Below are 288,358 nucleotides of genomic sequence, written 5' to 3'. Positions count from 1 at the left end.
AAAAGCTACAACACAGGATATTCCTCCACCTGCTGTGAGGAGTGTGTGACTGTGGCCTCATCCAGCTGCGACCACTGCACAGAGGCGCAACCGTGGCACCGATTACAGGGTGAGTGACAAATAATCTGCATAAAATAATGTTTACTTATGTTCAATGGGCAAAATTTACTAAGCGGCGGGTTCTAAACCCTGGCAGTATGGTGGCGGTTTGACAGCGGGTTCTATTCTGTTCTAAAATGTGTTTTGACTGTGGTTTGGTGGCGGGTTTGCTATTTGCAGATTTACTAAGGCCAAAACCGCTGCAAAGCTGCCAACAAAACACATTTTAGAATAGAATAGAACCCGCTGTCATTTAGAAACTGCTGCAAAACCGCCACCAAACCGCCAGGGTTTAGAACAGAATAGAACCCACCACCAAACCACCACCAAACCGCCGGTGTTTAGAACAGAATAGAACCCGCCACCAAACCACCGGGGTTTAGAACAGAATAGAACCAGCCACCAAACTGCCGAGGTTTAGAACAGAATAGAACCAGCCACCAAACCACCGGGGTTTAGAACAGAATAGAACCCGCCACCAAACCGCCAGGGTTTAGAACAGAATAGAACCAGCCACCAAACCGCCGGGGTTTAGAACAGAATCGAACCCGCCACCAAACCGCCAGGGTTGAGAACAGAATAGAACCAGCCACCAAACTGCCGAGGTTTAGAACAGAATAGAACCAGCCACCAAACCACCAGGGTTTAGAACAGAATAGAACCAGCCACCAGACTGCCACCAAACCACCGGGGTTTAGAACAGAATAGAACCCGCCACCAAACTGCCACCAAACTGCCAGGGTTTAGAACAGAATAGAACCCGCCACCAAACCACTGGGGTTTAGAACAGAATAGAACCCGCCACCAAACCGCCGGGGTATAGAACAGAATAGAACCAGCCACCAAACCACCGGGGTTTAGAACAGAATAGAACCAGCCACCAAACCACCGGGGTTTAGAACAGAATAGAACCCGCCACCAAACCGCCGGGGTTTAGAACAGAATAGAACCCGCCACCGAACCACCGGGGTTTAGAACAGAATAGAACCCACCACCAAACCACCGGGGTTTAGAACAGAATAGAACCAGCCACCAAACCGCCGGGGTTTAGAACAGAATAGAACCCGCCACCAAACCATTGGGGTTTAGAACAGAATAGAACCCGCCACCAAACCGCCGGGGTTTAGAACAGAATAGAACCCGCCACCAAACCACCGGGGTTTAGAACAGAATAGAACCCGCCACCAAACCACCGGGGTTTAGAACAGAATAGAACCAGCCACCAAACCGCCGGGGTTTAGAACAGAATAGAACCCGCCACCAAACCGCCGAGGTTTAGAACAGAATAGAAACCGCCACCAAACTGCCACCAAACTGCCGGGGTTTAGAACAGAATATAACCCGCCACCAAACCACTGGGGTTTAGAACAGAATAAAACCAGCCACCAAACCGCCGGGGTTTAGAACAGAATATAACCCGCCACCAAACCACCGGGGTTTAGAACAGAATAGAACCCGCCACCAAACTGCCACCAAACCGCCGGGGTTTAGAACAGAATAGAACCAGCCACCAGACTGCCACCAAACCACCGGGGTTTAGAACAGAGAAGAACCCGCCACCAAACTGCCACCAAACTGCCGGGGTTTAGAACAGAATAGAACCCGCCACCAAACCACCGGGGTTTAGAACAGAATAGAACCCGCCACCAAACCACCGGGGTTTAGAACAGAATAGAACCCGCCACCAAACCCCGGGGTTTAGAACAGAATAGAACCAGCCACCAAACCACCGTGGTTTAGAACAGAATAGAACCAGCCACCAAATCGCCGGGGTTTAGAACAGAATAGAACCCGCCACCAAACCGCTGGGGTTTAGAACAGAATAGAACCCGCCACCAAACCACCGGGGTTTAGAACAGAATAGAACCCACCACCAAACCACCGTGGTTTAGAACAGAATGGAACCCGCCACCAAACCGCCGGGGTTTAGAACAGAATAGAAACCGCCACCAAACTGCCACCAAACCACCGGGGTTTAGAACAGAATAGAACCAGCCACCAAACCGCCGGGGTTTAGAACCTGCTGCTTAGTAAATTTTGCCCAATGTTTCTCCCGGAAAGACACCCGGCACGACTCCCGGCAAGACTCCCGGCACGACTCCCGGCACGACTCCCGGGATGACTTCTCCTAAATATATATGTTACTGTAGTAATAGCAGCCGCACACTGTGGAGACACAAAATATAAGAGATTTATTGTTCACCGCGCACTGGGCCTGATTCAGCGTGGCTCGCTATTACGTTAGCGTACGCAGACTGCCGATTGTTGTGTACTGCGCATGCATCACAGTGAACGTGCACAAGTTAGCATTGCGATTGCTCTGCGTTCTCCTTCGCAGATACAAAGCCATCGCAGAGTGAGTGACGTCAGGTCAGCGTTTGGTGGTGGTGGCGGGGGAGTGGTCAGAGTAACGCAGGCATGCAGAAATTAGCCACTGCGTCAGCATACGCAGCCTGAGTACTGACTGTGTGTGAGGGGTCAATGTCACTCGCTGTTCCCGATGTATACGTAGGACTGTGAGGTATTACGGAGGTGAGATAGCAGCAGTGGGCGTCTCTATGTTGACTTAGGGGGTCTCTGCGGTAGCAGTCATTAGCATATTTTCCCAGCAGACCTCCGTGTGTAATCGCAGCTATGATCACAATAGCGATCAGTAGTGAATCAGGCCCTCTGTCAATTAAACGTCATTCCTACAGAACAGTGATATAGAGATGGATTAAGCGCTGAGTGAAGGTCATTGTATAGGGCTGCTGTGTATATATACTGTGATATGGAGGTTACCAGTTCTGTATATAGCGCACACATATTCCGCAGCGCTTTACAGAGAATAGTAACTGTATTATTATACTGACATTCCTTCTATGCCAGATATTCAGTGATTTTTCCATAGTTTTATTTATTTTTTTGATACAAACAAGAACCTGATAAGATTAAACTTTATTTATGGGGCACAACAAGGGCAGAGGGCAAAACAATGAGACACTACAGGGGAATCAGTACAGTACACGATAGTAGACAAGTAACATAAAGCGTACTAATCTCAGCACGGATGCAAGGGGTGCAGTGAAAATATTCAGCGTAAGCTGAAACCTGCAGCTATTAGTATGGGCCCAGATAACAGGTCTAGGTCATCTGAAGGAACAAAAACAACAGGAGTGGATCCAGGGGCAGAGACCCCCACCAGAAGGGTAGAGTGTAACTGGTGTGTAAGAACTAGGGGTGTGCACCGGCCACTTTTCGTGTTTTGGTTTTGGATCTGGATCTTTCTTCGTGTTTTGGATCTGGATTGGTTTTGCCAAAACCACCCTTCTGTGTTTTGGGTTCTGGGTTTTGTGTTTTGAATCTGTATTTTTTGGAAAAAAGCATAAAAACAGCTAAAATCACAGAATGTGTTGGTTTTTCTGCTCCTATGCTATTATTAACCTCAATAACCTTAATTTCCACTCATTTCCAGTCTATTCTGAACACCTCACACCTCACAATAGTGTTTTTATGTCCAAAAGGTTGCACTGAGGTAGCTGGATGACTATGCTAAGCGACACGAGTGGGCGGCACAAACACGTGGCCCATCTAGGAGTGACACTGCAGTGGCAGACAGGATGGCAGTTTGAAAAACTAGGCCCCAAACAGTACATAATGCAAAGAAAAAAAAAGAGGTGCAAGATGGAATTGTCCTTGGGCCCTCCCACCCACCCTTATGTTGTATAAACAGGACATGCACACTTTAACAAACCAATCATTTCAGCGCCAGGGTCTGCCACACGACTGTGGCTGAAATGATTGGTTCATTTGGGCCCCCACAAAACAAGCTGGCAATTAATGTGTCCCTGCACAAACTGGCTCTACGGAGGCAAGATGTCATCCTCATCCTCCTCATCCACCGATTCCTCACCCTCTTCAGTGTTGTGTACATCCTCATCCTCACAGAGTATTAATTCGTCCCCACTTGAATCCACCACCACAGGTCCCTCTGTACCTTCTGGAGGCTGGTCTCCCTGGAAGAGTTGATAATTCATTTTTATGAACATCATCTTCTCCACATTTTGTGGAAGCAACCTCCTACGCCTTTCGCTGACAAGGTTCCCGGTTGCACTAAACACTCTTTCGGAGTACACACTGGAGGGGGGGCAACTCAGGTAAAATAGAGCCAGTTTGTACAGGGGCCTCCAAATTGCCTCTTTTTCCTGCCAGTACAGGTACGGACTGTCTGACATGCATACTTGGATGCTGTCACCGATGTAATCCTCTACCATTCTGTCAATGGTGACAGTGTCATATGCAGTGACAGTAGACATGTCAGAAATTGTTACCAGGTCCTTCAGTCCGGACCATATGTCCAAACTTGGTCCTGCCTGCCTTGCATCACCGCCAGCAGGTTGGTTAGGATATCTAAGTTGTTTCCTAGCAGCCCCAGTTGTGGGAGAAAATGAAGAAGGAGCTGTTGACATGTAACGTTCTGCTTCAGCTGACAGTGTTTTCACCAGCAGGTCTTTGCACCTCTGCAGGCTTGTGTCCGCTGGAAAGAGAGACACCACATAGGCTTTAAACCTAGGTTCAAGCACAGTGGACAAAATGTAGTGGTCTGATTTCAACAGAACTTTTATGCCTTGCTAGCAATAGTCATTGTTTGTGTTTTGATGGGGATCACTGAAGCATAGTTTATAGTGTCATACTGCCTGTTTACTTAAACCCACATTGCAATGTATGTCCATTGATCAACCTGCATCTCAATCAGCTGACCAATTGGCTCAGATGAGGCCAGTGTCTTAATCAACCATACTGTTTCTTAACAGTCAGTCTTTAGGGCAGCTTGCTGAGGGTTGCAGCTTGATGTAGTTATAAACAAAGTGTAGTTTTAACTGAGTGTGATTACTGAACAGTTAAAAAACAGTTGAACAAACATTGAACAACATCTAACATCAGGTAATTACAGCTTAATTTCTTTACAGTAGTTTTATTTTGTTTAAAAACATTCAAAAATATTTAATACACAATGTATCAAAAACTTATTTTTATTATCTCACTCCATGGATTCATCTCTAAGTCTACTTCATCCTTTACTCTCCCTGCATCTCATGCTTCTATACATTGCTGCCTCATTAATCTACTCTCCTCTTACAAACATACATGAGCTTTTAACTTATCTATACACACTGACATCAACATCCACATCCTGTTGTCATAAAAATCTGTCATACAAATCCCACAATTATACTTATATCTCTCTGCGATTCGGCACGCAGTCGCTTAATGGTGAAAGTGGACAGAAATTTTTCGGATCACCCAAAGCGTCTCCTGCACGCCCCTGTCATTTTTCAGAAAATTCTGCACAACCAAATTTATTGTGTGAGCAAAACATGGGACGTGCTGGAATTTGCCCAGATGTAATGCCCGCACAATATTGGTGGCGTTGTCAGATATCACAAATCCCCAGGAGAGTCTAAGTGGGGTAAGCCAGTGGGCAATGATTTCCCTCAGTTTCTCTAAGAGGTTGTCGGCGGTGTGCCTCTTACTGAAACCGGTGATACACAGCGTAGCCTGCCTTGGAACGAGCTGGCGTTTCTGAGATGCTGCTACTGGTGACGCTGCTGCTGTTGCTGCGTAAGGTGATACATCTACCCAGTGGCCTGTCACAGTCATATAGTCCTTAGTCTGCCCTGTTCCACTTGTCAACATGTCCGTGGTTAAGTGGACATTGGGTACAATGGCATATTTCAGGACACTGAGGACACTTTTTCTGATGACTCTGTACAGTCTCGGTATCGCCTGCCTAGTGAAGTGGAATCTAGATGGGATTTGGAACCAGGGACACACTACCTCCATCAATTGTCTAAATCCCACTGCACTAATGGCGGATACCGGACGCACGTCTAACACCAACATAGCAGTCAAGGCCTCAGTTATCTGCTTTGCTTCAGGATGACTGCTGTCGTACTTCATCCTCCTCGCTAAGGGCTGTTGGAGGGTCAATTGCTTAGTAAAAGTAGTGATGTTCCTACTTCCTCTCTGGGATGATGAACGACCCCCAGTAGCAGCAACAGCAGCAGTAGGCATAGCAATGCAGGATCCTCCGGAGGAATCCCGGATAGGAGAGTCAGTCATGCCAGTGAAATGGCCTGCAGGACTACAGCGCACACAATTCACAAACACCGAAAAATATTTTTTTTTTGCACTTGGGGGAGCACCCCTGATGGACAGAGCACCCCCTGGACAACACTACAGCACCCCTTTAGGACTACAGCCTTTATGGGACACTGCACAACACTGACTGCCCCTATGGATGATAGCAGCACAATACAGCCCAACCAGCCCCTATGTACAACTGACTGCACAACACAGCCCAGCCAGCCCTATGTACAACTGACTGCACAACACAGCCCAGCCAGCCCTATGTACAACTGACTGCACAACACAGCCCAGCCAGCCCCTATGGACTTTGGAGTGGACACAGCCCCTATGGACAACAACAGCAGCACAACTCCCACCCTCCCGTTTCACTGTCCACAGCCGGAGTGAAAAATGGCGCCGACGCGGGGACCTTTTATTGTATCCAAAACCTTCGAAAATCTGACAACGGGATGATGACGTTTTGCCTCGATTTCAGATCCGAGGCAGGCAGGAAAACATGAACCTGACTCATATTTCAGAAATCCGAACCCGCTCATCCCTAGTAAGAACCCACCCTGGGTGCCTTAACCAAAAAAAACTAATCTCACAAAATATTAATAAATAAATATATCTTACATTTCACAGGAGCTAACCAAATTTCTTACTTCCTTTTATATAACTACCACCGAAATCAAGTTTGCTTTCCCAAAACACAAACTGATTTAGCATATAGTCTCTTAAATACAGTACATATATAACATTTCACAAGAACTGGTACAGTAATTTGCATTCATCCTTTTAACTATCTGTGTAGTTTAAGCCGCAATAAAATTTGCATTAATCTGGTACAAATGTACAGTAAATCATTGAAACCAACAAACTAGTCTTCCCCAAAAGCACACAGACACACGAGACCCCAGAGCACACAGAGACACGAGACCCCAAAGCACACAGACATATGAGACTCCATCAAGCGACCTCAGGGCCTGATTCAGACCCGGTCGCAAGCGCTGAGCACTCGCAACCGGGTTGATGGTGGCCCAGAGTGCATGCGCACGACGGAGCAGGCTCCGTCGCGCGCATGCGCGAGACCCGGATAGCGATGGGCAATCTGTCACTCCGGGTCTCACACCAAAGCGAGCGTGCTGTCGATGTTGAGTGACAGCATGCCCCCTTTGGTAGGTGGGCCAGAGGGGCGGCTGCCCAGATGGAGGTGTTCCCATGAGAACGCCTACCTTTTGGGGGTGGCCCCACTGACATCACAAGTGATGTCAGTGGGAGAGCTTTCGGCTCTGTTTGAGCAGAAAGCTCTCTGGGGCTTGGGGCCATGAGACCCTACCACAAGGGTCTTGTCGCAAGCCCGATGGTCGCGATGGTCTTGACCATTGCGACCATCATCCTGGCCGCTCGCATTAGCTGTGGGTGGCAACCCACAGCAATGCGAGCAGCCAGGAGGCCGCTCCATACAAAAAAAAAAAGACGCCCTGATTCAGAGCGAGCGCTCGTTCAGAGCGTCCGGCTCTGAATCAGGGCCTCAGTGCAGTTCTAAAGACCTCGGCCCTCAAGGCCAAACCTTGCTGACAAAGTCGCATCTCTGTCCTCAAGGCCACACTCCGACCTTCAATGCGCTATACCTTGCTACCAAAGTCACACCTTGGCCTTCAAAGCCGCTGTTAGGATCCACGACAGGGGATCATCTTGGTGGCAGGTCCAAGGTATAGTTATCACTGGGATACTGCATCTTGTCCTGATCCATGTTCCGGCTGTTGCAGGCAGCCGAATTCCTGTCTTGTCTGTATACAGCTCTAGCTGTTTGTCTGCACTGCACACTAATTAATCATGTCTTGTCTGTGTGCACTGTTCAAGCATGCAGTGATTACTCCCATTCTGAAAAAACAAAATTCTGACCCCAACACTCTCTCAAATTACCATTCTATCTCCCAGCTCCCATGCCCCTCCAAGCTACTTGAGAGATTTGTCTACACCTTCCTCACACACTTTCTTAACTCACACAACTTATTGGACCCACTTCAGTCTGGATTTTGTTCCCAACACTCCACGGAGACAGCACTGACTAAGGTAGTAAACAATCTGGTCACTGCCAAGGCTAAAGGCCATTACTCACTACTAATTCTTCTAGATCTCTCTGCTACTTTTGACACTGTTGATCACTCTCTTCTCATACAAACACTACAATCCCTAGGTCTTAAGCACACAGCTCTTTCTTGGTTCTCTTCCTACCTATCTGATCACTCTTTTACTGTTCGTTCCTCTAATTCTGCCTCCTCTTCGCTACCTCTATCAGTTGGAGTACCACAAGGCTCTGCCTTAGATCCTCTGCTATTCTCAATCTATACCACCTCTCTTGGCAAACTAATCAGCTCTTTTGGATTTCAGTACCATCTGTATGTGGATGATACTCAAATCTACCTATCTTCCCGAGATTTATCACCATCTGTATTGGTCCATGTCATTCAATGTCTTTCTGCCATTTCATCTTGGATGTCATCTCACCACCTGAAACTTAATATTTCTAAAACAGAATTAATTATATTTCCACCAGCCAATAACAGTTACCAACCTGATCTCTCGATCTCTGTTGATAACTCGACAATCCACCCTGTCCCAAAAGCTCGCTGCCCAGTTGTCATACTTGACTCTGAACTGTCCTTTGTTTCCCACATTCAATCTGTCTCAAAATCATGTTACATACATCTAAAAAACATATCCAAAATTCGACCATATCTCACACAAGATGTGAGGAGACAAGGGAAAAAGACTTCTAGGACTTGCCTGCATGTTGAAAAGAGTTAACCCCATGTCCCATTTCTGGGTTCTTAAATTGAAGCCCTCAGTCTGCATGTCTCATACAGGAAGTTTGCCAGCAGCACACAGCAAGGGAGTGTTCCTGTTACAAAGTCCTCCTCCTTCCTCTCTGGAAAGACTGACACCAGGGCCCACCAATGAGAGCGAGAGAGGGAAGTAGGGTGGTGCAGCAAGGGGAATTGTAGGTTAGTGTGTGAGTACAGTGTGAATGAAGGTTGGGATGTTGTCCCCTCTCAGTGTCTTTAGATATAGAGCAGCTCTGTGTGCCCTGCTACAGCTGCCATTGCTGGCCAGGTAGGGAGGAGATATACCACAGCTCTGTGTGCCCAGCTACAGCTGCCATTGCTGGCCAAGTAGGGAGGAGATATAGAGCAGCTGGAAAAGACTTTGCTGAACTCTGAGTGGACTGTATTGATATAACTGTACTTACTGTTTTCTGGATTTCTGTGTCTCCATGAATAAAGTTCATCTTGCCTTCATTATAACCTGCTCCACTGTGTGATTCCTGAACCGCAGGATACCCAGGTCCCCCGGTATCCTCACACAAGACACTGCAAAAACTCTAATCCATACACTCATTATTTCCCGCATTGACTATTGCAATAGTCTCCTTACTGGTCTTCCCAAAAACAGGCTATCGACATTACAATCCATTATGAATGCAGCTGTGAGGCTTATCTTCCTTGCCAAACGTTCATCGTCTGCTGCCCCACTCTGTCAGTCCCTCCATTTGCTGCTGGTTTTCTACCATATTCAATATAAAATACTTTTACTTACACATAAGGCTATTAACCAAACCACAACATACATCTCTTCACTCATTTCAAAATATCTCCCAACCCGACCTCTCCGCTCAGCACAAGATCTGCGTCTCTCGTCCTACGCATTACTCGCTCCCATTCACGGTTACAGGACTTTCTTCGGTCTGCACCCACTCTATAGAATGCATTAACATGCACAATAAGACTTTAATCTAGTCTCCAATCCTTCAAGTGATCCCTGAAAACTCACCTCTTCAGGCAAGCTTATCAGATTCCAGAACCCCCACATAACCTTCATAGTCTCCATATGTAATTACATCCCCTTTCACAGTCCACACACATCGTCTTTCTCTTATATACATATGATATTTGGCCGACATTCCTGTGTGACTGGATCATGCAGCCAACTAAGAAACTCTGCATTCTGGCTGGACCAAAATGCAATATATATAGCACCTATCCTTGTGTATCAATGCCTATTTCCCTATAGATTGTAAGCTTACGAGCAGGGCCTTCCTACCTATATATCTGTCTGTTATTACCCAGTTTTGTTCTATTTATGTTTCCAATTGTAAAGCGCAACGGAATATACTGCGCTATATAAGAAACTGTTAATAAATAAAATAAATAAATAAAATAACACTAGCAGTCATTAGGAAGGGCTCTCTGCAGGAAATGCCTTTTATTGGATCCTCTATCGCATAAGTTACAGCCAGCCCTTTACTCCATGCCGGCTATAGCATTTGTTATGGCATCTAGTTCCAGTGAGAGGTTATCCTTCTGTGTGTTCCAGCTCCTCGTGTTCAGTGTCTGTGATCTCCCTGCAAGTTACATCTAAGCTGTGGCTTCCGCTTCCCAGCATGTGTGTGATTTACCTGCAAGTGACAACAGAGCAGTACCTGCCACCAGAGCTGTAACTAGACTTTTTGGTGCCCTGTGCCAGAGAGAGCATTGGCACCCCCCCCCCCTCCATTTTTTAAATAGGGACATAAGATAGTGCACCTGAAAAAGGGCCATGGCTTCATGGGGAAGGGCCAGGGAAGAGATAGAGGTACTCATGGGGCAGGCAGGAGATGCTGGGGATAAAAGAACAGGAAAATTGACAGGACCAAACAGTGCCCCCTGCCTTGGGTTGCCCTGTGCCATGGCACAGGTCACATAACCCTAGTTACAGCCCTGCTTGCCACACCTAAGTGTCTGTGTGGATTCCCAGCAAGTACATTAAAGAAGTGTCAGCTGCTTTTCAGTATTGTGAATTTTTGTTTATTTATTCCAGCACTCTCAAAAGCCTCTCTGTGTCTGTGTCTGTATATTCAAGCAAGCAATAACTTTTACAGCAATTCCTGATATCACCAGTTTTCAAAACTGCAACTAGCTAAGTGCATACCAGCTATTCAGGCTGCAACTAGCCAAGTGCATACCAGCTATTCAGGTTGCAACTAGCCAAGTGCATACCAGCTATTCAGGCTGCAACTAGCCAAGTGCAGGCTTGCCTACCCTCCCGATTTGGCCGGGAGCTTCCTGATTTTCGGGTGCCGCTCCCGGCCCCCCGGGAAGGCAGGCAAGCCTCCGGCAAGCAGCCAACCCTCCCTACCCCCCCAGGCAGAGTTACTAGGGAAAGCCCCGCAGCGGGGAGGCCCGGTGACGCGCTTCGCGCTGAATCGCATCATCGTGGCCCCGCCCCCCGCTTTACAATGCCGTTTACTCGTGGCCACACCCCCGGCCCGCACTGGCCATGTCCCCGCAACGGCGTTATCGTGCAGCCACGCCCCCCGCTGTAAGCTGACATTCAGCCCCCTCCCGGAAGACGGGAGCTGAATGTCAGCAAGTATGGCCAAGTGCATACCAGTCCTCCAAGACTGCAACTTGCCAAGTACATTTCAACTAGGAGCCATCTTGTCCTCACAATTCCTTTATCAATCGACTTATCAATTGACTCTTGATCAACCAATTCACTATACTCTCCTGAGCTTCATGTTCCTAGTATGATTCAATTGTGAATCTTCTCTGAGATTCATAACATTATAGCCGGCCACATTACAGGAACTGAAGCCATCTGCTTTTGCCATTGGTCCTGCTCTGCAAAATCCGGGCCAGTCTTCACTCTCAAGCCAGGCCACCTCAAGTCAGAATCCGGATCCAGTTCCGGTCCTGTTCAGCAGATTGAAAATCTTGTGAAGACATGCAAACTCTCACATCACAGGCCTTCCTAGGGCTATACATCCGAAAATCTATTTTCCGGGCTGGCCTCCTGGCAGCTTGCTAAGGGCCTCTACATCGACCCACTTGCGAGGGCATCGGCACTTGCGAGTGGGTCTGAATGAGACCCAAAGAGTTTTTGGCACCTTTCAAAATGACTGTTCTCTGCCCCCTCAGTTTACCAGTAATGGGAGTCCTGAACAAATGAGGATTTTTCAGGCTCCTGTGGAGAAGTTGATGAAATCATTTCCTGAAAAAGGCAGCAAGTTTCAAAATTAATTGGAAGTTCTTCTGATGCCACAAAAGTCGCTTCCCTATATGTTTAGGCAGAAAAGACCACAGATTCTGGTTCCCCTAGTCTAATGGTGACTCCTTCCCTGCTGTCTGAAAGGAGATTCCGGAGTTTTGGGTGTCCCAAACTTTCCGAGGCTGTATGCCAGCGACAAAAGGATGAATTGCTATGCATGTATTGTGGAAGCGCAAGACTGCTCCTTCCGCAGCATAAGAAAAAATAACGCTCAACATCTTAAAGTACAGACTGACATGTCATCTCAAGTATTCGTTCCAGACTCCCAAACTTCCAATAATGGTGCCAAAAGTTCCCAAGAAAGGGATCCGGTCTATAACTGGGATCCTATGACCAGGAGCCCCAAGTTAAGAGTTGGGAACCAAATGAGGAAATGCAAATCTCTCATTCCCATGGTAATCCCTGGTCCTATAACCCTATAAAATACATCTAACACTACCATTCGTGGAAGGCCATTTAGCTCTGCTGCCCTGAGAGGGACATTTCATTTATCAACAACTTCTGGAGAGGTATTTGATACCATTGCCAATGTCCTAGCCGATGACTAATTTCCAGGAGGAGTACCTTATGTACAGAATCCTGAAGGGGTACTTGAGACCCAGACTCCAGGAGTGTCTAATGCACCTACTCCAGAATGTGCCCGATATCTTGGGACCAGGAGAGCAGTCTGAAGTACCAGCCCCTGGAGGGGAGCCTGAAGTACCGACCCCAGATGATGGGGATAATGTCCGGTTCCTTGAAGGGGTATCCAAGTCTCCAGTTCCAGGAACAATATCGGATCTGTCAATACCAGGAGGGACATCTGATTGTGGCCTTAGAAAAGACATCTGATTCTGCAGTCCCAGAAAGGACATCTGCTTTCATGTCTTGTACCATAACCCCTGGAGGGGGGATCTAATTCCATGTCAAGTCCTGAAGCCTCAGAAGGGGCATCTGTCTTTGTGTCTTGTACTGTAACCCCTGGAGGGGTATCTGATTATGAGTCTAGTCCTGTAGCCCCTGGAGGGGTATCGATTCCAGCTGAGACCCCAGGAAGGGGAAAGATCCTGCTGAGTTCCCTGAAGAGGAGATTCCAGCTGAGACTCCAGGGAGGGGGGTAGATCCTGCAGAGATCCCTGAAGGGAAGATTTCAGTTGAGACCTCAGGAGGGGTAGATCCTGCCAAGTTCCCTGAAGGGGAGATTCAAGCTGAGACCCCAGGAAGAGTATATACTGCTGAGTCTCCTGAAGGAGTAATGCCAGTCAAAACCCCAGGAGGGGTGGTTCTTCCATTGTATCCAAAAGAGACTTCTGAAGCTTCTGAAAAGACTTCTAAATATTTAATTTCTTAAAAAACTTCTGACCTGTCAGTCCTGGAGGGGCACTGCACCCTGTAAAGTCTGTAAAGAAATACCAACCAGTTATTTCAGCAGGGAATTCACAGCATCCTCCTAAAAATCCTCAATCCATTGTTCCAGACAAAGACCCTGACCTAGTAATTTTTTATAGAAAATTAAAACAAAATCAGGATCTGATGCTTCAGTGTCTAGAAGTAGCTCCACTTCTTACTCCAGCTGAGAATATACGATGCTTGACTACAGTATGTCCTTCAGAGGGAAGGCTTTGGAATGGGTTAAGCCACGTATTTGGTCCAATGATCCTATTCTTCAAGATTTACAAGCCTTCAATAATGCCATTATTTGAAGATTTGGTGGTCCTAACATAATCCTTTCTTCTGGAAATTCTGCCTTGTTGGCCAAAGAATTTCCTATCACTGAGCTCAGAAAATAAATCCACACACCAACAAAAAGAGTCAAGCTCGTAAGAACCAGGCTTTGGAGAACTTTCGGTCTCGGGTTGATCATAGCACAGTATTATTTTCATCAGGGTCTCCAGCCAGGAAGTTAACTGTTGGCTTTGCCTCATTGTCCTCATCTTGCAGGGGAGTTTTGAACAAGTCTGACCTGTTGTGTCCGGTGCCCATCCGGGCCGTTGGACATACTGCATGTGCCCAATCTAATCGTGTTTCTTTTCTGGTATCATCTGTCTCTGAGAAGAACACCATAATCCTTCCTTTGGATTTGGATTCTAACTCTGATTACAACGCTGAAGCCGAAGAAACTCCTTTTATTGAGGGTACCATCACTTCTGACAATATTTTTTAACTTACCTTGGTTAGACCTCAGCAATCTCACAGAAAGAAGCAGTCTCAATGTAAATCTTGAGTCTGCTTTTTCCATCTGTTTTCCTGTTTTCAGTTCCCCTTAGTACTGTTGGGGTGTCCAGCTATAACATTTGTTGTGGTTCTGTTTCCAGTGAGAGGTTATCCTTCTGTGTGTTCCAGCTCCTCATGTTCAGTGTCTGTGATCACCCTGCAAGTTACATCTAAGCAGTGGCTTTAGCTTCCAGTGTGTGTGTGATTTACCTGCAAATGACAACAGAGCAGTACCTGCAACACCTTAGTGTCTGTGTGGATTTAAAGCAGTGTCAGCTGCATTTCAGTATTGTGAACTTTTGTTTATTCATTCCAGCACGCTCAACAGCCTCTCTGTGTCTGTGTCTGTATATTCAAGCAAGCAATAACTTTTACAGCAATTCCTGATATCACTCAGTGCATACCAGCTATACAGGCTGCAACTAGCCAAGTGCATACCAGCGACCAAGTGCATACCAGTCCTCAAGACTGCAACTAGCCAAGTGCATACCAGCTTTATCAATTGACTCTTTAAGTATCTATTATCAATTGACTCTTGATCAACCAATTCACTATACTCTCATGAGCTTCATGTTCCTGGGGGATGCAATCGGAAAACTGACTGTCTTAATCCCAACAGCCGGCTTCCCGATTGCTTTATCCTGGCGTGGGATAAATGACCGGCATCTATATCTAGACGCCTGTAATTTTCCTGACGCCGGGAGACCGGTGCCCGGCATCCCAATCGAAGGGATGCCGGGCACCGCCAGCGGACAGCCGCGGGGGGGGGAGGGATAGGTTTAGGGCACCCGGGGAGGACTTAGGGTTAGGCACCCCCCCGGGAGGGTTAGGGTTAGGCACCCCCGGGGGGATTTAGGGTTAGGCACCCCCCTGGGGGACTTAGGTTTAGGCAGCGGGGAAGGGGGGGGGGGTTAGGGTTAGGCACTTAGAGGGGGGATTAGGGTTAGGCACTTGGGAGGGAGGTTAGGATTAGGCACCCCTAAGGAGTGTTAGGGTTAGGGGGTTAGGTTAGTAGATACTTACCTATCCATGATCGGGATTTCCAGTGCTGTCGGGCTTCCGCTTCCGGGATCTCTGCTTTTGTCGGCCAGGCGCTGACGGGATTCAAACTGTCGGCCACAGGGCCGGCGGTATTTCATACTGATTCCGTTCCTGGTATGATTCAATTGTGAATCTTCTCTGAGATCCATAACAGCTGCATCTTGTCCTTCAAAGCCACGCCTTGGCCTTCAAAGCCACGCCTTTGCCTTCAAAGCCACACCTTGGCCTTCAAAGCTACACCTCAGCTCTCCTAGCTGCACTTAGTCCAGTTGATTAACATCAAGGCCATCTAGGCCGAATCCACAGTCAGAACCATCACCAGCCGCATAACATCTAGTGGCCCTCAGGATAGCCGTGAAAGCCCCTACTACCCCGAGTGTAAGACCAGACAGCCACCTAAGCACCGGTGAGAACATCAAGTTCTAAAGGAACAGCGGGTGGCTGTTATTGGCAGAAGACCTCGTCAGTGTGGTTCTAGGGGTCGTACACAATGATTTCTAGGTGACTGTAACACTCAGTCACCCTGGCATCCGATGGGGCTGCAATGGTACTCAATTGTACTGATGGTATCGCAGTCTCGCTAAATATTACGGATGTGTGTAAGGTAAAGTGGGTGTCCTTATGTAGTGTAGCAGCGCTATTGTAATCGCAATGATATAGCATACTATCACACTTGAACTGCGTGCGTAATCGCTATTACATTTGCAGTTGCATTCCGTATTGAATCAGGCCCACAGTTCACAACCAGACAGTCAGATTGTGCCTATTCTACCTATGTATTGCACATCTGGAAACTTATCATACACCCTCCTTATCTGCACCCCTCTAAAATGGTAATTTCTGCTATGAAATGTAATTGTGGGCAAAATGTTGCTTATCATCCTCCTGAACCAAACAACAAACAAATGTCTTGTCTCATGTACATAAGAGAAAGTCAGGACAATGCTCTATGACCTGGAGGAGGAAGCTCTGGAAGATTGCACTCTCTGTATCAGAGGACTATGTTCTCTGTACCATATGATGATAGTCTCTGTGTCGAAGGACAAGTCTCTCTATATCAGTGGAAGATGCACTCTATACCAAAGGAGGAAGCTCTCTGTATCGGAGGACAACGCTATCTGTACCATGTGAGGTTGATTTTTGTACCGAAGGAGAAAGCTCCCTGTATTGGAGGACAACACTCTCTGTACCGGAGGAGGAAACTCCCTGTACCATGTGAGATAGTGCTCTATTCTGTGTGAAGAAGCTGACTGTACCGTGTGAGGAAGCTCTCTGTACTTTGTAAGGAAGCTCTCTGTACTGTGTGAGGAAGCTGTCTGTACCGTGTGAGGAAGCTGTACCTTGTAAGGAAGCTCTCTGTACTGTGTAAGGAAGCTCTCTGTACTGTGTAAGGAAGATCTCTGTACCGTGTGAGGAAGCTGTCAGTACCTTGTAAGGAAGCTCTCTGTACTGCGTAAGGAAGATCTCTGTACTGTGTGAGGAAGCTGTCTGTACTGTGTGAGGAAGCTCTCTGTACTGTGTAAGGAAGCTCTCTGTACCGTGTAAGGAATCTCTCTGTACCAGAGGAGGTAGCTCCCTGTACTGAAGGACAACACTGTCTGTAACAAAGGACAATGCAGATTGTAGAATTATATATTTCCCCTCACATTTACTAACTATTAAAATAAATCTGGTGTATGCTGGGTAACTTCAGCTGCCCTGACCTTTCCCCCTGTAGTACTAACTGGTCTGTCCCCTCCCTCCATCGCACCAGGGAGGGAAAGGAGGTGCTGTATGGGACATGTGCATCCATCTCAGGACATGCTATTATATCGTACATATTCCTTTGGTCAGATTTATTGTATATGTGTATTACATTTGAATTGTTGCAGTAAGTTAAATAATCTAACGTGTGATGATTATAAATTCCTGACCATAGCTGTATCTTTATATCTCTTTTCCAGATGTTCAACAATTTGTTTCCGGTTATGTCCATAATGTCAGTTCTAAAGGGTAAGAGATCATGTTATAATGTTATACAGTCATTTACGTAGTTTCTGGTGTAATTGTATTTATGACCGATTTGTACATCTCAGCAGATGTTTATATAACTACAGATGTGCCCAAATTCATTGCGGCTGATCACGCCACAAACGTGCGCGAGCATCATGCTATGCGCCACGATATGCTATGGCGCATCCCCAAACGCGGGAATGTGTCTCCCATTCAATCCTGTGGTGCAAATGCACGTCTCTGATCACGGGAATCCATCTCGTGCCACGCATGGCGCAATGCGCTGCAGGCAAGGTTGTAGCTGGGCACCTCTGTATAACTCCTTTTTATGAAATCGGTATAATCCATAAATTCTAACTTGTGTACTATAAAGAATAATGATCCCACATTGGGGAGCCTCCCTGCCGCTCCGGAAGCATTGAATACTCTTCCCGGCAGCCAGGGCACCCCCACACAGTCACATTGGGGAGCCTCCCTGCCGCTCCGGGAGCATTGAATACTCTTCCCGGCAGCCAGGGCACCCCCCACACAGTCACATTGGTGAGCCTCCCTGCCGCTCCGGGAGCATTGAATACTCTTCCCGGCAGCCAGGGCACCCCCCCACACAGTCACATTGGGGAGCCTCCCTGCCGCTCCGGGAGCATTGAATACTCTTCCCGGCAGCCAGGGCACCCCCCACACAGTCACATTGGTGAGCCTCCCTGCCGCTCCGGGAGCATTGAATACTCTTCCCGGCAGCCAGGGCACCCCCCACACAGTCACATTGGGGAGCCTCCCTGCCGCTCCGGGAGAGTAGGAAAGTCTGATTCTGTGACCTGTATTATACAGCTGACAGCCGTGTGATGTATGTGGTGACAGAACAGCTCTGTGGATGGTAATACAGCGTCTTTATGCCAATGCTACATCTGATGGGACCATATAGAGACACTCACCAGTTGCGAATCAATTCTGCCGCTTTGCATAATAAGTTGCAACATTGACAACATTGAAAGCAATAGCTTTCTATATACCCAGTGTGCGGTCATTACTATATATATATATATATATATATATATATATTTAATTTATATTTTATTTAATCGGGCCGCCCGATTATATCGGCAAAAAATTCTTTATTTCAACCTGTGGCTCTCTTTTTGGATTCTATCTTACAGCCTTGTATTCAGTCACACCCCAGATTTCTACTTGATACCACGAGTTTATTGATCAAACTTAATAATTTGCCTACATTTAGTGATGATATTCTGATGTGTTGTATTGATGTTCAAAGTCTTTACACGGTGATCCCTCATGATATGGGCGTGGCGGCTGCCGGCAAATATCTTGCGGGTCATCCAGATTACCATGGTCCAGATTTGAAACTTCTTCTAGAATTACTGCGGATGGTATTAACAAAAAACTTTTTCTATTATGATGGTCGTTTTTTCCTCCAGGGCAGGGGATGTGCCATGGGTTCTAGTGTGGCCCCTGCCTACTCTAATATATTCATGTTCGAAGTAGAACAGGATATTTTCTTTACAGATGCCCATATTGCAGCTAATATCGCCCTTTACTATCGTTATATCGACAATATTTTATTGTTCTGGAGAGGTTCTAAAGATAACCTTATTGGGATCATCGATCAACATAATATTAAATCTCATCCTATCAAATTAACGTATACCATGAGTAATATTTCAATTAACTTTCTGGATGTTGAAATTTCACTAACTGAGGGTAGAATTAACACAGCATTGTACTCTAAACCCACTGACAGGAACAATTTATTGCAATATAGTAGCTTTCATCCTAAACCATTAAAACGTGGCCTTCCCTATTCCCAACTACTAAGGATTAAGAGAATTACATCTGATCCTATTGTAGCAGAAAGACAAATGGATACCATGATAGAAAAATTTAAGCAAAGAGGATATCATTCTAATTTTTTGGAACAAACTAAACAAAAAGTATTACAATTAGATCGCAATACTTTATTGCAATATAATCGTAAGACAGGCAATGCATCCAGGATCCCTTGGGTATGTCAATTTAATCCTGCTAGTTCAGGAATTAATAGTATATCCAAGAACCTATGGCCGATTATAAAAACCGATCCTGATTTGGGATTAAGTGATTCAACTTTGATGCCCTGCTATACTAGAGGTAGGAACCTTCGTGATATATTAGTTAAATCTGATATTACACGCATACCTAGTAACAAAACAACTTTTCTAACGTCAAAGAAAGGATGCATTAAATGCACTTGTACCACCTGTCAATACATGATTCCGGGTGACACTTTTCAACATCCCCATTCGGGACGTACATTATTTATACGCCAGCGATTGACTTGTTGTTCTAAATTTGTTATCTATCAACTGCTTTGTCCCTGTGGGCTGTCATATATTGGGAAAACAGAACGTATGTTCAAAGAACGTATGGCAGCTCACAGGTCATCCATCAGAGCATCTCTCCTCAGTGGCAATAGCGACCAGCCTGTTGCACGTCATTTCTGCCAGGCTCATCACCCCCTTACCACTTTGAAATATAGGATGATTGACCAGGTTCCATTATCTGTCCGCGGCGGTAATAGGTCACTTAAGCTGCTTCAACTAGAAACTCGCTGGATCTTTCGCCTGGGTACTCTTGTTCCCAAGGGACTTAATGAGCAATTAGGACTCAGTAATTTTCTATAATTTTTTGCACCTATTATCTTTGTGTTAGTTATTATTAATCTAATTGATCTTTATATTGCAATCGCTTTTTATATTGTTGTTTACTTTATAATTATTGGCCATATATAATATTGTTCCATGGCTTTATGTCCCTGACATGATCATCTATTCTATCTATATACATGCGCTTTGTTCCTATTACCCATATTTTTTGTTGTGTTGGTTTATTTTTGTTTTTTTGTATCTATGGTGATGGTAGCACTTTGATGACGCATCTGTTGATGACATCATCCTTTGTGCGCCGATTGAACGGGCGTGTGGTCCCGTTTCCCGCGTTCACTTCACGGGGTTATTTAAGGTAAGATGTAATTGTTTGTCTTTAGCCTGACGAAAATGCCACAATAAACGGCATTGAAACGTTGCCTTTTTCACATATGCTGCATAAGAGTTCTTCATTTCTAAGACGCCTGGAGTGCTGCACCACTTTCTTTATACGCTATACATATATATACACCACGCTCAACCCCTATATTTAGTGTGTGGTGGTATACTGTATGTATAGTGTGTGGTGGTGTACTGTATGTATAGTGTGTGGTAGTATACTGTATGTATAATGTGTGGTGGTATACTGTATGTATAGTGTGTGGTGGTATACTGTATGCATAGTGTGTGGTGGTATAATGTATGTATGTATAGTGTGTGGTGGTATACTGTATGTATAGTGTGTGGTGGTATACTGTATGTATAGTGTGTGGTGGTATACTGTATGTATAATGTGTGGTGGTATAATGTATGTATGTATAATGTGTGGTGGTATACTGTATGTATAGTGTTTGGTGGTATACTGTATGTATAATGTGTGGTGGTATACTGTATGTATAGTGTGTGGTGGTATACTGTATGCATAGTGTGTGGTGGTATAATGTATGTATGTATAGTGTGTGGTGGTATACTGTATGTATAGTGTGTGGTGGTATACTGTATGTATAATGTGTGGTGGTATACTGTATGTATAGTGTGTGGTGGTATACTGTATGTATAATGTGTGGTGGTATACTGTATGTATAGTGTGTGGTGGTATACTGTATGCATAGTGTGTGGTGGTATAATGTATGTATGTATGTATAGTGTGTGGTGGTATACTGTATGTATAGTGTGTGGTGGTATACTGTATGTATAGTGTGTGGTGGTGTATGTATAATGTGTGGTGGTATAATGTATGTATGTATAATGTGTGGTGGTATACTGTATGTATAGTGTGTGGTGGTATACTGTATGTATAATGTGTGGTGGTATAATGTATGTATGTATGTATAGTGTGTGGTGGTATAATGTATGTATAGTGTGTGGTGGTATACTGTATGTATAGTGTGTGGTGGTATACTGTATGTATAGTGTGTGGTGGTATAATGTATGTATGTATAATGTGTGGTGGTATACTGTATGTATAGTGTGTGGTGGTATACTGTATGTATAGTGTGTGGTGGTATACTGTATGTATAGAGTGTGGTTGTATACTGTATGTATAGTGTGTGGTTGTATACTGTATGTATAGTGTGTGGTGGTATACTGTATGTATAGTGTGTGGTGGTATACTGTATGTATAGTGTGTGGTGGTATACTGTATGTATAGTGTGTGGTGGTATACTGTATGTATAGAGTGGGGTTGTATACTGTATGTATAGTGTGTGGTGGTATACTGTATGTATAGTGTGTGGTGGTATACTGTATGTATAATGTGTGGTGGTATACTGTATGTATAGAGTGTGGTTGTATACTGTATGTATAGTGTGTGGTTGTATACTGTATGTATAATGTGTGGTGGTATACTGTATGTATAATGTGTGGTGGTATACTGTATGTATAATGTGTGGTGGTATACTGTATGTATAATGTGTGGTGGTATACTGTATGTATAGTGTGTGGTGGTATACTGTATGTATAATGTGTGGTGGTATACTGTATGTATAGTGTGTGGTGGTATACTGTATGTATAGAGTGTGCTGGTATACTGTATGTATAGTGTGTGGTTGTATACTGTATGTATAGTGTGTGGTGGTATACTGTATGTATAGTGTGTGGTGGTATACTGTATGTATAGAGTGTGGTTGTATACTGTATGTATAGTGTGTGGTTGTATACTGTATGTATAGTGTGTGGTGGTATACTGTATGTATAATGTGTGGTGGTATACTGTATGTATAGTGTGTGGTTGTATACTGTATGTATAGTGTGTGGTGGTATAATGTATGTGTGGTGGTATACTGTATGTATAGTGTGTGGTGGTATACTGTATGTATAGTGTGTGGTGGTATACTGTATGTATAATGTGTGGTGGTATACTGTATGTATAGTGTGTGGTGGTATACTGTATGTATAATGTGTGGTGGTATAATGTATGTATGTATGTATGTATAGTGTGTGGTGGTATACTGTATGTATGTATAATGTGTGGTGGTATACTGTATGTATAGTGTGTGGTGGTATACTGTATGTATGTATAATGTGTGGTGGTATACTGTATGTATAGTGTGTGGTGGTATACTGTATGTATAATGTGTGGTGGTATAATGTATGTATGTATGTATAGTGTGTGGTGGTATACTGTATGTATGTATAATGTGTGGTGGTATACTGTATGTATAGTGTGTGGTGGTATACTGTATGTATAGTGTGTGGTGGTATAATGTATGTATGTATAATGTGTGGTGGTATACTGTATGTATAGTGTTTGGTGGTATACTGTATGTATAATGTGTGGTTGTATACTGTATGTATAGTGTGTGGTGGTATACTGTATGTATAATGTGTGGTGGTATACTGTATGTATAGTGTGTGGTGGTATACTGTATGTATAGTGTGTGGTGGTATACTGTATGTATAGTGTGTGGTGGTATATTGTATGTATAGTGTGTGGTGGTATACTGTATGTATAATGTGTGGTGGTATACTGTATGTATAGTGTGTGGTGGTATACTGTATGTATAGTGTGTGGTGGTATACTGTATAATGTGTGGTGGTATAATGTATGTATGTATAATGTGTGGTGGTATACTGTATGTATAGTGTGTGGTGGTGTATGTATAATGTGTGGTGGTATAATGTATGTATGTATAATGTGTGGTGGTATACTGTATGTATAGTGTGTGGTGGTATAATGTATGTATGTATGTATAGTGTGTGGTGGTATACTGTATGTATAATGTGTGGTGGTATACTGTATGCATAGTGTGTGGTGGTATACTGTATGTATAGTGTGTGGTGGTATAATGTATGTATGTATGTATAGTGTGTGGTGGTATACTGTATGTATAGTGTGTGGTGGTATACTGTATGTATAGTGTGTGGTGGTATACTGTATGTATAGTGTGTGGTGGTATACTGTATGTATAGTGTGTGGTTGTATACTGTATGTATAATGTGTGGTGGTATACTGTATGTATAATGTGTGGTGGTATACTGTATGTATAGTGTGTGGTGGTATACTGTATGTATAATGTGTGGTGGTATACTGTATGTATAGTGTGTGGTGGTATACTGTATGTATAGTGTGTGGTGGTATAATGTATGTATGTATGTATAGTGTGTGGTGGTATACTGTATGTATAGTGTGTGGTTGTATACTGTATGTATAGTGTGTGGTGGTATAATGTATGTATAGTGTGTGGTTGTATACTGTATGTATAGTGTGTGGTGGTATACTGTATGTATAGTGTGTGGTGGTATACTGTATGTATAGTGTTTGGTGGTATACTGTATGTATAGTGTGTGGTGGTATACTGTATGTATGTATGTATAATGTGTGGTGGTATACTGTATGTATAAAGTGTGGTGGTATACTGTATGTATAATGTGTGGTGGTATACTGTATGTATAATGTGTGGCGGTATAATGTATGTATGTATAATGTGTGGTGGTATACTGTATGTATAGTGTGTGGTGGTATACTGTATGTATGTATGTATAATGTGTGGTGGTATACTGTATGTATAGTGTGTGGTGGTATACTGTATGTATGTATGTATAATGTGTGGTGGTATACTGTATGTATAGTGTGTGGTGGTATAATGTATGTATGTATGTATAGTGTGTGGTGGTATACTGTATGTATAATGTGTGGCGGTATAATGTATGTATGTATAGTGTGTGGTGGTATACTGTATGTATAATGTGTGGTGGTATACTTATGTATAATTTGTGGTGATATACTGTATGTATAATGAGAGGTGGTATACTGTATGTATAATGTGTGGTGGTATACTGTATGTATAGTGTGTGGTGGTATAATGTATGTATAATTTGTGGTGGTATACTGTATGTATAGTGTGTGGTGGTATACTGTATGTATAATTTGTGGTGGTATAATGTATGTATAATGTGTGGTGGTATACTGTATGTATAGTGTGTGGTGGTATACTGTATGTATAATTTGTGGTGGTATAATGTATGTATAATGTGTGGTTGTATACTGTATGTATAGTGTGTGGTTGTATACTGTATGTATAGTGTGTGGTGGTATACTGTATGTATAATGTGTGGTGGTATAATGTATGTATAATGTGTGGTTGTATACTGTATGTATAGTGTGTGGTGGTATACTGTATGTATAGTGTGTGGTGGTATACTGTATGTATGTATGTATAATGTGTGGTGGTATACTGTATGTATAGTGTGTGGTGGTATACTGTATGTATGTATGTATAATGTGTGGTGGTATACTGTATGTATAGTGTGTGGTGGTATAATGTATGTATGTATAGTGTGTGGTGGTATACTGTATGTATAATGTGTGGCGGTATAATGTATGTATGTATAGTGTGTGGTGGTATACTGTATGTATAATGTGTGGTGGTATACTTATGTATAATTTGTGGTGATATACTGTATGTATAATGAGAGGTGGTATACTGTATGTATAGTGTGTGGTGGTATAATGTATGTATGTATAGTGTGTGGTGGTATAATGTATGTATAATTTGTGGTGGTATACTGTATGTATAGTGTGTGGTGGTATACTGTATGTATAATTTGTGGTGGTATAATGTATGTATAATGTGTGGTGGTATACTGTATGTATAGTGTGTGGTGGTATACTGTATGTATAATTTGTGGTGGTATAATGTATGTATAATGTGTGGTTGTATACTGTATGTATAGTGTGTGGTTGTATACTGTATGTATAGTGTGTGGTGGTATACTGTATGTATAATGTGTGGTGGTATAATGTATGTATAATTTGTGGTGGTATACTGTATGTATAGTGTGTGGTGGTATACTGTATGTATAATGTGTGGTGGTATAATGTATGTATAATGTGTGGTGGTATACTGTATGTATAGTGTGTGGTGGTATACTGTATGTATAGAGTGTGGTGGTATACTGTATGTATAATGTGTGGTGGTATACTGTATGTATAGTGTGTGGTTGTATACTGTATGTATAGTGTGTGGTGGTATAATGTATGTATGTATGTATAGTGTGTGGTGGTATACTGTATGTATAGTGTGTGGTGGTATACTGTATGTATAGTGTTTGGTGGTATACTGTATGTATAGTGTGTGGTGGTATAATGTATGTATGTATGTATAATGTGTGGTGGTATACTGTATGTATAGTGTGTGGTGGTATACTGAATGTATAGTGTGTGGTGGTATACTGTATGTATAGTGTGTGGTGGTATAATGTATGTATGTATGTATAATGTGTGGTGGTATACTGTATGTATAATGTGTGGTTGTATACTGTATGTATAGTGTGTGGTGGTATAATGTATGTATGTATGTATAGTGTGTGGTGGTATACTGAATGTATAGTGTGTGGTGGTATACTGTATGTATAGTGTGTGGTGGTATAATGTATGTATGTATGTATAATGTGTGGTGGTATACTGTATGTATAATGTGTGGTTGTATACTGTATGTATAGTGTGTGGTGGTATAATGTATGTATGTATGTATAATGTGTGGTGGTATACTGTATGTATAGTGTGTGGTTGTATACTGTATGTATAGTGTGTGGTGGTATAATGTATGTATGTATGTATAATGTGTGGTAGTATACTGTATGTATAGTGTGTGGTGGTATACTGTATGTATAATGTGTGGTGGTATACTGTATGTATAGTGTGTGGTGGTATACTGTATGTATAATGTGTGGTGGTATACTGTATGTATAGTGTGTGGTAGTATACTGTATGTATAGTGTGTGGTGGTATACTGTATGTATAATGTGTGGTGGTATACTGTATGTATAGTGTGTGGTGGTATACTGTATGTATAGTGTGTGGTGGTATACTGTATGTATAGTGTGTGGTGGTATACTGTATGTATAGTGTGTGGTGGTATAATGTATGTATAGTGTGTGGTGGTATAATGTATGTATAGTGTGTGGTAGTATACTGTATGTATAGTGTGTGGTGGTATACTGTATGTATAATGTGTGGTGGTATACTGTATGTATAGTGTGTGGTAGTATACTGTATGTATAGTGTGTGGTGGTATACTGTATGTATAATGTGTGGTGGTATAATGTATGTATAATTTGTGGTGGTATACTGTATGTATAGTGTGTGGTGGTATACTGTATGTATAATGTGTGGTGGTATACTGTATGTATAGTGTGTGGTGGTATACTGTATGTATAGTGTGTGGTGGTATACTGTATGTATAATGTGTGGTAGTATACTGTATGTATAGTGTTTGGTGGTATACTGTATGTATAGTGTGTGGTGGTATACTGTATGTATAGTGTGTGGTGGTATACTGTATGTATAGTGTGTGGTGGTATACTGTATGTATAATGTGTGGTGGTATACTGTATGTATAGTGTGTGGTGGTATACTGTATGTATAGTGTGTGGTGGTATACTGTATGTATAGTGTGTGGTGGTATACTGTATGTATAGTGTGTGGTGGTATACTGTATGTATAGTGTGTGGTGGTATACTGTATGTATAGTGTGTGGTGGTATAATGTATGTATGTATAGTGTGTGGTGGTATAATGTATGTATAGTGTGTGGTGGTATACTGTATGTATAGTGTTTGGTGGTATATGTATAAACAGGCTACTCTAGTAATTGTGTAAAGATCTATTTAATGGTTAAGCACAATGTTAACCTTAAAATACGTATTTATATACAGTCAGCTACCTGCTACAGGTATATGGTACAGGGTCAAATTACAGTATATAACATATAATTACACTGTCGAAATTTGGGAACATAAGGCACAGGTTATACATACAGGATAAAAACTACTGCACAGTACTAAGGTCTATGTGCTGATATAGTTGGAGACAACTAGTAAATTACCCAAAGTCCAGTATTATAGGGGTGAATGGATGGTGAGTCCATCTGTGTGTTTGTAGGGTGCTACGTTGTGCATATAAGGGCGTCCCCTGTCCTGCTTAAGGGCCTGATTCAGAGCCGGACGCTCTGACCAGAGCGCTCGCTCTGAATCAGGGCCCTCCTCCATTAAAATGGAGCGTCCTCCTGGACGCTCGTATAGCTGTGGGTGACCACCCACAGCATATACGAGCGTCCAAAAAGATGGTCGCGATGGTCTTGACCATCGCGACCATCGGACTTGTGACGGAAACCCTGCGGTAGGGTTTCCCAGCCACAAGCCCTGGAGTGATTTTGCCTCTATCAGAGCCAAAATCACTCCCACTGACATCACTACTGATGTCAGTGGGGCCGGACTCAGATGGTAGGCGTTCCCATGGGAACGCCTCCATCTGGCAGCCACACCCCCGGCATGCCCACCAAAGGGGGCGTGCCATCAGTCACCATCGACAGCACGCCCCCTTTGGTGCGAGACCCCGAGCGACAGCTTGGCTTTTGCTATGCGGGTCTTGCGCATGCGCACGACGGAGCACCCTCCATCGTGCGCATGTGCATTAGGGCACCATCGACCTGCTTGCGAGCGTCCTACGCTCGCGTGCGGGTCTGAATTAGGCCCAGAATCACAAGTGATATAATTAGCTCCACCTGTGGATCTTTTCAAATGTGTTAGTTAGTAATGAATACACCTGTGCACCTGGTAGGTGGTCTGGAAAACGAGAACTGTTGGTAGCTCACGAGGACAGAGGTTGGCTACCCCTGGTCTACAGTATGTCATGATAGCGCCTGTTCAGTGGTTCAGTGTGTCACCTGGAGGTCTTACTGGCTTCCCTTACAGGAGATGCTGCAGATGGCGTACCTTATGGGGGCGGACTGCTGGCCATCGATCTCTGACAGGGGGCCTGCTGGTCAGATCAGTGTTGCTGTGGGTTTTCTTGTGGGTGGCTTTGCCGTGGAGGTTCCTTTCCCTCCTCTCCCGATGCTGGGCTAGCTGCTGTATGTGCGACCACTGCTGAGTGCGCTGCAGTGGTCTTTCGCTGACTTCTGGGTTGGCGGCACTGGTCTCGTAACATGGGGGTCTCGTAACATGTTAGCTAGAGGTATGGTGTTGCCGCATAGAAGTCTGCTGTGTACTGGGGGCCTGAATCAGGGCCGGCCCTATGGTTTTTCAGAACGGCCTCCTGGTCCCTCGGTATTGCTGTGGGTGACCACCCACAGCTATAGTGAGCGGGCACAATGATGGTCACGATGGTCAAGACCATCGCGACCATTGGGCTTGCGACGAAACCCTTGTGGTAGGGTCTCATTGCCGCAAGCCCAAGAGTGCTTTCGGCTCTAACAGAGCCCAAATCACTCCCACTGCCATCACTTGTGATGTCAGTGGGGTCGGCCCCAGACGGTAGGCGTTCCCATGGGAACGCCTCCGTCTGGGCAGCAACTCCCCCGGCCCGCCCACCAAAGGGGACGTGCTGTCACTCAACATCGACAGCACGCCTCCTTTGGTACGAGACCCGGAGCGACGCTTTGCCCTTCGCTATCCGGATCTCACGCATGCATACGATGGAGCCGGCTCGATCATGCGCATGCGCAATGGGCCACCATCGACCCGCTTGGTAGCGCTCAGCGCTCGCGAGCGGGTCTGAATCAGGCCCTGGGTCCCAACACATTTCAGCCAATTGGCCTTCCTCTGGGGTGTGGTGCCAACCCATAATTTGACCCTGTACCATATACCTGTACCAGGTAGTACTTATTTGAAGGTTAACACTGTGCTTAACCATTAAATAGATCTTTGCATGATTACAAAGTTAGCCTGTTTATACATATATCACCACACATTATATATACAGTAGGTGTTGAGCGTGGTAACGCCTTCATTTTTTCTGATTATACTGAAGGAATTAGGCACCTCTCACGTACCTGCGCCCCACCCCGCACCAGAACATTGTCATCCAGTGCTAAAGGAAACAAACTACAGTGGATACTATAGCCGGCTGGCTTTGGATACAATCTATTAGCACTACCGTGAATTGGCTACATTGTTGCTGGAACATGTTACTTTCTTTCAGTTCCAGGCTATGTTGATTGGCTAAATCTATGTTACTCCTATGTGCTTAAGGTAATCATTGAATATTGATTGTTTCTATAAACCCCTATGTCTGCCACTATACTGTTGTCCTGAAATGTTGATGATTCTGCTGCTGTTTCCCTAACACTGTTGATTGTTATAATTATATACAGCTTGATGCTATTTTATGCTCTTTTAAAACCATTATTGTTTTCAATAAAGTGTTTTCAAAATGTTTTCATCTGTATGGACTTGTCAGCATGAGGGGGGTCTAGGAGACCTGAGTGAGAAAAGAGGGAGAGTGGTTGTGGCCGTGTGTGAAGTGAACCTCTCACTTACTGAAGCACTATCAGAGAGGTTGTGTAGTATGAAGGGCTTTGTATGCCAAGAGTACAATTTGGAGGTGTCTTCTGTACATGGAAGATAAGTTTATAAAAGGAGCCTATCACGGGCCATCTGCTCATTCATGAGAAAGGACAAGCAGAAACAGGACCTGAGGGCACTGGACAAGCAGAAACAGGGACCTGAGGGCACTGGACAAGCAGAAACAGGACCTGAGGGCACTGGACAAGCAGAAACAGGACCTGAGGGCACTGGACAAGCAGAAACAGGACCTGAGGGCACTGGACAAGCAGAAACAGGACCTGAGGGCACTGGACAAGCAGAAACAGGACCTGAGGGCACTGGACAAGCAGAAACAGGACCTGCGGGCACTGGACAAGCAGAAACAGGACCTGCGGGCACTGGACAAGCAGAAACAGGACCTGAGGGCACTGGACAAGCAGAAACAGGACCTGAGGGCACTGGACAAGAAGAAACAGGACCTGAGGGCACTGGACAAGCAGAAACAGGACCTGAGGGCACTGGACAAGCAGAAACAGGACCTGAGGGCATTGGACACACCAATATGGCCACCACCAATCACTAACAATATGATGGATAACCCAGATGGGGAGCGCTCAGCACTGTCTCCCTTCTTTACATTCCGGGCACTGCCATCACCTCTGACCCAGATCCCTAATGCGCTACTGTACAAGCATGGCATCTCTGTGCATCTTCTGTCTATCCTCCATGGTGAGAGGTCATGCCCCATAGTGTCTGTGCCACATGCCGGGACTGTGCCATATACCAGAGGTGCCCACTAGGTCTTCGGCGATTACCACTGACACCTCTGTACCTTATGCATATACCCAGGTGTGTGTTATTCCCTATATGTACACCACCTGCATTAACCCTGTAGCTCCTGCTGGATCTGTCTTGCTGTTATATGTGCATGCCTGCATTAACCCTGTGTTACCCTTCATCCTGTTATCTGCCTGTTAATAAACCAATAAGCCTGTTTATATTTCTTGCCATGACCTCCATCGCACACCGCTGGCACCATAGGTTCTGCCAATAGGGGGAACATCCAGGACAATGTTACAGTCAGCCTGCCATACAGTAACCTCCTCCTATCTGGCCTCCACAACTCCCATCTCTCTCCTCCCCAGTCTGTCCTCAATATTACAGTCAGCCTGTCATACAGTAACCTCCTCCTATCTGGCCTCCGCAACTCCCATCTCTCTCCTCCCCAGTCTGTCCTCAATATTACAGTCAGCCTGTCATACAGTAACCTCCTCCTATCTGGCCTCCACAACTCCCATCTTTCTCCTCTCCAATCTGTCCTCAATGTTACAGTCAGCCTGTCATACTGTAACCTAATTATATCTGGCCTCCCCAACTCCCATCTCTCTCTATCCCCAGTCTGTCCTTGTTGTTACAGTCAGCCTGCCATACTGTGAACTCCTCCTATCTGGCATCCAAAACTCCCATCTCTCTCCTCTCCAGTCTGTCCTCAATGTTACAGTCAGCCTGCCATACTGCAACCCTCATCCTATCTGGCTTCCCCAACTACCCATCTCCTTCCCAGGCTCTCCTCAATGTTACAGTCAGACTGCCATACCGTGACCTTCTCCTATCTGGCCTCCCAAACTCCCATCTCACTCCTCTCCAGTCTGTCCTCAGTGTTACAGTCAGCCTGCCATACTGTGACCTCCTCCTATTTGGCCTCCCCAAATCCCATCTCTCTCCTTAGCCTGCCATACTGTAACCTCCTCCTATCTGGCCTCCCCAACTCCCATCTCTCTTCTTCCCAGTCAGTCCTCAATGTTACAGTCAGCCTGCCATACTGTAATCTCCTCCTATCTGGCCTCTCCAACTCCCATCTCTCTCCTCTCCAGTCTGTCCTCAATGTTACAGTCAGATTGCTGTACTGTGACCTTCTCCTATGTGGCCTCCCATGTGGCCTCCCAATCTCCCATGTCTTTTCTCAGCCTGCCATATTGTAACCTCCTCCTATCTGGCCTCCCCAACTCCCATCTCTCTCCATCCCCAGTCTGTCCTTAATGTTCCAGTCAGCCTGCCATACTGTGGACCTCCTCCTATTTGGCATCCCCAACTCCCATCTCTCTCCTCTCCAGTCTGTCCTCAATGTTACAGTCAGCCTGCCGTACTGTGAGCTCCTCCTATTTGGCCTGCCCAACTCCCATCTCCCATCTCTCCATTCTGACCTCAATGTTGCAGTCAGACTGCCATACTGTGACCTTCTCCAATCTGGCCTCCTCAACTCCCATCTCACTCCTCTCCAGTCTGTCCTCAGTGTTACAGTCAGCCTGCCATACTGTGACCTCCTCCTCTCTGGTCCCCAAACTCACAACTCTCTCCTCTCCAGTCTGTCCTCAATGTTACAGTCAGCCTGCCATACTGTAAACTCCTCCTATCTGGCCTCTCTAACTCCCATCTGTCTCCTCTCCAGTCTGTCCTCAATGTTAGTCAGCCTGCCATACTTTGACCTCCTCCTATCTTGCCTCTCCAATTCATATCTCTCTCCTCTCCAGTCTGTCCTCAATGTTACAGTCAGTCTGCCATACTGTAAACTCCTCCTATCTGGCCTCCAAAACTGCCATCTCTCTCCTCCCCAGTCTGTCCTCAATGTTACAGGCAGATTGCCGTACTGTGACCTTCTCCTATGTGGCCTCCCAATCTCCCATGTCTTTCCTCTGCCTGCCATACTGTAACCTCCTCCTATTTGGCCTGCCTAACTCCCATCTCTCTCCATCCCCAGTCTGTCTTCAGTGTTACAGTCAGCCTGTCATACTGTGACCTCCTCCTATCTGGCCTCCCCAACTCCCATCTCTCTTCTCTCCAGTCTGTCCTCAATGTTACAGTCATCCTGCCATACTGTGACCTCCTACTATCTGGCCTCCCCAACTCCCATATCTCTTCTCTCCAGTCAGTCCTCAATGTTACAGTCAGCCTGCCATACTGTGACCTCCTCCTATTTGGCCTCCCCAACTCCCATTTCTCTCCTCTCCAGTCTGTCCTCAATGTTACAGTCAGTCTGCTGTACTGTAACCTCCTCCTATCTGGCCTCCCCAATGCCCACATCTCTCCTCTACAGTCTGTCCTCAATGTAACAGTCAGCCTGCCATACTGTGATTTCCTCCTATCTGGCCTTCCCAACTCCCATCTCTCTCCTCCCAAGTCTGTCCTCAATGTAACAGTCAGCCTGCCATACTGTAACCTCCTCCTATCTGGACTCTCCAACTCCCATCTCTCTCCTTAGCCTGGCATACTGTAACCTCCTCCTATCTGGCCATCCCAACTCCCATCTCTTTTCTCCCCAGTCAGTCCTCAATGTAACAGTCAGCCTGCCATACTGTAATCTCATCCTATTTGGCATCTCCAACTCCCATCTCTCTCCTCTCCAGTCTGTCCTCAATGTTACAGTTAGACTGCCATCCTGTGAACTTCTCCTATCTGGCCTCCCCAACTCCCAACTCTCTCCTCTCCAGGCTGTTCTCAATGTTAGTCAGCCTGCCAAACTGTGACCTCCTCCTATCTGGCCTCCCCAACTCCCATCTCTCTCCTCTCCAGTCTGTTCTCAATGATACAGTTAGCCTGCCATAGCGTGACCTCCTCCTATCTGCCCCCCCCAACTCCCATCTCTCTCCTCTCCAGTCTGTCCTCAAAGTTACAGTCAGCCTGCCATACTGTAACCTCCGGCTCCTGTATTTGGCCTCACCAACTCCCATCTCTCTCCTCCCCAATCTCATCAATGATACAGTCAGCCTGCCATACTGTGACCTCTTCCTATCTGCCCCCCCACCCCAATTCCCATGTCTCTTCTCTCCAGTCTGTCCTCAATGTTACATTCAGCTTGCCATACTGTGTCCTCCTCCTATCTGGCCTCCCCAACTCCCATATCTCTTCTCTGCATTCTGTCCTCAATGTTGCAGTCAGACTGCCATACTGTAACCTTCTCCTATCTGGCCTCCCCAACTCCCATCTCTCTTCTCTCCAGCCTGTCCTCAGTGTTACAGTCAGCCTGCCGTACTGTGACCTCCTCCTACCTGGCCTCCCCAACTCCCATATCTCTCCTCTCCAGTCTGTCCTCAATGTTACAGTCAGTCTGCCATACTGTAACCTCCAGCTCCTGTGTTTGGCCTCACCAACTCCCATCTCTCTCCTCCCCAATCTCATCAATGATACAGTCAGCCTGCCATACTGTGACCTCTTCCTATCTGCCCCCCCAACTCCCATCTCTCTCCTCTCCAGTCTGTTCTCAGTGTTACAGTCAGCCTGCAATACTTTAACCTCCTCCTATCTGGCCTCTCTAACTCCCATCTCTCTCCTCTCCAGTCTGTCCTCAATGTTAGTCAGCCTGCCATACTCTGACCGCCTCCTCTCTGGCCTCTCCAACTCTTTCTCTCTCCTCTCCAGTCTGTCCTCAATGTTAGTCAGCCTGCCATACTGTGATCTCCTCCTATCTGGCCTCTCCAACTCCCATCAATCTCCTCCCAAGTCTGTCCTCAATGGTACAGTCAGCCTGCCATACTGTGACCTCCTCCTATCTGGCCTCCCCAACTCCCATCTCTCCTCTCCATTCTGTCCTCAGTGTTACAGTCAGCCTGACATACTGTAACCTCCTCCTATCTGGCCTCTCCAACTCCCATCTCTCTCCTCTCCAGTCTCTCCTCAATGTCACAGTCAGACTGCAATACTGTGACCTTCTCCTATCTGGCCTCCCCAACTCCCAGCTCTCTAATCTCCAGTCTGTCCTCAATGTTACAGTCAGCCTGCCATACTGTAACCTCCTCCTACTGTATTTGGCCTCCCCAACTCCCATCTCTCTACTCCCCAGTCTCATCAATGATACAGTCAGCCTGCCATACTGTGACCTCCTCCTATCTGGCCTCTCCAGCTCCCATCTCTCTCCTATCCGGTCTGTCCTCAATGTTAGTCAGCTTGCCATACTGTGACCTCCTCCTATCTGGCCTCCCCAACTCCCATCTCTCTCCACCCCAGTCTGTCCTCAATGTTAGTCAGCCTGCCATACTGTAACCTCCTCCTATATGGCCTCTCCAATTCATATCTCTCTCTCCTCCCCAGTCTGTCCTCAATGTTACAGTCAGATTGCTGTACTGTGACCTTCTCCTATCTGGCCTCCCAATCTCCCATCTCTCTCCTCAGACTGCCATACTGTAAACTCCTCCTATTTGGCCTCCCCAACTCCCATCTCTTTCTATCCCCAGTCTATCCTCAATGTTACAGTCAGCCTGGCATACTGTTACCTTTTCATATCTGGCCTCTCCAAATCCCACCTCTCTCCTCCCCAGTTTGTCCTCAATGTTACAGTCTGCCTGCCATACTGTAACCTTCTCCTACCTGGCCTCCCCAACTCCCATGTCTCTCCTTAGCCTGCCATACTGTAAACTCCTCCTATCTGGCCTCCCCAACTCCCATCTATCTTCTCCCCTGTCAGTCCTCAATGTTACAGTCAGCCTGGCATACCTATGACCTTCTCCTATCTGGCCTCTCCAACTCCCATCTCTCTTCTCTCAAGTCAGTCCTCAATGTTACAGTCAGCCTGGCATACTGTGACCTTCTCCTATCTGGCCTCTCCAACTCCCATCTCTCTCCTCCCCAGTCAGTCCTCAATGTTACAGTCAGCCTGCCATACTGTGACCTCCTCCTATCTGGCCTCTCTAACTCCCATCTCTCTCCTCCCCAGTCAGTCCTCAATGTTACAGTCAGCCTGGTATACTGTGACCTTCTCCTATCTGGCCTCTCCAACTCCCATCTCTGTTGTCCCCAGTCTGTCCTCAATGTTACAGTCAGGCTTCCATTCGCACCTCTAACCACATACGTGTCTGATTCTATGTTTCAGGATAGATTATAGTAATGATGAAAGCCCTCCTGACACATTGTTAGATGTGGTGCTTGTTCTGTGCACACCATATACCACTGTTTAGTATTATACAATTCTTCATGAAATGCTTAATAATAGATATGGTTTACTAAACCTCTTATTATCTGTCCTTATTAGGAGAGGTCTGCTATGACCGGCTGGGGTGTTTCACAGACAAAGCCCCGTGGTCTGGGACCCTACAGAGGCCAATAAGTCACTTACCGTGGTCTCCAGAGAAGATTAATACTCGGTTCCTGCTGTACACAAGAGAGAATCCCAACAACTACCAAGTAATTTCCATAGATCACATATTATTATTATTATTATTATTAACATTTATTTATAGGGGGCCACAAAGTTCTTCAGCACTATACAGGGCAAAGTTACAAAATCGGGTAAACAAAGTAATAGACATCCGGATTCAGAACTGCCCACAGGGCCTAATTCAGAGCCACTCGCAAGCGCACAGTGCTCACAAGCTGCTCAGTGTTTGGTGACCGCGCATGCGCCGCATCCGGCGTGCGCATGCACGAGCCCCGACAAGTGACTGAGCTTCAGTTGCTGCGGGGCTCGCTACAAGATGGGGTGGCTGTCAATGGTGAGTGACAGCTCGTCCAGTATTGTAGGCGGGGAGTGGGGGTGGCTGCACAAACGCAGGCTTTCCCTTTGGAACGCCTGGCATTTGTGGGAGGACCTACTGACATCACTAGCAATGCTCTTAGAGCAGGGAGTCCACTCGGGCTTGTGGCACCCGAGACCCTGGGGTCTCGTCGCAAGCCTGATGGTCGTGATAATCATGACAGTCTCCAGCCCACTCGCACAAGCTGTGGGTGGACACCCACAGCTTTGCGATCGGCATGGAGAAAGAAAAAAAAAAAGCCCACAGACCCTGCGAGCTGCCTGCGGCAGTGAGTGGGTCTGAATAAGGGCCGCAATCCATACGTAATCCACGCGCACTGAGCATGTGCACAAACTTCTGAAAACCCCCATGAGTTACCCGTTACACACACAGGGCCTGATTCAGAGATTTATGCTAATGCCATCGCAGCTGCAATCTCTCACGGATCGCAGTTGCCAAAGCTTACCCTGAGCATAGGATTGCCCACTGCTGCCACCATATATCTGCTAATGATGTGCAACAGCGTAAATTTCGGTAACATGGACGCAGATCGATCAGTCACGCAGCTTCCGAGTGAGGTCTGACCTGTCTCATACACAGTGTCTCTCCTGACACACTAAGAGCTCTCATGCTACAAAGGAGATCACAGTGGTAAGAGTAAGCGCAGAAAAAAGGGATTTTCCCCCCAGCACACTGCAGCAAAAACAATACTTAAATCCTACATGATAATAGAGATTCAGAGGTATTAGTTACATACATTTGCAAATATATGAATAAGCGCCAGGCCAATCGTCAAGGCACCTCTATACCAACGTCCCTTACATTAAGGGGTTTATGTCTGAGAAGCAAGGCACCCCAAAAAAATTCCAGCCAAGGACCATCCCCAGGGCATCGCACGAAAAAAAAAAGGTGATAGTGAAGTGTAAAGAAAAGATGTGTAAGGATAAATCAATAAGTGTTAATGAAATGAGAAAGAATTAAAATGACATAAATAATATACAAACAAATAGAGAAGTGATAAAAATATTCTAAGTGAATTAAGTGGTGATGCCATAAGAAAGGTCCAGCCAGGACCCCAAAATAATTATTGCTCACCCCAAAATAATTATTGCTACATAATGGTAGCACCCACTCTGGGTCATATAATTACAAATTAGTGTACTGCATGATAACAGCACATGTATGAGCTGAGAGCTAACTTACCCTGGAGGTACCCCAACAACCTCCACATGGCACTATAAGCATCAGCACATCCTCCTAATGCTGACTCCCTTCATGCCTCCCCAGACTGCAAAAAAAATATGGTAGTTGCTCAAATCAGCTTAATTGCATAAGACAGGTGCTTGTAAAGGGCGGGGTTTACACTGAACACAGAAAAAAGGGATTTGCCCCCCAGCACACTGCAGCAAAAACAATACTTAAATGTGCAACAGCGTAAATTTCGGTAACATGGACGCAGATCGGTCAGTCACGCAGCTTCTGAGTGAAGTCTGACCTGTCTCATACACAGCGTCTCTCCTGACACACTAAGAGCTCTCATGCTACAAAGGAGATCACAGTGGTAAGAGTAAGCAGTCAGACATGCCTGCAACTTTCTAACCACCCCCAATACCTCCCCCAAACAATGACTGTGAGTGGACACGTGTCTGTATTATCATGGAGCTGCGAGTGGATATTATCACTGAGCTGCGAGTGGATACATGGCTGTATTATCACTGAGCTGCGAGTGGACACATGGCTGTATTATCACTGAGCTGTAAGTGGACACGTGGCTGTATTATCACTGAGCTGCGAGTGGACACGTGGCTGTATTATCACTGAGCTGCAAGTGGACACGTGGCTGTATTATCACTGAGCTGTGAGTGGACACGTGGCTGTATTATCACTGAGCTGTGAGTGGACACGTGGCTGTATTATCACTGAGCTGCAAGTGGACACGTGGCTGTATTATCACTGAGCTGGGAGTGGTCACATTGCTGTATTATCACTGAGCTGTGAGTGGACATGTGGCTGTATTATCATGGAGCTGTGAGAGGATATTATCACTGAGCTGCAAGTATATACATGGCTGTATTATCACTGAGCTGTGAGTGGACACGTGGCTGTAATATCACTGAGCTGCGAGTGGACACGTGGCTGTAATATCACTGAGCTGTGAGTGGACACATGGCTGTATTATCACTGAGCTGGGAGTGGACACATGGCTGTAATATCACTGAGCTGCGAGTGGACACATGGCTGTAATATCACTGAGCTGCGAGTGGACACGTGGCTGTAATATCACTGAGCTGCGAGTGGACACGTGGCTGTATTAGCACTGAGCTGGGAGTGGACACGTGGCTGTATTATCACTGAGCTGGGAGTGGACACGTGGCTGTAATATCACTGAGCTGTGAGTGGACACGTGGCTGTAATATCACTGAGCTGCGGGTGGACACGTGGCTGTATTAGCACTGAGCTGTGAGTGGACACGTGGCTGTATTAGCACTGAGCTGTGAGTGGACACGTGGCTGTATTATCACTGAGCTGGGAGTGGACACGTGGCTGTATTATCACTGAGCTGGGAGTGGACACGTGGCTGTAATATCACTGAGCTGCGAGTGGACACGTGGCTGTATTAGCACTGAGCTGTGAGTGGACACGTGGCTGTATTAGCACTGAGCTGTGAGTGGACACGTGGCTGTATTATCACTGAGCTGCGAGTGGACATGTGGCTGTATTATCACTGAGCTGCGAGTGGACATGTGGCTGTATTATCGCTGAGCTGCGAGTGGACACATGGCTGTATTATCACTGAGCTGCAAGTGGACACGTGGCTGTATTATCACTGAGCTGGGAGTGGTCACATTGCTGTATTATCACTGAGCTGTGAGTGGACATGTGGCTGTATTATCATGGAGCTGCGAGTGGATATTATCACTGAGCTGCAAGTATATACATGGCTGTATTATCACTGAGCTGTGAGTGGACACGTGGCTGTAATATCACTGAGCTGCGAGTGGACACGTGGCTGTAATATCACTGAGCTGTGAGTGGACATGTGGCTGTAATATCACTGAGCTGCGAGTGGACACGTGGCTGTATTAGCACTGAGCTGTGAGTGGACACGTGGCTGTATTAGCACTGAGCTGGGAGTGGAACGTGGCTGTATTATCACTGAGCTGGGAGTGGACACGTGGCTGTAATATCACTGAGCTGTGAGTGGACACGTGGCTGTAATATCACTGAGCTGTGAGTGGACACGTGGCTGTAATATCACTGAGCTGTGAGTGGACACGTGGCTGTATTATCACTGAGCTGCGAGTGGAAACGTGACTGTATTATCACTGAGCTGTGAGTGGACACGTGGCTGTATTATCACTGAGCTGCGAGTGGACATGTGACTGTATTATCACTGAGCTGTGAGTGGACATGTGGCTGTATTATCACTGAGCTGTGAGTGGACACGTGGCTTTATTATCACTGAGCTGCGAGTGGACACGTGGCTGTATTATCGCTGAGCTGTGAGTGGTAGTGATGATATCATTATCATTCAAATCGATAATCTAAATTGTCCCTACCCACTTACCATCAACAAGCAATGCGCGGCCACGTAAGGATGATAGCAATATCGTCGATCGGCCGTGCATGCCAGTCAACTTGCTCGATATCGAGTAGGTTTCTATAGGGACCCGCGATCTCTACAGTATAGTCGTCGTTATGTTTGTGGTGTGCTGGGGGATCAATATAGATCATCCAGCACACCAGGGAGGGTGCATGACGATCAGTCAGCGATATCGAATCACTGGCTGATCGCTGCGTGTGTATGCACCATCAGAAACTGCTTGGTTGGTACTTTTTATCTGTCTCCAAGCTTTGATAAATCTCCCCCTGTGTCTGACATTACACAATTAGGCAGAGGTCAGAGGTCAGGCTCTTAGCTTATCTTGGCTTCAAGAATTCATCCTGATGTAGATGCTGCACATTGTAGAGTGAAATATACAGTATATGGTCATTACTATGTTTTATTTAGGAAGTCAGCGCTATTAAACCAAAGACAATCGCAGCGTCAACATTTCATGTCAACAGGAAATCTCGATTCATTATCCATGGATTTACTGACAAGGGAGAAAAGAGCTGGCTGTCTTATATGTGCAAGGTATGTGCAAGATATGTGCAAGGTATGTGCGAGGTATGTGCAAGGTATGTGCGAGGTATATGCAAGTAAGAAATCCTATCATACATGTAACAGGACATGGAAACATAAATAGCCTGTATCAGCCGCTCTGGTTATTAACCTGGTTGATATCGAACAGGTTGGACTGCATGCACGGGCGATGGTCGTTATTGTTATTGACCATCCGTGCCCGCGCATCGTCCGTCGTTTGGGGGTTGGAAGGGGCTAAAACATTTACCAAAAAACAGAGGCTCACAGGCCCTGTATATATAGTCAGACCATATAATACAGCATGGTGACATCCACCCACAGTTTGTCTTGTAACCCAATCACATCATCTATCCCAAATGTAATTACAACTCACATCCCACAGGAACTGGTCATTTACTCTCATCCTTTGATACATGTATCACACAGTGACAAAATATCTATGTAGAATAACCAGCAATAATATTCGCTTTGGTCTTCCTGCAATAATCATGAAAAAACAAACACTTTTTCCCCAAAAGTGCACACACACAGGGGAGATAGTCTCAGGCCATTTCACCCTCTTCACACCACACAGAGACCATCCAGCCAGTTCTAATCTGGAATACACTTCAAAGAAAGCTTTGTTACACAATAGGTCTGACCACTATCATAGGTCAGGACAATTAACATATCACTTCCCATGTCAGGAGGTGAGAATGTCTCATAACCATTTGACTTAAATGTTACAGCCTTCTAAAACAAAACAACTTATAGATTCCTTATAAATGCATAGCCTATTAAATATACTCTGCATCATGCACTAATGCATTGCAGATCAGCTGCAGTGCATTACAGCAATACATATATATTTTAATATAGTTTATTATAAACCATGTGCAGTGTGCTTTTAAACTGTTTCCTCACTGGGACAGTAACTGTTTCAGCGCTGGTCGCAGTGTCTCCCAGCATGCAGCCACACTCTACCTACACTCCCCCAGTGCAATGGGTGCAGGCGGCGACATGTAAAACATTAAAAAACACACTTATTAACACTCAGCGCGTAGTGCAGAGTATACATTTACAATGGGCACCTGGCGCCTTTTTGTCCTTTTAAAAATGGCGGCACAGCATGGGGGTTAACCCCTTCAGTGCTGTGGCAGCCATTAACCCCGTGTGGCCTGCCTCCGGCCACATGTACTAAGTATTATCTGATGTCTGGGATCTGATATCATGTATTATCTGATGTCTGGGATCTGATATCATGTACTATGTATTATCTGATGTCTGGGATCTGATATCATGTATTATGTATTATCTGATGTCTGGGATCTGATATCATGTACTATGTATTATCTGATGTCTGGGATCTGATATCATGTACTATGTATTATCTGAAGTCTGGGATCTGATATCATGTAGTATGTATTATCTGATGTCTGGGATCTGATATCATGTAGTATGTATTATCTGATGTCTGGGATCTGATATCATGTATTATGTATTATCTGATGTCTGGGATCTGATATCATGTACTATGTATTATCTGATGTCTGGGATCTGATATCATGTACTATGTATTATCTGAAGTCTGGGATCTGATATCATGTACTATGTATTATCAGAAACATGGCTAACACAATCAGACACTGTCTCCCCTGCTGCACTTTCACATGGTAACCTACACTTCTCACACACCTCCAGGCCCAGCAATTGTAAAGGAGGTGGGGTAGGAATATTACTCTCCCAATCTTTCACATTCACAGTTCTCCCACAGGTACCTTCACTCACATTTATATCATTTGAAGTACATTCTATCAGGACTTTCACCCCTTTCTCTCTGCGAGTTGCTGCTATCTATCGCCCGCCTGGGCCACAGCAACAATTTCTGGAACATTTTTCAGCCTGGCTCCCTCACTTCCTATCCTCAGACATCTTCACCATCATTATGGGTGATTTCAATATCCCCATTGACAGTCCACAATCTCCTCATGCCTCCAAACTACTCTCTCTAACCTCCTCTCTTGGCCTCTCCCAATGGACTGACTCCTCTACTCATAAGGAGGGCCACTGCCTTGTTCTTGTATTTACCAGACTATGCTCAGTTTCTGATTTCACTAATGCTCCTTTCCCTCTCTCAGATCACAACCTTATCACCTGCACACTCTCCTCCATTACATCAACCTCAATGTCAGTGAAATCAACCAAACCTCCTAAAACCCGCAGAAATATTAATGTGCTTAACTTTCAACAACTATCTACCTCTCTACAACAACGACTCTCACCAATTTCTGCACTCACTTCTCCTGAGACTGCTGCATCACACCTAAACCAGATTCTAGTAAAAGCCCTCGATGAAGTAGCTCCAGCTACCCATCACACACCACGTAGAGTTAGACGTCAACCGTGGCATTCTAGCTTAACAAGGCATCTACAAAAACTCTCACGTAAAGTAGAACGTCAGTGGCGAAAGTCTCGTACTCCAAGTGACTTCCTCACATATAAGTCTATCTACAACTCTTATCGTACTGCTCTGGACACTGCCAAGCAAATATATTTCCAATCACTTATCTCTGCTCAAGCCTCTAACCCCAAGCGACTTTTTAATACATTTAAACTGCTTCTTACCCCTCCCTCACCCAAACCACCTGCTACTATCTGTGCACAAGATCTTGCTTCCTATTTCAAGGACAAGATTGATAATATCCAAAATGAAATGTTATTCTCTTCCTCAGCTAGTGACCTACTCAATTCCCTACCTGAACTCTCTGGCACATTCTCTTCATTTGACCCCACAAATGAAGATGAAGTATCTACACTCTTCTCATCCTCCTACTCTATTATCTCTCCTCCAGATCCTATACCCTCACAAATTAGTAAAGCTCTGTCTCCTGTGCTCATCCCAACCTTAACTAAAATCTGTAATCTCTCTCTTTCTACTGGCATCTTTCCATCCCTGTTCAAGCACGCAGTGATTACTCCCATTCTGAAAAAACAAAATTCTGACCCTAACACTCTCTCTAATTACCGTCCCATCTCCCAGCTCCCATGCCCCTCCAAGCTACTGGAGAGACTTGTCTACACCCGCCTCACACACTTTCTTAACACCCACAACTTATTGGACCCACTTCAGTCTGGCTTCCGTTCCCAGCACTCCACAGAGACAGCACTGACTAAGGTAGTAAATGATCTGGTCACTGCTAAGGCTAAAGGCCATTACTCACTCCTAATTCTTCTAGATCTCTCTGCTGCTTTTGACACTGTTGACCACTCTCTTCTCATACAAACATTACAATCCCTAGGTCTTAAGGACACAGCTCTTTCTTGGTTTTCTTCCTACCTATCTGATCGCTCTTTTTCTGTTCGTTTTTCTGATTCTGCCTCCTCTTCGCTACCTCTATCAGTTGGAGTACCTCAAGGCTCTGTCTTAGGTCCTTTACTATTCTCAATCTATACCACCTCTCTTGGCAAACTAATCCACTCTTTTGGATTTCAGTACCATCTGTATGCAGATGATACTCAAATCTACCTATCCTCTCCAGATTTATCACCATCTGTATTGGTCCGTGTCACTGAATGTATTTCTGCCATTTCATCTTGGATGTCATCTCGCCACCTGAAACTTAATATTTCTAAAACAGAATTAATTATATTTCCACCAGCCAATAACAGTTACCAACCTGATCTCTCTATCACTGTTGATAACTCAACAATCCACCCCACCCCACAAGCTCGCTGCCTTGGTGTCATCCTTGATTCTGAACTGTCCTTTGTTCCCCACATTCAATCTGTCTCAAAATCATGTTACATACATCTAAAAAACATATACAAAATTCGACCATATCTCACACAAGACACTGCAAAAACTCTAATCCATGCACTCATTATTTCCCGCATTGACTATTGCAATAGTCTCCTTACTGGTCTTCCCAAAAACAGACTATCACCATTACAATCCATTATGAATGCAGCTGCAAGGCTTATCTTCCTTGCCAAACGTTCATCGTCTGCTGCCCCACTCTGTCAGTCCCTCCATTGGTTGCCGGTTTTCTACCGTATTCAATACAAAATACTTTTACTTACACATAAGGCTATTAACCGAATTACACCAGCATACATCTCTTCACTCATCTCAAAATATCTCCCAACCCGACCTCTCCGCTCAGCACAAGATCTGCGTCTCTCATCCCCGCGCATTACTTGCTCCCATTTACGGTTACAGGACTTTCTTCGGGCTGCACCCACTCTATGGAATGCCTTACCACACACAATAAGACTTACCTCTACTCTTCAATCCTTCAAGCGTTCCCTGAAAACTCACCTCTTCAGACAAGCTTATCAGATTCCAGAACCGACCACATAACCTTCATAGCTTCCATGTCTTATTACATACCCTCTCACAGTCCACACATAACCTCACATATTGTCTTTCTTTCACATTCTCCTGACATTTGGGCGACATTCCTGTGTGACTGGATCATGCAGCCCACCAAGAAACTGTGCATTCTGGCCGGACCAAATTGCAATATATAGCACCTATCCTTGTGTATCAATGCCTATTTCCCTATAGATTGTAAGCTTGCAAGCAGGGCCCTCTTACCTATATATCTGTCTATCATTAACCTGTTTTGTTCTATCAATGTTTCCAATTGTAAAGCGCAACGGAATATGCTGCGCTATATAGGAAACTGTTAATAAATAAAAATAAATAAATCTGATGTCTGGGATCTGATATCATGTATTATGTATTATCTGATGTCTGGGATCTGATATCATGTATTATGTATTATCTGATGTCTGGGATCTGATATCATGTATTATGTATTATCTGATGTCTGGGATCTGATATCATGTACTATGTATTATCTGATGTCTGGGATCTGATATCATGTACTATGTATTATCTGATGTCTGGGATCTGATATCATGTACTATGTATTATCTGATGTCTGGGATCTGATATCATGTACTATGTATTATCTGATATCTCTGAACATATGAGATGTAGAGGGAATAATTTATGACAGTGGGGGATTTCCCACTACCCATATGCCTTAGGGTGCCACTTGCTGGGGGACAGTACAGCGGGCTCCCCTGCATGAGAATCTTTGTCATTAGGATTTTTTTATTTTGCATCTGGCTGGACAGTGGGGTGAGGGCGGTGGGGTGAGGCCGGTGGGGGGAGGGCGGTGGGGGGGAGGGCTAGTTAGCAGCAACTTGTGGTGTGGGAGGTGGTGTCAGTGGGAGTGGTATGGTAATGTCTGCATTGGTGGTCCAGCGGTATCAGGACTGGCCCTAACATGAAGGGGGCGATCAATAATGTTAAATCTAAGAGCAGTCTGACCCCTTAATTGACCCATGATTTATGACAAAAGGACGCATTTTGCAGCCAGGATATATATCTGTATTAGCACCTGAGTACATAAGACAATAACAATATTATTTTCATTATATTTTTGCTACATTTACAATTGTGTAAGTAGCTTTTGAATTCTTCATCATCTTTTTAGAGGGTTAAATATCGGGGGATGCGCAGACTTCTGTGTATATATAGGATGGCATTAATAGTTGTTAATTTGGAATATAGGATTGTTTCGGACGATCGGTTTGTTACATATGCATTATTTTATATGGTCATTTGGAATGTACATGTATTATATCTAAAAAAGCAACAAACCTGTGCTAGACCATGTAGAGAGGTTATATTTATAAAACAGGACATAGGAGCATATAATAGCAGCCGTTCTTTATGAGAAATCACTGGGGTGTTATATGAGTTTCCTGGTGCTCCGGGTTCCTCCCACAATCCAAACACATACCGTACCGTACTGCTTGGGTAATTGGATTCTGACCAGAAATGAACCCTAGTGTGTATGTGTGTATAGTAGGGAATAATGTCAGCTCCACTGGTGCAGGGACTGACGTGAGTGGCCAAATATTCCCTATAAATCACTGTGGAATATGTATGTGCTATATGAATAATGGTTGATAAATACATGTTCAGTCTAATGAAGGGGTCAATTTCAATTAGGAAGTTGGTAGAGCTTTGATGCTGATGGAGAGCTCAGCGCACAAGGCATCAAAATGGGTTCCCAAAATTATCTGAACAATTTCATTGCACATTGGAAAATGAACCTAAGCGCTCCTGGGCTAAAGAAGACGTATAAGTTCACACTGCGCCTCTCAGTCACAAGGAGAGATGAGCGCCGACCTCCGTGTTTTGGTTTTGGTTCAAATTCAGCATCATGTTTTGGATCTGTATTATTTTTAAAATATAAAAACAGCTAAAATGACATCATTTGGACCTGTTTTTGTTCCCGGAGTGTTATTAACATTAACATTAATTTCCAGTCAATTATGACCAGCTCACAATATTGTTTTCACTTTTCACCCAAAGGCTGCAGCGAGCTGGCTGGCTAAACTAAGTGACAGAGCAAATAAGAGGTGCAAAATGGAATTGTAAAAAAAAAATTAATAAAAAAAAATAGCACTTCTAGGAAACATAGTGGCACTGCAGTGACAGACAGGATGGCAGTTTAATATAAACGATACAATGCTATAGGATTTCATTAATCAAGTACTACTATAAATCAGAGGCTAGAGGCCAGCACAAGTAAATAGAGGAGGAGTACTATTTAGTGGAAGCTAGGTAAAGCATTGATTGATTGATGTTGATAATTTAACAATAAAAAAAATAAATCAGAGAAATGGAAAACATTGTTAAAAAACTAGCATCCAAAATCCCAATGAGATTGATTCCTCAGGAGTTAAGGCCTAGTCAAATTGAATAATGAATTATATGAATTGATGATACTAGTCTGTATCTGCTGAGAAGCTGCAGGAATTGGGACCCATATGCCTGGATGAGAAGCAGGTGATGGATGTCATTGCAAGAAACAAAAGAACATGAGTGACCCAGTAAAGTACAGTAATATACAGTACACTGCCTGTCAAACACACACAATCTTGGCAATGCCCATAATGAAAAGAGGTGCATGATGGAATTGTCCTTAGACCCCCCACCCACCCTTATGTTGTATATTAAAATGGACATTCATAGTTTAACATTAACACTGCTGTTAATGATCTCTTCTCTACAGTGGCAAGATGTTGTCATCCTCCAGTGTTAACATAATCTTCTTCACACAATGATTCTTCATCACCGCTGGAATCCACCATTTCAGGTGCCTCTGTACTTTGAAGTAATTGGCGGTAAAGTTCTTCCTCGTGATATTTATAGTTCATTTTGATAAACATCATCTTTTCGACAATTTGAAGAAGTAGCCTCCTACGTCGATCACTGACAAGGTTCCCGGCTGTGCTGAAAACTGTTTCTGAGTGCACACTGGAGGGTGGGCAGATTAAGTAAAGCAAAACAAGTTTGTATAAGAGCCTCTAAATTGACTATTTTTCCTTCCAGTAGTAAAAGAGACTGTCTCTTGTACACTGTTATGAATAATAATCTTTCAACATTCTATGGATGGGGACTTTATCAGATTGTGTTATGGTAGAGGTGTCACTAATTTTGGGCAATTTTTTTAGACCTGACCAGATGTCAAAATGTTGTGTCGACTCTTCTGAATCACCAGTGGGTCTTTTTGGAAAGCTCAGTTTTTTCCTGGTAGCCACAGTTGCCGGAGAAACTAAAACAGGAGACATTATAATTTTATGTGCCACTTGAGCTGACCACTTGCTCACCACGAGCTCTATGCATCTCTTATGATCTGTGGCAGTTGGAAAGAAAGACATGACATAGGACTTAAACCTGGAATCAAGCATAGTCAACAAAATGTAAAGATCCAATTTCAAGATTTTGACAACCATTGGATCCTGGCGAAGTAAATAAAGTACTTGATCTGCAAGTTTAGCATAGTTAGCGGAATCACTTTAATTCATCTACTCCTTCAGTTTCTAGAGTGCTTTTCCAAAATTCTAACTAGGGGAATCACCTGATTAAAGCTGGCAGTGTCTGAACTCACTTCACTGGTGGCTACTTTGAATGGTTTCAGTACCTTGCACAACATGGAAAGTTTTCTCCACTGTGCTTGACCTTAGGTACATTCCCCCTCCTCTCCCTTTGTCATGGCTTGTTGTGTAGGTGTGAATGGCTTGTTGCTGTTTCTCCATTTGCTGAAGCATATAAAGAGTGGAATACCTCTTCCTTCAGTTGGTGGCAGGGCAAATTGAACGTTACTTGCAGCCACTGCAATCTTCTACATGCAGTTGCTGAATGACGAAAATTTCCCAAAATTTATTAGGTCACAAACAGCATCTCCTGCATGGCCCTGTCAGTTTTTAAAAAAAAAATCTGCACCACCAAGTTGATTGTGTGAGCAAAATATGGGATGTGTTCAAAGTCATCCAGCTGTAATGCTCTTACAATGTTTGTGGCATTATCATAAATGACATATCCTAAGGAGTGTCCAAGTGGGGTAAGCCATTTTGCTATAACATCCCTTAATTTTTCAGGTTGACACCGGTATAGCTCTTAGTGAAGCCAGTTAAATAGAGAGTAGCCTTTCCGGAGAATGAGCTGTCATTTTGTGTTAACTACTGCTGCTGCCGAAGGCGATACACCCATCCAGTCATGTAATCTTTTGTTTGGCCAGTACCACTTGTCCACATATCTCTGGTTACGTTGACAGCGGGTACAAAGGCATTTTGTAGGCTAAGAATTTGTTTTTTTAATGCCCTGGTACAGGCGAGGAATTGCCTTTCTGGTAAAATGGAACCGAGATGGAATTGGGTACCAGGGACACAGGATCTCAATTAACTGTGTAAAACCAGATTCATTAATGGCAGATATTGGACACAGAACTGATACTAGCATAGTCATCATGGCTTCAGTGATCTGCTGGGGAACTCGGTGACAGCTGTCATACTGGCTTTCTCTTCCAAAGAATTGTTCAACAGTCAATTGTTTTTTAAAATACTACTATTATTCTTGGTCCCCTTCTGGGATGAAGATCTATCCCAAGCAGCAGCAGACCTAGCACTCAAGGATTCTTCTGAGGAATCGTGGATAGGGGAGAGCTTAGTTAGCCTTAGCAAATTGGATGCAGGACTACCTCCAATCATCAATGAGATTGATGATGAAGTTGTTGGTTGCAGATTCTGGGATCTAGTTGAGAGATGGAAGCTAACTGATGCTGTGTTGCTTGTTGTTATTACTTTAATAGAATTTTCAGATTTTGCCAAAACCTTTTCCTGAATGTGCTGCAAATGACATAACAGAGAGGAAGTTCCTAGATGGATAATATCCCGACCTCTACTTACCTTGGCTTTACAAAGGCTACAGATGACTTAACAACTGACAACAGGATTTGCATAGAATAATTGCACACATAATGAGTGGATTTTTGGGTCTTATACCCAGGCATGATAATGGCCTTCTTCTTATCATAGGCATGAACTCCACTGGTGCCTAACTTATACAAACAACATCCTCATCATCAACATCCTCATAAATAGCATCAGCTACACAAATATCTCCCTCTTCCTGTTGCACTTCCTCAGTAGCATCCTTCATTTCTATGTCAGCATCTTTACTTGCTGCTCATCCCCACATTGACAGAGGGTGCAGAAACGGTGGAAGGAGGCTTCTCTAATTGTCCTGTATCAGAAAAGTAAGGTTCACTGGTGGCAGCAGCTGCAGAACTAGTCATTGGTTGGTGCTTCTACTCTTCCATTGACTGATCATGATCCATATCGACTCATAGTACTTATATTATTATCGTAATGGCACAACACCTATTGAGCATTACTGAACCACCTGAAGTTTTACAAAGAAAAAACACAACTTGTTTTCTATTGTTTCACAAATGATGACAACTAAAACTGTGGACTCGCAGTGCTTATATTATGAACACAGTGGTACGCCACCTACACTGCATTATTGGACAAACTCAAGTTTTACAAAAAACATTTTTCTGTTTTTTTTTACAAATGTCATTTCTACACTGTGACTCACACAGTGTTTATATAATATCAGGAACACAGTGTCACGGCACATACTGAGCACTATTGAACAGACACAAGTTGTACAAAATAAATAAAAAACAGTTTTTTTTTCCTATTTTTTCCACAAATGACAATAATTTCAGCAAAAACTTTTGCGAGCACCAGTGTGCACTGTACACCAATGAAAGGTTATTGCTGCCCTGTATAAAGAGCTCTGGGCTGCACTGCGGGCAGTGACAAAAGAATACCAGTGTGCAGTTGTACCAAAGATTAATGCTCAGCACCAGTGGGACACACTTAGACAATCACAATACTATAGATGTAACTTCCAGCACTATAAAAAATAAACATAAAAAAAATATTATTTGCTAATTGCCTATAATTTATCTCGCTCGGCCAATACAAACACTAAGAGCCTGATGACTGGAGTGGACGGTCACATAGGTCAGCCCAGCAGTCATCAATTCAGCAACACACAGCACTCTGGTGGTTTTGTGAGAAATGGCGCCTGAATCACAGTGGGAGGGACTTATAGCGAGATCAGACACCAGGAAGATGAGGTTTTGCCTTGTTTTGGAATCTGAGTCTGGCGGGAAAACCCGAGACACGGCTCAGATTCACTCGGAAACAGGCCCAGATTATGAAAATGCCACTAGTATTTATCAATACTTACCCCTCCGGTGAGGCCCAGCCAATTAGGTGCATCAATTTTGTAGTATAAATCTTGTGGCCAATTGGATATGCCCCTAAGTCTTATCTTAGGACCCTGCACTCTTGGGTGATGACAAACTACTATCTACCAAAAAACTGGCCTCTAACACTAATCCCAGGTGTTGTCAGACACAGACACCTGCACTGTGTGATAGCTGCCTTTCATCCTATTAGAGATGCACCTAGAACACAGGAAATTCCCTTATTAAAGGGTGATTTTCATGTTTCTCTGTAATTATCATGTCTCCAGGTCATGTTACAAGCAGAAGATGTGAACTGTTTCTGTGTGGATTGGGGTGGTGGATCTCTGGCTCTCTATGGACAGGCAGCCAATAACATCCGAGTCGTGGGGGCAGAGGTGGCTTATTTCATCAGCACTCTACAGGCAAGTAACATAACATAGACCCATTTACATGTATCTAGAAGACCTTGTCCTTCATACTGACTCCATGTAAAGTCTCAGCATAGTCCATCAGGATCAGCATGTAGGGGGTCTATCCCGAGGTCAGGGAGTGGGAAGACTTCTAGAGGATAACTACCTCTGTATAAGGAGCATTTCATGTTAAGTACAGATTTCCAAATCCACCTAATCTTAAATATGGATCTTGTAGGGGAGATTGCATGTAATATGCTATTACAGGATTCACCACAGATGGGCGCTATTCCACATGTACGATGTATATATGTGTGTCTTATAGACACGAGTATGACATACCTTCATCCTGCAGAAATAATTCCTGAGTATTGGGGTTGGGATCAGGCGGAATGTCAAAGTGACTGTTATGCCAAACAGAGAGCCCTTATCCACGATGCAGAGTTTACTGATATCAACAGGGTAACAGTGGTCTCAGGGCCTGGTTCAACTGCGATGATATGCTAATCCATTGCGATCGCTATGCCGTCACAGCACTACATAAGGATGCCCACTTTACCTTACACACATGCAGTGGCGTCAGAAGGGGGGTGCGGGGGGTGCGGGCCGCACCCGGGTGTCACCCGCCGAGGGGTGACACCAAGGTGCAGGCTCCCCCTCGGTGACAGGAGGCGGGTGCTGCACTGTAACATCATGTGCAGCACTCGGCTCCTGTCACAGAGAGGGAGCCTGCACTGCCCGCACCTCCGGCACCCCCCATTGATAACTAAGTGCTGGCGGTCTCGGGACGCGAAGCCACGCCCCCGTTCCCGAGGCCACGCCCCTTTTCGGCGGAGTGCGCGGCTCCGCCACGCTCAAGGCATCTCTCCCCGCACCGGGTGTCACCGCGGGGAGGGACGCCACTGCACACATCAGTAATACTTAGCAAGTCTGCGAATCCATCGGTAACATGGAGTACCATCGCAGCCTCACGCACACCTCCACAAGCTCTGACCTTACTCAGGAAGTACTAACTTCCACGAACGCTATGTGTCCTCAGGCTGCGTATGGCATCACAGTAGATAATTTATGCACGCCCATGCTACGGCTTTCAAACGCACTGGCACGCCTGTGTTTCGCAAACCACCCCCTTCACCTCCCCCAAACGGCACTTCCTGTCAATCACTCTGCGATGGGTCTGCATAGCCACTGCGATCGCAGTCCAGATAGCAATGGCTAGATCGCGCACTCACACTGCAATGCATAAGCAGTACACAACAATCAGCCGATTGCATGCGGAATGTCAGTAGCGTACGGTAGTGAATCAGGCCCTAAGCGTTAAGCAGAATAGCGGGATTGCAAGAGTTACAGCATTATTAGATGTGTGTAACCCTAGGAGCTAAGTACTGTGCATCCGCACTGTACTGTGACATTCCACATAGTACAGATTGTGCCAGCTGCACATGAGCAGTAGCCCAGCGATGACATCATCAGTAGTCATGGCTGAGATATGTAGTGGTCATGGCTGAGATATGGAGTGGTCATGGCTGAGATACTGTATGCAGTGGTCATGGCTGAGATATGCAGTGGTCATGGCTGAGATATGTAGTGGTCATGGCTGAGATATGCAGGGGTCATGGCTGAGATATGTAGTGGTCATGGCTGAGATATGTAGTGGTCATGGCTGAGATATGTAGTGGTCATGGCTGAGATATGCAGGGGTCATGGCTGAGATATGTATTGGTCATGGCTGAGATACTGTATGTAGTGGTCATGGCTGAGATATGCAGTGGTCATGGCTGAGATATGCAGGGGTCATGGCTGAGATATGCAGGGGTCATGGCTGAGATACTGTATGTAGTGGTCATGGCTGAGATATGCAGTGGTCATGGCTGAGATATGCAGTGGTCATGGCTGAGATATGCAGGGGTCATGGCTGAGATATGTATTGGTCATGGCTGAGATACTGTATGTAGTGGTCATGGCTGAGATATGCAGTGGTCATGGCTGAGATATGTAGTGGTCATGGCTGAGATATGTAGTGGTCATGGCTGAGATATGCAGGGGTCAGGGCTGAGATATGTATTGGTCATGGCTGAGATACTGTATGTAGTGGTCATAGCTGAGATATGCAGTGGTCATGGCTGAAATATGCAGTGGTCATGGCTGAAATATGCAGTGGTCATGGCTGAGATATGCAGTGGTCATGGCTGAGATATGCAGTGGTCATGGCTGAGATATGCAGGGGTCATGGCTGAGATATGTATTGGTCATGGCTGAGATACTGTATGTAGTGGTCATGGCTGAGATATGCAGTGGTCATGGCTGAGATATGCAGGGGTCATGGCTGATATATGTAGTGGTCATGGCTGAGATATGAAGGGGTCATGGCTGAGATACTGTATGTAGTGGTCATGGCTGAGATATGCAGTGGTCATGGCTGAGATATGCAGTGGTCATGGCTGAGATATGCAGTGGTCATGGCTGAGATATGCAGGGGTCATGGCTGAGATATGTATTGGTCATGGCTGAGATACTGTATGTAGTGGTCATGGCTGAGATATGCAGGGGTCATGGCTGAGATATGTAGTGGTCATGGCTGAGATATGAAGGGGTCATGGCTGAGATACTGTATGTAGTGGTCATGGCTGAGATATGCAGTGGTCATGGCTGAGATACTGTATGTAGTGGTCATGGCTGAGATATGCAGTGGTCATGGCTGAGATATGCAGTGGTCATGGCTGAGATATGCAGGGGTCATGGCTGAGATACTGTATGTAGTGGTCATGGCTGAGATATGCAGTGGTCATGGCTGAGATATGCAGTGGTCATGGCTGAGATATGCAGGGGTCATGGCTGAGATATGTATTGGTCATGGCTGAGATACTGTATGTAGTGGTCATGGCTGAGATATGCAGTGGTCATGGCTGAGATATGTAGTGGTCATGGCTGAGATATGTAGTGGTCATGGCTGAGATATGCAGGGGTCAGGGCTGAGATATGTATTGGTCATGGCTGAGATACTGTATGTAGTGGTCATAGCTGAGATATGCAGTGGTCATGGCTGAAATATGCAGTGGTCATGGCTGAGATATGCAGTGGTCATGGCTGAGATATGCAGTGGTCATGGCTGAGATATGCAGGGGTCATGGCTGAGATATGTATTGGTCATGGCTGAGATACTGTATGTAGTGGTCATGGCTGAGATATGCAGTGGTCATGGCTGAGATATGCAGGGGTCATGGCTGAGATATGTAGTGGTCATGGCTGAGATATGAAGGGGTCATGGCTGAGATACTGTATGTAGTGGTCATGGCTGAGATATGCAGTGGTCATGGCTGAGATATGCAGTGGTCATGGCTGAGATATGCAGTGGTCATGGCTGAGATATGCAGGGGTCATGGCTGAGATATGTATTGGTCATGGCTGAGATACTGTATGTAGTGGTCATGGCTGAGATATGCAGGGGTCATGGCTGAGATATGTAGTGGTCATGGCTGAGATATGAAGGGGTCATGGCTGAGATACTGTATGTAGTGGTCATGGCTGAGATATGCAGTGGTCATGGCTGAGATATGCAGTGGTCATGGCTGAGATATGCAGTGGTCATGGCTGAGATACTGTATGCAGTGGTCATGGCTGAGATATGCAGTGGTCATGGCTGAGATATGCAGGGGTCATGGCTGAGATATGTAGTGGTCATGGCTGAGATATGAAGGGGTCATGGCTGAGATATGTAGTGGTCATGGCTGAGATATGCTGGGGTCGTGGCTAAGATATGCAGGGGGTGGGGTAGTCGGGGCTGAGATAAGCAGGGGTTGGGGCTGAAATAAGCAGGGGTCGGGCTGAGATAAGCAGGGGTCAGGGCTGAGATATGTAGGGGTTAGTGCCGAGATATGTAGGGGTTAGTGCTGAGATATGTAGGGGTCAGGGCTAATCTATACAGGGGCCCAGGATGACATTTGGGTCAGGACTGACATATGTAGGGTTCGGGGCTGATATATATAGTCCACAAAATAGCTAAAGAAGTGAAAGAAAATGTCCTCCTTCAATTTTCAGAGTTGGATAATTACGACAAATGAGATCCTCGTGGTAGACATGCAAAAAAAGGAGAAAATCGCAATATAGCGTAATATATTGATTTTAATCACATAAAAATTGACACAAGACGTATATCCAACATTTAAAATCCTCCACCAATATCAAAGTAGCGTACCAGAGATGGCGGTGTATAATGCACACCCATTCACGTATAAGCCAAAGAATCCAAAGTCTCCCGGGTACAACCTGGAATGGCAGCTCCTGGATGTGCACTCTTCCCTTAGATGTTAAAAAGCCACTGGTGCTGTGTTCCTTTCACCAACGCGTTTCAACTCCTATCTGGAGTCTTTTTCAAGGTGTTGCACATTGCAGCCAACCTCATTTTACATAATATTGGTGGGAATAATAGTGAGCAATAGTGTAAAATACAATGGTAACTATATGAAGTGCTGTCTGCCAAGATTAAACCTATCAGAGGGTAGCAGGGGATATTTAAGGTACTGACTAAGCCACCAACCACATACACCTTGAAAAAGACTCCAGATAGGAGTTGAAACGCGTTGGTGAAAAGAACACAGCACCAGTGGATATTTAACATCTAAGGGAAGAGTGCACATCCAGGAGCTGCCATTCCAGGTTGTACCCGGGAGACTTTGGATTGTTTGGCTTATAGGTGAATGGGTGTGCATTATACACCGCCATCTCTGGTATGCTGCTTTGATATTGGTGGAGGATTTTAAATGTTGGATATACGTCTTGTCAATTTTTATGTGATTAAAATCAATATATTACGCTATATTGCGATTTTCTCCTTTTTTTGCATGTCTACCACGAGGATCTCATTTGTCGGAATTATCCAACTCTGAAAATTGAAGGAGGACATTTTCTTCCACTTCTTTAGCGATTTTGTGGACTTGTATTGGGATTATTCATATTCATTGTTTATTATATTCTAGAAGGTTGCGCCTTTTTTCCCATTTTTTATTGTTTATGCTATGTTGTGAGGTGTTGTATGACCACCTCAGTGGATTGAAGTGCAGCATCCGTAATATTGAAGCGCAGGTTCCTACCTATTGTTTTCCTGATATATATAGTGGTCATGGCTGATATATCTATAGTGGTTATGGCTGAGATATGCAGGGGTCGGGGCATAGAAAGGGAGGAAAGATGACCACCTATATCTATACACAGCAGTGAGCCTCAGTATCTTATCAGTTTTGCTTTCCATGTCTCTATATTCTTCTCCGCAGGCTGGTAGCATCTCAGCACCAATATGCATTTGAACCTCCACTGACATCAGTAATTTGTGAAGAATTCTATAAACTCTAATTGTGATGTTGTTGTTTTATAGCACAGGTTTGGCTACTCCCCATCTAACGTTCACATCATCGGACACAGCCTGGGGGGGCATGCGGCTGGTGAAGCTGGAAAGAGGCAGCTGGGAATTGGGAGAATTACTGGTAAGAATTCCTACAGTATAGTGTACACAAAAATGTATATACATGTAAATTCAATGTAAAGGACAGATAATATTTTATGTTCAGAAGACTAAGATAATTTTGTTTATTTGATCCACTGTTCATTTTGCTGCCAGGTTCCCTCACCAACCACAATCCCTATCTGCTATCTCACTCCCAAACCCTGCACCAATGGTCTATCATCTGCTATCTCACTGCCAATCCCTGCACCAATGGTCTATTATCTGCTATCTCACTGCCAATCCCTGCACCAATGGTCTATCATATGCTATCTCACTGCCAAGCCCTGCACCAATGGTCTATCATCTGCTATCTCACGGCCAATCCCTGCAGCAACGGTCTATCATCTGCTATCTCACTGCCAATCCCTGCACTAACTGTCTATCATCTGCTATCTCACTGCCAATCCCTGCCCCAATGGTCTATCATCTGCTATCTCACTGCCAATCCCTGCACCAACGGTCTATCATCTGCTATCTCACTGCCAATCCCTGCACCAATGGTCTATCATCTGCTATCTCACTGCCAAGCCCTGCACCAACAGTCTATCATCTGCTATCTCACTGCTAATCCCTGCACCAATGGTCTATCATCTGCTATCTCACTGCCAATCCCTGCACCAACGATCTATCATCTGCTATCTCACTGCCAATCCCTGCACCAACGGTCTATCATCTGCTATCTCACTGCCAATCCCTGCACCAACGGTCTATCATCTGCTATCTCACTGCCAATCCCTGCACTAACTGTCTATCATCTGCTATCTCACTGCCAATCCCTGCACCAATGGTCTATCATCTGCTATCTCACTGCCAATCCCTGCACCAATGGTCTATCATCTGCTATCTCACTGCCAATCCCTGCACCAATGGTCTATCATCTGCTATCTCACTGCCACTCCCTGCACTAACTGTCTATCATCTGCTATCTCACTGCCACTCCCTGCACCAACGGTCTATCATCTGCTATCTTACTGCCAAGCCCTGCACTAACTGTCTATCATCTGCTATCTCACTGCCAATCCCTGCACCAATGGTCTATCATCTGCTATCTCACTGCCACTCCCTGCACCAACGGTCTATCATCTGCTATCTCACTGCCAATCCCTGCACCAACGGTCTATCATCTGCTATCTCACTGCCAATCCCTGCACCAATGGACTATCATCTGCTATCTCACTGCCAATCCCTGCACCAACGGTCTATCATCTGCTATCTCACTGCCAATCCCTGCACCAACGGTCTATCATCTGCTATCTCACTGCCAATCCCTGCACCAACGGTCTATCATTTGCTATCTCACTGCCAATCCCTGCACCAACGGTCTATCATCTGCTATCTCACTGCCAATCCCTGCACCAATGGACTATCATCTGCTATCTCACTGCCAATCCCTGCACCAACAGTCTATCATCTGCTATCTCACTGCCAATCCCTGCACCAATGGTCTATCATCTGCTATCTCACTGTCAATCCCTGCACCAATGGTCTATCATCTGCTATCTCACTGCCAATCCCTGCACCAACGGTCTATCATCTGCTATCTCACTGCCAATCCCTGCACCAACGGTCTATCATCTGCTATCTCACTGCCAAGCCCTGCACCAACGGTCTATCATCTGCTATCTCACTGCCAATCCCTGCACCAAAGGTCTATCATCTGCTATCTCATTGCCAAGCCCTGCACCAATGGTCTATCATCTGCTATCTCACTGCCAATCCCTGCACCAATGGTCTATCATCTGCTATCTCACTGCCAATCCCTGCACCAATGGTCTATCATCTGCTATCTCACTGCCAATCCCTGCACCAACGGTCTATCATCTGCAATCTCACTGCCAGTCCCTGCACCAACGGTCTATCATCTGCTATCTCACTGCCAATTCCTGCACCAATGGTCTATCATCTGCTATCTCACTGCCAATCCCTGTACCAATGGTCTATCATCTGCTATCTCATTGCCAAACCCTTCACCAATTGTCTATCATCTGCTATCTCAATGCCAATCCCTGCACCAATGGTCTATCATCTGCTATCTCACTGCCAATCCCTGCAACAACTGTCTATCATCTGCTATCTCACTGCCAATCCCTGCACCAATGGTCTATCATCTGCTATCTCACTGCCAATCCCTGCACCAACGGTCTATCATCTGCTATCTCACTGACAATCCCTGCACCAATGGTCTATCATCTGCTATCTCACTGCCAATCCCTGCACCAACTGTCTATCATCTGCTATCTCACTGCCAATCCCTGCACCAACTGTCTATCATCTGCTATCTCACTGCCAATCCCAGCACCAATGGTCTATCATCTGCTATCTCACTGCCAATCCCAGCACCAATGGTCTATCATCTGCTATCTCACTGCCAATCCCTGCACCAATGGTCTATCATCTGCTATCTCACTGCCAATCCCGGCACCAATGGTCTATCATCTGCTATCTCACTGCCAATCCCTGCACCAATGGTCTATCATCTGCTATCTCACTGCAAATCCCTGCACCAATGGTCTATCATCTGCTATCTCACTGCCAATCCCTGCACCAATGGTCTATCATCTGCTATCTCACTGCCAATCCCTGCACCAACTGTCTATCATCTGCTATCTCATTGCTAATCCCTGCACCAACGGTCTATCATCTGCTATCTCACTGCCAAGCCCTGCACCAATGGTCTATCATCTGCTATCTCACTGCCAATCCCTGCACCAATGGTCTATCATCTGCTATCTCTCTGCCAATCCCTGCACCAACTGTCTATCATCTGCAAGCTCACTGCCAATCCCTGCTCCAACGGTCTATCATCTGCTATCTCACTGCCAATCCCTGTACCAAAGGTCTATCATCTGCTATCTCACTGCCAATCCCTGCACCAATGGTCTATCATCTGCTATCTCACTGCCAATCCCTGCACCAACTGTCTATCATCTGCTATCTCACTGCCAATCCCTGCACCAACTGTCTCTCATCTGCTATCTCACTGCCAATCACTGCACCAATGGTCTATCATCTGCTATCTCACTGCCAATCCCTGCACCAATGGTCTATCATCTGCTATCTTACTGCCAATCCCTGCACCAATGGTCTATCATCTGCTATCTCACTGCCAATCCCTGCACCAACTGTCTATCATCTGCTATCTCACTGCCAATTCCTGCACCAATGGTCTATCATCTGCTATCTCACTGCCAATCCCTGCACCAATGGTCTATCATCTGCTATCTTACTGCCAATCCCTTCACCAACTGTCTATCATCTGCTATCTCACTGCCAATCCCTGCACCAATGGTCTATCATCTGCTATCTCACTGCCAATCCCTGCACCAACTGTCTATCATCTGCTATCTCACTGCCAATCCCTGCACCAACTGTCTATCATCTGCTATCTCACTGCCAATCCCTGCACCAACTGTCTCTCAACTGCTATCTCACTGCCAATCCCTGCACCAATGGTCTATCATCTGCTATCTCACTGCCAATCCCTGCACCAATGGTCTATCATCTGCTATCTCACTGCCAATCCCTGCACCAATGGTCTATCATCTGCTATCTCACTGCCAATCCCAGCACCAATGGTCTATCATCTGCAATCTCACTGCCAATCCCTGCACCAACGGTCTATCATCTGCTATCTCACTGCCAATCCCTGCACCAATGGTCTATTATCTGCTATCTCACTGCCAATTCCTGCACCAATGGTCTATCATCTGCTATCTCACTGCCAGTCCCTGCACCAATGGTCTATCATCTGCTATCTCACTGCCAATCCCTGCACCAATGGTCTATCATCTGCTATCTCACTGCCAATCCCAGCACCAATGGTCTATCATCTGCAATCTCACTGCCAATCCCTGCACCAACGGTCTATCATCTGCTATCTCACTGCCAATCCCTGCACCAATGGTCTATTATCTGCTATCTCACTGCCAATTCCTGCACCAATGGTCTATCATCTGCTATCTCACTGCCAATCCCTGCACCAATGGTCTATCATCTGCTATCTTACTGCCAATCCCTGCACTAATGGTCTATCATCTGCTATCTCATTGCCAATCCCTGCACCAACGGTCTATCATCTGCTATCTCACTGCCAATCCCTGCACCAACGGTCTATCATCTGCTATCTCACTGCCAATCCCTGCACCAATGGTCTATCATCTGCTATCTCACTGCCAATCCCTGCACCAATGGTCTATCATCTGCTATCTCACTGCCAATCCCTGCACCAATGGTTTATCATCTGCTATCTCGCTACCAATGGTCTATCATCTGCTATCTCACTGCCAATCCCTGCACCAACGGTCTATCATCTGCTATCTCACTGCCAATCCCTGCACCAATGGTCTATCATCTGCTATCTCACTGCCAATCCCAGCACCAATGGTCTATCATCTGCAATCTTACTGCCAATCCCTGTACCAACTGTCTATCCTCTGCTATCTCACTGCCAATCCCTGCACCAATGGTCTATCATCTGCTATCTCACTGCCAATCCCTGCACCAATGGTCTATCATCTGTTATCTCATTGCTAATCCCTGCACCAACGGTCTATCATCTGCTATCTCACTGCCAATCCCTGCACCAACTGTCTATCATCTGCTATCTCACTGCCAATCCCTGCACCAACTGTCTATCATCTGCTATCTCACTGCCAATCCCTGCACCAACGGTCTATCATCTGCATATAAAACTATCTACTATTCCCCATCCTACCTGTCTAGTCTTACTGTCAGATATTACTCCTATCTCAGGCTTTCTAAGTGGCCATTTCTGTTCTTACCTTGTCATACATGAATCCCCTCAAGAGCTGCACTTTTCTCTGGATCTCTTCACCTCGCAGCATCAGACTCTGCTACATTCCATGTAACCGTCTACGTTTTGTCATACGATGAGGAGATCTAGTAGCTGTCCGCATCTCACAAGCTATTACATTTGGGACATCAGATTCACAACACTACGATTTATACTAGAGATGAGCGGTTCATAGAAATCGGACAGAAACAAATTATGGAGTACTGTGAGGAATTGAGCCATGGCTCAGGACCTCCAGCCAAATTCTGTTCTCAAAATGAGGCAAAACAGTTTTCCTGGAAATCCCGTCTTTCGCGTGTATTGGATTACATATAAGTCCCTCCCTCAGTTTCAGGTGATATTTGATTGTAGATAGGAGAGTATATGGAGAAGGTTTCTGGCTGCAGCTGTGTCGGAATAATCGCCATTGGAGAGCGTTGCAGGTAGTTGCAGAGAGGGAGAGAGTGGTAAAGCGACATCTTTATTCTGTGTGTGAGGATCAGACACTAGTGAGCAATCTGCAATGCAGGCGAGGGGCATATTCAGAGAGTAGGGGGCCCTTGTGCAGTCTCCAATCGGGGCCGCCCTCCTCTCTGCCCGGCGTCCGGCAGCGAACTGAGGGCCTAATTCAGCAAGGGACGCACAGGAGAGAGCGCATGCACTCGGCCGATGTTTTCACACTGCGCATGCGTACGCATCACGGGGCACATGCGCGGACTAACATTTGCGATGAGAACTGCATCAGCAGAAGCCACGCAGACCCAAAGCAGAGTGATTGACAGGAAGTGCCGTTTGTGGGTGGTGACGAGTGGTGGTCATGTGAACGCAGGCGTGCCAGTGCGACGCCATTATAGGGGTGCACATAAATTAGGCAATGAGAGACCCTACGCAGCCTGAGCTCCCACTGCATAAAGGAGATATAGCAAAGTCTGCGGGAGGGACACAGTTGTGGGCATGGGGCCGATGGTTCGCCATGTTACTGATCTTTCCGCTATCTTGCGAAATACTGAGAATGTACGTAGAGGGAGGTGGGCGGCATGGGCTTATGATAGGTGTTTGCATCTTGTGCGCATACACTGATAGCATATTCTCGCAGCGGCCGAGTGCGCTCGTTCTCTCCTGTGCGTTCCTTTGTGAATTAGCCCCTGAGTGCAGCGGTGGACTCTGCAGGTTAATAACAAATTAGGAGATTGAAAATGTACTTTGTGTCTATTGGGCCACAATACTGTATATGTTGTCATTTATAATGGCGAGAAATTTGCTGTAGTTATATGTACAGTATATACATAAAATACATTTCAACAAGATCCTATGGATTATTGAACACAGGATTGTACAGTGAGTTTGCTATATTACTTCCTGTCCTCATGGTCTCCTCCAGGACTGGACCCAGCTCAGCCGTATTTCCAGGACTCCCCGCCGGAGGTCAGACTGGATCCATCAGACGCTCTCCTCGTTGACGCCATTCACACTGATAGTTCTTCTACAGCTTCTAACATTGGTATGTGGTAACTGCATTATTATTATTTATCTGCGTTACAGTATAAACATATAACCACAGAGAGACTCGCACACAGAAATCAGCGTTATCCACGTTCTATGTCCTTCACCCCCGGCAACCACAGCGTCAGCCTACAACAAATTACAGTTACACATCTAATTACCTATATGTGGAAACCACCAATTACAGTGCTCATCACTCTGTGTGTTATCAGTAACTGCAACCAAGTGTCTGTAACATACAGTATGTATATATAATATATATATCATTGCAGGTATGGGGGGCTATGGAATAAGCCAGACTGTTGGCCATCTTGATTTCTTTCCAAATGGAGGAAAACAGATGCCAGGGTGTGAGAAAGACACGGTTATCAGAGGAGGAAATAATGATGTTACTGGAGGTAATTATATGTTATCATGATCTTCCACAATTAGCCAATGTTATAGAAGCACTGGAGAAGTGTGGAATGGCTTCTATGTGTGTCCCAGGTTCCTGTCCTATGTGTTTTAGTCCCCAGGAGAAGTCTGTTTTACAAACAGGTTTGAGTGTTGGCTTTTGGTAAAAGCCGGAGAATGGGTCCTGGGGGTGTGGATGTGAGACAGAAGAGAGGGCTCCATCCACAGGGCCGTTTCAGGTGTTAGTCCTTTCAGCCTGAGCGCAGGCTAATGAGTGATTACACCTGGAAGAGCTGTGTAATGTCTTGGTGCAGTGTCTCACACCTGGGAGAGCACGCCCGCAGGTTAGCTTGCTCTGAGACACTGTTTGCTACAAATCTGAAGGTACTGTGGACGTGAACTTATTTTACTGTTCTGTTAGCGAGGGAACCTGCTGTCTAGTTAGAGCCCAGACAGGCGAGGATTTATTTTATGTTTTCTTTATTTGACTTTTGGTGACGCACAATAAAAACTGGTGTCGACCAGCTTGCACGGAAACCCACGACTGGAGTGCTGTTTCCTGGCTGCTGTGTGTAGGGAGGTGTCCATCTACCCCAAGATAGGGACCCCCTACCCCGATCATATCACACCAAGAATAACACAACATTTGATGATATTATCTTCTAACTGTTTCCGTTTTTCTTCAGAGCTATATTTACTTTTACCACATTGGATGACGATGATTATTATTAGTATTATTATTATTTATCAATCACATTATTATATTTTATATCCATATGATAATTGTACAACACTGTCACTTAGGCTAGTGGCAAACAGTAAAACCTATTTAATTCTCATATACATAGATTCAGTGCAAATCACAACCGTATGCAATACATGAGGCACCTCAGTGGTTACAGCAGCCGAGTACTCTCATTGTCTCTTTTTATTTTGTTTGTGGATGTGGTATAAATGTTCTACATTCAGCATCTTCACACTGATAGTTTACACTGACATATGGGAGTTTTCTTCTAAATCTGTCCCTAACACTAAATCTGACACTAACCCTAACCCTGACACTAACCCTAGCGCTAGCCCTAACCCTGATGGCAAACCTGACACTAACCCTAGAGCTAGCCCTAACCCTGACACTAACCCTGGCGCTAGCCCTAACCCTGACACTAACCCTAGCGCTAGCCCTAACTCTAATCCTCATGGCAAACCAGACAATAACCCTGACACTAACCCTAGCACTAGCCCTAACCCTGATGGCAAACCTGACACTAACCATGACACTAGCCCTAACCCTGACACTAGACCTAGCGCTAGCCCTAACCCTGACACTAACCCCAGAGCTAGCCCTAACCCTGACACTAACCCCAGAGCTAGCCCTAACCCTGATGGCAAACCTGACACTAACCCTGACACTAACCATAACCCTGACACTAGCCTAGCGCTAGCCCTAACCCTGACACTAACCCCAGAGCTAGCCCTAACCCTGATGGCAAACCTGACACTAACCCTGACACTAACCATAACCCTGACACTAGCCTAGCGCTAGCCCTAACCCTGACACTAACCCTAGCGCTAGTCCTAACCCTGATGGCAAACCTGACACTAACCCTGACACTAACCCTAGCGCTAGCCCTAACCCTAACGGCAAACCTGACACTAACCCTGACACTAGCCTAGCGCTAGCCCTAACCCTGACACTAACCCTAACCCTGACACTAGACCTAGCGCTAGCCCTAACCCTGACACTAACCCTAGCCCTAACCCTGATGGCAAACCTGACACTAACCCTGACACTAACCCTAACCCTAGTGCTAGCCCAAACCCTGACACTAACCCTAGTCCTAGCCCTAACCCTAACACTAACCCTAGTGCTAGCCCGAACCCTGACACTAACCCTAGTGCTAGCCCAAACCCTGACACTAACCCTAGCGCTAGCCCTAACGGCAAACCTGACACTAACCCTGACACTAGCCGTAACCCTGACACTAACCCTAGCACTAGCCCTAACCCTGATGGCAAACCTGACACTAACCTTGACAATAACTCTAGCGCTAGCCCTATCCCTGATGGCAACCCTGACACTAACCTTGACACTAACCCTAACCCTGACACTAACCCTGATGGCAACCCTGACGGCAACCCTGACACTAACCCTAGCACTAACCCTGCTGGCAACCCTGACACTAACCCTAACCCTGACACTAACCCTGATTGCAACCCTGACACTAACCCAGACACTAAACCTAGTGCTAGCCCTAACCCTGACACTAACCCTGATGGCAAACCTGACACTAACCCTGACACTAACCCTAATCCTGATGGCAAACCTGACACTAACCCTAACCCTGACACTAGCCTAGCGCTAGCCCTAACCATGACACTAACCATAGTGCCAGCCCTAACCCTGATGGCAAACCTGACACTAACCCTGACACTAGCCCTAACCCTGACACTAGCCTAGCGCTAGCACTAAACCTGACACTAACACTAGTGCTAGCCCTAACCCTAACCCTGATGGCAAACCTGACACTAACCCTGACACTAGCCCTAACCCTGACCCTAACCCTAACGGCAAACCTGACACTAACCCTGACACTAACCCTAACACTAGCCTAGCACTAGCCCTAACCCTGACACAGAGCTAGCCCTAATCCTGATGGCAAACCTGACACTAACCTTGACACTAACCCTAACGCTAGCCCTAACCCTGATGGCAAACCTGACACTAACCCTAACACTAGCCTAGCGCTAGCCCTAACCCTAACCCTGAAACTAACCCTAGCACTAGCCCTAACTCTAATCCTGATGGCAAACCTGACACCAACCCTGACACTAACCCTAACCCTGACACTAGCCCTAGAACTGACCCTAACCCTAACCCTAGCCCTAACTCTAATCCTGATGGGAAACCTGACACTAACCCTAACCCTGACACTAGACCTAGTGCTAGCCTTAACCCTGACACTAACCCTAGCCCTAAACCTAACCCTTATGGGAAACCTGACACTAACCCTAACCCTGACACTAACCCTAGCGCTAGCCCAAACCCTGACACTAACCCTAGTCCGAACCCTGACACTAACCCTAGTGCTAGCCCGAACCCTGACACTAACCCTAGCGCTAGCCTTAACCCTGATGGCAAACCTGACACTAACCCTGACACTAGCCCTAACCCTGACACTAACCCAGACACTAAACCTAACCCTGCTGGCAACCGTGACACTAACCCTAGCGCTAGCCCTAACCCTGCTGGAAACCCTGACATTAACCCCAGCGCTAGCGCTAACCCTGACACTAACCCTAGCGCTAGCCCTGATGGAAAACCTGACACTAACCCTGACACTCACCCTAGTGCTAGCCCTAACCCTAACCCTGATGGCAAACCTGACATTAACCCTGACACTAACCCTAACACTAGCCTAGCGCTAGCCCTAACCCTGACACTAACCCTAGCACTAGCCCTAACCCTGACACTAGCCTAGTGCTAGCCCTAACCCTGACACTAACCCTAGTGCTAGCCCTAGCCCTGATGGAAAACCTGACACTAACCCTGACACTAACCCTAGTGCTAGCCCTAACCCTAACCCTGATGGCAAACCTGACATTAACCCTGACACTAACACTAGCCTAACGCTAGCCCTAACCCTGACACTAACCCTAGCACTAGCCCTAACCCTGACACTAGCCTAGTGCTAGCCCTAACCCTGACACTAACCCTAGTGCTAGCCCTAACCCTGATGGCAAACCTGACACTAACCCTAACTCTGACACTAGCCCTAGAGCTAACCCTAACCCTAACACTAACCCTAGCGCTAGCCCTAACTCTAATCCTGATGGCAAACCTGACACTACCCTAACCCTGACACTAGACCTAGCGCTATCCTTAACCCTGACACTAACCCTAGCCCTAAACCTTACCCTGATGGCAAATCTGACACTAACCCTGACACTAACCCTAGCGCTAGCCCAAACCCTGACACTAACCCTAGTCCTAGCCCGAACCCTGACACTAACCCTAGTGCTAGCCCGAACCCTGACACTAACCCTAGCGCTAGCCTTAACCCTGATGGCAAACCTGACACTAACCCTGACACTAACCCTAACACTAGCCTAGCGCTAGCCCTAAACCTGACACTAACCCTAGTGCTAGCCCTAACCCTGATGGCAAACCTGACACTAACCCTGACACTAACCCTAGCACTAGTCCTAACCCTAACGGCAAACCTGACACTAACCCTGACACTAACCCTAGCACTAGCCCTAACCCTGACACTAACCCTAGCGCTAGCCCTAACTCTAATCCTGATGGCAAACCTGACACTAACCCTGACACTAACCCTAACCCTGACACTAGCCCTAGAGCTAGCCCTAACAAGGACACTAACCCTAGCGCTAGCCCTAACTCCACTAACCCTAACACTAGACCTAGCACTAGCCCTAACCCTGACACTAAAACTATCCCTAACCCTAACCCTGATGGCAAACCTGACGCTAACCCTGACACTAACCCTAGCACTAGCCCAAACCCTAACCCTGACACTAATCCTAGTGCTAGCCCGAACCCTGACACTAACCCTAGCGCTAGCCCTAACCCTGATGGCAAACCTGACACTAACCCTAGCCCTAACCCTAATGGCAACCCTGACACTAACCTTGACACTATCCCTAACCCTGATGGCAACCATGACACTAACCCTAGCGCTAGCACTAACCCTGCTGGCAACCCTGACACTAACCCTAGCGCTAGCCCTAACACTGCTGAAAACCCTGACACTAACCCCAGCGCAAGCCCTAACCCTGACACTAACCCTAGCGCTAACCCTAACCCTGATGGCAAACCTGACACTAACCCTGACACTAACCCTAGCGCTAGCCCAAACCCTGATGGAAAACCTGACACTAACCCTGACACTAACCCTGCTGGCAACCCTGACACTAATCCTAGCGCTAGCCCTAACCCTGCTGGAAACCCTGACACTAGCCTTAACCCTGACACTAACCCTAGCGCTAGCCATAACCCTGATGGCAAACCTGACACTAACCCTAACCCTGACACTAACCCTGCTGGCAACCCCGACACTAATCCTAGCGCTAGCCCTAACCCTGCTGGAAACCCTGACACTAACCCTAGCGCTAGCCCAAACCCTGATGGAAAACCTGACACTAACCCTGACACTAAACCTAACCCTGATGGCAACCCTGATACTAATATACAAAATTCTTTTGATGCAAAGAGCAAAAAAAGAAAAAGACAAATATGTCTGTGGGGGCACTCATTAAAAAATGAATTAAGAATCATGATGTATACAGTAATAGAGTGAAAATAAAACGTAACATTTAATGATCTGCTTATAAAAAAGGAGAATTCCCATCTGGGGGTGAAAATGTATATCAATAAATTGATATCAATAATTAGAAGGTCAACACATATTCATAAATCAATATATATCTCACAAATTATTGTAAATATACAAAGTATTCTGCTGGGTATTAGGGTGACCTTATAGTAGCTCTAAAAATTATTTCAGATGTACATAAATGGCAAAATATATCAATAACAAGCCCTGAAGGAAGCAAAAACACAATTCATATTGAAAACATTATAAATCCTTCAGGGATTAATACTCACTCCAGAAAAATTGTTTGTATGAAATCATATAGCCTCCAATCCTCCGCACATGTATATAATAACAGTATTAGCTGTTGGGAAAGAAAACTTTTGGTATAGGAGGTTCAAAGGTAAGTAAGTGTAATCAAAGGACTTATAAGAGATGGTATGTAAAGTACTCCCCAATATATGTGGGTTATTGGATCCACACAACCTGCAATGGGGAAAGAAATCTCCAGATGTCTAAGGAGGAATAGTTGAAAATTGTATGTGGAATACAAGAACTGAAATGTACATATAAATCTCAAAACACATGGAAACGACATATATACATAATTACATATACATAAACCTTATCAACCTCTATTGCTGAGGATAATGTAATGAGCAAACATGAGTGAGTTGTATTGGATCAAAAATAGCGACATGTATGTCATGAATAAGGGAAAGAAGTAAGATCCAGGGAGATGAGAAAAGCAGCACACCAATTCTGCTTTCCCCTGTCTATGGTTCCAACAGGGGATGAGAGAGAGGAGGCGCTATCCCCGGAGGAAACAACAGAAGTGCTTCTACTGTCTGGGGAATCCGCCGTGTCTAGCTCCTGTTACCGCAAGGCATTGCAGGAGAAGTCACCGGCTTCCTCCCAAATGAGAGAGTACTATGAGGGAAAGAAAGGGGAGTATCTTGTAAGTCCGTGTGCGTGAGGCTGCTGGAGTGGTGTATGAGGATATTGCTGCTTGCGCAGCGAGGACGCGCGTTTCGCCTAGAGGCTTGATCACCTGATCATCAATGCAGACTCTGGCTTCCTGCCTTTTACATTACTTTCGTCCAATCGAGGGACTGAATTCAAGAGTGACTGCGTTGTCATCCAATGACCTGGATGATTAAAACAGCCACTGGCATTAGTACTAGAAAGAAACAAGGGAGTGTCCGGAATCCCTCATTACCATATGTAAACAGAACGGAGTTTCTGTGACTGCAGGAGCACCTTTCAATCACATTGAGGAGGAAGACATGGGAAAAATTTCTCTTAGGTCATATAAGTGACAGATAAGGTCTCCATAGAGCCTAATAATAATAATAATAAGATAAGTGAAGATAAAATCTTATGACACAAATATACACATATATGTACATATGTATATACACATATACATACACGCATATAACCACATCCATACATGTCAAACACATATATTCTCAATAAAGTGAGTTTAAAAATAAGATTGAAAAATCCCAATAAGGATATGATAGCTTCCAAGAAACCAAGAAGTAGTGTATACAAATTGTGTATATATAAAAAATTATGTACTAAATTATTAACTTATTTGATAATAGAATAATTATATATAAACAAGGATAGTGGTAATAAATAAAATAAAAAATTAAATAAAAGGAAAGACATAAATAAAACCTAAGTCCTAATATCAGAAAATAAGTATTGTATTAACGCATCCTACCTGAAAAGTGCCATAATACAAATGATGAAAAATTGTGTAGATAATGTGAAGTGTTGGAAGTTAAGAAGAGTTGAGAATAGATAAAAACAAACAAAGAAGTAATATAAGGAAAAATTATTGATTAATAAGTGTGATCTAAGTGTTTGTAATGTGATGTGTTAAGAGTTTAAGATTACAGATATAGATTAGGTGTGAGAGGAGACTGGAAAACCAGGTCTATGTGAAGAGTGTCCAGGACTGGTGAAAATGGGATTAACTCGTAACAATTTACAGGGAAAAAGATAATTAATATGTGGGAACAAAATAAGGGGAATAGAAAGTGAAAAGATTGTGTGATCAGTTATAGGTGAAAAATATAAAATGATGCCAAGGGAATGAATGGAAAAGATGATGCACAAAAATACAAGAAAAAATGAAAAAACCTGTGATAAATAATTAAATAAAAATAATATGAAGATTGCACATCATTAAATTCATATGTATTTAAACATGATATTTAAATATTGGGGTAAGAACATTTGACCGTGAGAAGTGAGACTTGGATGCATAAATAAGAGAAAAGAAAAGAGGTTTGGAGGAAGACAGGAAAGAGGGCACAGAATTTTTATTCAGCCAAAAAGACACTGTAATTAATATTTTCATTGAGGCCTCCAGGTATCAATGTCCCTAAGTGAAAAATCCATTCACTTTCCTTTCTCTGGAGGGCTCTAGTCATATCCCCTCCTCTGAGGCCAAGTTTGATTTTCTCTAGACAGAATACTTTGAGATCTTGTGTCCTTCCAGAATGTACAGAATGAAAGTGCTTCGCCACTGTTGTTAGTTGTTTCATTTTAATAATATCCGTGGCGGCATTTCGGACATTGCCTATATGTTCAAGGATTCTAGTCTTTAACATTCTTGACGTCATGCCAACGTATTTTTTCTCACATGTACAGGTTATACAATAAATTACATTTGTGGTTTTACAGTTATGGAAATCATTGATCTTGATCACCTGTCCATATTTGTCTTTAATCATTGTAGTATTCAGTATGTGCGGACATACTTTACAATTGCCACATGGATAACTGCCTACATTGGAAGAGATTTTTCTGGGTTGTAGGGTAAAATGACTCCTTACTAATTGATCTTTAAGGTTCGGTGCCCTTCGCCAACTCATATTAACTCTATCCTCTAGATTTTTGGCTAGGTCACTGTCCGATAGTAAGATATGCCAATGTTTTTGTAACGTATTTTTAACTTCTTGCCAGCTGTTACAGAAATCCCCTATAAACCTGATATTCTTGGTTTTTTCTCTTTGACATTTCTCATTGAAAATTAGCGAATCTCTTGATGTTCTTGAGACTTCATTTCTTGCTTTTTTTTATCAATCTCTTGCTGTATCCTCTGTCATGCAGTCTCATGATAAGGTCTTTACTTTGGATTTCAAATGTTTTATCATCAGAACAATTCCTTCGTAGTCTCAGAAATTCCCCCTTAGGGATATTCTTTATGGTTGGTGGGAAGTGGGAGCTGTCATTATGTAATAAACTATTTGTAGATGTTTCTTTCCTGTAAATTTCAGTATAGATTTTGTTATTTTCTCCTCTGAGTATTCTGAGATCTAAGAATGAAATGCTGGTTCTACTACTTTCATGTGTTAATTTCAGATTGATATCGTTCTTGTTAAGATACCCAATGAAATTCTCAAGTTGTTTCTGTGATCCATCCCATGTCATCAAGATGTCATCGATGTAACGCATCCAGATTATTATATGCTGGGTATGAGATTCATTGGGTTCTTGAAACACATGTTCTCTTTCCCACCATCCCAAAAAGAGGTTGGCATATGTGGGAGCACATGCCGCTCCCATCGCAGTGCCTCTCTTTTGGACGTGGAAGTGATTATTAAAGATAAAGTCGTTGTGATGTAGAACGAAATCCAAAAGTTCCAAGAGAAATTCTTGGAAGTCCCCTAGTCCTTCCATGGAAAGAAAGTATAAAAAAAGAAAGGATAAAAAAAGCAAGAAATGAAGTCTCAAGAACATCAAGAGATTCGCTAATTTTCAATGAGAAATGTCAAAGAGAAAAAAACAAGAATATCAGGTTTATAGGGGATTTCTGTAACAGCTGGCAAGAAGTTAAAAATACGTTACAAAAACATTGGCATATCTTACTATCGGACAGTGACCTAGCCAAAAATCTAGAGGATAGAGTTAATATGAGTTGGCGAAGGGCACCGAACCTTAAAGATCAATTAGTAAGGAGTCATTTTACCCTACAACCCAAAAAAATCTCTTCCAATGTAGGCAGTTATCCATGTGGCAATTGTAAAGTATGTCCGCACATACTGAATACTACAATGATTAAAGACAAATATGGACAGGTGATGAAGATCAATGATTTCCATAACTGTAAAACCACAAATGTCATTTATTGTATAACCTGTACATGTGAGAAAAAATACGTTGGCATGACGTCAAGAATGTTAAAGACTAGAATCCTTGAACATATAGGCAATGTCTGAAATGCCGCCACGGATGTTATTAAAATGAAACAACTAACAACAGCGGCGAAGCACTTTCATTCTGTACATTCTGGAAGGACACAAGATCTCAAAGTATTCTGTCTAGAGAAAATCAAACTTGGCCTCAGAGCAGGGGATGTGACTAGAGCCCTCCAGAGAAAGGAAAGTGAATGGATTTTTCACTTATCGACATTGATACCTGGAGGCCTCAATGAAAATATTAATTACAGTGTCTTTTTGGCTGAATAAAAATTCTGTGCCCTCTTTCCTGTCTTCCTCCAAACCTCTTTTCTTTTCTCTTATTTATGCATCCAAGTCTCACTTCTCACGGTCAAATGTTCTTACCCCAATATTTAAATATCATGTTTAAATACATATGAATTTAATGATGTGCAATCTTCATATTATTTTTATTTAATTATTTATCACAGGTTTTTTAATTTTTTCTTGTATTTTTGTGCATCATCTTTTCCATTCATTCCCTTGGCATCATTTTATATTTTTCACCTATAACTGATCACACAATCTTTTCACTTTCTATTCCCCTTATTTTGTTCCCACATATTAATTATCTTTTTCCCTGTAAATTGTTACGAGTTAATCCCATTTTCACCAGTCCTGGACACTCTTCACATAGACCTGGTTTTCCAGTCTCCTCTCACACCTAATCTATATCTGTAATCTTAAACTCTTAACACATCACATTACAAACACTTAGATCACACTTATTAATCAATAATTTTTCCTTATATTACTTCTTTGTTTGTTTTTATCTATTCTCAACTCTTCTTAACTTCCAACACTTCACATTATCTACACAATTTTTCATCATTTGTATTATGGCACTTTTCAGGTAGGATGCGTTAATACAATACTTATTTTCTGATATCAGGACTTACGTTTTATTTATGTCTTTCCTTTTATTTAATTATTTATTTTATTTATTACCACTATCCTTGTTTATATATAATTATTCTATTATCAAATAAGTTAATAATTTAGTACATAATTTTTTATATATACACAATTTGTATACACTACTTCTTGGTTTCTTGGAAGTTATCATATCCTTATTGGGATTTTTCAATCTTATTTTTAAACTCACTTTATTGAGAATATATGTGTTTGGCATGTATGGATGTGGTTATATGCGTGTATGTATATGTGTATATACATATGTACATATATGTGAATATTTGTGTCATAAGATTTTATCTTCACTTATCTTATTATTATTATTAGGCTCTATGGAGACCTTATCTGTCACTTATATGACCTAAGAGAAATTTTTCCCATGTCTTCCTCCTCAATGTGATTGAAAGGTGCTCCTGCAGTCACAGAAACTCCGTTCTGTTTACATATGGTAATGAGAGATTCCGGACACTCCCTTGTTTCTTTCTAGTACTAATGCCAGTGGCTGTTTTAATCATCCAGGTCATTGGATGACAACGCAGTCACTCTTGAATTCAGTCCCTCGATTGGACGAAAGTAATGTAAAAGGCAGGAAGCCAGAGTCTGCATTGATGATCAGGTGATCAAGCCTCTAGGCGAAATGCGCGTCCTCGCTGCGCAAGCAGCAATATCCTCATACACCACTCCAGCAGCCTCACGCACACGGACTTACAAGATACTCCCCTTTCTTTCCCTCATAGTACTCTCTCATTTGGGAGGAAGCCGGTGACTTCTCCTGCAATGCCTTGCGGTAACAGGAGCTAGACACGGCGGATTCCCCAGACAGTAGAAGCACTTCTGTTGTTTCCTCCGGGGATAGCGCCTCCTCTCTCTCATCCCCTGTTGGAACCATAGACAGGGGAAAGCAGAATTGGTGTGCTGCTTTTCTCATCTCCCTGGATCTTACTTCTTTCCCTTATTCATGACATACATGTCGCTATTTTTGATCCAATACAACTCACTCATGTTTGCTCATTCTATTATCCTCAGCAATAGAGGTTGATAAGGTTTATGTATATGTAATTATGTATATATGTCGTTTCCATGTGTTTTGAGATTTATATGTACATTTCAGTTCTTGTATTCCACATACAATTTTCAACTATTCCTCCTTAGACATCTGGAGATTTCTTTCTCCATTGCAGGTTGTGTGGATCCAATAACCCACATATATTGGGGAGTACTTTATGTACCATCTCTTATAAGTCCTTTGATTACACTTACTTACCTTTGAACCTCCTATACCAAAAGTTTTCTTTCCCAACAGCTAATACTGTTATTATATACATGTGCGGAGGATTGGAGGCTATATGATTTCATACAAACAATTTCTCTGGAGTGAGTATTAATCCCTGAAGGATTTATAATGTGTTCAATATGAATTGTGTTTTTGCTTCCTTCAGGGCTTGTTATTTATATATTTTGCCATTTATGTACATCTGAAATCATTTTTAGATCTACTATAAGGTCACCCTAATACCCAGCAGAATACTTTGTATATTTACAATAATTTGTGAGATATATATTGATTTATGAATATGTGTTGACCTTCTAATTATTGATATCAATTTATTGATATACATTTTCACCCCCAGATGGGAATTCTCCTTTTTTATAAGCAGATCATTAAATGTTACGTTTTATTTTCACTCTATTACTGTATACATCACGATTCTTAATTAATTTTTGAATAAGAGTGCCCCCACAAAGACATATTTGTCTTTTTCTTTTTTTGCTCTTTGCATCAAAAGAATTTTGTATATGTGTTCAGCACAAATCTTTGGGAGGCACCACCAACCTAGAGCTAATTGAAATACATTTTTGTTCTCATTATTCAAAATGTTGGTATTCTAATTGTGTTATAGCGACTCTTCAAAGAGTCGCCTATATTTTATTACTGGTGCGGACTCATCCTCTTGTTTCTATATAACCCTGACACTAACCCAGACACTAAACCTAACCCTAGCGCTAGCCCTAACCCTGATGGCAACCCTGACACTAACCCTAGTGCTATCCCTAACCCTGACACTAACCCTAGTGCTGTCCCTAACCCTGACACTAACCCTGACACTAACCCTAGTGCTATCCCTATCCCTGACACTAACCCAGACACTAAACCTAACCCTATCGCTAGCCCTAACCCTGATGGCAACCCTGACACTAACCCTAGTGCTATCCCTAACCCTAGTGCTAGCCCTAACCCTGACACTAACCCTAGTGCTAGCCCTAACCCTGACACTAACCCTAGTGCTATCCCTAACCGTAACCCTGACACTATCCCTAGTGCTAGCCCTAACCCTGACACTAACCCTAGTGCTATCCCTATCCCTGACACTAACCCCAGCGCTAGCCATAACCCTAAGCCCCCTGGAAACATCAATATTATGATAATGTCTACATAACCACATTGACAGAATCAATGTCGACCCTCTGCTGGCTACATTCTGAATGTCGACATGCTGAGTGCTGACATAATGACTTCATGCCCTTTTTTTTTTAAATACTTCATTCCTGGATGCTGAGGGGATAGGCAGCCAGTGAAGGAAGTTGTAGAGGGCAATGGAAGGTGCTGGGCAGAGAGAGGAACACGAGACAGACAGCAGTAAGGAGTGGGGAGAGGTGACATACAGTAATGAGAGACCAGAAGAAGAGAAGGTTACAGTAGCCAAGGTGAGAGATGATCAGTGCATGGACAAGGGTTTTACTGCCATCTGGAGTGAGGCTGAATTCTAGAGGTTACTGAGGTGGAAACAGCAGGACTGTGAGAGGACCTGACACCATGGTAACAGTGACGGGGACAGAAGGTAGGGTGATGTTATCACCAGGGCGGGTATTTATCATTAAATATTTGCATTATATTCCCAGAAAAGACCAGTTTGGGGGGATACCTGCAGAAATAAAGTATCCGCTAAGTACACTCTCTGGAGTGTTAGAAGTTTGCATTATACTAGTGCACATCCTCATTTTTGTACTATAATCATTATTACTTCCATTTTTCTCAGTAATAGAAGATCTAGCTTCCTGCCATCATGTCCGGAGCATCAAGTATTACACAGAAAGTATCAGGAGGCCGGACGGATTCATGGGATATCCAAGTGCTACATATCAGGCCTTCCTGGGAGTAAGTAGGAGCAATAAGAGCATCGCCACACAGACATTAGGGAGTAACCTGCACAATATGGGGCATTGGCTGTGTCGCACACTGGACGCTCTCAGGAGGATGATCCTGGTGTAAGGACCTTTCCTGGAAGACGCAGCTGCTGGTGCAGATATCAGAGAAGAAGTAGAACATAGACGATAAATGTCACCATCAGCCGCTCCCCAGGTGCCTCAATCTGAGACCGCAGTCACTGATTAATGGTCACGTCAGCACTTACGGAGAATAGATGATTCCGCTGCCACCATTAAGGGTTAATTGGGAGTAGCCCATAGACTCTACTGTCACACGATGATTAAGCCTCACACAGTAATGTCACACGTGTGTATGTGGCGGGTTGGGTAAGGAATCCCAGCACTCGGGATACCGGCTGTCAAAACACTGACAGCAGCATCCAGATACTGAGGATCCTGACAGGGGATAAGTATGTATACTATGCCTCCCCCCTTCATCCCCTAACCCTCCTTTCCTCCAACCCTAACCCCAGAGCCGTAACTAGACTTTTTGGTGCCCCCCTCATTTTTCAAAGGGACATAATGCACCCAAAAAAGGGGAATGGCCTCATGGGGAAGGGCCAGGGAAGAGATAGGGGAGGCCAGGAGATGCTGGGGATAAATAGGGACATAATATAGTGCACCTGAGAGAGGGCCATGGCCTCATGGGGAAGGGCCAGGGAAGAGATAGGGGAGACCAGGAGATGCTGAGGATAAATAGGGACATAATATAGTGCACCTGAGAGAGGGCCATGGCCTCATGGGGAAGGGCCAGGGAAGAGATAGGGGAGGCCAGAAGATGCTGGGGATAAATAGGGACATAATATAGTGCACCTGAGAGAGGGCCATGGCCTCATGGGGAAGGGCCAGGGAAGAGATAGGGGAGGCCAGGAGATGCTGGGGATAAATATTGACATAATATAGTGCACCTGAGAGAAAACCATGGCCTCATAGGGAAGGGCCAGAGAAGAGATAGGGGAGGCCAGGAGATGCTGGGGATAAATAGGGACATAATATAGTGCACCTGAGAGAGGGCCATGGCCTCATGGGGAAGGGCCAGGGAAGAGATAGGGGAGGCCAGGAGATGCTGGGGATAAATAGGGACATAATATAGTGCACCTGAGAGAGGGCCATGGCCTCATGGGGAAGGGCCAGGGAAGAGATAGGGGACGCCAGGAGATGCTGGGGATAAATAGGGACATAATGTAGTGCACCTGAGAGAGGGCCATGGCCTCATGGGGAAGGGCCAGGGAAGAGATAGGGGAGGCCAGGAGATGCTGGGGATAAATAGGGACATAATATAGTGCACCTGAGAGAGGGCCATGGCCTCATGGGGAAGGGACAGGAAAGAGATAGGGGAGGCCAGGAGATGCTGGGGATGAAATAAGAGGAAGCTGCAAGTGAGAATGATAATAAACAGAAATTTGACAGGCCCAAACAGCGCCCCCTGCCCTGTGGTGCCCTGTGCGATGGCACCGGCCACACTACCCTAGCTACGGCCCTGCCTAACCCTAACCATCTCATTTAGTTCCTAAACCTAACCCTCCCCCTAGTGCCTACCCCCCCTCCCCCCTCCCCCCTCCCAGTGATACCTAACCTCTCCCCTCCTTTAGCCTGACTCTAACCCCCCCCAGGGTGCCTAACCCTCCCACCCCCTCACGGCTACCAGCTAAGGGCACTCGCTGACCTTACAATGGTGATGCCGGCTTTCGGGATCCTGGCATCGGCATCTCCACTCATTTAGGGATTCCGGCACTGGTCTTCTGTCCGCAGTTCAGAATTCCAGCGCCAGGATTTCATCAGCCGGCATCCCGATCGTAGGTTTTTTACCTACATCCCCTATGTGGCATAGACCTTAGTAATCCTACAGGTATATAGGTACCTGGAAAGAACGTCAGAAAGCACGCTAAGAAATAGGGGTCTATTTACTAAGCAGTGTTAGGAGACAGAGTGAAAAGTGATAAGAAAGTGATAAGGTGCCAGCCAATCAATTGTCATCTCACAGGCTGTGTTTGAAAAATGACAGTTGGGAGCTGATTGGCTGGTACCTTATCACTTTTCACTCTGTCTCCTAACACTGCTTAGTAACTAGACCCCTGCGTCTTTGAATCTGACTACAAAATTACTCCAATGCCTTAAATACGAAAATATATTACATTAAAGACACAAAGAATAACTTGCAAAACAATGAAAAAAAACTAAAAGGTATAAAACAGAATAAGTCACTGATAAGACATAAAAGGCTGCGAGGAGACCACTATAGAAGGAATGGATCCATCTAGTCTGCACAGACGTCTCCAGGAGATTGAACAACCATTGCTGGTTTATGCTATGGAGGGATTTTCATAGCCCCACCTTCTGGTTAACTCTCTCAGTGCCAAATGTTACTGAGCGCAGTGACTCAGACCCCTTCTTTGGTCAGAATGGCAGAGAGCAGCTTATTACATAGTTACAGAGCTATTTATGAAGTGTCCTATTGCTGCCTGCACAGGAGATAGGATGCCGTTATATCAGCATACCATGGGCGTGATTCAGCAAGGATCGCTTTTTAACGCTGTTGCAGGGGCGTGCATAAATTAGCCACTGCGATACCAGACGCTGCCTGAGGCCTCATAGCGTGCGCTGGAGTAAGCAATTCCTGAGTGAGATCTGACCTGCCTTACCTGTGCGTATGGATTATTTCACTATGTTACCCTAGTATACGGACGTGAGTAAGGGGAAGTGAGCGTCCTTATGTCAGGCTGAGATCGCAATGTCAATGCAAACATTTACATATCATCGCTGATATTAGTAACTGCGCTGTGTGCGTATTAGCAGAATAGCGATCCGTGCGGAATCAGGCCCATAGATAGTGATCTGCCCCCTTCCTTGTCTGGGCTCAGCCAGAGCCGGCCCTAGGCATAGGCATTCTAAGCTAATGCCTAGGGCATTCCACGGCTCTGCAGCTGCCGCCCCACCGCCACCGCGATCGGAGATCAGCTCCAATCCAGCACCGCAGCGGTCAGGTGGGAGCCAGGTCAGAATGAGCTTCTGCATAGAAGCTCATTCTGACTACAAAGGACAAGGAAGATGGCCGCTGCTGCTAGAGGCCGTGAATGCTGTGCAAACCCGCCCACGGCCACTCCTCCCATCACCCTTTGCGGAGCAGAGCCGTGACAACTCACGGCTCCACCTCCATTTTCTCAGCCCGCCGCCCAGCGCCATCGGACAAGGCAGGCACCACTTCACCTGGCACTGCAGGCAGTAACTGCACAGCCCAGGACTACAGGACGGCCCCGACGACTCCCGCCCCAGCCTGGCGGACCAGAGACAAACAACAAGAAGAGTCTCGGTACGTTAGCTCAGGCTGGGAGAGGGGCAGCGCTGGGGCACTCACATATGTATACTGTATATTTATGTATATGTGTGTAATGTGTATATATATATATATTCATTCATATAGTATATGTATATATATGTGATCTATATATTAATGTGTGTGTATTTATAAAATATATATATATATATATATATATATATAAATGTGTTTGTGTGTGTGTATATATATATATATATATATGTACAGAATAGTTCGGCACTCGCCAATGGGAAACGCAATGTGCCTGGGTGCCAGTCCAACAAAAGAGCACATGATTATGGGAAAAACGGAGGGTACTCCACAGGTCTCAGCAGCAACAGTAAAACAAACCAGACAGAGCAGGTAGTATATGCCAACGTGCGCTGAAACGTTGGCACAAACCTGTGGAGTGCCCTCCGTTTTTCATATATATATATACACATACACACACACACACTTCCTTGTGTCTGGTCTTCTGCTGGGTACACATTTAACAATATATATATTATAATATATATATTAATATATTATACAATATATATAATAGCATATAACATCGTAACATCGGCCGTTCACTTGAATTCAGTTCACAGAAATATCGCTGCACAGCTGATGACAGATATATCTGCTCATCGTGCGGTGTCTACGGGTGGTCTTCCAGCTGCCTGTACACTTGCTGTAGAAGCCGGCAGGTAGGGGGTCGCGATGCGACCCCTGGCCAGGGGGACCGGAGAAGATGGTTGTTCACTGTGTATGAAGAACCATAATCTGCAGATACAGTCAGGTCCATAAATATTGGGACATTGACAGAATTTTCATATTTTGGCCTCTATTCACCACCACAATGGCTTTGAAATGAAACAAACAAGATGTGATTTACCTGCAGACTGTCAGATTTAGTTTGAGGGTAATTACATCCACATCAGGTGAACGGTGTAGGAATTACAATGGTTTCTATATGTGCCTCCCACTTTTTAAGGGGCCAAAAGTAATGGGACTATCAACTCAAAAGCTATTTCATGGACAGGTGTGGGCTATTCCCTCGTTATTTCATTATCAATTAAGCAGGTAAAAGGTCTGGAGTTGATTCTAGGTGTGACATTTGCATTTGGAATCAGTTGCTGTCAACTCTCAATATGAGATCCAAAGAGCTGTCACTATCAGTGAAGCAAGCCATCATTAGGCTGAAAAATCAAAACAAACCCATCAGAGAGATAGCAAAAACATTAGGTGTGGCCAAATCAACTGTTTGGAACATTCTTAAAAAGAAAGAATGCACCAGAAAGCTCAGCAACACCAAAAGACTCGGAAGACCACGGAAAACAACTGTGGTGGATGACAGAAGAATTATTTCCCTGGTGAAGAAAAACCCCTTCACAACAGTTGGCCAAATCAAGAACACTCTCCAGGAGGTAGGTGTATATGTGTCAAAGTCAACAATCAAGAGAAGACTTCACAAGAGTGAATATAGAGGGTTCACCACAAGATGTAAACCATTGGTGAGCCACAAAAACAGGAAGACCAGATTAGAGTTTGCCAAACAACATCTAAAAAAGCCATTACAGTTCTGGAACAACATCCTATGGACAGATGAGACAAAGATCAACTTGTACCAGAGTGATGGGAAGAGAAGAGTATTGAGAAGGAAAGGAACTGCTCATGATCCAAAACATACCACCTAATCAGTGAAGCATGGTGACGGTAGTGTCATGGCGTGGGCATGTATGGCTGCCAATGAAACTGGTTCCCTTGTATTTGTTGATGATGTGACTGCTGACAAAAGCAGCAGAATGAATTCTGTATGAATTCAATATTATATGCTCATATTCAGTCAAATGCTTCAGAACTCATTGGACGGTGCTTCACAGTGCAGATGGACAATGACCCGAAGCATACTGCAAAAGCAACCAAAGAGTTTTTTAAGGCTAAAAAATTTAATGTTATGCAATGGCCAAGTCAATCCCCTGACCTGAATCTGACTGAGCATGCATTTCACTTGATGAAGACAAAACTGAAGGGAAAATGCCCCAATAACAAGCAGGAACTGAAGACATTTGCAGTAGAGGCCTGGCAGAGCATCACCAGGGATGAAACCCAGCGTCTGGTGATGTCTATGTGTTCCAGACTTCAGGCTGTAATTGCCTGCAAAGGTTTTGCAACAAAGTATTAAAAAGTGAAAGTTAGATTTTAGGATTGTTTAGTTTGCCTCATTACTTTTGGCCCCTTAAAAAGTGGGAGGCACATATAGAAACCGTTGTAATTCCTACACCGTTCACCTGATTTGGATGTAATTACCCTCAAATTAAATCTGAAAGTCTGCAGTTAAAGCACATCTTGTTTGTTTCATTTCAAAGCCATTATGGTGGTGAATAGAGGCCAAAATATGAGAATTCTGTCAATGTCCCAATATTTATGGACCTGACTGTATATCTTTCAGCTTGGTACCCACTTAAAATTGGTAGTGCGATTATCTGCTAAGGGGCACCTGCCAAATTTTGCCTAGGGCACCAAATTGGCTAGGGCCGGCTCTGGGCTCAGCAGTCATAATCCTCATTCTACCCATCAGTCCCTCTGCAGAGCAGGCCCAGGGCAGTAATAGGGTAGAGAACCTGGCATCCAAGTTCATAAATATAATTTCTTCTGAGGACTAATCGCTGCAATAAGTTATAATGTTAATGCAAGTCCCCTTTTCCTCCCAGGGCACCGGCTTCCCCTGTCCTGGTAATGGGTGCGCATTGATGGGACACTACGCTGATACATTTCCAGGAGTCACAAATGTCAGTCAGACATTTTACCTAAACACCGGAGACGTAGAAAACTTTTCACGTAAGTTCTATTAGGAGAAGTGACTTTTTATATTAGATCCCCTCCAGGTGAAATCTCAATGTCCTTGTGCCTATTGCTGGAACACAGCTGGCAGCATTCGGCTTCTGGTCAGGGGGGTGAATAATTGAGGTTTTCTCTGAGCCAGATTGATAAATTGCTCAGAAATCTGCATTCTGAATGGCTGCAGTATGATCCAATACATAACAAACCCATGGTCCCACCAATGATAGATACACCTGCTGAGGTCTTGGTTATGTTAGATTGTGTCCTTTTTATTAAGTTCTCTGATAGTAATGTGGCTGGTGATGAGCCCAGTGGTGTAACCCCCGGAGAGAGGGGCAGCTTTGGCCTTTGGGCACCAGCTGTCAGAGGGGCACCGAGGAGAGAAGGAAAGCTTTGGCCTTCAGGTGCCAGCTGTCAGAGGGGCACCAAGGAGGGAAAGCTTTGGCCTTCGGGTGCCAGCTGTCAGAGTGGCACCGAGGGGAAGCTTTGGAATTTGGGCGCCAGCTGTCAGACTGGCACCGAGGAGAGAGGGGAAGCTTTGGCCTTCGGGTGCCAGCTGTCATAGGAGCACCGAGGAGAGAGGGGAAGCTTTGGCCTTCGGGCGCCAGCTGTCAGAGGGGCACAGAGGAGAGAGGAAGCTTTGGCCTTTGGGCACCAGCTGTCAGAGGGGCACCAAGGAGAGAGTGGAAGCTTTGGCCTTCGGGCGCCAGCTGTCAGAGGAGCACAGAGGAGAGGGGAAGCTTTGGCTTTCGGGCGCCAGCTGTCAGAGGAGCACCGAGGAGAGAGGAGAAGCTTTGGCCTTCGGGCGCCAGCTGTCAGAGGAGCACAGAGGAGAGAGGAAGCTTTGGCCTTCGGGCGCCAGCTGTCAGAGGAGCACCGAGGAGAGAGGGGAAGCTTTGGGCTTTGGGCACCAGCTGTCAGAGGGGCACAGAGGAGAGAGGAAGCTTTGGCCTTCGGGCGCCAGCTGTCAGAGGGGCACCAAGGAGAGAGTGGAAGCTTTGAACTTCGGGCGCCAGCTGTCAGTGGGGCACCGAGAGAGGGGAAGCTTTAGCCTTTGGGCGCCAGCTGTCAGAGGAGCACCGAGGAGAGAGGGGAAGCTTTGGCTGCCAGAGGAGCACAGAGGAGAGAGGGGAAGCTTTGGCCTTCGGGCATCAGCTGTCAGAGTGGCACTGAGGAGAGCGGAAGCTTTGGTGGTGGACCAGCCAGTGGGCTGCTGAGCAATAACAGATCTTCTCTTCGCACATCTAATAAGTAATTTGCTACAGTCACTGGGCCAGATTCAGACAGAGCCAATGATGATATTTACGCAGAATACCACACTGTGCAAACGCAGCGATTGTTTTGCGATTACGTACGCACAGAGGATCCAATTGCAAAGCGAGTGTCCTGTTATTAGCGTTTGGGGGAGGTAACGGGGGGGGTGTTAAAAAGAATGCAGGTGTGTCATTGCCATCGCCATCGCAACATGAGACCAGTCTGTGTGTCAGGAGAACTGCAGTGTTTGTGGCTGGAAAGACCCGCCTTACATGCTGTGTGACTGCCCTATGCTGGGCTGTGATTACACTGTACGGATATGAGAAGGCAGCAGTGAGCGTCCCTATGCTGGGCTGTGCTTACACTGTACAGATATGAGAAGGCAGCAGTGGACATCCCTATGCTGGGCTGTGCTTACACTGTACGGATATGAGGAGGCAGCAGTGGGCGTCCCTATGCTGGGCTGTACTTACACTGTACGGATATGGGAAGGCAGCAGTGGGCGTCCCTATGCTGGGCTGTGCCTACACTGTACGCATATGAGAAGGCAGCAGTGGGTGTCCCTATGCTGGGCTGTGCTTACACTGTACAGATATGAGGAGGCAGCAGTGGACGTCCCTATGCTGGGCTGTGCTTACGCTGTACGGATATGAGGAGGCAGCAGTGGGCGTCCCTATGCTGGGCTGTGCTTACACTGTACGGATATGAGGAGGCAGCAGTGTGCATCCCTATGCTGGGCTGTGCTTACACTGTACAGATATAAGAAGGCAGCAGTGGGCGTCCCTATGCTGGGCTGTGCTTACACTGTACGGATACAAGAAGGCAGCAGTGGGCGTCCCTATGCTGGGCTGTGTTTATGCTGTATGGATATGAGGAGGCAGCAGTGGGCGCCCTTATGTGCAGTGGCCCCAGTAGTAGTCCCCTTTGTGCAGTGCCCCCAGTAGTAGTCCAGCTCTATGTGCAGTGCCCCCAGTAGTAGTCCCCCCTATGCGCAGTACCGCCAGTAGTAGTCCCCCCCCTATGTGCAGTGCCCCGAGTAGTAGTCCCCCCCATGTGCAGTGCCCCCAGTAGTAGTCCCCCCCATGTGCAGTGCCCCCAGTAGTAGTCCCCCCATGTGCAGTGCCCCCAGTAATAGTCCCCCCCATGTGCAGTGCCCCCAGTAGTAGTCCCCCCCCATGTGCAGTGCCCAGTAGTAGTCCCCCTCTATGTGCAGTGCCCCAGTAGTAATTCCCCCAGTAGTAGTCCCCCCCTATGTGCAGTACCGCCAGTAGTAATTCCCCCAGTAGTAGTCCCCCCTATGTGCAGTACCCCCAGTAGTAGTCCCCCTATGTGCAGTACCGCCAGTAGTAGTCCCCCCTATGTGCAGTACCGCCAGTAGTAGTCCCCCCTATGTGCAGTACCGCCAGTAGTAGTCCCCCCCTATGTGCAGTACCGCCAGTAGTAGTCCCCCCCTATGTGCAGTACCGCCAGTAGTAGTCCCCCCCTATGTGCAGTACCACCAGTAGTAGTCCCCCCCTATGTGCAGTACCCCCAGTAGTAGTCCCCCTTATGTGCAGTACCGCCAGTAGTCCCCCCTATGTGCAGTACCGCCAGTAGTAGTCCCCCTCTATGTGCAGTGCCCCCAGTAGTAATTCCCCCAGTAGTAGTCCCCCCTATGTGCAGTGCCCCCAGTAGTAGTCCCCCTCTGTGTAGTGCCCCCAGTAGTAGTCCTCCCTATGTGCAGTACCGCCAGTAGTAGTCCCCCTCTATGTGCAGTGCCCCCAGTAGTAATTCCCCCAGTAGTAGTCCCCCCTATGTGCAGTACCGCCAGTAGTAGTCCCCCTCTGTGTAGTGCCCCCAGTAGTAGTCCTCCCTATGTGCAGTACCGCCAGTAGTAGTCCCCCTCTATGTGCAGTGCCCCCAGTAGTAATTCCCCCAGTAGTAGTCCCCCCTATGTGCAGTACCGCCAGTAGTAGTCCCCCCCTATGTGCAGTACCGCCAGTAGTAGTCCCCCCATGTGCAGTACCGCCAGTAGTAGTCCCCCCATGTGCAGTACCGCCAGTAATAGTCCCCCCCTATGTGCAGTACCGCCAGTAGTAGTCCCCCCTATGTGCAGTACCCCCAGTAGTAGTCCCCCTTATGTGTAGTACCGCCAGTAGTCCCCCTCTGTGTAGTGCCCCCAGTAGTAGTCCCCCCTATGTGCAGTACCGCCAGTAGTAGTCCCCCCCTATGTGCAGTACCGCCAGTAGTAGTCCCCCCATGTGCAGTACCGCCAGTAGTAGTCCCCCCCTATGTGCAGTACCGCCAGTAGTAGTCCCCCCCTATGTGCAGTACCGCCAGTAGTAGTCCCCCCTATGCGCAGTACCCCCAGTAGTAGTCCCCCCCTATGTGCAGTGTCCCCAGTAGTAGTCCCCCCCTATGTGCAGTGTCCCCAGTAGTAGTCCCCCCCTATGTGCAGTGTCCCCAGTAGTAGTCCCCCCACTATGTGCAGTGCCCCCAGTAGTAGTCCCCCTCTATGTGTAGTGCCCCCAGTAGTAGTCCCCCTCTATGTGCAGTGCCCCCAGTAGTAATTCCCCCAGTAGTAGTCCCCCCTATGTGCAGTACCCCCAGTAGTAGTCCCCCCCTATGTGCAGTGTCCCCAGTAGTAGTCCCCCCCTATGTGCAGTGCCCCCAGTAGTAGTCCCCCTCTATGTGTAGTGCCCCCAGTAGTAGTCCCCCTCTATGTGCAGTGCCCCCAGTAGTAATTCCCCCAGTAGTAGTCCCCCCTATGTGCAGTACCCCCAGTAGTAGTCCCCCCCTATGTGCAGTACCCCCAGTAGTAATTCCCCCAGTAGTAGTCCCCCCTATGTGCAGTACCCCCAGTAGTAGTCCCCCCCTATGTGCAGTGTCCCCAGTAGTAGTCCCCCCCTATGTGCAGTGCCCCCAGTAGTAGTCGTCCCCCTCTATGTGTAGTGCCCCCAGTAGTAGTCCCCCTCTATGTGCAGTGCCCCCAGTAGTAATTCCCCCAGTAGTAGTCCCCCCTATGTGCAGTACCCAGAGTAGTAGTCCCCCCCTATGTGCAGTACCCCCAGTAGTAGTCCCCCCCCCTATGTGCAGTGCCCCCAGTAGTAGTCCCCCTCTATGTGTAGTGCCCCCAGTAGTAGTCCCCCTCTATGTGCAGTGCCCCCAGTAGTAATTCCCCCAGTAGTAGTCCCCCCTATGTGCAGTACCGCCAGTAGTAGTCCCCCCTATGTGCAGTACCGCCAGTAGTAGTCCCCCCCTATGTGCAGTACCGCCAGTAGTAGTCCCCCCCTATGTGCAGTACCGCCAGTAGTAGTCCCCCCCTATGTGCAGTACCGCCAGTAGTCCCCCCCTATGTGCAGTGCCCCCAGTAGTAGTCCCCCCCTATGTGCAGTGCCCCCAGTAGTAGTCCCCCTCTATGTGTAGTGCCCCCAGTAGTAGTCCCCCTCTATGTGTAGTGCCCCCAGTAGTAGTCCCCCTCTATGTGCAGTGCCCCCAGTAGTAATTCCCCCAGTAGTAGTCCCCCCTATGTGCAGTACCCCCAGTAGTAGTCCCCCCCTATGTGCAGTACCCCCAGTAGTAGTCCCCCCCTATGTGCAGTACCCCCAGTAGTAGTCCCCCCAGTAGTAGTCCGCCTATAGAGCAAACACACACCCACAAAAAAAGCACTTACCTGAATCCCTGCTCCTGTTCCTGCCGCTTTCTGCTGCTCCGTCCTCCCGACCTGCTCTCGCTCTGCACTATGGGAGAGATGTTATGACGTCTCTCCCATCACCCACTGCAGGAGCCGGAAGGCGGAGCTCATGAGTGAGCTCCAACCCGGCTCCCTCCATGGACACAGCAGCCAATGAGAGTCTGTCTGACTCTCATTGGCTGCCAAAACAAACACACCGCCGCCGGGTAGTACGAGTGTATTATCCGGGGCTGATGTTTGTTGTGTAGTGCAGACCGCACTCACTGCGGTCCGCACTACACTCTGGGGCACGGGGGACACTGGCGGCTGGTAGAGCGGCGCTGTTGGCTGCAGGAGCTATGGGACCCTGTACTACAGCGGGCCCTGGTTCGAGCCACCGGCTGCACCGCCACTGGCAGTCAGCACCTAAATATAAAAATTTGTTTCAATAGGGAATAGTTATTCGCTCAGCTCTACCATTGGTGAGCGATATGAGCCCATTGCAGGAATCACTGACCAGTAATGTGATTGCCATGCGATCATATTACTTCCTCCCTTTCCCCCTCACATTGCACAAATCGCATTAATCTGAGATACAATTAGTGCTGCCAATTTGTGGTACAGTACTAGCAGCGAGGTTACACAACTTCACTACAAAAAACGACCTGGGAAAAGTGCATGAAAAAGTGGGGAAACCACAATGAGACCCCAAAATATGGCAACTGAGATAGCAGTACCACATAAAGGTACAGTATCAAATGGCTAATTTTTGCACTTATTAAAAGTTGAAAAATGGAAGCAAGCGTTTTCCTTAATTTTAGGGCACAGAAAATGTCTGTAGAGTAATTTTGTGTTGTTTTTATACAAGATTGTAAAGAGTTGTAGATAAGAGGTAAAAGTGTTTATCCCAAGTTCAAACCCCATCCTTGCCCTCAAAACACCACATCCATGTGCCTTTCCGACATCATTTACACCTCCCCACACCTGTCCCCCATCATTTACACCTCCCCACACCTGTCCCCCATCATTTACACCTCCCCACACCTGTCCCCCATCATTTACACCTCCCCACACCTGTCCCACCTCATTTACACCTCCCCACACCTGTCCCACCTCATTTACACCTCCACATACCTGTCCCACCGCATTTACACCTTCAGATACCTGTCCCACATCATTTACACCTCCCCATACCTATCTCACATCATTTACACCCCCACATACCTGTCCCACATCATTTACACCCCCACATACCTGTCTCCCATCATTTACACCTCCACATACCTGTCCCCCATCATTTACACCGCCACATACCTGCCCACATCATTTACACCTCCACACACCTGTCCCCCATCATTTACACCTCCACACACCTGTCCCCCATCATTTACACCTCCACACACCTGTCCCCCATCATTTACACCTCCACACACCTGTCCCCCATCATATACACCTCCACACACCTGTCCCCCATCATATACACCTCCACATACCTGTCCCCCATCATATACACCTCCACATACCTGTCCCCCATCATATACACCTCCACATACCTGTCCCCCATCATATACACCTCCACATACCTGTCCCACATCATATACACCCCACATACCTGTCCTACATCATTCATTTACACCCCACATACCTGTTTCACAAAAACATTTGAATTGCCTCTAAAGAAAAAAAATCAATGTGAGTTTGGAATATAAATTGCACATTTTGCTGTAAGAATATCTCGCAGGAACTACAGTAAGTTGCACTTACTTGAATTGATCCCATAGTGTCAAAAAGTTACAAAAGATAATAGTCTGAGATCTCACACACCCTCCCTGCTCACTGCACGAGAACTTGGCAGCCAGAACTAATTACTGTATTCATTTCTATATCTGTAATATCTACACATATCCCTGCAAGTGCCACTCGGAGCCATAACAATACGACTTTTCAAGCTTTAGGTAACAGAATAATAATCATAAAGAAAAATTAAAGATCATTTTATTAACAAATAGGGACCATAAATACATTTACAACAAACGAGTGGACATTTACTTTCGCCTTTCTTAATGATCTTCTCTGTTTATATTGTGCTGATATTCAGGCTGGCGCTATAGGGTCACCGTCCGCGTTGTGTGCGCCACGGAAGTCATGGGGCGGTTTTATCTGTCTTTGGAAGGATCTAACGGAAAGTCCAAGGATCATACAATACACAGGTCTGCAATATGGACATAGAGCTAATATGTGTCACCGCTGTATATAGAGTTATCACCGCTGTATATAGAGTTACCACCGCTGTATATAGAGTTACCACCGCTGTATATAGAGTTATCACCGCTGTATATAGAGTTATCACCACTGTATATAGAGATATCTCTATATACAGCGGTGATATCTCTATATACAGCGGTGATATCACAAGCATTGGCGATAATCAGTCACAACAGAGCTTATGGACATTGTTTATTCACATTGGCCACATAATAAGTTACAGACACTTATTTTAATGTTATTTTATTGCCCTTTGAAATTACAGGTTTAAATATGCCAGAAAGTGACAGCAAAGTTTCCTTACATATTATAGCACCTGAGTTATCCAGAGTATTATACAGTATAACAGGGCTAATAACTCAGACATCAGCTTCAAATATCTAGTGCAGTTATACTAATGGTGATGTGGGCTCCTGTACCTATGGTTACTACACGGTGCAGACCTGTATATATTACTGTACCTATGGTTACTACACGGCGCAGACCTGTATATATCACCGTACCTATGGGTACTACACGGCGCAGACCTGTATATATCACCGTACCTATGGTTACTACACGGCGCAGGCCTGTATATATCACCGTACCTATGGTTACTACACGGCGCAGACCTGTATATATCACCGTACCTATGGTTACTACACAGCGCAGGCCTGTATAGATCACCGTACTTATGGTTACTACACGGTGCAGACCTGTATATTTCACTGTGCCTATGGTTACTACATGGTGAAGACCTGTATATATTACTGTACCTATGGTTACTACACGGCGCAGACCTGTATATATCACCGTACCTATGGGTACTACACGGCGCAGACCTGTATATATCACCGTACCTATGGTTACTACACGGCGCAGGCCTGTATATATCACCATACCTATGGGTACTACACGGCGCAGACCTGTATAAATTACCGTACCTGTGGTTACTACACGGCGCAGACCAGTATATATCACCGTACCTATGGTTACTACACGGCGCAGACCTGTATATATCACCGTACCTATGGTTACTACACGGCGCAGACCTGTATATATTACCGTACCTGTGGTTACTACACGGCGCAGGCCTGTATATATCACCGTACCTATGGTTACTACACGGCGCAGACCTGTATATATCACCGTACTTATGGTTACTACACGGTGCAGACCTGTATATTTCACTGTGCCTATGGTTACTACATGGTGAAGACCTGTATATATTACTGTACCTATGGTTACTACACGGCGCAGACCTGTATGTATCACCGTACCTATGGGTACTACACGGCGCAGGCCTGTATATATCACCATACCTATGGGTACTACACGGCGCAGACCTGTATAAATTACCGTACCTGTGGTTACTACACGGCGCAGACCAGTATATATCACCGTACCTATGGTTACTACACGGCGCAGACCTGTATATATCACCGTACCTATGGTTACTACACGGCGCAGACCTGTATATATTACCGTACCTGTGGTTACTACACGGCGCAGGCCTGTATATATCACCGTACCTATGGTTACTACACGGCGCAGACCTGTATATATCACCGTACTTATGGTTACTACACGGTGCAGACCTGTATATTTCACTGTGCCTATGGTTACTACATGGTGAAGACCTGTATATATTACTGTACCTATGGTTACCACATGGTACAGACCTGTATATATTACTGCACAGCTTTCTGAGAACCTCCCATCCATAATAATATATCTGATAATGCTAGATACTGGCAGCAGTGACTTATCACATGAGGACTAAATGTATATGTATTATATAAAGCTGCTTTACCTCCTATTATTTCTAAGGGCTCTATTTACTAAACAGTGTTAGGAGACAAAGTGAAATGTGATAGGAGCTGATTGGCTGGCACCTTATCACATTTCACTTTGTCTCCTAACACTGCTTAGTAAATAGACCCCTAAGTCTCCGATATACTGTACAGCATGTTCCCTGTTCCCTATAGTACAAAACTGGCAAAAAAAATGTTCAACTAAAATGACTACTGTGCAGGGGGTGTCAGTGGGAGGACCAATCACAAGCCATAATCTCCTAATTGCAGCTTGTGATTGGTGCTCCTGCTCACCCCCACCCTCATCTCCAGAGAAGCCCCCAGACTCTGGGGTGCTGGATCCATTCATTCCTTTGCTGTGTTTTCCATCTACAGAGGATTAATTAAACCAGGCAAAACATACACAAAGTTCATTGACTTGGAGATGGATGTTGGACGTCTAAGCAAAGTGACATTTGTATGGCGCAGCAATTTACCCACCATGCACCACGTAATGCTGGGCACCTCCTCTGTGATCCTACAGTGTGGAAAAGATGGATCTATGTATGTATCACATGCTAAATGGCCACTTATAAAATGGTTTTGAAAACCTACGAGTCTAATTTTTGCAGAAATGCTTAAATACTTTGCACACATTTTACAGTGTCAATATTTATAGATACATAGTACATAGCAAAATCACAAATAGAACATCAAAATGTGGAAGATACACAGGGTTTACCCTAAATATACAGTAGCATCTCTATATAGGCATGAGCCAGTATTAAATATACAGGTTATGTCTGTCATAGGTAAATACGGAAGCAGATTTATTTTAGGCATAAATTATATTGGATTGGGAATTCATTGGTCTTTGTCATATTTTCTTGTTACCATTATTAGATGCCTTTGTCTTGTGCAACAAAACTAATTTTTAAGTTATAAGACAGAATCTGCTGTTTGGTTCCTTTGAACAATAATGCTAAGTTTTTCATTTCCCCTTTAAAAAATGATTGCTCAGTAACATAAATGTTTAGGCCTCGACATCTGATGACGTTATTGTGCTTGCAATGACTACAATAAGGACTAAAGACGTATTCCATGAGGTCATGATGGAGAGGAGTATTATGGAACCTGTGTGTAATCAGCCATGATCTTCCTTTGAGGGAGATTAGCGTTCGGTTGTTACTTCAATACAATTTTCTTCTGTGCACGTTGTAAAGTGACATCAACTACATGTGAGACATAACAGGGTGTAAACATTAACCCATTGTATTCTTTTTTAGGTATTCATTCTGTGATGATGGGACAGTCACACAAAGACTTCACCAGATTCTCAGCCCCTGTCCCTCACCTGCACCTCTGTCACCTTAATGTACAGAGAATATGAAACATTTGCAGATATACAAGTGTATATACACCGGAAATAAAATAATTACATCAATCAGTCTCTGTGAGTTACTGTACATTGCCTTATACATAATAACTTTCTGCTACCTCTGATGTGAAATGTTACTGATGTATTCAGTGCAAGTGTCAGTTCCAGCATTCTATTGCAATAAGAGATACAGGCTATATATGTGTTATACACCAGACTGGTCAGAGGCACAAAATCATTTAGAGAAAACACAATAAAGTAAAGAATTTCTATCAACAATTCCCCCTCATGTCCTGTAAGGGCCACGTCTGCAGCAACACAGATTCTTTGCTCAAAATAACAAATGTGCACTCGCACACAACAATTGTGTCGGGAAGGGCCACCAGCAAATCTATGGGCCCAAGTATTAGAGGTGCATGGCCACACCTCCTGGCACTGAAATTACCTCCTTAATCAATTTGATGTATTTTAAACATGGAAAAAGGGGAATTTATTAAGAATTGCATTAAATTCATGTTGATCAACAACTTGTTTTGGGTCAAAAAGAAATATTAAAACTAAAAAAAAGGGACCGCAATGGGGACCAAGTTTGCCCCATCATATGCCTATATGTTTTTGGGACATTGGGAAGACAAACTTATTATACGGAAATAACTTTTCCAAGTAATATAATTGAATGGGTACATTGCATAGATGATGTATATTTTGTTTGGCAAAGTGAAGATGATGAGATTCTATGAATATTATATAGCAACAATTAAAATATTACTCTTAACTTCAGTACCAGCAAAAATAGGTCAATTTCCTCAGCCTCTTTATTTATATTCACATTAGCACCATTCAGAAAAATAAATGACAAACATGTAGAATAGATGCAGTGGTACATAGTGGTACTCCTATAGGGTATAAAGCAGCCTGAGTGAGTCCAGGTTGTACCTAAATAACAACCTAAATTGATACAACAGAAGATAGGAAAGCCTCAAGCTAACCTATAACTTGAGTTAAATGATAACACAACAGAATAAAAATGAAATAACAATTCCCTTGATGTCATACTCTGTAAGTTGATTGGTCTAGTATCATCTATTTTTGGTACAAGATATTGAAAAGAATCAAAAATATTGTAATACAGAGACAAGAAAGCATAAATTAAGCCAACAAAACAAAATAATGAGTAGTTATGTTCATGGTATCAATAACGCCTTAGGTATTGTGTTTACAAGTAGTAAGGCTTCAAAGCCCAGTGATAATCAAACCTCTCTTGTGGGAAAAATGTCATCTTCCTGATGTACTCTCCATGGATTGGGATATCATAAAAAAGGAAAATTCACATACAGTATAGCGTAAACAATATAAACAGGTTACTTTAAAAAATCAAAGTATAAAACATAAATAAGAACAGTAAGCAATGAAACCATACTGGAACCACTCAAAAGGGGATCGGTGGTGTAAATAGAGGTGAGAGATTGTGGACTCCTATTCTTTATTCGTCACAAAAGATGTGGAAATTCAGGTAAGGGCTCCTGGAGACTTGAAGTTTATAGGGAGGTAAGTCCAAAATGCTGCCAATGTGTTTTGAGTTATAAAAAACTGTTCCTCAGGGTGCTGTGGACATATGCCTCCTGTTAGTTCATTCTATATGGCACTAGGTGGTTTACTTCTGGGTGATCCACAAGAAATTGGGACCAAAAGTGTTCCCCTATTCCACTGAGTACCAAAAGTATTCAAACATAAACAACCTTTCTTTTAAAATACATATACTGTAGCAAACATTAACCACGAGAACCTCTGGCATTAAGGTCACAAAAGGCAGCACTGAGAGGTCTCTTTTGTTGTCCTGGTTACCCTGCTGTGAACTGGAAATTACATCATAACTACGCTTTTCCCACTATGCAGTTCTGTATTGGTAGTAATGTTAGATGGACACTCAAATCTGGAAGTAGCATAGGTGTTTTCTTGTAGTAAATACTGATGGTATGCTACACAATGTAGTTTCTTACCCAAAAGGAGGTACATATAGGCTGAACCATGTTATCACATTTAAAAAAAATAGAGAAAGCTCGGTTAAAGAAGTATTTAATTGCAATTATTGTAATGGTCAAGTTGAATTGACAGATCACAATTTAGACAACCATGGAAAGGTGGGATCTTGACTTTAAAATAACAAACTGTCATGTGCAGTGGCAAAACCAATCAGATCAGATTATTCCCAAAGGCCTTAGATTAAAAAAAAAAAAACACATTCAGTGAGTGTAGTGCAAATTTCATCAGAGAATGGAACAAAATACTGAATGTATATTAATTTTCACTTATTCAATTAATCATAAAAGAATGAAGGAAAAATTGAGAAATAAATTAAATAGAGGTATTTCAAACCCAAGTACAACCATAGTACAATTCTTCCAATATCTACCTGTATTTGTAATATTGGACAAAAAGATCCAATCAAAAATAAGCAAAAACATAAAAGGACTGATCACTAAAATACACAAAAGAAACTGCAAATGGATCATTACTTGTTCAATGTAGGAAAGGAAGAAAATAAATCTAAAAAAAAAAAATCTTCCTAAAAAGAGGTAAATTTGACTTTGCCCGCAGAAAGGAAGATGATATAGATGAGAATGATATTTGGTACCCAGTTAAAAATTACTATTTCATATCTAAAAAGTATGATAGAGCAGATACCAGATCAAATCTTACCAATTTCATACCCCACGTGAAAACAATTGGAGAATTAGAACCTAAAATTTTAAGTTATCAGATCCTTATCCCAACTCTGAGTGAATAAAATCCCCAAAATATCAAAAGAGTAATCCCACATGTTATAATCATTACACTTCCAGATCTTTTACCACCCTAAATAGATATGAGATACTATAAAAATATCCATCTCCTAAATATTCACCTTTTTTAAACAAAAAGGGAAACAAGGAGATATCCACAAATGAGATAGTCATAGGGAATAAGCTCAAATCCAGCAATTTAAAAAAAAAAAAAAAAAAAAACTTGCCATGAAAAAAAAAAACCCTAAGAAAACACTAATATTGTAATCCAGCCATGCAATAAAGGAGAAGAGGTGGTTGTTAGGAATAGAATCGATTATAAAAATGAATTCTATACACAACTCAGGAAGATGGCACATATCAAAAATAATTTTTATATACACCTTAATAAATATCGGGAGAAAGGGGCTCTCACCAAAATAAACAGAAAAAAAAAAGTTTGATTTCTTGAGTGTTTACATTTCCAAAACACCTATCACCTACAAACTCTCCCAAAGTACATAAAAGTGTAACATCACCCCCTGGATGACATCATAATCATAGGCACAGAAGGTCTAACAACAAATCAATCTGAAATGATAGATAATTACTTACAACCTCTAGTAAATAAAAATAAATTATATTTAAAAGATATTCATTGTCATCATTGCTTTAAAATCCATATCTTGGTTCCTAGCCAGAGCGGACTTACCAGAAGACAAAATAATTTTTAATAAAGAAATCTGGTTAATTTTGTAAAATACCTCTATTTTGAAGATAATTACTATTTACAAAAATAGGGAATGCTATGGGTACCAAGTTCATGCCCTAATATGCCAACCTCTTTATAGTGTTTTGGGAAAATTGACCATCTGGATTGAAATCCCTTCCATTACTCACACTCATTTTAAAGATGGGTATCCATTTGCTGATTAGAATGAGCGATTGAATGATAATGATATAGTTATCGTTCAATCGCTCATTAATCGTTCACAAATCGGGCATGAAATGTCGAAAACGACCAGCAATGTGCGCTCCCGCTGGTCATTTTCAACATCAATCATCGCCTGAACATACCGGTCAATCTGCCAATAACGACAGATTTACCATGTTCAGAGATGAGGGAGGGTGCCTGCACTGAATGACATATTGTTTAGTGTAGGCACTGCAGTAGAATAGGAATCACTGTATGTTTATAATGTTGTAACTGTACTGTCGTTCCACTATCTGCTGCTGGATACACACCTTAACTGTGGCTAAAAAATCATTCTGAAGTCCTGGACGATTTCTTAGGCACAGTAAATTCCATTTTGCTCCAGGTTTTGCATTTTGATTGCTGGGTGACCCTACTGCATATTGAGAGAGATGTAATTTGATTCTATAAAAAATGGGGTACCTGTTGGAAAGAGTGCGCTCCTGTGCTGTCTCCCTTCAGCATTGTACAGATAAGACAGAGCTGGCAGTCGTTAGGACCTGCCGGAACTCAGCTAAGAGAGGTCTGACCTCTGACAGGGGTACTGTCCATGCACGGTGTCTCCACACACCTTTACTCCCCAGTGTCCATAAGGGCAGGTCAGATCAGGAGACCCACTTTATTCCCGCAACTACACTAGACCACCAGTGCCAGTAGCACAATCACACCTGGCGCACTATAATGCCCAACAATACTCTGATCGTCAGGCTTCCACAAACAGTATATTATACCTACCACTGTTAGATCTGTGGTATTCCCTGTGCCATCTGCTAACTTTTGTACTACTTGATGTAATACATCTAACTGGTTAAGCTGTACCATGTGTGGCCTGACCGCCACCAGCAGCAACTACTACATTATACATCTAAACATCACTCACACACTGGCCAAATATAGAACACCCTGGTTCACCAACTCATCTGGAGAACTACTGCATCCAGCACAACCTGCTTCACATTATACAGTGATATAGCAGCTCACTCCACATATTACTCTGCTAATAGGATCTACACTGAGACCTGGGATGACTCCACTAAATCACCTTGTGTGAAACTGTTTGTAACAACAAAATTGTATCTTCATCAACAAAGCAATAGATGGGCAAACACTTTCCATACAGCTTCCTAATCTGTAGGAGGGTCAGCGGGGAGATGGGAGGGGGTTCACCGGAGATTTGTACCTTGTTCTCCTTTTCCTCTTTGGTTGTGATAATTTTTAAGGGCAACACATACTTTACATTTTAATTTGTTTTGTTTTCTTTTGAGTTCTTATTTTTCAACTGTGATCCATATAATATATTGTATTTTTACATCTTCATAATTCGTATGACAGTTAGCGTTGGTATTACCACTTTGTATTTACCTGCTCTCCTCATGTGCTACTTAATAGTTTGTGTTCAATATATGTTCTCTGGTTCCCTGCTTTCTACACCCTTGGGAGCCATTTGTCTGTATAATTTATTCCTTTAATATTCTATAAGAAAAAAAAAATGTACAAAAAACTAAAATATCTGCAATAGTCAGCTAAATATAAAAATTGGAAAGAAGTGATGTAATGTTATAGAAAGTGATGATATAGAAAGTGATGTTATAGAAAGTGATGTTATAGAAAGTGATGTAATGTTACAGAAAGTGATGTTATAGAAAGTGATGTGATGTTACAGAAAGTGATGTTACAGAAAGTGATGTGATGTTACAGAAAGTGATGTTACAGAAAGTGATGTTACAGAAAGTAATGTTATAGAAAGTGATGTGATGTTACAGAAAGTGATGTTACAGAAAGTGATGTTATAGAAAGTGATGTGATGTTACAGAAAGTGATGTTACAGAAAGTGATGTTACAGAAAGTAATGTTATAGAAAGTGATGTGATGTTACAGAAAGTGATGTTACAGAAAGTGATGTTACAGAAAGTGATGTTATAGAAAGTGATGTGATGTTATAGAAAGTGATGTTATAGAAAGTGATGTTATAGAAAGTGATTTTATAGAAAGTGATGTGATGTTATAGAAAGTGATGATATAGAAAGTGATGTTATAGAAAGTGATGTTATAGAAAGTGATGTTATAGAATGTGATGTTATAGAAAGTGATGTTATAGAATGTGATGTTACAGAATGTGATGTTATAGAAAGTGATGTTATAGAAAGTGATGATATAGAAAGTGATGTTATACAAAGTGATGTTATAGAAAGTGATGATATAGAAAGTGATGTTATAGAAAGTTATGTTGTTATAGAAAGTGATGTTATAGAAAGTGATGTGATGTTATACAAAGTGATGATATAGAAAGTGATGATATAGAAAGTGATGTTATACAAAGTGATGTTATAGAAAGTGATGATATAGAAAGTGATGTGATGTTACAGAAAGTGATGTTGTTATAGAAAGTGATGATATAGAAAGTTATGTTGTTATAGAAAGTGATGTTATGTTATACAAAGTGATGTTATAGAAAGTGATGTTATGTTATAGAAAGTGATGTTATGTTATACAAAAATAGCCTTGAAAGAACATTTCCAGCGAAACGCGTGTTGTTGTGAACTTGGAAACTTGTGTATCAATCTATTAATGTTATACAGTAATTCTCAGCTACTATGTAACAGAACATATTGTACTAGCAGACACATCTGAGGTTACTGACGCGTCACAGAACTAATAGTATCAGTGAGTGTTATTATTAGGATATTAGAGTGTGGTGGCAGTAGAGGTGTTATTAATGCGATTAATCTCAGAGTCAGTCACTGATGATACCATTCGCTTCGCCGCATCTTTATATGCAGCGGCAATGTGAAATTATGCCAATGCCACAGGAGGAGTCTGTGATCCGCTGCTGCGCCCATTGGATCACTTGCATGTACATCGGCCATCTCAGGTTACTCAGGATGGTTGTGAAATCCATGTTTCTGGGGCAGTGGAGCTGTGTTGGAGGATACAGACACTGAGCTCGGCCCGCCCAGGAAATGGGGCTGAAACTCCAGTTTAATGGGACGCTTGCTGTGTCCACCCCTTTCCCCCCCATTGGCAGCAGCAGGTCAATCATGCTGCAACTTAGAGCGCACTGCGACTCTTGTCAGACACCGATTGGCACACGTGCAGTACAGATCCTGCGCATGCGATGATTGACAACCATCGGTGCTACACACTAACGTTACCAAACATCACACATGGGAGATGGCTGTAATGGTATCAGCTAAAGGATGCACTATACACCACCATCTTCCATCTCACACAGCACTATATACAGGTCTGCATGTTGCACTTTCACAAGTCTAATAGACTAATAATTTCCGGGAATAATGTACCGTATCTAGTCACTGCAGACACTAATGTATATGGGGGCTGCTTAATAGTTCGATTTATCAAACGCTGGAATCCGAAGATGGCGTTAGCACATAGTGGCCTATGGGTTACTCTATCGTTGATGTTACTGTTGAGGTATCTGAAAGATCCCTCCCAGGTACTGCTCACTCGCACATGCACCGACAGCCTTTGGCTTATATGTGGCACTGCACCGGGGGGTCCTGATGACTCAGATTAGACAGCGCCAGATTAAGGCCCACATTGACCTAGAGCTGAGATTTATGAAAGGCCTATTGCGTGTCGCTGCAGAGGGTGCGACCAGTTCTGTGGAAGTGTGACTAGTGATGTGCTGATGGGCTGTATAGGGGTGTGGATAGTTCTATTGAGGACATAGATAGCGCCTACCAACCCCATTTGTTAGCCAGAAGCTGAAACACTCCCGGATGGAGAGACCACTCTCCGCGTGTATGTCCTGGAGACTTAGGAAGTCTGCTTCCCAATTGAGTACTCCCGGTATGAATATTGCCAAGATGGCCGGAAGATGTTCTGCCCAAGTCAGAACCTTTGTCACTTCCTTCATGGCTGCGTAACTTCTCGTACTTCCCTGATGATTGAGGTAGGCCACTGTAGTCGGACTGGATCTGGACTGACCTGTCCTGGAGCAGGTCCTGTGCCATGATAAGTGCTTTGTATACTGCTCGCTGTTCCAGAATGTTTATTGGCAGATGACTTTCCCGATTTGTCAATCTTCCCTGAAAGGTGTGATGACCTGTCACTGCCCCCATCTGAAGACTGGCATCTGTGGTGAGAAGCACCCAATTTGTTACCCAGAATGGGCACCCCTTGTTCAGATGATCCTTTCTCAGCCACCACAATAGGGAGTGATGAACCTCTGTAGAAGGATCCTCTGGGACCTTAATAGATGATACTGTTCGTTCCACTTGGAGAGAATCAATTATTGCAGAGGCCTGATATGGAACTCAGCATACCCCACCCCACCATATCGAAGGTGGATAGCAATGATCCCCGGACCTGCACTGCTAACAGAATGGATACCATTCGCTTGCGTATTCGCAACGATAGGGCCACAATCTTGTCCTCTGGCAGAAACAGTCTGCGCCCAAGAATCTAGAAGAGCTCCCAGATGTACCATCTGCTGTGTTGGAGATAGTGATGATTTCTTCCAATTGATGATCCAGCTGTGCTTTTGTAGGCAGGCTATCGTCAGTTGAAGATGGTTTTGTAAAACAACTGGAGTCTGTGCCAATATCAGAAGGCCGTCCAGATATGGCAGAAATCTGACTCCCCGACGCCTGAGATAGGCCATCATGACTGCCATTATTTTGGTAAATACCCGGGGAGCCGTAGTTAGGCCAAAAGGGTAAAGCCTGAAATTGGTAATGTTGCTGAAGGACAGCAAACCGTAAAGATTTCTGGTGGGATGGTGTAATAGGAACATGCAGATATGCATCCTGAATGTCCACGGAAACCATGTAATCCCCCCGGATCCATTGCCAAAATAATATGGAGAGTTTCATGATTAAACCTGTTGAGGGTTTTTAGATTTAGTATAGGGCAATAAGCAACATTCAGTTTCTGAACCAGAAATAGATTGGAATAATAACCCCTTCCCTGTTGCGACATAGAAAACAAGAGATATGGTAAGAACTTACCTTTGTTATCTCTTTTTCTACGAAGTCCATAGGGTCCACAGGGTTGACCTTGGGGTATAGGTTGGGAACCAAATCCAGGCACCACGCAGTTAAAGCTTTTAGCTCCCAGGATGCACTTGGGTCCACTCTCCCTATAACCCCGCCCCCCAGCCAGAGGCACCTCAGTTTGTAAGTAGCCAAAGGCCAGAGGAGGAGAGAAAAAGAGAGAGAAAACTGGAACACAAGAACCATACTCACAGAAAAGGAGAAGGGAAACCGGTGACCAGTAACACAGCCCATATGAAGCCAGGTACGTCAGGGCGGGCGCCCTGTGGACCCTATGGACTTCGTAGAAACAGAGATAACAAAGGTAAGTTCTTACCATATCTCTTGTTTTCTACTTCAGGATCCATAGGGGGGCCAAAAGGTTGACCTTGGGGATGTCCCAAAGCAGTTCAACCAAGGGTGGGGACGCTCCTGTGCTGAGAGGAGAATCCGTCGCCAAAAAGGAAGCATCCTGAGAGGCAAAGGAAACCAATGCCTAGAACCTTAAAAAGGTGTGGACAGAAGACCACGTGGTCACCTAGTAAGGCAAAACAGCAGAGGCGCCGCAGCGAGCCACCCACGAGGGTTACATGGCCCGAGAAAAAACAAGCCTCAACAACAGAAAGGCCTACCCATGGGTAGGCCCCTGAGGAAGACATACTAGGCCATCCAGCCAACATTTCATTATAGGCCGGCCATCCTTTCCTGTGAAAGCCAGAAACCACAGACCACCGATAAGGAGTCCGATTTCCATAAGGAACTTGAACGGATCACATAAAGCCAAAGAGGCCGGACCACAGTCAATGAGACCACCCCAGCCGAGAGGACTGGGGACTGAATGGCCGTACCATAAGTTCCAGAATAATATGGAACCTAAAAACCACTCTAAGAAGAAACACAGGTCGAGAGCAACTCACACCCTGATATGATGCCTTCCAGAAGAGGGAGCCACATGAGAACGCTCCCAATTCAGACACTCTCCTGTTTGATATAAACACCCTGAGAGAGAGAGAGAGAGAGAGCTTAAACAATAGACCATGTAATGGCCATCACAACCTGTCCCCGGAGGGAACAAAGAACCACTAACTCCCAAGGAGTCCCTAGGGAGGACAAATGGAGGCATAATCCAGAAAACACTCCAAAGGATGAACTGGATACCAGAGTGGAGCAATTCCATATCTTAACCATACCGACAGTGTAGAGATCCGCACTGTCAGGAAGGCCAGGCCAAGGGTGAAACCCAAGCCAGCCGGAATAATGCCAGAATATCTGGAAATCCTGGACACCGGAGGATCGTATCGACAGGTACGATACCATAAGAATTATGTATGCCACAGTCCGTGGCAGATCCCAGCAAAGTCTGGCCTATCTGCTCTAAACATCTCAATGAAGACAGAGCCAGGGAAGCCCTAGGACCACAGTAGGGGCGCAGTCAAAGACAAATGATCCAGGTCCAGGGAAAAACAAGGACCCTGAGACAACAGGTCCAGATAGTGAAGCAGTAGGAACGGAGCATCGATGAGGAGACTCCGAAAAACTTAGTACCAGTGATGTCTGGGACGAACTGGAGCCCCCAGAAGGAAAGCCCCTCCGTCTCGAATTAAACCTCCGAAGACCTCGAGGAAGAAGGGAGACCGGAGGAGACAGGTACACAAAGTGGAAGGACCACTTCACTGACAAAGAGTCAGTGAAGGTAGCTTCAGTACTCCTAGAGCTGGACTGTAACACCGGTAACGTGTGATAGAGTCAGAAGGCCATGAGGATCAATCACCTCAGGGAGGCCCCCTCTGCTCACCAGGAGATGAAACCTCTCTTGGAGAAGAGACTAGTCCCCGGGATGCACGTCGTGACGGCTGAGGAAGTCCGCTTCCCAATGGAAAGCTCCGGGAATGAACACTGCATAGTTGGCCAGGAGAAGACCCTTGGACTATGTCAGAATGTATGACATTCCTGTCATTGCCACCCAACTACCAGTGTTGCCTAGATGGAAGCCACTGTTGTGACACTGTCGGACTGAACCTATTCAGGTTTACCGTGACATATGGGTAGGCCAGAGTGAAGGCCCAAGACAGGTTAAAATACCAACAAGTTAAGTGGCAGGGCGGAAGCGACAGACGTCCAACTGCCCCGAAACGAATGCGGACCAGAGACTGTCTGTAGCAAAGAATACCCTGGACGAGATGGCCATAGCCACCCGGACAGAGACCGACACGCCTCCGGAGAAAGCATCATCGTTCGAGCAGCGACACGATGGAAAAAAAAACAAAAAAAAAAAACAACTCGATCCATCTAGAGAGGAGTCAATTATGACAAGGCCTGGAATGGAACTGAGCACATTCCACCCTACCAAACGGCAGACACTCTGGTAGACCGCGCATCACAAAGAGTAATGACATATGTCGACTGCGTAGACATCCGCACACTCCAAGTTGAAGAGTGGAGATCTTGTCTTACGCCAGAAAAATTCTCAAATTCTGAGAATCCAGCAGTGCTCCCAGATGACGAAAACCCTGTGAGGGATGCAGGGAGGACTTTTTCTCCGTTGACTAATTATCTGTGCCAAGAAGCAGCCACGGTTATCCTGAACTGGCGGTAAAGTACCTTGGTGATCCTGCTAAAAGCAGGAGGCCGTCCAGAGAAAGGAGCATTCGGATACACTGAACAGGTGAACTGTCAGAAAATCCATAAAGCTGGTAAACCCCGGTGGAGTTGAAGACAGTCCCAAAAGGCAGAGCCCAAAACTTACAAGTGTTGCTGTGGCACAGCAAACCTGAACCCATGCTGATGAGAGGGCTCTGTATGTACCCGTAGGTACGTATCCTGAACACTCAGATATACCATAAAATCCCCAGGTTCCAAATGTCGGATGATGGAGCATGGAGGATTCCACCTGAGTCCAGGTACCCTTGGAATCTGATTCAGGGATTTGAGACAGAGTATAGGCAAATGAGGACCAGTCGGTCACTGCCCCAGAAAGAAAGTAGAACAACCAGTCCGTCGCTGAGATAGTGAGGCTGGCCGAAATAGCTCTGCTTACCGCAAAGACTGTATAGCTTTCTGGGATTGCAAGGCCCTGATCGGGTCTGAAGAAGGGACCGTGTAACGCCTGTGAGGAGGCCGCCTGAGCAATGAGAGGCCGTTGAGAATCAGTACCTCACTCTGGAATCCCCCAGATGTAGACCTGTCCCGTCAGGCTGAAGGTTTATCCTCAGGCGTAGAAGCAGGGTCGTCCGGAAGTCCAGGACTGCTCGGTACTGGATATGGTGGCCCCCGTGGAGGCCGACAGGGTCAGCCTAAAGGCCTGTTTTTTCCTAGGCTGAGGACAAAAAGGCTTAACAGAGTTAGTCCGAATGTAGTGGGAGTAGCTAAAGACGGTATCTCTCCATTAGTGATACTGCCAAGAATGCAACAATCTTGTCAAGGTCAGGACCAAACAAGATCTTCCCCATGGAAGGAGTCTGCACCTCTGCTTTCCCATAACGCAGCCATAGGGTATTGCGGCGGATACAGTCGCAGCCGAAACCCTGAAAGTTAGAAGACCGGCATCCTATGTAGGTAATCCCACATATGACCACTGCATATTTTATGTGAACGGCAAAAGATATTTGAACCCCAGACGTGTTGGAGGGGAAAAACGTTACAAAAGCATCACCATGCGATGGCCATGGTAGGACGGGCAACAGGCCCTGAAAACGAGTACATTGATTTCAGGCAAAGTTACCACCTACGGATCCGTAAAATCCGTCCAGGCCAGGATGGGAGGCGGATTAATGCCTGTAACCCAACGAATAACATACAAATCCACCCCAGAAGGAAATTTCCAGTACTTGTGAGGACCCTCAGGGAATGGGAAACAGGAGGCCTTTGTGACTCCTCGTATCCGGCGACAGCCAGACTCCCGCCATGAGATCCACCCGCTGGGCAGAAACGGGAAATGTATGATACAGGTGCAGGATCGACATTCTCTATATCTAGAATGAACCTGGCTACCAGCCCCAAAACAGGTATAATCATACTTGAAATCGGTTCCCCCATGTGAGAGGGAAAAAGCCGAAAACACCATCCAGTTCACGGCAGAGCCACTGGGAAGTAACCACAGGGCGTATATCACGCCATTTAGTATTTCGTAGAAAACGACACCCACCAGGGTGGCCGTTGTGGTAATCCCTGCAAGGGGAACGACAGACCGATGTGGTATCGGAGGTAATTCATGTACTGTGAAAAACCCGGCAGGGAGCGATAGTCTGTGACACAGGGGTAAATTGCAAGAAATTGCGAGATACCCCGAGTTGAAAAGGGCAGTATGGTGAAGTAACTCCAAGCGAGTGACGACAATGGGGCCCGTCCGGCGATCCTCAAAGGAGAGGATCCTGAGAAATAAACCGCCCTTTAAGGGGGTCGTGCAAGGGGCCTGGCACCAGATGGCGCCGCATACATAATCCTTTCTGAGTTAAAATCCTCCGCACTACTACCTGCAGGCTATGACTTGCAGGATAGCAATAATGGGTGCAGTATCGTGTGCAATCTCCTGGTCTGATATATTTGACTATCTTGACGGAAATATTAAGCAGCACCATACCGGTCCTGGCTGATGCTAAGATTAGCTGCAGGGACCCATTATCAGCGTATGCAACTCACAGTTCCATCTAAATTATGGCAACATGCAGCACGCAACAGTATGTGACAAACCTCACAAATATTAACAAGTATATATATGTGAGGTCTCAGAACCACCCCAGGTCTGGGAAGGCTATAGCGCTGTGTACACTCACCCAAAATGGCCAGGTACGCAGGGGGACTGGGCTCACTACTATCCTAGGAGTTCTGCAGCACCACCGAGAGATAATGGCCGCTGGAGACCTCAGAAGAAGCGTGGCCCGCGGAGGAAGCAGCTCAGCGACGCCAGACTGTAGTATTGAAAGGCGCGCTGAGCTGAGGGGAGGAGCCGATAGACAGGGAAGGCTTCCTCCCCTGTCTAGCAATTAACCCCCCGGGATGCCGGCTCCCGCTGCCGCTATAATCCCTGGTGGGCTAGTGGACACGCGGGGTATGCCTCCATGGAGGGGGAGCCCGTCGCCACCGCCTCCGGTCTGTCCCCAGAGACCGGAGGCATAAGGCTGCATGTACACGCGGGTCACCGCAAGCGGTGACCACGCGACTTACCTGTCCCCGTCGATCCGGCAGCAGCCCAGGGATTCCTCCAGAGTCCGGCTAGTACAGACTCTGGGGTCCCGCTGCGATCCCCAGATCTGTACTGGCGTCGCAGCGCCGGCGGGGTGTAGGAGCGGCAGCTTAGACGTCCATTGGACAGTCTGAGGCTGCCGCTCTGAAGAGTAGTAAAAAAATAATAAAATAAAACTCTTTAAAATAAATTTTAAGCTTAGGGGCTGCTAAGCAGCCCCCCTGCAGTAACGGTGACCCGACTCCGGCTGGGCACCAACTTAAACTGAGGTGCCTTTGGCTGGGTGGCGGGGTTATAGGGAGAGTGGACCCAAGTGCATCCTGGGAGCTAAAAGCTTTAACCGCGTGGTGCCCGGATTTGGTTCCAAACCTATACCCCAAGGTCAACCCCCCTATGGACCCTGAAGTAGAAACCAGGATTACCCTCGCCTGGAGCAGGGAGTGAATGGCTTCCTGAAGGGCCAAGGCCTTGACTGCATCTGATGGAGGATCTGTGCAAAAAAAAAAAAAAACTTCTGGGGAGGGCATACCCAAGAGACCACTCCTCGGACCCAGGCAACTGTTGTTGTTTTACGCTAACAATCCGCAAACTGAAGAAGTCGGCCTCCCATCCTGGGATCCCCTAGGATAGTGTTGGCTAACCTTGACACTCCAGCTGTTATGGAACTACATAACCCAGCATGCACTGCTACAGTTTTGCTATTAGGGCATGCTAAAACTGTGGCAGGGCATGCTGGGATATATAGTTCCACAACAGCTGGAGTGTCAAGGTTAGCCAACACTGCCCTAGGAGGAGGCCCGCCCCAACAGGCTGGGTATTTGTTGTCCAGTTTAGAAGCTGGACATCTTGCCGGGCCAGACCTCTTAGTTTGTCGCCTTGTTGTCTTGCGAAAAGTAGACGTCTTAGAGGAAGACTATTCCTTGCTTGTCCCCGAGGACGGAAGGACAGAAAATAAACCTGCTTAGACTTTATAGTTGCCGTAGATGGCAGACCTGCTGACTTTGAAGGTGCCAGAGTAGCTATTATTTTATCCAACTCTGCTCCAAAAAGTACTTTCCAATAGAAAGGTAAGAGTTCCAGTACCCTCTTTGATCCTGTATCAGCTTTCCAGGATCTTAACCAAAGGGCCCTGCGTGCCACTATTGAAGCTGCTGATGCTTTAAATGCTAAAATTCCAGCATCTACGGCAGCTCCTCCCAGATAGGAAGCCGCTTCCCGTATCATCTGTTCTCTGGTAGCATCTGGTAGAGAATCTTCCAATGCCCCCATCCATTCTTCAACCGCTTTGGCTTCCCAGGCTCCAGCCATATAGCTGGACGAGTAACAACTCCAGATGATAAAAATATTTTTTTAAGACATGTTTCAGTTTTCCTATCTGTGGAATCCTTCAGAGAAGATGCTGACAGAATAGGCAATGTAGCATTTCTGATTAAACGCGTTACATGAGCATCCACAGCAGGAGATATCTCCGGCATAGTACATACAGAAGCTGGGAAAGGATACAACGATGTTATTCTCTTGTTCACAAAAACATTTGTCCAGGTTAAAACATGCCTCATCCATAAACTCAGTGAGCTGCTCAGATATAGGAAACTCCGTTTTGAACACCTTCCGGTGGCGATTAAACTTTGAAGCCTTCTTACTATGAGCTAGTTCATCATCCTGAATATCTAGGATTGATTTAACCGCCCTCACCAAAGGAGGGACATCCACTGTGGACGGATGGTCCTCCCCCCCGAGCTAGACCCTGGAGAGGAACCCTGCACATCATCTGATTCCTCTGATGATGCGTCTGAATCCATATGTTGAGCAGACTGATAAAACCATAACTTGGTGTTAGACGCCTTAATAACTACCAGTCTGCTATCAACATTAGGTGGTGCCATACTCTGACTAGAATGGCCATAAACATCCCTCCAGGAAGGATGCATAGGAGGTGCAGACATAGCATAGTGTACACCCCATCCAAGGAGGCATCGTAGGAGCAGCCATATAATCCACACACTGCTTCATTACCTGGGACAAAGAGGAGACCCAAGATGGCTCTTGTCCAGACAGGTAAACTGGACTGGGGAGGTGGCTCTTTATAACAGACAACACACAAACCATCCTTTACTTCCCGAGGGGACAAACAGGCCATATATGATTTACATGGAACCAGCACAGGGGGCTCCCCCTCATGTTTCCTTTTATCTTTTGATATGTTCAAAATAAAGGCAATACATGCAATGTAATGTGACAGCCTTCACAAAATCTTAATGAATGTGAAGTACTCAGAGAAAAACCTCCACCCCAAGAGGATGGAGAGAAAACAGTGATAGTTATAATTGACAAGCAGTCACATACAATGCATATGTAATATAATTACAATAGGCTCTAAATCAACTACACAAGCACCAGGAATGGTAGGATGTAGAGCACCATATACCTTAACCAAGGGAGAGGTATACAGGGAGACTGACCCAAACCCTCCATAGACCAACAGCTACAGCAGAGCACTGGTAGTGGACCGTGAGCACCTCAAATACACATGGTAGGCGGAGCAGCCCAGACGCGCAAAATACTTCGTAGGGACCGCGTCTGGGTTGGGGGAGGAGCTGCCGGGGGAGCGCCTACCTCTCCTAAGCTGCATCAAACAGCCGGGTCTGCTGCCGATTCCCGGTGTCAGACGCTAAGGTCCTGGTGGTCTAGTGAGGACGCAGACAATCCCGGGCCCTGAATGCAGCAGCTTCTGGTGCGTCAGACACCACAAGCAAGGACTGCCACGCGCTATTCCCCATAAGCGAGGAATTGCCTTACCTGACAACTCAGTGCTTCCGGTTGCAGTCCGGGTCCCAGCATCGCTGCTAGCAAGCTCAGCAGAGACCCGCCAGAACCACCAGCCCAATGACTGGTTTTGTGGCCCAGCGGAGGTAGACGCGTCTTAATTCAGACGCTTAGTAGTGCTAACCCAAAAACAGAGAAATAAAATAAAACACAAAATAAAAGCCTGAGCAGTCCCGTTACATAGGTGCGTTTTAATCCTGCCGCACCCAACAAACTGAAGGCCTGTGGCAAGGGGTGGGGTATAGATGGAGGAGGACCCAAGGCATCATGGGAGCTAAAGCTTTAACGGTTTGTTGCCTGGATCTCTCCAACCATACTATCCCCATGGTATCCCTATGGACCCTGAAGAAGAGACTCATCTTACATCTTTTGTGTCACTTTCAATGCACATGAGAAGCTGATCCGCCTGGCACAGCACAATCCCAGTGATGTACCTCTGGCCGAGCATTAGTATAACTTTCTTCTGCCATCTTGGTGATTTAAAACTTTGGTTTACACTTTGTATAAAGAAACTTATTTACAGGAAACACTTTATGAGAAACACAAGAAGATTCCCAGAAATAAAATCAAAACTTTATTATTTATCTTTTATTCACAGAAAAGATCATTTGTTGATTTTACCAATTTGTAAATTTGATAGAAATAAAATATTTAAAAACTACTCTCTTACCAAAATGTGTCACTTTTGTGGTTTTAGCCCAGGTGGGGGTGGGGGGGGTCATATTGAGTACAGTACAGGCCTGGTGTGAACTACCCATGTTTCCAAATAACTTTTTACTATTTAAATTCCTTTATTGTTAAGAGTAAAAATTCTTTGTTTCATAAATGTATTTAAATTTATTTTATTTGCTATTTTCATTAATTAATTACTATAGATTTGAGTAACTACTAAACAAAAATTCAAGAGGCGGGTGTCACTATACGAGGCTAATCTGTACCTTCACCCCAATTTCCTTTGTATTTGTCTAAAGTAAACATTAAGTGAAAGACACATAAGGACGTGGGGCGCGTGCCCTGGACGGGAACTTGAGGCAGGAGCAGACATTGGCAATCCACAAACTCATTGGCTGCAACTGAAAATAGGATTCATATACATCTGGGTGTTTTAGGAACAAGTTTGAGGCTCAGCCTCTCAGGGGGACATGTAACCGGCTCTGAGATTACGGAACGTACATGTTTTATGCAACTTTACAGCTAAATCTAATGCACCCATCAGTTGTATAGAAAACCAGCCTTCTATCTGATCGCTGCTTATATAGCGGAGCATCGGTTGTAATCACGCAGGTTCCGTAATCTCAGCGCCTATTACATAATAACCCCTTAGTGCCGCACACACCGCTGACTCAGCCAATCATCCTAAGGCTACATCTGATCATCTGACCACTGTTTCTCACACCTGGTCCTCATGGAACCCTAACAGTGCATGTTTTCCAGATCATCTAGCAGGAGAACAGGTGAGTTCATTGACTAAAGCCGTGTATCCACTTGCCGATTAAAATGAGCGATTAAACAATAACGATATCGTTCTCATTCAATCGCTCATTAATCGTGCATGAAAATGGCGAAAACTACCAGTGATGTGCACGCTCCCGCTGGTCGTTTTTGACATCAATCATCGCCTGAACATGCCGGTGAATCTGCCGATAACGATTGATTGACCATATTCAGGGATGAGGGAGGGAGCCTGCACTGAATGACATATCGCTCAGTGCAGGCTCCGCAGGGGAAGAGGAATCACTGAATGATTACAATGTTGTAATCGTACTGTCGTTCCACTATCTGCTAGCGCAGCCATGGCCAACCTGTGGCTCTCCAGCTGTTGTGAAACTACAAGTCCCAGCATTACCTGCCACAGTTTTAGCATTCCTTAATAGCAAACTTGTTGCAGGGCATGCTGGGAGTTGTAGTTTCACAGCAGCTGGAGAGCCACAGGTTGGCCAGCCCTGTGCTAGAGGATACGCACCGTAACACAACACTACAGGTGGTGCTAATTATTCCTGAGATACCATGAAAACATGCACTGTTGGGGTTTCATGAGGAGTTTGAGAAACACTGAACTAAGCTAACGACCCACAAATATCTGAGGCATGTAGTAACCAGCTGAGCCCACAAGGTGTCAGTCTCCGCGGTCTGGGCCCAGAATCGTCTTTTGAGCATTTGTAACTTTAAAAAATCACACAAACTGCAAGTAGGCACTAAGTGTATCACAAAGGTCTATGCCCGGGGTATCACACACATTACTGGCCTGTGCCCGGGGTGTCACACACATTACTGGCCTGTGCCCGGGGTGTCACACACATTACCGGCCTGTGCCCGGGGTGTCACACACATTACCGGCCTGTGCCCGGGGTGTCACACACATTACCGGCCTGTGCCCGGGGTGTCACACACATTACCGGCCTGTGCCCGGGGTGTCACACACATTACCGGCCTGTGCCCGGGGTGTCACACACATTACCGGCCTGTGCCCGGGGTGTCACACACATTACCGGCCTGTGCCCGGGGTGTCACATGGGTATCACACACATTACCGGCCTGTGCCCGGGGTGTCACATGGGTATCACACACATTGCCGGCCTGTGCCCGGGGTGTCACATGGGTATCACACACATTGCCGGCCTGTGCCCGGGGTGTCACACACATTGCCGGCCTGTGCCCGTGGGTATCACACACATTACCGGCCTGTGCCCGGGGTGTCACATGGGTATCACACACATTACCGGCCTGTGCCCGGGGTGTCACATTGTGTAGAACCAGGGTCGGAGGATAAAATTATACTGAAATCCTGATATCGTAATAAAACAATGACATATAGTGAAATGATTCTGTGCAGATACAGAAGGATGTAAATATTCTCTACAACATGAAGCCCCTGAGATCCTGAAATAGCACCTTCTAAGCAAAAGGACCCTAAGTATACACTATACACTATACACTGCAATGACGGAGCTCATTACATCCTAGAAGATTAACCCTTTATTTTCATTAAAACGATGGTGCTGCGGGCGGTCTCCATACAGTGTATCTGCGGCACGCGTACACAGCGCAGGAAAGCGGCTGATAAAACTCTGCAATAGTTCTGCCCAGACTGAGCAAAGTTTATTAATAATAAAAACCTTTGATCTAATCCACGAAAATGCTTCAATCTTCTACTTGGTGTCCTCAGGGCGTCCGGACGTCACCTGTGCAGAGGCATAAATAGGCTGTAAGACTCAGACACCAGTAAGATCCGCGTACTAATCCCGCTGAGCGACGTTACAGGTAAATCCCAGTCCTCACACCTGAGCAGGAATTTACTCCCGGCTATGGGCCCGTATTCAATTAGCGGCAAAAACGACCATTTTTCGCCCAAAAAACTGACATTTTCAACAAAAAACAGGCGCAAAAAACGGGGAGAAAAGTTTTCTCCATCCCAACCAGGAGAAAGAAAAATTGCAAAATCCCTATTTTTTGGCTAAAAATTTGGGGATTTCTTTCAGAACCTTTTGGACACTAAAGATAAATTACCGGGAAAAAGATCATAAGTTGCGTACTAAGGCGAAAAACGACCGCGCACCTCACACTGGTCCCAGCAGGATAACGCTCCATGTCACACAGCACACGTCACCTCACACTGGTCCCAGCGGGATAACGCTCCATGTCACACAGCACACGTCACCTCACACTGGTCCCAGCAGGATAACGCTCCATGTCACACAGCACACGTCACCTCACACTTGTCCCAGCAGGATAACGCTCCATGTCACACAGCACACGTCACCTCACACTAGTCCCAGCAGGATAACGCTCCATGTCACACAGCACACGTCACCTCACACTGGTCCCAGCAGGATAACGATCCATGTCACACAGCACACGTCATCTCACACTGGTCCCAGCAGGATAACGCTCCATGTCACACAGCACACGTCACCTCACACTGGTTCCAGCGGGATAACGCTCCATGTCACACAGCACACGTCACCTCACACTGGTCCCAGCGGGATAACGCTCAATGTCACACGTCACCTCACACTGGTCCCAGCAGGATAACGCTCCATGTCACACAGCACACGGCACCTCACACTGGTACCAGCAGGATAACGCTCCATGTCACACAGCACACGTCACCTCACACTGGTCCCAGCAGGATAACGCTCCATGTCACACAGCACACGTCACCTCACACTGGTCCCAGCAGGATAACGCTCCATGTCACACAGCACACGTCACCTCACACTGGTCCCAGCAGGATAACGCTCCATGTCACACAGCACACGTCACCTCACACTGGTTCCAGCAGGATAAGGCTCCATGTCACACAGCACACGTCACCTCACACTGGTCCCAGCAGGATAACGCTCCATGTCACACAGCACACGTCACCTCACACTGGTCCCAGCAGGATAACGCTCCATGTCACACAGCACACGTCACCTCACACTGGTTCCAGCAGGATAACGCTCCATGTCACACAGCACACGTCACCTCACACTGGTCCCAGCAGGATAACGCTCCATGTCACACAGCACACGTCACCTCACACTGGTTCCAGCAGGATAACGCTCCATGTCACACAGCACACGTCACCTCACACTGGTCCCAGCAGGATAACGCTCCATGTCACACAGCACACGTCACCTCACACTGGTACCAGCAGGATAACGCTCCATGTCACACAGCACACGTCATCTCACACTGGTTCCAGCAGGATAACGCTCCATGTCACACAGCACACGTCACCTCTCACTGGTCCCAGCAGGATAACGCTCCATGTCACACAGCACACGTTATCTCACAGTGGTTCCAGCAGGATAACGCTCCATGTCACAAAGGACACGTCACCTCACACTGGTTCCATGAACCAGTGTGACGTCTGTCCCCGTTAGACCTGTCTCCCCACTCAGCCTACATCCGGTGTAGATGCAGAGAGTGGGATACCAGACTCGTCTGCTGTACAATCTCATCATGTAGATGACAGTCACCGTCCGCACTTACATGGGCTGACACCAGCTTCTACTGTAATTGCTGATCTGGCATCATATTTATGGACTTGTAAATTTCTTTCAGAATTAGCAGAGCGGTGTCCTCAGATTCCCTGCAAAGAGAGAGACCGTATGAGATGGGACCAGTGACTTGTAACATGGACAATGACACACAGAAAACAGGCGTATAGGGTCAGGGATTATCGGCAATACGGTTGGTGAAGGTAACAGAGAACACTGACGGCCGCCTCAAAAATACTCTGACAAGGTCTTATTAGGCCAAAACAATGCTGGAAAAAACAAAGCAATTAATGAAGAAATAACAAGAGATATGGTAAGAACTTACCTTTGTTATCTCTGTTTCTACGAAGTCCATAGGGTCCACAGGGTGACCTTGGGGTATAGCTGGATCCTGGATCCTCGGGCACCACAGAGTTAAAGCTTTTAGCTGCTCCCAGGATGCACTTGGGTCCAACCTCCCCTATACCCCGCCCCCGAGCCACAGGCACCTCAGTTGGTAAGCAGCCCAGGCCGGAGGAGGAGACGAAACAGAGAGAAGGAAGACTGGAACACACAAGAACCATACTCACAGAAATGGGAGACGGAAAACCGGTGACCAGTCACAAAGCCCATATGAAGCCAGGTGCGTCAGGGCGGGTGCCCTGTGGACCCTATGGACTTCGTAGAAACAGAGATAACAAAGGTAAGTTCTTACCATATATCTTGTTTTCTACTTCAGGGTCCATAGGGGTCCACAGGGTGACCTTGGGGATGTCCCAAAGCAGTCCAACTAAGGGCGGGGACGCTCCTGTGCTGATAGGAGAACCCGGCGCCCAAAGGATGCATCCTGAGAGGCAAATGTGTCAAACGCATAGAACCTCAAAAAGGTCTGAATGGAAGACCAGGTGGCCGCCTTACAGAGCTGAACAGCAGAGGCGCCACGGCTAGCAGCCCAAGAAGGGCCCACGGACCGAGTGGAATGAGCCTTAACAGAGGCTGGAACAGGTAAACCCTCCTGCATATAAGCCTCAATAATAACAGAACGAAGCCAACGGGCTAGAGTCTGTTTGTTGGCAGGCCAACCCCTCTTGTGAAAACCAAAGAGGATAAACAAAGAATCCGACTACCTCACAGTACTAGTCCGGTCCACATAAACCTGGAGTGCACGGACAACGTCTAAGGAAGCCTCCCCAGCCGAAAGATCAGGCGACTGAAAGGCTGGTACAACAATTTCCTGATTAATGTGGAACCTGGAAACCACCTTAGGCAGGAATTCAGGACGAGTGCGAAGCACCGCTCTGTCCTGATGAAAAATCAGAAAAGGGGGACGACAAGAAAGCGCCCCCAAATCTGAAACCCTCCTGGCAGAAGCAATTGCCAAGAGGAAAACAGTTTTAAAAGTTAGCCACTTGAGCTCCACTGACTCCAAGGGCTCAAAAGGAGGACCCTGTAAGGCCCGAAGAACCACCGCCAAATCCCACGGGGCCACAGGTGGCACAAAGGGAGGCTGGATTCTCAAAACACCCTGGAAAAAGGTGTGTACGTCCGGCATCGCTGCGATCCTGCGCTGGAACCACACCGACAGAGCAGACACGTGCACCATCAGCGAAGAAAGACGTAATCCTAAGTCCAAACCCGACTGAAGGAAAGCCAGAATACACGAAACCCGGAACACCTGGGGATCATATTTTCTGGCCTCGCACCACTGAAAGTAAGTGTGCCACACTCTGTGATAGATCCTCGCGGAAGCAGGCTTGCGCGCCCTCAGCATGGTGGTAATAACGGAGCTAGAAAAGCCCCGAGACCTCAGGACGGCTGTCTCAAGAGCCACGCCGTCAAAGATAGTCGACCCAGTTACCGGGTGAAGACAGGGCCCCTGAGACAACAGGTCCCGCCGTTGAGGTAGGAGGTACGGAGCGTCGATGGACAGGCTCCGCAGATTGGAGTACCACGGCCTTCTGGGCCACGCTGGGGCCACCAGGATCAGTGTGCCTCCGTCCTGTTTGAACTTGCGCAGGACCCGAGGCAGCAGAGATATCGGAGGGAACAAGTAAGCCAGTTGAAACAGCCATTTCACCGACAGCGCGTCTATCAGACTTGCGCCTGCGTCCCTTGTCCTTGACCCGTACACAGGCAGCTTGTGATTGTGACGGGACGCCATCAGGTCCAGCTCTGGCAGCCCCCACTTGTCCACGAGTAGTTGGAATACCTCTGGATGAAGCGACCATTCCCCGGGATGCACGTCGTAACGGCAGAGGAAGTCTGCCACCCAATTGAGGACTCCTGGGATGAAAACTGCCGAGAGAGCTGGAAGATAGCGCTCCGCCCAAGCCAGGACGCGGGACACCTCAGACATCGCAGCTCGACTGCGAGTCCCTCCCTGGTGATTGATGTACGCCACCGTGGTGGCGTTGTCTGACTGCACCTGAACGGCCCTTCCGTGAAGAGCGGTGCCGGACGACTGCAGGGCTCTGTATACTGCCCGCAGTTCCAGGATGTTGATGGGAAGAATCGCTTCCTCCGCCGACCAACGACCCTGAAGTGACAAGGAGCCTGTCACCGCCCCCCAACCCCGGAGACTGGCATCTGTCGTGAGCAGAACCCATTCCGGGATCCAAAAGGGGCGCCCCTCTAGGAGATGAGTTGTCTGCAGCCACCAGGCTAGGGACAGACGCACCTCCGAGGACAACACCAGCATCTGAGAGCGGATCCTGTGTGGCACTCCGTTCCATTCCGGAAGAATCAGCCCCTGCAGGGGCCTGGAATGGAACTGGGCAAACTCCACCATGTCGAATGCCGACACCATGGACCCCAAAACTCTCATCGCTGAGTGCACCGACACTCTGCCACTGCTCAGACAACTGTGAATCCGCAGCTGTAAGGAGGGGACCTTCTCCTGGAGTCAGAAAAATCCGTTGCTGACGAGAGTCCAGCAGGGCCCCCAAATGAACCATCCGTTGTGATGGGATGAGGGAGGATTTCTTCCAGTTGATCAACCAGCCGTGCGCCTGTAGACAAGCGACCGTCAGGTGGAGATGCTGGATCAGTACCTCCGGGGAGCTTGCCAGCAAGAGGAGGTCGTCTAGATACGGTAGCAACCGTATCCCCTGGCTCCGAAGGTGAGCCGCCATCACCTTGGTAAATACCCTAGGTGCCGTGGAGAGACCAAAGGGTAGAGCCCTGAATTGGTAGTGGTTGTGGAGAATAGCAAATCGCAGAAACCGTTGGTGCGATGTTGCTATAGGCACATGGAGGTAGGCGTCCTGGACATCCAGGGAGACCATATAATCCCCCGGTTCCATCTCCAGTATGATGGAACGCAAAGTTTCCATCCTGAATTTGGGAACCCTGAGAAACCTGTTCAGGGACTTCAAATTGAGGATGGGGCGATGAGAGCCATTGGGTTTCTGCACCAGAAACAGCGTAGAGTAAGACCCCATCCCACGTTGAGACTGTGGTACGGGTATAATGACCCCCGCCGTCAGCAAGGCCTCTATGGCTTCCTGAACCTGCAAGGCCTTGGTTTTGTCCCGAGAATTACTTGGGCAAAAAAACTGGCAAGGCGGCCTGTGCCGAAAAGACAGGGCGTACCCCTGGGAGACCACTTCTCGCACCCAGGCATCCGTGGTGGTATTGTGCCAGCACTGGGCGAATTGAAGAAGTCGGCCTCCCACTCTGGGGTCCCCCAGAGGGAGGCCCGTCCCATCACGCAGAAGGCTTATCTTCTGGCTTGGAAGAAGGGCGCCTAGCACTCCAGGCTTGCTTCTTTGGCTTTGAGGCGGTCTTGGGTGCGGACTGCCTCGGGAAGGACTGACCCTTTGCCTTGCCCTGAACCCGAAAGGAACGAAACGCCGACCTCCGGACCTTAGCAGGTGTAGTAGCTGAAGGGAGGAAGGCTGACTTGGATTTTGCCAGGGTATCTACTATTTTGTCCAGGTCCGGACCAAATAGTAATTCCCCATTAAAAGGTAAGGCCTCCAAGCCTTTCTTTGAATCCGCGTCTGCTCTCCAAGACCGCAACCACAAGGATCTACGAGCAGACACTGCTGCCGCCGAAACCCTAGAGGTCAACAGGCTAGCATCCAAAGATGCTTCTCCAATGTAGGAGGCGGCATCTCTCATCTGTCCTAACAACGCCCTCTGGACGTCCGGAGATTCATCCGTAAACGTGTCCTCCAAGGCGTTGGCCCACCCCTCAATGGCCTTGCCCCCAGGAGATGGCCATGGACGGCCGGGCTACAGCCCCTGAGAGAGAATAAATAGACTTTAGACAAGTCTCCACCTTCCTGTCCGTAGGATCCTTCAGCGAGGATATAGACGGCAATGGCAAAGTAGCACTCCTGATGAGGCGTGTTACATGGGAATCGACTGCAGGCGGAGTTTCCCATTTCTTACAATGTGCTTCCGGGAATGGATAATTGAACGCCAAGCGTTTCTGTGGCAGGAAACGCTTACTGGGCGTCTGCCAGGCTACCGCCATGTGATCAGTCAACTGATCAGACAAGGGGAACGCTGTAGAAGTAACCTTAGCTTTTTTAAAACTAGGATACCTTGACTTGGGAGCGGGTGCCTCATCCTCAATCAGAAGAATGGCCCGCACCGCCTTAACCAGAGCCCGCACATTGATGGAAGACTTAGTGTCTACCTCCTGGACTGAGGCATCTGAGGCTGAGTCATCCTGCACCTCACCATCATCCGAGGACCCCTCAGAATCCGAAAGATGCGCAGCCTGTGCCATGACTGAGCGTTTAGACGCCCTGGAGGGCACGTTACTGCGCAACATCGACTGAAAAGCCGAAGATGCTGCCGCCAAATCTTGGACAGTGTGGGAAAGCGCATCCACCCAGGGTGGAGGAGCTGTCACAGGAGCCTGAAACGGCACCACAGCCGGCTGTGCCACAGGGGTGGACTGAATATACATTGGCAACCCCGCATAGGGACCAACAGGCTGAGACCCCGGGGGAGTCTGCAATAATTGTGGGACACCCGGGGAATGGGGGATGGCAGGCTGGGGCAACGCCCTAGTAGGGGCGGCAGTCGGGACCGACAGATGGTCCGCGATGGACACCAGCACCTGGCAAAAAATCGCCCATGGTGGCTCCTGCGACATGGGAGGTTTAGACGTACCAGGGACCGCCTGGCACCGTCCGCACAGGCCGTCCTGTGACAAATCCTCCCTATCCACTCCTGCAGAACAGCGCCTGCAGGAGAACAATGCCGGAGCCCCGGAGTGCTCAATCTCCTCCTCAGACATGACTTAGGAAGAAAACGTGCGCACTCACCAGTGTGCTGAACAACAGCCCACAATATGGCACCGTGTAGCACACAACTGTATGTGACGGACCTCACAAATACGTGATCTATATAAGAGAGGTCAGTAGAAACGCCCTTCCCCCGCACACCTGTAGGGCTTGTAGGAGAAGGAAAGGGATAGGTAAAGGCTGACAGTAAGTAGAAATAAGCACAGACAGGCAGCACTAGCAAAAGTCACATACCATGCAGGAAGATATACTCACTGCACCTTTCCACTACAATCAACCTCCCAGATTCAGTGTCTGGGAAGGCTATAGTGCTGTGTACACTGTCCTTGTCGGGGGAGAGGTACACAGGGGGACCGGTCCGCGTGCTCCCTGAGTGTATCCGCGCTGCCAGTAAGAAAATGGCCGCTGGAGACCTCAGAGGAGGAGTGGCCGAGTAACTGCAGCTCAGCGACGCCAGACTCCGAGCTGAAAGGCGCGCTGAGCTGAGGGGAGGAGCCGCTAGACAGGGAAGGCTTCCTCCCCTGGCTAGCATATTTAACCCCCAAGGTTGCGGCATCCCGCTTGCCGCTTAATTTACCCTGGTGGTCTAGTGGTCTGGCGGGGTATGCCTCCGATGGAGGGGGGGTCCGCCGCCACCGCTAGCGCCCCCGGTCTGTCCCCTAGACCGGGGGCATGGGACTGCATATAAAAGGCATTACCCGCGCACCGCCGCTAATCAGCGGTGCGCGGCTTACCTTAAGCTCCCCGGCGTCTTCCGGCAGCAGTCCCGGGGGAAACCAGAGTCCGGCTAGTACAGACTCTGGCTTCCCCAGCCGCGATCCCCAGTTCAGTGCTGGCGTCGCGGCGCCAGCAGGGAGAAGGAGCGGCAGCGTGGGCGTCTGTACAGACAGCCCAGCGCTGCCGCTCTGGAGAACAAAGCTAATGTAAAAATAAATTTAAACTAGTTAAATAAAAAGCTTTAGGGGGCTGCTCCTGCAGCCCCCCCCGCAGGGTGACCCGACTGCGGCCGGGCACCATCTCAAACTGAGGTGCCTGTGGCTCGGGGGCGGTGTATAGGGGAGGTTGGACCCAAGTGCATCCTGGGAGCAGCTAAAAGCTTTAACTCCGTGGTGCCCGAGGATCCAGCTATACCCCAAGGTCACCCTGTGGACCCCTATGGACCCTGAAGTAGAAATATGAAAAATATTTGGACAGAAAATCCACATATAGGAGCAGCTATAGATCATAACCCGAATGACTGGGTCAAAACCAGGGAAGTGTAGGCTTGGATTAGTTCGGATTTTACGGAGAAATTCAGATTTTTCCTGCCAGAAATCGGGCCTCAGAAAGAGGCAAAACGTCCATGGAAGATGATGTTTGTTCATGAACGATGACGTTTTGCCTCTCTCTGAGGCCCGATTTCTGGCAGGAAAAATCTGAATTTGGCCGGAAAATCCGAACTAATCCGCCAGAAATCGGCCTCAGAAAGAGGCAAAACGTCCATGGAAGATGATGTTTGTTCATGAACGATGACGTTTTGCCTCTCTCTGAGGCCCGATTTCTGGCAGGAAAAATCTGAATTTGGCCGGAAAATCCGAACTACTCCGAGCCTGCAAATCCCTGGTCCAAATACATCATTTCTTTCAGATTATAAAAAAGGAGAGAAGGAGAAGCCCTTATTCAGCCCGTGGGGCACCGTGGCTCTGAGTGATGAATCCATCTGCCTCCTGAAGGGTGGAATATGGTCAGTGGGCATAAGGAGGAAGCCCTTGATGGTGTGGCCGTGGGTTACTAAGTGTTTGGTGACTGGTGCAGTGCTGGAGTCTAATTTAGCATCAGCCTTTTTAATCGAGGACTGATGCATCGCGATCCGCTCTTTAATCATTCGTATGGTCTTGCCAACATAGTTACAGACTGGTGCCTCTAGATGCATGGGCTGTGAGAACTGTGAACATATGTTGACTGGTAACACCTTTATACACCCCACCAGTGGGACTGTTATGTATATCGCCTCAGGCACCGTATGTGTTGCGAGACGCGTTTTGTGACATACATGATCACTTGCCCTTGCAAGAAACTTTATGTTGGTAAGACCATACGAATGATTAAAGAGCGGATAGCTGCTTTGGAAACAGGAGGGAGATGATGGTTTCATCACTCAGAGCCACGGTGTCCCACGGGCTGAATAAGGGGTTCTCGTTCCCAAATGATCTATTTGGACCCAGTCATTCGGGTTATGATCTATAGCTGCTCCTATATGTGCATTTTCTGTCCAAATATTTTTCATATATTTCTTCATTAATTCACCTATGTTTAAGCACTAATGAAGCTCACATGAAGTTTTTGCATATCTTAGACAAATGCTGTATTATTATGTGTGACTCATTAGAGTAGAGTAATTCGGATATTGTATAGGGTGTCATATTGTGTTAATGGTAGACAACTCCTGGGGAGTTGCCTGCTATATTGTACAAGGTATCTGTGTGATTTATGTATCGCTTCTGGCTTTATGTAACCATGGTAACAAGTAAGGATACATTTTAATCTTTCTTGGTTCCACCTGACGCGTATGCCGGGATTGGACCAGGAATCAGTGATATTAGGAAACTAATGTAAATCCCCGGGTGGTCTGCACTGCCGAGAAACTGGGAGTGCCGCTACGTTACTTCTGGCACCTGGGAACCAGTGTTTCCTCCCCGGCGGCTTGAGCCGCCACGTTAGTTCCACTTGCCAGTGTGATGTCCGGTATTATGCAGACGGTGGGGCTGCTTTGCCGACCTGGCAATTTGGGATTACACAGGCGAGTCCTATGATTACCTAAGTAACTGGTGGGGGGATATACAGTAAGCCAGTTCATGTAGTGGTATATTGTAGCCGTCCCCTGAGGAAGGAGACATATACGGGGTTTAGAGCATGGCTCACCCTGAAATCATATTGGATTATATAAAGTGTTGATTATCGCTCTGTCCAGTGTGTTATGAGATGGCTTTTTTCACCCCATGTTCTGGACTTTGATAGTATAACTTTTCTTGCCAATTGAAATGGTGTTCTGGTTACATTCCTAACTTCAGCTCCAAGAAACGGACGGTGTGTTCAGATCTGGCACCCACAACGTTTTCTCAGAAGTGATGTGTGCGATTCATGGACATGTATATACACATATACACACATACATACACAATTAACATGAATGGCGGCACTCACGGGTCTTGTAATGTAAGAATCACACTGACAACTGTGTCTCTTGTTCAACGTTTCAGTCCAAATGACTTTTATCAAGAAGACGTTGTCAGTGTGATTCTTACATTACAAGACCCGTAAGTGCATGTGTTGTTTCTTAGGGAACATCTTGGGGGGCACCAGGGCAATTATTTATTACTGGAATGTGGCGTGCCGGTATACATACACACTCCACACACACTCCACACACACTCTCCACACACACTCTCCACACACACTCTCCACACACACACTCCACACACACACTCCACACACACACTCCACACACACACTCCACACACACACTCCACACACACACTCCACACACACTCCACACACACTCCACACACACTCCACACACACTCCACACACACTCCACACACACTCCACACACACTCCACACACACTCCACACACACTCTACACACACTCCACACACACTCCACACACACTCCACACACACTCCACACACACTCCACACACACTCCACACACACTCCACACACACTCCACACACACTCCACACACACTCCACACACACTCACTTTAATATTATTATTAGTTCTCACTTTTTCAGCCTTATTGTTTGTGTAACCTTAGTTCCATTATTCCATCTTCTGATTTATTTTAATGTCACTTGTTATTTATTGCAGATATGTCCTTAACTGTCTCCAAATCTGAGACCCCCCCCCCATACTTCTCTGCACCCACCTATACCATCCATCCATATAACCCACCTGCATCTTATACCCCCCTCCGTGCTCCATTCAATATTACACCCAAAGTAAACTCTTTCCCATAAAGCAATTCCACCCCACTTTCGCTTATACTCAATGCCGCCCCCTACCACCCTGGGCCAGCCCCCTTCGCTTCCCACCGTCTCCCCAGGGCCACCCCCCATCGCTTCCCACTCTCTCCCAAGCTCGGCCCCCATCCCTTCCCACTCTCTCCCTGGGGTCACCCCCCATCCCTTCCCACTCTCTCCCCCCGGGCCCGGCCCCCATCCCTTCCCACTCTCTCCCCCCGGGCCCGGCCCCCATCCCTTCCCACTCTCTCCCCCCGGGCCCGGCCCCCATCCCTTCCCACTCTCTCCCCCCGGGCCCGGCCCCCATCCCTTCCCACTCTTTCTCCCCGGGCCCGGCCCCCATCCCTTCCCACTCTCTCTCCCCGGGCCCGGCCCCCATCCCTTCCCACTCTCTCTCCCCGGGCCCGGCCCCCATCCCTTCCCACTCTCTCTCCCCGGGCCCGGCCCCCATCCCTTCCCACTCTCTCTCCCCGGGCCCGGCCCCCATCCCTTCCCACTCTCTCTCCCCGGGCCCGGCCCCCATCCCTTCCCACTCTCTCTCCCCGGGCCCGGCCCCCATCCCTTCCCACTCTCTCTCCCCGGGCCCGGCCCCCATCCCTTCCCACTCTCTCTCCCCGGGCCCGGCCCCCATCCCTTCCCACTCTCTCTCCCCGGGCCCGGCCCCCATCCCTTCCCACTCTCTCTCACCGGGCCCGGCCCCCATCCCTTCCCACTCTCTCTCCCCGGGCCCGGCCCCCATCCCTTCCCACTCTCTCTCACCGGGCCCGGCCCCCATCCCTTCCCACTCTCTCTCCCCGGGCCCGGCCCCCATCCCTTCCCACTCTCTCTCCCCGGGCCCGGCCCCCATCCCTTCCCACTCTCTCTCCCCGGGCCCGGCCCCCATCCCTTCCCACTCTCTCTCCCCGGGCCCGGCCCCCATCCCTTCCCACTCTCTCTCCCCGGGCCCGGCCCCCATCCCTTCCCACTCTCTCTCCCCGGGCCCGGCCCCCATCCCTTCCCACTCTCTCTCCCCGGGCCCGGCCCCCATCCCTTCCCACTCTCTCTCCCCGGGCCGGCCCCCATCCCTTCCCACTCTCTCTCCCCGGGCCCGGCCCCCATCCCTTCCCACTCTCTCTCCCCGGGCCCGGCCCCCATCCCTTCCCACTCTCTCTCCCCGGGCCCGGCCCCCATCCCTTCCCACTCTCTCTCCACGGGCCCGGCCCCCATCCCTTCCCACTCTCTCTCCCCGGGCCCGGCCCCCATCCCTTCCCACTCTCTCTCCCCGGGCCCGGCCCCCATCCCTTCCCACTCTCTCTCCCCGGGCCCGGCCCCCATCCCTTCCCACTCTCTCTCCCCGGGCCCGGCCCCCATCCCTTCCCACTCTCTCTCCCCGGGCCCGGCCCCCATCCCTTCCCACTCTCTCTCCCCGGGCCCGGCCCCCATCCCTTCCCACTCTCTCTCCCCGGGCCCGGCCCCCATCCCTTCCCACTCTCTCTCCCCGGGCCCGGCCCCCATCCCTTCCCACTCTCTCTCCCCGGGCCCGGCCCCCATCCCTTCCCACTCTCCCCCCGGGCCGGGCCCCCTTCCCACTCATTGCAACCAGATTATAGCTATGAAATGGTGGCTAGGATCTGATCGGTTACTATGGGTTACACCTCCACCTATGCTCTTTACAAGACCTGATACAGAATGTCCTCATATACCTTTCCATTTTGCACCTTATTTTGCAATACGCCTGGCGAGATTCCTGTGCTGTGTACTTTTCCCTCAACATGGGTACACGGGTGTTCTGGCATAAAGGCGCAGATAAAGCAATTGTATCATACCTGTCTTACCGTATTACCGCAGATTGTACAATTTTGCTGCCGCTTCCTAAATGTTGTGTCTTCGTTCCATTATAGTGTACTAGGTACTCAGAGTTAGCGTTTTGGCGCGGCTAAGTCGTAAAGTCTGTGATGCAATAAATGGGGCTATTTGGGGCAATTTGAGGATAAGTGTATGTGGAAACACATCTGTAAGTGTCCCCCTAACCTCAATGTGAGTCGGTCCCTGATTTAGTTTCTCTTTAGGTTACAAATAACAGTATTGCCTACAGGACACAGGAACCGTATCTCAGCGTACAGCACTGAACCTGCATCGTACGGCCGTCAGACTCTATCCAAGCCCTCTGCTTAGGTACCCACCAGTAACACAGGTGACTCTGCAGAGCAAACAGGTACTCATTGAAGCTCTCGATGGGCTTCTCTTGAAGGACATAGTCGATTCTGCGACCACCATTCAACATCCCAATCTTCACAGCGAGCTCCTCCTCCCGCCAGGAATCCGTACTATCCAACTTATCAGCTTTCATGTAAAAAAACACAAGTGTAATATTCAGGTTCCCAATCTATGGTCATGGAATATAACCCCCACACATTGCACATCATCACCTTCCACCTGCTGTTTGTCCTCTTCCTCCTTAATCTGATCCGCAACTTTCTCCAACTCTGCCTGGAGCTGAGGAGAAGACGTGTGCGCACGGGCAAAATCATTGAGGGTCTGCCACGCCGAGCGGAGTGAGCTGATGAACCCGTGCTTCAGGTCCGACCCCATGCGGCTCAGGCTCTCCTTCAACTCTGCCAAACAGAAGCTGGAACCAGTGTGGAGATCTAACCAGACGTTCAATAACATTCACATAGGCCAAACAACTTACCGAGATGTAGCCTCTTTCTGCCCTTGTGATGTGGGACGAGGACGGGTTTCAGATCCAAATCTGGGACTATCATCGGCTCCAGTCTGTAGGCAACAGGGTCCAGCTGAGGAGAGGAACCTGCATGGTCAGTAACAGCCCAACACACTAAATGAGCATGTTATTACACTTGCAGAGTGTCTTTAGAGATCATACCAATGGCTCACAAAAATTTTTGAAACACGGCGCCCTTCAGTATCAGCACTTTTCCCCCAGCACCCCTTGGCTAAAACTTTCTTATTTGGAAATTCAGCAAATATTATTTAATTACGGAAATTGGGCTCATCTATCACCCAAACTGGGTACACATTAAACGACGTGTGTACCCAGCGATGCAACACATGACCCCCCCCTTGCCGAAGGGCCGACATATCGGGCAGTCCCTACACACTGGGCGATACATCGACTGTCTTTATCAGATGGGGCAAACCGTTCCACCTGGAGAGGATTAACCTCTGTAGAGGCCTGGAATGAACCTGGGCATACTCCACCATGTCAAATGTCGACACCATGGAGCCCAGTAACTGCATTGCTGAGTGAATGGACACTCGACAACTGTGAAGGCATTTGCGTACCAGCATCTGCAAAATGGAGATCTTTTCTTCAGTTTGAAAGATCCCCTGCTGTTGAGAATCCAACAGCGCCCCGAGATGGAGCACTCTCTGTGAAGGGGTTAGGGAGGACTTCTTCCAGTAGATCAGCCAGCCGAGATTCTGCAGCCGTGAGAGCTGTAGATGTTGGTGAAGTGCCTCTGGAGACCCAGCAGCAAAAGGTCGTCCAGGCAAGGTAACAGGCGGACCCCCTGTAGCCGCAGATGGGCTGCCATTAGCGCCATAATTTTGTTAAACACCCAAGGTGCAGTAGAAAAGACAAACGGCAGGGCCTGAAACTGGAAATGCTGTTGTAGTACAGCAAACCTGAGAAAACGTTGGTGAGCCGAAGCAATCAGAATATGCAGAGACCCCATAAAATTCCCAGGTTCCATAGCCAGTATAATTGATCGTAGGGTTTCCATCCGGAACTGAGGCACCCTGAGGAATTTGTTCAGGGACTTGAGGTTGAGGATAGGCCGATAGGAACCGTTCGGTTTCTGAACCAGAAAGAGGTTGGAATAACAACCTGTTCCCCTCTGGGGTAACGGGACAGGCACAATGACCCCCGCTTGAAGCATAGATTGTACCACTTCCTGTATTTGTAAGGCCTTGTCCTGGTTTGACTGGAGGCCTGTGCAGAAAAACTGATGGAGAGGCCTCCTGCAGAAGGAGAGGGCGTACCTGTGAGAGACCACTTCCCTTACCTAAGTGTCTATGGTGATCTGACACCACCACTGGACGAACTGAAGAAGTCGGTCTGCCACCCGGGGATCCCCCAAAAGGGAGGCCCGCCCTGCCAGGCTGAGGACTTCTAGTCAGGCTTGGCAGCCGGACGTCTTGTACTCCAAGCCTGCTTCTTATGCTTGGTAACCCTTCCTGGTGCCAGACGGTCTAGTAAAGAACTGAGGCTTAGGCTTACCTTGGGGCCGAAAGGACGAGGGCCGAGACCCCGAGGGAGCAGAAACAGAAGGAAGACATGCAGATTTAGCTGATGCCAACGTATCCACAATTTTAGCTAAGTCAGGACCAAACAAGCCCTGGCCATTGTAAGGCAAAGACTCCAAACCCTTTTTAGAGTCTGCCCTCCAAGAGCGTAACCACAAGGAGCCACGAGCTAAAATTGCTGCAGCCGAAATCCTGGAGGTTAAGAGGCTGACATCCAAAGCGGCCTCATTAATATACGTAGTCCCAGAGGTTACCAACCAGAGTCACCTGCTCACTGGTACCCGCCGAAGACAACGACTCTTCCAGGAGTCTGCCCAGCGTTCCATTGCCCTGGCCATCCAGCAGATAGCCATGGCCGGTCTGGAGGCCGCTCCTAAAAGGGTATACATGGACTTTGAGCAAATTTCCACTTTGCGGTCTGTAACATCATTCAATGAGGACATGGACGGCATAGGCAAAGTCGCACTCTTTACCAAGCGATCACATGGGAATCCACTTGGAAACGCTTACCAGGAAATTTCCAGACCTCCTCCAAGTGATCCACCTGCTGATCAGACAAAAGGAAAGATGGCAGCAGTACCCTTCACATCCTTGGCATGTTTGGACCTAACTGCCGGAAGTTCCTCTTCCTCTATAACCATGGCCTCACGGACTGCCCATATCAGGCCTGGTATATATATCTTAGACCTGGTTTCCACCTCCCGAGGACAGAGCTCAGGGTCAGATAAGTCATGAAGCTCTCAGTCATGTCATCCTCATAATAATGCGTGGACTGAGACGACATCAATGGTCTCTTTGCCGGCCTAAGCGGAAATTCGCTCTGTAAAATCTCCGTCAGGTTCTGTACCGTAGTGGAGAGTGAGTTTACCCAAACAGGCTCCGCAGAAACCTGAGAAGGCGCACCCTGCTGGGGAGGGCACTGCGCCACCACCATCTGCCTGGGAACCCCCTGTATGGGAGATGGGGCCACCATATGCTGCACGAACCCTAACCGTGGATACACAGGGGGAGCCGCCAAACGTCCCGCAATGGGCGTTAATGCCTGAGCAAAAACAAGCCAAAGGGAGTTCCTGAGCCACATTTGAGGCAGTAGAAGGACCAGGGAGGGCATAACATGTTGTACATAAGCCCCCATTAACCACGTCCCCCGTCCCCTATCCCTGCCTTACATTTAGAGCATGAAAGCAGGATAGGAGCACTATTTAGCACAGGCTCATCATTACCAGACATGGTACAGGATAGCATGCACGCTGTATGTGACCCACCACACAGAAAACGGAGCAACTGTGAGGTAAATTCCCACCCTGACAGCACTGGCACTGCTAGGGCCATTAACAAGAATAAGTACAGGGAAAGCTTAAAATGGCTGACAGAAAGAAAAAGCAAACTCAGGCATAAGTCACATACAATGAAGAATGAATGCACCTGCACTAATGGCACTACCAATCAACTACACAGACTCAGCGCCTGGTAGGACTAAGTGCTACATACACTGACCATGACCACCAGGAGGAGAGGTATGTCTGTGAACTGCGACTCTCAGCCAGGGGAAAATGGCCGGAGAACACCGAGGGGGTGGAGCCGGAGGAGTAGAGCTGCCAGAGCCAGCCAGACCGCAGTGGAATGGCGCGTTGTGTAGCAGGGAGGAGCCACCTGTTAGACAGGGAAGGCTGCCTCCCCTGGCCAGTGTTTAACCCCTGGGACGCTGGAGCTCTTACAGTGCCTCCACACCTGTCCAGCCTGTGTCCCCCGGTGGCCTGTGGAAGCGCAGACCTCAGTGCCTGGCTCCACCGCTGTCATCGCCAGGGAGTCCCCAGCCCTGAGGGAAATGGACTGCTGTTCGGCTTACCTGCTCCCCGTCGCGCCGGGCCACCGTTCAGGGATCCTCCGGGGTCCCTGCTAGCCAAGACCCCAGAGGTCCCGCCGAGATCCCCAGATCTGTACCGGTGTCTCGGCGCTGGCTGGGTGGTGGAGCGACAGTGCGGGCGTCCTACTGGACTGTCCACTCTGCAGTAATCTTAGGGGCTGAACCAGCCCCCCCTCGCGTAAGCAGTGACCCGACTCCTGCGAAACTGAGGTGCCTTGACCTGGGGGCGGGGTATAGGGGGAGGCCCGAAGCATCCTGGGAGGTCAGATGACTCAGCATCACCTATACCCCAAGGTATCCCTATGGACCATGAAGTAGAAAGTAAATGTGCGGTGTTAGTGACTTGCTTCCTAAGATTACAGCAGGGCACAGCGGCTACTCCTGAGACCATGGCAGCCGGGGACTGATGCTGGTGATGTGGTGGCACCTTCAGGTACATTCAGCTGGCACTAATGAGAAGCAGCCCGGCACAGACCAGTCACTCTTGAACACCGTCTGCGGCAGTGACATCACCAACGCTTCTCACCGGTTCTGGCAGCGCCTATAAGAGGCTGGCAGTTATACCTGATGGCAGAACAGAACTACTTGTGGGGGGGCACGTCCTGTATGTGTATCAACCAGTATAATGTGTGGGCAGAGGTGCTTGTAATATTAGCGTTCCCGCTAGGCTGTTTTAGCGGGGCGCGGCGCCCTGCCCTCCTTCTGGAGGGCAAAAAGCGCCCTGCCCTAACAGCCTGCGGGAGCCGTTCTCACCCGCGGGACGCAGTGTCCCGTGGGCGGACAAACATGCGGTAACCCGGTCACCGCCGGAGAATAGACGCCGGGCGCATGCGCCCGGCATCTATTCTCCCTGTCTGCAGGGCTTGGGGGCTGCCCGGCATGTCCGTAAGCGCCGGGCACGCCTCCAAAGATGACGAAAAGGGGATGAGTCTTATAGACACGCCCCCTTTTCATAACCACGCCCCCTTTTCGGGGCCACGCACAAGATTGCCCTCTCTAGCTCCGGCGCCCTGCCTGCCACCGGAGCTAGAGGGAACACTAAATATGTTATAGATTATCATGGCCAAGGATATGGGCCTACCCACCGTATCCAGGTAACCTCTTTAGGGTAGGCCCCTAACATATAGGGTAGGCCCCTAACATACTAGGGTTCAAATCCAGAGCGCAGGACCCCCCCCCCCCCAAACCGGCCCAGCTAAGCCGCCCCAGGGCACCGCCATAGTAAGAAAAGTGCAGTGTTAAGAGATAGTTCAGAGCGGCCACAGCTGCATATAAAGAATGAAAATAAAAAAGTGAGGTACATGTATAATAAACACAGTGAAGAGTTAAAATGTATAATAAAAGAAAACCTTGGCCAGGATTATGCTAAAAACCTCTATTGATTGCAAATGTATTTATATATAATTAGTAATTTGGAGTTGTGCACCTAAAATTTGTCTGTTTCTGTGCCTGCAACTAGTCTCATCAGGTAGCACCTCCCATTATAATTTATAATATATAAATATATATATATATATATATATATATATATAGTCAGGGTATGCAGTCCAGGAATCTTTCCTATATGTTATAGATTATATTATACTGTGCGGATACTGGTGGGCAGAGATATAGAGCTAATAGTGAGCACAGGTCATCTGAACTACATAATACCCCATACATCTCACTGACGTATCCCATGTACAAAGGTGCTGGCTCCTGTCATATATACTATGGTGCAGTGTGTACAGACGCTCCCTGGGGTCACACTAAGGCCCTGTGGTCTGTCAGCATGGAAATACTGCTTATATGTCCTCCTGCATGGTCACATGTATGTAAGAAGCATGGTAATGAGTGGGAACCAGTTTGCCATAAGGCCACGTACCGGGTGATATATATTGAAGAACCCTTTGCACGTCGGTAGTCTGTAGCTTTCGTCAATCTTGTTCCAGCCTCGCACAGTGAGGAACATTCCGATAGGAGAACCCAGGGCAAAGAAGTTCACCGGTGTAAATTCCAACAAGTCATGGCGCACCGAGACCTAACCCCGGAACAGAAAGACACGGAGCGTTATCAGTGTGAATACAGAGATTATAGTGACAGGAATTAGCGGTGTACAGTGTGGAAAACTAATTTACAAGAAACATTATATTTTACATAATTCCATATTTATATCTGCTTTATAATGAATACAGTTCATGAAAGTCAGTAGGGCCTTTGCACAGCCATTTTGCTTTGTACACATCTAAACGAAGAAATGAGTTGAGATTACTTTAAGGGCAACTCCCTGTGAAAGTGTTTATCTGAAAGAGTGTACAAGTCACCATTTATGTATCATTCTGGGCAAGTGAAGCTCAGGAACCAAATCTAGAGATACCGAACAATGATCATCTCATAAAGGAATCTACTTCTCTGACTGACAAGCACAGGACGGGATAACGAGAACAAACGTTGTCTATCTGATGAGGTCAGTGGGTGTACAGGGGGCGTATTAAAGGAAGATTGTAATAGGATATAAAATATTCTGTAACAAAGTCAATCGTTGTTATTCTTGCATTATAACCCTGGGGGATATGCGCTCCCATCTAAGGGCTAGATCTATTTTATTTAATGAATTAATAAATGACAAATTCTTAAGTGTACTGGATTGGAGGCTATATTACTTTATGCAACAATGAAACACCTGGTAAAAGTTAGGATTAGACAACAGACAGCGTGGGGCTGACACAGTAAGGTGACACATGGTGAGCGGTGTACAGACAGCGTGGGAATAACACAGTAAGGTGACACATGGTGAGTGGTGTACAGACAGCGTGGGGATGACACAGTAAGGTGACAGTAATGAGCGGTGTACAGACAGCGTGGGGCTGACACAGTAAGGTGACACATGGTGAGCGGTGTACAGACAGCGTGGGGATGATACAGTAAGGTGACACATGGTGAGTGGTGTACAGACAGCGTGGGGATGATACAGTAAGGTGACACGTGGTGAGCGGTGTACAGACAGCGTGGGGATGACAGTAAGGTGACACAAGGTGGACGGTGTACAGACAGCGTGGGGCTGACACAGTAAGGCGACACATGGTGAGCGGTGTACAGACAGCGTGGGGCTGACACAGTAAGGTGACACATGGTGAGCGGTGTACAGACAGCGTGGGGATGATACAGTAAGGTGACACATGGTGAGTGGTGTACAGACAGCGTGGGGATGATACAGTAATGTGACACATGGTGAGCGGTGTACAGACAGCGTGGGGATGACACAGTAAGGTGACACGTGGTGAGCGGTGTACAGACAGCGTGGGGATGACAGTAAGGTGACACATGGTGGACGGTGTACAGACAGCGTGGGGATGATACAGTAAGGTGACTCATGGTGAGCGGTGTACAGACAGCGTGGGGATGATACAGTAAGGTGACAGTAATGAGCGGCGTACAGACAGCGTGGGGCTGACACAGTAAGGTGACACATGGTGAGCGGTGTACAGACAGCGTGGGAATGACACAGTAAAGTGACACATGGTGAGCGGTGTACAGACAGCGTGGGAATGACACAGTAAGGTGACAGTAATGAGCGGTGTACAGACAGCGTGGGGATGACACAGTAAGGTGACACGTGGTGAGCGGTGTACAGACAGCGTGGGGATGACACAGTAAGGTGACACGTGGTGAGCGGTGTACAGACAGCGTGGGGATGACACAGTAAGGTGACACATGGTGAGCGGTGTACAGACAGCGTGGGGCTGACACAGTAATGTGACACATGGTGAGCGGTGTACAGACAGCGTGGGGATGACACAGTAAGGTGACACATGGTGAGCGGTATACAGACAGCGTGGGAATGACACAGTAAGGTGACACATGGTGAGCGGTGTACAGACAGCGTGGGGATGACACAGTAAGGTGACAGTAATGAGCGGTGTACAGAAAGCGTGGGGATGACACAGTAAGGTGACACGTGGTGAGCGGTGTACAGACAGCGTGGGGATGACACAGTAAGGTGACACGTGGTGAGCGGTGTACAGACAGCGTGGGGATGACACAGTAAGGTGACACGTGGTGAGCGGTGTACAGACAGCGTGGGAATGACACAGTAAGGTGACACATGGTGAGCGGTGTACAGACAGCGTGGGAATGACACAGTAAGGTGACACGTGGTGAGCGGTGTACAGATAGCGTGGGGATGACAGTAAGGTGACACATGGTGAGCGGTGTACAGACAGCGTGGGGCTGACACAGTAAGGTGACACATGGTGAGCGGTGTACAGACAGCGTGGGGATGACACAGTAAGGTGACACATGGTGAGCGGTGTACAGACAGCGTGGGGATGACACAGTAAGGTGACACGTGGTGAGCGGTGTACAGACAGCGTGGGGATGACACAGTAAGGTGACACGTGGTGAGCGGTGTACAGACAGCGTGGGGATGACACAGTAAGGTGACACGTGGTGAGCGGTGTACAGACAGCGTGGGGATGATACAGTAAAGTGACTCATGGTGAGCGGTGTACAGACAGCGTGGGGATGACACAGTAAGGTGACACATGGTGAGCTGTGTACAGACAGCGTGGGGATGACACAGTAAGGTGACACATGGTGAGCGGTGTACAGACAGCGTGGGGATGACACAGTAAGGTGACACGTGGTGAGCGGTGTACAGACAGCGTGGGGATGACACAGTAAGGTGACACATGGTGAGCTGTGTACAGACAGCGTGGGGATGACACAGTAAGGTGACTCATGGTGAGCGGTGTACAGACAGCGTGGGGATGACACAGTAAGGTGACACATGGTGAGCGGTGTACAGACAGCGTGGGGATGACACAGTAAGGTGACACGTGGTGAGCGGTGTACAGACAGCGTGGGGATGACACAGTAAGGTGACACATGGTGAGCGGTGTACAGACAGCGTGGGGATGACAGTAAGGTGACAGTAATGAGCGGCGTACAGACAGCCTGGGGCTGACACAGTAAGGTGACACATGGTGAGCGGTGTACAGACAGCGTGGGGATGACACAGTAAGGTGACACTTGGTGAGCAGTGTACAGACAGCGTGGGGATGACACAGTAAGGTGACACGTGGTGAGCTGTGTACAGACAGCGTGGGGATGATACAGTAAGGTGACACATGGTGAGCGGTGTACAGACAGCGTGGGAATGACACAGTAAGGTGACACATGGTGAGCGGTGTACAGACAGCGTGGGGATGACACAGTAAGGTGACAGTAATGAGCGGTGTACAGACAGCGTGGGAATGACACAGTAAGGTGACAGTAATGAGCGGTGTACAGACAGCGTGGGGATGATACAGTAAGGTGACACATGGTGAGCGGTGTACAGACAGCGTGGGGATGACACAGTAAGGTGACACATGGTGAGCGGTGTACAGACAGCGTGGGGATGATACAGTAAGGTGACACATGGTGAGCGGTGTACAGACAGCGTGGGGATGACACAGTAAGGTGACAGTAATGAGCGGTGTACAGACAGCGTGGGAATGACACAGTAAGGTGACACATGGTGAGCGGTGTACAGACAGCGTGGGGATGATACAGTAAGGTGACACATGGTGAGCGGTGTACAGACAGCGTGGGGATGACACAGTAAGGTGACAGTAATGAGCGGTGTACAGACAGCGTGGGAATGACACAGTAAGGTGACACATGGTGAGCGGTGTACAGACAGCGTGGGGATGATACAGTAAGGTGACACATGGTGAGCGGTGTACAGACAGTGTGGGGATGACAGTAAGGTGACAGTAATGAGCGGTGTACAGACAGCGTGGGGATGACACAGTAAGGTGACACATGGTGAGCGGTGTACAGACAGCGTGGGGATGACACAGTAAGGTGACAGTAATGAGCGGTGTACAGACAGCGTGGGAATGACACAGTAAGGTGACACATGGTGAGCGGTGTACAGACAGCGTGGGGATGATACAGTAAGGTGACACATGGTGAGCGGTGTACAGAGAGCGTGGGAATGACACAGTAAGGTGACAGTAATGAGCGGTGTACAGACAGCGTGGGAATGACACAGTAAGGTGACACATGGTGAGCGGTGTACAGACAGCGTGGGGATGATACAGTAAGGTGACACATGGTGAGCGGTGTACAGACAGCGTGGGGATGACACAGTAAGGTGACAGTAATGAGCGGTGTACAGACAGCGTGGGGATGACACAGTAAGGTGACAGTAATGAGCGGTGTACAGACAGCGTGGGAATGACACAGTAAGGGGACACATGGTGAGCGGTGTACAGACAGCGTGGGGATGATACAGTAAGGTGACACATGGTGAGCGGTGTACAGACAGCGTGGGGATGACAGTAAGGTGACAGTAATGAGCGGCGTACAGACAGCGTGGGGCTGACACAGTAAGGTGACACATGGTGAGCGGTGTACAGACAGCGTGGGGATGACACAGTAAGGTGACAGTAATGAGCGGTATACAGACAGCGTGGGAATGACACAGTAAGGTGACACATGGTGAGCGGTGTACAGACAGCGTGGGGATGATACAGTAAGGTGACACATGGTGAGCGGTGTACAGAGAGCGTGGGAATGACACAGTAAGGTGACAGTAATGAGCGGTGTACAGACAGCGTGGGAATGACACAGTAAGGTGACACATGGTGAGCGGTGTACAGACAGCGTGGGGATGATACAGTAAGGTGACACATGGTGAGCGGTGTACAGACAGCGTGGGGATGACACAGTAAGGTGACAGTAATGAGCGGTGTACAGACAGCGTGGGGATGACACAGTAAGGTGACAGTAATGAGCGGTGTACAGACAGCGTGGGAATGACACAGTAAGGGGACACATGGTGAGCGGTGTACAGACAGCGTGGGGATGATACAGTAAGGTGACACATGGTGAGCGGTGTACAGACAGCGTGGGGATGACAGTAAGGTGACAGTAATGAGCGGCGTACAGACAGCGTGGGGCTGACACAGTAAGGTGACACATGGTGAGCGGTGTACAGACAGCGTGGGGATGACACAGTAAGGTGACACGTGGTGAGCGGTGATATCGCTAAATACAGAGGGGATCTACAATGTATCTACTCATCAATTAGCAGATCACCAGATTTCACTCTTACACCTACTAAAGAACCTAAATTTGTTTACAAGAACCCTCTGCAGGAAGCGGACAAAGGGCCTCATTCAGAGTCTCTCACTAGATGCGATCGCTCGCCCCCAGCGTATGCAAATTTGTCAAAGTGACGCTACGGGAAGCGATCGCTCACCAAGGCATAAGCACGCCCACCATGTCTTAGCGAGCGGCCAGCGTACGCCCAATCGCACAGGCAGAGCCGCCCACCAGCACACGTCATCTCCAGGGTGTGTATTAAAACTTTGGTACATCGAGGACCATCGGAAGTGATCGCAGCGCTTGTGGTTGCCTTACCCTACCGCAAGCACTGCGAGGACATCAGTGTAAAAAACAGACATGCGATGTGTACTATGACGCTGGCTGATAATTATTTACGCCTCTAAAACGGCGATGAACCACTCATGAACGCCTCCGTTCGCACCTCCACTCCCCCCGTTATTAGTGTCCTACGCCTGTTACCACCCACAAACGGCCTCTCCTGTCACTCACTCTGCTGGGCAAGTGAGCGGCCTGCGATCGCACAGAGTAGTTTGCGCATGCACAGAACGAAGCGTGTGTGTATGTAAACCATCAGCCCGCTTGCGAGTGCACAGCGCTAGCAAGAGACTCTGAATGAGGACCAAAGTCCGATTTTACAGTATCTCGGCTGGGACGCCAGCACAGATTATCCGATTCACCTTTATAAAGGTATGGACACTTTTTTATTATCCACGCTATACGAACCATTACGTTCACGCGCACAGGAAATCCACCCTAAATTGGGGTATGAGGAACATGTCCCTCCTCCAGGCTGAGCCCCGGATATAATCCCCATCTCAGACATAGAATTGAGGGATGTGACGTATAAAGCAGACACCATTGTATAACACCGGAGGGTGGAGCTGCAAGAGAGACAGGCCAGCAGCAGAAGAGCCCGTATAAAGAAACCAGAGCCCCCTACACACCTCACCCCTAATCCCTGCCGGTGAGAGGGCAGATGTGGAGGACTAACCCCACTTTCCTGAAATTTCTTAAACAATTTTTAATCCCAACTTTTTCTTTCTGTAACGGATGATTTTTATACAGCCCCGGATGACGGAAGGAGGTTACCTGTCCAGTGCCAGTTTCAAAATGCTCATAGTCCACATGAATAGAGGAGACAGAGGCCCCGGCCGGCAGCTTCGGTTTTGGGGGCACAAGCCCCCCGTTGTCACAGAAGGAGTCGGTTTCCTCCTGCTGAACCAGTAGAGCTCTCCTGATCGCTGCAGCTTTTCTCTCCACCTAAAATCAAAAATAACAGTTTAACAACTGTGTTGTAGCATTCCTCCAGGAGGGGGCGGCACTGACACTTAGTGTGACTGAGGATCTGAGCTGTATAACATGGGGTTACACCTACCTGTATGGCAGCGAGCTCCTCCACGTATTTGGCGATCTTCTTTCTTGGCCCCAAAGGAATTCCCATCTCTTTCAAATCATCGATGGTGCACATGAGCTACGGAGAAGAGGGAGACAGCGGATTCTCAGCCGCACATTTATAATAGGAGACGGCTGCTTTATGCAGAAGGAATAAGTAGTGACGTGCAAGATTACGCCATTCCCAAAGGCCTTTGCTGTGCGCATACAGCCAGAGCACAGCGGGATCTATAGGGGGATTCCCTGGTGACCAGAAGGAGAATTTATACCAATAGCCAGATCAGCAGCAGCGTTATTATATCATGGCAACAATCCCAGGAAATTAGTGATGTCATCACCAGCAAACTACGGAAATAACGGAGGTATATAAACAGAATATCGGCCATTATTCCTGGTAGTGTAGTGTGATAAGTGCAGAGGTCAATGTCTTAAGATGGGTACACATTACGCCAGAGGTTCCCAAACACGCCCCTCAAGGCTCCCCAACAGCTCAGGTGTTACAGATCTCCATGGCTGAGCACAGGTGACTTAATTAGTGCCTCAGTCAATTTGAATTAACCACCTGTGCTCATCCATGGATCTCTCTAAGCTGAAGGGGAGCCTTGAGGACAGAGTTTGGGAACCTCTGCGTTAAACGATTTGCTAACGATGCAAAATCGTTAACGATTTACCCTGAACTCCTGGACAAACGATATAGTGCAATATTACATATTTCGTTCGTCACTAACGATTTCCAAATCGTTAATTAAGGATATATCGTTTGCTGTCCCAAACACCTGACGACCATCTTAGCGATTTCTGCCCAAATTTAAAGAGCGGGCAGTACTATGGCACAGATGCATGCAAAGATCAGTGAGAGTAATTTTTTATAGCGTAAAATCCCCCCAAAAATGAAGTGGGGTCCCCCCCTAACACCACAAACAGCCCCGGACATTTCAGAACCATTCCTGGTTGAGAAAATACAGGGGACAAAAGACGTAGGGGTACCCTGTATTTAGCACAACTAGCACTGGGCTCAGCGAGCTGGTCCTGGTTTGGAAATACGGGGGATAAAAAATGTAGGAGGTCCCCTGTATTTTCGATAACCAGCACCGGACTCTTTGTAGCAGGGGTGTAATGCCCATATATTTACATCACACAGGTATAAATCACTAACTACCCAATGATGCAGTGACCAAGGACATATCTAACCCCCATGTATTTATATCACACCGGGATAAGTCACTAACTACCCAATGATGCAGTGACCCAGAGCGTATCTAACCCCATGTATTTACATCACACAGGGATAAGTCACTAACTACCCAATGATGCAGTGACCCAGAGCGTATCTAACCCCATGTATTTACATCACACAGGGATAAGTCACTAACTACCCAATGATGCAGTGACCCAGAGCATATCTAACTCCATGTATTTATATCACACAGGGATAAGTCACTAACTACCCAATGATGCAGTGACCCAGAGTGTATCTAACTCCATGTATTTATATCACACAGGGATAAGTCACTAACTACCCAATGATGCAGTGACCCAGAGTGTATCTAACCCCCATGTATTTATATCACACAGGGATAAGTCACTAACTACCCAATGATGCAGTGACCCAGAGCGTATCTAACCCCATGTATTTACATCACACAGGGATAAGTCACTAACTCCCCAATGATGCAGTGACCCAGAGCGTATCTAACCCCATGTATTAATATCACACCGGGATAAGTCACTAACTACCCAATGATGCAGTGACCCAGAGCGTATCTAACCCCATGTATTTATATCACACAGGGATAAGTCACTAACTACCCAATGATGCAGTGACCCAGAGTGTATCTAACCCCATGTATTTACATCACACAGGGATAAGTCACTAACTACCCAATGATGCAGTGACCCAGAGCGTATCTAACCCCATGTATTTATATCACACCGGGATAAGTCACTAACTACCCAATGATGCAGTGACCCAGAGCGTATCTAACCCCCATGTATTTATATCACACAGGGATAAGTCACTAACTACCCAATGATGCAGTGACCCAGAGCGTATCTAATCCCCATGTATTTATATCACACAGGGATAAGTCACTAACTACCCAATGATGCAGTGACCCAGAGCGTATCTAACCCCATGTATTTATATCACACAGGGATAAGTCACTAACTACCCAATGATGCAGTGACCCAGAGCGTATCTAACCCCATGTATTTACATCACACAGAGATAAGTCACTAACTACCCAATGATGCAGTGACACAGAGCGTATCTAACCCCATGTATTTACATCACACAGGGATAAGTCACTAACTACCCAATGATGCAGCGACCCAGAGCGTATCTAACCCCATGTATTTACATCACACAGGGATAAGTCACTAACTACCCAATGATGCAGCGACCCAGAGCGTATCTAACCCCATGTATTTACATCACACAGGGATAAGTCACTAACTACCTAATGATGCAGTGATCCAGAGCGTATCTAACCCCATGTATTTACATCACACAGGGATAAGTCACTAACTCCCCAATGATGCAGTGACCCAGAGTGTATCTAACTCCATGTATTTACATCACACAGGGATAAGTCACTAACTACCCAATGATGCAGTGACCCAGAGCGTATCTAACCCCATGTATTTATATCACACAGGGATAAGTCACTAACTACCCAATGATGCAGTGACCCAGAGCGTATCTAACCCCATGTATTTATATCACACCGGGATAAGTCACTAACTACCCAATGATGCAGTGACCCAGAGCGTATCTAACCCCATGTATTTACATCACACAGGGATAAGTCACTAACTACCTAATGATGCAGTGACCCAGAGCGTATCTAACCCCATGTATTTATATCACACCGGGATAAGTCACTAACTACCCAATGATGCAGTGACCCAGAGCGTATCTAACCCCATGTATTTACATCACACAGGGATAAGTCACTAACTACCCAATGATGCAGTGACCCAGAGCGTATCTAACCCCATGTATTTACATCACACAGAGATAAGTCACTAACTACCCAATGATGCAGTGATCCAGAGCGTATCTAACCCCATGTATTTACATCACACAGGGATAAGTCACTAACTACCTAATGATGCAGTGATCCAGAGCGTATCTAACCCCATGTATTTACATCACACCGGGATAAGTCACTAACTTATCAGCATGTAACAGTGTTAGGCCTAGGGTTGAGATTCGCTCCCCGGAATATCCATGTTACTGTACAATCACTGCAGATGTGTCCCGATGCATATACAAATGACTGAGTACATTGATGGACACTGAGATTGTGCACAACCAGTGACTAATGGTGCGTTCACACTGGGCGATTAAAGTGGACAACTGAACGATAACGATATAGTTATCGTTCAGTCGTCCACTTTATCATCCATTTTTTACACCAAAACGATGAACGATAACGACGACGCTCGTTCCCGCAGGTCGTTCATCATTATCGTTCATCGGGTTAACATGCAGGCCAACCTGACGATGTCGTCAGGTTGCTGCATGTTGGGGACTAGGGGAGAGAGCCCGGCGCTGAACGATATCGTTAATGATATCGTTCAGCGGGTGTGCTCTATGTCATGAACGACACTGAGCGCAGCCTGCCTGGGACGCACTAGACGATATCGCTCAGGGAGCATATCATGTAGTGTGTACCCACCATTAGACGGCTGGAACTCCAAAAGTGGGGAGGAGGGATAAGTTATCCCCTTGTACAGCAATCAGTGATCACAGTGTGACTTTATGCTGCTGCTGTGACTATTAGGGGTCAGTGGAATTGATACATCTTATACACAGCGGATACACATTAACAAGCTCTGAAATATACTAGGAACGAACGGAGCAACTGATTCCCAACAACTAATAATCATTTTTCTTATATATTTTTTTTGAGCATTTTTCATTTGGCCGACTAAAGCTACAGTAACTGGGACTATTGTATTTTTATTATTTCTTATTATATGATGAAGTGATGATCTTTTAAATGTACGTTTTTTATTGAGATTAAAATTGTTTATAAACCAGACCTTCATTCCGATCGTAAACCGGCAGAGCGGGCACCTGTGCACCTACCAGAGACTCCACATCAATCTTCTCTTTCTCTAACACACTGGTGTATTCTGCCAGGCTGAGGGTCTCCAGCGCCTCCTGCAGGCCAGGCAGCTCGTCCTGTAGCAGCTCCGAATCATTGGACTCGCGTGAAGAGGGAACCTTGTCCTGTGCATGTAAATAAGGTGACGGATAACATTTCATCTCAGGAGGCTTCTGTTACAGTAGGAAGCGCAGTGTAGCCAGCTATGTACATCCTGTACGCAATATAGGCCGCAGGAACCCTGACATATAACCACCCCTCCCATCACCATTATTGGAGGGCACATAGAAGGAAGAGGCCCTGGGACCGCACAGCCGATACCGCCACCACACGCATGACAGATCGCAATTACACAACACGCAGGATCTGGAAGTATCTCTGTAGAGCAACTCAAGGAACATCCGGCGCTGGAGGGGGGGGGGGGTAAACGCAGTGAGCGGCGTAAACGTACCTGCTTTTCCTCCACTGCTTCAGGCTTAAGTAAAGCATTAACATCCGGAGGATCGGCCAGCGCAGGAGGAGGAGCCATCATGTCTGACTGGTTGGACAGTATATCAAACAGAATCAAAGAGCCTAGAAATACAAGAGAAGAGTTACCAGAAGCAGATGATCAGTACGGGACTCATGCAGGATACACACAGCGCTCATTTATCACACATATACACACACACACACACACACACAGGGCACATTTATCACACACATCTATCACACACACACACACACAGTAACAGGAGAGAGATTACACAGTGTGATACAATGTAACAGGGTGTATGAGGGATACACACAGAGCACATCTATCACACACACACACAGTAACAGGGGAGAGATTACACAGTGTGATACAATGTAACAGGGTGTATGAGTGATACACACAGAGCACATCTATCACACACACACAGTAACAGGAGAGAAATTACACCGTATGATACAATGTAACAGGGTGTATGAGGGATACACACAGCACATCTATCACTCACACACACACACACACACACACACAGTAACAGGAGAGATTACACCGTGTGATACAATGTAACAGGGTGTATGAGGGATATACACACACACATACACAGAAACAGGAGGGAGATTACACCGTGTGATACAATGTAACAGCATGTATGAGGGATATACACAGCACATCACACACACAGTAACAGGAGAGAAATTACACCGTATGATACAATGTAACAGGGTGTATGAGGGATATACACACAGCACATCTATCACACACACAGTAACAGGAGGGAGATTACACCGTGTGATACAATGTAACAGCATGTATGAGGGATATACACAACACATCACACACACAGTAACAGGAGAGATTACACCGTGTGATACAATGTAACAAGGTGTATGAGGGATATACACACACACATACATACACACACACACAGTAACAGGAGGGAGATTACACAGTGCGATACAATGTAACAGGGTGTATGAGGGATATACACAGCGCACATCTATCACACACACAGTAACAGGAGGGAGATTACACTGTGTGATACAATGTAACAGGGTGTATGAGGGATACATACAGAGCACATCTATCACACACACAGTAACAGGAGGGAGATTACACCGTGTGATACAATGTAACAGGGTGTATGAGGGATACATACAGAGCACATCTATCACACACACACAGTAACAGGAGGGAGATTACACCGTGTGATACAATGTAACAGGGTTTATGAGGGATACACACAGCGCACATCTATCACACACACACACAGTAACAGGAGGGAGATTACACAGTGTGATACAATGTAACAGGGTGTATGAGGGATATACACACAGCACACATCTATCACACACACACATAGTAACAGGAGGGAGATTACACCGTGTGATACAATGTAACAGGGTGTATGAGGGATACACACAGCGCACATCTATCACACACACACAGTCTTCCAGGAGGGAGGATTACACAGTGTGATACAATGTAACAGGGTGTATGAGGGATACATACAGAGCTCACATCTATCACACACACAGTAACAGGAGAGAGATTACACAGTGTGATACAATGTAACAGGGTGTATGAGGGATACATACAGAGCTCACATCTATCACACACACAGTAACAGGAGGGAGATTACACCGTGTGATACAATGTAACAGCATGTATGAGGGATATACACAACACATCACACACACAGTAACAGGAGAGATTACACCGTGTGATACAATGTAACAAGGTGTATGAGGGATATACACACACACAAACATACACACACACACAGTAACAGGAGGGAGATTACACAGTGTGATACAATGTAACAGGGTGTATGAGGGATACATACAGCGCACATCTCTCACACACACACAGTAACAGGAGGGAGATTACACTGTGTGATACAATGTAACAGGGTGTATGAGGGATATACACAGCGCACATCTATCACACACACACACATAGTAACAGGAGGGAGATTACACCGTGTGATACAATGTAACAGGGTGTATGAGGGATACATACAGAGCTCACATCTATCACACACACAGTAACAGGAGGGAGATTACACCGTGTGATACAATGTAAAAGGGTGTATGAGGGATATACACAGCGCACATCTATCACACACACAGTAACAGGAGGGAGATTACACCGTGTGATACAATGTAAAAGGGTGTATGAGGGATATACACAGTGCACATCTATCACACACACAGTAACAGGAGGGAGATTACACCATGTGATACAATGTAAAAGGGTGTATGAGGGATATACACAGCGCACATCTATCACACACGCAGTAACAGGAGAGATTACACAGTGTGATACAATGTAACAGGGTGTATGAGGGATATACACAGAGCACATCTATCACACACACATAGTAACAGGAGGGAGATTACACCGTGTGATACAATGTAACAGGGTGTATGAGGGATACATACAGAGCGCACAACTATCACACACACACAGTAACAGGAGAGAGATTACACAGTGTGATACAATGTAACAGGGTGTATGAGGGATATACACAGAGCACATCTATCACACACACATACCTAACAGGAGGGAGATTACACCGTGTGATACAATGTAACAGGGTGTATGAGGGATATACACAGTGCACATCTATCACACACACACAGTAACAGGAGAGAGATTACACAGTGTGATACAATGTAACAGGGTGTATGAGGGATATACACAGAGCACATCTATCACACACACATACCTAACAGGAGGGAGATTACACCGTGTGATACAATGTAACAGGGTGTATGAGGGATATACACAGCACAACTATCACACACACACAGTAACAGGAGGGAGATTACACCGTGTGATACAATGTAACAGGGTGTATGAGGGATATACACAGAGCACATCTATCACACACACAGTAACAGGGGGGAGATTACACAGTGCGATACAATGTAACAGGGTGTATGAGGGATATACACAGCGCACATCTATCACACACAGTAACAGGAGGGAGATTACACCGTGTGATACAATGTAACAGGGTGTATGAGGGATATACACAGCACATCTATCACACACACACACACACAGTAACAGGAGGGAGATTACACTGTGTGATACAATGTAACAGGGTGTATGAGGGATACACACAGCGCACATCTATCACACACACAGTAACAGGAGGGAGATTACACCGTGTGATACAATGTAACAGGGTGTATGAGGGATACATACAGAGCGCACATCTATCACACACACAGTAACAGGAGAGAGATTACACAGTGTGATACAATGTAAAAGGGTGTATGAGGGATATACACAGAGCACATCTATCACACACACATACCTAACAGGAGGGAGATTACACCGTGTGATACAATGTAACAGGGTGTATGAGGGATACATACAGAGCTCACATCTATCACACACACAGTAACAGGAGAGAGATTACACAGTGTGATACAATGTAACAGGGTGTATGAGGGATACACACAGAGCACATCTATCACACACACACAGTAACAGGAGGGAGATTACACCGTGTGATACAATGTAACAGGGTGTATGAGGGATACATACAGCGCACATCTCTCACACACACACAGTAACAGGAGGGAGATTACACTGTGTGATACAATGTAACAGGGTGTATGAGGGATATACACAGCGCACATCTATCACACACACACACAGTAACAGGAGGGAGATTACACCGTGTGATACAATGTAACAGGGTGTATGAGGGATACATACAGAGCTCACATCTATCACACACACAGTAACAGGAGAGAGATTACCCCGTGTGATACAATGTAACAGGGTGTATGAGGGATATACACAGCGCACATCTATCACACACACAGTAACAGGAGGGAGATTACACCGTGTGATACAATGTAAAAGGGTGTATGAGGGATATACACAGCACATCTATAACACACACACACAGTAACAGGAGGGAGATTACACCGTGTGATACAATGTAACAGGGTGTATGAGGGATACATACAGAGCTCACATCTATCACACACACAGTAACAGGAGAGAGATTACCCCGTGTGATACAATGTAACAGGGTGTATGAGGGATATACACAGCGCACATCTATCACACACACAGTAACAGGAGGGAGATTACACCGTGTGATACAATGTAAAAGGGTGTATGAGGGATATACACAGTGCACATCTATCACACACACAGTAACAGGAGGGAGATTACACCGTGTGATACAATGTAACAGGGTGTATGAGGGATACATACAGAGCTCACATCTATCACACACACAGTAACAGGAGAGATTACACAGTGTGATACAATGTAACAGGGTGTATGAGGGATATACACAGAGCACATCTATCACACACACATAGTAACAGGAGGGAGATTACACCGTGTGATACAATGTAACAGGGTGTATGAGGGATACACACAGCACACATCTATCACACACACACAGTAACAGGAGAGAGATTACACAGTGTGATACAATGTAACAGGGTGTATGAGGGATATACACAGAGCACATCTATCACACACACATACCTAACAGGAGGGAGATTACACCGTGTGATACAATGTAACAGGGTGTATGAGGGATATACACAGCACAACTATCACACACACACAGTAACAGGAGGGAGATTACACCGTGTGATACAATGTAACAGGGTGTATGAGGGATATACACAGAGCACATCTATCACACACACAGTAACAGGGGGGAGATTACACAGTGCGATACAATGTAACAGGGTGTATGAGGGATATACACAGCGCACATCTATCACACACAGTAACAGGAGGGAGATTACACCGTGTGATACAATGTAACAGGGTGTATGAGGGATATACACAGCACATCTATCACACACACACACACACAGTAACAGGAGGGAGATTACACTGTGTGATACAATGTAACAGGGTGTATGAGGGATACACACAGCGCACATCTATCACACACACAGTAACAGGAGGGAGATTACACCGTGTGATACAATGTAACAGGGTGTATGAGGGATACATACAGAGCGCACATCTATCACACACACAGTAACAGGAGAGAGATTACACAGTGTGATACAATGTAAAAGGGTGTATGAGGGATATACACAGAGCACATCTATCACACACACATACCTAACAGGAGGGAGATTACACCGTGTGATACAATGTAACAGGGTGTATGAGGGATACATACAGAGCTCACATCTATCACACACACAGTAACAGGAGAGAGATTACACAGTGTGATACAATGTAACAGGGTGTATGAGGGATACACACAGAGCACATCTATCACACACACACAGTAACAGGAGGGAGATTACACCGTGTGATACAATGTAACAGGGTGTATGAGGGATACATACAGCGCACATCTCTCACACACACACACAGTAACAGGAGGGAGATTACACCGTGTGATACAATGTAACAGGGTGTATGAGGGATACATACAGAGCTCACATCTATCACACACACAGTAACAGGAGAGAGATTACCCCGTGTGATACAATGTAACAGGGTGTATGAGGGATATACACAGCGCACATCTATCACACACACAGTAACAGGAGGGAGATTACACCGTGTGATACAATGTAAAAGGGTGTATGAGGGATATACACAGCACATCTATAACACACACAGTAACAGGAGAGATTACACAGTGTGATACAATGTAAAAGGGTGTATGAGGGATATACACAGCACATCTATAACGCACACAGTAACAGGAGAGATTACACCATGTGATACAATGTAAAAGGGTGTATGAGGGATATACACAGCACATCTATAACGCACACAGTAACAGGAGAGATTACACCGTGTGATACAATGTAACAGGGTGTATGAGGGATATACACAGCGCACATCTATCACACACACAGTAACAGGAGAGATTACACAGTGTGATACAATGTAAAAGGGTGTATGAGGGATATACACAGCACATCTATAACGCACACAGTAACAGGAGAGATTACACCGTGTGATACAATGTAAAAGGGTGTATGAGGGATATACACAGCACATCTATAACGCACACAGTAACAGGAGAGATTACACCGTGTGATACAATGTAACAGGGTGTATGAGGGATATACACAGCGCACATCTATCACACACACAGTAACAGGAGAGATTACACCGTGTGATACAATGTAACAGGGTGTATGAGGGATATACACAGCGCACATCTATCACACACACAGTAACAGGAGGGAGATTACACCGTGTGATACAATGTAACAGGGTGTATGAGGGATATACACAGTGCACATCTATCACACACACAGTAACAGGAGGGAGATTACACCATGTGATACAATGTAACAGGGTGTATGAGGGATATAAACAGCGCACATCTATCTCACACACACACACATAGTAACAGGAAGGAGATTACACCATGTGATACAATGTAACAGGGTGTATGAGGGATATACACAGCGCACATCTATCACACACACATACCTAACAGGAGGGAGATTACACCGTGTGATACAATGTAACAGGGTGTATGAGGGATATACACAGAGCACATCTATCACACACACAGTAACAGGAGGGAGATTACACAGTGCGATACAATGTAACAGGGTGTATGAGGGATATACACAGCGCACATCTATCACACACAGTAACAGGAGGGAGATTACACCGTGTGATACAATGTAACAGGGTGTATGAGGGATATACACAGCACATCTATCACACACACACACAGTAACAGGAGTGAGATTACACAGTGTGATACAATGTAAAAGGGTGTATGTGGGATATACACAGCACATCTATAACACACACATACCTAACAGGAGGGAGATTACACCGTGTGATACAATGTAACAGGGTGCATGAGGGATACACACAGCGCACATCTATCACACACACAGTAACAGGAGGGAGATTACACCATGTGATACAATGTAACAGGGTGCATGAGGGATATACACAGCGCACATCTATCACACACACACACACAGTAACAGCAGAGAGATTACACCGTGTGATACAATGTAACAGGGTGTATGAGGGATGCACACAGAGCACATCTATCACACACACACACACACACACAGTAACAGGAGAGAGATTACACAGTGTAATACAATGTAACAGGGTGAATGAGGGATATACACAGAGCCCATCTATCACACACACACAGTGTTACAGGAGGGAGATTACACAGTGTGATACAATGTGTGTGTATCCCTCATACACCCTGTTACACACACACACACACACACACACACACACACAGTGTTACAGGAGAGGGTCAGCGTCACCACTCTACCTGCTCTCGGTTACACATTGGCCTATATGATCAGACTTCATATCTAGGAGATGGGATTTTAGGAAAGAGAAAGCAGATAACGGATCTGTACTACGCCGCGGGGTCTGTAAGCCGACTCACAGTAATTAGTTTTAATCCTATAACAAGTATAATTTCTCTTATAATTTATAGTTATTGTAGAGAAATACAATTGGGAAGAATATATAGGGCTGAAGCGTCTGTCATTGCAGCCAGGACACAGAGGTACTGTGATCATGCAGTTAGGCCCTCATTCAGAGCCGTTCGCTATTTGCGGTTGTTCGTTCAAAAACAAGGGGTGGCTATTCAAATGATCCGTTTGCACATTGCAGTCTGTTCACACCTCTAAGTCTGAACGAGCGAGCAAAACATACGCTCGTTTATTTAATAAAAACGCCCCCTGGCCGCTCGCACCATACGTCATGTCCGCTATTTATTAGATTAATCGAGTACATCGTACAGCGTATGACCTGCTCGCTATTCTTGTGGTTGGTTTTTTCAACCGCTATTTTTCGATCAGTTCTGAGTTTAAAAAAACCAAGTGACGTGGTCAATGACGCTGCTGTAGTAATTATGCACACCCATAAAACGCCCGTTTTGACCTTTAAGCACGCCTGCGTTCGGATTCCACTCCCCCGTTTTCAAGCACCTTCCCTTGTTACCACCCACATACGCCTCATTCTGTCACTCAAAATAGCAGGCACTCGCTATATAGCGTACAAACGATTTTCGGCCGCTGACTGGATCGCGCATGTGTACTAAAAACCGTACGAATGCGCAGATGTGCGAACATCGCTCGGAACGAGCGTACTGCCGCTAACGAGCGGCTCTGAATGAGGGCCTTAGTTATATAGCGCCTGCTTATTACACAGCGCTGTACAGCTTATATCCAGCCCCAGATTACATTACAGACCATGACTGAGCGTTACCTAGACTGTGACCGGCCACAGAGACGCCTCCTTTAAAATCAGGGTTTCTCCTCATGAAGAGGTGGTACAGCTGGTTGACCTCTATGATGACCTTGTCCACGATGGTCTGGCAGTAGGTGGGGCTGTTGTAGAACAGGATGTCCAGCAGGGTCTCATTGGTGAAATGACGAAGGCGACCAATACTGGGTAATGTGATCTTCTTGATATGTCTGTAAGAGAAGACGGGGCCAGGTGAAGCCTGTGTGTAACACACGTCAGGGACCAAAGCTTTATATGTCCAAGTGTAATGGGGATTGGCCTTAACCATGTAACATCATTCTCATATTATCTGCCCTCACTCTGGGCTATACCGGAGGCAGTCCCCATGCCCATGCCAGAGTCATTGTAAGGTTACAGTCAGCCGTGTCTACTACCATGTGATATGTTCCGTCCTTCAGATCAGATGATTCTGCCAAACATGTGCCCCCACTAGGCAGCGCCGCCGAGCCTACTCCACCAATAACACATATCCCCCCACTACTCAGCGCCGCCGAGCCTACTCCACCAATTACACATCCCCCCTAGGCAGCACCACCAATCACACATATCCCCCACTAGGCAGCACCATGAGCCTACTCCACCACACATATCCTACCACTAGGCAGCACCACGAGCCTACTCCACCAATCACACATATCCCCCTAGGCAGCACCACCAATCACACATATCCCCCACTAGGCAGCACCATGAGCCTACTCCACCAATCACACATATCCTACCACTAGGCAGCACCACGAGCATACTCCACCAATCACACCAATCCCCCCCCACCAGGCAGCGCCTCAGGGCCAACTCCACCAATCACTCATATCCCCCACTAGTCAGCACCACGAGCCTACTCCACCAATCACACATATCCTACCACTAGGCCGCACCATGAGCCTACTCCACCAATCACACATATCCCCCCCACCAGGCAGCGCCGCCGGGCCAACTCCACCAATCACTCATATCCCCCACTAGTCAGCACCACGAGCCTACTCCACCATTCACACATATCCTACCACTACGCAGCGCCGCCGAGCCTAATCCACCAATCAAACATATCCTACCACTAGGCAGCACCACGAGCCTACTCCACCAATCACACATATCCCCCCCACTAGGCAGCACCACGAGCCTACTCCACCAATTACACATCCCCCCCTAGGCAGCACCACCAATCACACATATCCCCCACTAGGCAGCACCACGAGCCTACTCCACCAATCACACATATCCCCCACTAGGCAGCACCATGAGCCTACTCCACCAATCACACATATCCCACCACTAGGCAGCACCACGAGCATACTCCACCAATCACACATATCCCCCCCACCAGGCAGCGCCACCGGGCCAACTCCACCAATCACTCATATCCCCCACTAGTCAGCACCACGAGCCTACTCCACCAATCACACATATCCTACCACTAGGCAGCACCACGAGCCTACTCCACCAATCACTCATATCCTACCACTAGGCAGCACCACGAGCCTACTCCACCAATCACTCATATCCTACCACTAGGCAGCACCACGAGCCTACTCCACCAATCACACATATCCCACCACTAGGCAGCACCACGAGCCTACTCCACCAATCACTCATATCCTACCACTAGGCAGAACCACGAGCCTACTCCACCAATCACTCATATCCTACCACTAGGCAGCACCACGAGCATACTCCACCAATCACACATATCCCCCCCACTAGGCAGCACCACGAGCCTACTCCACCAATCACACTTCCCCCCCACTAGGCAGTACCACGAGCCTACTCCACCAATCACACATATCCCCCCCACTAGGCAGCACAACTTAGCCTACTCCACCAATCACACATATCCCCCCACTAGGCAGCACAACTGAGCCTACTCCACCAATCACACATATCATACCACTAGGCAGCACCACCAATAACACATATCCCCCCACTAGGCAGCACCACGAGCCAACTCCACCAATCACACATATCCCCCACTAGGCAGCACCGCCGAGCCTACTCCACCAATCACACATATCCCCCCACTAGGCAGCACCACCAATAACACATATCCCCCCACTAGGCAGCACCGCCGAGCCTACTCCACCAATCACACATATCCCCCCACTAGGCAGCACCACCAATAACACATATCCCCCATTAGGCAGCACCACTGAGCCTACTCCACCAATCACACATATCCCCCCACTAAGCAGCGCCGCCGAGCCTACTCCACCAATCACACATATCCCCCCCACTAGGCAGCACCACCAAGCCTGCTCCAATTACACATATCCCCCCCCACTAGGCAGCGCCACCAAGCCTGCTCCAATTACACATATCCCCCCCCACTAGGCAGCGCCACCAAGCCTGCTCCAATTACACATATCCCCCCCCACTAGGCAGCGCCACCAAGCCTGCTCCAATTACACATATCCCCCCCCACTAGGCAGCGCCACCAAGCCTGCTCCAATTACACATATCCCCCCCCACTAGGCAGCGCCACCAAGCCTGCTCCAATTACACATAACCCCCCCCACTAGGCAGCGCCACCAATCACACATATTCCCCCACTAGGCAGCGCCGCCGAGCCTACTCCACCAATTACACATCCCCCCTAGGCAGCACCACCAATCACACATATCCCCCACTAGGCAGCACCATGAGCCTACTCCACCACACATATCCCCCACTAGGCAGCACCATGAGCATACTCCACCAATCACACATATCCCCCTCACCAGGCAGCGCCGCCGGGCCAACTCCACCAATCACTCATATCCCCCACTAGGCAGCACCATGAGCCTACTCCACCAATCACACATATCCTACCACTAGGCAGCACCACGAGCCTACTCCACCAATCACACATATCCCACCACTAGGCAGCACCACCAATCACACATATCACCCCACTAGGCAGCGCCACCGAGCCTACTCCACCAATCACACATATCCTACCACTAGGCAGCGCCGCCGAGTCTAATCCACCAATCACACATATCCTACCACTAGGCAGCACCACGAGCCTACTCCACCAATCACACATATCCCCCCCACTAGGCAGCACCACGAGCCTACTCCACCATTCACACATATCCCCCTAGGCAGCACCACCAATCACACATATCCCCCACTAGGCAGCACCATGAGCCTACTCCACCAATCACACATATCCTACCACTAGGCAGCACCACGAGCATACTCCACCAATCACACATATCCCCCCCACCAGGCAGCGCCGCCGGGCCAACTCCACCAATCACTCATATCCCCCACTAGTCAGCACCACGAGCCTACTCCACCATTCACACATATCCTACCACTACGCAGCGCCGCCGAGCCTAATCCACCAATCACACATATCCTACCACTAGGCAGCACCACGAGCCTACTCCACCAATCACACATATCCCCCCCACTAGGCAGCACCACGAGCTTACTCCACCAATTACACATCCCCCCCTAGGCAGCACCACCAATCACACATATCCCCCACTAGGCAGCACCACGAGCCTACTCCACCAATCACACATATCCCCCACTAGGCAGCACCATGAGCCTACTCCACCAATCACACATATCCCACCACTAGGCAGCACCACGAGCATACTCCACCAATCACACATATCCCCCCCACCAGGCAGTGCCACCGGGCCAACTCCACCAATCACTCATATCCCCCACTAGTCAGCACCACGAGCCTACTCCACCAATCACACATATCCTACCACTAGGCAGCACCACGAGCCTACTCCACCAATCACACATATCCCACCACTAGGCAGCACCACCAATAACACACATCACCCCACTAGGCAGCGCCGCCGAGCATACTCCACCAATAACACATATCCTACCACTAGGCAGCGCCGCCGAGCCTACTCCACCAATCACACATATCCTACCACTAGGCAGCACCACGAGCCTACTCCACCAATCACTCATATCCTACCACTAGGCAGCACCACGAGCCTACTCCACCAATCACTCATATCCTACCACTAGGCAGCACCACGAGCATACTCCACCAATCACACATATCCCCCCCACTAGGCAGCGCCACGAGCCTACTCCACCAATCACACTTCCCCCCCACTAGGCAGTACCACGAGCCTACTCCACCAATCACACATATCCCCCCCACTAGGCAGCACAACTGAGCCTACTCCATCAATCACACATATCCCCCCCACTAGGCAGCACAACTGAGCCTACTCCATCAATCACACATATCCCCCCACTAGGCAGCACAACTGAGCCTACTCCACCAATCACACATATCATACTACTAGGCAGCACCGCCAAGCCTACTCCACCAATCACACATATCCACCACTAGGCAGCACCGCCGAGCCTACTCCACCAATCACACATATCCCCCCACTAGGCAGCACAACTTAGCCTACTCCACCAATCACACATATCCCCCCACTAGGCAGCACAACTGAGCCTACTCCACCAATCACACATATCATACCACTAGGCAGCACCACCAATAACACATATCCCCCCACTAGGCAGCACCACGAGCCAACTCCACCAATCACACATATCCCCCACTAGGCAGCACCGCCGAGCCTACTCCACCAATCACACATATCCCCCCACTAGGCAGCACCACCAATAACACATATCCCCCACTAGGCAGCACCGCCGAGCCTACTCCACCAATCACACATATCCCCCCACTAGGCAGCACCACCAATAACACATATCCCCCATTAGGCAGCACCACTGAGCCTACTCCACCAATCACACATATCCCCCCACTAAGCAGCGCCGCCGAGCCTACTCCACCAATCACACATATCCCCCCCACTAGGCAGCACCACCAAGCCTGCTCCAATTACACATATCCCCCCCCACTAGGCAGCGCCACCAAGCCTGCTCCAATTACACATATCCCCCCCCACTAGGCAGCGCCACCAAGCCTGCTCCAATTACACATATCCCCCCCCACTAGGCAGCGCCACCAAGCCTGCTCCAATTACACATATCCCCCCCCACTAGGCAGCGCCACCAAGCCTGCTCCAATTACACATATCCCCCCCCACTAGGCAGCGCCACCAAGCCTGCTCCAATTACACATAACCCCCCCCACTAGGCAGCGCCACCAATCACACATATTCCCCCACTAGGCAGCGCCGCCGAGCCTACTCCACCAATTACACATCCCCCCTAGGCAGCACCACCAATCACACATATCCCCCCCACTAGGCAGCACCATGAGCCTACTCCACCACACATATCCCCCACTAGGCAGCACCATGAGCATACTCCACCAATCACACATATCCCCCTCACCAGGCAGCGCCGCCGGGCCAACTCCACCAATCACTCATATCCCCCACTAGGCAGCACCATGAGCCTACTCCACCAATCACACATATCCTACCACTAGGCAGCACCACGAGCCTACTCCACCAATCACACATATCCCACCACTAGGCAGCACCACCAATCACACATATCACCCCACTAGGCAGCGCCACCGAGCCTACTCCACCAATCACACATATCCTACCACTAGGCAGCGCCGCCGAGTCTAATCCACCAATCACACATATCCTACCACTAGGCAGCACCACGAGCCTACTCCACCAATCACACATATCCCCCCCACTAGGCAGCACCACGAGCCTACTCCACCATTCACACATATCCCCCTAGGCAGCACCACCAATCACACATATCCCCCACTAGGCAGCACCATGAGCCTACTCCACCAATCACACATATCCTACCACTAGGCAGCACCACGAGCATACTCCACCAATCACACATATCCCCCCCACCAGGCAGCGCCGCCGGGCCAACTCCACCAATCACTCATATCCCCCACTAGTCAGCACCACGAGCCTACTCCACCATTCACACATATCCTACCACTACGCAGCGCCGCCGAGCCTAATCCACCAATCACACATATCCTACCACTAGGCAGCACCACGAGCCTACTCCACCAATCACACATATCCCCCCCACTAGGCAGCACCACGAGCTTACTCCACCAATTACACATCCCCCCCTAGGCAGCACCACCAATCACACATATCCCCCACTAGGCAGCACCACGAGCCTACTCCACCAATCACACATATCCCCCACTAGGCAGCACCATGAGCCTACTCCACCAATCACACATATCCCACCACTAGGCAGCACCACGAGCATACTCCACCAATCACACATATCCCCCCCACCAGGCAGTGCCACCGGGCCAACTCCACCAATCACTCATATCCCCCACTAGTCAGCACCACGAGCCTACTCCACCAATCACACATATCCTACCACTAGGCAGCACCACGAGCCTACTCCACCAATCACACATATCCCACCACTAGGCAGCACCACCAATAACACACATCACCCCACTAGGCAGCGCCGCCGAGCATACTCCACCAATAACACATATCCTACCACTAGGCAGCGCCGCCGAGCCTACTCCACCAATCACACATATCCTACCACTAGGCAGCACCACGAGCCTACTCCACCAATCACTCATATCCTACCACTAGGCAGCACCACGAGCCTACTCCACCAATCACTCATATCCTACCACTAGGCAGCACCACGAGCATACTCCACCAATCACACATATCCCCCCCACTAGGCAGCGCCACGAGCCTACTCCACCAATCACACTTCCCCCCCACTAGGCAGTACCACGAGCCTACTCCACCAATCACACATATCCCCCCCACTAGGCAGCACAACTGAGCCTACTCCATCAATCACACATATCCCCCCCACTAGGCAGCACAACTGAGCCTACTCCATCAATCACACATATCCCCCCACTAGGCAGCACAACTGAGCCTACTCCACCAATCACACATATCATACTACTAGGCAGCACCGCCAAGCCTACTCCACCAATCACACATATCCACCACTAGGCAGCACCGCCGAGCCTACTACACCAATCACACATATCCCCCCACTAGGCAGCACCACCAATAACACATATCCCCCACTAGGCAGCACCGCCGAGCCTACTCCACCAATCACACATATCCCCCCACTAGGCAGCACCACCAATAACACATATCCCCCACTAGGCAGCACCGCCGAGCCTACTCCACCAATCACACATATCCCCCCACTAGGCAGCACCACCAATAACACATATCCCCCACTAGGCAGCACCACTGAGCCTACTCCACCAATCACACATATCCCCCCACTAAGCAGCGCCGCCGAGCCTACTCCACCAATCACACATATCCCCCCACTAGGCAGCAACACCAAGCCTGCTCCAATTACACATATCCCCCCCCACTAGGCAGCGCCACCAAGCCTGCTCCAATTATACATATCCCCCCCCACTAGGCAGCGCCACCAAGCCTGCTCCAATTACACATATTCCCCCCCACTAGGCAGCGCCACCAAGCCTGCTCCAATTACACATATCCCCCCCCACTAGGCAGCGCCACCAAGCCTGCTCCAATTACACATATCCCCCCCCACTAGGCAGCGCCACCAAGCCTGCTCCACCAATCACACATATCCCCCACTAGGCAGCACCACCGAACCTGTTCCACCAATCACACATACCCGCCACTAGGCAGCGCCACCGAGCCTACTCCACCAAACACACACATCCCCCCCACTAGGCAGCACCACTGAGCCTATTGCACCAATCGCACATAGGCCCTGGTTCAGAGCCGGACGCTCTGAAAGTGCGTTCGCTCTGAATCAGGACGTTTTTAATTTTTTTTTGGTGCGACCTCCTGGCCGCTCGCATAGCTTTGGGTGACCACCCACAGCTATTGCAAGCGGCCACGTTGATGGTCGCGATGGTCAAGACCATCGCGACCATCGGGGCTTGGGACGAGACCCTTGTGGTAGGGTCACGTGGCCGCAAGCCCCAGGGAGCTTCTGGCTCTAATAGAGCCGGAAGTTCTCCCACTGACATCACTGGTGATGTCAGATGGGCCGCCCACAAACGGCAGGCGTTAGCATGGGAACGCCTCCGTTTGTGAAGCCACTCCCCCGCCACGCCTACAAAACGGGGCGAGCGGTCGATCAACATCGACAGCCGCCCCTTTTGTAGTGAGCCACGGAGTGAGAGAATTTCTCTCTCACTCCGGGGCTTGTGCAAGCGCAGTGCGACCGCTGCGCGTGCGCAGAGCACACCATCGACCCGCTCGCGAGCGCTCAAGGGATTGCGAGCGGGTCTGAATCAGACCCATAGACCACCACTAAGGCAGCGCCACCAAGTGTAATCCGCCAATAACACATCCCACCAGTAGGCAGCGCCACCTAGCTATTGTATTATGTGAGGATAGCCAAGGCACTTATACTCCATCAATCACAGATACCACACTTAGGTCCCACCACTGAGCTACTATAAGATGACAGGGAGGGCAGGGGTACCATGCGAGGACAGGAAGGGCAGTGTGTTACAGCGAGGGCAGTTATATTCCGTCTATTGCACAGATAGGCCTGCCAAAAAGCTACTGTACAACGTGAGGATAGGGAGGGCCGGGGGTTACTGTCCTAAGACGAAGACAGGGGAGGCCGGGGGTTACTGTCCTAAGACAAAGACAGGGGAGGCCGGGGGGTTACTGTACTATGATGAAGACAGGGGAGGCGGGGGGTTACTGTACTATGATGAAGACAGGGGAGGCGGGGGGTTACTGTACTATGATGAAGACAGGGTAGGCGGGGGGGTTACTGTACTATGATGAAGACAGGGTAGGCGGGGGGGTTACTGTACTATGATGAAGACAGGGTAGGCGGGGGGGTTACTGTACAATGACGAGAGATACGGCTAAGGGTTACTGTATGACAACGACAAGGGAGGCTGGGGGTTACTGTACTATGATGAAGACAGGGGAGGCGGGCGGTTACTGTACTATGATGAAGACCGGGTAGGCCGGGGTTACTGTACTATGATGAAGACAGGGTAGGCGGGTGGGTTACTGTACTATGACGAGAGATACGGCTAAGGGTTACTGTATGACAACGACAAGGGAGGCTGGGGGTTACTGTACTATGATGAAGACAGGGGAGGTCGGGGGTTACTGTACTATGATGAAGACGGGAGGTCGGGGGTTACTGTACTATGATGAAGACAGGGAGGGGTGGGGGTTACTGTACTATGACGAAGACAGGGGATGCCGGGGGTTACTGTACTATGATGAAGACAGGGGAAGCGGGGGGTTACTGTACTATGATGAAGACAGGGGAGGCGGGGGGTTACTGTACTATGATGAAGACAGGGGAGGCGGGGGGTTACTGTACTATGATGAAGACAGGGGAAGCGGGGGGTTACTGTACTATGATGAAGACAGGGGAAGCGGGGGGTTACTGTACTATGATGAAGACAGGGGAAGCGGGGGGTTACTGTACTATGATGAAGACAGGGGAAGCGGGGGGTTACTGTACTATGATGAAGACAGGGGAAGCGGGGGGTTACTGTACTAAGATGAAGACAGGGTAGGCCGGGGTTACTGTACTATGATGAAGACAGGGGAGGCGGGGGGTTACTGTACTATGACGAGAGATACGGCTAAGGGTTACTGTATGACAACGACAAGGGAGGCTGGGGGTTACTGTACTATGATGAAGACAGGGGAGGTCGGGAGTTACTGTACTATGACGACGAGAGATACGGCTGAGGGTTACTGTACTACGATGACAACAGGGAGAGCTGGGGTTACTGTACAAGGGGAAGATAAAACAGTGAACATGAGTAAGACGCTCTGCAAGCATCTAACTAGCGTTGTCATAGGGACAAGGTAACAAGTACAAAATATTTATACATTTATCATCTAATAGTCACATTAGACATGTAGAAAAAAAGCACAAGAAGAATCAAGTATTAATTCCATTATTTATCAGTGTCTAGTATCCGTATAAAATCAGGCAGTGTTCATGCTGAGGAGCAGGGCAGTGTGACCAGATGCTCTCATGTATTGTTCATGCTGAGGAGCAGGGCAGTGTGACCAGATGCTCTCATGTATTGTTCATGCTGAGGAGTAGGACAGTGTGACCAGATGCTCTCATGTATTGTTCATGCTGAGGAGTAGGATAGTGTGACCAGATGCTCTCATGTATTGTTCATGCTGAGGAGCAGCACAGTGTGACCAGATGCTCTCATGTATTGTTCATGCTGAGGAGCAGCACAGTGTGACCAGATGCTCTCATGTATTGTTCATGCTGAGGAGCAGCACAGTGTGACCAGATGCTCTCATGTATTGCTCATGCTGAGGAGCAGCACAGTGTGACCAGATGCTCTCATGTATTGTTCATGCTGAGGAGCAGCACAGTGTGACCAGATGCTCTCATTTATTGCTCATGCTGAGGAGTAGGACAGTGTGACCAGATGCTCTCATGTATTGTTCATGCTGAGGAGCAGGGCAGTGTGACCAGATGCTCTCATGTATTGTTCATGCTGAGGAGTAGGACAGTGTGACCAGATGCTCTCATGTATTGTTCATGCTGAGGAGTAGGACAGTGTGACCAGATGCTCTCATGTATTGTTCATGCTGAGGAGTAGGACAGTGTGACCAGATGCTCTCATGTATTGTTCATGCTGAGGAGTAGGATAGTGTGACCAGATGCTCTCATTTATTGTTCATGCTGAGGAGTAGGACAGTGTGACCAGATGCTCTCATTTATTGTTCATGCTGAGGAGCAGGACAGTGTGACCAGATGCTCTCATGTATTGTTCATGCTGAGGAGTAGGATAGTGTGACCAGATGCTCTCATGTATTGTTCATGCTGAGGAGCAGGACAGTGTGACCAGATGCTCTCATTTATTGTTCATGCTGAGGAGTAGGACAGTGTGACCAGATGCTCTCATTTATTGCTCATGCTGAGGAGTAGGACAGTGTGACCAGATGCTCTCATGTAGTGTTCATGCTGAGGAGTAGGACAGTGTGACCAGATGCTCTCATGTAGTGTTCATGCTGAGGAGTAGGACAGTGTGACCAGATGCTCTCATGTAGTGTTCATACTGAGGAGCAGGACAGTGTGACCAGATGCTCTCATGTATTGCTCATGCTGAGGAGCAGGACAGTGTGACCAGATGCTCTCATTTATTGCTCATGCTGAGGAGCAGGATAGTGTGACCAGATGCTCTCATGTATTGCTCATGCTGAGGAGTAGCACAGTGTGACCAGATGCTCTCATTTATTGCTCATGCTGAGGAGTAGGACAGTGTGACCAGATGCTCTCATGTATTGCTCATGCTGAGGAGTAGGACAGTGTGACCAGATGCTCTCATGTATTGCTCATGCTGAGGAGTAGGACAGTGTGACCAGATGCTCTCATTTATTGTTCGTGCTGAGGAGTAGGACAGTGTGACCAGATGCTCTCATGTATTGTTCATGCTGAGGAGTATATTAGTGTGACCAGATGCTCTCATTTATTGCTGATGCTGAGGAGTAGGATAGTGTGACCAGATGCTCTCATTTATTGTTCAATGCCACTGACAAACCACAGAAAGCAGAATTCTGGCACCTGGTAGATGAGCCTTCTCTATCTGTCTTTTTGCGGATTACCTGACAGCAATTATAATGGCTGCTTTGGATTGTGACATTAATGATAAAACAAGAGATATGGTAAGAACTTACCTTTGTTATCTCTGTTTCTACGAAGTCCATAGGGTCCACAGGGTTGACCTTGGGGTTATAGCTGGAACAGGATCCATGGGCACCACACAGTTAAGCTTTTAGCTCCCAGGATGCACTTGGGTCCTCCTCTATACCCCGCCCCCGAGCCACAGGCACCTCAGTTGGTAAGCAGCCTAGGCCGGAGGAGAATATGGAACAGAGAGAAGGAAGACTGGAACACACAAGAAACCATACTCACAGCAATAGGAGACTGAAAACCGGTGACCAGCCACACAGCCCATTTGAAGCCAGGTGCGTCAGGGCGGGCGCCCTGTGGACCCTATGGACTTCGTAGAAACAGATAACAAAGGTAAGTTCTTACCATATCTCTTGTTTTCTACTTCAGGGTCCATAGGGGTCCACAGGGTTGACCTTGGGGATGTCTCAAAGCAGTTCAACTAAGGGCGGGGACGCTCCTGTGCTGAAAGGAGCACCCGGCGCCCAAAGGAAGCATCCTGAGAGGCGAAGGTGTCAAACGCATAGAACCTCAAAAACGTTTGAATAGAAGACCAAGTGGCCGCCTTACACAGCTGAACAGCAGAAGCGCCACGTCTAGCAGCCCAAGAGGGACCCACAGAACGAGTGGAATAAGCCTTAACAGAGGCTGGCACAGGTAAACCCTCTTGTGCATAAGCCTCACAAATAACGGAACGAAGCAAACGGGCTAATGTTTGTTTGTTGGCAGGCCAACCCCTCTTGTGAAAACCAAAGAGGATAAACAAGGAATCAGACTTCCTAACCGAAGCCGTCCGGTCTACATAAATTCTAAGCGCCCGGACCACATCTAAGGAAGTCTCACCAGCTGAAAGACCAGGGGACTGAAAAGCTGGCACAACAAGTTCCTGATTAATGTGGAACTTCGAGACCACTTTGGGCAAAAACTCAGGACGAGTGCGGAGCACCGCTCTGTCCTGGTGAAAAATCAGGAAAGGAGGGCGACAGGAAAGCGCCCCCAATTCAGACACCCTCCTGGCCGAAGCAATTGCCAGGAGAAAAACCGTCTTAAATGTCAGCCACTTGAGCTCCACCGCCTCAAGAGGCTCAAACGGAGGACCCTGCAGGACCCGTAGCACCACCGCCAAGTCCCAAGGAGCCACAGGAGGCACAAAGGGAGGCTGGATCCTGAGAACACCCTGGAAAAAGGTGTGAACGTCTGGTAGTATTGCAATCCGCCGTTGAAACCACACGGACAAGGCGGACACATGAACCTTCAGAGATGCAAGGCGTAAGCCGAGATCCAATCCTGACTGAAGAAATTCCAAGATCCTAGAAACTCGGAACACCTGAGGATCATAAAGTCTGGACTCACACCACTGAAAGTAAGTGTGCCACACTCTGTGATAAATCCGTGCTGAAGCAGGCTTGCGTGCCCTGAGCATGGTACCAATAACCGAACTGGAGAAGCCCCGAGACCTCAAGACGGCTGTCTCAAGAGCCACGCCGTCAAAGACAGCCGACCCAGATCCGGGTAAAGGCAGGGCCCCTGAGACAACAGGTCCCGACGCTGAGGAAGAAGGTACGGAGCGTCGATGGAGAGGCTCCTGAGATCGGAGTACCAAGGACGTCTGGGCCACGCCGGAGCTACCAGCACGAGCATGCCGCCGTCCTGCTTGAATTTCCGCAGAACCCGAGGAAGCAGGGATAGCGGAGGAAACAGATACGCCAGGTGAAACGTCCATTTCACCGACAGCGCGTCCACCAGACTTGCGCCTGCGTCTCTTGTCCTTGACCCGTAAACGGGCAACTTGTGATTGTGACGGGAGGCCATCAAGTCCAGCTCCGGCAGTCCCCACCTGTCCACGAGTAGCTGAAACACCTCTGGGTGAAGCGACCATTCCTCGGGATGCACGTCGTGACGGCTGAGGAAGTCCGCCTCCCAATTGAGGACTCCGGGGATGAAGACCGCCGAGATCGCCGGAATGTGACCCTCCGCCCAAGTCAGGATACGAGACACCTCCGACATCGCTGCCTGACTGCGAGTTCCGCCTTGGTGGTTGATATACACCACCGTGGTGGCGTTGTCGGACTGCACCTGTACCGCCCTTCCGTGAAGAGCGGGGCCGGACGACTGCAGGGCCCTGTATACTGCCCGCAGTTCCAGGATGTTGATGGGGAGAAGTGCTTCTTCCGCTGACCAACGACCCTGAAGCGACAAAGAGCCGGTCACTGCCCCCCAACCCCGGAGACTGGCTCCGTCGTGAGCAGGACCCAGTCCGGGATCCAAAATGGGCGCCCCTCGACCAGATGAGCTGTCTGAAGCCACCAAGCCAAAGATTGCCGAACGTCCGGAGACAACACCAGCACCTGAGAGCGGATCCGGTGAGGTAACCCGTTCCATTCTGATAGAATCAGCCCCTGCAGGGGCCGGGAATGGAACTGGGCAAATTCCACCATGTCGAATGTCGACACCATGGACCCCAGAACTCTCATAGCCGAATGGACCGACAGGCGGCAACGGCTCAGGCAACTGTGTATCCGCAGCTGTAGGGAGGCGACCTTCTCCGGAGTCAGGAAGATCCTTTGCTGACGCGAATCCAGCAGGGCTCCCAAATGAACCATCCGCTGAGATGGAATCAGGGAGGACTTTTTCCAATTTATCAACCACCCGTGTGCTTGCAGGCAAGCGATCGTCAGGTGGAGATGTTGAAGCAGTACCTCTGGGGAGCTCGCCAGCAACAGGAGGTCGTCCAGATACGGCAGCAGCCGTACATTCTGGTTCCGAAGATGTGCGGCCATGACCGCCATAATCTTCGTGAACACCCTCGGTGCCGTGGAGAGACCAAAGGGTAGCGCCCGGAACTGATAGTGGTGTTGAAGGATAGCGAACCTCAGATACCGCTGGTGTGAAGATGCTATCGGAACATGGAGGTAGGCGTCCTGGATGTCCAGGGACACCATGTAATCCCCCGGTTCCATCGCCAGAATGATGGAACGTAACGTTTCCATCCTGAACTTGGGAACTCTGAGGAATCTGTTCAGAGACTTCAAGTTGAGGATAGGGCGATGAGAACCATTGGGTTTCTGCACCAGAAACAGAGACGAATAATACCCCGTCCCTCGTTGTGATAGAGGAACGGGAACAATGACCCCTGCTTTCAGCAAGGACTCTATAGCCTCCTGAACCTGTAACGCCTTGGTCCTGTCCTGAGATGGACTTGTGCAGAAAAACTGGTGGAGTGGTCTGTGCCGAAAAGACAGGGCGTACCCCTGGGAGACCACTTCTCGAACCCAGGCATCCGTGGTGGTATTGTGCCAGCACTGGGCAAAAAGAAGAAGTCGGCCTCCCACTCTGAGGTCCCCCAGAGGGAGGCCCGTCCCATCAGGCCGCAGGTTTATCTTCCTGCTTGGAAGAAGGGCGCCGAGCACTCCAGACTTGCTTCTTGGGTTTAGAGGCAGTCTTACTCGCAGACTGTCTCGGGAAGGACTGACCTTTCGCCTTACCCTGAACCCGAAAGGAACGAAAAGCCGAACTCCGAACCTTAGCAGGCAGTGCCGCCGAAGGGAGGAAGGCCGACTTGGATTTAGCCAGGGTGTCCACTATTTTGTCCAAGTCCGGACCAAATAGTAATTCACCATTGAAAGGTAAGGCCTCCAGACCCTTCTTTGAATCAGAGTCCGCTCTCCAGGACCGCAACCACAAGGATCGGCGGCCAGACACCGCTGCAGCCGATACCCGCGAGGTCAGCAGACTAGCATCTAAAGAAGCTTCACCAATGTAAGAAGCAGCGTCCCTCATTTGTCCCAACAACGCCCGGTGGACATCCGGAGCGTCGTCTGGGAAGGTATCTTCCAATGCATTGGCCCACCCCTCAATGGCCTTGGCCACCCAGGAGATGGCCATGGACGGTCGGGCCACCGCCCCGGAGAGGGAGTAAATAGACTTTAAGCAAGTCTCAACTTTCCTGTCCGTGGGATCCTTCAGCGAGGATATCGACGGTAATGGTAAGGTGGCGCCCCGAGTTAAACGGGTGACATGGGAATCCACCGCCGGTGGAGTTTCCCATTTTTTACAATGTGCCTCAGGGAAGGGGTAATTAGAAGCCAACCGCTTCTGAGGAAGGAATCTCTTACTGGGCGCCTGCCAAGCTACCGCCATATGATCCGTCAACTGATCCGACAGGGGAAACACCGCAGAAGCCACCTTAGTCTTTTTGAAACTAGGAAACTTCGACTTAGGAACCGGTGCCTCATCCTCTATAAGAAGAATAGCTCGCACCGCCCTAACTAGTGCTTGCACATTAATGGACGACTTGGTATCCATTTCCTGGACCGAGGCGTCCGAGTCAGTGTCATCAGGGACCTCCCCATCATCTGAGGAACCCTCTGAGTCCGATACCTGATCAGCCCGTGTCATGAGTGGGCGTTTAGAAATCCTAGAAGGCATGTCAGTCTGCAACATTGACTGAAAAGCCGAGGAAGCGGCCGCCAAATTTTGCACGGAGTTGGAGAGCACATCCACCCATGGTGGAGGCGTCGCCATAGGGGCCTGAAAAGGTACCACAGGCTGCTGCGGCACAGGGGAAGCCTGTATATACATAGGCAACCCCGCATAGGGACCTACTGATTGAGACCCAGGAGGACTCCGCAATAACTGCGGGACACCCGGGGAATGGGGGATGGTCGGCTGGGGCACCGCCCTAGTAGGGAGAGCAGTCGGGACCGACAGACGGTCCGCAATAGACACCAGCACTTGAGAAAACATCGCCCACGGTGGTTCCTGCGCCAGAGAAGGTCTGGATGGGCCAGGAGCCACCTGGCATCGACTACACAGGCCATCCTGTGACAAATCCTCCCTATCTACTCCTGCAGAACAGCGTCCGCAGGAGGCCAACACCGGAGCCACTGAGCGCTCAACCTCCTCGTCTGACATGACAGAATATATTATATATCTGGCACCAGGGTAGAAGTAAAACGCACTCACCGGTGTGCTGAACAACAGCCCACAATATGGCACTGAGTAGCACACAACTGTATGTGACGGACCTCACAAATACGTGATCTATATAAGTGAGGTCAGTAGAAACGCCCCTCCCCCACACACCTGTAGGGCTTGTAGGGGAAGTAAAGGGATAGGTATAAGCTGACAGTAAGCGGAAAATAAGCACAGACAGGCAGCACTAGCAAAAGTCACATACCATGCAGGAAGATATATTCACTGCACCTTTACACTACAATCAACCTGCCCAGATTCAGTGTCTGGGAGGGCTATAGTGCTGTGTACGCTGTCCTTAATCAGGGGAGAGGTACACAGGGGGACCGGTCCGCGTGCTCCCTGAGATCTGCGCTGCCACTGGGAAAACTGGAGACCTCAGAGGAGGAGTGGCCGTGTAACTGCAGCTCAGCGACGCCAGACTGCGTGCTGAAAGGCGCGCTGAGCTGAGGGGAGGAGCCGCTGAACAGGGAAGGCTTCCTCCCCTGGCTGGCCATAACCCCAGGGATGCTGGCTTCCCGCTTGCCCCTTTATCCCTGGTGGTCTAGTGGTCCCACGGGTTATGGGGGGGGCCCGCCGCCACTGCCAGCAGCCTCCGGTCTGTCCCCCGGACCGGAGGCTAAAGGACTGCATTTAAGGCATTCCGCGCGCCGCCGCTAGCCAGCGACGCGCGGCTTACCTGAATCCCCGGCGACTCCGGCAGCAGTCCTGGGAGGTAGACAGAGTCCGGCTAGTACGGACTCTGCCCTCCCGCCGCGATCCCCAGATCAGTACTGGCGTCGCGGCGCCAGTCGGGGATCAGAGCGGCAGCGTGGGCGTCTGTACAGACAGCCCTTCGCTGCCGTCTGTAGTAAAAAGAGATTAAAAATAAATAAAATCTAACTTAAAATAAAAAGCTTCTGGGGGCTGCTCCTGCAGCCCCCCTGCGCGGTGACCGACTCCGGCCGGGCACCAGCTTACACTGAGGTGCCTGTGGCTCGGGGGCGGGGTATAGAGGAGGACCCAAGTGCATCCTGGGAGCTAAAAGCTTAACTGTGTGGTGCCCATGGATCCTGTTCCAGCTATAACCCCAAGGTCAACCCTGTGGACCCCCTATGGACCCTGAAGTAGAAATAATAGATACACGTATAAATGCCAGATGTATAACCCGAGACAATGAGAGGTCTCTCCTGGCCCAGCAAGTGCAGTATACAGACCTATCAACACCAGTGGCATCTCCATGGAGGGCGCTGTGCCAGCAGACGGGTAGGAACTCCACACGACGCACTTTACCCTCTTCCAACGGCTTCTTAAAATGAGTCTGCAGCAGTTTTAGAGACACTGTCCTGAAGTCGTCCACTGAGCAAATACAACAAGAGAAAGCCATTATTACATTACACGGATTGGAAGTTACCATGTGTGCGCTCGTGTCCACGCCGCTGTGCATGTGTGCGCTCGTGTCCACGCCGCTGTGCATGTGTGTCTGGGTGTGCCCGTCTGTATGTGTGTGTATATGAGAGATAGATTATAGGTGTGTGTGTTCCCTTGTACTTGTGTATGAGCTAATGAGTGAGGGGACATCAGGGACCAGCACCCCAGCCCGTCCCACACATAATACAATGTGTTAAGAGTTGAACGTTTCGGTCATTGTCCCTCTTTTTCATGGAAGCAGGTCCTAGGCTGGGAGCAGTTCTCCATCATACAGCGTTGGAGTCAGGAACGTTACATATAGTGACAGATTTATAGGGATCAGAAGTCTCTTACGGCTGTAATACTAGGAGGTGATCAGTGGCAGGAGGGACTTATCCTTACACTATGTTATTCCCCATGTAATACTACAGAATCCTAGTCATATAATAACGCAGAGCATCACTCACCACATTCCACCAGGCTCCGGAATCGCAGATCATACACCGGGCCGATTCCATGCACCATGAACACGAGATGGTCGGCCTGAGGCACCTCCCCTGCACAGAACAGCACCTCTCATTACATCTTACACGTACTCGTTATTCTGCAACACTCGCTGGGCTGCGGGCGCGCCAAATGCATGCAAAACGTAATCTGCATGGTTTCCTATAGCAGTAACGCCCGCTGCTGCCAGGGTTATTCTGACGTTACAGAACATGACCCCACCCAAACTGACACTACGACCCCCCCCAAAGGGACCCAATGAGCCGACGTTACAGAACATGACTCTCCCCCCCCCCCCAAAGGGACACAATGAGCTGACGTTACAGAACATGACTCCCCCCCCAAAGGGACACAATGAGCTGACGTTACAGAACATGACTCCCCCCCCCCCCCCCCCCCCAAAGGGACCCAATGAGCTGACATTACAGAACATGACTCCCCCCCCCCCCCCAAAGGGACACAATGAGCTGACGTTACAGAACATGACCCCCCCCCCCCAAAGGGACACAATGAGCTGACGTTACAGAACATGACTCCCCCCCCCAAAGGGACCCAATGAGCTGACGTTACAGAACATGACTGCGCCCCCCCCCCCCAAAGGGACACAATGAGCTGACGTTACAGAACATGACTCCCCCCCCAAAGGGACACAATGAGCTGACGTTACAGAACATGACAACCCCAAAGGGACACAATGAGCTGACGTTACAGAACATGAACAAAGGGACACAATGAGCTGACGTTACAGAACATGACCCCCCCCCCCCAAAGGGACACAATAAGCTGACGTTACAGAACATGACCCCCCCCCCCCCCCCCAAAGGGACACAATGAGCTGACGTTACAGAACATGACCCCCCCCCCCCCCCAAAGGGACACAATGAGCTGACGTTACAGAACATGACTCTCCCAAAAGGGACACAATGAGCTGACGTTACAGAACATGACCCCCCCTGCCCACGGATGTACCATCTGGAAGCTCATCGTGATCATCTATTCCCCTCTTCACTACTCGCGGCCTGGACTGCCCGTCATGCGGCGTCCCCCACTCATCTGGAATCGCGCTTTGCTGAAACTGGACAATTACCTGGAAATGAAGAACCAAAGTATTTCTCTATAGAAATGTGTGTACAGTACAGATGAGAAGAGGCCATACACGTGTACAGTACAGATGTGAAGAGGCCATACACGTGTACAGTACAGATGTGAAGAGGCCATACACGTGTACAGTACAGATGTGAAGAGGCCATACACGTGTACAGTACAGATGTGGCGATACTGAGCGCCATACACGTGTACAGTACATTTGTGATGAGGCGATACTGAGCACCATACACGAGTACAGTACAGATGTGATGAGGCCATACTGAGCGCCATACACGGGTACAGTACAGATGTGATGAGGCCATACACGGGTACAGTACAGATGTGATGAGGCCATACACGGGTACAGTACAGATGTGATGAGGCCATACACGGGTACAGTACAGATGTGATGAGGCCATACACGGGTACAGTACAGATGTGATGAGGCCATACACGGGTACAGTACAGATGTGATGAGGCCATACACGTGTACAGTACAGATGTGATGAGGCCATACACGTGTACAGAACAGATGTGATGAGGCCATACACGTGTACAGTACAGATGTGATGAGGCCATACACGTGTACAGTACAGATGTGATGAGGCCATACACGTGTACAGTACAGATGTGATGAGGCCATACACGTGTACAGTACAGATGTGATGAGGCCATACACGTGTACAGTACAGATGTGATGAGGCCATACACGTGTACAGTACAGATGTGATGAGGCCATACACGTGTACAGTACAGATGTGATGAGGCCATACACGTGTACAGTACAGATGTGACGAGGCCATACACGTGTACAGTACAGATGTGGCGATACTGAGCGCCATACACATGTACAGTACATTTGTGATGAGGCGATACTGAGCACCATACATGTGTACAGTACAGATGTGATGAGGCCATACACGTGTACAGTACAGATGTGATGAGGCCATACACGAGTACAGTACAGATGTGATGAGGCCATACACGAGTACAGTACAGATGTGATGAGGCCATACTGAGCGCCATACACGTGTACCTTGGGGTTGTGCATCACTATGGTCTCTCCTTCTGGGAACTCCAGCCTGCGGTGCCACTGATTACTGGTTACGGCCTTTTTATACTCTGCCTGGAAATAAAAGGACAGGTGTGAGGTGGCTGCGGAAGAAATAACCAGCTCATACAATATTATAGGGCATGGTCCAGTCATATGGGAGGCAGCGGGCAACATGACCATCATCAATCATTTTAAAAAAATGTCTCACATGCCTCAGGGCAGACTGATACAGGTTACAGCTCTCCGCTAGTAAAATATAAAAGGTATAGACGAAACACGTTGGGGGTTATTGTCCATAACCCTGTTGACAACTCTTGATCTGTGATACAAATAGTCAGTCTCAACTCATGGAAATAATCTGTGTTCATCACCTCCCCGGGAACTATTAACTGACTACTCTGTTCCGGCTGGACACTTGTGAAAGATGCGCACATTACAGCACAGAGGATCGCTAAAGCGGTGTTTTACCCGATCCCTCCCAATAAGGAGATATATGTTCTTACCCGTTTAAATCCTTTTCTTCGAGATCCATTGGGGACACAGGGACAACACTGGGGTATAGGGTTGTACAGGAGAACTGGGCACCAAACAGTTAACATGAAGCAATGGACCCAACGTCTTCAAGGAAAACTCAGAGTCCGAAGCATAAGCAGACTGGGGGGGTTACGCAGGGGCTCTCATCTGTGAGAGTAACGCAGGGGCTCTCATCTGTGAGAGTAACGCAGGGGCTCTCATCTGTGAGAGTAACGCAGGGGCTCTCATCTGTGAGAGTAACGCAGGGGCTCTCATCTGTGAGAGTAACGCAGGGGCTCTCATCTGTGAGAGTAACGCAGGGGCTCTCATCTGTGAGAGTAACGCAGGGGCTCTCATCTGTGAGAGTAACGCAGGGGCTCTCATCTGTGAGAGTAATGCAGGGAGACTGAATATAGATAAACAAGACAGAAAACGGACAGGCAAAGAGAAAGGAAAATAAAGCCGATACTGCCATAGGCGGCGAAACGCGTACAGCCTTCTTTTTGTTGAAATAACTGACCAGTCATCGGCGACACAATCCTTCTCTGGTTATACACAAACGGGATCCACTTGTCTGAAGCAACGGTGGTGAGATACAAACAATTTAATACTTCACTACTGCCTGTCAGCGTCACTAAGAAGGTACAGCTACATACCCGAGACTGTCTGTCAGCGTCACTAAGAAGGTACAGCTACATACCCGAGACTGCCTGTCAGCGTTACTAAGAAGGTACAGCTACATACCAGAGACTGCCTGTCAGCGCTACTCAGAAGGTACAGCTACATACCAGAGACTGCCTGTCAGCGTTACTCAGAAGGTACAGCTACATACCAGAGACTGCCTGTCAGCGTTACTCAGAAGGTACAGCTACATACCAGAGACTGCCTGAGAGCGTCACTCAGAAGGTACAGCTACATACCAGAGACTGCCTGTCAGCGTTACTCAGAGGGTACAGCGACATACCAGAGACTGCCTGTCAGCGTTACTCAGAAGGTATAGCTACATACCAGAGACTGCCTGAGAGCGTCACTCAGAAGGTACAGCTACATACCAGAGACTGCCTGAGAGCGTCACTCAGAAGGTATAGCTACATACCAGAGACTGCCTGTCAGCGTTACTCAGAAGGTATAGCTACATACCAGAGACTGCCTGTCAGCGTTACTCAGAGGGTACAGCTACATACCAGAGACTGCCTGAGAGCAGTTAGATTGCTAATTGTGCCCCTCTGTGTCATGACACTGGCTCTGGATTTACCAATTGTGGTATAAGTGACTTTGGCGTCTGATACATAAGAGACTCTATTGGAGATATATAAATGAGCGCTCGTCTCTCTCTTCTGCATGCTTAAAAGCCTACCAGGTGGGGACGGATTGTTTTTTGCACTGGGAATAAGTTCTACTTAGTGCTGTACTGTCTTTTGCACTACACAACTATATTGCCACTTTGTTTCTAATACAACTGGCTGTCTGGAGCTGGGGGTGGGGTATAGGGGATGGGCTGGCTGTCTGGAGCTGGGGGTGGGGTATAGGGGATGGGCTGGCTGTCTGGAGCTGGGGGTGGGGTATAGGGGGATGGGCTGGCTGTCTGGAGCTGGGGTATAGGGGATGGGCTGGCTGTCTGGAGCTGGGGGTGGGGTATAGGGGGATGGGCTGGCTGTCTGGAGCTGGGGGTGGGGTATAGGGGATGGGCTGGCTGTCTGGAGCTGGGGGTGGGGTATAGGGGGATGGGCTGGCTGTCTGGAGCTGGGGGTGGGGTATAGGGGGATGGGCTGGCTGTCTGGAGCTGGGGGTGGGGTATTGGGGATGGGCTGGCTATCTGGAGCTGGGGTGGGGTATAGGGGATGGGCTGGCTGTCTGGAGCTGGGGGTGGGGTATAGGGGGATGGGCTGGCTCTCTGGAGCTGGGGGTGGGGTATAGGGGATGGGCTGGCTGTCTGGAGCTGGGGGTGGGGTATAGGGGGATGGGCTGGCTGGAGCCGGGGGTGGGGTATAGGGGGATGGGCTGGCTGTCTGGAGCTGGGGGTGGGGTATAGGGGATGGGCTGGCTGGGCTGCCGGGAAGTCAGAGACATGAACGGTTCGGTGTCCGATGCTTCTGCACAGCCAATACCCCAGCGTGGTCCCGGTGTCCCCGATAATGAGAAGACGACAGACATGTAGTCAGCGCTTGTACTTTGCACGTTTGGAAGTTTCAACTAAACTACTAATGTTCATCTGCTATACTGATAACTGATCTGCTTGTCGCATCAGCTGAAACTGGCTCATCTGGTACAGGACTTGCACATTACTTACTACGGCTCCAGGATAATTATCTATCTCTGCATTAACTAGTTAGCTGGCATAGTAACATGGGATGCAACTGCAGCCAGCTGGGCTTTCCCCGACACCGTCTCATTACATACAACGCACTGTCCTGCTCCGTCCCCTGGTGTCTTAGAGGAAATCTGTGCTGCTGGTCCGGCCCCTGACTGCCGTAGCTCTCCCAGGCTGCCCTAGCCCCCCCCAGGCTGCCCTAGCCCTCCCAGGCTGCCGACATCACTGCAGATTCTGCAACCCAGAAAGCCAGGCGAGTGGCAGTCGGAGGTCACATGAGCTAGTAACAAAAGTGCATAGAGGGGAATTTCATACAACAGGCACCAGCGAGATGTAAGAGAATACTATGCACTAGTGGTACCAGGGAGGTGTAGGATAATACTATGCACTAGTGGTACCAGGGAGGTGTAGGATAACGCTATGCACCAGTGGTACCAGGGAGGTGTAGGATAACGCTATGCACTAGTGGTACCAGGGAGGTGTAGGATAACACTATGCACTAGTGGTACCAGGGAGGTGTAGGATAATACTATGCACTAGTGGTACCAGGGAGGTGTAGGATAATACTATGCACTAGTGGTGCCAGGGAGGTGTAGGATAACACTATGCACTAGTGGTACCAGGGAGGTGTAGGATAATACTATGCACTAGTGGTACCAGGGAGGTGTAGGATAATACTATGCACTAGTGGTACCAGGGAGGTGTAGGATAATACTATGCACTAGTGGTACCAGGGAGGTGTAGGATAATACTATGCACTAGTGGTACCAGGGAGGTGTAGGATAACACTATGCACTAGTGGTACCAGGGAGGTGTAGGATAATACTATGCATTAGTGGTGCCAGGGAGGTGTAGGATAACACTATGCACTAGTGGTAACAGGGAGGTGTAGGATAACACTATGCACTAGTGGTAACAGGGAGGTGTAGGATAACACTATGCACTAGTGGTGCCAGGGAGGTGTAGGATAATACTATGCACTAGTGGTAACAGGGAGGTGTAGGATAACACTATGCACTAGTGGTGCCAGGGAGGTGTAGGATAATACTATGCACTAGTGGTGCCAGGGAGGTGTAGGATAACACTATGCACTAGTGGTAACAGGGAGGTGTAGGATAACACTATGCACTAGTGGTAACAGGGAGGTGTAGGATAACACTATGCACTAGTGGTAACAGGGAGGTGTAGGATAACACTATGCACTAGTGGTAACAGGGAGGTGTAGGATAATACTATGCACTAGTGGTACCAGGGAGGTGTAGGATAATACTATGCACTAGTGGTGCCAGGGAGGTGTAGGATAACACTATGCACTAGTGGTACCAGGGAGGTGTAGGATAACACTATGCACTAGTGGTAACAGGGAGGTGTAGGATAACACTATGCACTAGTGGTGCCAGGGAGGTGTAGGATAATACTATGCACTAGTGGTAACAGGGAGGTGTAGGATAACACTATGCACTAGTGGTGCCAGGGAGGTGTAGGATAATACTATGCACTAGTGGTGCCAGGGAGGTGTAGGATAACACTATGCACTAGTGGTAACAGGGAGGTGTAGGATAACACTATGCACTAGTGGTAACAGGGAGGTGTAGGATAACACTATGCACTAGTGGTAACAGGGAGGTGTAGGATAATACTATGCACTAGTGGTACCAGGGAGGTGTAGGATAATACTATGCACTAGTGGTGCCAGGGAGGTGTAGGATAACACTATGCACTAGTGGTACCAGGGAGGTGTAGGATAACACTATGCACTAGTGGTAACAGGGAGGTGTAGGATAACACTATGCACTAGTGGTACCAGGGAGGTGTAGGATAATACTATGCACTAGTGGTACCAGGGAGGTGTAGGATAATACTATGCACTAGTGGTACCAGGGAGGTGTAGGATAATACTATGCACTAGTGGTACCAGGGAGGTGTAGGATAATACTATGCACTAGTGGTGCCAGGGAGGTGTAGGATAATACTATGCACTAGTGGTACCAGGGAGGTGTAGGATTTATTTATTTATTTATTAACAGTTTCCTATATAGCGCAGCATATTCCGTTGCGCTTTACAATTGGAAACATTGATAGAACAAAACAGGGTAATAACAGACAGACATAGAGGTAAGAGGGCCCTGCTTGCAAGCTTACAATCTATAGGGAAATAGGCATTGATACACAAGGATAGGTGCTATATATATTGCAATTTGGTCCGGCCAGAATGCAGAGTTTCTTGGTGGCTGCATGATCCAGTCACACAGGAATGTCGGCAAAATGTCAGGAGTATGTGAAAGAAAGACAATGTGTGAGGTTATGTGTGGACTGTGAGAGGGGATGTGATAAGACATAGAAGCTATGAAGGTTATGTGGTCGGTTCTGGAATCTGATAAGCTTGTCTGAAGAGGGGAGTTTTCAGGGAACGCTTGAAGGATTGGAGACTAGAGGTAAGTCTTATTGTGTGTGGTAAGGCATTCCATAGAGTGGGTGCAGCCCGAAGAAAGTCCTGTAACCGTAAATGGGAGCAAGTAATGCGTGGGGATGAGAGACGCAGATCTTGTGCTGAGCGGAGAATAATAGGATAATACTATGCACTAGTGGTACCAGGGAGGTGTAATACCACAATGTGCTTTTGTGCAGTGTTACCTAAACTCTGAGCACAGATTTATGTCTTGGACTGTTATGGGAGCATGAGGGCAATCATGGATATCCTTTGGGAATCACTGCTCTTGTGGCACTAGCGAGGAATAACCCTGCAATTTGCTCACCTCCAGCTTCTCGCTGAATTCCTCACTGTATGGGATGAACCTGCTGTCAGCGTCGCCTTTGAAGAACCAGGAGCAGCGCCTGACCTCCGAGTCCTCTTCTTCCCAGTACACCGCCTTCATCTCCCGATCGTACAGGTAGACATCATAGCGGCCGCCTGCAGTACTCACCACCACACTCTCCGGGTCTGGCTGAACTGCAGTAATAAGACAAAAACTGGTAATAGTGCAGAGCGGTGTAACGGATAAGTAAGGCGTCCCTGCTCTGCGCAGAGCCCTGCACTAGCACAAGCTCTTATATACAAGGAGAGCGACTCTCCCACTCTCAGCGAGGGAACCTTTACCTTATATATTAGGGGCCATGAGTGGGAATACTCTACAGACAGTGTAATAAAATGCTCACCAGAGTTATACACCTCCTCCAGATTGGCAGAGTCATAACCGCTGAATGGCAACCAGACCTCCCGGCCTTCCACCAACTTGCAGAAGAACCAGTGCGGCTGCACCACCTCGTACAGGTTTGGCAGGAAGGGAGGAGGGGGAACGGCCGGTCGGGAGTTTGGATAGACGAGTCCCGATGGTGCTGGCATGAAAGGAGGGTCCGGAGGGGGCTGAAACACAAAACACACCATCAGCATTTCCTTACACATGTAGGAAAAGGGAAGTGTAAGGACCCAGTCGTGTGATCATCAGCCAGACACGGCCACCAATCAGCCACTGTACAAATACAAGGCAGACAGTGGGCATCTCTATATGGCAACAAGAGCCGGACATATGAGCATATCGGCTAGGTTCTATCACTGGACAGGAACCCATCTGCAGGGTGGGAGAGGGGTGACTGGCGGCTTTTCTGCTCCCACTTCCTCTATACTTATGTCTAATTGGAAGGTACGATCTATAGGCTGGGAGAGGGGTGACTGGCGGCCCTTCTACTCCCACCTCCTCTATACTAATGTCTGATAGGAGGGTACTATCTATAGGCTGGGAGAGGGGTGACTGGCGGCCTTTCTGCTCCCACCTCCTCTATACTAATGTCTGATAGGAAGGTACGATCTATAGGCTGGGAGAGGGGTGACTGGCGGCCCTTCTACTCCCACCTCCTCTATACTAATGTCTGATAGGAAGGTACTATCTATAGGCTGGGAGAGGGGTGACTGGCGGCCCTTCTGCTCCCACCTCCTCTATACTAATGTCTGATATGAGGGTACTATCTATAGGGTGGGAGAGGGGTGACTGGCGGCCCTTCTACTCCCACCTCCTCTATACTAATGTCTGATAGGAGGGTACTATCTATAGGCTGGGAGAGGGGTGACTGGCGGCCCTTCTACTCCCACCTCCTCTATACTAATGTCTGATAGGAAGGTACGATCTATAGGCTGGGAGAGGGGTGACTGGCGGCCCTTCTACTCCCACCTCCTCTATACTAATGTCTGATAGGAGGGTACTATCTATAGGCTGGGAGAGTGGTGACTGGCGGCTCTTCCTCTCCCACCTCCTCTATACTAATGACTGATAGGAGGGTACTATCTATAGGCTGGGAGAGGGGTGACTGGCGGCCCTTCCTCTCCCACCTCCTCTATACTAATGTCTGATAGGAAGGTACTATCTATAGGCTGGGAGAGGGGTGACTGGCGGCCCTTCCTCTCCCACCTCCTCTATACTAATGTCTGATAGGAAGGTACTATCTATAGGCTGGGAGAGGGGTGACTGGCGGCCCTTCTGCTCCCACCTCCTCTATACTAATGTCTGATATGAGGGTACTATCTATAGGCTGGGAGAGGGGTGACTGGCGGCCTTTCTACTCCCACCTCTTCTATACTAATGTCTGATAGGAAGGTACTATCTATAGGGTGGGAGAGGGGTGACTGGCGGCCTTTCTACTCCCACCTCTTCTATACTAATGTCTGATAGGAGGGTACTATCTATAGGCTGGGAGAGGGGTGACTGGCGGCCCTTCTACTCCCACCTCTTCTATACTAATGTCTGATAGGAAGGTACTATCTATAGGCTGGGAGAGGGGTGACTGGCGGCCCTTCTGCTCTCACCTCCTCTATACTAATGTCTGATAGGAGGGTACTATCTATAGGCTGGGAAAGGGGTGACTGGCGGCCCTTCTGCTCCCACCTCTTCTATACTAATGTCTGATAGGAAGGTACTATCTATAGGCTGGGAGAGGGGTGACTGGTGGCTTTTCTGCTCCCACCTCCTCTATACTAAATGTCTGATAGGAGGGTACTATCTATAGGGTGGGAGAGGGGTGACTGGTGGCTCTTCTGCTCCCACCTCCTCTATACTAATGTCTGATAGGAGGGTACTATCTATAGGGTGGGAGAGGGGTGACTGGTGGCTCTTCTGCTCCCACCTCCTCTATACTAATGTCTGATAGGAAGGTACTATCTATAGGCTGGGAGAGGGGTGACTGGCGGCCTTCCTGCTCCCACCTCCTCTATACTAATGTCTGATAGGAGGGTACTATCTATAGGCTGGGAGAGTGGTGACTGGCGGCTCTTCCTCTCCCACCTCCTCTATACTAATGACTGATAGGAGGGTACTATCTATAGGCTGGGAGAGGGGTGACTGGCGGCCCTTCCTCTCCCACCTCCTCTATACTAATGTCTGATAGGAAGGTACTATCTATAGGCTGGGAGAGGGGTGACTGGCGGCCCTTCTGCTCCCACCTCCTCTATACTAATGTCTGATATGAGGGTACTATCTATAGGCTGGGAGAGGGGTGACTGGCGGCCTTTCTACTCCCACCTCTTCTATACTAATGTCTGATAGGAAGGTACTATCTATAGGGTGGGAGAGGGGTGACTGGCGGCCTTTCTACTCCCACCTCTTCTATACTAATGTCTGATAGGAGGGTACTATCTATAGGCTGGGAGAGGGGTGACTGGCGGCCCTTCTACTCCCACCTCTTCTATACTAATGTCTGATAGGAAGGTACTATCTATAGGCTGGGAGAGGGGTGACTGGCGGCCCTTCTGCTCCCACCTCCTCTATACTAATGTCTGATAGGAGGGTACTATCTATAGGCTGGGAGAGGGGTGACTGGCGGCCCTTCTGCTCCCACCTCTTCTATACTAATGTCTGATAGGAAGGTACTATCTATAGGCTGGGAGAGGGGTGACTGGTGGCTTTTCTGCTCCCACCTCCTCTATACTAAATGTCTGATAGGAGGGTACTATCTATAGGGTGGGAGAGGGGTGACTGGTGGCTCTTCTGCTCCCACCTCCTCTATACTAATGTCTGATAGGAGGGTACTATCTATAGGGTGGGAGAGGGGTGACTGGTGGCTCTTCTGCTCCCACCTCCTCTATACTAATGTCTGATAGGAAGGTACTATCTATAGGCTGGGAGAGGGGTGACTGGCGGCCTTCCTGCTCCCACCTCCTCTATACTAATGTCTGATAGGAAGGTACTATCTATAGGCTGGGAGAGGGGTGACTGGCGGCCCTTCTGCTCCCACCTCCTCTATACTAATGTCTGATAGGAAGGTACTATCTATAGGCTGGGAGAGGGGTGACTGGCGGCCTTTCTGCTCCCACCTCCTCTATACTAATGTCTGATAGGAAGGTACTATCTATAGGCTGGGAGAGGGATGACTGGCGGCCCTTCTGCTCCCACCTCCTCTATACTAATGTCTGATAGGAGGGTACTATCTATAGGCTGGGAGAGGGGTGACTGGCGGCCCTTCAGCTCCCACCTCCTCTATACTAATGTCTGATAGGAAGGTACTATCTATAGGCTGGGAGAGGGGTGACTGGCGGCCCTTCCTCTCCCACCTCCTCTATACTAATGTCTGATAGGAGGGTACTATCTATAGGCTGGGAGAGTGGTGACTGGCGGCCCTTCTGCTCCCACCTCATCTATACTAATGTCTGATAGGAGGGTACTATCTATAGGCTGGGAGAGGGGTGACTGGCGGCCCTTCTGCTCCCACCTCCTCTATACTAATGTCTGATAGGAGGGTACTATCTATAGGCTGGGAGAGGGGTGACTGGCGGCCCTTCAGCTCCCACCTCCTCTATACTAATGTCTGATAGGAAGGTACTATCTATAGGCTGGGAGAGGGGTGACTGGCGGCCCTTCCTCTCCCACCTCCTCTATACTAATGTCTGATAGGAGGGTACTATCTATAGGCTGGGAGAGGGGTGACTGGCGGCACTTCAGCTCCCACCTCCTCTATACTAATGTCTGATAGGAAGGTACTATCTATAGGCTGGGAGAGGGATGACTGGCGGCCCTTCTGCTCCCACCTCCTCTATACTAATGTCTGATAGGAGGGTACTATCTATAGGTTGGGAGAGGGGTGACTGGCGGCCCTTCAGCTCCCACCTCCTCTATACTAATGTCTGATAGGAAGGTACTATCTATAGGCTGGGAGAGGGGTGACTGGCGGCCCTTCCTCTCCCACCTCCTCTATACTAATGTCTGATAGGAGGGTACTATCTATAGGCTGGGAGAGTGGTGACTGGCGGCCCTTCAGCTCCCACCTCCTCTATACTAATGTCTGATAGGAATGTACTATCTATAGGCTGGGAGAGGGGTGACTGGCGGCCCTTCTGCTCCCACCTCCTCTATACTAATGTCTGATAGGAGGGTACTATCTATAGGCTGGGAGAGGGGTGACTGGCGGCCCTTCTGCTCCCACCTCCTCTATACTAATGTCTGATAGGAGGGTACTATCTATAGGCTGGGAGAGGGGTGACTGGCGGCCCTTCAGCTCCCACCTCCTCTATACTAATGTCTGATAGGAAGGTACTATCTATAGGCTGGGAGAGGGGTGACTGGCGGCCCTTCCTCTCCCACCTCCTCTATACTAATGTCTGATAGGAGGGTACTATCTATAGGCTGGGAGAGGGGTGAGTGGCGGCCCTTCAGCTCCCACCTCCTCTATACTAATGTCTGATAGGAAGGTACTATCTATAGGCTGGGAGAGGGGTGACTGGCGGCCCTTCCTCTCCCACCTCCTCTATACTAATGTCTGATAGGAGGGTACTATCTATAGGCTGGGAGAGGGGTGACTGGCGGCCCTTCAGCTCCCACCTCCTCTATACTAATGTCTGATAGGAAGGTACTATCTATAGGCTGGGAGAGGGGTGACTGGCGGCCCTTCTGCTCCCACTTCCTCTATACTAATGTCTGATAGGAGGGTACTATCTATAGGCTGGGAGAGGGGTGAGTGGCGGCCCTTCAGCTCCCACCTCCTCTATACTAATGTCTGATAGGAAGGTACTATCTATAGGCTGGGAGAGGGGTGACTGGCGGCCCTTCCTCTCCCACCTCCTCTATACTAATGTCTGATAGGAGGGTACTATCTATAGGCTGGGAGAGGGGTGACTGGCGGCCCTTCAGCTCCCACCTCCTCTATACTAATGTCTGATAGGAAGGTACTATCTATAGGCTGGGAGAGGGGTGACTGGCGGCCCTTCTGCTCCCACTTCCTCTATACTAATGTCTGATAGGAGGGTACTATCTATAGGCTGGGAGAGGGGTGACTGGCGGCCTTTCTGCTCCCACCTCCTTATCCTGAAGGTAAGTAGCGGGGTTAGAGGAGGGGAGGGAGGGATAGGCACTAGGGGGAGGGTTAGGTTAGGCACTAGGGGGAGGGTTAAGTTTAGGCACTAGGGAGGGAGGGTTAGGTTACCTTTAGGCACTGGGGAGGGAGGGTTAGGTTAGGGGGGAGGGTTATGGGGGAGGGTTGTTAGGTTTAGGCATTGGGGAGGGAGGGTTAGGCACTAGGAGGGATAGGTTACGTTTAGGCACTGGGGAGGGAGGGTTAGGCACTAGGGGGAGGGTTGTTAGGTTTAGGCCCTTGGGAGGGAGGGTTAGGCACTAGGGGGAGGGTTAGGTTACGTTTAGGCACTGGGGTGGGAGGGTTAGGCACTAGGGGGAGGGTTGTTAGGTTTAGGCACTGGGGAGGGAGGGTTAGGCACTAGGAGGAGGGATAGGTTAAGTTTAGGCACTGGGGAGGGAGGGTTAGGCACTAGGAGGGTTAGGTTACCTAGGCACTGGGGAGGGAGGGTTAGGCACTAGGAGGAGGGTTAGGTTACCTTTAGGCACTAGGGGGAGGGTTAGTTTAGGCTTAGGCACTGGGGAGGGAGGGTTAGGCACGGTTTGGGCACTGGGGAGGGAGGGAGGGTTAGGCACTAGAGCAGGGATGGGGACCTCAGGCCGGAATCATTTGGTCTGGCCCTCTGAGCTTTTTACTGCTAGCCTCATCTGGCTAGCACTGTGCCTAGAATGGCACCCTGCAGCCAGAATCTATGCAGCAGAGTCGCCTGAAGCGTCCTCAGGACACTTCATACAGTCACACCGCTGCCCTTACAGCTACCCGAAGCATCCTCAGGTTGCTCTGGGCATTGCTGTAATCACCGGTGATTGTAGTCCCGCCCCCGTGTGACATCACACTGAGGGGGTGTGGCCTGCACCAGGACCGCGAATAATGTTACATATATATATATATATATATATATATATATATATTAAAAAAATGGCCCTCGGCAGAAAAAAGGTTCCCCACCCCTGCACTAGGGGGAGGGTTAGGTTACATTTAGGCACTGGGGAGGGAGGGTTAGGCACTAGGGGGAGGGTTAGGTTTGGGCACTGGGGAGGGAGGGTTAGGGTTGGGCACTGGGGAGGGAGGCTTAGGCACTAGGGAGGGAGGGTTAGGTTTGGGCACTAGGGGGAGGGTTAGGGTTGGGCACTGGGGAGGGAGGGTTAGGCACTAGGGGGAGGGTTAGGTTTGGGCACTAGGGGGGAGGGTTAGGCACTAGGGGGGGGTTTGGGCACTGGGAAGGGAATGTTAGGTTTGGGCACTAGGGGGGAGGGTTAGGCACTAGGGAGAGGGTTAGGGTTGGGCACTGGGAAGGGAGGGTTAGGGTTGGGCACTGGGAAGGGAGGGTTAGGCACTAGGGGGAGGGTTAGGGTTGGGCACTGGGGTGGGAGGGTTAGGCACTAGGGGGAGGGTTAGGGTTGGACACTGGGGGAGGGAGGGTTAGGCACTAGGGGGAGGGTTAGGTTTGGGCACCAGGGGGAGGGTTAGGTTAGGTTTCGGCACTGGGGAGGGAGGATTAGGCACCAGGGGGAGGGTTAGGTTTGGGCACTGGGGATGGAAAGTTAGGCACCAGGGGGAGGGTTAGGTCAGGCCAGTCAGATTGTATATGTGGTACTACGCTCATGAATTATACGCTTATGTCCTTATAGACTGTAAGCTTACGAGCGGCGCCCTCTTACCACTTTTTCTGTTTAGATCCCCAGTCTTGTTTTATTGATGCGGTTTCAAATTGTAAATCGCTGCGATGTAGGTTGGTGCTAGACAAAGACAGGTCAGTACCGTGTGCTTACCGGGGGCAGCGGGCCTGAAGTGCTTTGGTAGACATGAGGAATTGGTGCATGCTGGGGGGCCTGGCTGGAGTGTCCCATGGTATAATCCTGCTGAAGCTGTGGAGGCGGCAGGTAAGGATTAGCCCGGCTGCTCTGCGTGTTATGGCGGTACGGGTTATACCCCGCCTGGGGAATGACAGTGGGAGAAGCGGCATAGTGACTGTGTGGGGGGCAGGTTTGTGCTGCTGGAGGGAAAACGCCAGTTGCATCACTGGAGACCAGCGGAGCAGTGTTGGGTAAAGGAGCCATCGGAGAGGCCGTAAAGGTTTGTCCATTCTGAATTCTAGATGCCATTGGTACGGATGTGGGGGGCTTAGAGAACGCAGCAGGGCCAGGTGACTGAGCCGCTGAGGACACAGGGGTCTGTCCTATGCTGGCAAATGGATCATTGCTGCTGGTAAAGCTCGTTGCCTGGGAGAAATAGCTAAAGGTCTGTGGTGGATTAGTTGCACCGGACGCCTGTCCCAAGAAGCTGTCCTCTTCTCCCACCTCCGCTCCATCATCTGCAACCAAGAGACAACCACGGTCAGGATATAGTGGTGGATCGGGGGGGGTGTCATGGAGACGGTCTGGACTGGGGAATGAGACAAGCAGGGGGGGGGGGAGGGAGTCAGGACTGGGGAATGAGGCAAGCGGGGGGAGGGAGTCATGGGGGAGTCAGTATGTGAGGGGTCAGTATGAGGATGAGGGTATACAGGATGAGGGGGGCAGTATGGGAATGAGGGTATACAGGATGAGGGGGGCAGTATGGGAATGAGGGTATACAGGATGAGGGGGGCAGTATGGGAATGAGGGGGGCAGTATGGGAATGAGGGGGGCACAGGATGAGGGGGGCAGTATGGGAATGAGGGGGATACAGGATGAGGGGAGGCAGTATGGGAATGAGGGGATACAGGATGAGGGGAGGCAGTATGGGAATGAGGGGGATACAGGATGAGGGAGGCAGTATGGGAATGAGGGGATACAGGATGAGGGGGGCAGTATGGGAATGAGGGGGATACAGGATGAGGGGGGCAGTATGGGAATGAGGGGGATACAGGATGAGGGGAGGCAGTATGGGAATGAGGGGATACAGGATGAGGGGAGGCAGTATGGGAATGAGGGGGATACAGGATGAGGGGGGCAGTATGGGAATGAGGGGATACAGGATGAGGGGGCAGTATGGGGATGAGGGGGATACAGGATGAGGGGGCAGTATGGGGATGAGAGGATACAGGATGAGGGGGCAGTATGGGGAATGAGAGGATACAGGATGAGGGGGGCAGTATGGGGAATGAGAGGATACAGGATGAGGGGGACAGTATGGAAATGAGAGGATACAGGATGAGGGGGCAATATGGGAATGAGTGGGATACAGGATGAGGGGGCAATATGGGAATGAGAGGATACAGGATGAGGGGGACAGTATGGGGATGAGGGGGACACAGGATGAGGGGGGGGGCAGTATGGGAATGAGGGGATACAGGATGAGGGGGAGGCAGTATGGGAATGAGGGGGGCAGTATGGGAATGAGGGGGATACAGGATGAGGGGAGGCAGTATGGGAATGAGGGGATACAGGATGAGGGGGACAGTATGGGAAGGAGGTGGATACAGGATGAGGGGGCACTATGGGAATGAGGGGGGCAGTATGGGGATGAGGGGGATACTGAATGAGAGGATACAGGATGAGGGGGGCAGTATGGAAATGAGAGGATACAGGATGAGGGGGCAATATGGGTATGAGGGCTATACAGGATGAGGGGGCAGTATGGGAATGAGGAGGGCAGTATGGGAATGAGTGGATACAGGATGAGGGGGCAGTATGGGGAATGAGGGGATACAGGATGAGGGGGCAGTATTGGGAATGAGGGGATACAGGATGAGGGGGAGGGCAGTATGGGAATGAGGGGGCCAGTATGGGAAGGAGGGGGATACAGGATGAGGGGGCACTATGGGAATGAGGGGGGCAGTATGGGGATGAGGGGGATACTGAATGAGAGGATACAGGATGAGGGGGCAATATGGGAATGGGGGGGATACAGGATGAGGGGGCAGTATGGGAATGAGTGGATACAGGATGAGGGGGCAGTATGGGGAATGAGGGGATACAGGATGAGGGGGGGCAGTATGGGAATGAGGGGGCAGTATGGGAATGAGGGGGATACAGGATGAGGGGGCAGTATGGGAATGAGGGGGATACAGGATGAGGGGGCAGTATGGGGAATGAGGGGATACAGGATGAGGGGGGGGCAGTATGGGAATGAGGGGATACAGGATGAGGGGGAGGCACTATGGGAATGAGGGGGACAGTATGGGAAGGAGGTGGATACAGGATGAGGGGGCACTATGGGAATGAGGGGGGCAGTATGGGGATGAGGGGGATACTGAATGAGAGGATACAGGATGAGGGGGGCAGTATGGAAATGAGAGGATACAGGATGAGGGGGCAATATGGGTATGAGGGCTATACAGGATGAGGGGGCAGTATGGGAATGAGGAGGGCAGTATGGGAATGAGTGGATACAGGATGAGGGGGCAGTATGGGGAATGAGGGGATACAGGATGAGGGGGCAGTATGGGGAATGAGGGGATACAGGATGAGGGGGAGGGCAGTATGGGAATGAGGGGGCCAGTATGGGAAGGAGGGGGATACAGGATGAGGGGGCACTATGGGAATGAGGGGGGCAGTATGGGGATGAGGGGGATACTGAATGAGAGGATACAGGATGAGGGGGCAGTATGGGAATGAGTGGATACAGGATGAGGGGGCAGTATGGGGAATGAGGGGATACAGGATGAGGGGGGGCAGTATGGGAATGAGGGGGATACAGGATGAGGGGGCAGTATGGGAATGAGTGGATACAGGATGAGGGGGCAGTATGGGGAATGAGGGGATACAGGATGAGGGGGGGCAGTATGGGAATGAGGGGGCAGTATGGGAATGAGGGGATACAGGATGAGGGGGGGCAGTATGGGGAATGAGGGGATACAGGATGAGGGGGGGCAGTATGGGAATGAGGGGGCAGTATGGGAATGAGGGGGATACAGGATGAGGGGAGGCAGTATTGGAATGAGGGGGATACAGGATGAGGGGGGAGTATGGGAATGAGGGGGATACAGGATGAGGGGGGCAGTATGGGAATGAGGGGGATACAGGATGAGGGGGCAGTATGGGAATGAGGGGATACAGGATGAGGGTCAGTATGGGAATGAAGGGATAAAGGATGAGGGGGCAAGTATGGGAATGAGGGGATAAAGGATGAGGGGGTAGTATGGGAATAAGGGGATAAAGGATGGGGGGGCAGTATGGGAATGAGGGGATACAGGATGAGGGGGGCAGTATGGAAATGAGAGGATACAGGATGAGGGGGCAATATGGGAATGAGTGGGATACAGGATGAGGGGGCAGTATGGAAATGAGAGGATACAGGATGAGGGGGGCAGTATGGGAATGAGGGGATACAGGATGAGGGGGGCAGTATGGGAATGAGGGGATACAGGACGACCAGAACCAGTCCCTTCTGAAGCACAGGGCGTCAGGGCGGGCGCCCTGTGGACCTTAAGGACCTCGTAGAAACAGAGATAACAAAGTTAAGTTCTTACCATATCTCTTGTTTTCTACATCAGGGTCCGTAGGGTCCACAGGGCCTTGACCTTGGGGATGTCCCAAAGCAGTACCCTTCAAGGGTGGGGACGCTCCTGTGCTGAAAGGAGAATCCGCCGCCCGAAGGAAGCATCCTGAAAGGCGAAGGTATCGAAAGCATAATACCTCACAAAGGTCTGAACCGTAGACCACGTGGCTGCCTTACAGAGCTGAACAGCCGAGGCGCCCACGAGGGACCTACAGAGCTCGTAGAATGAGCAGTGACCGAGGGCAGAACAGGAACATAGGCCTCATGAACATAGGCCTCGGAAATCGCCAAACAAATTCAATGGGCCAAAGTTTGCTTATTGGCCGGCCAACCTTTTTTGCGAAAACCGTACAACAATCCGATTTCCGGAAAGAACGGGTGCACTCCACATAAATGCGAAGAGCGCGAACCACATCCAACGTGGCCTCACCCGCCGACAAACCAGGAGAGTGAAAGGCCAGAACAATGATCTCCTCATTAATGTGTAAACTGGATACCACCTTAGGGAGAAAACCAGGGCAAGTCCTAAGAACCGCCCTATCTTGATGAAAAATCAAATAAGGGGGACGACAAGAAAGAGCCCCCAAATCCGACACTCTTCCAGCAGAAGCTCTAACCAAAATAAAAATGACCTTAGTTGTAAGCCATTTGAGGTCCACTGAGCCCAGTGGTTCAAATGGGGGACCCTGGAGAGCTTTCAGCACCACCGCCAAGTCCCATGGTGCCACCGGAGGGACAAAGGGGGGTTGAATGCGAAGAATCCCTTGCATAAAGCTGCGGACATCAGCCAGAGGAGCAATCCGACGCTGAAACCACACCAACAAGGCAAACACCTGCACCTTCAAAGAAGCAAGGTGCAGACCCTTATCCAATCCCACATGAAGGAAGGCGAGGACTCTATAAACACGAAACACCAAAAGATCACTCAAAATAGGCGTGCCAGACTCTGTGGTAAGTCCTGGCCAAAGCTGGCTTCCGGAGCATGGTGGTAACCACCGAGCTTGAGAAACCCTTTGACCTTAAGAGGGATGTCTCAAGAGCCACGCTGTCAAAGACAGCTGACAGAGATCCGGGTAAAGACACGGACCCTGAGACAACAGGTTGAGGAAGGAGCCACGGAGTGTCTATGGAAAGACTCCGTAGATCGGAGTACCAGTGACGTCTGGGCCACGCCGGAGCCACCAGTAGAATCATGCCTCCGTCCTGCTTGAGCTTTCGCAACACGCGAGGAAGCAGGGAGAACGGAAGAAATAGGTACGCAAAGTGAAAGGTCCAACGTACCGAAAGAGCGTCTACAAGGAGAGCTCCTGCATCTCTTATTCGGGAGCCATACACCCGCAGCTTGCGATTGTGTCTGGATGCCATTAGATCTATTTCCGGAAGTTCCCACCTGTCCACCAGGAGCTGAAATACGTCCTGGTGAAGAGACCATTCCCCTGGATGCACGTCGTGACGGCTGAGGAAGTCCGCTTCCCAATGGAGTACTCCCGGAATAAAGACTGCCGAGATGGCCGGTGGATTGTTTTCCGCCCAAGTCAGAATGCGAGACACCTCTCCTAGAGCTGCCTGACTTCGAGTTCCTCCTTGATAATTTATATAAGCCACCGTCGTGGCGTTGTCTGACTGAATCTGTATGGGATGACCCTGTCTGTTGTACGGCCCGAAGAACTGCCCGAAGTTCCAAGATGTTGATCGGAAGAGCAGACTCCGCCGAGGTCCACCGGCCCAGAAACACATGTGAATCCGACACAGCGCCCCACCCGCTGAGACAGGCATCCATCGTCAGGAGAGTCCAATCCGGTATCCAGAAGGGGCATCCTCTGATGCGATGAGACTTCTGAAGCCACCAGGTCAATGACAGACTTACCTCTGTAGACAGCACCAGCGTCTGAACCTTTAGCTGAAAAGGTATCCCGTCCCATTTGGATAGGATCAGTTTCTGTAAATGTCTCGAGTGAAACTGGGCATATTCCACCATGTCGAACGTCGACACCATGGACCCTAGTAACCTCATTGCAGAATGGATCGAGATCCTGCAGGCAAGTGCGAATCCTTGCCTGTAACACTGAGATCTTTTCCTCCGTCAGAAAGATCCGCTGTTGCTGAGTGTCCAGCAGAGCTCCTAGATGAAGCATCCTCTGAGAAGGCGTTAGGGACGACTTCAGCCATCCGTGACTCTGCAACACCTGAATAGTTAGTTGCAGGTGCTGTTGAAGCAACTCTGGAGAACCTGCCAGGAGTAGCAGATCGTCCAGGTAAGGTAGGAGGCGTACCCCCTGCAGGCGCAGGTGTGCCGCCATTACCTCCATGGCATTGGTAAACACCCTCGGGGCTGTAGAAAGGCCAAACAGTAAAGCCTGAAACTGATAATGCCGATTTGCTGCCGCAAATCGGAGAAAGCGCTGATAAGAAACCGCTATTGGGACATGAAGATTAGGCATCCTGGATGCCTAGATACACCATAAAGTCCCCAGGTTCCATAGCCAAGATAATGGAACGCAGGGTCTCCATCCTGGACCGAGGCACCCTCAGATATTTGTTGATAGCCTTCAAGTTGAGGATAGATCTTGTATGATCCATTCGGCTTTTGCACCAGGAAGAGATTGGAGTAATAACCCATCCCCCTCTGGGGTAGCAGGACCGGCACAATAAACCCCTCCTGGACCATGGATCGTACAATCTTGTGAATTTCCAGGGCCTTCTCCGGATTTGAATGCAGATCCGTGGAAAAAAAATTGATGAGGAGGTTCTTTCCGAAAGGAGAGGGCGCACCCTTGAGAGACCACTTTCCTTACCCAAGTGCCCGAGGTGGTCTGACACCAACACTGGGCGAACTGAAGAAGTCGGCCTACCACCTTGGGGTCCCCCAAGAGGAGTCCCGTCCCATCAGGCTTGGTAGTCGGACGTCTGGTGCTCCAAGCCGGTTTACTAGACTTAGAGGGCTTCTTGTTTCCTGATGGCCTCGGGAAGGAATGGACCCTTGACTTTACCTGGAGGCCTATAGGACCGAAAGGATGACGTCCCCAACCCAGAGGTGGACGGAGCCGAAGGCAAGCATGCAGATTTTGCAGCTGCCAGCGTATCCACAATCTTGTCCAGAGCCGGCCCAAACAGTACCTGTCCATTGTACGGGAGTCATTCCAGACCCCTCTTGGAATCCGCATCCGCTCTCCAAGATCTGAGCCACAAGGATTGACGTGCAGACACCGCTGCCGTAGAAATCCTGGAAGTAGACTTACATCCAATGCTGCTTCATTAACATAAGTAGGCGAATCCCTGAGGTTGCCTATCAGAATGATCTGCTCGCTGGTAGCCCCGGAAGTTAGCAAGGCTTCCAGAGCATCGGCCCATTTTTCCATGGCTTTAGGCACCCAGCACACTGCCATTGCAGGTCTGGCGACCCCTCCAGAGAAAGAATAAATAGATTTCAGACATATGGTCCGTAGGATCCTTTAGAGAAGACATTGACAGCATAGGCAGAGTCGCGCTCTTCACCAACCGAGTCACATGGGAATCCACCTGAGGAGGAGACTCCCATTTAGAAAAATAATTGTCCGCAAAAGGGTATGCACAAGCCAAACGCTTTTGCGGCTGAAACCTTTTACCAGGAGCCTTCCACGCTTCCTCTAGGTGATGAACTAATCGACCAGATAAAGGAAACACCACATTAGTCTTCTTAACACTCTTGAAATAACCATGCGTAAGCTCGGTATCTGCAGACATCTTGTCCTCAATCACCATGGTCTCCCGGACCGCCCGTATAAGTCCCGGGATATATATAGATGGCCTAGCTTCCGCCTCTTTGGCGGAAGATTCAGTGTCAGACAAATCTAGTATTTCTCCATCATCTGAGGTAACATCAGCCTTGTCATACTGAGGCTGGGATGATAATAATGGCCTCTTTGCGGGTCTGAGCGGGAATTCCTCCGTACGGAAATTAACAGCCGTGGAAAACTTGTCCACCCAACTAGGGGCATGGGACACTTGAGGCGCAGGTATCGGCTGGCTCTGTGTCACCAAGGCTCCGCTGAGAAGGGCCCGGTACCATCGGCTGCTGTGTGATCCCCACAGAGGGGTACGCAAGCGGAACCGATAGCTGTCTTGCCAGTATGGACATAGCCTGAGCCAGACTTTTCGCCCAAGGATGCTCTTGTGGCAAGCCGGCGGCCTGAGAAGGGCTAGGTAGCGTACATGTAGTACATAGGCCCCCTCTCTCTGCTTCTTCCTCCCCAATACCTGCTTTACATCTAATGCAGGAATACAGGGCAGGTGCAGCTAGCTGCACAGGTTCATAATCACCTGACATAATAAAGGTAAATAGACCCAATGTATGTGACACCAAACACAGACCTGGTCTAAATACAAACTATCCCACCCCTTGTACTATAAGGGTCAATATTTCTGGAGAAAGAGAAAAACAGGGAGAGCTAAACCGGCTGACAGTAAGAGAAAGGTTAGACACAGGCAACAGCACTCAGCAGACACAGTGTCTATCAGCGCTTCCAGTCACCTATCCAGGCACTGGACCTGGTAGGACCGCACTGTTACCTGCACCTCTCAGTCCAGAGGAGGGGGACCTGGCTCCACCGCTGACTGTGGCTCCTGTTGTTGGCCGCCGGAGCTCAGTCAGGAGGAGCCCAGCAAAGAACGCGCTTCTGGTGCTCAGCAGTGGGGGAGGAGCTGGCTGTAAACAGGGAAGGCATCCTCCCAGGCCTGCAATTAACCCCAGGGACGCCAGAGCGGTACCGCTACTGCTCTGGTCCGCAGTCCCTGGAGGCTAGGTAGAGTGCAGAACTCAGTGCATGGCTCCACCAACAGACCCGCACCCCGGGAGCCCCCAGGCCTGGGTGAACATATGAATGACGGCGGACGCCCGTAGACCCAGCCACAGTCAGGGATCCCCCGGGGTCCCTGTCAGCAGAAAACAAACCCTGGAGGCCCGCCGAGATCCCAAGATCAGTACTGGGGTCTCGGCACCGGTGGGGCGGTGATGTGGACATCCGCCGGACTGTCCACATTACCGGCTCTAAGAAGTTTTCAGGGGCTGTGGACAGCCCCCCTTGCGTGGTACACCCAACTCCGGCCGAGCACCGATGAAGCTGAGGGTGCCTTGGCCGGGGGTCGGGGTATGAGAGGCGAGCCTGCTGCATCCTGGGAGGCTCAAAGAGATTAAATGTGTGGTGCACGGACTTGTTGCCCAGCCTACCTATACCCCAAGGTCAAGGCCCTGTGGACCCTAAGGACCCTGATGTAGAAACAGGATGAGGGGGGCAGTATGGGAATGACGGGGATACAGGATGAGGGGAGGCAGTATGGGAATGAGGGGGTTACAGGATGAGGGGGCAGTATGGGGATGAGGGGGATACAGGATGAGGAGGACACTATGGGGATGAGGGGGATACAGGATGAGGAGGGCACTATGGGGATGAGGGGGGCATACAGGATGAGGGGGGGAGTATGGGGATGAGGGGGACATACAGGATGACGGGGGCAGTATGGGGATGAGAGGATACAGGATGAGGGGGACATACAGGATGAGGGGGGCAGTATGGGGATGAGGGGGATACAGGATGAGTGGGGGCAGAATGGGAATGAGGGGCTACAGGATGAGGGGGGGCAGCATGGGTATGAGGGGATACAGAACGAGGGGGGGCAGCATGGGAATGAGGGGATACAGGACGAGGGGGGGCAGCATGGGAATGAGGGGATACAGGACGAGGGGGGGCAGCATGGGAATGAGGGGATACAGGACGAGGGGGGGCAGCATGGGAATGAGGGGATACAGGACGAGGGGGTGCAGCAAATGAATGAGGGGATACAGGACGAGGGGGGGCAGCATGGGAATGAGGGGATACAGGACGAGGGGGGGCAGTATGGGGATGAGAGGATACAGGATGAGGGGGGCAGTATGGGGATGAGAGGATACAGGATGAGGGGGGCATACAGGATGAGGGGGGCAGTATGGGAGATACAGGATGAGGGGGACATACAGGATGAGGGGGGCAGTATGGGGGATACAGGATGAGGGGGCAGTATGGGGATGAGGGGGATACAGGATGAGGGTGGCAGTATGGGGATGAGGGGGATACAGGATGAGGGTGGCAGTATGGGAATGAGGGGGATACAGGATGAGGGGAGGCAGTATGGGAATGAGGGGGATACAGGATGAGGGGAGGCAGTATGGGAATGAGGGGGATACAGGATGAGGGGAGGCAGTATGGGAATGAGGGGGATACAGGATGAGGGGAGGCAGTATGGGAATGAGGGGGATACAGGATGAGGGGAGGCAGTATGGGAATGAGGGGGATACAGGATGAGGGGAGGCAGTATGGGAATGAGGGGGATACAGGATGAGGGGAGGCAGTATGGGAATGAGGGAGTTACAGGATGAAGGGGACATACAGGGGGATACAGGATGAGGGGGGGCAGTATGGGGGACATACAGGATGAGGGGGGGGCAGTATGGGAATGAGGGGGATACAGGATGAGGAGTATGGGAATGAGGGGATGCAGGATGAGGGGGGGCAGTATGGCGGATACAGGATGAGGGGGGGCAGTATGGGGGATACAGGATGAGGGGGGCAGTATGGGGATGAGGGGGATACAGGATGAGGGGGGGGCAGTATGGGAATGAGGGGATACAGGATGAGGGGAGCAGTATGGGAATGAGGGGGATACAGGATGAGGGGGCAGTTTGGGAATGAGGGGATACAGGATGAGGGGGGCAGTATGGGAATGAGAGGATACAGGATGAGGGGGGCAGTATGGGAATGAGGGGATACAGGATGAGGGGGGCAGTATGGGAATGAGGAGGACATAGGATGAGTGGGCAGTATGGGGGATAAAGGATGAGGGGGCAGTATGGGAATGAGGGGATACAGGATGAGGGGGCAGAATGGGAATGAGCGGATACAGGATGAAGGGGCAGTATGGGAATGAGGGGATACAGGGTGAGGGGGGGGCAGTATGGGAATGAGGGGGACACAGGATGAGGGTGGCAGTATGGGAATGAGGGGGATTCAGGATGAGGGTGGCAGTATGGAAATGAGGGGGGATACAGGATGAGGGGGGCAGTAGGGGAATGAGGGGGGATACAGGATGAGGGGGGCAGTAGGGGAATGAGGGGGATACAAGTTGAGGGTGGCAGTATGGGAATGAGGGGGGATACAGGATGAGGGGGGCAGTATGGGAATGCGGGGGAGAGGGCAGTATGGGAATGAGGGGGATACAGGATGAGGGGGCAGTATGGGAATGAGGGGATACAGGATGTGGGGGGCAGTATGGGAATGAGGGGGATACAGGATGAGGGGGCAGTATGGGAATGAGGGGATACAGGATGAGGGAGCAGTATGGAAATGAGGGGGATACAGGATGAGGGAGCAGTATGGAAATGAGGGGGATACAGGATGAGGGGGAAGTATGGGAATGAGGGGATACAGGATGTGGAGGGCAGTATGGGGATGAGGGGATACAGGATGAGGGGCAGCATGGGGGATACAGGATGAGGGGGGCAGTATGGGAATGAGTGGAGCAGTATGGGAATGAGGGAGATACAGGATGAGGGGGAAGTATGGGAATGAGAGGATACAGGATGAGGGGGGCAGTATGGGAATGAGAGGATACAGGATGAGGGGGGCAGTATGGGAATGAAAGGATACAGGATGAGGAGTGCACTATGGGGATGAGGGGGACATACAGGATGAGGGGGGGGGCAGTATGGGAATGAGAGGATACAGGATGAGGGGGGCAGTATGGAAATGAGGGGGATACAGGAAGAGGGGGGGGCCGTATGGGAATGAGGGGATACAGGATGAGGGAGCAGTATGGGAATGAGGGGGATACAGGATGAGGGGGCAGTATGGGAATGAGGGGGATACAGTATGGGAATGAGGGGGGGCAGTATGTGAATGAGGGGGATACAGGATGAGGGGGGCAGTATGGGAATGAGGGAGATACAGGATGAGGGGGAAGTATGGGAATGAGAGGATACAGGATGAGGGGGGCAGTATGGGAATGAGCGGACACAGGATGAGGGGGGCAGTATGGGAATGAAAGGATACAGGATGAGGAGTGCACTATGGGAATGAGGGGGGGCAGTATGGGAATGAGGGGGATACAGTATGGGAATGAGGGGGGGCAGTATGGGAATGAGGGGGATACAGGATGAGGGGGGCAGTAAGGGAATGAGGGGATACAGGATGACGGGGGCAGTATGGGAATGAGGGAGATACAGGATGAGGGGGAAGTATGGGAATGAGAGGATACAGGATGAGGGGGGCAGTATGGGAATGAGCGGATACAGGATGAGGGGGGCAGTATGGGAATGAGCGGATACAGGATGAGGGGGGCAGTATGGGAATGAAAGGATACAGGATGAGGAGTGCACTATGGGGATGAGGGGGACATACAGGATGAGGGGGGGCAGTATGGGAATGAGAGGATACAGGATGAGGGGGGGCAGTAGGGAAATGATCGGGATAAAGGATGAGGGGGGCAGTATGGGAATGAGAGGATACAGGAAGAGGGGGGGCAGTATGGGAATGAGGGGATACAGGATGAGGGAGCAGTATGGGAATGAGGGGGATACAGGATGAGGGGGCAGTATGGGAATGAGGGGGATACAGGATGGGAATGAGGGGGGCAGTATGGGAATGAGGGGGGGCAGTATGGGAATGAGGGGGGGCAGTATGGGAATGAGGGAGATACAGGATGAGGGGGAAGTATGGGAATGAGAGGATACAGGATGAGGGGGGCAGTATGGGAATGAGAGGATACAGGATGAGGGGGGCAGTATGGGAATGAAAGGATACAGGATGAGGAGTGCACTATGGGGATGAGGGGGACATACAGGATGAGGGGGGGGCAGTATGGGAATGAGAGGATACAGGATGAGGGGGGCAGTATGGAAATGAGGGGGATACAGGAAGAGGGGGGGGCCGTATGGGAATGAGGGGATACAGGATGAGGGAGCAGTATGGGAATGAGGGGGATACAGGATGAGGGGGCAGTATGGGAATGAGGGGGATACAGTATGGGAATGAGGGGGGGCAGTATGGGAATGAGGGGGATACAGGATGAGGGGGGCAGTATGGGAATGAGGGAGATACAGGATGAGGGGGAAGTATGGGAATGAGAGGATACAGGATGAGGGGGGCAGTATGGGAATGAGCGGACACAGGATGAGGGGGGCAGTATGGGAATGAAAGGATACAGGATGAGGAGTGCACTATGGGAATGAGGGGGGGCAGTATGGGAATGAGGGGGGTACAGTATGGGAATGAGGGGGGGCAGTATGGGAATGAGGGGGATACAGGATGAGGGGGGCAGTAAGGGAATGAGGGGATACAGGATGACGGGGGCAGTATGGGAATGAGGGAGATACAGGATGAGGGGGAAGTATGGGAATGAGAGGATACAGGATGAGGGGGGCAGTATGGGAATGAGGGGGGCAGTATGGGAATGAGCGGATACAGGATGAGGGGGGCAGTATGGGAATGAAAGGATACAGGATGAGGAGTGCACTATGGGGATGAGGGGGACATACAGGATGAGGGGGGGCAGTATGGGAATGAGAGGATACAGGATGAGGGGGGGCAGTAGGGAAATGATCGGGATAAAGGATGAGGGGGGCAGTATGGGAATGAGAGGATACAGGAAGAGGGGGGGCAGTATGGGAATGAGGGGATACAGGATGAGGGAGCAGTATGGGAATGAGGGGGATACAGGATGAGGGGGCAGTATGGGAATGAGGGGGATACAGTATGGGAATGAGGGGGGGCAGTATGGGAATGAGGGGGGGCAGTATGGGAATGAGGGGGGGCAGTATGGGAATGAGGGGGGGCAGTATGGGAATGAGGGGGGGCAGTATGGGAATGAGGGAGATACAGGATGAGGGGGAAGTATGGGAATGAGAGGATACAGGATGAGGGGGGCAGTATGGGAATGAGCGGATACAGGATGAGGGGGGCAGTATGGGAATGAAAGGATACAGGATGAGGAGTGCACTATGGGGATGAGGGGGACATACAGGATGAGGGGGGGCAGTATGGGAATGAGAGGATACAGGATGAGGGGGGGCAGTATGGGAATGAGAGGATACAGGATGAGGGGGGCAGTATGGGAATGAGAGTATACAGGATGAGGGGGGCAGTATGGGAATGAGAGGATACAGGATGAGGGGGGCAGTATGGGAATGAGGGGATACAGGATGAGGAGGGCATTATGGAAATGAGGGGGATACAGGATGAGGGGGCAGTATGGGAATGAGAGGATACAGGATGAGGGGGGCAGTATGGGAATGACGGGATACAGGTTGAGGGGGCAGTATGGGAATGAGGAGGACACAGGATGAGTGGGCAGTATGGGGGATAAAGGATGAGGGGGCAGTATGGGAATGAGAGGATACAGGATGAGGGGGCAGTATGGGAATGAGAGGATACAAGATGAGGGGGCAGTATGGGAATGAGGGGATACAGGGTGAGGGGGGGGCAGTATGGGAATGAGGGGGACACAGGATGAGGGGGGGGCAGTATGGGAATGAGGGGGACACAGGATGAGGGTGGCAGTATGGGAATGAGGGGGGATACAGGATGAGGGGGGCAGTATGGGAATGAGGGGATACAGGATGAGGGGGCAGTATGGGAATGAGAGGATACAAGATGAGGGGGCAGAATGGGAATGAGGGGATACAGGGTGAGGGGGGGGCAGTATGGGAATGAGGGGGACACAGGATGAGGGGGGGGCAGTATGGGAATGAGGGGGACACAGGATGAGGGTGGCAGTATGGGAATGAGGGGGATACAGGATGAGGGTGGCAGTATGGGAATGAGGGGATACAGGATGAGGGGGCAGTATGGGAATGAGAGGATACAAGATGAGGGGGCAGAATGGGAATGAGGGGATACAGGGTGAGGGGGGGGCAGTATGGGAATGAGGGGGACACAGGATGAGGGGGGGGCAGTATGGGAATGAGGGGGACACAGGATGAGGGTGGCAGTATGGGAATGAGGGGGATACAGGATGAGGGTGGCAGTATGGGAATGAGGGGGGATACAGGATGAGGGGGGCAGTATGGGAATGCGGGGGAGGGAGCAGTATGGGAATGAGGGGATACAGGATGAGGGGGGCAGTATGGGAATGAGGGGGATACAGGATGAGGGGGCAGTATGGGAATGAGGGGATACAGGATGAGGGAGCAGTATGGAAATGAGGGGGATACAGGATGAGGGGGCAGTATGGGAATGAGGGGGATACAGGATGAGGGGGCAGTGTGGGAATGAGGGGATACAGGATGTGGGCGGCAGTATGGGGATGAGGGGCAGCATGGAGGATACAGGATGAGGGGGGCAGTATGGGAATGAGTGGAGCAGTATGGGAATGAGAGGATACAGGATGAGGGGGGGCAGTATGGGAATGAGGGGGATACAGGATGAGGGGGCAGTATGGGAATGAGGGGGATACAGGATGAGGGGGCAGTATGGGAATGAGGGGGATACAGTATGGGAATGAGGGGGGGCAGTATGGGAATGAGCGGATACAGGATGAGGGGGGCAGTATGGGAATGAAAGGATACAGGATGAGGAGTGCACTATGGGGATGAGGGGGACATACAGGATGAGGGGGGGGCAGTATGGGAATGAGAGGATACAGGATGAGGGGGGCAGTATGGAAATGAGGGGGATACAGGATGAGGGGGGCAGTATGGGAATGAGAGGATACAGGAAGAGGGGGGGGCAGTATGGGAATGAGGGGATACAGGATGAGGGAGCAGTATGGGAATGAGGGGGATACAGGATGAGGGGGCAGTATGGGAATGAGGGGGATACAGTATGGGAATGAGGGGGGGCAGTATGGGAATGAGGGGGTTACAGGATGAGGAGTGCACTATGGGGATGAGGGGGACATACAGGATGAGGGGGGGCAGTATGGGAATGAGAGGATACAGGATGAGGGGGGCAGTATGGAAATGAGGGGGATACAGGATGAGGGGGGCAGTATGGGAATGAGAGGATACAGGAAGAGGGGGGGGGCAGTATGGGAATGAGAGGATACAGGAAGAGGGGGGGGCAGTATGGGAATGAGGGGGATACAGGATGAGGGAGCAGTATGGGAATGAGGGGGATACAGGATGAGGGGGCAGTATGGGAATGAGGGGGATACAGTATGGGAATGAGGGGGGGCAGTATGGGAATGAGGGGGGGCAGTATGGGAATGAGGGGGATACAGGATGAGGGGGGCAGTATGGGAATGAGGGAGATACAGGATGAGGGGGAAGTATGGGAATGAGAGGATACAGGATGAGGGGGGCAGTATGGGAATGAGCGGACACAGGATGAGGGGGGCAGTATGGGAATGAAAGGATACAGGATGAGGAGTGCACTATGGGGATGAGGGGGCAGTATGGGAATGAGGGGGATACAGTATGGGAATGAGGGGGGGCAGTATGGGAATGAGGGGGGGCAGTATGGGAATGAGGGGGATACAGGATGAGGGGGGCAGTAAGGGAATGAGGGGATACAGGATGACGGGGGCAGTATGGGAATGAGGGAGATACAGGATGAGGGGGAAGTATGGGAATGAGAGGATACAGGATGAGGGGGGCAGTATGGGAATGAGCGGATACAGGATGAGGGGGGCAGTATGGGAATGAAAGGATACAGGATGAGGAGTGCACTATGGGGATGAGGGGGACATACAGGATGAGGGGGGGCAGTATGGGAAAGAGGATACAGGATGAGGGGGGGCAGTAGGGAAATGAGGGGGATAAAGGATGAGGGGGGCAGTATGGGAATGAGAGGATACAGGAAGAGGGGGGGGGCAGTATGGGAATGAGGGGATACAGGATGAGGGGGCAGTATGGGAATGAGGGGGATACAGGATGAGGGGGCAGTATGGGAATGAGGGGGATACAGTATGGGAATGAGGGGGGGCAGTATGGGAATGAGGGGGGGCAGTATCGGAATGAGGGAGATACAGGATGAGGGGGAAGTATGGGAATGAAAGGATACAGGATGAGGGGGGCAGTATGGGAATGAGCGGATACAGGATGAGGGGGGCAGTATGGGAATGAAAGGATACAGGATGAGGAGGGCACTATGGGGATGAGGGGGACATACAGGATGAGGGGGGGCAGTATGGGAATGAGAGGATACAGGATGAGGGGGGGCAGTATGGGAATGAGAGGATACAGGATGAGGGGGGCAGTATGGGAATGAGCGGATACAGGATGAGGGGGGCAGTATGGGAATGAGCGGATACAGGATGAGGGGGGCAGTATGGGAATGAAAGGATACAGGATGAGGAGGGCACTATGGGGATGAGGGGGACATACAGGAAGAGGGGGGGCAGTATGGGAATGAGAGGATACAGGATGAGGGGGGGCAGTATGGGAATGAGAGGATACAGGATGAGGGGGGCAGTATGGGAATGAGAGGATACAGGATGAGGGGGCAGTATGGGAATGAGGGGATACAGGATGAGGGGGGCAGTATGGGAATGACGGGATACAAGTTGAGGGGGCAGTATGGGAATGAGGAGGACACAGGATGAGTGGGCAGTATGGGGGATAAAGGATGAGGGGGCAGTATGGGAATGAGGAGATACAGGATGAGGGGGGCAGTATGGGAATGAGAGGATACAGGATGAGGGGGCAGTATGGGAATGAGAGGATACAGGATGAGGGGGGGCAGTATGGGAATGAGAGGATACAGGATGAGGGGGGCAGTATGGGAATGAGAGGATACAGGATGAGGGGGCAGTATGGGAATGAGGGGATACAGGATGAGGGGGGCAGTATGGGAATGACGGGATACAAGTTGAGGGGGCAGTATGGGAATGAGGAGGACACAGGATGAGTGGGCAGTATGGGGGATAAAGGATGAGGGGGCAGTATGGGAATGAGGAGATACAGGATGAGGGGGGCAGTATGGGAATGAGGAGATACAGGATGAGGGGGCAGTATGGGAATGAGAGGATACAAGATGAGGGGGCAGAATGGGAATGAGGGGATACAGGGTGAGGGGGGGGCAGTATGGGAATGAGGGGGACACAGGATGAGGGGGGGGGCAGTATGGGAATGAGGGGGACACACGATGAGGGTGGCAGTATGGGAATGAGGGGGATACAGGATGAGGGTGGCAGTATGGGAATGAGGGGGGATACAGGATGAGGGGGGCAGTATGGGAATGCGGGGGAGGGAGCAGTATGGGAATGAGGAGGATACAGGATGAGGGGGGCAGTATGGGAATGAGGGGGATACAGGATGAGCGGGCAGTATGGGAATGAGGTGATACAGGATGAGGGGGCAGTATGGGAATGAGGGGATACAGGATGAGGGAGCAGTATGGAAATGAGGGGGATACAGGATGAGGGGGCAGTATGGGAATGAGGGGGATACAGGATGAGGGGGCAAGTATGGGAATGAGGGGATACAGGATGTGGGGGGCAGTATGGGGATGAGGGGCAGCATGGGGGATACAGGATGAGGGGGGCAGTATGGGAATGAGTGGAGCAGTATGGGAATGAGGGAGATACAGAATGAGGGGGAAGTATGGGAATGAGGGGGATACAGGATGAGGGGGCAGTAGGGGAATGAGGGGGATACAGGATGAGGGGGCAGTATGGGAATGAGGGGGATACAGTATGGGAATGAGGGGGGGCAGTATGGGAATGAGGGGGATACAGGATGAGGGGGGCAGTATGGGAATGAGGGGGATACAGGATGAGGGGGGCAGTATGGGAATGAGGGGATATAGAATGAGGGGGCAGTATGGGAATGAGGGGATACAGGATGAGGGGGCAGTATGGGAATGATGGGATTCCCATACTGCTGCTACTGGATGAGGGGGGCACTATGGGTATGAGGGGGGACATAAAGGATGAGGGGGGCAGTATGGGGGATACAGGATGAGGGGGACATACAGGATGATGAGGGGGGCAGTATGGGGATGAGAGGATATAGGATGAGGGGGCAGTATGGGAATGAGGGGATACAGGATGAGGGGAGCAGTATGGGAATGAGGGGGATACAGGATGAGGGGGCAGTATGGAAATGAGGGGGATACAGGATGAGGGGGACATACAGGATGATGAGGGGGGCAGTATGGGGATGAGAGGATATAGGATGAGGGGGCAGTATGGGAATGAGGGGATACAGGATGAGGGGGCAGTATGGGAATGAGGGGGATACAGGATGAGGAGGGCACATGGGGATGAGGGGGACATACAGGAAGAGGGGGCAGTATGGGGATGAGGGGGAAACAGGATGAGGGGGGCAGTATGGGAATGAGAGGATACAGGATGAGGGGGGCAGTATGGGAATGAGAGGATACAGGATGAGGGGAGCAGTATGGGAATGAGAGGATACAGGATGAGGGGGCAGTATGGGAATTAGGGGATACAGGATGAGGGGGCAGTATGGGAATGAGGGGATACAGGATGAGGGGGCAGTTTGGGAATGAGGGGATATAGGATGAGGGGGGCAGTATGGGAATGAGGGGTACAGGATGAGGGGGGTAGTATGGGGGATACAGGATGAGGGGGCAGTATGGGAATGAGAGGATACAGGATGAGGGGGGGCAGTATGGGAATGAGAGGATACAGGATGAGGAGGGGGCTGTATGGGAATGAGAGGAAACAGGATGAGGGGGGGCAGTATGGGAATGAGGGGGGCAGTATGGGGGATACAGGATGAGGGGGAAGTATGGTAATGAGAGGATACAGGATGAGGGGGGGCAGTATGGTAATGAGGGGATACAGGATGAGGGGGGCAGTATGGTAATGAGGGGATACAGGATGAGGGGGGCAGTATGGTAATGAGGGGATACAGGATGAGGGGGGCAGTATGGTAATGAGGGGATAGAGGAAGAGTGGGCAGTATGGGAATGAGGAGTATACAGGATGAGTGGGCAGTATGGGAATGAGGGGATACAGGATGAGGGGGCAGTATGGGAATGAGGGGGATACAGGATGAGGTGGGGGGGGGATAGTATGGGAATGAGGAGATACAAGATGAGGGGGGCAGTATGGGAATGAGGGGATACAGGATGAGGGGGGCTGTATGGGAATGAGGGGATACAGGATGAGGGGGGCTGTATGGGAATGAGGGGATACAGGATGAGGGGGCAGTATGGGAATGAGGGGATACAGGATAAGGGAGCAGTATGGGAATGAGGGGATACAGGATGAGGGAGGCAGTATGAGAATGAGGAAAGACAGGATGAGGGTGGCAGTATGGGAATGAGGGGGATACAGGATGAGGGGGCAGTATGGGAATGAGGGGGGATACAGGATGAGGGGGGCAGTATGGGAATGCGGGGGATATAGGATGAGGGGGGCAGTATGGGAATGAGAGGGTACAGGATGAGGGGGCAGTATGGGAATGAGGGGATACAGGATGAGGGGGGCAGTATGGGAATGAGGGGGATACAGGATGACGGGGCAGTATGGGGATGAGGGGGCAGTATGGGAATGAGGGGGATACAGGATGAGGGTGGCAGTATGGGAATGAGGGGGATACAGGATGAGGAGGCAGTATGGGAATGAGGGGGACACAGGATGAGGGGGCAGTATGGGAATGAGGGGGATACAGGATGAGGGGGCAGTATGGGAATGAGGGGGATACAGGATGAGGAGGCAGTATGGGAATGAGGGGGATACAGGATGAGGGGGCAGTATAGAAATGAGGGGGATACAGGATGAGGGAGCAGTATGGGAATGAGGGGATACAGGATGAGGGGGCAGTATGGGAATGAGGGGGATACAGGATGAGAAGAGCAGTATGGGAATGAGGGGGATACAGGATGAGGGGGCAGTACGGGAATGAGGGGGCAGTATGGGAATGAGGGGATACAGGGTGAGGGGGGGCAGTATGGGATTGAGGGGATACAGGGTGAGGGGGGGCAGTATGGGATTGAGGAGGATACAGGATGAGGGGGTAGTATGGGAATGAGGAGATACAGGATGAGGGGGGCAGTATGGGAATGAGGAGATACAGGATGAGGGGGCAGTATGGGAACGAGGGGGATACAGGATGAGGGTGGCAGTATGGGAACAAGGGGGATACAGGATGAGGGTGGCAGTATGGGAATGTGAGGGATATAGGATGAGGGGGGCAGTATGGGAATGAGGGGATACAGGATGAGGGGCAGTATGGGGGAAACAGGATGAGGAGGCAGTATGGGAATGAGAGGATACAGCATGAGGGGAGCAGTATGGCGATGAGGGGGTAGTATGGGAATGAGGGGGATACAGGATGAGGGAGCAGTATGGGAATGAGGGGGATACAGGATGAGGGGGGCAGTATGGAAATGAGGGGGATACAGGATGAGGAGGCAGTATGGGAATGAGGGGGATACAGGATGAGGGGGCAGTATGGGAATGAGGGGGCAGTATGGGAATGAGGGGGATACAGGATGAGGGAGCAGTATGGGGATGAGGGGATACAGGCTGAGGGGCAGTATGGGGGATACAGGATGAGTGGGGCAGTATGGGAATGAGGGGGATACAGGATGAGGGGAGCAGTATGGGAATGAGGGGGATACAGGATGAGGGGGCAGTATGGGAATGAGGGGATACAGGATGAGGGGGGCAGTATGGTAATGAGGGGATAGAGGAAGAGTGGGCAGTATGGGAATGAGGAGTATACAGGATGAGTGGGCAGTATGGGAATGAGGAGTATACAGGATGAGTGGGCAGTATGGGAATGAGGAGTATACAGGATGAGGGGGCAGTATGGGAATGAGGGGATACAGGATGAGGTGGGGGGGGGGATAGTATGGGAATGAGGAGATACAAGATGAGGGGGGCAGTATGGGAATGAGGGGATACAGGATGAGGGGGGCTGTATGGGAATGAGGGGATACAGGATGAGGGGGGCTGTATGGGAATGAGGGGATACAGGATGAGGGGGCAGTATGGGAATGAGGGGATACAGGATGAGGGAGGCAGTATGAGAATGAGGAAAGACAGGATGAGGGTGGCAGTATGGGAATGAGGGGGATACAGGATGAGGGGGCAGTATGGGAATGAGGGGGGATACAGGATGAGGGGGGCAGTATGGGAATGCGGGGGATATAGGATGAGGGGGGCAGTATGGGAATGAGAGGGTACAGGATGAGGGGGCAGTATGGGAATGAGGGGATACAGGATGAGGGGGGCAGTATGGGAATGAGGGGGATACAGGATGACGGGGCAGTATGGGAATGAGGGTATCAGTATGGGGATGAGGGGGCAGTATGGGAATGAGGGGGATACAGGATGAGGGTGGCAGTATGGGAATGAGGGGGATACAGGATGAGGAGGCAGTATGGGAATGAGGGGGACACAGGATGAGGGGGCAGTATGGGAATGAGGGGGATACAGGATGAGGGGGCAGTATGGGAATGAGGGGGATACAGGATGAGGAGGCAGTATGGGAATGAGGGGGATACAGGATGAGGGAGCAGTATGGGAATGAGGGGATACAGGATGAGGGGGCAGTATGGGAATGAGGGGGATACAGGATGAGAAGAGCAGTATGGGAATGAGGGGGATACAGGATGAGGGGGCAGTACGGGAATGAGGGGGCAGTATGGGAATGAGGAGGATACAGGATGAGGGGGTAGTATGGGAATGAGGAGATACAGGATGAGGGGGGCAGTATGGGAATGAGGAGATACAGGATGAGGGGGCAGTATGGGAATGAGGGGGATACAGGATGAGGGTGGCAGTATGGGAACAAGGGGGATACAGGATGAGGGTGGCAGTATGGGAATGAGCGGGGCAGTATGGGAATGTGAGGGATATAGGATGAGGGGGGCAGTATGGGAATAAGAGGATACAGGATGAGGGAGCAGTATGGGAATGAGGGGATACAGGATGAGGGGCAGTATGGGGGAAACAGGATGAGGAGGCAGTATGGGAATGAGAGGATACAGCATGAGGGGAGCAGTATGGCGATGAGGGGGTAGTATGGGAATGAGGGGGATACAGGATGAGGGAGCAGTATGGGAATGAGGGGGATACAGGATGAGGGGGGCAGTATGGAAATGAGGGGGATACAGGATGAGGAGGCAGTATGGGAATGAGGGGGATACAGGATGAGGGGGCAGTATGGGAATGAGGGGGCAGTATGGGAATGAGGGGGATACAGGATGAGGGAGCAGTATGGGGATGAGGGGATACAGGCTGAGGGGCAGTATGGGGGATACAGGATGAGTGGGGCAGTATGGGAATGAGGGGGATACAGGATGAGGGGAGCAGTATGGGAATGAGGGGGATACAGGATGAGGGGGCAGTATGGGAATGAGGGGGATACAGGATGAGGGGGCAGTATGGGAATGAGGGGATACAGGATGAGGGGGCAGTATGGGAATGAGGGGGATACAGTATGGGAATGAGGTGGGGCAGTATGGGAATGAGGGGGATACAGGACGAGGGGGGCAGTATGGGAATGAGGGGGATACAGGATGAGGGGGGCAGTATGGGAATGAGGGGGATACAGGATGAGGGGGGCAGTATGGGAATGAGGGGGATACAGGATGAGGAGGCAGTATGGGAATGAGGGGGCAGTATGGGAATGAGGGGGATACAGGATGAGGGGGCAGTATGGGAATGAGGGGGATACAGGATGAGGGGGCAGTATTGGAATGAGGGGGATACAGGATGAGGAGGCAGTATGGGAATGAGGGGGATACAGGATGAGGGGGCAGTATAGAAATGAGGGGGATACAGGATGAGGGAGCAGTATGGGAATGAGGGGATACAGGATGAGGGGGCAGTATGGGAATGAGGGGGATACAGGATGAGAAGAGCAGTATGGGAATGAGGGGGCAGTACGGGAATGAGGGGGATACAGGATGAGGGGGCAGTATGGGAATGAGGGGATACAGGATGAGGGGGCAGTATGGGAATGAGGGGATACAGGGTGAGGGGGGGCAGTATGGGAATGATTAGGATACAGGATGAGGGGGGTAGTATGGGAATGAGGAGATACAGGATGAGGGGGACAGTATGGGAATGAGGAGATACAGGATAAGGGGGCAGTATGGGAACGAGGGGGATACAGGATGAGGGGGGCAGTATGGGAACGAGGGGGATACAGGATGAGGGTGGCAGTATGGGAATGAGGTGGATACAGGATGAGGGTGGCAGTACGGGAATGAGGGGGGATACAGGATGAGGGGGGCAGTATGGGAATGAGGGGATACAGGATGAGGGAGCAGTATGGGAATGAGGGGGATACAGGATGAGGGGGCAGTATGGGAATGAGGGGGATACAGTAAGGGAATGAGGGGGGTACAGGATGAGGGGGCAGTATGGGAATGAGGGGGATACAGGATGAGGGGGATAGTATGGGAATGAGGAGATACAGGATAAGGGGGGGCAGTATGGGAATGAGGGGATACAGGATAAGGGGGGGGCAGTATGGGAATGAGGGGATACAGGATGAGGGGGCAGTATGGGAATGAGGGGGATACAGTAAGGGAATGAGGGGGGTACAGGATGAGGGGGCAGTATGGGAATGAGGGGGATACAGGATGAGGGGGGCAGTATGGGAATGAGGAGATACAGGATAAGGGGGGGCAGTATGGGAATGAGGGGATACAGGATAAGGGGGGGCAGTATGGGAATGAGGGGATACAGGATGAGGGGGCAGTATGGGAATGAGGGGGATACAGTATGGGAATGAGGTGGGCAGTATGGGAATGAGGGGGATACAGGATGAGGGGGGCAGTATGGGAATGAGGGGGATACAGGATGAGGGGGGCAGTATGGGAATGAGGGGATACAGGATGAGGGGGGCAGTATGTGAATGAGGGGAGGCAGTATGGAAATGAGGGGATACAGGATGAGGGGGGCAGTATGGGAATGAGGGGGGGGCAGTATGGTAATGAGGGGGATACAGGATGAGGGGGGCAGTATGGGAATTATTATCATTTATTTATATGGCGCCACAAGTGTTCCGCAGCGCCTTACAAAGTACAAAAACAAAATTGTAGACAAGTGACTTACAGAACAATACAATACAGGACATGGATAATATACATTGCTACATTAGCGACCATATCACCCAGATAAGCAACAGAGCATAAGCAACCAAGTGTTAGGTGCCCTAGTGGTGAGTAAGAAGTAGATGAAACTAAAGTAGGGAGAAGCACAAGAGGGTAGAGGGCCCTGCTCGTGAGAGCTTACAATCTAAAAAGGAGGGGGAAGACAAACAGGGTTGACACATATGGGGTAGATGGGGAGGAAGGAGCATGTAGCAGGGAGTTAGAATGATAGCTGGAAGGCTTTGATGAAGTAGTGGGTCTTGAGAGCCCGTTTGAAGGATTGCAAAGAGGTGGAAAGTCTGATGGGGAGTGGGAGAGAGTTCCAGAAGTGGGGAGCAGTGCGGGCAAAATCTTGGAGGCGGGAGTGGGAGGAAGTAATCAGCTGGCATAAAAGGCGACGTGTATTAGTTGAGCGAAGAGGGCGGAGAGGAGCGTGAAGGGAGATGAGATCAGAGATGTATATGGGAGAAGATCGGGTGAGGGCTTTGTGAACGAGCGTGAGAACCTTAAATTGGGTCCTAAAAGGGAAGGGGAGCCAGTGGAGAGCGGAGGCAGATGTAGAGACTGGAGAGGAGAGAGATGGGATTTGGGGAGGCCAGATAGGAGGAGGTTACAGTAGTCCAATCTGGAGATGACCAGTGAGTGTATGAGTGTTTTAGTAGCATCCTGGGTGAGTTAGGGTCTGATCTTAGAAATATTTTTGAGATGGAAACGACAGGACTGTGAGAGGCTCTGGATATGTGGTTTGAAGGAGAGGGATGCGTCCAGGATAACTCCAAGACAGCGCACCTTGGGACTAGATGAGATAGTTATTCCATCAATTGATAAAGAAATAGTGGGAAGTGAGGTGATGTGGGAGGGTGGGAAGATGATTAGCTCTGTCTTATACATTTCCTTCCTATCTTCCCCTTCTGTGTCACGCCTGTCTGTCTGCCCCTCCCCTTAGAATGTAAGCTCTCATGAGCAGGGACCTCTTCCCTCATGTGCTTCTCTTTACATTTTCTTCTACTCTCTACTCCCCATTAGGGCACCTATCACGGGACCGCCAACTCCCGGCAGCTTATTGTGAGTGCTTTAATCACTATTTCAGCAATGTATTTAAGTTGTGTCCTTGTCCTGCACTGTAATGTACTGTAAGTTACTTGTTTCTTGTTCACTTATTAGTTCTATGTACTATGTAAGGCGCTGCGGAACACTTGTGGCGCCATATAAATAAAGGATAATAATAATAATAATAATAATATTAAGTTTAAGAAATCGCTGGGATATCCAGGAAGAGATAGCAGAGAGACAGTTGGAGATACAAGTCAGAAGAGAGGGGGAGAGATCAGGGGAGGAAAGGTAGATTTGAGTATCATCAGCATAGAGATGATAAAGGAGGTCAAAACAGCTGATGAGTTCACCTAGAGAGGACGTATAGAGGGAGAATAGGAGAGGACCAAGAACAGAACCTTGGGGAACACCTACTGTAAGAGGCTGTGGGGGGGAAGAGGAGTCGTGAGAGGAAACTGAGAAAGATCGGTCAGAGAGGTAGGATGATAGCCAGGAGAGGGCAGTTTCACGTATACCAAGGGAGTGAAGGCTATTCAGCAGGAGAGGGTGGTCCACAGTGTCAAAAGCAGCAGAGAGATCAAGGAGAATGAGAAGAGAGTAGTGGCCTTGGGATTTGGCAGCAGGGAGGTCATTGCTGACTTTCGTGAGGGCAGTTTCAGTGGAGTGGAGAGAACGGAAGCCAGACTGAAAAGGGTCAAGGAGGGAGTGGGAGGAAAGAAAAGCGGTAAGGCGTTTGTAGACAATCCACTCAAGGAGTTTGAAGGCAAAGGGGAGGAGAGAGATGGGTCGGTAGTTAGAAAGGTTAGGATCAAGGGTAGATTTTTTTAAGAATGGGGAAGACAAGGGCATGCTTGAATGCAGAAGGAACAGTGCCTGATGAGAGGGAGAGGTTAATGAGGTGGGCAAGATGGAAGCAGGCAGAGAGAGAGAGGAAGCGGAGGAGGCGGGAGGTGATGGGGGATACAGGATGAGGGGGGGCAGTATGGGAATGAGGGGATACAGGATGAGGGAGCAGTATGGGAATGAGGGGGATACAGGATGAGGGGGGCAGTATGGGAATGAGGGGGATACAGGATGAGGGGGGCAGTATGGGAATGAGGGGGATACAGGATGAGGGGGGCAGTATGGGAATGAGGGGATACAGGATGAGGGGGGCAGTATGGGAATGAGGGGTATATAGGATGAGGGGGGCAGTATGGGGATGAGGGGATACAGGATGAGGGGGCAGTATGGGGATGAGGGGAGGCAGTATGGGAATGAGGGGATATAGGAAGAGGGGGGCAGTATAGGAATGAGGGGGATACAGGATGAGGGGGGCAGTATGGGAATGAGGAGGATACAGGATGAGGGGGGCAGTATGGGAATGAGGGGGGTACAGGATGAGGGGGGCAGTATGGGAATGAGGGGGATAGAGGATGAGGGGGGCAGTATGGGAATGAGGGGGAAAGAGGATGAGGGGGGCAGTATGGGAATGAGGGGGATACAGGATGAGGGGGGCAGTATGGGAATGAGGGGGATACAGGATGAGGGGGGCAGTATGGGAATGAGGGGGATACAGGATGAGGGGGGCAGTATGGGAATGAGGGGGATACAGGATGAGGGGGGCAGTATGGGAATGAGGGGGATACAGGATGAGGGGGGCGGTATGGGGATGAGGGGATACAGGATGAGGGGGCAGTATGGGAATGAGGGGAGGCAGTATGGGAATGAGGGGATATAGGAAGAGGGGGGCAGTATGGGAATGAGGGGGATACAGGATGAGGGGGGCAGTATGGGGATGAGGGGGATACAGGATGAGGGGGGCAGTATGGGAATGAGGGGGATACAGGATGAGGGGGACAGTATGGGGATGAGGGGGATACAGGATGAGGGGGGCAGTATGGGAATGAGGGGGATACAGGATGAGGGGGGCAGTATGGGAATGAGGGGGATACAGGATGAGGGGGCAGTATGGGAATGAGGGGGATACAGGATGAGGGGGGCAGTATGGGGATGAGGGGGATACAGGATGAGGGGGGCAGTATGGGAATGAGGGGATACAGGATGAGGAGGGCAGTATGGGGATGAGGGGGATACAGGATGAGGGGGGCAGTATGGGAATGAGGGGATACAGGATGAGGAGGGCAGTATGGAAATGAGGGGGATACAGGATGAGGGGGCAGTATGGGAATGAGGGGGATACAGGATGAGGGGGCAGTATGGGAATGAGGGGGATACAGGATGAGGGGGCAGTATGGGGATGAGGGGATACAGGGTGAGGGGGCAGTATAGGAATGAGGGGGATACAGGATGAGGGGGCAGTATGGGAATGAGGGAGATACAGGATGAGGGGGCAGTATGGGAATGAGGGAGATACAGGATGAGGGGTGCAGTATGGGAATGAGGGGGCAGTATGGGAATGAGGGGTGCAGTATTAATAATGAGGGGTGCAGTATGGGAATGAGGGGTGCTGTATGGGAATGAGGGGTGCTGTATGGGAATGAGGGGGATAGAGGATGAGGGGTGCAGTATGGGAATGAGGGGGATAGAGGATGAGGGGGGCAGTATGGGAATGAGGGGGATAGAGGATGAGGGGGGCAGTATGGGAATGAGGGGGATACAGGGTGAGGGGGCAGTATGGGAATGAGGGGGATACAGGGTGAGGGGGCAGTATGGGAATGAGGGGGATACAGGGTGAGGGGGCAGTATGGGAATGAGGGGGATACAGGGTGAGGGGGCAGTATGGGAATGAGGGGGATACAGGATGAGGGGGCAGTATGGGAATGAGGGGGATACAGGATGAGGGGGGCAGTATGGGAATGAGGGGAAACAGGATGAGAGGGCAGTATGGGGATGAGGGGATACAGGATGAGGGGGGCAGTATGGGGATGAGGGGATACAGGATGAGGGGGCAGTATGGGAATGAGGGGAGGCAGTATGGGAATGAGGGGGATACAGGATGAGTGGGGGCAGTATGGGAATGAGGGGGGCAGTATGGGAATGAGGGGCAGTATGGGAATGAGGGGCAGTATGGGAATGAGGGGCAGTATGGGAATGAGGGGCAGTATGGGAATGAGGGGCAGTATGGGAATGAGGGGGGGCAGTATGGGAATGAGGGGGGGCAGTATGGGAATGAGGGGGGGCAGTATGGGAATGAGGGGGGGCAGTATGGGAATGAGGGGGGGCAGTATGGGAATGAGGGGCAGTATGGGAATGAGGGGGATACAGGATGAGGGGGGGCAGTATGGGAATGAGGGGGGCAGTATGGGAATGAGGGGGGCAGTATGGGAATGAGGGGGGCAGTATGGGAATGAGGGGGGCAGTATGGGAATGAGGGGGGCAGTATGGGAATGAGGGGGATACAGGATGAGGGGGGGCAGTATGGGAATGAGGGGGGCAGTATGGGAATGAGGGGGATATAGGATGAGGGGGCAGTATGGGAATGAGGGGGATACAGGATGAGGGGAGGCAGTATGGGAATGAGGGGGGTACAGGATGAGGGGGCAGTATGGGGATGAGGGGGGTACAGGATGAGTGGGGGGCAGTATGGGAATGAGGGCGATACAGGATGAGGGGGGGCAGTATGGGGATGAGGGGGTACAGGATGAGGGGGGCAGTATGGGAATGAGGGGGGCAGTATGGGAATGAGGGGGGCAGTATGGGAATGAGGGGGGCAGTATGGGAATGAGGGGGGCAGTATGGGAATGAGGGGGGCAGTATGGGAATGAGGGGGATACAGGATGAGAGGGGGCAGTATGGGAATGAGGGGGGCAGTATGGGAATGAGGGGGATACAGGATGAGAGGGGGCAGTATGGGAATGAGGGGGGCAGTATGGGAATGAGGGGGATACAGGATGAGGGGGGGCAGTATGGGAATGAGGGGGGCAGTATGGGAATGAGGGGGGCAGTATGGGAATGAGGGGGATACAGGATGAGGGGGGGCAGTATGGGAATGAGGGGGGCAGTATGGGAATGAGGGGGGCAGTATGGGAATGAGGGGGATACAGGATGAGGGGGGGCAGTATGGGAATGAAGGGGGCAGTATGGGAATGAAGGGGGCAGTATGGGAATGAAGGGGGCAGTATGGGAATGAAGGGGGCAGTATGGGAATGAAGGGGGCAGTATGGGAATGAAGGGGGCAGTATGGGAATGAAGGGGATACAGGATGAGGGGGGGCAGTATGGGAATGAGGGGGATACAGGATGAGGGGAGGCAGTATGGGAATGAGGGGGGTACAGGATGAGTGGGGGGCAGTATGGGAATGAAGGGGGCAGTATGGGAATGAAGGGGGCAGTATGGGAATGAAGGGGGCAGTATGGGAATGAAGGGGGCAGTATGGGAATGAAGGGGGCAGTATGGGAATGAAGGGGGCAGTATGGGAATGAGGGGGATACAGGATGAGGGGGGGCAGTATGGGAATGAGGGGGATACAGGATGAGGGGAGGCAGTATGGGAATGAGGGGGGTACAGGATGAGTGGGGGGCAGTATGGGAATGAGGGCGATACAGGATGAGGGGGGGTACAGGATGAGGGGGCAGTATGGGAATGAGGGGGATACAGGATGAGGGGGGGCAGTATGGGAATGAGGGGGATACAGGATGAGGGGGGGCAGTATGGGAATGAGGGGCAGTATGGGAATGAGGGGCAGTATGGGAATGAGGGGGATACAGGATGAGGGGGCAGTATGGGAATGAGGGGGATACAGGATGAGAGGGGGCAGTATGGGAATGAGGGGGGCAGTATGGGAATGAGGGGCAGTATGGGAATGAGGGGGGCAGTATGGGAATGAAGGGGGCAGTATGGGAATGAAGGGGGCAGTATGGGAATGAAGGGAATGAGGGGGGCAGTATGGGGGGGCAGTATGGGAATGAGGGGCAGTATGGGAATGAGGGGGGCAGTATGGGAATGAAGGGGGCAGTATGGGAATGAAGGGAATGAGGGGGGCAGTATGGGGGGGCAGTATGGGAATGAGGGGGATACAGGATGAGGGGAGGCAGTATGGGAATGAGGGGGGTACAGGATGAGTGGGGGGCAGTATGGGAATGAAGGGGGCAGTATGGGAATGAAGGGGGCAGTATGGGAATGAAGGGGGCAGTATGGGAATGAAGGGGGCAGTATGGGAATGAAGGGGGCAGTATGGGAATGAAGGGGGCAGTATGGGAATGAGGGGGGCAGTATGGGAATGAGGGGGGCAGTATGGGAATGAGGGGGATACAGGATGAGGGGGGGCAGTATGGGAATGAGGGGGATACAGGATGAGGGGAGGCAGTATGGGAATGAGGGGGGTACAGGATGAGTGGGGGGCAGTATGGGAATGAGGGCGATACAGGATGAGGGGGGGTACAGGATGAGGGGGCAGTATGGGAATGAGGGGGATACAGGATGAGGGGGGGCAGTATGGGAATGAGGGGGATACAGGATGAGGGGGGGCAGTATGGGAATGAGGGGCAGTATGGGAATGAGGGGCAGTATGGGAATGAGGGGCAGTATGGGAATGAGGGGGATACAGGATGAGGGGGGGCAGTATGGGAATGAGGGGGATACAGGATGAGGGGGGGCAGTATGGGAATGAGGGGCAGTATGGGAATGAGGGGCAGTATGGGAATGAAGGGGGCAGTATGGGAATGAAGGGGGCAGTATGGGAATGAAGGGAATGAGGGGGGCAGTATGGGGGGGCAGTATGGGAATGAGGGGCAGTATGGGAATGAGGGGGGCAGTATGGGAATGAAGGGGGCAGTATGGGAATGAAGGGAATGAGGGGGGCAGTATGGGGGGGCAGTATGGGAATGAGGGGGGCAGTATGGGAATGAGGGGGGTACAGGATGAGGGGAGGCAGTATGGGAATGAGGGGGGCAGTATGGGAATGAGGGGGGCAGTATGGGAATGAGGGGGGCAGTATGGGAATGAGGGGGATACAGGATGAGGGGGGGCAGTATGGGAATGAGGGGGGCAGTATGGGAATGAGGGGGGCAGTATGGGAATGAGGGGGGTACAGGATGAGGGGAGGCAGTATGGGAATGAGGGGGGCAGTATGGGAATGAGGGGGGTACAGGATGAGGGGGAAGTATGGGAATGAGGGGGATACAGGATGAGGAGAGGAATTAGGGGGGGGATCAGGTGTGACTGACCTGAGGGGAGGGTCCCGGCGCGGCTGACGGGTATGAAGGGGACGGAGAAGCTGAGCTCGGAGGACGCGGAGAAGAGCAGGTTGGTCCCAGCCGGAGCCCGGCTCATCCTCTCAGCCATGTCCGCTCACAGCTCCACGTCTCCGAGCCGGGATTACGAAATTGACAGCGCGACAGCCAATCACAGCACTGCTAACCGCCTTTGCTCCGCCTTTCCACAGGCGTCACCACCAATGGGGAAGCGCCTCACACATATGGGCGGGGCGATTTGTAAAACTGACACAGCACTGACAAACCGATTCTCTCCCCTCATGCAAGGCTCCGCCCAGCTGACCTAAGATCATCCAATCACCGGTAACTGTAGATCCTGGTAACGTCAGCCAATCACTGCATTTAAAAGGATACGCGTGATGGTCATGTGATACGTGTGTTCCAAGCACAGTATGTCGGCTATACGATCACTTCCGCCAAGCACATGAAGCTCCGCCCACCTTATGATGACGCCACTTTCCCGCCATTGACCGCTTGCTGTGTGCTGTGGAAGTGACCATGCTGCTGGCTGGTGGGATGAGCGCTCAGGCCGGGGCTGGGGACTGGGTCAGCGCCCCCCTCAGCCTAGTGCAAGCCCTGCGAGGTGAGTGAGTCCTCCACCACACTGATGCCTGCTCCCCCTGCGCCTGTGCTGCACTGATGCCTGCTCCCCCTGCGCCTGTGCTGCACTGATGCCTGCTCCCCCTGCGCCTGTGCTGCACTGATTCCTGCTCCCCCTGCGCCTGTGCTGCACTGATGCCTGCTCCCCCTGCGCCTGTGCTGCACTGATGCCTGCTCCCCCTGCGCCTGTGCTGCACTGATGCCTGCTCCCCCTGCGCCTGTGCTGCACTGATGCCTGCTCCCCCTGCGCCTGTGCTGCACTGATTCCTGCTCCCCCTGCGCCTGTGCTGCACTGATTCCTGCTCCCCCTGCGCCTGTGCTGCACTGATGCCTGCTCCCCCTGCGCCTGTGCTGCACTGATGCCTGCTCCCCCTGCGCCTGTGCTGCACTGATGCCTGCTCCCCCTGCGCCTGTGCTGCACTGATGCCTGCTCCCCCTGCGCCTGTGCTGCACTGATGCCTGCTCCCCCTGCGCCTGTGCTGCACTGATGCCTGCTCCCCCTGCGCCTGTGCTGCACTGATGCCTGCTCCGCCTGTGCTGCACTGATGCCTGCTCCCCCTGCGCTGCACTGATGCCTGCTCCCCCTGCGCTGCACTGATGCCTGCTCCCCCTGCGCTGCACTGATGCCTGCTCCCCCTGCGCTGCACTGATGCCTGCTCCCCCTGCGCTGCACTGATGCCTGCTCCCCCTGCGCTGCACTGATGCCTGCTCCCCCTGCGCTGCACTGATGCCTGCTCCCCCTGCGCTGCACTGATGCCTGCTCCCCCTGCGCTGCACTGATGCCTGCTCCCCCTGCGCTGCACTGATGCCTGCTCCCCCTGCGCTGCACTGATGCCTGCTCCCCCTGCGCTGCACTGCTAATTCTGCTCCGCCGTTATACAGGTACTGCTGCACTGCTAATTCTGCTCCATCACTGTTATTTGGAGATGATTTATATTCGTGTTCTGTTTCTTTCCCCTGCAGCTCAGACCGGGTCACTTCCAGACTGGGAGAAGAAGGTTATAGAGTATTTCCAGGAGAAGTTACACGATAATCACAGCAACTGGGTGAGGATCTGATGTCTCCATGTTTCCTGTCCAATCCATATGCAGGGAAATGGTGCCAGGGGTAACGTGTTGGAGAGGGCAAGAGATAGTGGGTGCCGCTGGGCAGCCTGGTCCTCTGTAGCCAAAGTAACAGCTCGGGGGGGTATTACTGATCACTACTGGGGTCACAGAGTAATAGCTCCGGGGGGTGTTACTGATCACTACTGGGGTCACAGAGTAATAGCTCCGGGGGGTGTTACTGATCACTGCTGGGGTCACAGAGTAATAGCTCCGGGGGGTATTACTGATCACTACTGGGGTCACAGAGTAATAGCTCCGGGGGGTGTTACTGATCACTGCTGGGGTCACAGAGTAATAGCTCCGGGGGGTATTACTGATCACTACTGGGGTCACAGAGTAATAGCTCCGGGGGGTGTTACTGATCACTGCTGGGGGTCACAGAGTAATAGCTCCGGGGGGTGTTACTGATCACTGCTGGGGTTACAGAGTAATAGCTCCGGGGGGTGTTACTGATCACTGCTGGGGTTACAGAGTAATAGCTCCGGGGGGTGTTACTGATCACTGCTGGGGTCACAGAGTAATAGCTCCGGGGGGTGTTACTGATCACTGCTGGGGTCACAGAGTAATAGCTCCGGGGGGTGTTACTGATCACTGCTGGGGGGCACAGAGTAATAGCTCCGGGGGGTATTACTGATCACTGCTGGGGGGCACAGAGTAATAGCTCCGGGGGGTGTTACTGATCACTGCTGGGGGGCACAGAGTAATAGCTCCGGGGGGTGTTACTGATCACTGCTGGGGGGCACAGAGTAATAGCTCCGGGGGGTGTTACTGATCACTGCTGGGGGGCACAGAGTAATAGCTCCGGGGGGTGTTACTGATCACTGCTGGGGGGCACAGAGTAATAGCTCCGGGGGGTGTTACTGATCACTGCTGGGGGGCACAGAGTAATAGCTCCGGGGGGTGTTACTGATCACTACTGGGGTCACAGAGTAATAGCTCCGGGGGGTGTTACTGATCACTACTGGGGTCACAGAGTAATAGCTCCGGGGGGTGTTACTGATCACTGCTGGGGTCACAGAGTAATAGCTCCGGGGGGTGTTACTGATCAATGCTGGGGTCACAGAGTAATAGCTCCGGGGGCTGTTACTGCTGGGGTCAGAGTAATAGCTCTGGGGGGTATTACTGATCACTGCTGGGGTCACAGAGTAACAGCTCCCGGGGGGTGTTATTGATCACTGCTGGGGGTCACAGAGTAATAGCTCCGGGGGGTGTTACTGATCAATGCTGGGGTCACAGAGTAATAGCTCTGGGGGGTATTACTGATCACTGCTGGGGGGCACAGAGTAATAGCTCCGGGGGCTGTTACTGCTGGGGTCAGAGTAATAGCTCTGGGGGGTATTATTGATCACTGCTGGGGTCACAGAGTAATAGTTTTTGGGAGGGTTACTGATCACTGCTGGGGGTCACAGAGTAATAGCTCCGGGGGGTGTTACTTATCAATGCTGGGGTCACAGAGTAATAGCTTCGGGGGCTGTTACTGCTGGGGTCAGAGTAATAGCTCTGGGGGGTTACTGATCACTGCTAGGGTCACAGAGTAATAGCTCCGGGGGGTGTTACTGATCAATGCTGGGGTCACAGAGTAATAGCTCCGGGGGGTATTACTGATCACTGCTGGGGGTCACAGAGTAATAGCTCCGGGGGGTGTTACTAATCACTGCTAGGGGTCAGAGTAATAGCTCCGGGGGGTATTACTGATCACTGCTGGGGGTCACAGAGTAATAGCTCCGGGGGGTGTTACTGATCACTGCTGGGGGTCACAGAGTAACAGCTCCGGGGGATGAGGGGGGTGTTACTGATCACTGCTGGGGGTCACAGAGTAATAGCTCCGGGGGGTGTTACTGATCACTGCTGGGGTCACAGAGTAATAGCTCCGGGGGGTATTACTGATCACTACTGGGGTCACAGAGTAATAGCTCCGGGGGGTGTTACTGATCACTGCTGGGGTCACAGAGTAATAGCTCCGGGGGGTGTTACTGATCACTGCTGGGGTTACAGAGTAATAGCTCCGGGGGGTGTTACTGATCACTGCTGGGGTTACAGAGTAATAGCTCCGGGGGGTGTTACTGATCACTGCTGGGGTCACAGAGTAATAGCTCCGGGGGGTGTTACTGATCACTGCTGGGGTCACAGAGTAATAGCTCCGGGGGGTGTTACTGATCACTGCTGGGGGGCACAGAGTAATAGCTCCGGGGGGTATTACTGATCACTGCTGGGGGGCACAGAGTAATAGCTCCGGGGGGTGTTACTGATCACTGCTGGGGGGCACAGAGTAATAGCTCCGGGGGGTGTTACTGATCACTGCTGGGGGGCACAGAGTAATAGCTCCGGGGGGTGTTACTGATCACTGCTGGGGGGCACAGAGTAATAGCTCCGGGGGGTGTTACTGATCACTACTGGGGTCACAGAGTAATAGCTCCGGGGGGTGTTACTGATCACTACTGGGGTCACAGAGTAATAGCTCCGGGGGGTGTTACTGATCACTGCTGGGGTCACAGAGTAATAGCTCCGGGGGGTGTTACTGATCAATGCTGGGGTCACAGAGTAATAGCTCCGGGGGCTGTTACTGCTGGGGTCAGAGTAATAGCTCTGGGGGGTATTACTGATCACTGCTGGGGTCACAGAGTAACAGCTCCCGGGGGGTGTTATTGATCACTGCTGGGGGTCACAGAGTAATAGCTCCGGGGGGTGTTACTGATCAATGCTGGGGTCACAGAGTAATAGCTCTGGGGGGTATTACTGATCACTGCTGGGGGGCACAGAGTAATAGCTCCGGGGGCTGTTACTGCTGGGGTCAGAGTAATAGCTCTGGGGGGTATTACTGATCACTGCTGGGGGGCACAGAGTAATAGTTTTTGGGAGGGTTACTGATCACTGCTGGGGTCACAGAGTAATAGCTCCAGGGGGTGTTATTGATCACTGCTGGGGTCACAGAGTAATAGTTTTTGGGAGGGTTACTGATCACTGCTGGGGGTCACAGAGTAATAGCTCCGGGGGGTGTTACTTATCAATGCTGGGGTCACAGAGTAATAGCTTCGGGGGCTGTTACTGCTGGGGTCAGAGTAATAGCTCTGGGGGGTTACTGATCACTGCTAGGGTCACAGAGTAATAGCTCCGGGGGGTGTTACTGATCAATGCTGGGGTCACAGAGTAATAGCTCCGGGGGGTATTACTGATCACTGCTGGGGGTCACAGAGTAATAGCTCCGGGGGGTGTTACTAATCACTGCTAGGGGTCAGAGTAATAGCTCCGGGGGGTATTACTGATCACTGCTGGGGGTCACAGAGTAATAGCTCCGGGGGGTGTTACTGATCACTGCTGGGGGTCACAGAGTAACAGCTCCGGGGGATGAGGGGGGTGTTACTGATCACTGCTAGGGTCACAGAGTAATAGCTCCGGGGGGTATTACTGATCACTGCTGGGGGTCACAGAGTAATAGCTCCGGGGGGTGTTACTGATCACTGCTGGGGGGCACAGAGTAATAGCTCCGGGGGGGTGTTACTGATCAATGCTGGGGTCACAGAGTAATAGCTCCGGGGGCTGTTACTGCTGGGGTCAGAGTAATAGCTCTGGGGGGTATTACTGATCACTGCTGGGGGGCACAGAGTAATAGTTTTTGGGAGGGTTACTGATCACTACTGGGGTCACAGAGTAACAGCTCCCGGGGGGTGTTACTGATCACTGCTGGGGGTCACAGAGTAATAGCTCCGGGGGGTGTTACTGATCACTGCTGGGGGTCACAGAGTAATAGCTCCGGGGGGTGTTACTGATCACTGCTGGGGTCACAGAGTAATAGCTCCGGGGGGTGTTACTGATCACTGCTGGGGTCACAGAGTAATAGCTTCGGGGGGTGTTACTGATCACTGCTGGGGTCAGTCTAATACTTCCCTGCTATGTGATAAGTGTCTCACAGACTCAGACCCTCATTCAGAGGCGCTCGCAAAATGCGATCGCTCGTTCTGAATGTGGGCGGCCTCCAGGTCGCTAGCTAATTAGTTACCACCCACAGCTTTAGCGACCGACCAGGTTGATGGTCGCGATGGTCAAGACCATCGTGACCATCGGGGCTTGCGACGAGACCCTAAGGGTGGGTCTCGGCAACCGCAAGCCCCAGGGAGCTTCCTGCTCTGATCGAGCAGGAAGCTCCCCACTGACATCACTGCTGATGTCAGTGCAGCCACCCACAAAACGGCAGGCGTTCCTTAAGGAACGCCTCCGTTTGTGTAACCACACCCCTGCCACACCTACAAAACTGGGCGAGCTGTCGATTAACACCTACAGCCTCCCCTTTTGTAGTGAGCTCCAGAGCAAGAGAATTTCTCTCTCGCTCCGGGGCTGGCGCACGCGCAGGGCCTAAACATCGACCCACTTGCGAGCGGGTCTGAATGAAGTCCTCAGTCTGCCTCACCAGTGCAACCTATATGGTCTGATCAACTAACATCTGTTATGTCTAGTCTGTCTGCAGAGCTCAAGGCAGCTCGCAGAGACAGAGGTGTGATCAGAACACAGACGTCTACCGTCTCTGAACCAGACTGGGCCCGTTCATTAGCCCGGTCGGTTGAGGGGCTCACAAGGGTGATGTCCCAGGTACCACCTGCAGCTTCATCATCATCCTCTAAAGTCCCTAATAAGACTGATTCAAAATCCCTTCAGATGGGATGAATCAGAGGAGGAAGATACGCAGGAGCCTGAGGAAGGCGAGGTTCAGGAACCAGAGGAGATCCTGATTCCAAATGAATCGGAGCCTGCTACTCAGGGTGTAGAAGCATTGATCACTGCAGTACGCCAGGTACTACATGTGGAGGACTTAGAAGTGGCTGCTAGACCGTCTATCTTTAGTAAAAGACAAAGACAGGCGGACACTTTTCCAGCATCTGAGGAATTGGATGATATCCTGACCCCAGCGAGGAACCACCCTGATAAAAGCTTCCTCGATATTTGGAACTTTTTATCTTACTTTCCTGCTCTCCGTAGGAAACGGATAATATGTGAGACTCCTCCAGCAGTGGACCCCTCTGTGTCCCGTCTTTCAAAAAAGACGGTATTACCAGTACCAGGTGCGGTTTCCCTAAAAGAATCCTCTGACAGAAAGTTGGAGACCACATTAACATCTATGTGTTCAGTGGCAGGGCTATCCCTTTGCCCAGCATTAGTTAGCTGTTGGGTAAACAAGGCTGTGGAGGCTTGGGCTAACCAACTTTCTGAGGGCCTTAAGGCTGGAGTACAAACAGAAGAGCTCATTCAGCTGGCAGAACAAATTGCTGAATCAGCCTCTTTCCTTGGGGAAGCTGCAAAAGACGTATGCAGTCTTTGGGCTAGATCCTCGGCTTTAGCTATCTCAGCTAGAAGAGCCCTTTGGCTGAGACAATGGCAAGCAGATGCGGAATCCAAAAGGGCAGTAGAAGTTCTTCCTTTCACAGGAGAGGTTCTATTTGGTACAGAGTTTGATAAGTGGATCTCACAGGCCACTGGTGATAAGTCCACTTATCTACCATCTGCTGCTCCCCCTCCTAGGAAGCCTGCTGCAGGACCGTCTTTTCGCATCCCAGGATAATTTAGAGGTAGTTCCAGAGGAGCTCCAGAGGCCGTGGTAGAGGTTCCGCGTCAACGTCCCAACATGACAAGACCGCAGCTAAACCCCACTGCATGACGCTCTCCCTTCTCACTTGGGGGACCCCAGAGTGAGGGCTCGTCTTCTGAGATTCAAAGGAGTGTGGATCAAATCCTGCCCGGACGCCTGGGTCAGGGACATCATTACTCAGGGACTAAAGTTGGATTTCAAAATGCAACCACCTTCTCGTTTTTTCACGACCGGGTTACCACTGTCAACAGAAAAAAGGGTGGAAATTCAGCAAGCAATACGCAAACTGCTATTGTCGCAGGTGGTAGTGAATGTTCCGACTCATCAGCGGGGTCAGGGTTTTTATTCCAGCATGTTTGTTGTACCCAAGCCGGACTGCTCAATGAGACCCATTCTCAACCTCAAGGATCTCAACCCCTATCTGCGAGTTTTCAAATTCAAAATGGAGTCCCTCCAGTCTGTTATAACAAGTCTCGAGAAGGAAGAGTTTCTGGTATCTTTAGACATAAAGGATGCCTACCTCCACATCCCAATCTGGCCTTGTTGTCGGTTTGCTGTCCAAGATTCTCATTTGCAATTTCAGGCCTTAACCTTTCGGTCTTTCGTCGACACAGAGTGTTCACGAAGGTGATGGCCCTGCTTCGGCTTCAGGGGGTTATGATTGTTCCATACCTGGACGATCTCCTCAGCAAGGCTCCATCAGTAGATCGGTTGCTTTTGGATATTCAATTAACTCAGAATCTGCTCCTACAACATGGGTGGATTCTCAATATCCCAAAATCCTCTCTAACTCCCACACACCTGCTGTTCCTGGGCATGATATTTGGTACAGTGGAACAAAAGGTGTTCCTCCCGCAAGACCAGGTCTCTTCCATTCAACACATGGTGCGTCTGATACTGCGACACCGCAGAGTATCCGTACATTTGTGTATTCGTCTTCTGGGAAAGATGGTGGCGACTTTCGAGGCCATTTAATATGCGAGGTTTCATACACGTCCATTTCAATTGGACCTTCTCTCCCAATGGTAGGGGTCCCATCTTTTTCTCCACCAGCGAGTTCTACTGTCTGACGACTCGAACGTCTCATTTGGTGGTTAAATCCCTCTCACCTGTTGGCAGGAAGACGGTTTGCAGTGTGGGATTGGATTCTCCTCACCACGGACGCAAGTCTGAGAGGGTGGGGACAGTGACTCTGGGAAGACATTTTCAGGGTCACTGAACTCAGCGGGAAGCAACTCTGCCCATAAACATCCTAGAATTGAGGGCAGTGTTCTATGCGCCCCAGCTAGCTCATCCTCTGTTGCAGGGTCAGGCAATCAGAGAGTGCAGTCGGACAATGCCACGGCTGTGGCACATATAAACAGGCAAGGCGGCACCAAAAGCCGGACCGCCATGCGGGAGGTAAGTCGAATTCTCCTTTGGGCAGATGAATTTGCAGTGGTGGTTTCAGCGATCTTCATCCCAGGAGTAGAAAATTGGGAGGCCGACTATCTGTCGGCAGGACATTCGTTCGGGGGAATGTTCGCTCAATCCACAGGTATTTCTCCAGTTAACTCATCGTTGGGGTCGTCGCAAGGCCGACCTCATGGCGTCGAGATTGAATCACCAACTGCCAGTTTACTGCTCCCGAACGAGGGACCCACAGGCAGTTGCAGTAGACGCACTGACAAACCCGTGGCTGTTTCAGTGTGTATACCTGTTCCCTCCATTTCCACTGCTTCCTCGGCTGCTTCAGGGTATTACGGGTTTTCTCATCATCCCTCTTTAGTAGGTTAGGTGCTAAAATTTCTTTAAGGTTTTTTGTGTTTCTAAAAACTATCTTGGATTTTGGGGGAAGAAGTTCTTTTAAAAATGAGGTCAATCAATAAAAGGTTCTAATGGCGATCCAATATCTGTCTAATCCGATTACCTTGACAATTAAATGTAGTAATAAAAGGTATAAAATCATTTTTCACAATAGTCTTTTTTTGGTTGAAGTAGTGCTGGTCTTTCCAGACCGTGTATTTTGGTAATAGCCTGTTGTACTATATTTCAGGATGCTTTCTTTCCACAAATCTCTTGGAATAGATATTTAGAGGGGTATTCAATATGAAACGTTAACTTCACTGTCGAAGTTAACGTTTCATATCGGAGTTTCTACTTCAGGGTCCATAGGGGGTCCACAGGGTTGACCTTGGGGTATAGCTGGATCTGGATCCATGGGCACCACACAGTTAAAGCTTTAGCTGCTCCCAGGATGCACTTGGGTCCGTCCTCCTCTATACCCCGCCCCCGGCCACAGCACCTCAGTTTGAGTTGGTGCCCGGCCGGAGTCGGGTCACCTGCGCAGGGGGGCTGCAGGAGCAGTCCCCAAAAGCTTTCTATTTTTATTTAAAAAAAAAAAAAAAAAAGCCTGTTAGATTTTTATTTTAAAACAGAGGCTCTAGTGTGGCAGCGACGGGCTGTCTATGCAGACGCCCACGCTGCCGCTCTCCTTCCCCGCTGGCGCCGCGACGCCAGTACTGCACTGGGGATCACGGCGGGAGGCCAGAGTCCGTACTAGCCGGACTCTGGGTCCCTCCCTGGACTGCTGCCGGAGTCGCCGGGGACAAGGTAAGCCGCGAGTCGCCGATTAGCAGCGGCTCGCGGGTATTGCCTGCACATGCAGTCCTTTGCCCCCGGTCCTAGGGGACAGACCGGGGTCCGCTAGCGGTGGCAGCGGGCTCCCCCTCTGAGGAGGAATAACCCGTGGGACCACTAGACCACCAGGGATATATGGCAAGCGGGATGCCGCCAAGCCCTGGGGTTAATATGCTAGCCAGGGGAGGAAGCCTTCCCTGTCAGCTGCTCCTCCCCTCAGCTCAGCGCACCTTTCAGCACGGAGTCTGGCGTCGCTGAGCTGCAGTTACACGGCCACTCCTCCTCTGAGGTCTCTGGGGGCCATTTTCTACAAGTGGCAGCGCAGATCTTCAGGGAGCACGCGGACCGGTCCCCCTGTGTACCTCTCCCCTGATTAAGGACAGCGTACACAGCACTATAGCCCTCCCAGACACTGAATCTGGGCAGGTTGATTGTAGTGTAAAGGTGCAGTGAGTATTACTTCTGCATGGTATGTGACTTTTGCTAGTGCTGCCTGTCTGTGCTTATTTTCCGCTTACTGTCAGCTTATACCTATCCCTTTACTTCTCCTACAAGCCCTACAGGTGTGTGGGGGAGGGGCGTTTCTGCAGACCTCCCCTATATAAATCACGTATTTGTGAGGTCCGTCACATACAGTTGTGTGCTACACAGTGCCGTATTGTGGGCTGTTTAGCACACCGGTGAGTGCGTTTTCTTCTGCCCTGTTGCCAGATATATTTTTTGACTATATAATATATTCTGTCATGTCAGACGAGGAGGTTGAGCGCTCAGTGGCTCCGGTGTTGGCCTCCTACGGACGCTGTTCTGCAGGAGTAGATAGGGAGGATTTGTCACAGGATGGCCTGTGTAGTCGATGCCAGGTGGCTCCTGGCCCATCCAGACCTTCTCTGGCGCAGGAACCACCGTGGGCGATGTTTTCTCAAGTGCTGGTGTCTATTGCGGACCGTCTGTCGGTCCCGACTGCTCTCCCTACTAGGGCGTTGCCCCAGCCGACCATCCCCCATTCCCCGGGTGTCCCGCAGTTATTGCGGATTCCTCCTGGGTCTCAATCAGTAGGTCCCTATGCGGGGTTGCCTATGTATATACAGGCTTCCCCTGTGCCGCAGCAGCCTGTGGTACCTTTTCAGGCCCCTATGGCGACTCCTCCACCATGGGTGGATGTGCTCTCCAACTCCGTGCAAAATTTGGCGGCCGCTTCCTCGGCTTTTCAGTCAATGTTGCAGACTGACATGCCTTCTAGGATTTCAAAACGCCCACTCATGACACGGGCTGCTCAGGTATCGGACTCAGAGGGTTCCTCAGGCGATGGGGAGGTCCCTGATGACACTGACTCGGACGCCTCGGTCCAGGAAATGGATACCAAGTCGTCCATTAATGTGCGAGCACTAGTTAGGGCGGTGCGAGCTATTCTTCTTATAGAGGATGAGGCACCGGTTCCTAAGTCGAAGTTTCCTAGTTTCAAAAACACTAAGGTGGCTTCTGCGGTGTTTCCCCTGTCGGATCAGTTGACGGATCATATGGCGGTAGCTTGGCAGGCGCCCAGTAAGAGATTCCTTCCTCAGAAGCGGTTGGCTTCTAATTACCCCTTCCCTGAGGCACATTGTAAAAAATGGGAAACTCCACCGGCGGTGGATTCCCATGTCACCCGTTTAACTCGGGGCGCCACCTTACCATTACCGTCGATATCCTCGCTGAAGGATCCCACGGACAGGAAAGTTGAGACTTGCTTAAAGTCTATTTACTCCCTCTCCGGGGCGGTGGCCCGACCGTCCATGGCCATCTCCTGGGTGGCCAAGGCCATTAAGGGGTGGGCCAATGCATTGGAAGATACCTTCCCAGACGACGCTCCGGATGTCCAGCGGGCGTTGTTGGGACAAATGAGGGACGCTGCTTCTTACATTGGAGAAGCTTCTTTAGATGCTAGTCTGCTGACCTCGCGGGTATCGGCTGCAGCGGTGTCTGCCCGCCGATCCTTATGGTTGCGGTCCTGGAGAGCGGACTCTGATTCAAAGAAAGGTCTGGAGGCCTTACCTTTCAATGGGGAATTACTATTTGGTCCGGACTTGGACAAAATAGTGGACACCCTGGCTAAATCCAAGTCGGTCTTCCTCCCTTCGGCGGCACTGCCTGCTAAGGTTCGGAGTTCGGCTTTTCGTTCCTTTCGGGTTCAGGGTAAGGCGAAAGGTCAGTCCTTCCCGTGACAGTCTGCGAGTAAGACTGCCTCTAAACCCAAAAAGCAAGCCTGGAGTGCTCGGCGCCCTTCTTCCAAGCAGGAAGATAAACCTGCGGCCTGATGGGACGGGCCTCCCTCTGGGGGACCTCAGAGTGGGAGGCCGACTTCTTCTATTTGCCCAGTGCTGGCACAATACCACCACGGATGCCTGGGTTCGAGAAGTGGTCTCCCAGGGGTACGCCCTGTCTTTTCGGCACAGACCACCCCACCAGTTTTTCTGCACAAGTCCTTCTCAGGACAAGACCAAGGCGTTACAGGTTCAGGAGGCTATAGAGTCCTTGCTGAAAGCAGGGGTCATTGTTCCCGTTCCTCTATCACAACGAGGGACGGGGTATTATTCGTCTCTGTTTCTGGTGCAGAAACCCAATGGTTCTCATCGCCCTATCCTCAACTTGAAGTCTCTGAACAGATTCCTCAGAGTTCCCAAGTTCAGGATGGAAACGTTACGTTCCATCATTCTGGCGATGGAACCGGGGGATTACATGGTGTCCCTAGACATCCAGGACGCCTACCTCCATGTTCCGATAGCATCTTCACACCAGCGGTATCTGAGGTTCGCTATCCTTCAACACCACTATCAGTTCCGGGCGCTACCCTTTGGTCTCTCCACGGCACCGAGGGTGTTCACGAAGATTATGGCGGTCATGGCCGCACATCTTCGGAACCAGAATGTACGGCTGCTGCCGTATCTGGACGACCTCCTGTTGCTGGCGAGCTCCCCGGAGGTACTGCTTCAACATCTCCACCTGACGATCGCTTGCCTGCAAGCACACGGGTGGTTGATAAATTGGAAAAAGTCCTCCCTGATTCCATCACAGCGGATGGTTCATTTGGGAGCCCTGCTGGATTCGCGTCAGCAAAGGATCTTCCTGACTCCGGAGAAGGTCGCCTCCCTACAGCTGCGGATACGCAGTTGCCTGAGCCGTTGCCGCCTGTCGGTCCATTCGGCTATGAGAGTTCTGGGGTCCATGGTGTCGACATTCGACATGGTGGAATTTGCCCAGTTCCATTCCCGGCCCCTGCAGGGGCTGATTCTGTCAGAATGGAACGGGTTACCTCACCGGATCCGCTCTCAGGTGCTGGTGTTGTCTCCGGACGTTCGGCAATCTTTGGCTTGGTGGCTTCAGACAGCTCATCTGGTCGAGGGGCGCCCATTTTGGATCCCGGACTGGGTCCTGCTCACGACGGATGCCAGTCTCCGGGGTTGGGGGGCAGTGACCGGCTCTTGGTCGCTTCAGGGTCGTTGGTCAGCGGAAGAAGCACTTCTCCCCATCAACATCCTGGAACTGTGGGCAGTATACAGGGCCCAGCAGTCGTCCGGCCCCGCTCTTCACGGAAGGGCGGTACAGGTGCAGTCCGACAACGCCACCACGGTGGCGTATATCAACCACCAAGGCGGAACTCGCAGTCAGGCAGCGATGTCGGAGGTGTCTCGTATCCTGACTTGGGCGGAGGGTCACATTCCAGCGATCTCGGCGGTCTTCATCCCCGGAGTCCTCAATTGGGAGGCGGACTTCCTCAGCCGTCACGACGTGCATCCCGGGGAATGGTCGCTTCACCCAGAGGTGTTTCAGCTACTCGTAGACAGTTGGGGACTGCCGGAGCTGGACTTGATGGCCTCCCGTCACAATCACAAGTTGCCCGTTTACGGGTCAAGGACAAGAGACGCAGGCGCAAGTCTGGTGGACGCGCTGTCGGTGAAATGGACGTTTCACCTGGCGTATCTGTTTCCTCCGCTATCCCTGCTTCCTCGGGTTCTGCGGAAATTCAAGCAGGACGGCGGCATGCTCGTGCTGGTAGCTCCGGCGTGGCCCAGACGTCCTTGGTACTCCGATCTCAGGAGCCTCTCCATCGACGCTCCGTACCTTCTTCCTCAGCGTCGGGACCTGTTGTCTCAGGGGCCCTGCCTTTACCCGGATCTGGGTCGGCTGTCTTTGACGGCGTGGCTCTTGAGACAGCCGTCTTGAGGTCTCGGGGCTTCTCCAGTTCGGTTATTGGTACCATGCTCAGGGCACGCAAGCCTGCTTCAGCACGGATTTATCACAGAGTGTGGCACACTTACTTTCAGTGGTGTGAGTCCAGACATTATGATCCTCAGGTGTTCCGAGTTTCTAGGATCTTGGAATTTCTTCAGTCAGGATTGGATCTCGGCTTACGCCTTGCATCTCTGAAGGTTCATGTGTCCGCCTTGTCCGTGTGGTTTCAACGGCGGATTGCAATACTACCAGACGTTCACACCTTTTTCCAAGGTGTTCTCAGGATCCAGCCTCCCTTTGTGCCTCCTGTGGCTCCTTGGGACTAGGCGGTGGTGCTACGGGTCCTGCAGGGTCCTCCGTTTGAGCCTCTTGAGGCGGTGGAGCTCAAGTGGCTGACATTTAAGACGGTTTTTCTCCTGGCAATTGCTTCGGCCAGGAGGGTGTCTGAATTGGGGGCGCTTTCCTGTCGCCCTCCTTTCCTGATTTTTCACCAGGACAGAGCGGTGCTCCGCACTCGTCCAGAGTTTTTGCCCAAAGTGGTCTCGAAGTTCCACATTAATCAGGAACTTGTTGTGCCAGCTTTTCAGTCCCCTGATCTTTCAGCTGGTGAGACTTCCTTAGATGTGGTCCGGGCGCTTAGAATTTCTGTAGACCGGACGGCTTCGGTTAGGAAGTCTGATTCATTGTTTATCCTCTTTGGTTTTCACAAGAGGGGTTGGCCTGCCAACAAACAAACGTTAGCCCGTTGGCTTCGTTCCGTTATTTGTGAGGCTTATGCACAGGAGGGCTTACCTGTGCCAGCCTCTGTTAAGGCTCATTCCACTCGTTCTGTGGGTTCCTCTTGGGCTGCTAGACGTGGCGCTTCTGCTGTTCAGCTGTGTAAGGCGGCCACTTGGTCTTCAATTCAAACGTTTTTGAGGTTCTATGCGTTTGACACCTTTGCCTCTCAGGATGCATCCTTTGGGCGCCGGGTACTCCTTTCAGCACAGGAGCGTCCCCGCCCTTAGTTGTACTGCTTTGGGACATCCCCAAGGTCAACCCTGTGGACCCCCTATGGACCCTGAAGTAGAAAACAAGAGATATGGTAAGAACTTACCTTTGTTATCTCTGTTTCTACGAAGTCCATAGGGTCCACAGGGCGCCCGCCCTGACGCACCTGGCTTCAAATGGGCTGTGTGGCTGGTCACCGGTTTTCCGTTTCCCATTTCTGTGAGTATGGTTTCTTGTGTGTTCCAGTCTTCCTTCTCTCTGTTTAGTCTCCTCCTCCGGCCTTGGCTGCTTACCAACTGAGGTGCTGTGGCCGGGGTATAGAGGAGGACGGACCCAAGTGCATCCTGGGAGCAGCTAAAGCTTTAACTGCGTGGTGCCCATGGATCCAGATCCAGCTATACCCCAAGGTCAACCCTGTGGACCCTATGGACTTCGTAGAAACAGAGATAACAAAGGTAAGTTCTTACCATATCTCTTGTTTTTTACCTGCGTTAAAGTATCGGGCGCGCGCTTATCCCCGTATTCAATATAAAATTAACGAAAACGGGAAACTCCGAAGTTGGATTTGCCTAAAGTTACGAATTTTTCCTTAAAAAAATTGTAACACCCCCTAAAGTTGTAAAAACATGGGGGATCACTATGGGTACCCCCGTTTTAGCCTTTAAATGAAAGTCGGGGATTTAAATAGCCGTAGCAGGTGTTTTTTTTCCCGACATTGAAGAAGTGTTGCAGAAGAGCACTTAAGTTATTTTTTTCGCTTTTTTTAAGTGGTCCCATCAAATTTGGGGTACATGAAAATGGGTACTGGCATATTTTTAAGTCCCTAAAGTAAGTTTTTTTAAAATTCTGCAATTGTGCACCTGCCGCTATAAATCTATTCTTCAAAACACCTGCCGCATCCTTGCAGAATAGCCCTGAACCTATTTCCCTATTATTAAACAATTTTTTCCCATTTTTTTTTTTTTTCACCCAAATTTTAAAATTTATTTTTTGGGGTGTCCCTATTTTTTTATTTTTTTATTTTTTTTTTTTAAACTTTTTTTGACAGTTATTTTTTAAATGTCATTCCCAGGGGTGCAGGCTATTTTTTTTAAGCCTGCACCCCTAAACCCCAATTCTGCATTTTTTTTCGACACCTATTCAATGGTGAAAAGTTATCCCCGTTTTTTATCAAAGACTTTTCAAAACTGCGATAAGTCTTTGAAATTGAATACGGTGTAAAAGTAAAACCTCCGATAATGACGTCATAGCTCCGATATAACGCAAAAACGATTTTTTCGCTCCCATATTGAATACCCCTGTTAGTTTTTTTTAAATCTTCTTTGCTGCAATATCTTTTTATGCGGTGGAATTGGGAGAAGGGTATATAGTGTTTCCATTGTTCTGCATGGCAGCTGTTAAAATGCAGATAACTATTGGTATCCACGTTCTTAATAAAATTACAGGTAGTGACCATATTACCTTCCCCTTGTAGCACTAGATCTAGATACTCAACCCTGTCTTTATTCAGATTCTAATTACATTTTAAATTGTAGGTATTTATTGATTAATAATTAAAAAATTATAAAAAAAAAAAGACCGCTCATCTCTCTCCCATATTATAATAATGTCGTCTATATAACGTTTTATACATTCTCAAATGTTTTTCATATGGGTTGCTATATAAAATCTCTATCTATGTCGCGGGCATACACTCTGAGATATCTGTGTATTGGCCCCTGTACTGCGCTCCGCCCCCGGGGAGGAAACCTCTCCCCACTCCTTCCCCCGTGAAAGAACAGGAGAAATGTCCGTCTGTCGGCCGCGGCTGGGTGTACACTGCCCAATGCGGTCGACATTTAACTTGCATGAAACAAAAAAAAAAAATGGCAGCTGCTCAATCAATCTGGCAGTACTATTCAGGTGCATGAAAGGGAGGGGTCATACCAATTAGAAAAAGGGGGGGTTTAAACCCCCCTGTTGTTCCTCAGCACACTGAATTATACTTGCAACAATATATGAAGACTGCAAACAAAAAGTATCGTGGTCGATCACAGCAGCTTAATGACAGCGCACAGGTGCTTGTAAAGGGCGCGGTTTACACCGAACTACAGAAAAAAAGGGAGATTCCCTCCAGCACACTGCAACAATATCAACAAAAATACTTGAATCCTACATAATAGAAATTCAAAGGTATTAGTTACATACATTTGCAAATACATGGGAAGCTGCTAGGCCTCGTCAAGGCTTCTGTCCCTAGCAGGCCCTAACACTAAGGGGTTCACGTCCGGGGTGCAGAGCACCCCAAAAAACGTCCAGCCCAGGACCCCCACAGGGCATCACACGAAAATTGAAAAAGGGTGACAGTGCAGTGTAAAGTATAGATGTGGGCGAGTAGTTAATAAGTGATGAAAAAGGGGTTAAAATATGTGAAATTACATGAATAAAAAACAAACATAAAAGGTGATGTGAAAATTAACTGTGTATTAAGTGGTGATGCCCTGAGGAGGCCCAGCCAGAGCAGCCTCAGGGGCCCTACGCCCAAACGCTCACCCCAAATGTAAATTATACCAATTATAAGGCCTCATGATAAAGGCACATATAAAATTTGGCAAATGCAAGGCCTCCTGATAAAGGTATGTACATAAATGCATCCACATTGAGAGCCAGCTTACCTAGGAATCACCCCTGGGAACTCCAACTAGCACTACTAGAACCAGCATGCCCTGCTAATACTGTATCATTCATGCATCTCATGACAACAAACAAAAAATGGCAGCTGCTCAATCAATCTAGCAGAACTAATCAGGTGCATGGAAGGGAGGGGTCATACCAAGTAGAAAAGGGGTGGGGGGGTTTAACCCCCTGTTGTTCCTCAGCACACTGAATTATACTTGCAACAATATATGGTAATAGAAATTCAGAGATATTAGTTGCATGCATTTGCAAATACATGGGAAGCTGCTAGGCCTCGTCATGGCTTCTCTGTCACTAGCAGTCCCTAACACTAAGGGGTTCACGTCCAGGGTGCTGAGCACCCCAAACAAATATTGCATCAGACCGGCATGCCCGACCGATCGCTGTCTTACCCTCGGTTGCCCGCACACACAGTGCAATTATTGGGAAGATCACAAGGCTAACCAAAGCTGGGTGCACAGACCAATCATTGCTTACCGCATCATGCAGGGGGCGTATTTTAGTTGCCGGGCTGTTACCGATTGGTTACTTTGCCCACTCATTTCTATCACCTTGTAATCCATTAGCTCTGCAATCCCTTTTCTAAGACTCAAAGGATCTGTGATCTTTATATTAATATAATGTAATCCTTCATGTACTATCTATGGAAAGGTATGTGTATCATGTCTGTGGTGATAGTCAGTATTATATTATACATGTAATACTTCATGTACTATCTATGGAAAGGTATGTGTATCATGTCTGTGGGGATAGTCAGTATTATATTATACATGTAATACTTCATGTACTATCTATGGAAAGGTATGTGTATCATGTCTGTGGGGATAGTCAGTATTATATTTATATTATACATGTAATCCTTCATGTACTATCTATGGAAAGGTATGTGTATCATGTCTGTGGGGATAGTATTATATTTATATTATAGATGTAATACTTCATGTACGATCTATGGAAAGGTATGTGTATCATTTCTGTGGGGATAGTCAGTATTATATTATACATGTAATCCTTCATGTACTATCTATGGAAAGGTATGTGTATCATTTCTGTGGTGATAGTCAGTATTATATTTATATTATAGATGTAATACTTCATGTACTATCTATGGAAAGGTATGTGTATCATGTCTGTGGTGATAGTCAGTATTATATTTATATTATACATGTAATACTTCATGTACTATCTATGGAAAGGTATGTGTATCATTTCTGTGGTGATAGTCCGTATTATATTATACATGTAATACTTCATGTACTATCTATGGAAAGGTATGTGTATCATGTCTGTGGTGATAGTCAGTATTATATTATACATGTAATCCTTCATGTACTATCTATGGAAAGGTATGTGTATAATTTCTGTGGTGATAGTCAGTATTATATTATACATGTAATACTTCATGTACTATCTATGGAAAGGTATGTGTATCATGTCTGTGGTGATAGTCAGTATTATATTATACATGTAATCCTTCATGTACTATCTATGGAAAGGTATGTGTATCATTTCTGTGGTGATAGTCAGTATTATATTTATATTATAGATGTAATACTTCATGTACTATCTATGGAAAGGTATGTGTATCATTTCTGTGGTGATAGTCAGTATTATATTATACATGTAATACTTCATGTACTATCTATGGAAAGGTATGTGTATCATGTCTGTGGGGATAGTCAGTATTATATTTATATTATACATGTAATACTTCATGTACTATCTATGGAAAGGTATGTGTATCATGTCTGTGGGGATAGTATTATATTTATATTATACATGTAATACTTCATGTACTATCTATGGAAAGGTATGTGTATCATGTCTGTGGGGATAGTCAGTATTATATTATAGATGTAATACTTCATGTACTATCTATGGAAAGGTATGTGTATCATGTCTGTGGTGATAGTCAGTATTATATTATACATGTAATCCTTCATGTACTATCTATGGAAAGGTATGTGTATCATTTCTGTGGTGATAGTCAGTATTATATTATACATGTAATCCTTCATGTACTATCTATGGAAAGGTATGTGTATCATTTCTGTGGGGATAGTCAGTATTATATTATACATGTAATACTTCATGTACTATCTATGGAAAGGTATGTGTATCATTTCTGTGGGGATAGTATTATATTTATATTATACATGTAATCCTTCATGTACTATCTATGGAAAGGTATGTGTATCATGTCTGTGGTGATAGTCAGTATTATATTATACATGTAATACTTCATGTACTATCTATGGAAAGGTATGTGTATCATGTCTGTGGGGATAGTCAGTATTATATTATACATGTAATACTTCATGTACTATCTATGGAAAGGTATGTGTATCATGTCTGTGGGGATAGTCAGTATTATATTTATATTATACATGTAATACTTCATGTACTATCTATGGAAAGGTATGTGTATCATGTCTGTGGGGATAGTCAGTATTATATTATACATGTAATACTTCATGTACTATCTATGGAAAGGTATGTGTATCATGTCTGTGGGGATAGTCAGTATTATATTATACATGTAATACTTCATGTACTATCTATGGAAAGGTATGTGTATCATGTCTGTGGGGATAGTCAGTATTATATTATACATGTAATACTTCATGTACTATCTATGGAAAGGTATGTGTATCATGTCTGTGGGGATAGTCAGTATTATATTTATATTATACATGTAATACTTCATGTACTATCTATGGAAAGGTATGTGTATCATGTCTGTGGGGATAGTCAGTATTATATTATACATGTAATACTTCATGTACTATCTATGGAAAGGTATGTGTATCATGTCTGTGGGGATAGTCAGTATTATATTTATATTATACATGTAATACTTCATGTACTATCTATGGAAAGGTATGTGTATCATGTCTGTGGGGATAGTCAGTATTATATTATACATGTAATACTTCATGTACTATCTATGGAAAGGTATGTGTATCATGTCTGTGGGGATAGTCAGTATTATATTTATATGTTTATATTTGGACCAATATTAGTTTAGGCCCATATTGGGCTCCGCAGTGAAGTATATAATTATTCAGTTTGAATTCTGATAATCTGTGTCCTCACCCCCAGACCCATGACGCTATTGATGAATCATATTATGGGAAATTAAGGGGTCTTGAATTGTGACTGATAAGTAACTAATCTCCTGTGCAATAGATGCTTTCTATAACCCTCCCCCTAACCCCTGTACTTACCATCGAGATTCCGCCAGCGATATTCTAAGCGCAGCATCCCGACTGTCGGTATTATGACCTATTTTGCTTTTCCACAATACTGCAGACAAATAGTGATATACTGTATATATAGGTGGTGACAGACATTTGATGGGCTGGTCACTTTCAGAAGGACTTGATTGCGCAGACTATCCAGGGATTGGGATAAATTGAGGCGATGACTATATATCGGCCTCTCAGATGCTATTGGCTTAGGAAGTGATGTATTTCTGCCATAAGGAACTTGAACAGACTGTAAATGCTGACTTACAGGTTCCCAGCCTGAACGATGTCCCTCTGCATTACCTGAAGCCAAACAGCTTGGTGAAATTTCGCTGTATGGTGCAGGACATGTTTGATCCAGAGTTTTACATGGGAGTTTATGAAACGATTGACCTTGGGACCAATTCCAGGGTAAGTTACTCCCATCTGTGCCCCGGGGCGGCCCTTTATATATAACCTCCCACCCAGGGGAATCCATCACTTACACTGATCATTCTCTCACCTCTGTCACACTGTGCCCTGGGGCGGCCCTTTATACATAACCTCCCACCCAGGGGAATCCATCACTTACACTGATCATTCTCTCACCTCTGTCACACTGTGCCCCGGGGCGGCCCTTTATACATAACCTCCCACCCAGGGGAATCCATCACTTACACTGATCATTCTCTCACCTCTGTCACACTGTGCCCTGGGGCGGCCCTTTATACATAACCTCCCACCCAGGGGAATCCATCACTTACACTGATCATTCTCTCACCTCTGTCACACTGTGCCCTGGGGCGGCCCTTTATACATAACCTCCCACCCAGGGGAATCCATCACACTGATCATTCTCTCACCTCTGTCACACTGTGCCCTGGGGCGGCCCTTTATACATAACCTCCCACCCAGGGGAATCCATCACTTACACTGATCATTCTCTCACCTCTGTCACACTGTGCCCCGGGGCGGCCCTTTATACATAACCTCCCACCCAGGGGAATCCATCACTTACACTGATCATTCTCTCACCTCTGTCACACTGTGCCCCGGGGCGGCCCTTTATACATAACCTCCCACCCAGGGGAATCCATCACTTACACTGATCATTCTCTCACCTCTGTCACACTGTGCCCCGGGGCGGCCCTTTATACATAACCTCCCACCCAGGGGAATCCATCACTTACACTGATCATTCTCTCACCTCTGTCACACTGTGCCCCGGGGCGGCCCTTTATACATAACCTCCCACCCAGGGGAATCCATCACTTACACTGATCATTCTCTCACCTCTGTCACACTGTGCCCTGGGGCGGCCCTTTATACATAACCTCCCACCCAGGGGAATCCATCACACTGATCATTCTCTCACCTCTGTCACACTGTGCCCTGGGGCGGCCCTTTATACATAATCTATATAAATGGCGTTTAGGTGGAGGAGACTTTACATATGCGGAAGGAAGCTCAGTCATGGCCGCCTTTGTACAGTCCTGACCGGCTCTTTTTTCTCTTCCAGACTCTGCACGTTGGGAAATACCGGGACCTGGCAGATTGCACGGTGAGTCTCTTACCTACTACATGTTGTGCAGAGAGCGAAACATATAGTATAGTCACAATGACCGTAATATGTGCAGAAATACAGTATATACAAACACAACTTGCTTTTAGTGTTAATGCTTTTTATAGAATATGCTGAGGGGCCATTGGGCAAGAAACCCCAGACTGAGAGTTATATAGTGGGAGGAGCAGTGTCCCCAGCAGCACAGAGTATATCAGGAGATGAGTGATGTGTTAGTGAGGACAGGACTGCATGTGACAGGGGCAGTGACATGATGTGAGGAGGGGAATGGAGGCAGCAGGAAGCAACAGACTGAGATTTATATAGTGGGAGGAGCAGGCTCCCCAGCAGCACAGAGTATATCAGGAGATGAGTGATGTGTGAGGACAGGGCTGCATGTGACAGGGGCAGTGACATGATGTGATGAGGGGAATGGAGGCAGCAGGAAGCCACAGAGAATTAGGTAGTGGAATGTAGATGGAGTTATAGTTATATCTGGGAGAAAGTTACAGAAAGTTTGTGGGGTAAAACACAGAGATGAAACCATCCATTGTGTAACCCTTTTGCCCTGTCGGGGAGGGCGGCGTGGGGGCCTGTGTGCGGGGAGGGCGGCGTGGGGGCCTGTGTGCGGGGAGGGCGACGCAATGATGTCTCGGTTCTTGCCTTCCTCTGTTGCCAGTAAAGTCTTCACAGTGACTGGTTTAGACGAGGGAGCAGGGACACTAGGGATAATATGTCAGTCAGGTGCATAAATATTGGGACATTGACAGAATTTCATATTTTGGCCTCTAGTCACCACCACAATGGCTTTGAAATGAAACAAACAAGATGTGATTTACCTGCAGACTCTCAGATTTTATTTGAGGGTAATTACATCCAAATCAGGTGAACGGTGTAGGAATTACAGCGGTTTCTATATGTGCCTCCCACTTTTTAAGGGGCCAAAAGTAATGGGACTATCAACTCAGAAGCTATTTCATGGACAGGTGTGGGCTATTCCCTCGTTATTTCATTATCAATTAAGCAGGTAAAAGGTCTGGAGTTGATTCTAGGTGTGACATTTGCATTTGGAATCAGTTGCTGTCAACTCTCAATATGAGATCCAAAGAGCTGTCACTATCAGTGAAGCAACCATCATTAGGCTGAAACATCAAAACAAACCCATCAGAGAGATGGCAAAAACATTAAATGTGGCCAAATCAACTGTTTGGAACATTCTTAAAAAGAAAGAACGCATCGGAGAGCTCAGCAACACCAAAAGACCCGAAGACCACGGAAAACAACTGTGGTGGATGACAGAAGAATTATTTCCCTGGTGAAGAAAAACCTCTTCACAACAGTTGGCCAAATCAAGAACACTCTCCAGGAGGTAGGTGTATATGTGTCAAAGTCAACAATCAAGAGAAGACTTCACAAGAGTGAATATAGAGGGTTCACCGCAAGATGTAAACCATTGGTGAGCCACAAAAACAGGAAGACCAGATTAGAGTTTGCCAAACAACATCTAAAAAAGCCATTACAGTTCTGGAACAACATCCTATGGACAGATGAGACAAAGATCAACTTGTACCAGAGTGATGGGAAGAGAAGAGAAGGAAAGGAACTGCTCATGATCCAAAACATACCACCTCATCAGTGAAGCATGGTGGTGGTGGTAGTGTCATGGCGTGGGCATGTATGGCTGCCAATGGAACTGGTTCCCTTGTATTTATTGATGATGTGACCGCTGACAAAAGCAGCAGAATGAATTCTGAAGTGTTTCGGGCAATATTATATGCTCATATTCAGTCAAATGCTTCAGAACTCATTGGACGGCGCTTCACAGTGCAGATGGACAATGACCCGAAGCATACTGCAAAAGCAACCAAAGAGTTTTTTAAGGCTAAAAAGTGGAATGTTATGCAATGGCCAAGTCAATCCCCTGACCTGAATCCGATTGAGCATGCATTTCACTTGATGAAGACAAAACTGAAGGGAAAATGCCCCAAGAACAAGCAGGAACTGAAGACATTTGCAGTAGAGGCCTGGCAGAGCATCACCAGGGATGAAACCCAGCGTCTGGTGATGTCTATGCGTTCCAGACTTCAGGCTGTAATTGCCGGCAAAGGATTTGCAACAAAGTATTAAAAAGTGAATGTTAGATTTAGGATTGTTTAGTTTGTCCCATTACTTTTGGCCCCTTAAAAAGTGAGAGGCACATATAGAAACCGTTGTAATTCCTACACCGTTCACCTGATTTGGATGTAATTACCCTCAAATTAAATCTGAAAGTCTGCAGGTAAATCACATCTTGTTTGTTTAATTTCAAAGCCATTGTGGTGGTGAATAGAGGCCAAAATATGAAAATTCTGTCAATGTCCCAATATTTATGCACCTGACTGTATATATGTGTGTGTGTGTGTGTGTGTGTGTATATATATATATATATATATATATATATATATATATATTTATTTTTCTATGATGTTTCCGTTGCAGCCACAGCAAGAAGTGGATTTACATTCCAGCAGAACCGTCACTTCCGAGCGGCAGACGTTCTACTGTGTCCCTGTTCCAGGAGAGTCTCCCTGGGTAAAGGAAATATCCTTTTGGTGAAATGTCTAAATGGAGAGACCGACTCCGGTGCATCAGTTATACTGGCTATACGCTGTAAGAGAGAACTCTCCATCAGACAGACCAATCACCTGACGTTACCGTACGCTGTATATAGAGAACTCGCCATCAGACAGAGCAGTCACCTGACGTTACCGTACGCTGTAAGAGAACTCGCCATCAGACAGCGCAGTCACCTGACGTTACCGTACGCTGTGAGAGAGAACTCGCCATCAGACAGCGCAGTCACCTGACGTTACCGTACGCTGTGAGAGAGAACTCGCCATCAGACAGAGCAGTCACCTGACGTTACCGTACGCTGTAAGAGAGAACTCGCAATCAGACAGACCAGTCACCTGACGTTACCGTATGCTGTATATAGAGAACTCGCCATCAGACAACAGTCACCTGACGTTACCGTACGCTGTGAGAGAGAACTCGCCATCAGACAGCGCAGTCACCTGACGTTACCGTACGCTGTAAGAGAGAACTCGCCATCAGACAGCAGTCACCTGATGTTACCGTACGCTGTGAGAGAACTCGCCATCAGACAGCGCAGTCACCTGACGTTACCGTACGCTGTGAGAGAGAACTCGCCATCAGACAGCGCAGTCACCTGACGTTACCGTACTCTGTGAGAGAGAACTCGCCATCAGACAGCGCAGTCACCTGACGTTACCGTACGCTGTGAGAGAACTCGCCATCAGACAGCGCAGTCACCTGATGTTACCGTACGCTGTGAGAGAGAACTCGCCATCAGACAGCGCAGTCACCTGACATTACCGTACGCTGTGAGAGAGAACTTGCCATCAGACAGCGCAGTCACCTGACGTTACCGTACGCTGTGAGAGAGAACTCGCCATCAGACAGCGCAGTCACCTGACGTTACCGTACGCTGTGAGAGAGAACTCGCCATCAGACAGCGCAGTCACCTGACGTTACCGTACGCTGTGAGAGAGAACTCGCCATCAGACAGCGCAGTCACCTGACGTTACCGTACGCTGTGAGAGAGAACTCGCCATCAGACAGCGCAGTCACCTGACGTTACCGTACGCTGTGAGAGAGAACTCGCCATCAGACAGCGCAGTCACCTGACGTTACCGTACGCTGTGAGAGAGAACTCGCCATCAGACAGCGCAGTCACCTGACGTTACCGTACGCTGTGAGAGAGAACTCGCCATCAGACAGCGCAGTCACCTGACGTTACCGTACGCTGTGAGAGAGAACTCGCCATCAGACAGAGCAGTCACCTGACGTTACCGTACGCTGTGAGAGAGAACTCGCCATCAGACAGAGCAGTCACCTGACGTTACCGTACGCTGTAAGAGAACTCGCCATCAGACAGCGCAGTCACCTGACGTTACCGTACGCTGTGAGAGAGAACTCTCCATCAGACAGCGCAGTCACCTGACGTTACCGTACGCTGTAAGAGAACTCTCCATCAGACAGCGCAGTCACCTGACGTTACCGTACGCTGTAAGAGAGAACTCGCCATCAGACAGCAGTCACCTGACGTTACCGTACGCTGTGAGAGAGAACTCGCCATCAGACAGCGCAGTCACCTGACGTTACCGTACGCTCCATATGTCAGCAATTGTTACTTTCATGTCGGAAATCATTTTAATTGTCCATAAATTCTTCATTAAGAGAAACTTGGTAAAACATTTATTATAGTATCTGAAACCGCAGATTAGCGATTTTTATGTGATTCCATCTTCCGCTTCTGAGCATCCGCCCACTGCGCTGGGTGGGAAATAGGTCCTGAGACGCGCTCCCGCTGCTTCATGCCACGACTCGTCTCTCCATGCAGCGAGTGAATGGGTTTGGTCTCTTAGCATTTTATAGCTGCATTATAGCCAATTATAAATGATTTATTCAGTATTTTCCATAGCGCTGGGCAGGGTGGGAAAATGGCAGCATAATAAAGCTGGGGAAGGCCCAGGTCAGGAGAGCTTACAATCTAGCGGAGACTGGTAAATGAGGCAGGAGGTGTTGGGGATAGGGTGAGAGGACTAATCCAGGGTCCGTAGCAGATAAAGTACCCGGCCGAGAGGGAGTCAGGATGCCCGTGTGTACAATATATGGCGCCCATAGCTAGGTGCGAGGCGTGAGGTGGCACCAGTGCTTCTCTGCTGTCTGCAAGTATCCCACCATTTGTACAGATGTCTCCCCATACACTTATCCTATATGCCCCATATTGCACGAGAAACCCGGTGTGACCCACGTGTAGCGATTCCTGTGCTGCTTAGTTTTATCTCAATTTTGCGTCGATTCCGTCTATAGTGCACTTAGGTACTTCATATTAGGGATTTGCCGTTTATAGTGCACTTAGGTACTTCATATTAGGGATTTGCCGTTTATAGTGCACTTAGGTACTTCATATTAGGGATTTGCCGTTTATAGTGCACTTAGGTACTTCATATTAGGGATTTGCCGTTTATAGTGCACTTAGGTACTTCATATTAGGGATTTGCCGTTTATAGTGCACTTAGGTACTTCATATTAGGGATTTGCCGTTTATAGTGCACTTAGGTACTTCATATTAGGGATTTGGTGTTTATAGTGCACTTAGGTACTTCATATTAGGGATTTGGTGTTTATAGTGCACTTAGGTACTTCATATTAGGGATTCGGTGTTTATAGTGCACTTAGGTACTTCATATTAGGGATTTGGCGTGGCTATGTAGCAATACTCGTGGCTCGTTATCTGGGGCTCTTTGCCGCGATGTAATAGGTGTATGCGGGCACATCTCTAGCTGATGCAGAATTCAGACTCAGGACTGGTTCCATCCTGCTGCCAGCGTCATTAGTGACAGCTCCAGTGTCCCCATAGGCACAGAGTGTGTAGCTCGGGCACCATGCAGGGGGTGACTATCTGGCCAGGATTGGTTATAGATGAGCACAATGACATAGGCACAGAGTGTGTAGCTCGGGCACCATGCAGGGGGTGACTATCTGGCCAGGATTGGTTATGGATGAGCACAATGACATAGGCACAGAGTGTGTAGCTCGGGCACCATGCAGGGGGTGACTATCTGGCCGGCCAGCGACCGTAAAGTATTCCTCCTTAATAATCTCACATGTACAGCAGCTCCAGCCAGGCCAGAGTGAGCGCTTCCACCTCGTACATCCCCAGCCGGCAGAAGCGAAGTTATGAGGAAGATGACGATGACGCAGGACTTCACTCCGAACAACCCACAGGTAACACCGAGTGGTAATTATTGTCTTCCTATGTAGTAATAGCAATATCGCCCCCTACAGGTCCATGCTGGGCACAGCGCCTTTATTACGGTCTCTGGTGCTGTACAATTTATCTAACAGAGAGACCTGTACGTTCTGTGACTGTGCCCATTCGGGGAATGGCTAGTGGCGCCTCTTCCTTGTAGACATTATTTGGTAGTGGCACGGGGGGCTGCTGGCTGGATGTGTATATAGATTCTGTAACCCCATCTGACTGATCAGCTATTGTCCGGTCTCTGGATAGTGTATAATGTCCGGTCTCTGGGTAGTGTATAATGTCCGGTCTCTGGGTAGTGTATAATGTCCGGTCTCTGGGTAGTGTATAATGTCCGGTCTCTGGGTAGTGTATAATGTGCACTAATGTCGCTTTCCGCTGCTCCTTACATGGAATAATACTCAGGGCCGTATTCAATTAGTTTCGCCTCAGTGAAAAAGTTCTGCCTACCCGACTTTTCGCAGCCTTCGCCTGTTTTGGAGGCGAAAACTTCTTGTGCGCGCTCCCGATTTACTCCGTATTCAATTCCCAAACAGGCGAAAACGGGACCCGGCCAATGTAAACCAGGCGACAAAGTGCAGGAAGAATCGGGGGAGTCACTGTGTACCCCAGAAAGAGACGGGCCAACTGCGGAAATCATCATGGTAGTTTAGTATTAGCCCTTAGTGACCTAGTTCTGGTGCTCAGTGGTGGTAAAGGTGGTGATTTTACGGGCAGGGTTTCCTGGTGATAATAAGTCGTCCCATCAGATCTGTGGTCTGTGGTGCGTGCATATGGCTGCCGGCGTATTCTTATGTCTCTATGGTGAGGGTTTAGAAAAAGTGAAGAAATTCCTCCGTCATACAATCACCTGCAATCCCGAAAACACGGCCCTGTCTTACTGCACCCCCAGAAGATTATTTTGTTCGTTTTATTTTCGCCCCAAATTTCTAAGGTATTCTTTGGGGTGTCCTGGGAATATTTTTTTCTTGGGGTGACTTGTCCTTTGTGGGGGGGGTGTGTATGTCGCTATTCCTGACTTCCCCGCAGTGCTGCTCTTCCTCCAGGGGCGTCACATCTCCTGAGTTATTTTTAATGATCCACAGGGGTAAGATATGTTCAGTGTTGATGCCTTTCACTCCTCAAATAGCTGGTTACCCCTGTACCTGCCCCCCGGCACCGGCACCACAGGGGCTAATAGGAAGTGTCTGTGATTCAGCAGTGTTGGTGTCTTCTGTGAGGTGCAGGTAGTGTCTATGTGCTGTAGGGTGATATCTCCATTCTATTGGTGCATATACATTTATTAGGATACATGAAGGGATGAGGAGCATAACCTGATCCTAGGAAACCCCCCTCCTAGGGCCCTCTACAAACTACCACCTGCTCGTCATCCCCCCCCCCTCCGCCCCCCCCCCCCCCTCTGACTGCCCACCGCGCCCCCCCCCTCTGACTGCCCACCGCGCCCCCCCCCTCTGACTGCCCACCGCGCCCCCCCCCTCTGACTGCCCACCGCGCCCCCCCCCTCTGACTGCCCACCGCGCCCCCCCCCCCTCTGACTGCCCACCGCGCCCCCCCCCCCTCTGACTGCCCACCGCGCCCCCCCCTCTGACTGCCCACCGCGCCCCCCCCTCTGACTGCCCACCGCGCCCCCCCCTCTGACTGCCCACCGCCCCCCCCGCTGTGGCTACCCACCACCGCCCCCCCCCCCCCCCCCTGTGGCTGCCCACCACCGCCCCCCTGTGGCTGCCAGGAGTGTGTTATTTGACCGTTGTATACATAAAATGTATACGTACAGGACATTTATGGTGGCTCAGAAGGTTTCTCTCAGTATTGTATGTAATTGGGGCCCTGATCTCTGCCGTACTAATGAATGCTGAGCTTAGCTGCATGTACAGGCGATCTCCTGGCATAGTCTGTTTCATTCTGGGAGGTACAGATGGTACAGGGGGTATGTTGGGGTTACAGGAGTCGTCCATGCCAGAACGTGCAGGTTGTGATGACAAATCTCTGGTTTCTTCCTGTGGATTTAGGGGATGACCGGGAGACCTGCAGCCTTCCCAAACGCCTGGAGACGGAGCATCCGATGAATCGTCAGGAGACCACCACAAACAGCCCCCTGTCTCTGGACCTCAACTTCCCTCTGCCTGGGGAGAAGGGTCCGGCCTGCCTTGTGAAGGTATCTGACAAAGGGTTAATTCAGTATTTTATCTTCCTGACACTGGGTGGCGCTGTCTCCCATGGAATCATGCGTCTGTGTAATGTTACATACAGGCCCTGATTCAGCAAGGAACGCACAGGAGAGAGCGCACGCACTTGGCCGATGTTTCTGCACTATGCATGCAACGCAATGCGCATGCACCAGCCAGTGCGATCAGGTTGTGGTACACAGACCACATGCAGTGTGTACGCAGACCCTTTCGAAAATAACTGAGTGTGCCATTTGTGGGTAGTGACGGGGGGTGGTCAGGCGAACACAGGCGTTATAACGCCGTTATAGAGGCGTGCATAATTAAGGCAGTGCGGCGGCATATGCAGCCATACCGTAAGCTCTACACAGGAAGCGGCTAAAATTCTGCGTCAGGTCACCACTATTGTGCTAATGGGTCCGATGGTTCTCGATGTTACCGATGGTTATGCTATCTTGCGTGTCGATCAGTCTGCGAGTAAAGAGAGATGGGCGACTTAGTATGGGGCTGGGCGTCTGCATCTTGTATCCTTCTCAGACAGCAAAACTAATTTATAATGAGTGATAACTGGCATTAATCTCTGGCCTCTCAGAGCTGTGTGATATCACATGTGATAATGGTTACTGTGGCGTTATATAGCGTTGTGCGGCTTCCTGCCCTGGGAGTAGGAACTCCCATCATCTTCTCATAACGCTGGGCAAGGGTGGTGATAGGAGGATGCCAGGTGCTGTCCTGGAGGTAGGGGGTGATATCTGGTTTGTGAGAGGAGTATTCGGGGTGGAGGGCACAACACAGGGCAGGATGGTGCCTCCTGGGTGAGTGGAAGGGGTGGCAACTGCGTAGCAAGCGGAGAATGTGTGGCAGGGGTTGGTGCCTGGGTGGCAGCGGAGAAGCAGGATTGGGGTAGTACTTTGATAGCGAGTGGTGGTACCTAGATGGAAAGTAGGGAATGCGGAGCAAGTGTTGGCCTCTGGGTTACAGTGGAAAATGCTGGACTAGGGGTGGTACCTGGGTGGCAAGAAGAACGTGGGTCAGGGTAGTACCTGGGTGTTGGGAGGAGAATGCGGGACACTGTGGCACCTGGGTGGTGAGAGGAACGCGGGGCAGGGGTGGCACCTGGGTGGTGAGAGGAACGCGGGGCAGGGTTGGTACGAGGAACGTGGGGTAGGGTTGGTACGAGGAACGTGGGGCAGGGGTGGTGAGAGAACGTGGGGCAGGGGTGGTACCTGGGTGGTGAGAGGAACGTGGGTCAGGGGTGGTGAGAGGAACGTGGGGCTGGGTGGTGAGAGGAGAGCACTGGGCACGAGTAGTAACTGGGTGGTGGGAGGAACGCGGGGCTGGGTAGGGAGAGGAGAACGTGGGGCAGGGGTGGTGAGAGAATGTGGGGCAGGGGTGGTACCTGGGTGGTGAGAGGAACGTGTGGGGCAGGGGTGGTAACTGGGTGGTGAGAGTACGTGGGCAGGGCTGGTAACTGGATGGTGAGAGGAATGCGGGGCTGGGTGGTGAGAGGAACGCGGGGCAGGGGTGGTAACTGGGTGGTGAGAGGAACGTGGGGCAGGGGTGGTACCTGGGTGGTGAGAGGAACGCGGGGCAGGGGTGGTACCTGGGTGGTGAGAGAACGTGGGGCAGGGGTGGTACCTGGGTGGTGAGAGGAACGCGGGGCTGGGTGGTGAGAGGAGAGCACTGGGCAGGAGTAGTAACTGGGTGGTGGGAGGAAAACGCAGGACAGGGTTGGTACCTGTATGGTGACAGGAGAAGATGGGGCAGGGGTGGTACCTGGGTGGTGAGAGGAGAACGCGGAGCAGGGTTGTACTTGGGTGATGAGGAGAATGTGGGCAGGAGGGGTACTGGGTGGTAGAGGAGAACGTGGTGGGCAGGGGGGACTGTGTAGTGAAAGAAAGTGGGGCAGGGGTGCGACGAGGGGTGAAGTGAACAATCGGCCTCCTTAGATGAGGTTCTGATCTAGCTCCATGGCAGGAAACATTGCACAGCACTGTAGTCTTATTATTGTTACGGAGTTTTACTATAAAATCCTGTAAATACCCAGATGATGATCCCTGACCTGTCTATAACCCATAGGGCTGTGCAGGGGAGGTGGCGGCCGGCCCCCATAGGGCTGTGCAGGGGAGGTGGCGGCCGGCCCCCATAGGGCTGTGCAGGGGAGGTGGCGGCCGGCCCCCATAGGGCTGTGCAGGGGAGGTGGCGGCCGGCCCCCATAGGGCTGTGCAGGGGAGGTGGCGGCCGGCCCCCATAGGGCTGTGCAGGGGAGGTGGCGGCCGGCCCCCATAGGGCTGTGCAGGGCCTTGTACAGTGTTAGTCTGGGATTGACTGCACATCCTTGTACAATTGTATTATATTGTGCACGTGGCTGAGCAGCCGATCCCAGATAAGTGCTCTTACCAACTTGGTGTCATTCTGTCCCTCCTGATCGCTACACTAAGTGCCACATTGTAACCCTGGATGGTCCTCCTGCCTGTACCTGCTACATCGGGTCATAGGTCCCATTCGCAGTAGAGCCCAGGATCCTGTGGCCCCCACATATTACCCCTAGGGGGAACGTTGATCCCTGTATAAGCTTGTGGCCGCTATGCCGTATTACAGCTGTATGGGTACTCGGATGCATAGCCTAGGATGAGCCCTCCCCCGTCAGGGTGTAACGATGATCTCTCGCCACAGGTGTATGAGAACTGGGACGCCTATAAAGTGAATGACGTGCTGGAGGTGTACGGCGTCCTGTCCATGGATTCTGTACCGAGTGCCGTGAGCGAGGGCAGGTGAGTATCAGATACGTTCTCCTTTCTCACGTGTGGAACGTGTGAGACAACCTGGCTGGTAAGGGGCGGAGCAGTTATTGTGCGTTCATTACCTAGATGTGGCTACATGGATAATCATTGGTGATCATTCTGGCACCCTGCACCTGTCACAGCTCGTGCAGTTCCTCTCTCCTGCCTGGGGTGTCGCGCTCTGCTCTGCACACTGTAGTCTGTATCTCAGCAGTTTTGTTGCTAGAAGCACCAGAGCGCAGAGTGACACCCCAGGCAGTAAAGACGAATTGCATGAGCTGTGACAGGTGCAGGGTGCTAGAATGAACACTAAATCCGGTTACTACAGATGCCCAACGTGAGAGAATCCTTTCCTTTGTGTCACAATGTGAGAGAGAGAATCCTTTCCATTGTGTCACAAAGTGAGAGAGAGAATCCTTACCATTGTGTCACAACGTGAGAGAGAGAATCCTTTCCATTGTGTCACAATGTGAGAGAATCCTTTCCATTGTGTCACAACGTGAGAGAGAGAATTCTTTCCATTGTGTCACAACGCGAGAGAGAGAATCCTTTCCATTGTGTCACAACGTGAGCGAGAGAATCCTTTCCATTGTGTCACAACGTGAGAGAGAGAATCCTTTCCATTGTGTCACAACGTGAGAGAGAGAATCCTTTCCATTGTGTCACAACGTGAGAGAGAGAATCCTTTCCATTGTGTCACAACGTGAGAGAGAGAATCCTTTCCATTGTGTCACAACGTGAGAGAGAGAATCCTTTCCATTGTGTCACAACGTGAGAATCCTTTCCATTGTGTCACAACGTGAGAGTGAGAATCCTTTCCATTGTGTCACAACGTGAGAGTGAGAATCCTTTCCATTGTGTCACAACGTGAGAGAGAGAATCCTTTCCATTGTGTCACAACGTGAGAGAGAGAATCCTTTCCAGTGTGTCACAATGTGAGAGAGAATCCTTTCCATTGTGTCACAACGTGAGAGTGAGAATCCTTACCATTGTGTCACAACGTGAGAGAGAGAATCCTTTCCAGTGTGTCACAATGTGAGAGAGAGAATCCTTTCCATTGTCACAACGTGAGAGTGAGAATCCTTTCCATTGTGTCACAACGTGAGAGTGAGAATCCTTTCCATTGTGTCACAACGTGAGAGAGAGAATCCTTTCCATTGTGTCACAACGTGAGAGAGAGAATCCTTTCCATTGTGTCACAACGTGAGAGTGAGAATCCTTTCCATTGTGTCACAACGTGAGAGAGAGAATCCTTTCCATTGTGTTATGTGGGGTCGGGGGGACTGGATAATAGTAATCAGAGATGAGCAGATTGTTATACTGTATATTCAGGTGCGCAGCTTTTAATGTGACACAAAACGCGGTTATCGCAGTATTCCTACAGCATCGCGCTGATCCCTGCCCGTCTCTATGGCTATGCTGGGACCCCTGGGAGAAAGTAGGGATTCTCCTGACTCCCTGCTGCAGGTGGAACGCGTATTGTCTGGAGAATTAGGCACGTCATGCGCAGTCCTGCTATATATGTTTAGTGCACACATTTATTGGCGCTTAGTATTTTGTACATATCTTACATTGATGCCCCATTATGTGTATATAATATCTATCACTCACATACAATGTCACCGTATACACACGGACTCGTATCTATGGCGCTTACATATGGAATTCTCATTTCTCCTGGCAGGGATTCTATGTCTGCGCTGCTGGACCCAGAAGACAGTATGTATACAATGGAGGAGCAAAGTGCGCACAGCCCCCCCACCTCGCTCGTGCCCAGGATACACGCCATAATCACACGCAAACTGCAGCACATCAATCCGCTGATTCCCGGATCCGTCTGCCGGACAGAGCACAGCAAGCACTGTAAGTCTTCTATTAGTGGTCCTGCTGGGCGTGGCGGTCTCGCTGGGCGTGGCGGTCCTCCTTAAAAAACCTTTACCCTGCCTGCTGATGCCATGGAGCTGTGCAGTGAGTACGCTTATTTTCCATCTGCCGGGAGCAGCGTAGCGTCCGCCGGTTTCCTACACCTCAGTAATGAGATAAGTCTCTTGTTATCGGTACCGATCAATACTGAGCACTATTTATTGAGTGTATTTACTGCGGGAGCTGTCAGTATTCTGCGCAATCGCTGTGTTAGCAGATGAATAAACTCTAATGACAGGAACGTTTAGAATATGACCCATAAATAGTAGTAACTGAAAGACACATACATGGAGCGCACACGCCGGACGCAACGGGCTCCGAGATTCCTCACGTTTACTGAAAAAATCGCCTTCTGCAAATCTCTAAAAAAATTGCTGCTTCGTAGCTTAACGTTGGGACAGATAATCCCATCTTTTGTCAGATATGAAACGAGTTTTACGTAAATATTGAGCTAATGTACCGTAGTCTGATGGCGCCGATTCTCTCGCCAGCACTCGCAGGATTCATGGCCCAGGTGTCTTCTGTGAGGTCTGAACTGTTGGGGTTCCTTACGCACGCTCTTCTCGGGGACAACCTCGCGGCCGAGTACCTCATGCTCCACCTCATCTCCACCGTGTGAGTACCGCTAGTAAGGCCGCTCGTGGCGTCTGATTGTGTCACAGCTGAATGTACGTTACTGCTAGATATATTATATATATAATGTTTCTTTATACTTTATAACCGTTGAAGTGATGCAGCTACAACCTTACGTTAGTTCAGAGCAGGAAACAAACACATTCTATAAGTCAGACAGAAGGCGGCGGCCAAAGTCTATTCAATTAACTACAATGAATAATAATACATCAAAGCCACATAGACATCACTATGTAACAACGATCTGTGTAATCCCCTCTGATGGGAGATCTGGTATTGCTGGAAGTGTACTAAAGACGTCTGTAGTGTAAAACCATCAACTCATTTTATCACAGTGTAGGCGCGCTGACGTAGGCGCGCTGCGTACCAGACTGATCTCACACACAGGATCCGGGACTCCGCTCCCAGCACCGCTGGTCCTCGCTATGCGCCTCTTTCACTGAGACCCCAAACTGGAAGCAGTTTGTTCAGACACGTAGGAGACCCCCCGACATGTTTCTTCCCACCCCTGACAGTCTTTTAAATGAAACCTGTTGGGTGGTCTCCCACGTCTTGCATCAGACTGCTTCCAGTTTGGGGTCTCGGTGAATATATATATAATGCACAGTGACTTCTCCATAGTAGATCATTGTGGTGCAGCCGCTGCTGCTTTGTCCCTGTGTTTGGGATCATTCTCCTGAAAGGGGAACTTTCTACCAGTCCTTAGTCTGCCAGCAGCCTGACGCTGTGCTGTGTCCCTGTATCTGCCCAGTCCCCAGTGAGGAGAGCCATCCCCACAGCATGGCGCTGCCACCCCCATACCTCATTGCTGGGACAGTGTTTGCTGAGGATCGGGCAGAGTTAGGTTTGCACCACCTGTAGTGAGGTGACCTCCCATGTCTGTCTCATCTGACCACAAGTCTTTATCCCACAATTTATCTGGGTCCCTGATATTTTCTTGCACACTCCAGACAAGCTTTAATGTGGTTTTCCTTCTGTAATGGTCTCTCCCTAGCCCCCTCCCATACAGGCCAGGTGTATGCAGAGCTCCTGATATAGGTGACTGGTGCATCCCCTCCCATCTCCTGCACAGTGATAGTGGTCTCCTCCTAGCCCCCTCCCATACAGGTCAGGTGTATGCAGAGCTCCTGATATAGGTGACTGGTGCACCCTCACCCCAGTCTCATCCACTGAGCTCTGTATCTCCTGCACAGTGATAGTGGTCTCTTCCTAGCCCCCTCCCATACAGGCCAGGTGTATGCAGAGCTCCTGATATAGGTATTGGTGCACCCTCACCCCAGTCTCAGCCACTGAGCTCTGTATCTCCTGCACAGTGATAGTGGTCTCTTCCTAGCCCCCCTCCCATACAGGCCAGGTGTATGCAGAGCTCCTGATATAGGTATTGGTGCACCCTCACCCCAGTCTCAGCCACTGAGCTCTGTATCTCCTGCACAGTGATAGTGGTCTCTTCCTAGCCCCCCTCCCATACAGGCCAGGTGTATGCAGAGCTCCTGATATAGGTATTGGTGCACCCTCACCCCAGTCTCATCCACTGAGCTCTGTATCTCCTGCACAGTGATAGTGGTCTCTTCCTAGCCCCCCCCCCCCATACAGGCCAGGTGTATGCAGAGCTCCTGATATAGGTGAGTGGTGCACCCTCACCCCAGTCTCATCCACAGAGCTCTGTATCTCCTGCACAGTGATAGTGGTCTCTTCCTAACCCCCTCCCATACAGGCCAGGTGTATGCAGAGCTCCTGATATAGATGACTGGTGCACCCTCACCCCAGTCTCAGGCACTGAGCTCTGTATCTCCTGCACAGTGATTGTGGTCTCTTCCTAGCCCCCTCCCATACAGGCCAGGTGTATGCAGAGCTCCTGATATAGGTGACTGGTGCACCCTCACCCCAGTCTCATCCACTGAGCTCTGTATCTCCTGCACAGTGATAGTGGTCTCTTCCTAGCCCCCTCCCGGCCGTGCCTGGGAGTACGATGCAGCTTTTATTTCCTCATAATTCATTCAGCACTGATCACTGGGATATCTGAGCGCTTTGATGCTACTCTGTAGCCTTTTCCTATCTTGTGCCTGTGTGTAACTTTGTATACTTAGACCTTGGTCTCATTATCGCAGCTTTCCTGCATATTCACAGTATGACCAATGTTATTTTATCAGGGGGCCTTTGATCCATAGCTTTTATTAATGGTTCAAAGGTAGAGGCTAATTGAAAGCCAATATCTTTCACCTTTTGTAAAGTTGGAGCTTCCGCGGCACAGGTGGCACAGGTGGCACAGGCGGCACAGGGGTTGAACACTTAAGTAAGCAGCATATTTCTTTGTTTTTTTTTTTTCATTCTGCAGACAAAAGATTGTGTTTGAAATTTTACTTTAGGAATTTAGTCTTTGTATAGATAAATCTGTTGACTTTTTGGGGAGTTGAATCCTTTAACAAGCCTCAGTATGTAGTATAGGGCATCTGGAGAACCACCTAGAATGTGACCTTCCTTCCATAGGGTCTATCTGACACATTTATGCCTCTGATCCCTGACAGATATGCCCGAAGAGATGTTCTTCCTCTGGGAAAGTTCTCACTAAACCTCAGTGGTTGCCCTCGAAATGGCATCTTCACCCAACATCTGTACCGTGTGGTGCAGCAGCTGGTGCCTGCGGTAAGATGGCCACCATCCGTCAACTCGCGATACAGACCTCGTTATAACCGATTCTGTTTCATAGTCTGGAACGAGGGTTCTCCTGACTCTACTTTTATTCTTCCTGCAGTCTCATTACCTCCCCATGTCCATAGAAAACATGAACAGTCTGTGCTTTGTCCCCCGTAAGGATTACTCTGCCAACCGGCTGGTGAGCGGCCTCCTCCAACTGTCTTCTCACACCTCTCTGGTGGTGGACGAGACCCTGCTGGAGCAGGGCCAGCTGGACACCAAGGGTGGGTATATCGCATCATACGTCCTGCCCAGCTCTCCCTATGTCACTGACCAGCAACAGTACACGGCAAGGACACGTCCCACCCAGCTCTCCCTATGTCACTGACCAGCATCCGTACACGGCAAAGACACGTCCCACATCCCGCCCAGCTCTCCCTATGTCACTGACCAGCATCCGTACACGGCAAGGACACGTTCCACCCAGCTCTCCCTATGTCACTGACCAGCATCCGTACACGGCAAAGACACGTCCCACATCCCGCCCAGCTCTCCCTATGTCACTGACCAGCATCCGTACACGGCAAAGACACGTCCCACATCCCGCCCAGCTCTCCCTATGTCACTGACCAGCATCCGTACACGGCAAGGACACGTTCCACCCAGCTCTCCCTATGTCACTGACCAGCATCCGTACACGGCAAAGACACGTCCCACATCCCGCCCAGCTCTCCCTATGTCACTGACCAGCATCCGTACACGGCAAGGACACGTCCCACCCAGCTCTCCCTATGTCACTGACCAGCATCCGTACACGGCAAAGACACGTCCCACATCCCGCCCAGCTCTCCCTATGTCACTGACCAGCATCCGTACACGGCAAGGACACGTCCCACCCAGATCTCTGTGTACACACAAGGACACGTCCCACCCAGATCTGTGTACACACAAGGACACGTCCCACCCAGATCTCTGTGTACACACAAGGACACGTCCCACCCAGATCTCTGTGTACACACAAGGACACGTCCCACCCAGATCTCTGTGTACACACAAGGACACGTCCCACCCAGATCTCTGTGTACACACAAGGACACGTGTCACTACACACACGCTGTAGAGAAGAGATGCAGAGTCTGTAATGGTGTCACCTTGTATGTGATCCTCAGGAGTTCTCAATGTCACCGCGCTGGGGAACCTGATCACCTGGCAGAAAGTGGATTATGACTTCAGTTACCACCAGATGGAATTTCCCTGCAATATTAATGTCCTGGTCACCTCCGAGGGCCGCTCGCTGCTCCCGGTACGTAACCTCGTATACCGCTGTCACATGATGTTCCTTATTGTACCTGCGTCCTAGCTGTAGGGGACTGGCACCTGTATAATGTCACATTATATAATCTGCTCATCCTCACATGAACCCCACAGTCTATAATATGTATATATGTGTATGTACACGCACACCCCCCCCACCTACACCTAAACATGAAGACTAACCCTCCCCTAACCCCGAGACTTACTGTCAGGATGCTGGTGCCGGGATTCTGGTGCCGGCTTTCGGAGATTGTCAGCATCCTTACCAAATACATCCCGTATTGACATTGTTCAGCGAGCTCCCTGTGGTTTTATAGAGTATCCACCATAGCGATTATATCACACACTACAGATTCCGCGCCGGGCCGCCCAGGTGACGTTATTTTGGGGGCACCACTGTCCCGTCTGATTGGGTAGGTGCGCTGGGGGAGGAGTGTAATGCAGAATTGATAATAGAGGCCTGATAACAGGGAATAACCTGGTAAGAGATCATCTAATCCCCATGAGGTCTGTTCCCTGCTCTCCTGTCACCCCTGGAGCATCCGTCTAATGGGGCGTCCGCTCCTGGTGTGTAGCATAAACTCCAGCTGTTCTCCCATAAGCTCTTAGCATGTGAGACGCTGGGGCTGGGGTCTGGGCACATCGGCTTGGTCTGAGCGCCCCATGTTCCCGGCTGTATTACGCCTCTCTCCCAGGGGGTCCCAGATATATTGCCTACAGGTTATATCCTCTAATAGAAGGTTCTGCACTAGGGCTTGCTCAGGATCTGGTCTCTGAGTGTGGAGCGCAGAGGATTTAAGCTGCACTTTCTGCTCTCTCTCAGTCTGATTGTCAGGTTCACCTGAAGCCACAGATGACCCCCCCGGATCTGCAGCAGTACACGGATGCTCTGCTCTCCGCCGCGCTGCCGTCTCAGCTCAACCGGTTCCGCACATACCTGAGCGTTCTGCGACTTACGGACTACGCCATCTCTGAGGAGATTACCAAGGTAATGAGGCGCCATGAAGAGGCACCGCCTGACGCGATATCCCAGCTCGGTGTAAAGTGTCCCCAGATGGCGCAGCTGGGTATCTCTGTCCCGCGGTGCCCGGGTGCTGGGTAATTCTGTATTAAGCGGAGGTTGGTGGTTTGCGGTGGGTGTATGTACGGAAGATCTGCTAACGAGGTCTCTCTCCTCCAGGCCGTGGAAGAAGACTTTGTGGACATGCGGAAGGGTGACCCGCAGAGTATGAGCGCTGACGATCTGCATCGGCTGCTGGTTGTAGCTCGGTGAGTCCGCTCTTATTACAGCGCTATAAGTAACATTCGCCAATACGAAGATTTGTCACTGAAATCCCTGAGAATTCCGGAGTGTAGTAAAATGACGACATATTCGCGCGCGTTTTCCCCGTCCTATGTACAGAGGCCCAATAGCGCAATTGTGATACAACGGCGACAGTTTCACAGTCTCAGGACCTCGGCATAGCGATGGGTCAGTGTGACCAGTGGGGGCGATGGCGGCACAACTAACGTAGAGTAATTGCTGTCTCGGGCCCATTGCAGTGACGCGATGAGAATCCGCCTGTTCCGCGTTATAGGTTACAATAAGGCACAGCGACCGTATTGTATTATCCAGCGTTCTGCAGGGTCTCCTTCTCGCTGCGAAGTTCTCGCATCTGCTGATGGTATTATATACAGTGATATATACAGAAACCTACAGCTGCGTCCTCATACTCCTAGTGCCTATACACCGTACGGCGCGGCCCTAGGGCCTATACACCGTACGGCGCAGCTGAGACGAGCAGCGTACGGTAATTTTATTTAGCTGTTGCGTCTTATATGCATCAAAGGCGCAGGGAAAATCCGCTGTCTGCACTAGAGACGCTGGGCTGGGACATTAACCGCGCAGTAATTGGTTTTATACACATAGAACGAAGTAAATGAGGCACAATGGAAGTTGGCGTGAGAAAAGCCGCGATCACTCGCATCGGAGCACAAGTTTCATCAGATGTACAAATATTGCACATGGAATTGTTCCGTGTAATCTAGCAAAGTAGTTTTCTCGCTCAGTTTTGTGTTTGCGAATAAGATGCTCTACGTGGATGAATCGCTCAGAACCTGGCGCAACGCGAGGGGCTGGTTGGTGCGACTGAAGCCATAGTCTATAGCGACACATCTGTAGATTATAGCTCTCGTGCCCGGCATCGAGTACTAATTGTGTATAATATAATAATCAGGGACCAGCTACATTGTGATGACATGTTCTATAGTCAGAATTCCCTGATGGTTACGCTGTGAAACGCCGTCTTCCAGGTTACTGTCACTGAGCGCCGGTGAGACGACGCTGTCTAGGGACGGATGGCTCCGCGCCAAGCAGCTGGAAATGCAGAGAAAAAGCCGCCTCCAGGACCAGAAATATCTGAACGGGAATGAACTATAATCTGCGGAGATGGATCCTCTCTGCCGTTCTCTCTCTCTAGCTTTGCTGGGACAGGAGCTTCTGTCCAGGCTCCTCGGGTCCGGTGTGGCCCCAGCGTTGGCGTCACCGGAATACTTACCTGCTGCCATACTATTCAGGAACAGTCCTTATATTACAGGATTGTTCTCGCATGTGGTCTCTTTCCTAAATATGTACAGGTAATTGTGGGTTTCGCGCTATTGAGTAGTACCTCTAGCAGCTGAGCACCGGGAAGGTATCGCCACCTTCCTTTATTGATTGGAAATAGTAGGATATGGTATCTGCGCTCTGAGGTGCTATTGTGTCATAAATTGTTATTAAACTTAAAGATGTTTATGAGGTATGTCTGTTGCGATCCGTGAGGGAATTATGGATGTTAGTTGATGTCTATGTTCGATTCCAACAAGGAAAATGGACCCGTCGTACGCTGGGTCACTACAGCACAGCCGCCCCGTGTCTCTGTCCCCCTCCCCACTATACTTACTGCTCCTCTAGTTCAGGACATGGGCAGGATAGCTGACCTGGCTGTCTGTGGCAGTGGGGGCCATTGAGGGTGGGGGGAGTGTCTGGTGCGGAACAGAAAGGTTCACCGCACACTCCCTCTCTGTGTAGGTTCGCCGCACGCTCCCTCTCTGTGTAGGCTCGCCGCACGCTCCCTCTCTGTGTAGGCTCGCCGCACGCTCCCTCTCTGTGTAGGCTCGCCGCACGCTCCCTCTCTGTGTAGGCTCGCCGCACGCTCCCTCTCTGTGTAGGCTCGCCGCACGCTCCCTCTCTGTGTAGGCTCGCCGCACGCTCCCTCTCTGTGTAGGCTCGCCGCACGCTCCCTCTCTGTGTAGGCTCGCCGCACGCTCCCTCTCTGTGTAGGCTCGCCGCACGCTCCCTCTCTGTGTAGGCTCGCCGCACGCTCCCTCTCTGTGTAGGCTCGCCGCACGCTCCCTCTCTGTGTAGGCTCGCCGCACGCTCCCTCTCTGTGTAGGCTCGCCGCACGCTCCCTCTCTGTGTAGGCTCGCCGCACGCTCCCTCTCTGTGTAGGCTCGCCGCACGCTCCCTCTCTGTGTAGGCTCGCCGCACGCTCCCTCTCTGTGTAGGCTCGCCGCACGCTCCCTTTATATATAGGGCACCTCCTGTGCCAGCTTTATTAAGTATACTTATAGGTAACTAGCTTATTCTTACATTGTTATAAGGATTCTCTCAGTCTAAGTGAATGCTTGATTTGCTTCTAGCCTTAGATCCTTGGTATGTGTTCCTTGTTGACTTAAGCCATCTTTATTGCTAGCTTTCTTTGGATGGCCAATTGGGGGTCTTCCTTAATTAGTGTCCACACTTTCCTGCATCTTTGTATAAGTGTCAGTATTTAGGCTGGAGAGCGCAGTCTTTTTTAAGTGCAAAACTGTAGCGTTAGACCTGCGTCATTCCGAAGATAAACAGAAGGAGGAAACTCTAAGTTCCATCAAACAAACCTCAACGGTCTAAAGATTCAGGTGACAACTGGACTCCCTGTGCAGTCACAGCAAGAACACTTCTATTGCTATTAATATTGCCGGCCTTCTGATTCTCACATACATCTCATTGCTTATCGTACTTGTCCCCATGTCAGTTTACATCTTTCCACTTGGAATCACTGGCCCTGAATCAGGGCCGTCCTATTTAAATGTGGAGCGGCCTTTTGGACGCTCACATAGCTGTGGGTTAGCGACGAGACCCTGCGGTAGGGTCTTGTGGCCGCAAGCCCTGGAGTGATTTTGGCTCTATCAGAGCCAAAATCACTCCCACTGACATCACTAGTCATGTCATTGGGGCCGGACCCAGACGGTAGGCGTTCCCAGTCACCATTGACAGCACGCCCCCTTTGGTGCGAGACCCGGAGCGACAGCTTGGCTTTCGCTGTCCGGGTCTCGCGCATGCGCACGAAGGAGCTCCCTCCGTCGTGCGCGTGCGCATCGGGGTAACATCGACCCGCTTGCGAGCGTCCTGCGCTCGCGAGCGGGTCTGAATGAGACCCACTGTCCTTTATCTTCGCTCTCCTGCCCAGCCTCACATCCTCTATCTGCTTACATTCTACATTATTATTCACATTCTGCAGACATTACATCCCCACTTATAATCCTCCCTATAACAAACTTGTTAATCTGCATACATATTTTCAGATGGTGTAATGGTTAGCGTTACTGCCTCACAGCACTGAGGTCGTGGGTTCAATTCCTACCACGGCCCTAACTGTGTGGAGTTTGTATATTCTCCCTGCGCTTGCATGGGTTTCTTCCGGGTACTCCGGTTTCCTCCCACACTCCAAAAATATACTGGTAGGTTAATTGGCTCCTAACAAAAATTACCCCTAGTGTGTATGTGTGTGACCATGTAGTGGGGAATATAGAGTGTAAGCTCCACTGGGGCAGGGACTGATGTGAATGGCCAAATATTCTCTGTACAGCGCTGCGGAATATGTGTGCGCTATATAAATAACTGGTAATAAATAATAAATCACTGTTCTTTCACCTGCACTCCTACAAATTTCTTGCATTCATATCTCATTTACATTTCCAAATGTCATTCCTCTTGTTACTTATAAACACCATGACAAGGTTTTCTTCAACTCCCTCCTTCACTCAGTCTCTACTTAATCCTCTGTTCTGCCCCCTGCTTCCACCTTTATTCCTTATCTCTTCCTCCTCCTCTGTCTACCTACTCTCCCCTCCTCTCCCATTACTCCACTTTCATCCTGTTCTACCCCCCCTCTGTCCTACTACCCTACCACCAAACCCTCCTCCTACACTCCTCTCCCTGTCACTTCACCCCAATGCCATCCACATCTCTCTCCCTACCCACCTCCTACAGGTTTCCCTTCTAGCTCAGGTGCCCGCACCATCACTAAACTCTATTCATATCGGTCCCCCAAATTTATCTCACCTCCACGTTACAGCAACCCGGATAATCTTAATCACATCTCCCCCACAAACGCTATCTCTCTATCCTGTACCCTCTGGAATGCCAGGTCAGTCTGTAATAAACTGGTCCCCGCTCATGACCTTTTCATCTCCAACTCCCTGAATCTCCTAGCCATCACTGAAACTTGGATATCACCCTCTGACACCACTTCTCCTGCTGCTCTATCCTCTGGGGGCCTCACCTTCTCCCACACCCCCCCACCCTGGGGGTCACCATGGTGGTGGTGTTGGGGTCCTTCTATCCACCAATTATTCCTACCAGCTAATACCCTCTGAACCATCCCTCACATTCCCCACATTTGAGGTTCATGCTATACACCTTTTCCAACCAGTGAACCTCAGAGTAGCTGTCATTTACCGTCCCCCTGTGATAGCGCGAGGTGTTTTGGATTTTATTTATAAACCTTACTTATTATAAGAAGAAATGGAATAATTCAGACCAATACCAACTCTAAAATAAATGACAATGTTTTACTTAAAAAGCAAATCATTTCTACATGCACCTCTGTATTAGTGACAAAGCAGACTTATAACATAAGAAAACATTAGTTCAGTAACAGTGACACAATGATAATTTGCAATGCCTAACATAGACTTCCAAGGTGACAGCCAGCCCTGGTTATACTTACAGCCCAGCGCCCCGGGACTCTCTCCACCTACGTTCTCTCCTGCTCAACCCGACTGACCGACCCCTATTTGATCAATGTTTTATACTTTTTTTCCCTCTCTGCTACTGACATATTCTAAAATGGCGAATATTAATTAAGTCAATTTCTACTTCAGGGTCCATAGGGGGTCCACAGGGTTGACCTTGGGGTATAGGTTGGGAACCAAATCCGGGCACCACGCAGTTAAAGCTTTTAGCTCCCAGGATGCACTGGGTCCACTCTCCCTATAACCCCACCCCCAAGCCAGAGGCACCTCAGTTTAAGTTGGTGCCCGGCCGGAGTCGGGTCACCGTTAGCGCAGGGGGAGCTGATTAGCAGCCCCTAAGCTTATTTTATTTTTTTAGGGACAAAGTTTTTTCCATGGACTTTGGATTCTTCAGAGCGGCAGCGTCGGACTGTCCATAGGACGTCTAAGCTGTCGCTCCGTCACCCCGCTGGCGCTGAGACGCCAGTACAGATCTGGGGATCTCAGCGGGACCCCAGAGTCTGTACTAGCCGGACTCTGTGGGCGCCCAGGACTGCTGCCGGATCCACGGGGAGCAGGTAAGGTCGCGGATCACCGCTTGCGGTGATCCGCGCATTTCAAATGCAGTCCTGTGCCTCCGGTCTCAGGGGACAGACCGGAGGCGCCGGCAGTGGCGGCGGGCCCCCCATACCCCTTGTGTCCACTAGACCACCAGGGACTTAACGATCGGTGCAGGGAGCCGGCGTCCCGGGGGTTAATAGCCGGCCAGGGGAGGCAGCCTTCCCTGTTACAGCGGCTCCTCCCCTCAGCTCAGCGCGCCTTTCAGTATCCATAGTCTGGCGTCGCTGAGCTGCTTCCTCCGCGGGCCACGCTTCTTCTGAGGTCTCCAGCGGCCATTTTATCTCTGTGGTGCAGCAGAAATCTCTGGAGATGGCAGTGAGTCCAGTCCCCCTGCGTACCTCACCATCAGGTCAGTGTACACAGCGCTGTAGCCTTCCCAGACACTGAATCTGGGCAGTTGAATGCAGTGTAATAGTGCAGTATATTTTATGACATGTTTATGTATATATGTGTATATCTGCATTGTATGTGACTTATGCTAGTGCTGACTGTACTTTATTCTCTCACCTGTCAGTGTATATAATACAGCTGTACTTAGGGTGGTTCTGAGACCTCACATTTATATACTTGTTAATATTTGTGTGGTTTGTCACATACTGTTGCGTGCTGCACGTTGCCATATTTTAGATGGAACTGTGTGTTGCATACGCTGAAAATGGGTCCCTGCAGCTAATTTTTGGCATCAGTCAGGACCAGTATAGTGCTGCTTAATATTTCCGCCAAGATTGGTCAGATATGTCTGACCAGGAGATGGAGCGTTATACTGCACCCATTTTTACTATCCTGCAAGTCATGTGCTGCAGGTGTTAGTGCGGAGGATTTGACTCATAAAGGGTTCTGTATGTGGCGTCATCGGGTGCCGGCCTCTTTCACGACCCCCTTGGGCGGTTTGTTTTCTCGGGATCCTCTCAATTGCGGATCGCCGGGCGGGCCCCATTGTTGTACCTCACTTGGGGTTACTTCACCATACTGCCCTTTTCATCTCAGGGTATCTCGCAGCTTCTTGCACTCTTCCCCTGTGACACAGACTACCGCTCCCTGCAGGGGTTTTTCGCAGTATATGAATTCCCCCTGGTGCCACAATAGTCTGTCATTCCCCTTGCAGGGATTACCACAACAGCCACCCTGGGTGGATGTCGTTTTCTACGAAACGCTAATTGGCGTGGTTGACGCCCTGTGGTTACTTCCCAGTTGGTTCTGCCGTGAACTGGGTACTGTTCGGGGCTCTTTCCCTCTTACACGGGGGGAAGCCTATTTCAGGTATTATTATCCCTGCTTTAGGGCTGGTAGCAGGTCCATTCTGGTTAGAGTGAATGTTGACCTGCACCTGTATCATACACCCTCAGTATTGCGTGCCTTCGGGTTCCCTGTTGCTGACTAGCGGGTGGATCGCATAGCGGGACTCTGGCTGTTGCCAGATAGGAGGTGTTACAACAGTGTTTGGCCTCCTGTCCCAAATTCCCTGAGGGTCATCACGAGCCCCTCCTGGGGGGGATGGGCGTGTTACTCGTCTGATTACAGACGTTACTACGCCTCCCATTCCTGCGTGGTCGGATTCTTCGGATCCGTAGGTGGTAACTCTGCCTGAAATCAGTATACTTGCTTTCAGGAGTTGTTACCCATCCTACCATGGCTATAGCATGGTTGGTTAATACTATTGCATATTGGGTTGATGCATTTGTAACGTTTTTCTCCCCTCCAACACGTCGGGGGTTCAAATGTATTTGGTCGCTCACGTAATATATGCTGTTGTCATAGGTGGAAATGCCTATATTGGATACCAGTCTCCTAACTTTCAGAGTTCCGGCTGCGACTGTATCCTCCGTAATACCCTATGGCTGCGCTCTGGGAATGCAGAGGTGCAGATACCATCTTTAGGGTTGATATTGTTTGGTCCTGACCTTGACAAGATTGTAGTAACATTGGCAGTATTACTAACGACAAGTTTACCGCTTTCAGCTATGCCCACTACAAGGCCTCAGACTAAGTCTGTTAAGTCTTTTTTGTCCTCTGGGTCAGCCTAAAGGTCTGTTTCTTCGTAGACTGTCGGCATCTACAAGGGCCGACATATCCAGTACCGAGCAGGCCTGGACTGCCAGCCGATCCTGCTTCTGAACCTACGGATATCTCTTCAGTCTGACGGGACAGGCCTACAACTGGGAGATACCGATTTTCTCAGTTCGCCAGGTATTAGTGTCAAGTTGCCGCGGCTACGTGGGTAGGAGGGTACGCCCTCTTTACAAGGGCCTTACAGATCCAGAAAGCTATGCAGTTGTTGCGGTAAGCGGAGCTAATTAGGCCATCCCCACTATCTCAGTGAGGAACTGGTTGTTCTGTTTTCTTTCTGGTGCGGTGGCTGAATGGGCCTCTTTGGCCTATTCTCTGTCTCAATTCCCTGAACCAGTTCCTAAAGCTACCTGGGCTCAGGTGGAAATCCCTATGCTCCATCATACGATGTTTGGAACCTGGGGACTTTATGGTATCACTGGATATACAGGACGCGTGCCTACGGGTACTTACAGAGACCTTTCCTCAGCATGGGCTGAGGTTTGCTGTATCACAGCAACACTTACAATTTTTCGGGCTCTACCTGTTGGGACTGTCCTCAGCCCCACAGGGGTTTACCAGCGTTTTGGATTTTCTGACAGTTCTTCTGTTCAGTATATCCCAATGCTCCTGTACCTGGACGGCCTCCTGCTCTTAGCGGGATCACCGGGGTACTTTACGGCCAGGTCAGGATGACTGTGGCTTCTTCAGGGTGCAGACGTTTAATCAACGGGGAAAAAGTCCTCCCTGCATCCCTCTCTGGGTATTCTTCATCTAGGATCCCTGCTGGATTCTCAGAATCTGAGAATTCTTCTGGCGTAAGACGGAATCTCCTCTCTTCCATTAGGAGTACATGGTTGTCTGCGCAGTCGACAGATGTCTTTACACTCTGGGATGCATGGTGGAATGGGCTCAGTTCCATTCCAGGCCTTTCCATAATTGGCTCATCTCCAGATGGAATGAGTTTTTTCTGTCGGATAACTGTTCAAACGATGATGATCTCTCCGGAGGCAAGTCGGTCCCTGTCCGGGTGGCTATGGCCATCTCGTCCAGGGTTTTCTTTGCTATGGACAGTGTCTGGATCGAATCCTTTTCAGTGCAGTTGGACGTCTGTCGATTCCACCCTGTCAATTAACTTACTCTGGCATAACTCTTGTTTCCCGGTGAACCTGAAAAGGTTCAGTCCGACAGGGTCAGGACAGTGGCTTCCTTTTTAGCAACACTGTTCGTTGGGTGGCAATGACAGGTATGTCACATATTCGGACATAGTCCGAGGGTCTCCTCCCGACCATCTCGGCAGCGTTCATTTCAGGAGCTCTCCATTGGGAAGCGGGAGTCCTCAGCCGTCACGACGTGCATCCCGGGGACTAGTCTCTTCCCCAAGAGATGTTTCATCTCCTGGTGAGCAGGGGGGGCCCCCCTGAGGTGACCCTCATGGCCTTCTGACTTTATCACACTATGGTGTTACAGTTCAGCTCTGGGGATTCTGAAGCAACCTTCAGCGACTCTTTGTCGGTGAAGTGGTCCTTCCACTTTGTGTACCTGTGTTCTCCGGTCTCCCTTCTTCCTCGAGGTCTTTGGAAGTGTTTTCAATCGAGACGGAGATGCTTTCCTGCTGGTGGCTCCTGATTGCCCCAGATGTCAGGGGTACTTGGATCTTCGGAGTCTCTACATCGATACTCCATCCCTGATGCTTCACTGCCCGGACCTGTTGTCTCAGGGTCCTTGGTTTTGCCTTGGACCTGGGTCGTTTGTCTTTGACTGTGTCCTTACAGTGGTCTTACGGCTTCCCTGGCTTTGTCATCGTTGGAATGATTAGAGCACATGGATCAGCTTTTGCTGGGACCTACCACAAACTGTGGCAGCCATAAATCTTATGGTATTGTACCTGTCGATACAATCCTCCGGTGTCCAGGATTTCCAGATATTCTGGCATTCCTTCCGGCTGGCTTGGGTTTCACACTTGGCCTGGTCTTCCTGACAGTGCGGATCTCTACACTGTCAGTATGGTTAAGATATGGAATTGCTCCACTCTGGTATCCAGTTCATCCTTTGGAGTGTTTTCTTGATTATGCCTCCATTTGTCCTCCCTAGGGACTCCTTGGGAGTAAGTAGTGGTTCTTCGTTACCTCCGGGGACAGTCAATGGAACCGCTGGTTGTGATAGCCATTACATGGTCTATTGCTTAGGATCTCTCTTTCTCTCAGGGTGTTTATATCAACCAGGAGAGTGTCTGAATTGGGAGCGTTCTCATGTGGCTCCCTCTTCTGGAGGGCATCATGTCAGGGTGGGAGTTGCTCTCGCCCTGTGTTTCTTCTTAGTGGTTTTCAGGTTCCATATTATTCTGGAACTTATGGTACGGCCATTCTGTCCCCAGTCCTCTCGGCTGGTGTGGCCTCATTGACTGTGGTCTGGCCTCTTTGGATTTATGTGATCCGTTCAGGTTCCTTACGGAAATCGGACTCCTTATTGGTGGTCTGAGATTTCTGGTTTTCACAGGAAAGGATGGCCGGCCTATAACCAAATGTTGGCTGGATGGCCTCATAGGTCTTCCTCAGGGGCCTACCCATGGGTAGGCCTTCCTGTTGTTGATGCTTGTTTTTTCTCGGGCCATGTGACCCTCGTGTGCGGCTCGCTGTGGCGCCTCGGCTGTTTTGCCTTACTAGGTGGCCACGTGGTCTTCTGTCCACACCTTTTTAAGGTTCTAGGCATTGGTTTCCTTTGCCTCTCAGGATGCTTCCTTTTTGGCGACGGATTCTCCTCTCAGCACAGGAGCGTCCCCACCCTTGGTTGAACTGCTTTGGGACATCCCCAAGGTCAACCCTGTGGACCCCCTATGGACCCTGAAGTAGAAAACAAGAGATATGGTAAGAACTTACCTTTGTTATCTCTGTTTCTACGAAGTCCATAGGGTCCACAGGGCGCCCGCCCTGACGCACCTGGCTTCATATGGGCTGTGTGGCTGGTCACCGGTTTTCCGTCTCCCATTTCGGTGAGTATGGTTATTGAGTGTTCCAGTTTTCTCTCTCTTTTTCTCTCCTCCTCCGGCCTTTGGCTACTTACAAACTGAGGTGCCTCTGGCTTGGGGGTGGGGTTATAGGGAGAGTGGACCCAGTGCATCCTGGGAGCTAAAAACTTTAACTGCGTGGTGCCCGGATTTGGTTCCCAACCTATACCCCAAGGTCAACCCTGTGGACCCTATGGACTTCGTAGAAACAGAGATAACAAAGGTAAGTTCTTACCATATCTCTTGTTATTCATGCGCACTAAACATTTCTCTGATTTGTTTTAATCATAACAAAACCTATAATCTCCTTTCTATGTTCTCAAAATACTGGTGACCGCTTATAGGCCAAGGCTATCCCGATTAGCTCCCTCCTTGTTTATACGGATCTGGGACCTACTATCTCCTAGTCTGTTCATACTCAACTAACCCATTATTCTGTCTTGCTGGAGAAGAAATGGTTTCATCAATTCTAATTTATACCTATTTCTGTAATAACACCTATACCTTTTAGATTATACAATATTAACCAATAATAACTGTTGCTTCATTCGACACGTGACGTCCTCCGCAACTTACAACTAATATATATCCTGAATCATTTCTATGTACTCTTAATTGCAATGAAAATAATAATGAAAGACCTAAGCATGCATATATTCTGAATTGCTGAAGGAATATGTACGGTCACATATTCCGGCTTTATCACCCTGGCTCTCCCTCCAAATTCCTTGACAACTTCGCTTCCTGGCTCCCTCACTTTCTCTCCTCAGATCTTCCCTCCATTATCCTAGGTGATTTTAATATTCCTATTGACATTCCCACAGAATCTTCTGCAGCTAATCTCCTTACCCTCACCTCTTCATTTGGTCTCGCCCAATGGACCTCATCACCGTCCCATGTGAGTGGGCACTCACTTCACCTGGTCTTTACTCACCGTTGTGATATTTCTGATTACTCCAATTGCCCATCCCCCCTCTCTGACCATCACCTTCTCTCTTTTAACCTATCCCTCTCTCCTTCCCCTCTTTTACCTGCTAAGGCTACCATTACTAAGCGTAACATTGGGGCTATTGACACTGTTGCTTTTTCCTCCCTGCTGGACCCTCTTCTCTCCCCTATCATTTCTCTCTCCTGTCCTGAACAAGCCACTTCCCTGTACAATTCCTCCCTTACTTCTACTCTTGACTCTATGGCTCTGGCAATAACTACTCACCCTCGCAGATCCACACTACAACCCTGGCATTCCAAATGCACCAGATACCTGCAAAAGTGTTCAAGAATTGCCGAGCGTCAGTGGAGAAAATCGCGCTCTAAGGCTGACTTCCTCCGATTCACATTTATTCTCTCTTCCTACAGTGCTGCCCTGTCCCTCTCCAAACAAACATATTTCAAGAACCTCATCTCCTCCCAGTCCTCAAACCCCTGGCGTCTCTTTGCCACTTTCAACTACCTCCTCTGCTCTTGTCCTCCTCGCCTCCCCTCCTCGCTCTGTCCTTGGCTTTGCCACCTACTTTACATCTAAAATTGACTCCATACGTGAGGACATCATATCCCATCAGACCCTGCCCCTCCTTTCCCTGACCAGCCCTCCCCTTCTTTCTCACCACCTCTGACATCCTTCTCCCCTGCTTCTGGAGAGGAATTCATGGCCCTCATCCGGTCCTCCCCTCCTTCCACCTCCCCTCTTGACCCTATCCCTTCCCGTCTCCTCTCCTACCTGTCTCCATCTGGCTCACCTCCTTAATCTCTCCCTATCATCTGGCACTGTCCCTTCTGCATTCAAACATGCTCTTGTCTCCCCCATTCTTAAAAAAAAACCTCCTCTTGATCCTAACATACTTTCCAATTATCAACCCATCTCTCTTCTCCCTTTTGCTTCCAAGCTCCTTGAGCGTATTGTCTACAACCGCCTTACAAACTTTCTTTCCTCCCACATCCTTGACACTTTTCAGTCTGGCTTCCGTTCTCTCCACTCCACTGAAACTGCCCTCACGAAAGTCGCCAATGACCTCCCTGCTGCCAAATCCAAGGGCCACTACTCCCTGCTCATTCTCTTTGACCTGTCTGCTGCATTTGATACTGTAGACCACCCTCTCCCACATGGGGTAAAAATGAAATTCCTGGGGGTAATGGACGGACAGCCGGGCATGCATATGAATCATTCTATAATATAGATGCCCGGCTGTGCCGCTGGGAGGCTGTAAGCCGGACGCCTGCTGAGATGTTATTACCAGCGGGCGCCCGGCTCCTTCCCTGCAACGCCGAGTTAGCCAGAGGATGGAGTTCTTTTCTGAACTCCAGCTTTCCGCCTCTCCCCATGTGCACTATGGGAGAGACGTCATGACATCTCTCCCATAGTTCCGAGGAGCAGCCGGGCAGACAGGATGGCGGCGGATGCAGGAGCGGGGATTAAGGTAAGTGTTTTTTTTGGGGTTTTTTGTACAAGCGGTACTACAGGGGCATTATATGGGGGCACTACTATATGATTTCCTTCCTTTCAAATCAAGGGGGTAACATCGGAATATCTAAATATATTTTGGGGTAAAAGGTAAAAAAGTTCCCTGACCCCTGCTGTAGCCCACCCTCTCCTCCTGCAAACTTTACTCTCTCGGTTTACGTGGCACTGCCCTCTCCTGGCTTTCCTCCTACCTCTCTGATCGTTCCTTTTCTGTGTCCTCTCATGACTCCTCTTCCACCCCGCTTCCACTAACAGTAGGACTTCCCCCAAGGACCTCTCCTTTTCTCCCTATATACGTCCTCTTTAGGTGAACTCAAACTCCTTTGACCTCCAATATCATCTCTATGCTGATTCTTAAATTTACCTTTCCACCCCTGAGCTCTCCCCCTCGCTCCTTGCCTGTATCTCCAACTGTCTCTCTGCTGTCTCTTCATGGATGTCCCAGCGCTTTCTTAAACTTAACATGTCTAAGACTGAGCTGATCATCTTCCCACCCTCTCCCACTACATCACTTCCCACAATTTCATCTATTGATGGCACAACTATCTCCTCTAGCCCCAAAATTCACTGTCTTGGAGTTATCCTAGATTCCTCCCTCTCCTTTAAACCACACATTCAGCACCTCTTGCAGTCCTGCCGTTTCCACCTAAAAAAATATCTCCAGGATTAGACCCTTCCTCACCCAGGATGCCACTAAAACCCTCATCCACTCACTGGTCATCTCCAGATTGGACTACTGTAACCTTCTCCTAGCTGGCCTCCCAGTCTCTCACCTCTCTCCACTACAATCTGTTCTCAATGCTGCTGCTCGGCTCATCTTCCTCTCCAAACGTTCTACATCTGCTTCCTCTCTCCTTCAAGCCCTACACTGGCTCCCCTTCCCCTTCAGATGCCAATTTAAGGTTCTTACACTCGCCTACAAAGCCCTCACCCACATAAATTTCTGATCTCTCCCTTCATACTCCCGCCCATCCCTTTCGCTCAACTAATGCATGCCACCTCTCAGGCCAACTGATTACTTCCTCCCACTCCCGCATCCGAGATTTTGCCCGTGCTGCTCCCTACCTTTTGGAATGCTCTCCCTCTCAGACTCTCCACAAATCTTCAAACGGGTGTTCAAGACCCACTACTTCATCAAGGCCTTTCAGCACTCATCCTAACCCACCTCATGCTCTTTCCTCTCTATCTTCCCCTTCTGTGTCACGCCTGTCTGTCTGCTCCTCCCCTTCTGTGTCATGCCTTTCTGTCTGCTCCTCCCCTTTAGAATGTAAGCTCTCATGAGCAGGGACCTCTTCCCTCATGTGCTGCTCTTTACATTTTCTTCTACTCCTTACTCCCCATTAGGGCACCTAACACGGGACTGCCAACTCTCTGCTGCTTATTGTGAGTGTAATAATCGTTATTGCAGCAATGTATATAAATTTGTCCTTGTCCTGCACTGTAATGTAAGTTACTTGTTCACTTATTAGTTCTCTGTAAGGCACTGCAGAACACTTGTGGCGCCATATAAATAAAGGATAATAATAATATAGGCTCACCGTATGATCCCTTTAAACCGGGACACTAATGAATTATGCAGGTTCTGTGGCTGGGTGACTTTACGTCTGCATTTCACCTGGTTTTAATCAACCACAGAACCTGTATAATTCATGTGTCTCGGTTTGAATGGATAGTACGCTGAGCCTATATATAGAGGGATAGGCTCAGCGTACTATGTACATATAGAGGGATGGTGGGCCGAGCCTACATAGCGCCCAACCCTTGCAGCTTGTTTAGGTGTCTGAGTCACAAATACCTAAAGGAAGGTGCTCTGCTCCAGTCCTAATAAGCAGAGAGAAATTGGTATAAGCGCCTCACATCAGTAGGGCTGGTTCTCCCCACTGATATCCTGTAACTGTCACCAGACTGGGCCTACAACAACGGGGAACCCTGAACCTGTTCAGTTCCAGCTACGAAGCTGCTCTTTACCATATTGGTTCAGGATCTAAAGGCCTCTCTGCAGCAAGAGAACGAGTCAGGCAGCACAGATGTCAGGAGAGGTAACAAACATTGGAGGCTGGAAAGACAAAGGTAGATGAAACCACTTACAGGGCAGTAGACCAAGTCTGAAGTCCATAAAGATAAGCTAGAAGAACGGGATATTTTAGTCTTGGCATAAAATCTATCCCAGAATCTATCATTATGCCACCATTACCCCCAGTCTTTATTGTAGTCCTACTACTAAACTAATGATAGACAAAGCTCCCCAGATGCTCCATCCAAACGCAGCCAATGATCAGCCAGGGTAGGATCCTGCTTATTCTGGTTCCACGGAGGCGCGCCCTCTCTTGAGCCAAATTTCACTATTCAGAGGGCTGGAGCCAGGTGTCCCTTTTACGCTGTTTACACCACTCCTAAGATAGCTGATGTCCTACATGTAGTGTAACTGTACTCGCTGCTATTGTTGCTTATTGGGTTCTCATGGACAGTTTCTTACCGATCTCCCAGACTTAACACTTTGTCAGGTTGTCCGATTCGCTGTGCGCACTTATGTCTTCCATAAAACTCCGTTGTCTATACCCTGGCATCCTCCTTTCTTTCCTTTCCATAGAGTAGCTCCATTCCCAGGGAAACCCACCGCTGCTCGGTTTGTGGTCTTCGCTCACCAATAGCTCTTAGTGTCCTGGGCACTGAGTCCTGCGGCCACACGTCCAACTGGTCCGGTAACTTTTTACATACAACTCATTTATTTTGAGCATCATTCGCTTTTAACCCAGCCTCCATAAGTTTTAGTCTGGACACTAGGAGTAAAAGAAGAATTGTTCTAAATGCGATGAAATGTGCCCAAGAGATGACCTTTTTCCTGAGTGCTGCACAAGTGCAGGGCCTCATCCCCACCAATGTCCCATTCATTCCTGCCAAAGTTAATGTGGATACAGATGGAAAAGGTTCTGTAGGAGACTTGTCTTAGTGGATTGATGGAGGGGGCATATTATGCCGTGGATCCTATGCCAAATAATGGCGGGCTCATGCATTACTAAGGCCCACTTTATATTGTACTCTAGCACAGAATATATTAGTTTAGCAGACATGACTCCTATCTCTTCATCTGACACCACAGCAACATCTGCACAATTAGATCTAGATACCCCCCTGAATGTAAGTGGCATTGGATAAGGATTTGCCCGTGTCAAACATAGGGCAGGGAGATCTGCAAAACTAGCCAGGGATTGTTTTGATCAGAATCTATTGGAAGATACTTTCCTGCCCACGTTACTGGAGGCACAATCACAGAAAACCGCAGTGCTAGGATCACAGATTCAAGCAGCTCCCACAAAACATCAGCCAAAACCACCTGCAACATAAATGCGCCCAATACACCCAAATCCTGGCTTTTCACCGTTAAAATGTTTCTCAACAAACATGACCACATGCGCAGCTAAACATCCAACTAGATCAGTGTTGGCTAACCTTGACACTCCAGCTGTTGTGGAACTATATATCCCAGCATGCCCTGCCACAGTTTTAGCATGCCCTAATAGCAAAACTGTAGCAGTGCATGCTGGGTTATGTAGTTCCATAACAGCTGGAGTGTCAAGGTTAGCCAACACTGAACTAGATCAATGGATATCTACAATTCTGTCTGCTGCCTCCATTGTTGGGATGACAGGTTAGTGACATGACTGTAGCAGAGTCCATCCAATCAGTATTCTGCGAGAGATCAGACTCAGCCCTTGGTCCAGGTGGAAGCACCATTCTCTGCTCCCGTGGTGACAGCGCCCTCTGCATGGGGGGTACATATCATCCTGCCACCACTCGCATCAGAAAGGTCTTTATTCCACAACCAGCCAAGGAACGTAGGGGGAGAAAGTACCAACCAATCAACTCCTGTCACGTTATAGGCTGTGTTGACACTTTGGGCCTGATTCAGAGCCGGACGCTATTTGCGGTCATTCGTCCAGAAAATAGGGGTGGCTATTCAAATGAACCGGTCGCTCTTTGCGGTCTGTTCACGCCTCTATGTCTAAACGAGCTAACAAAACTTGCGGTCGTTTTTTTAAAAAAATACACCCCCTGGCCGCTCACATACTACGTCATGTCTGCTATTTATTAGATTAATCAAGTACATCGACCAGCGTATGAACTGCTCGCTATTCTTGTGGTTGGTTTTTGCTACCACAATCTTGCTCGCAGTTCTGACTATAAAATAACCCAGTGACGTGGTCAATGACGCTGCTGTATTAATTATGCACACCCATAAAACGCCCATTTTGACCTTTAAGCACGCCTGCGTTCTGATCTCCACTCCCCGTTTTCAAGCACCTTCCCCTGTTACCACCCACATACGCCTCTTTCTGTCACTCAAAATAGCAGGCATTCGCTATTTAGCGAACAAACGATTTTCGGCCGCACTGACTGGTTCGCGCATGCGTATTACGATCCGTACGCATGCGCAGTTGGGCAAACATCGCTCGGTGCAAATGAGCGGCTCTGAATCAGGCTGTTTGTCTCCAAGGTTTGATACATCTCCTGAGGTACATATAGACCAACCTCACATCTCCATTTTAACCCTCTATGTTCAGGCTGGGAATGGAGGCATTGTAACCTCTTTTGTGCATCAGGGTGCGGTTTGGCTATATCCCAGGCAGACTCGGATAACAGTGAGTGACAAAGGCGGAAACCAAAACGCGTTGGAGGACATCACACACACCAAGTCAGGCACGTGTCTCCAGCGGTTTGCCCACACCAGTGAGACCTGCTTTTCCAGCATATGACTAGGCAGCCACAAGGTTTTACCCGGACCGCGTACATCCCAGACGACACCCGAAGGAAGGTAAGAGTCGGCAAGGAGAAGGAGCGGCCGCCTGGCAACCACTGAGGGAGGTAAGTGTCCTGTCTATTGGAGGGGCGCAGCGGTGACTGCTTAGGCTTACCGGAGCTTTTGCTGCTGTGTCCCCTCCTGTCAGACGTGTAGGCTCTCTCCGTGCCCCGTGACGCTGCTGGGCGGCTGGCTCACCCGGCCTGCACGCCCGCACCCACATACACGGCAAGCCGACAGTCACGTCCAGGACCTAGCCCCCAGGCACCAGCGTGTGTAGCCGTACTCCCTCTCCGGGAAGACACCCCCGGGGCACCTACCTGTAAATCATCAACCAGCGGGACACTGCTGCTACGTTTTTTTTGAGACTTTGGTACTAACATTCAACTATTACTGCTTGGCCCCCCTTTTTGCCTCATCCCCAATCCCTCTACAGCTGTGACCCACCGTGGTCACTACCCATACAGCTGATTATCATCAGTGCATCTGACCTATGTTATGTCATTCATGATTTGTGATTTACTGTTATTTTGATTGAGCCACAATACCACATACTCACTATCGTCACTGCATCAGTGAGGTTTTTCTGTGGTTTCATGACACTAGTGCTGGAATATTGTTCTTAATTTTTGATACAGTAAACATTGATATGTTCATAAATACTCCATTGTACTGTTGCATTGATTGACATGCACCATTGGATTTAACCCATTAGAGCAATTTTCTGTTGCAAGCACACACTGACTGCATATGGTGTAGCGCTCCGAATTTTCCTTTGTTTTTTACCTTTTGGGAGATAGGACATCCCCATTTCTTCGAAGCAGCTCCCCTGTGTAATACACGCTTATCTTGAAGCGCAAGGTCCTCTTTCTTCTAATTACTGAATAATAAATATAACAAGATCTGTGTCACAAAAACCTCCCTCATTAATTGGGGCCCCAGCATTTCAGAGTGCGGCCGGTGACAGAGGACATTCAATGCTCAACTTTGAAACAGTTTCAGCTCTGTGATCCACCTACAGCGGTGACAATGGCTTCCAGACAATGCCAAATAATACAGCAAGATGTACGTGCCAGGGAAGTCTTCATGGTCGTAGAATCTTAACAAGCACAAGGAGAATAAGAGGAGGGGCATAGAGAGAGATGGGGAGAATAAGAGGAGGGGCACAGAGAGAGAAAGGAGAATAAGAGGTCACAGAGAGAAAGAGAAAGATGGGGAGAATAAGAGGACACAGAAAGAGAGAGGGGTGAATAAGAGGAGGTCACAGAGAGAGAAAGGAGAATAAGAGGAGGTCAGAGAGAGGAGAATAAGAGAAGGGGCAGAGAGAGAAAGGAGAATAACAGGAGAGGAGAATAAGAGGGGCACAGAGAGAGAGAGAAGAAGAGGAGGTCATAATGAGAATAAGAGGTCACAGAGAGAGAGAGGGGAGAATAAGAGGGGCAGAGAGAGGGGAGGATAAGAGGAGGGGCACAGAGAGAGAAAGAGAATAAGAGGTCACAGAGAAAGGAGAATAAGAGGGGCACAGAGAGAAAGGAGAATAAGAGGAGGTCACAGAGAGAGAGAAGAGAATAAGAGGAGGGGCACAGAGAGAAAGGACAAGAGGAGGTGAGAGAGGAGAATTAGAGGTCACACAGAGGGAGAGGATAATAAGAGGAGGTCACAAAGAGAAAGCGGAAAATAAGAGGTCACAGAGAGAGAAGAATAAGGTCACAGAGAGAGAGGGGAGAATAAGAGGAAAGGCAGAGAGAAAGAGGGGAGAATAAGAGGAGGGGCACAGAGAGGGGAGAATAAGAGAAGGGGCAGAGAGAGAAAGGAGAATAACAGGAGAGGAGAATAAGAGGGGCACAGAGAGAGAGAGAGAATAAGAGGAGGTCACAAAGAGAATAAGAGGTCATAGAGAGAGAGAGGGGAGAATAAGAGGAGGGGCACAGAGATAGGAGAATAAGAGGAGGGGTAGAGAGAGATGGGGAGAATAAGAGGAGGGGCACAGAGAGAGGGGAGAATAAGAGGGGCACAGAGAGAAAGGAGAATAAGAGGAGGTCACAGAGAGAGAGAAAGAGATGGGGAGAATAAGAGGACACAGAAAGAGAGGGGTGAATAAGAGGAGGTCACAGAGAGAGGAGAATAAGAGGAGGGGCAGAGAGAGATGGGGAGAATAAGAGGAGGGGCACAGAGAGAGAGAGAGGAGAATAAGAGGCCAGAGAGAAAGGAGAATAAGAGGAGGTCACAGAGAGAGAAAGAGAATAAGAGGAGGGGTACAGAGAGAGGAGAATAAGAGGTGAGAGAGAGGAGAATAAGAGGAGGGGCACAGAGAGAAAGGACAAGAGGAGGTGAGAGAGAGGAGAATTAGAGGTCACACAGAGGGAGAGGATAATAAGAGGAGGTCACAAAGAGAAAGCGGAAAATAAGAGGTCACAGAGAGAGAAGAATAAGGTCACAGAGAGAGAGGGGAGAATAAGAGGAGGGGCACAGAGAGAGTGGGGAGAATAAGAGGTGGGGCACAGAGAGAGAGGAGAATAAGAGGTCAGAGAGAGAGAGGAGAATAAGAGGTCAGAGAGAGAAAGGACAAGAGGAGGTGAGAGAGAGGAGAATTAGAGGAGGGGCACAGAGAGAGAGAATAAGAGGGGCAGAGAGAGAGAGGGGAGGATAAGAGGAGGGGCACAGAGATAGGAGAATAAGAGGAGGGGTGGAGAGAGATGGGGAGAATAAGAGGAGGGGCACAGAGAGGGGAGAATAAGAGGAGGGGCACAGAGAGAGTGGGGAGAATAAGAGGTGGGGCACAGAGAGATGGGGAGAATAAGAGGAGGGGTATAGAGAGAGATGGGGAGAATAAGAGGAGGAGCACAGAGAGGGGGAGAATAAGAGGGGCACAGAGAGAGAAAGGAGAATAAGAGGAGGGCACAGAGAGAGAGAGAGGGGAGAATAAGAGGAGGGGAACAGAGAGAGAGGAGAATAAGAGGGGCAGAGAGAGAGAGGGGAGGATAAGAGGAGGGGAACAGAGAGAGAGGAGAATAAGAGGGGCAGAGAGAGAGAGGGGAGAATAAGAGGAGGGGAACAGAGAGAGAGGAGAATAAGAGGGGCAGAGAGAGAGAGGGGAGGATAAGAGGAGGGGCACAGAGAGAAAGAGAATAAGAGGAGGTCACAGAGAAAGGAGAATAAGAGGGGCACAGAGAGAGGGGAGAATGAGGAGGTCACAGAGAAAGGGGAGAATAAGAGGAGGTCACAGAGAGAGGGGAGAATAAGAGGTCACAGAAAGAGAGAGGGGTGAATAAGAGGAGGTCACAGAAAGAGAGAGGGGTGAATAAGAGGAGGTCACAGAGAGAGAAAGGAGAATAAGAGGAGGTCACAGAGAGAGGAGAATAAGAGGAGGGGTGTAGAGAGAGAAAGAGAGATTTGGAGAATAAGAGGTCACAGAAAGAGGTGGGTGTCACAGAGAGAGAGAATAAGAGGAGGGGTATAGAGAGAGAAAGAGAGAGATGGGGAGAATAAGAGTAGGGGCACAGAGAAAGGAGAATAAGAGGAGGTCACAGAGAGAGAGAGAGAAAGAGATGGGGAGAATAAGAGGACACAGAAAGAGAGAGGGGTGAATAAGAGGAGGTCACAGAGAGAGAGAAAGAGAGGAGAATAAGAGGAGGGGTAGAGAGAGTGACATGGGGAGAATAAGAGGTGGGGCACAGAGAGAGTGGGGAGAATAAGAGCAGGTGAGAGAGAAAGGAGAATAACAGGAGAGGAGAATAAGAGGGGCACAGAAAGAGAGAATAAGAGGAGGTCACAGAGAGAGAATAAGAGGTCACAGAGGGGAGAATAAGAGGTCACAGAGAGAGAGAGAATAAGAGGTCACAGAGAGAGGAGACTAAGAGGAGGGGCACAGAGAGAAAGAGAATAAGAGGTAACAGAGAGAGGGGAGAATAAGAGGAGAGGTACTGAGAGAGGAGAATAAGAGGTGAGAGAGAGGAGACTTAAGGAGGGGCACAGAGAGAAAGAGAATAAGGTCACAGAGAAAGAGAGAATAAGAGGTCACAGAGAGGAGAAAAAGAGGAGGGGCACAGAGAGAGAAAGAGAATAAGAGGAGGTGAGAGAGGAGACTAAGGAGGGTCACAGAGAGAGAGGAGAATAAGAGGAGGGGCACAGAAAGGAGAATAAGAGAAGGGGCACAGAGAGAGAGGAGAATAAGAATAGGAGGAGGGGCACAGAGATAGAGAATAAGATGAGCACTGAAAGAAGGAAAAGAGGTCACAGAGAGAGATGGGAGATTAAGAGGGGCACATATAGAGAATAAGAGGAGGGGCACAGAGAGAGAGAATAAGAGGAGGGGCACAGAGAGAGAGAATAAGAGGAGGGGAACAGAGAATAAGGTCACAGAGAGAGAAAGAGGAGAATAAGAAGTCACAGAGAGAGAATAAAAGGAGGGGCACAGAGAGAGGAGAATAAGAGGATGGACACAGAGAGAGAATAAGAGGAGCACTGAGAGAAAGGAGGAAAAGAGGTCACAGAGAGATAGAGGAGAATAAGAGGAGGGGCACAGAGAGAGAAAATATGAGATATGGTAAGAACTTACCCTTGTTATCTCTATTTCTACGAAGTCCATAGGGTTCCACAGGATACCTTGGGGGTATAGGTGTGACGTCAGTCGCAGGGCACCAAAGAGTTAAGCTTTCAGCCTCCCAGGATGCACTAGGTCCCCCTCCTATACCCCGCCCCCGGGCCAAGGCACCTCAGTTAGTTACCAAGCCATAGGCCGGAGGAGGAGAAGGAAGAGAGAGAACAAAGATCTGGACACATACAAGAATCACATTCTCACCAGAGGGAGACGGAAAACCGGTGACCAGAGCAAAGCCCATCTACAGCACAGGTGCGACAGGGCGGGAGTCCTGTGGAACCCTATGGACTTCGTAGAAATAGAGATAACAAGGGTAAGTTCTTACCATATCTCATATTTTCTACTTCAGGGTCCATAGGGTATCCACAGGATACCTTGGGGATGTCCCAAAGCAGTATCCTTTAAGGGTGGGGATGCTCCTGTGCTGAAAGGAGAATCCGCCGCCCGAAGGAAGCATCCTGAGAGGCAAAGGTGTCAAACGCGTAATACCTCACAAAGGTATGGACAGAGGACCACGTGGCCGCCTTGCAGATCTGGACTGCAGAGGCACCACGTCGAGCTGCCCATGAAGGACCCACAGACCTAGTGGAATGAGCCTTCACAGAAGGAGGAACCGGCAGGCCTTCATGAAGATAAGCTTCTGAAATCGCCATACGGATCCAGGCTGCCAAAGTTTGCTTTGAAGCAGGCCAACCCTTTTTACGGAAGCCATAGAGGACAAACAAGGCGTCCGACTTCCTAAACGAAGAGGTGCGGTCAACATAAGTCCTTAAGGCCCACACAACATCCAAAGTGGCCTCACCCACTGAAAGTCCAGGTGAGTTAAAAGCCGGTACAACTATTTCCTCGTTAACATGAAACTGGGAAACAACTTTGGGAAGAAATTCAGGACGAGTGCATAGCACTGCCCTGTTTCCATGAAAAATCAAGAAAGGGGGTCTACAAGAGAGAGCCCCTAAATCAGAAACACGTCTGGCCGAAGCTATGGCCAGAAGGAAAACAGTCTTAGCTGTTAGCCATTTAAGATCCACTGAGCCCAGTGGTTCAAACGGCGGTCCCTGGAGAGCCCTCAGGACCACAGCCAAGTCCCAAGGCGCCACAGGTGGAACAAAAGGCGGCTGAATTCGCAGAACACCTTGCATAAAGGTGCGCACATCAGGGATTGTAGCAATCCTACGATGAAACCAGACCGACAGGGCAGAAACCTGCACCTTCAAAGAAGCAAGGCGAAGCCCATGGTCTTGTCCCGCTTGTAGGAAGGCTAGCACTCTAGACAGACGAAACTCCCGCGGTGCATAACCTCTCGGTCGACACCACTGGAAGAACGTATGCCACACGCGATGGTATATTCTCGCGGAAGACGGTTTCCAAGCTCTTAGCATGGTTCGCACTACAGAGCTGGAAAACCCCCTGGACCTCAACATGGCCGTCTCAACAGCCACGCCGTCAAAGACAGCAGAGTCAGGTCCGGGTGAAGACAAGGACCCTGTGACAGAAGGTCCGGTCGTAGCGGTAACCGCAGAGGACTGTCCACGGACAGACCCTGCAGGTCTGAGAACCAGTGCCGTCTGGGCCATGCGGGAGCTATCAACAGGAGCGTCCCTCCTTCCTGTTTGAATTTCCGGATCACTCGCGGAAGGGAAACCGGAGGAAACAGATAAGCGAACCGGAACGTCCACCGGACGGACAGAGCATCCACCAGAGACGCCTTTTCGTCTCTTGTGCGAGACCCGTACACCGGCAACTTGTTGTTGTGCAGGGATGCCATGAGGTCGATCTCTGGAAGACCCCACCTGTCCACCAGTAGTTGAAACACGTCCGGGTGCAGAGACCATTCCCCCGGATGAACGTCCTGGCGACTGAGATAGTCCGCCTCCCAGTCTAGCACTCCCGGGATGAAGACTGCTGATATGGCCGGAAGATTGCGCTCCGCCCATACCAGGATTCGGGACACTTCCACGAGAGCCGCCCGACTTCGGGTTCCTCCTTGCCGATTTATGTAGGCCACGGTGGTAGCGTTGTCCGACTGGACCTGCACTGGGTGACCTTGGAGAACCCGGTGCGCCTGCTGGAGAGCATTGAAAACCGCTCTGAGTTCCAAGATGTTTATTGGAAGCTCTGTTTCTGCCGGAGTCCACCTGCCCTGGAACAAGTGTGGACCAGAGACTGCTCCCCAGCCCCGAAGACTGGTGTCCGTTGTTAACAGGACCCAATTCGCCACCCAGAACGGACGACCCTTGTTGAGATGGGTCGTCTGCAACCACCAGGCAAGAGACAGGCGAACCTCCGGAGTGAGCACCATCGTCTGGGACTTTAGACTCTGAGGTAGTCCATTCCATTTGGACAGGATCAGGTGCTGCAGAGGTCTGGAGTGAAACTGGGCATATTCCACCATGTCGAAAACCGACACCATGGAACCCAGTAACCTCATTGCCGAGTGTAGAGACACCCGGCGGCTCTGCAGACAACTGCGCACCCGCAACTGCAAGGCAGAAATCTTTTCCCCCCGTCACAAAGATCCTTTGCTGTCCGGAGTCCAATAAGGCTTCGAGGTGCAGAATCCGCTGAGACGGGATCAGGGTGGACTTCTGCCAGTTTATTAACCAGTCGTGCCGTTGCAGTACCGCAATGGTCAGGTCCAAGTGGCGTAGAAGGAACTCCGGAGATCCTGCCACTAAGAGAAGGTCGTCCAAGTACGGCAACATGCGGAGTCCCTGCAGCCGCAGGGAAGCCGCCATGACCGCCATCACCTTGGTGAAAACACGTGGTGCTGTCGCCAGGCCAAAAGGTAACGCCCGGAACTGAAAGTGGTCGCTGTGGATTGCAAACCTGAGGAACTGCTGATGGCGCAAAAGAATAGGGACATGCAGGTAAGCGTCCTGTATGTCCAATGACACCATGTAGTCCCCAGGTTCCAGTGCCAGAATGATGGACCGTAGGGTCTCCATCGAAACTTCGGCACCCGCAAAGACTTGTTGAGAGCTTTGAGGTTGAGTATCGGACGAAACGACCCATTGGGTTTCTGCATCAAAAAGAGATTGGAATAGAAACCCTGGCCCTTCTGGGAAAATGGAACCGGACCTTCCGCAGCTCCGCGGCTTTGTTCCGGTCTGATGGCAGACCCGTGGTGAAGAATCGAGACGGGGGTCTGTGCCGGAAGGAGAGGGCATACCCGTGTGAGACCACCTCGAGAACCCAAGTGTCTGTCGTGGTGACCGACCAACACCGGGCGAACTGCAGCAGGCGGCCTCCCACCTTGGGATCCCCCAAAGGGAGGCCTGGACCATCAGGCCGCAGGCTTGTCATCTGGCTTAGGGGCCGGACGTCTGGTACTCCAGGCCTGCTTCCGGGGCTTGGCCGATTTTTTGGGGCCAGCCTGTCGGGGAAAGGACTGTGCTTTAGGCCTACCCTGGGCCCTATAAGGCCGACGTACCTGAACCAGAAGGTACTGCAGCAGACGGGAGACATGCCGATTTGGCTGCCGCCAGCGTGGCTACAATTTTGTCCAGGTCCGGACCAAAGAGAACTTCTCCGTTAAAAGGTAACGCTTCCAAACCCTTTTTGTAATCAGCGTCCGCCTTCGAAGATCGCAACCACAATGTGCAACGAGCAGCTACAGCTGCCGAAGAAATTCGAGACGCCAGGGTACTAATATCCAAGGCCGCTTCGTTGATATAAGTGGCCGAATCCCGGAGATTTCTGATCAACTCCGTCTGTTCAGCCGAACAGTCGGAGTCAAAGGACGCCTCCAACGTATCCATCCAGCGCTCCATAGCTCTGGCAACCCAGCAAATGGCCATAGCTGGCCGCGCTGCCCCCCCCCCCCCCCCCCGCAAGGGAATAAACAGACTTTAGGCAGATCTCCACCTTGCGGTCCGTAGCATCCTTAAGGGAGGAAATGGATGGCATGGGTAAAGTGGCACTCCGGACGAGCCGTGTCACATGAGAATCCACCTGTAGAGGGGATTCCCACTTAGAAAAATAATTATCCGCGAACGGATAAGCCACCGCCAAACGCCTCTGCGGCTGGTATCGTTTGCCAGGCTGTTTCCACGCCTCCTCTAAATGGTCCACCAACTGACCCGAAAGAGGAAAGACTGTGGCATCACCCTTAACATCCTTAAAAAAGGCATATTTGTATTTAGACGCCGGAGGAACTTTGTCCTCAAACACCAAAGCTGTGCGGACTACCCGAATAAGTCCAGGAATATATACCTTTGACCTAGCGTCCGCCTCCTTAGTACAGAGAGGTTCCTGGTCGGAAAGATCCAGAATCTCCCCATCATCAGACATCCCCTCGTCATCCTCATAAGGAGCCGACAGAGACGCCACCGGCCTCTTATGTGGCCGCAACACAGACTCCCCTTGTAACACATCCGACAAGTGCTGTACAGAACTAGTCAGGGAATTAACCCACGCCAGCTCCTGAGAAACCGGGAGAGGGGAAATAGGGAGACTGCGGGGTACCATCAATTGCCTCGGGAAACCCTGCATGGGCGACGACACCACTGATTGCTGGGACAATCCCATCTGTGAGAACGCGGGCTGCGGAGCTAATTGGCCCACCAAGGTTGTAAGCGCCTGAGCGAAACAAGCCCAGGGCGGCTCCTGTACCGGTGCTGTGACCGTAATTGGCCGCGCCAATAAAAAAACACTGCCGGCATAAACCCTCCGCGCTACCCTCCCCCTCCGCTATAGGTACTTTACACATAGTACACTGAAGCCGGAGAGGAAAGTCACTTTCAGACATGATGGTGGAAAGTATGTGACCCCTCTTCACCAATACTTTTAGTATAGTGAGAGACCACCCTGCAGCACCGCACCGCGAGGGCTTTAGCAGAAAGAGCAGGGACAGTAATAAGGCTGACAGTTAGAAAGTAAAAAGTACAGGCAGCAGCGCTAGCACAGTCACATACAATGCACAGAAAAACAATTCCTGCACTATCAGCGCTGATAAATCAACTACACAGACACAGAGGGGGTCATTCAGACCCGGTCGTTAGCGCCGATGCGCTCGGACTGAGTCGATGGCCCCCCACAGAGCATGCGCACGACGGCGCCGTCGTGCGCATGCGTGAGACCCGCTACGACCGACAGCGCCGGTCGTAGCGGGTCTCGATCCAAAGGGGGCGAGCTGTCGATGTTGATTGACAGCTCGCCCCGTTTGGAAGGCGGGCCGGGGGGGTGGCAGCCCATACGGAGGTGTTCCCATGGCGTTCTTATTCTCTCTCTGTCCCCCTCCTCTTATTCTCTCTCTCTCTGACCTCTTATTCTCCTCTCTCTGTGCCCCTCCTCTTATTCTCCCCTCTCTCTAAGAGGGTCACAGAGAGAGAGAGAGGAAAGAATAAGAGGGGCACAGAGAGAGAGAGAGGGAAGAATAAGAGGAGGGGCACAGAGAGAGAATAAGAGGGGCACAGAGAGAGAATAAGAGGGATACAGAGAATAAGAGGAGGGACACAGAGAGAATAAGAGGAGGGACACAGAGAGAATAAGAGGGACACAGAGAGAATAAGAGGAGGGGCACAGAGAGAATAAGAGGAGGGGAACAGAGAGAGAGAGAATAAGAGGAGGGGCACAGAGAGAGAGAATAAGAGGAGGGGCACAGAGAGAGAGTATAAGAGGGGCAGAGAGAAAGAATAAGAGGAGGGGCACAGAGAGAGAGTATAAGAGGGGCAGAGAGAAAGAATAAGAGGGGCACAGAGAGAGAGGAGAATAAAAGGAGGGGCACAGAGAGAATAAAAGGAGGGGCAGAGAGAGAGAGAGGAGAATAAGAGGAGGGGCACAGAGAGAGAGAAAGAATAAGGAGGGACACAGAGAGAGATGGGAGAATAAGAGGGGCACAGAGAGAGAGAGGGAAGAATAAGAGGGGCACAGAGAGAGAATAAGAGGGACACAGAGAGAGAGGGAAGAATAAGAGGAGGGGCACAGAGAGAGAGGAGAATAAGTGGAGGGGCATTATGGATCTTATTTTAAGTTGGATGCAAATGCGACCATTCCTACCCTGGTATAAATCCATGCGTCCGAATGTGCAAGGAGTGAGTAGACACTGAAACACCTCTTGGAGCTCCTTTAGACACTAGCTCAATGACCGATGCGATTTCTACCTGGGAATATGTGAGCGGTGCAGCATCTTTGTATGGACCAGCTTTCCGACACACGCCTTTGACACTCCGTGCATCTCTTTAGTCACCCCTATTACCTCCCAGAAATCATCCAGGATCGCCCCTCACATTTCTGCTACCTTGCGTCCAAATGTGTACATACAAAATCGGGACGCAGCCCCTATATGTGGATCTCACAGAAAGACCACCTCGGGTCACTTCAATCTGGAACTATTGTAGAAGTACGTTTCCGATCTGATGAAGCAGGCTGCAACCCATGAAACGCGTCATATCTTTTATTGAATGGTCGCCTGTTCCATAATTGGAGAAATAAATGAACATTGAATAAATTGAGTGTTGCAGCGTATTTCACTGATATAATCTACCTTAAGAAAAGCTTTCATAGTCCTCATTAATACTTGAATTCTTCTAGTATACCTGCACCCATGAGAAATTTGTACCATCACGATTCATATTGAGGGGATCTCGGATTCCCCATACATCTCAAAAGGCCACAAATGTTACTGGTTTCCTCCAATCAGATGAGTGTTGTGGATTTCACACCCCAATAAGACCAGCAAGGCCGGGATCTCTGGATAACTGACTGCCGCAGTGCAAAAATCTACAGTGTTATGCAAATGATGAATCCCAGCTGTCCTGTGGGTGCTCCCTGCACAATGTGGGGTACATAGGAGGGTGGAGGAGCTCATTTGCCCCATGACAGCGTTCCTAATGGGATGAAAGAGAAAAGTGACGACTGCCCTTCAACTAAACTAGATTGTTTACGCGTTTCATTATACAAGCTTAATGGCAGGAGTCAGAGAAGTAGGACAAATCTTGCAATTTCCAAGACCAATAAAAAACCAAAATCACAAAAAAATAAGTTTCAGTACATGTTTTTGCCATTGTATACTTACCTATGCAGCCAAGTACAAGCTAGCGCTCTCTGCTATCAGCCATTTCAGTGGGTTGGCTGACCGGAAGTTTCCCCACCCCCCAAATGATATCTCCGAGATGTCTTCTGGTCTGATCATAGAAGATACTTGCTGATGTGAATAGAACTTATTCCATATAATAACACTAGTGTCCTTCACTACGAGGAAGAGCTACGAT

General features: G+C 49.1%; 2 protein-coding genes across 2 annotated transcripts; one reads left to right on the top strand and one right to left on the bottom strand.

The window, feature by feature from the left end:
• Window positions 1–111,237: 111,237 nt before the first annotated feature.
• SEC23IP (SEC23 interacting protein) lies at window positions 111,238–217,882 on the bottom strand. The gene is made up of 19 exons (XM_088466424.1): window positions 217,707–217,882; window positions 185,866–186,407; window positions 178,919–179,126; window positions 178,519–178,712; window positions 172,921–173,010; window positions 171,768–171,885; window positions 170,762–170,851; window positions 170,102–170,243; window positions 152,334–152,542; window positions 144,081–144,202; window positions 143,611–143,754; window positions 139,498–139,593; window positions 139,212–139,382; window positions 132,889–133,044; window positions 127,584–127,686; window positions 127,321–127,506; window positions 127,075–127,234; window positions 115,664–115,763; window positions 111,238–113,868 (listed from the first exon to the last, which is right to left on the bottom strand). The coding sequence occupies exons 1-18, from the start codon at window positions 217,822–217,824 to the stop codon at window positions 115,682–115,684; spliced, it is 2,931 nt and encodes a 976-aa protein (XP_088322550.1). The 5' UTR covers window positions 217,825–217,882; the 3' UTR covers window positions 111,238–113,868; window positions 115,664–115,681.
• A 249-nt stretch (window positions 217,883–218,131) lies between these two features.
• Window positions 218,132–262,539, top strand: MCMBP (minichromosome maintenance complex binding protein). Its single transcript, XM_088466425.1, has 16 exons — window positions 218,132–218,337; window positions 219,318–219,400; window positions 239,051–239,191; window positions 240,279–240,320; window positions 242,799–242,902; window positions 245,995–246,113; window positions 248,157–248,302; window positions 250,989–251,086; window positions 252,780–252,958; window positions 253,510–253,633; window positions 256,177–256,294; window positions 256,404–256,569; window positions 257,455–257,588; window positions 258,423–258,587; window positions 258,780–258,868; window positions 259,892–262,539. Exons 1-16 carry the CDS (start codon window positions 218,253–218,255, stop codon window positions 260,016–260,018), a joined length of 1,920 nt encoding a protein of 639 aa, XP_088322551.1. The 5' UTR covers window positions 218,132–218,252; the 3' UTR covers window positions 260,019–262,539.
• Window positions 262,540–288,358: the final 25,819 nt, after the last annotated feature.

Source organism: Taudactylus pleione, unplaced genomic scaffold (genome assembly GCF_031769625.1).
Source record: "Taudactylus pleione unplaced genomic scaffold, aTauple2 ptg003137l, whole genome shotgun sequence".
NCBI lineage: Eukaryota > Metazoa > Chordata > Amphibia > Anura > Myobatrachidae > Taudactylus > Taudactylus pleione.
The sequence above is the reverse complement of the archived record's forward strand: the minus strand, read 5'-3'. Positions and strand labels throughout refer to the sequence as shown.

Bases quoted from the DNA above. Each gene is read 5' to 3' on its own strand.
- SEC23IP (XM_088466424.1), bottom strand. From the start codon at position 217,824: ATGGCTGAGAGGATGAGCCGGGCTCCGGCTGGGACCAACCTGCTCTTC. The intron at 186,408-217,706 runs GTCAGTCACACC...TCTTGGTTGCAG, and splicing joins CGCCGGGACCCTCCCCTCAG to ATGATGGAGCGGAGGTGGGA. The intron at 127,235-127,320 runs GTGATGATGTGC...TTTACATGAAAG, and splicing joins GGACAAACAGCAGGTGGAAG to CTGATAAGTTGGATAGTACG.
- MCMBP (XM_088466425.1), top strand. From the start codon at position 218,253: ATGCTGCTGGCTGGTGGGATGAGCGCTCAGGCCGGGGCTGGGGACTGG. The intron at 219,401-239,050 runs GTGAGGATCTGA...GCTGACTTACAG, and splicing joins ACGATAATCACAGCAACTGG to GTTCCCAGCCTGAACGATGT. The intron at 253,634-256,176 runs GTGAGTACCGCT...GATCCCTGACAG, and splicing joins CTCCACCTCATCTCCACCGT to ATATGCCCGAAGAGATGTTC.